Source organism: Rhamphochromis sp. 'chilingali' (genome assembly GCF_963969265.1).
Source record: "Rhamphochromis sp. 'chilingali' genome assembly, chromosome: 4".
Classification (NCBI taxonomy): Eukaryota; Metazoa; Chordata; class Actinopteri; order Cichliformes; family Cichlidae; genus Rhamphochromis; species Rhamphochromis sp. 'chilingali'.
The window spans coordinates 27,720,822-27,946,205 of NC_137948.1; the positions used below are offsets into that span (position 1 = coordinate 27,720,822).

The following is a 225,384-nucleotide window of genomic DNA, read 5'->3' on the forward strand; positions in this document are numbered from 1 at the left end:
TCAGCAGGTGATCCAGGTGATTGATATATGCTTTTTTTTCTGCCCGTTCTGTTGGTTTTTGTTTTTTGCCCTTCTCCCCCGTCCCTCTTCTCAGCTGTTTCTCTTTCCCTCTTTCTTTCTCCCCTTCTTTCCCCCAGTCAAGTCTGTCCCGTATTCAGCAAGTGAAAATAAAATAAACAATAAAAGGTGAATCAAATGGACCATTATGGCAAGGCTGGGATGGTCAATTTGGTAAAGTAAATCCGTTGGGCATCTTTCTTTGTCTTTAGACAATAATTCTGATGGCAAAAGAGCCAAACGGGACAGGCCAAAAAAAAGAAAAAGACCAAAAAAACCCCAAAGTGGCCCGCATGCGCAAAAGAAGACGTCACACACAAACGCGCTCTGTTTAAACCCAGAGCAAACAGTATTGTTTGACTGATGGCCCTTAATATAAAGACTTCGGACTTTATGTTTCCCAATTTTTGCTTTAACCTATAAAGTTATTTTGTTATTTACATGTGGCCTAATAATTATCCTTATTGCTGTCAGAATCTGCAGATTATGCAGTATAAATAAAATGTTAACGTTTCTCCAACGTTGTCTTCCCAACAGTTTCACTAACATCTACACTGGATGTCCAGGAAGCGTTCACGATGTCTTCACGGGCGCTTCTTCGGCGCTGATAATTGGCGTTTGTCTTGTGTCGGTGACGTAAAAGATGGATTTAATGCGACATGACCGTTCAAACAGCAGTCGCTTTCTAAAACATCAGATACGTATCGGATTCAGTACCACATATGAAAGTGACCGACAGATCGGATTTGAAAATATCAGATTTATGCTGTTCACACTGTCATACCATGATCGGATATGGGTCGCATAGGGTCAAAAAAGTCAGATTTGATGCGTTTTCGCCTGCAGTGTGAACGTAGCCTAGGATTGGCATCTGTCATTTGTTTACTATTAACTTTATTTTGTGATGTGATGACATAACTCTGTTTTTCTTGTTTTCTTCATTCTTTGTCTTTGTTTATTCCTTCTTGTGCATCTGTCTTTATGTCGCTCTCTTTCTTTTCCACCTATTCAGCCTTTTCTACAGAAGTCAGGGGAGGTGGAGCGTAATGAGGGGTCTGTGGAGTTGCTCTTCCTCTAATCTGTGGAGGGAGGGTCTGCAGAGGAGTCTGCTCCACTGATGAGCGTTATTGACATGTACTGTGAAACTCAAAACCCTCTGCTGACAGGGGTTTTGTCTTCCTGCTAGATATAAAACAAAGAGCATTTTTGTTATAAAAATTGTTAATGTCAAGAACATCCTAAAAATATTCTTTGTTGTTATTGCAGATGTTATAGTGACAAACTGAAATGTTGAGATTTCAATTAAACAAAGATATTGCAAGACTGTGCAAACGTCTTGAGGCACTCCTATTTTTTTTTTTCTAAGGAGTCTAAGGAGACTATTTTATTTTTTTAAATGGTCTTGAGTTCTCCAGACTTTCTTAAGGTCTTTGAGCATTTTTCTTTCGACACTGGCTGCTTTTTCACTCATTTTCAGTCTAGTCCTTGTAGGTGACTATTTTCAGAGGAATTCTTCCCCTTTTTCTTTGAGCCACTTAACACTGATGCAAGCATTTTTTTTTTTAAATGCACCTAACAATGAACGAAAGTGGTGTGTGCGGACTGCAAATTACGAAAACACCAGCAATAAGAAAAACGGTGCAAAAACACACAAAACACAATGGAAATAGGAAAACCGGAAACATGAAAAAAGAAAACAGAAATAGAACAAACAAAAATGGAAATAGGAAAAAACAGATTTCCAAAAGCACAAGGGAAGTGTGTTTCTGAGTAGACAATAACCGGATGGACCAGTTGCAGGAATGAAAATATGATAAGAATTATACTGGGAGACACTTAAAAGAAGTGGAGGATCTATTGATTTTGTGGGGAAAGAGAAGATGAGAGGTAAGTGTGTTAGCCTGACTATTAGCCTAAAAATCCATCACCAGTATTAAATGAATCATGAGATTAAAACACACTTACCTAGCATGTTTTGGTTCCTGCAACTGGTCCGTCGGGTTATAGTCTCCCCAGAAACACTTCCCTTGTGCTTTTGGAAATCAGTTTTTTTCCTATTTCCTTTCTCTTTTCATAGAGTCGGCTTCTTTTTTATTATTCATTTTTTAGCATGGCAATGCAACTGCTAACACACAGCAGAGCACCTACAGTCTGGGGGTGGACTCCTCAGAGTCTGAACTTCTACATTACTGAAAGGATCATCTTTGCAGAGAAGAGAACAAAAAGCAGCCAACATCCAGAGAAGAGCTTTGAATGTCTTTCAAGAAGCCTGGAGAACTATTCCTGAATGCTAACAAAAGAAATGACAAGCTGCCTAAGAGAGCTTAGTATTGAATATTAAAGCTGGTCATACCAAATATTGACTTTCAAGCTTGTTAGAACTGCACAAACTCTGTTTTTCCCTTATAAACTATGTTTAAATGTCTATGTTTGTTTCAATAAAATGCTGCATCTATTTCCTATTTTCTTAGAATAGAATATAAAGGGATGAGACTACCTCTGTTTAATTAAAAGAAATAGGAAGAGTGTTAAAAAACAAAAACAATAATGTGCCATGTTTCTGGGGGCTAGTGTCCTTATCCTCGCTTTTCTGTTTTTGCTCCTCTAACTCTCTCGCTCTCTACCTCTAGTGCTCTGCTTTTCTCACCACCTACTCTTTCACAGTGGCTGGTTGGAGGTCTTGAGAGGCGTGCCTCCCAGCAGTTGCAGCGGGGGTGTTTGCCCACCTGTTTCCCAGCCTCTCATCACCACCACAGTATTCAGAGCAGGCTTTCCTTCTCCAATGTAGCTGGATTTTTTTTCAGTATGGCACCATGGTGGTAAGCACTGTTGCCTCACAGCGATAAGATCCTGGGTTCAAATCCACTGTCTGTGTCTTTCTGTGTGGATTCTGCACATTGTCCCCTAGTTAGGTTCTCTCCAGGTACTCCAGCTTCCTTCCACAGGTTAATTGGTCAACCTGTCCAGGGTGTATACAGCTTCTCACCTTTTGGTACCTGGAGCAGTCTCCAGTACCCCTTATTGAATTTGATAAGTAAATGTTTTGGAAAGCAAAACCTAATACCAATTCAATTCAGTTTTATTTATATAGCTCACAACAACAGTCGCCTCAAGGCACTTTATATTGTAAAGTAGACTCTTCAATAATACATACAGAGAAAAAACCCAACAATCATATGACCCCCTATGAGCAAGCACTTTGGCGACAGTGGGAAAGAAAAACTCCCTTCTAACAGGAAGAAACCTCTGGCAGAACAATTATCTGCTTAGTGATTCGTGGAAATAATAAGTTCAATAGACTGATCCAAATAGTCAGAGATCAGGGAAGTACTTTTTAAAAAGTAATTTAAAAAACATCTTGTGATGCAGCGGGGAGAATATTTTTCCACCCAAAGAGTTTGGGGCATTTTTTCCATTTCTTCCTTTTCTAAACATATTTGTAAGTTTTTCTTTTTCTTCTTAGTTACATTTTTATCAGATAGTTCATCCTGCATATTGACCACTGATGACGCTCACTTCAAAGTCTTTACTGAGGACAGAAGGTTCAGAAAGAAGCAGAGGGATCGGGCTCAGGCAAAGCCTAAAAACGAAGCAATCAAAACACTAAGAAACTGAGACAGAATTATCAACAATGTGGTTGAGAACTAACACTAAACACACGGCTTAATTACACAGGGGAGTCAAGTAGACGCACACTTTGGGTGGAGCAGGTAATCACACAGGAGGGAGACACAAGATGGTGGTTTTAAAACAGAGGAGAAGAGTAAGTAAAAAAATGTCTGACGGACCAGAGATTGCTAGGATGGGCTTGGTGGAAGACTCGGATGACGGCTGGCTTCAGAATGTCTCTGTCCTCCCAGTATACAACCCTTCAACGTCAAACAGCCGGGAAACTCTTCGGGCCGCCATCAATAACCCAACCAGGCAGTAGGGGTTTGGAACCACTGGACTTTGAGTGGTTTTACCTCTCCACCTTTCCACATGGAAAGTAGGATGGAGGTGCGTGGAACTGAAGAGCTCAAGCACCACAGGAACAGGATGGATGACTTTGGAGATGGGAACGAGACCCACAAATCGAATCCACCTGAAAAGGCAGATCCTTTGTGTGAGCCAGATCCCGTGGCCACTTTTGTAGGCAGGTGCTTGAATGTACTGAAGGTTCCTTGTGTAGAGTTTCATAAGAAAGATCCCACCAGCATGCAGCCAAGTGCAGTGGCAATGACAAACCAATGCCTGCGTTGAAGGGACACTGACTTTTTCCTCTAGATCTAGGGAGACGGGAGCTTATCTGCTTCCCTGGAAACGTCAGGGGTCTCAATAATACCCTTTTTTTACTCTTCCTAGTTATTGTGAAGTAGAGATAACTTTGTAATACAGCGTGTTTTTCAAAGCTTTCCCTTTCCTGGAAATACAGGTGTTTGGCTTAGTGGCAGGGATGCAATCATAACAATAAGCAGCACAATTGTGGGCCAAGATTTAATCATCATCTGCTACAACAAATGCTTCCTTCTGAAAAACAATACACAGGTGTGTGTGCGGCGTGCAGACACTTGTGCTTTCTTAAACACACAATGAAATTAATGATGCCGGCCCTCTTACCGGGGCCTCATGTGTTTAAATTGACCATCAATGTGGAAGCGGGTTTCCCTCAACAGATGGCTCATGCAGAGGTTCAGACAGATTCATTTGTTCCCCTAAACAAAGTTGTCGTCATCAACCGCCAGACTGCTGACACCAGACCCCTATTAGTGTAGTTTAGTGGTCTGGGCGGGAGACTGAACGTGAACTGACGCAGCAAAACGAGGCGAAAGTACATCCATCTGTTCTGCCCCCCTTGCGCTACAGTGAGCGGCTCCATCTATCCTTTCATCCATCCACCATGCTTTCAATTACTTATGAGACATTAGCTCTGTATGTAATTAATTGGTGCTGTTAATAGTGGATGCATCAAGTTAATGATTGTTAATTAAGGAGATGTTTTGGTGTTGTTGATTAGGCCTACGGGGCACATATCTGTTGTGGTTTATGTAAACCGTCAAGGCCCCTTTTGTCTGCGTTTAATGAGCTAAGTCATGGTTCGGGCTGCCATACTGCAGGTAATACAGCACGAGGGGCTGTTTAATCTGGCAGCAACAGCTCCGATTGGTGTGTATGCTGGAAGTGTTCGATGACGACCAGGACAAAGGAGATAATTCCCTGTCATGCGGCTTCAAAACAAGTGGAACAGACGATTAATTTCATAAACATCTGACAAACCCTGTGATGTCTGCTCGCTGCGGTGAACGTCTCCATTCTTTTTTCTTTTTTTTTTTTCACCCCAGTCAGCGTGATAGCGCTGAACTTTAGTAATGGACGGCCAAACAAAATATTCCACAAACACACAATGATCACTGTATTTCTCTTTCTTGTGTCTCCGGGGACAAATTGTCATTCTCTTGCCACAGATCAAAGACTCCTGTCAAGTACAGTCACTTCCACAGAGGATTTCTTTAACCTTTCTAATCTCGTAGCACAGGGAAGCATAAATCAAGGACCGACTCGTATCCGAGAAGAGGCGAGGCATCAATTAAGCTGGTTTACATGAGATTAATGATTTCACATCCTCAGGTCTGTTTAGCTTAGAGTGTTCTGTTTTCCTTGGGCTCATCGGAGAAGCTGGATCATAGAGTAAGCTGTGGGCTTTTCATCTGTGTCTCTGTGCTGTAGCTCGGTGCTCGCCTGCCTTTTTTTTCTTATTTTTTTTCCATCCCAGTGCAGCAGCAGCAGTAGAAGTAGCAGCCTGTATGAGGACAGTTGGTGCATATCAATCAGGACGCAGGGCGCTTTCTGATGAAGACTCCATCCTTCTGTGTCTTGCTATTGTTACATGCAGATGCACCACGGGGCTAAATGAGAGAATTTAGAGGCTGGTGTTGCTTTTACAAATAGACCGTAGGGAAGGAAGTGTACTGTAATTTTAGATGATAATAGCACTGTCAGCATGTGTGGGAGTAAAGTATTAGGGTTAGCTGGTGCAAAAGGCACCATCTTGTTGGTAAATGATGGTTTTGGATGGCGGCGTGGTTGTGGCCGGGAACAGTCAGCAGTTTCCAAAATGTTCTGTGGTGTTGGTCTGTGGATGCCTCAACTTCCACCACACCCTCGCGTGTGTGTGTCTGTGTCTGCTGGTCTGTGTGCCTTTTTAGCATCTGAGGAGCATCAATGTTTAACTCAAAGAGTGATGTTTTAAAAGCAAAAGCACATTTCTGTGAGCTCCGCTTTCATGCTTGAATATCTGCTTCTTGAATTATGCACCTGAGCCTCTAAAATGGGAGCTTATTTTGATCTACTTGCTGCGAGGGGACTCGAGGTGCCGTCTGTGCCAGCATGGCGGCGACTGTTTGTGCCCTAAGTGGTGGCCGTGGTGGGAAACCTTTCCACTGCTTTTGTGTCTGCGTGCGTCATTCAGAGCTCTGCATCATTCATGCTGCACCTCAAATGAGAGCCTTCTCTGGCTAAATAAAGGCTACTGAGTCTTATGCAACCAAAGTCCAAGTGTGCAATAACAGTACACTGAGTAGAAAGAAGAGACACAACTTGCTGCCGTCGCTCTGAAAATATCACAAGGGCGTCTCGCTGACAAGTTTCACGTAGTTACAGGGTGATTTAACTCTTGCTTGTTCACAGGCACAGCTGTTTCTAAGTATATATTCATAATGTTCAGAAACTAAAATTAAAATTTCCACACAAGGCCTTTGCTAAACAAGTCCTGAAGCTCTGCTCGTCTTTATCTACAGACGAAAGAGCAGTTTTGTTAGTTGGAATCATCGTCACCAAGCTGGTGCCAGTGTTACTGCTGAGAAGCTAATGCTAAATTAGCGGCTAATGGGTCGTTGAACAACAAATGTAGCTGCAGGATCCTGGTTTAATGTGTTAATTTAGTGAAAGAGATAAATGAGGGGTAGCGGGCAGCAAAACCTGACCAGATCACACAGACAACAATTATAGCGCTTAACAAGATAAAAAGGCCAAGAAACAGAAATTGAGTATAAACAGGCTGCCTGGTAAATCCATGACATTTTGTGTACACGCTGGGAAAATGGGCTTGAGGAAAGAAATGTTATGAGAGAATACTGCCTTGCATATTTTCCTTTTCACGTCAAACTCCATTTAGTTTTGATTCTTAACATTATTTTTGTGGTAAATGTATGATGTTCTTTATGTGTGTTACATGACAGCTCTACTTAGCAAGGTTTTTATGTTAAATATTAAGCTCTCCAATTATTATTTTTTATTTCACAATAAACACCTCTTTTTTTTTCTTTTTTGCTAATAACCATAGAGCAGATGGATAAACTTAGCTACAAGCCGGAGAACACTGCGCAGGAGTTTCCATCAGAGCTAAAAAGAGGTTTAACAGGAGTTACATTTATCAATTGCCCAGACAAGTCCACATCTAAGCTCTTTGTCTGCTGAATTTAATGATTTATACTTCTGCAGTGAATCTGCATAGAGCATGTAACGTGGTCAGCATTTGTATTTATGTGGGAAAAGTTTTTAAAGAACCTTTAGTTACATTTCTGGAGAGGGGATTACCGTATACGTTACAATGTAGATTACAGTTTAGGTTGTGGTGTAGATTAGGGTGTTGGTTGCGAAGTAGGTGACAGCGTAGATTACAGTGTATGTTACAAAAATCACTGATGCAAAACCCCAGTTTAACGTGGCTGCGTTTGAATAGTGGATCGCCGTTAACGCGGGTCTCCCCATGCGAGGGGCTGCACGACGTGAACCGCGTTAACTCGCTAATGGAGATTTGCCAAGCTAATGCGGTTATGGCGTTAACGTCATTTTAACGAGTTTAACGCTGACAGCTCTAAATTAATCATATTCCTGTAGCCATGTTTATCCCTGCTGTAAACGGAGACTAAGACTGACTTGCTTTTAGAACCAGTCTCAAGTGGCTAATCAGGAACCTGCAGGTTTGAGCACAATTCATTTTTTAGCCCCTGGAGTTTTTGCGTGAACGTGAACAAATGTATATGTAAATGTTATATTTACAGCTTGCTCAGCTGCCCCGAACAGGTTAAACTAGTAAAATAAATGCCCCTTGAATATAGTTTAGAGTCAAGATTTTGAACAATAAAGTCAGCACAGATCTCACAGAATCGGCTTAGCTACATCACCAGTTAAGTTTTGTGTACTACTTCCAAGCTTTTTCAGTGTTTTTTTACAGTCCAACTACTTTTTGAGCTCCCTCCCTACAAGAAAGATCCCTTCAAAATACCAATTTACTGTGACTTTAAACTGTCACTTTAATCCACTATCTCATTGTTGACAGACTTTTTCTCCAGGCTTTGTTTTCCTCCTGCTTTGCTTTTCCCTTTCCCTCATCCACTTACAGTATTTTTCGACATAACCTCACATGCACTTGAATCAGAGCAATTGCCCGCCTCCTCTGCTGTAATAACAATGGTTAAGACAGAAAACAAGCCCTTTCCCTCTTGCTGTCTTTCAGTTACGGGATCAAAGATAGCTTGAGAAGATGTGGATGGGAGCATATCTGACAACGCCATGCACATAAAGGCTGAACTAACAGCTCTGCATGGTTACCGCTCGCTGTTATCTCATGAGGGGAGAGCAGCTCTAAGAACTTTAGTAGGTCCAGGAAAACTCTGTGCACCAAAAAACAGCCTGATGACCTCTCAACTCTTGGAATGGGTTGCTGTCACCTGGGTGGTAATTACCTGCCAATCAGGGCAGTAGATGGACCTGCAAAGAAGATCGGGTCCAGTCACCGGGATAGAAAGAGGAAGAAAAAAATAGGAGAAAGACAGAGAGGCTCATAATGAGGCCTGTGAAACAGACACAGCTGTCAGAAACAGAGACAGTCGGGCTAGAAACACATACCGTTGTTCCTCATCCATGGATGCCAATTTGGGGGCTTTTATCTGGGGACACCATTGTGTTCCATTTTAGGGCTCTGATACTGTACGTTTGCTATTGTATAAGGCAAACTGCAAAAGGGATACAGCAGTCCTGCCTGCCATCGAGCAGATGATTAGAAAGAAAAGGGGAATACAGGAACAAAGACCGAAAAACTAGGCTATTTCTTGAAATAATGTTTTGCCACCAGAAGACTATTTTGGAAATATTGGAGGATATAATGAACAGCTATAGATAATTCATTGATTTCACAGTTTTATTTTTGCTGTATTTTCAGAAACATTTGCCGCTGCACATTTTGTTCTTCTTTTGAATTCATTATTTAGACCTGACCATCAATATTGCATCGGCCACAGTTCCTGGAGCGCTGATCTCGACTGCACATCAACTTTGACTTTCAGGCACTGTCGCTGAGGTTGTGTGGGCTCATGTAGAGCTTGGAAGCTCTCTCTAGTATATTTTAAAACCAAGTTTGGTGGTACAAATGGTGCATGTAAGTCAGAAAACAAAGGGTCTCAAACCACTTATCAGTGTTGCAAAGTAGTATAATTCATGCTATGTGTTACTTGTAACAAACAATAATTGGAGACTGATTTTTATGCCAGTAGTTATTGTTAACTTGTGCAGGGAACATGGGATCTTGTTGGCTTTGGAACAGAGGGGGGATCTGGACTGTTGGCGTCTTCAAAGCTACATCCAGGGGATAAAAAAACGCAATAAGGTGGAGTCAGTCTGCAGGGTCAAGTTGTTAATTACATAGAATCTACTTGTGATAATACAACAATGAACTATGAAAATCTGTTTCTCATACATAGAAATTCCCGTTAAGCATAAATTCTTACATTCAGACTCCAGCCAGAACTCCATAGATCTGAAAAAGAACTTCACAAATATTGATGTAGCCACTGCAGGAAGGTGATTTCACTGCAAAATGATGTAGGTCTTCAGCAACTTTGGTTTTACATAGGAATATAACCACAATAAAACCAGTTGTATTGACTCAACCAGCTGAGTCCAGTGGAGTTAACAATCCAGGATGCTCAGGATTTGAGAAACAGATCCATGACTGAACAGGATTAAGCAGGACTTTGAAAATGTCCCATTGACGGTTTCCTTAATCTTCTGTGTGTAATATTTTAAGGTAAACTGTGGAAAAAGCCATGCCGCACAACATCCATCAGCAAAAAGGTGCAATGCTGGGGCTGATCTGCCAGACGTTGGCTCTTGAACAAGTTCGATTGGTGATTTTTGTTGATAATGGATTGCACAGAGGCAAAAGTTAAGCCAGGTTTAGCTGCTTTTTGCCAGAGTTTGCTGTATTTAGGCACATCACTCACTTTTGTTCTTCTTTTTTCTTTCCGCTTCTTCTTTTCTAATGGGCTTGTTTTCTTCTCCTTTATTTTTCTGATTTTTGCAAATGTCACCGTGAACTCAGATTCGGTCTACAAGGACTCAAAGCTGTGCCTCTGTGAATTCCCCTCGTGCTCCAGGGCCTGCTGGTTGACTTTTTGGGCCCTTTCACGACACATTCTGTAAGTCAGCGATTCTGCGGGCTTTCCTGTGGGAAGTACTCACAATTAACAGCGCTCTAAAACAGTGACATTTCACTCGGGCACTGATCATGAATGTCACATCAGATTCAGTCAGCGCTTAGGGCTTTGACTGGACACTGGAACGCCTTCACTGAGAATGGAATAAGGGGCGCCATTTTTTCCCCCCCATGACCTCTTATTGTGGTGGAAAGAACTGCCTCATCTCTGCAGCCTTGAAGGAGGGCTTGCAGGTAGCAGGTGGAAGCGTGAGGATCAGTGGCCTGTGACGGACTGTGGCAGAAGTTGCAAGCAAAAGAGACCGAAAGGTTTTGGAGGCACCACACACATCAGACCGAATCCAAAAGAGGAGTAATGACACAAGGGGAACAGGAAGGCTGGAAGCATAAGCACTGATTAAATTTATTTCTGTGCTGCAAATGAATAATTTCTCACCAGTGTTACAATAGCTGAAGGCAATAACACTGGAGAAAATCAGCAACAGCGAGGCTCGTTTCACCTCCCAGTTAATCACTCATCATTGTAAAATCCCCGAGACCGGTGGCCACTAGTTTAAGCAAATATCACATAACAACACGTCAGCAATGTTTTTGATCCTCATCAAATATCCACCAGGGTGGTAAGAGGCCATGTTTAATTCATAGTTTTTGTGAAGTGAAGTGTTAGAACAGTGCTCCAAATTGCTCCGAACATGGGCAGGCAACATGAGACGATGAAAACCTCACTAATTGTCATTTCCTTTGTTTAAAGTTTATGATTTTCTTGCAGAAGGAAGCCCGGCCTTGTGAGGGATGACAGCACTTCATTTCAGGCTGTTGGGGCTGTTTTGATCTTCTCACTCTGTCACTGCCATTTCTGTCCTCCGCTTTGTTATCGTCTATCTCATTATGACCGCTGTTCCTCTTTCCTTGTTCTGCTTGGCTTGCTGGCTGACAAGCTCAGCGTAATGGAGATGGGTAGGAAAGGCTCCAAACGTCGCCCCCGAGCACAGAGATATGAAAGAAAAAACTGAATGGCTGTTAGAGTTATGGTAATAGATTCATTTGGACTTATGATAGTTTGAGCTGGCTGCTTCCCTCTACTCTCTTTTTCTTGTAGTTTTTTTTTTTCTTATTTCTCATCCTCTCTGGCAGGATGCCAACAGGATATTGGGGATGGAGATGAGCAATGACTCACCGTGATTTGGAAGATGTACAAGAAAACACTGTGAATCCATGTTGCCTCACTTTGGGATCTGTGTCGCTGCTTTTATAAGAAAGAAAAGGTCCAGCGAGCTGATGTGCACTGAAGCAGGAAATAATACTGTAACTATACGACTAAGCTGTGTTCACAGCAATGAGCCATTGAGTTTTTGAAGAACTCGTACACACAGGAGAGGATCCCGTGCATACAGCAGAATGACTGGTGTGTCTCGTTAGGGCTTTAACATGTGAGTCTGCACCACCCTTGTCCGAGAAAGGTTGTTCTCAGTCAAAAAAAAAAAGCCCACAGTAATCTCCTGCACTTCTTCCCCTTCTTTTCTTGCTTCCCTTCGCTTAACACACAGGGGTGAGGATTTTTTGATGAGCTTTCGCTTGCTGCACTCCGTCTCATACACACATGTGCAGCTGCTGCAAAGTGTTTACATTATAGATCGGCAGAGGGGGGAAAACAGCAGCGGTAGATACCTGGAGGTGATCATTGGGAAATTAATTTGAGGCAACACAGGCGAGTGGCAATTGATTGTTTACCTCCTGTGTTGCTGTGATGCCCGAAGGAAGGCAGCTCGCCTTCATCTGGAGCACCTCTACAATAAAAAGAAACACAGACACACATATACATACATATATGTATGCACACACACACACCTCAAAGCTACAGCACCAGCATGAGACATGTGAGGAATACCAACAGAGCCTTGCTGGAGCTCGAGGGGAAAATAAAAGAATCCAGGCTGACATACTACTTTCATTACACTGAGGATTGTAGAACTCATGTTTCTGTGCAGGAAGACTAAGTTGACAGCAAAAGAAAAAAGAAAAAAAGAAGTGAACTCTGCCGTTTGTAGTGATTGGTAATTTAACAGGTATCTGGCCTCGGATCTTTCACCATTTTTCTAGGAGGACTGCATAAAATAGACTGCTCATTACATGTGTCCGCGGCTTTGAAAATAAGTGCTGAATTAACATTACGAGCCGTGTTTATGGATCTTTGATTAATGATGCTCCTCCCCGGCCGTCTGCTCCCTAATGCAATATGTATGCATTGTTTTTCCTGCGGTTTCCTCTGTGACTCTGAATGGACTCCAACTAATTACATGTGCAGCAAAATGAAAAACACAAACTGCTTTTGCGCTTTCAATTTGCATCAATTCAGGCTTTAATGTCACTTCATTTGAAGCCTGATAAAAATTAAAAAACCTCCTCATGAAGATCTGTTTCCACGGGGGGAGGTGTGCACGCGTGTGAAGATTCAAATGCCTGCGTCTTCGCTTTGTTCCGGGAGACATGCTCGATGTGGAACCGGAGTCAAGCCGGAGTGCTGCAGCGGAGCTCGGCTGAACCTCATTATAACTTTTCAATTAGAGGTTGATTGAAGTCTGGGGCAACTACAGACTCAGAAACTCTCCAACCAATGGGAGCCTTTTTAATCATTCCCTTTGGTTCAAGGGGAAGCTATAAATGAGAGACAGTAATGAATGGTACTGCATTGCAACAGAAAAGGGGAGTGCTAAATTTGTGTTTTTGTTGAGGAAGTTAATGTTTTTGATCAATAGAAGCTGCCTCGGTTTGAAGCAACCGAAAATGTGAACAATGTCATTCATACGCACGTTAAAAAAAAGAACCTCTTACTGTACAAATGCGAAGATGTGATGAAACATCCTGCTTTTTATTCATTTGGGAGACACGAGCTGCAGCGGCAGCATCATCGTCTATCTATTCCCCTGATGCCATCTGCTCTGCGCCTGCCTCATAACTGTCAGAATAATTCGATAGAGCCTTTCAGAGACGAGGCAAAAAAAAAAAAGGGTGGCCGTGGGTATCACAGGCTCCTGTCCTAATCTGATTGGCCACCCCCTGGTGCTCCACCACCCATCCTCCTCCACCCAGTCAGCATTCCTTCCATCTGTCAAAATACCTTTGAAGAGCTGGAGTTCAGTCTGACTGAACTCTCTGCAGAGTGCCCAATTTAAACGAAATGGGGAGACTGTGGTCTATAGTCTGCAGGGTTGGCTGGTTGGTTTGTTAATATGTGCTCCTTCAGCCAATAGGATGGGGCACTCTCACTGATGGGACAATTGCCAGTTTGCTTTTGTACGAAATTTGGACTTAGTGGAGATTTCAGCTGTAGGGCTGTGCGATACTGCACACATTGACACCAAGTATCGACACAGGGCCAGTAATGCCAATACTGATATTTTTAACCGATAAAAGCAGCTCGTGTATGGGAGAGCAGTGTGTCATGAGATGAGTCATTTGCAAATTCAGATTTTAAGTTATTTTTAATATAACTTGTTTTTTTTGGAAACCTGGAGTGTAAATGTGCCAGCTTCTGTTGTTTAAATGTGCTACAGGCTATAAATAAAAAAAGATGTGACAGTCAACACAAAAAGATTCAGATATTTTTCACAGTGCATGTTTGGGGTATGTTTTTTAATTAAACAAAGTATTTCATACAGTTCTGTGAGCTACATACTGAACTTAGAAGACAGAAACAAAGTATTGCTCCTATGGCACCAATATCATAATAAGTTATCAATATTTAAATTGATAACTTATTAACTGTCTACCATGGTTTCTCGATTAAAGAAGTTGCCTTTTATCTAATAAAAAAGCAGCAGCTGCAGTTATTTCTTCTTCTCTCATCGAAATGCAAAAATTATATCACTTTTTGTTTATCATTGCTCAGTTCCTGTGCTGAGTCACCATTTGATATGTTTCTGTCTTCCCATGAATATTGGCAAGTGCCCAGCCTGTGGAGCAGTTATGTTATTCCTTTATTTTTGTCTTTATTTGTTTTCACAAAAAAAAAAAAAAATCATAAGAAGCCAATTCTGGGTCGTGTGCTAGACAGGAGCGAAGATTGTGTTTGTGCGACCAAAAGTGTTGGATGTTCTCCCTCAGATGCTTTGGGACATTAGAGAGGAGCTATGCAGTGAAAGTCTCAAGTTTTTTTTTTAAAAAAAAGGCGGAGCACGCTCCTGGTCTCGCTTCCCACCTGAGGCGCTGCCTGCAGGCTCGGAGTCGGTGTACTCTTCACCTGGAAGCTACTCTGCTGTTGCTCAAAGCTAAAACTCAGCTCTCACTTTCAACAGTGATCCTTGACACCAAATTTGGGTCAACCTCGAACAGAAGTTCATGTTCGCTCCCTGCATAGGTTCAAGGTCCGTGACGAAATAACTGAATTCACCCAGTGCAAGTGGTCATAATGGGAGCAATCTAAATGTTAGGGGCTGCACTGGAATCTGTCATGGACATACCAGAGATGATGCTGAATGGTTTTCATAGGCTGATTCATCTTTAAAATGCCGAGGGCTCACATTAACCAAAGTAATGAGAGTATGAGCAACAAAAACTCAGGTTTCATGCTGGTTTAAGTCTTGGTTTGACTAGTAGGAGTAGTAGGAGTAACCCTTGAAGCTCTTTTCTGAACCTAGTGGTTTCTGTCATATTTTAGGCCTTTTTGAGTCTTCATTGAGTACAGAGGAGGTCATCAGATGTCATCTTAATGAGGGAAAGAGTTAAACACTTAACTTTTTTTTCTACGTTTGGCTCTGCGTGATGTCAGTGAGAGGGGATATGCTTAATATGGTCATCTCAGGCACACAGAACCCCACCCACCTGCCGTTGTGTTTGTAGGGGGCAGCCAATCAGAAGTAAGCAAGCCTAAAAGGAGACGTGGAGATGAGCTACAACAGTGGACTGAAAATCTGAGAAAATTAATTAAATAAGAATATTATAAACAATGACTCATGCGAGGCCACTGCAGTGGAGCGTCAGATGAGCATAATAGTTCCCTTTTAACATTTCAGTGTCAAATAACTAGGTTAAAAGATTTCATACGCTAGAAAGCATTTTACTTATAATTAATGTAAGGTATGTGACAGACTCAGGTGACCATGGCTGGTTTAGGTCATCTAGAGATAACACTGACAGGTTTTTCCCTGCTATCATTGGGTACAGTTTCAATCAACTAGAATTTTCTTTTACTCACTACAGCCCTAGTGTCAAAGTTTGCAGTGAAGCGAGGGAACTCTTTTTTCGTTGTTGGAGGTAAAGAGACACAAAATTACCAAAAACCAGATTAACAAAACAACAAATTGTTAGCCACCAGATGTGAAATTGTTCCAGAGTGATGCACAACACTACAGTCCTGCACCGAAAAGCTTGTCTGCTTTTTGACAAAAAAACTAAACAAAATTCAAGTAAAACTTATGCGAAACAGCAAAACAGCCGAAATCAGGACACCGTTCTGCTGCTCCTCTGATTCTGACAAGATACAGTATGTTTGGTGATGTCAACTCATCTCGTGTGCTGGCAGATCGTCTCATCCCACTCACCGCCTGACTGACATCCCTCTGTACTGCTTCCTGTCTCTTAGGTAAGTGGCAGGCGACGCTGAGAAATCTAACACGTTTTAAGGACGAATGTTTTGCCATTAGTGTGGGTGTTTTTGTCTTTCCTGTTCCTTTCACACTAATGGGCCTCCTCTGCCTTCCTCCCCGCCCTCCCCTCGTGTGAACGAGTCGTCCTCCGGTGCAGTTGGTGTAAGAGCCGGGCTCAGACAGCACAAGCCTGCCAACAGTCTGCTGCAGATTCCACCAATCCCTCTTCACAGTCGTCTTATCCCGGGCGTCATTATCCCAAGGTTCTGGCAGTCACCAGCTGCACAGAAAACATCCACAGAATCTGCTCTGAACAGGCCCGCAGCATCTATATTGTGTGTTGAGCAAACCAGTCACATACATCTCAGTCCACTGGGGGGAGTCCCTTATGGACTCCTTCGTTCAGTGGGATTTGGAGGAGTCCTCCCTGAGAAAGAAGAGAGCCTATTTCTGTAAAACACCAGCATCGCACTCATGCGCTCATTTGCTGTTTCTATGGTGAAGCCACTTTCTTTATTTCTCTCACCCTCATTTCAAACATTAATCTTCACATTTCATATTTAGGAGCTTTGATCAGTTTTGTGTGCTGCACATCATCATGCAAGTTGTTTCACACAGCCGGGGGCTACCATCATTATTATCAATCAAAGTACAGTGCATTGCATTACAAAGCGCCAGCAACCAGCCGCACTTTTCTTAATTATACATCACATGCAGAGTCCTGCAGGCTTCAAAAGGTGAGAACGAGAGTTTGGACAGTGTACCGTGCGCTCTTTGTAAGTGGACTCGAGCACCAAGGTGTTTCCTTGAAAGTGTTTGAGGGCATCCGGCTTCCGATGAAGTCTTTATATTCTGCTCCCTCAGACGCCCTCGCCCTGCTCTCTGTTCTCACGCTTTACACCCGCCTGTGTGTTTGCCGTCTCTCTCTTTTCTCATTCGCCCCTTTGAAGTCGGGCTTTCTCGACAGTCTGAGCTTTCCAGCACTTGTCATTAGGAGCAATGCTCCCCCTTCCTCCCCTTCGTGCACGTCTCATTTCACCCAGCGGTGGATGGGTGGGGGGGGGGGGGGGGGGGGTTATAGTCTCACCTAGCGACAAGCTGGGGGTGGGGTGGTGGGGAAAAAAGTGAAAACAGCACAGTCGTCTTCTTCATTAGTGCCTAATTACATTTCCTGCTTATAGACAGAGACTGCTCCTTTGATGTAAAACTAATTAATTGAGATTTCTAAAAAAAAAAGAAAAGAAAGAAAATACAGTAGAGGGATTAGCAGAAGCACCGTAGTTATTAAGGTTCAGAGGTGTGGACTCGAGTCACATGACTTGGACTCGAGTCAGACTCGAGTCATTAATTTTATGACTTTAGACTTGACTTGAAAAAATGTTCTAAGACTTGTGACTTGACTTGGACTTTTACACCAATGACCTGGGACTTGAATTGGACTTGAACCGGTTTACTTGAAAAGACTTGATATTTCACCCCAAATATAAAACTTAACATGCATATTATATAGAGATTGAAAATGTGATGTCATTCAGGGGTAAAACCGCAAAGGATTCTGGGAACTCGTGGCAAGAGGTACTAGCGCACGCAGGCTTTCAATTGAAATCAGTCACACAGCGATAAAAAGAAACACAAAAATGTCAAGAAGCTGTTGTATTATTAACTGCAATAGCCGGTCGCATGACAGCCACGGGAAGCCGACGGGTAAAGAGATCGGTTGTTATCGGATTACGACGTTGAAGAGAAATTGTTCGAGCCATGTTTCCGAAGTAACAAAGAGGCGACGGATGGCCTGGATTGCAGCCATTCAAAGATCAAATATAACGTCCCAGAACCCTCCAGCTCACAGGTTAGTCTGCTCCAAGCATTTACACGAAGGTCAGTGTTTTTTAGTAGTTAATACGTCATTTTCATAACATAATTGGTGATATAGGTTACAAGCAAGTCTGGCGCTGAACAGAAATTGTCGCGCTATGCTCCTTTGTTTATTGTGCATAAATAGTGAATTGTCCTGACACAATATTGTGTTTCGCTTCTGTTATTATGGTACATTGACAAAAACATATACTTTTATTCACAGGGTAAAACAGGTTTTTGTATCACTAATTGCCCAGTACGATTACAGCATACAGTATTATTGTCACTGCTACATTTCTGTGATGGGTACCAGAAATTATTTCCACTACTGATTAATTACTGTTGAGCTCAAAGTCTATATTAATAAACGGTTAACGAATGTGTATTTATGACGACGATTTGTGAGACTGGTAAACTTACCATAGGTACGATGGTCTTTCGTTCTACACGGTGCGTTTCAAGGTCCTGCACCCATCCGTCGGTAAACTGTACCTGGGCTTGTTGCAGTGACCTGAAGTTACTAAACTTCATGAGTGTATGCACTCACTCCAAGAAGCGTATAATTATAAATATGCATATAAATATGCTACGATGAGATAGCTGACTTCATCTAACTAGCAAATGTTGTCCAGGCTACGTTGGTGATACAGTTTTTTTTAATGTGTATGATATTTTTGTCATGCGATTTTAAAGCTGGTCCTACAACCGCATCCAAGAATAACATGCAGCTTATCTCAGAACTGTCGGTGAAAATTATTCTTGGAGCTAGGTTTAATTGAGCTGCATTTTAAAGAGGTGCAATTTCACAATTTGTGTATATTTTCTAAGTTCACTATTTTGTCATGTGTTGAGAAAAACACAGATTTTAAAATTACATGGTCTAATATTTACATTTAGCATATAACTGCAACATTTTTTTTTCATTTTTTTTTTTTTTAAAGACTCGAAAGGACTTGAAATTCAAAGTTTCAGACTTGTGACTTGACTCGGACTTTTACACCAGTGACTTGAGACTCGACTCTGACTTGCCTGACATTACTTGAGACTTGACTTGAGACTTGAGGATAAAGACTTGAGACTTACTTGAGACTTGCAAAACAATGACTTGGTCCCACCTCTGTTAAGGTTGTGATTATCTGGTCTCTAAAATAGTATTTTAACAATTTAGGTGATTAGACAAAACCAGAACAATGAGAATCAATGGTGATTACAGAGCGTTTCGGGCGATGTCAGCCTCTGAACCTATATAACACTGCTTGAGAGATCCATCACATGCAACAGACTGACAGAAAACCATTTGGTAGCAGAACTAATGTAGCAGATCCCACAAGTACAATGACTGCAGGTCACAGCGAGGTCAGAGAGGGATGAGATAATTTACTGCCCTACCGGTGATCATAAAGTCATCATAACAAACTGTTAAGCTGAGCATTAAGGTTTGACCTTGACCAAATAATTTTTATTCCACATACTACTGAAGTGTATTCTGGCTCTTTTCACCACATCTCGCCCACTTCAACAGCAGTTTCGAGTTTGACCTGAAGTTGGATTTATACAAGGGGGTTCTATAAGGGTTAACAGCAGAGCTTCAAAGCTTGACATCCAAATCACACCCTGTGGTGGCGCCAGTCCATCTTCTTCAGTATTACAGCGTTTCCTCCAATCACACTTTTTACTTTAAAAAATGCACTTTCAGGCTCCCTTTTTCAACTTCAATAAACTGCTGTAGCTGACACCCCGCAGCAGTAATCATACATGTATATTCAGCCTGAAAGAGGGTTGTGCAAGGTTTATGCATTTGGCATGGTGGTGGAAAATAATTTAAATATTTGAACATCCTGACGTATCGTTGTGATCTAATGGTTTTCTTGTTAATCTAAATGCTTTTCTCCTGCAAACGAGCATCTGCTGCACATAATTTTTTTTTTTATGTAGTGAAATCATTGGGAGCAAAACAGCTGCACTTGGGAGTCCAGCATCACTGAAAATGTTGCTAAAATAATATTTTTCTCTGTAGCTTAGATTCTTGGAAATAATCAGAAAGCAGGAATTTCAAAAATTCTGGCTATCTGATGATTTGCAGGAAAGACCACTATTATTTCCTGGCGTCCAGCGTACCGATTAGATGGGGTGTTTCATCCACTGGCCATTGTTTGTGGATACATTGTTTTAAAACAAATGGAAAGAGAGAGCCAATGCTTTCAAGACTGCATTTCATCAATTCCTCTTTTGCTCTTCTCAGGGACTGTTTTGCTACATGTTATCTGCCTGCTCAGGACTGACTGGTCAATACTACACTGCAGCATTCACTTCTGTTCAGTTTTATTTATGTAGCACCAGTTCACAACAACAGTCACAAGGTGTCACAAGGTACAGACCTTAAAAACTTTACCTTATTAGAGAGAAAACATCAACACAAACTTGGCTACAGTGGGGAAAGAAGAACTCCTTTTTAACAGGAAGAAACCTTCAGCAGAAACATGATCAAGGAGGTGCAGCCATCTGTTTGAACTAGTTGGGGGTAGAGAGCAAAAAGAAAGACAGAGAAAGAGAAAATAGAGCGACAAAGACAAAAAAAAAAAGTACGGAAGAGAGAAGACAAAAAGTTAATGATAGGCAATAGTGGCAGTGAAAAGATGTGGGTGGAGAAGAAACACTTGGAAGTTCCTCAGCTGCCTGAACCTAGGAGCACAAGTAAGGCTACATCCACACTAGCCTGGATAGATTTGAAAACTGCGTTTTCGTCAAAAAAAGCTCCGCGTCCACACTAGCGTTTTCAGTCGTTTTCACAGAGTTGAGCGTCCACATTGAAACGGCCGAAAACGCTTACGTTCCAGTACTGCACATGCATGAAACGCAAAAATATTCGACCGACCTCATTTAGTCTGCCGCTTATTTACTTTCTGGCTCTTTGAAACATCGCGGCAAAATGAAAAGCACCGAGTTTTTTAAATGGACTAACAATGAGGTGGAGTTGTTGCTGCGAGTAACACAAAAGTACAAAGTTTCAAAAGAGAGTGAGAATTAAAAAATTTGAAGAAAAGTTATCTGGAACATGTACAGACTGATATTAATCTTTAATAGGGCCATCAAAATTCAGAGCAAACAAAACAAATGCTGTATAATGCCCTCGCTATTGTAGTTTAATTGGTCAAATGACTGCATCACATGACTAACATGCGCCATCGTTTTAGAAAGTCTGCATTTTTGCTGTCCACACTGCGACACTAAAGCACCGTTTCCAAATGTATGCATTTTCAAGAGCATTTTCAAAACGCTGCGTTTTCCATCAGCGAAAACACCGTCTAAGGCTACGTCCACACGTGCACGGGTATTTTTGAAAAAAGAGATTTTCCGTTTTTGCTTTTTTTAAAATCCCGTCCACACTTAAACGGAAAAACGAAGGAAAACGCTGCTAAGAACATGCCAAAGCAAAAGTTGGCGATATATTCCTAACTGTGTAGAAATGTTGGCCAATCAGAAGTCTAGAAGCCTGGGCGGGAAAGAGTAAACAAAGATGGCGCATAGAAGCAGAACTGAGTCCTATGTGTGGCGGGACAGAAACTGTTGTATATGTAAGCAAGTGAACTGCAGAGAGTAAAATTAACAGTAACAGTATTTTGTCTAGGTCCGCCATTGTAGAAATCCATTTCACCGAAACAATAACGTGGCGCACAGTGTGACATCAAAAATGGCGCACACCTTTGACGCTGCGTTTTCTCCGTTTTCCTGGTCCTTGTCGAAAATCTCCACCCTGGCAGGAGTTTTTAAAAATCTCAGTTTTCAGTGACCGAAAACGCCGAAAGGTGCAAACACATAGAGAAATCTGTGTTTTCAAAAATACCCGTGTACGTGTGGACGTAGCCTCAGTGTGGACGGGAGGCCAAAAGGGAGAGAAAACGATGCGTTTTCAAACAAAAACGCATTAGTGTGGACATAGCCGATGGTTCCAGGTAATGTGATCCAGCACTACCTATCCGGTTGTTAAGTCTGACGTCACTAGCCGTGTCTGGGCCTAAACTCCGCTGCAGGTCCATATATCAAACGATCACTATGGCATTACTGAGAGTTGAAAAACTGTCTAAAGTCTTTCATCTTTAATAAAATGATCAGCGTTCTGCTCTACTAGGTGTAACAATTGAGTTTAACATCCAGGCATCCATGAAAATGGAATTTGTGACATTTAACGGAGTTAGAAGTTAGCAGGAAGTTAGCTCGCTAGCTTCTATCTAAATACAATATAGCATGTCCTGACTGCGGGGTTTTGGAAACAAATTAAAACGTACAGCTCTGTTATCACTTCCAGCATAAATGAAGACAGAAAACTAAACAGCAGTGATGTTTGTAGGGTTACTGAAGTTTGGCTAGCTGGTATATAATGATGTGCTACGTGACCGCTAGCAACACAGCTATGTTAGCATAATATAAACAAGCTCAATTTTTTTCCACTCGATAAAAGTTAATGTGAGTGGTCAGGAACAAATGTAATCGCATGCCAGGATGCTGTTAAAAGACCAAACTTCAGCCAGGAGAACAACTGAGATAATCCATCCACAATACGAGGTTAGTCATTCATATACTGCTGCATGGGCTGGGCTGTAGTTACATCCTAAGGTTTTAAAAACTGAGCTTAAATAAATGATTAGCGGTAATAAAAGCCGAGGGAGGTCAACAGTGATCACTGACTGTTTTAGGAGCTTTTTGAGATCAAATAGAAGAAAATACATAACATTAAACATGTTAACAACACAAAAGCCATATTAAACGCAGACTACTTAAGGCCCGGAAGTAGGATTCGTCACGTCATCACTTAACGACTGGATAAGCTTTATTAAAAGGAGCACTTGAAGCCCTATCTTAAAGGAAAAGAGAGTTTCTTCCTCCTGAATTCAAACAAAGACCTTCTACCATGGTAGAGGGACCTGGAAACTGAAAGCTCTGCCTCACTTTCTTCTTTTAGAAAGTCTAGGAACCACAAGTGCAGTCTAAGAGCAAAGAGCTCTGTTGGGATAATATGGTACAATGAGTGCTTTAGGATGTGACAGGGCCTGATTGTTTAAGACTTTGTATGTGAGGAGAAGGATTTTCAATTCAATTCTGGTATTTAACAGGGAGCCAGTGAAGAGAAACTAATACAGGGGAAATATGATCTGTACTTCTATTCACTGGAGGCTTTTTAGGGAACATTCAGAACAACCTGATAATAATGAATTACTTTAGGTATCCTAGAAGACAGGATGTTTCTAATTTTAACAATATTGTGCAGTTGAGAGAAGGGATGTTAAGGACATATCAGTGGCAACCCGCCAGGACAAGCAAGGCAAGCAGTGCTTACTTCTCATAGTCCTTGCTGTCTCTGAAGGCATGTCTATCCACCGTCTCCCCTCAACACTGACTGAAGCTGAGGGGCCAGTAGCTTGTTTTATGTGTCTTCTGGATAAGCCAGTGGTCTGAGACTGTAAACTCATGGGAGAACAATGTGTGAGATAAGCTGCCGCTGGTCTGCTTTCACTGTCTGACAAGCAAGTGAACAAGCTTCAGTGCTTTAGCATCATAAGAGATGAGTTTTGTGTTGTAGCCACCATGGGTCAACATGTGTGACGTGTAGGAGATGGAGTGAAAAAATAGTGGATAACTTACATTAGCAAGGAAACTGTAACCATGATGGCGAGGGGATAGCAGCTCTGATTATGTCCATAAAACAAGACAACAAATTAATATTGTAATTTTCTCCATAGATATTGACAGTAAATGTCACATGCTGATCAATCTTTTAAACTCAGCAAATTTTTTGGTATTAATATTTTAATACACTGCAAAAATTCAAGCTGTAGCCCTGCATTTCTGACCTTAAGAAGAACTGATTTTTTTATTTTTCAAATATCCTAACAGGACAGCTGCTGCAAACATATACTTTACAGAATATGATGCTGGACATTAAGCAGTATATAAAGTTTTTAAAATGAGCTCAGTCTTAAGCATATGCAGCTATCTATTGCATCTATTTAACACTGATAGAGGGGTTTTTTCAGCAGATGAATTATTTTTACTTTTGATACTTAATGCACAATTTTCCATTAATATATTTTTTGGAAACAATGATGATGTTTTCATGGTATTTTATTGGTTCTTACCCTAAAGGTATAGTTTAAAAGTTCCTCCACCGCTAGTCATTTTCAATTAATTGTAAATAATTTTTGGTAATATTTTAATTTTTGAAAGATATTTATTTAACTATAGTAGTAGCAGTAAAATTTTACATAAGAAGATCACTGGTAACCTTCACTGGTGCTCTTTCTGTGCTATGATGAACTCTAAATCCCGATTGGTTTTCTGAATCCTGATTTATAACAACTTGTCCTTTCCATTTGCTACCAGTAGAAGTGACTCAAAGATGCTGCTTCTAGTCCATGAATCTCTTAATTGCCTGGAGCCAGATTACATGTCTGACATGCTTTCAATTTATCAACCCAACAGCTTTCTCAGGTCACTAGACAGATGTCTCCTTCAAATTCCCAGACCTCATTCTAAATCTGGCGATAGAGATCAGTGTTTATGCACCCAAAGCACAGAACAGCCTGCGCGCTTGTTTGAACCTTGCAAAAACACTATCTTTACCTAATTACCGTTTTACATATCTTTTTACTGGGAGTTGTCCATGTCTGTCTATTTATTTGGACACTTTTCATTGTTTTTCTGACACCTCTGAAAGCCCTTTGCACTACTTCTGTATATGATTGCATTTGTCAAATTAACACCAACGTGTGCACAGACTTACTCAAAGCTGCTGTGACCTCTAACGGGATAATTCTCATGTTATTACACTGCAACACCTAACAGCAGCCAAATGCAGGGTTGTATTGGTCCCAAGTTGGATGAAAGCATTTTCTCCTGAGGAAAAGTGTGATCACGATGAAAGCCTAACAACATGGCAGTCTCGGGAATCACTGCTGTGCGATATTTTGCAGATGGTGAGTATAATTAGTGTCCTGGTATTAAAGGCACTTCCAGTAATGGTTCCTTCCTGCTCTCACTTGCTCAGGGTAGCATTTAACCCAGATAAAAGTTTAATTTCTTTCAATTATTTCACTCATAGTTGCAAGATTTGTACATCTTGCTTGGGTACCGGGTGGCACTGTCCACTGAATAATCATGCTGATTTATTGAGACTGGATTTAAATAACTAATGGGCATGCCAGCTGTATCTAAAGTGTGCAGATGTGTGCACTTGTGACAAAAACTTGATCGATCCCCTAGACACACAACAAGCAGCAGGGAAATAAAAATGCCTTGCCGAAGCTGCTTGTGGTTTGCTACTCAGAAGTCATCCAGCAGTAAAGAGCTGAGAAAGGTTCAGCTTAATGGCAGTTTCCTCTAACAATCTGGTGACACCCATTTGCACCTGTGCTTTAACTTTTCTGGAAAAGAGGCACAGATGTTTTCTGCTGCAGCTCAGCTTAGTTAGTTAAAAAGAAAACTAAAAAAAGACTTTAGGGAACGAAGTACGATCCAGTCTTCAGTCAGTGGTTTCATAATTCACCGATATGACTGTAGCATTAAGCACATGGACATTTGGAGACACTGATGTGGGCTGAAAGTTTGTCCTTTTGCAGTCTGCATGCCAGTGTGTATCTACCAAAAGTAACTTTTCATTAGTGTTTGTGTTTTTAGGTCCTTTTTTTAGGCCTCCATGTACCAGCTTCTCCTGGACCTATTATCCACTGGGAACAGAGGTGCTTCTGCCTTGGTGACTCTTCAGATCCAGATCAAACTTCAACATGTTTGAAAGCCAAACAGTAGTTTGAATAACAGTCGGGGTTATTTCCTTGGGAAAATGAGCACATGGCCCTATCATCTGTAAATGTGTTGTGGTAATCAGCTTTGGTCCAGATGTTTATCACACTGGTGAAAGAGAAATACTACAAATATTACAAAGCTGACAGGAGGTTGAGGATCACATGTGGTGCCAGAGCCCGACTGGTCAGTAGCAGGATCCTTCAATCACGAGTCACATGATTTCACATGTCAGGCTTGTTTGGAAACTAATAATTATGACCCAAAGTGTCTGTCAACATGTCACAGTTTGCATGCTTCAAACAGTACTTCCTGTTCCTGACCTGAATTCTCACTGCAGATGTTCATGCATGTGTTCTGTACAATGAGCGAATTTTACCATAATTTCATGAGCTCATTTATTCCACCTACAAATATTTAGATACCCCGACATAGTAACAGCTGTGATGGACTGCAGTCCCACTTGATTAGCCTGAATGACTTCATACTCAGCACCGGCTCATGGACTGTTAAAAGGAACAGACTTATCTCTGTGGTCCAACTATCCTGCCACTCTGTTATACCTGGCAGCAACCTGTGTTCACTCCCAACTCTGCTGTTGCTCATTCACAAACTGCTCGCCTCACATTGTGATGCACTCCGTACCCTTTAGGTATTCTCCAACATGCCAGTCCGACAGAGGTCAACATGACATATACACAATGTGATTACAGTTAAAAGTGCTCCAGTGGTGGCCACTCTTGTGGAATGTGTAACTGAAGTAACCAAGGACACATTGGTCCAGTTTGACCAAGTCCACATTTGCTTAGGTTCCCTCAGAGACTGGGAACTGTTGGTCTTTGAAGGATCATGGGGGAAATCTCCAAACAGTGTAATAGTAAAATAGCATGGGAGTGATTGTACATGGTATATAAGTAACAGAGGTCATACAGATGCCAGAGCATGCCTTGACATCTCTTTGTGGGCTGTGTATGTTCTTCCTGGGCCTGCGTGGGTCCTCCAGCTTCCTCTCACAATCCAAAGATGTGCTTTTTAGTTGATTGGTGAACCTAAATCGGCCATTTATGTGAGGTAGATAACTTATTTGAAGTATATAGTTAAAGTGCAACTTGTAGTTGAAAGTGCTTTGGGCACCTGAGATGCAATTTCAGTGAGCGTGGGAAAAAGCATGCTTTGAATGCACAGACTAATATGCAATAAGTATTTGTAAGTGTTAAATACTGTTGAATTAATGTTGATAATTATAGTGGTAGAGTTTTTTATGATATGGTGATATCATGATTTGATATGATTGGTCTGGGTCACCATACCGTAAAATATGAACAGTGTCTAAGGGTTAATACATGATGAGAATGGGTGGGAGGGCAGGTGGGACAGTGGCCTCAGTTTTCTGATAAACGAGTGTGAATCCACCCACCCATTATTAACAATTTCTTCAATTACTGGAAATAAAGACTCAGTTCGTGGTAAACTGCACAGGTCCTTAAAACGGTTAAAAATGTTTTCAGCCCGGGACACACGCATTTTCAGAATTGTGCAGGAGGTCAGGGCATCGGGGATTCGAGCTCTGTTGAGTCATAAGCGTGCTCCAGAAGGGTTTGTCATGCCTGAGCTCTGCCTGCGGCACTCTCCTGCTCCGGAGCTGTCAGCAGCAGCGTCTCCCTGCCAAGCCACAGCGGGCAGAGGCAGGCGCATGAAAGCACCCGCTCCAACCTCCACGCACACAAACAGACGCACATAAGTGCTTAAACCGGGAGGGGGAAAAAAAGAGTGTAAATAAAACTCTATTCGTCTGACATCAAAATCCGCTAAATCCTTGAAACTTCTGTTCCATATTCATGCAAACATAATAAATCTATCTCACCGATGCTCACGTGCTCTGTCCTCTGTTGCAGAAAATTGACCATATAATTAGCACTTGGGGTGAATTTGCTTACTCATCTCCTCTGCAGATAAATGAGAGCACACACCGTTGCACACCTTGTGCTCATCAGTTACCCGAGTGAGACAGGTGGTGCTGGATAGTCAGCGTGTGTGCCCTCTCCATAGCAGTATGTGCTGGCATCCTCCCCTGCCACACTTTCGCCGCCTACGCACACGAGCGTTGCAGATGGGCCCTGGTGTAGCGTGAATGCTCCTTCGCAGTCCTCCGTGCAAGGAAAACACACAGTCACTTGCTCACCTTTAAATCTTACGAAGTCAAGGTCAGTAGCACAGAGGTCATTTGCAGAATCTACTGGTCAGTTAACCCATTAGTGAAATGACGCAAATGTGATTCATGTTTGCTGACCGTTAAGTAATTAAAGTCATTCATCAAATCAACATTTACAGCTTCCTAGATGAGAGGAGTGGCAGGTTTTCCTTTGTATTATTTTGGTATTTTGGGTCCTAACCATTTTAAATATTTTATGAAAGATGCAAAAAATAAAATTTAATTGATTTTGACAGTAATCAGTGACAGCTCTTCATTGTTTAAAAGCATCATTTTAACATGTGTAATTGAGCGATGGCTTGTACTCAAACTAGAGCTACCTGTTATTATAAGAGTGTAACACAAGCGTGTTAAATGTTGGTGACATGCCTCTCAAATTTCCCCTTTTAATAGTTTGGATAGGTTTAACTGCTTTTTTGCCGCAGTACATTTTTTTCAGCGTATTACCACAAATTGTGTTAAATGTTAATTTTTTAAACAAATGTGATTCTCATTTACCTGTAAAGTACAAATGCAGATAGTGTGGATAAACCTTGTCAGGAATGGCCAAGGTATCTTCACGACTAGTGTCGCAAAACGAGCCGTACGGCCATGACAGCTAGGGTCGTGGATGTTGAGGCACATAGTGGGTCTGGAGTCCTGATCTCAACCTGACAAAACACCTTTGGGATAAATTAGAGTGCAATCTGTGAGCCACGCCTTCTCGTCCAAAATCAGTGTCTGACCTCACAATTGCTGGTCATAAATTCTCAGAGCAGCACGGTGGTTAGCACTGTTGCCGCACAGCAAGAAGGTCCTGAGTTCAATTTCACCATCAGGCCTCTCTGTGTGGAGTTTGCATGTTCTCTCCGTGTTTGCGTGGGTTCCCTCCGGGTACTCCGGCTTCCTCCCACCGTCCAAAGACATGCACTTTGTGGTGATTAGTCTAAATTGGTGTGAATGTGAGTGGGAATGATTGTCTGTCTCTGCGTGTTAGCGACACACTGGCGACCTGTCCAGGGTGCACCTGGCCTCTCGCCCTATGACAGCTGGGATAGGCTCCAGCACCCCTCGTGACCCTGAAAACGATAAACGGAAGCCAGTGGATGGAATATAGTGTAAGATCTGATGGACCAGAATTGGCCGGGCGAAAACTACAGTCCAGTCCACTGGACAGCTCTGAAAAATGTGAACTGTGAGTATCTTTGTCATTCTCTGAATGATAAAGTCCTCCTCCATGGCCTCTCATACTACACCAAAGTAACTAACTATTAGATAAGCAATTAAATAACAGGAAGATCCCAGTTTTTTCATTCTTGATTACAGAAAACCTTATTTTATAATTGCAGAATATTCTGGCCAGAACTGTTTCTGTAATTTCAGAGTGGTGCTGAGAGATTTCTTCCATCTGCAACAGCATAATTTCTTTATGTAGAAAAGCTGAGATGTACTGTTGAAATTGCACCTTCCTTCTCTTATATGAAGAATAATGAATAGTGAGAATAATGAAAACAGAGGTAAACTAATGAGGACAAGGCAGACAAACAAAGGGAAAGATCAGAGGCCTGCACTACAAAACAGGCAACTTCACTAGACTTCTTCCAGTTTTTGATTGGTCAGAGGCCGCTAACGTTACCGCTGCACGGTAGCTTGATTGATGCACCCCAGGTTAACTTATTGACTTGATAACAACCTTTGCGTGACGGCTTATCCTGCCGTTGTGAGGGCAAATGAAGTCAGATAACTGAAATGTATCCTGGTGCTGAACCTGCTTCGAGCAAGACACACGAGAAAGTAACCTTCAAAGTAAAACTAATAACTAACACTGAGGAAGGAAAACTAAGACAAAACAAGATGACAGAGACAGCAGGACAAAGTAGAAAAGAGAAACTTGGAACAAACCTTAAAAAAAAAAAAATCTAACAGGCAAAACAGAACAAATACATTACAAAATGCCAGGCCAGTTACACACCAAGGTGCCCCGAGGGGATGGCCCTGAACTGCTCTGTGTAGGGGGCTAGAAAAGAAACACTGAATCACTGATAGTGTAATGACATCCTGACATCTCCTTCCTCGGGCAGTTTGCTACCAATTGACACAGTAACTCATGCGGCCTTGAACACTGATGACTGCCATGCCCCCTCATGGTTAACACATGACTAACACATGACCTCAGTGACCCTCAGGCAGTGATGGAAGGGGTGGTCGGATCCTTAAGTTAAGCATCAAAAGGAAAAAACAAGAAAACAAAAGTTTAAAGCAGAATTAGGACTACAAATCAGACCACCGTCTATCCACCTGAGAAGGTCATTTTTATCTTCTATCAGAAGCCACAGATATTAGAAAACACCACTGTATAGAGCTTTTGACCTGTAATAATGGATTATAAAGTGGAAGTTGATCATTTGAGTGTGTAAAGACCTTTAACAATATACTGTTAACTGGCCAAGAACAAAGTTATGTAACAAGAAGTGTAATGCATTACTTTCTGCAGGGAATAAATAACGCCATGTTTTTTAAGCTAACAGTTATATGTTTGAGAGTAACAAGCCCAAAACTGGTGTGAAATAAGTGTTGCATGTGGTTTTGACTTTGTCATCGGATAAAACAGAAGTTTTTCCATAATTTGAAATAACAATGTGTCGATACGAATGACGCCTGTAGTTTTGCCTCAGACTGACAGGGTCTTGATACTGAATTAGCGGCAGCCAGGCATGAAAACCATCAGGGCAATCAAAGAGCCGCAGCAGATCTGATCTGCCTCGTATTCACCTGGGTCTTATTAACCGTGCCGGATTTTAAAGAGAGAGGAGAAAGCCAAAAAAAAGGTGAGTGAATATTTCTGCTTCCGTCTCTCTCAAACAGGATTTTTGTGCTCAAGAATGCCTCTGACACATCTCATTAAGAAACACAAGATGTGATTTGGTGCACTGCTGAGCTGTGATTAAACACAGGAATCCATTCAAATTGCCAATTTTGCCAATGACAAACCTGGCATTTCAATAGGGCTTTCAAGAACTTACCGCTTCCCCTTCAAAACCGCTAAGTTTTGAAGAAGGTCAGAGGTGTCGAGCTCATACAAAAACCCGCGCTTGGAGCCAGAGTAACAGGGAACGGGTGTACCTGCTGACCTCCCTGCCTTAAACGTACGTGCTTATCCAGAGGGCAAGCATCAAGATTGATGGCAGACATCAGCATCAGCTCCCTTAAGGAGACAAGGGTGTTGCAGATCTACCTATAGGTTTATGGATCATTGGTGAGCTCAAGTACTGTAACTCCATTCAGCATCATCCGCTGACAACAGGTTATGGTGATTAAGTACTCCTTTATCAGTTCTCAGCCTACAACAAAGTTCAAAATAGGATTAAGCACAGAAGTGGAACGCTACCACTGCTCATGCTACGGCCCTTTGAGAATCTGCTGGCAATGAGGAGAGCCACGACGCTGCAGGGCAGGATTACCGAACAAAGAGATGGAGGGATATGGAATGAGGTGCGAGAGCCCCTCTCCACCTCTTCTATCGCAACATCCCGACCCTTAAACGCTCAGCAGGGGAGAATCCTTCGCTCGTTTCCATCTCTCATGTCGGCGGCGTGTTGTTTGTCGTTGGATGAGTTAGTGCTGAGGGCAACGGCAGACGTGCTTCTTTTGAGTGGTGAGAGCACAGAGAGGGGTGTTCATTCATCAAGAGGAAGTGCAGTGCAATCGAGGCAGTAAGTGTAAAGCAGATAAATGGCTAATAACCTCAAGGAACGAGATGATTCATCACTTCCTAAAATTAAGTTCATTAAAGGACTGCCTGTGGAGATACATCAGCGTCTGCTCTTAAAGACAATCTTGTTTGTTACAGTATGTGAACCGTGAAACATTTTCTCCAAGAAAAATACGTTTTTGAAAAGACAGAAAAATCTGCATTGCAACACAGCTGCGACTAATGTTTTCTTATTAAAATGTTAATTACTTTGGCAGTGATGTTCTTGACATTTTAGAAATAGATATATTAAATTATTGCCTTTAAAATGCAGCATGGAAATAAGAATCTTAAATAAAAGATGTCGCTGTGCTTTCTGCCAAAATACAAGCTGGATCAGGCTGAGATCAGGTGACTTGAGTCGACCATCGCAGAACATTTCCCCAAAGCTCCCGAGTTCTTTCACAGTGCGTCTCTGGTTCACCTGCCAGAGTCTGAGCAGAAAGTAAGGATCTGTGCACTTCAGAGTTAACCTGACTTTCTCATCAGGATGCCCCAGTAACCTGCTGGCAATCAGACATGCCCATTACATCACACTGCCTCCTCTGGCTGTTTCAACTGATGATCTGTGCTTTGGATCACGAACCATTACAAGCGTCCTTCATACAGTCTCTTTTAGTCTTCTCGCCTTTCCATTAATGAGATCATCATTTTCCATCTTGTGGTGAAACCTCTCTTTAGGCTAAAATGATGAGTAAGTGTCCTTCCTGGAGATTGTTCTTCACATAGCTGTTTGCTGGGAAGGGTTTTTCAGTAGCACTTTATAATAATGTCACACTACTAAGGTATTAGTAGTCAGTCATTTACAAATACAGTTGTGCTCATCTGTTGCGTTTATACCATGTGCAACTGTCATCTCTACTGTATCACTGATAGTAATAATCATAATCATAATATATCCGTTTTTTAAATGGCATAATAAGGTGGAGTAATGGTATAAATGATGAATTAAGGACTTACTAATACTTTAATAATGCTTAATAGTGTAACATAAAGTGCAGCTTTTCCTTACCATGGAAAGGATCCTGTGATCATGCACCAGTTTTTGTTTGATGTTTATGTTGCTGAGCTCATAAGCTACACTTGAAACCAGCTCTGGACTTTTACCTTCCTAAACTTTGAAGAAATAATTAAAGGGGAAAAAATCATCTCTGTTCAATTTCCTTTTGAAAAGTATGGTGCCAAATCTTCCTCAAGATTTCCTCAGATTTGATTTGGTCTTGTTCTTTCCAACAAATTCAATATGTTTTGGTAAGTGACCAAAATAAAAATTTGAAATAGGATCATCTGTCTATAGAAACAGGATGATGTCTCTATTCAAGCAAACCCAGCAAGCCGTTCTTTGAGCCCCCCTCCTATTTCCTTTGCTATGTATTTCTTGATTGTCTCCCAGAAGGCAAACACAAGTATGATAGGCATACAGAAAGGGGCAGGTGCATCTCAGAGCCTCATATCTTCATACCGAGAGTTTTTAATATCATCTTGAAATTTGTGGATGTCAGGAAATAAAATGAATCTTACTGTTCCAGCCTTCATAAAAGAATCATTTTAAGGAGTCTGATAATCTCGTTTCCTCATTTATCTGGAGCAGAACTGTAGCTCGGAGAGACGGAGACAGAAAGAGACACAGCGAGGGAGACGGAAGGTTTTGCTTTAGATTATTTATGTACTTCTATTGGGCTGCTAATATTCAGAAAATAACTTACTGGGTGTTACATTTAGGGGGTGGGAGGAGCTCTAATGCCAGGACTCCAGTCCTTTTACCTGACCAATTTCAGAGGAACATCTTAATGTTTGTTAAACCACTTAACACAGACTGATGAAGTATTCTAGCATTGAAAAAAAGGCTCCTCAAGAGATTATCTAACGTATCATCAGAAATTGTCTCAGTGGAAGGGTTGTTGTCAAGAAGTAAACAGGAACTGGATTGAAAATCTGTGTCAATTTTGTGAATTTGTGAATTATGAACACAGAAAAGTATTCTCAGATTTTGATCCACCTTCTGAAGAGTGTCTGATTGGCAACGACTTCATTTTCAGCAATGATCCCAAATACACTGCCAACAGTCTAGTATATTGTTGGAAAATTATAAGAAAATCCATTAAAATAAAATGTGGATAATGTGAAGTTTTTAACAATTTGTTTGCATTTGGTGCAACCTTGACGAGGTTTTCACCAAAACTAAATGAGCTCGAGCTTTTATTGGCATCTACTGTTACATAAAATTTCAAAAATGATATCCTGAAAACTCTGGACATTAGACTGCTAACAGACACACACAGAACAGGTTCCTCCCTTTGGAGGGGGAGAATATTTTTTCTAGCAAAACTAAATAAATGAGGGGTGGCTCAAGACTTCTTCACAGTGCAATACCGTTTGAGATATAACAAAATGTAACTAAAGTCTAAAGTTCTCTTTGCTCTACCTAAAATGCCTGGATATAGACTCAATAGAAATTTCTACAGTTGGTTTGACTTGTTAAGGGAAGGAATTAAAGGGGGGGGTGCATGATTGGCATTCTGCCATTCATCAATACACTCCTACTTTTTGCATCTCACACCTTTGTAGGCGTGGACTCACTCCAGACTCCATCACTGGCCCAGAACCATTCCTGACAGTGTATCGTTTCCTAACTCAATACCAGCTGTAGCCTGTAGTGCAATAACAATCCTTAAATGGAAATCAACAGCATCCTCATCTCACACACAATGGATCACGGATGTCAGTTCTACCTCAAGCTGAGAAACTTACGCTCGAGTGAACATTGATCTGCCTTTGCTTTACACTGAAAATTTCTAAGCTGCATCAACAAATTCTCCATTATTTTGAGAACTAATTTTCTTCAGATTAAATTTAGAAAGCAATCAAAGAGAACTTTAAGGTCATGATTAGCGTATCGACTCTTACAAATGTAATACAATATCTAGTTGGGGCATCTTGTCCTGTTTATTTGATTGTAAGTACACTCTGAACTCCTTAATAAAAGGCTCAACTCAAAGTTGTAGCAGGACCGTTTTGTTTGTAATCCTTTCTTCAACCTTCAGATTCACAACATGCAATATTAAAGTCAGTTGGCTCTGCTGCGATGACCCTGATATTTCAAACACTTTTTGGTCAAAATGACCTGACTTTCATATCCAGGGTGATCACTGGTAGAGAGATCTGGATCTAAGCCCGGGTCCCAGGAACCAAACAGGAGGTTTCAGTGGAAGTTCAGGGTTTCAAAGCCTGAAAGCGGTGTATCTGGTCAGCTGGTTGAAGCAGAGTTCTCCCATGATTGCCATTTTCCACAAACACGGCACTGCATTGGTGTTTTCGGTCATCGCAACACAATAGTTACTCGCCACATCCCACCTCTGAAACTTTCTCTTCCACAAAATCAAATTAGAATTGAAATGTTGCAAATTTAGCAAAGTGGAAGAGATCCAGCATGCCTTGCAAATGCACAAGCACACGGGACTCTAATGGGACAGACGAGAACTGCACAACCAGACGTCCCTAAAGGCGATCAAATTAAATGTACCCCACCCCGATCCCACTTCTCATATTTGGTGCCCTTCTGCAGGCTTGAAACCCAGCAGGAAGCTACTGGATTTCCTAACCATGTGCCGATTCTGTTGTTTGAAAATGCGTTTTCAGCAGCCGTTTAAAACATAGGTTACCTTCTCCTTTCAATCGTTATTCAGGCTGTGGTTCACCTTGCTGACTATATATTCGACTGTGTGTTTGTATGTACACTTATCTACTGGATGTTTAACCCACACTGTGCATCACTTTGCAGCTGTGTGTTTCAGTTTCAGTTAAAACAAACCTGACAGACTGTTCTCAGTGTAAAGTGCACTCGCTCACTGATACATGAATAACAATAGGCAACAATGTGTCACTCAGGTTGTTTACTGTTCTCCAGAGCAGAGGGGCTGCTTGCACGCCACACAAGTGGATCCTGGAAACAAACTGCGCATAACGTGACCTTTTCAGTCGAAGTGGAAACGCCCCTCATGTCCATTCATGTGAGGATGAACAGCCCTCACTGCTTCCTCACAATGCTGTTTATACTCCGAGTGGACACCGAGCTCTGAGGCCGGGCCAGACACGAACTATTGCTAGGCAACAGGCGGGAGGGAATCTGGAGCACAGCTAGACTGCAACTGCTGCCACACGAGCTGTACGGACTCATGACAGATAACGTTTTTTTTTGGGGGGGTGGGCATCAAGTGGGTCACGTTTAAATCGCTCCCCAGCCGCCATTCACGGTCTCTTATATAGAGGAGAGAGCAGAGCAGAATGAACGCAACATGCGAAGCTAAACTGCATGAATTATCTTCACAGGCTGAAAAATAATTAAAGACTAAACAGAAAACAAATAGCTCATTAGTATTTTTGAGCTGCAACACAACACTTTGATAAAATTACACTTAGTGGAAGTGTGAATAAGTGTTTTGTCTAACACTTCAGGTTATCTGGATTCAGTTCCTTTTGAATATGTTACATAAAAAGGCTCCTAAAAAAAGGCGACATAACAAAAAGAAATCTGAGTAATCCTGCTGTTTAGAAATGCTCAACGTAAAACTGGATTTACAAGAAATTTAAGGCAGATAATCATGGGACACTTGGGCCACATTTCTACATTTGGGCCCATTGGGTGTTCGGTTGCAGGCTGACTGCAAGCAAACTGCTGCCGATTCATTTTCTGTCAGCTGCTCACCACTGGGAACTGTAACCAGTGCATATAATACTGATGTACCAAAAGAACAGAACTGGCATTAGTCTTTATAACGCCTGTCAACAAATCCCCAGAGAAAAAAAATGATTGTACTACCACTGAGGCCAAAGCCATACAGCTTCCTCTGAGGAGGAGATCCTTCACTGTCCAAAAACTATTTAAAAACACAACAAGAGTTGTCATGTTGTTAAGCTGGCAGGCACGTTGCTTCATCACAGTGAACTGGTTTTTTTTTCACCCTCCATATAGTCAAACCCTCTGAGATTTCGCTTCTGCTTGAGTGCTTCTGTCTGAGGAGAATTTCTGTTTTTAAAAATCAAACCATTTTCATTTTCTGTAGGAAAGAGTAGTGATGAGGTCAAGTAGCTCATGGTGCAGAGCTAAAAGGGTGAATGGTAGCACCAAGGGAGGGGGCAGCAGCCACCTCTCAAAATTTGCTGCACCAGGCAACTTGGCATAGTTTTTTCTGTGTTGTGCCACCCCAGTATTTTTAGTGGCCCCCGTTTGAAAAAAAATTCTGCAGGCACTCCTGGGTGAATGGCAAATAAAACATGACAGACAAAAAGTGGAAACGTGTTGGAAATGCAGAATTAAAAGTTTGACTAGTGAATTAAATTAAGGGGCTGTTAGTGCGTTCAGTCATTTCGTGGGATTTCTTGATAATGTGACTTCAACAGTAAACAGGACAAATGGGAACTGCTGCTGAGCTGGAGATGCAATCGGATGAGCACCATGCACAATCAGGAAGTTTAGTGACTAAGGTCTAACTTTATATTACTTATTGATACTGCTAAAAATCCTTGAAGGTCATTTCGTTGTCCAGTTCTTCTGGATGGCATGAAGATATCCTGATCGCCCTCTAGAAGTCCTTTTATGAACCTTGAGTGTTTATGATTTTAATACATACCTGAAAATCTTGCTTCACACTGAGAATTATTACTGTTTGGTATAATAGCCAAACACAAAGTTGGGTGCCGAGGAGCATGCTTGTTACACTGACATAACCTTATGGCTTAAACATGACTGTGCACTGGTCCTCTGGAGTGCCTGTGGATGATTTTGAGGACTGTCATCTACATGTCTGTAGCTTCTTGCGATCAAACAACCAGTCAGTGGCCGCCTCCTTCCTCCGTTATTGAAAGAAAAGTACTGGCAGTGTCCTCAGCCTCCTATAGGAGCTGCACCCGTGGTAAAAATGTAAAAACCCTAAGTGATTTTTCATTAAAGCTGAACACTGACCTTGACTTTGAATTCAAAGTCAGAGATTTAAACTCATCTGAGGTTTAGTAGATTCCCCTATTGTTATCAATTTGAAAATAATGTTACGCTAACTTTTCGTGTTCACAAACATGGATCCACACCCCGCGCTCACCTGCCGGAGCGACAAATTATAATGGCGGAATGAAAAATGCCCTTAGCTGCTCTTTTCCATCAGCAACTGGACATAAAGTCACTACTGAAAATCTCGCATTAGTCCACAGATTTGTCTCTCTGATACTTTGATTTTATTTTCTGGGAAATGGGACAAATTGAAAAGTTATTGTTTGAAAACTGCGCAGGACGTCACATGAAAGCGTGCGCATTTTAAGTGGTCAGAATGGGACTTCCAGGGAGTACACAGGAAGTAGCAGGAGTGCTGGAAATGGTGCAGAGCGACATAAGAAGCCCATCTTGAAGGGGAGACTAAACTGAAGTCAGATATCTGTTTTTGTGAAGGTGCTCTGATCACACCGTCGACAAAACTAGAAGACTAAGACTGCGCTGTGATTAATGTTTAAAATTATTCCCTTGTGGATGTAATTACCAAATAATTTGCTTTATTGAACACATAAGATGCCTTCATACAGGTAACAAAAACAGACAACTGTCAGCTTGAAATGAAAAAAGAAAAACCCACATTTTATTGCACTTAAGTTATAAGAAAATAAAATTCTAAGTGAATCAAACAAATACACAATCCCTTTAAGGTTTTTTCTGTCCGTTTTCTTTTTTGCCAGGCAGTTTACATGAACTGGAAAAAAACAAAGAAAAAAAGAAATGAAAACACCTGCAACAAATCTGATTTCTCAAACCAGATCATAAATTAAAATCAGAGGGAGAAAACAACAAGAGGAGATAGAGCAAGATTGTTTTCTTTTTTTTTTTAATATACAGTGTTATACCACTTTCACAGTTCAGCTTGAGTTGTGACTCTTGGAGATTGGGACGGTTTTTGTTTGGCTACAATGTTTCTGTTCATGTTTTGTTGCCTTTGTGGGATTTTTTTGTTTTGTTAAAATTTCTCCCCCCATGATGACCCGCGAGGCCGTCTGGGTGATTTCGACTGTGACACATGTAACACTAAGACTCCCGGCAGCTCCGCCTGTCAGTTGATGCTTGTGATGGTCTCCTCTGTTGCTTCAGACATCTTTGAACGGAACAACAATCACACGCACGGATATGGACAGTTCTTTCATTCACCTGTTAAAAATCGATACATCTGCTAGGATTTTTTTTTTTTTTTTTATATTTTCGCTTTTTTTGTCTTTGCCAGTCTGAACAGCATTTGTACATTTCCCCAAAGAACAGGCCGAAAGAGCTTTGTCCCAAGGAATGTGTTTACAAGTTGCCCATTAACACGCTAAACACACGCACTCATGCACACGCACGCACGCACGCCAACAGTGTACATCCCCTTGTTTCCTCTCTGCGGGCGCTCCCCGCCGGTATCTGTCGGACAAGCTCCCTCCTCTCGGCCTCGTAGAGGCACGTTTGGCTCAAGTTTCAGTGGCAAAAACAAAACAGAAAATAAAAAGCTGGATGTTACCTTTTTTTCTCATATTTTGTTTCTGTAAGTCCAAACATAGAGTTCAATTTGGAATTTTGCCTGGGACTAAAACGTCACAGCAAGTAAAAGTTCCATCTCTCTCTTTCTTTTTCCCCATTCATCTAGCAGCATAAATACAGTTTGGCCACTGGGGGGGAAAACGGTAGAGGGGAAGGGAGGGGGACGAGTGGGGTTCAGGGAGGCATTAATCCACAGCGCCTAGAGCAAAGGACCTTTTCTTCTTCTCGTCACAGCACTGGCATTGAGGAAACCACCCCAGCTAGACTCTGGAAAAATCTGGACAGCATTGATGTTCATGTGGAGACGGCGCTCCGAACCCAGGTATGTAGAAAACAGAAAGGAAGAACCAGGAAGAAAGGAAGAAAACAAATCAAAACAAAATAAACCCTTGTGACAAAGATGGCAAACCTAAACAGGGCAGGTTTCTAATACTGGGATTTGTTGCTGTTGGCAACAGTGAGAAAAGGCGGAAAAAACAAAACCTTTCATATGATAAACCAAAGAGGTGTTGAAATTCACAGTTGTGTTTGTGTGCGGTATTTTAAAGAAATCAGACTACAGAAGGGGAGAAACAAACAGGAACAGAAATGGAGTGACGAGAAACTAGCCTGAACAGGCTACACCGAGCAGCTCTTTAGGTGTGGAAAATCCACCTTTCTCAGCCTTAACCTACGGTCAACGTTTCCCACTTTCCGGTCAGCCTTTTGAGTGTATGTGTGTGTTTGTCTTTTTTTTTTTTTTTTTTTTTTTTGGGGGGGGGGGGCGCACACTGATGGGAGGGGGTTACAGAGGGTGGGAGGGGCTTTTAAAAAATAATATATCTCTGTACATGTCAAAATCTGTCAGGCTTGAGCGAAACTAAGTCTCTGAGTGAAGCTGCCCCCAAACTGAAAGGATTGAGAGTCACTTCAAAAGAGTTCAGTCATTTTCGGCCGTTCCTCTTTTTTTCCCCTCTTCCTCTTCTTTCTCACAGCCAATCAAGGGACAGACCAGTCGTGCTCCGCCCTCCTCGCCTCGTTTCCAACCCGATCCCCCTTTAGGCTCCACCTTGTGCTGGTGGAAGGGGCTCAAAAGCAGGGGCTGAACAGGTGAGGGTGTGTCTCTTTGTCAGTAACATTTGCCCAAAAGGGCAGGGGGGGGGACGTGGGAAGATGATGGTAGAGGACAGGACAGCCCACTGTTGGTGGTTGTGGTTCTAGCATTTGGATGTTGGCTCTCCAGTTTCCAGGTCTCCCATTCCCTCTCTACTCCTTCCTGTGCGGTTCGCTCTCTTCGACCTTCCCCACCGTGCTCCCTCTCACTTCATATCTACGTCAAAGTCCAGGACCAGCAGCTTGGTCTCCTCTGTGCCGTTGCGGCTACCAACCGCGCACACCAGCTTGGTGTTGGAGGCCCGGATGCGCCACACCACACCGCCGCTTCCGCCACTTTCCAGAGTCACCAGGTTACGGATGAACTCACCGGTCTTCAGGTCCCACAGTTTGACCGTGCCATCGTCCGAGCTGGTGATGACAAAGTTCTTGTTGAACTGGAGGCACGTCACGGCGCTCTGGTGCTTGTGAGGACCTGAAGACACAAAGATACTTATATTTAGTGGGACGAGGTAAAGAAAAGTCTTTTTTTTCATGGCTTAAAACATTTACATTCAGGTTAAAGTTTCCAGTAAATGTGTGTGGATCAGTCAGGTCCTAAAACCTGTAACATAGGGGAATCCCTTTCTACCAAAGCTCGTGGAAAATGTTGGTCAAACGTGCTAGTCTACTGGCACATAAAGAATGGGTGAATTTAAAAATAATGAAGAACCCAGATACAGGGAAAGATCTGAAAGCAAGATCTCTGTCAGCCTGTGAGGTGAAAGAAGAGCTCCTACTCCTGACGGTGCTGTGACAATGAGATCTTCGTACAGCTGGCAGGCTTTAGGACGAGCTGCCAGGGCTCATTCCTGTCTGTCACAGACGCTAAGCAGCTTCAGCTACACCTTTGTCTGGTCTGTTTGGTGCCAGTACATACCGGTTAAAGCGTGTAGTGGCTGAAGTGAGTTTATTTGTGACTGTATGCGTGACTCCTTCAGGCTTGAAAATCATACCTTAATTAAATCAATTAAAGCGAAAACAAAAACGAGTGCAGAGTCGAGTGCAGGCAAATGAACTGATTTTGACTGAATTGTGAGCTCAGATGCATTTAACTTGTTTCAGGATACACAACCTTTCACCGACGAAACCTGCTGAAATCTCTGAACAAGCGTTCACATCTTTTCTGTTTCCGTCTCTGATGAGTTCAAAGGCTGAGTTATTTACCCGGCTACACAATACTGCTCTGCACCAACCCCCAGCTTGTCTCTCTCCTCCCTCTGCTCTTCCCATTACCACAACAAAGCACTCTGCTCCGTGATTACCTATGCGCTCTGGAGCTGACAGTGACAGCCTTGTTGTTGGCCTATTGTCTTATCAAAACACACTAATGAATGGCAGAAATTGTCTGCTGACCTAATTATATGACCTACAAAGTTCCCGGGCCCTCAGTCTTTTACTGTAGTCACCTCTCTTCACCAGACAGACCCACAGTCTCCCTCCCTGCACGCCGTCCCTCCTGCTCTCTTAAGGCTCTTATACGACCATCCTTTGTTGGGCTGCTGTGTGCGCTGTGGACGCAGCACCCGCATGCGGGTTTGGAGTTTGCTAATGAGGGCGGTTAGGAGTGGGGCACTGCTGGTTGCCACTGCTATTCAGCCAAAGGATTTCCAACATCCTGTGAGGCACCAGTGCTGCTAATGGAGTTAGAACTATTCAGACACAAAGGAAATGAGACCGTAATCAGGACCAGCAGGCTTGCAAGGTGTTGGCTCAGTTCTGCTCCACTTACACACACAAACAGGTAATTTAGATGGATTTTTAATTGGACTGTCAGTATCAAACAGAGTCCCATCTAACGTGTTTTTTGTTGTTGTTATCCTCCAAGGCTAGCATTGCCACTTTTCTACACTTTAAGTCATTTATTCATGGATCTATAAGTCTACATTTCAGTCAAGTTGTTTTGCAGCCACCTTAGGTGTAGCTGCTTTGAGTACAACATAACCAAGTCTATTGGTATGAAAACAGTAGCACATCAAGACAGGACAGAAAGTTAAGAGAGAAAGAAAATATAAGAGTTACATCCCCAAAATCTCTGATGTAGCCTGGCTGTCCTGTCACATGAGACCTTTGTACTGATTTTTTACTGTAAGGTCTGCGCATAAGACCACATCTGAAATTATTTTATCAGAATAAAACAGCTAAGAGTCTGATCTCATGACTCCCAGCAAATAAACACAGAAATTTGGAAGTGATAAGCAAACATCCTCCAACAACACCCAAAAACGTTGGAGCCACTAAGGTCAAGCTCTTCTGAGTGGGAGACAATGCACCAGCTGCTGTGTGAGTACTCAGCTGAATGCAGTACAAAGAACACTTTTATTCTTTTAGGGTTTATCCAAACAGCAGTAAATGTGCAGCAGTTTCGTATGTATCCTACAACGTGTTTTGCCCGTGTGTGGTCCTGGAGACTTCCATTGCAGCAACAACTACCCGCAGCTTTGCCAACATGATGGACTCAGAAAAGTGTGAGATGTAGTCATGAAAAGTTAAACCTGTCATTAAAATGTAATTAGATTTCAATAACAGCTGAGACAGCCTCTGGTTTTCCAGAAGTTTTACAGTAACTCTCACACTGTTCATACTTCACTTTCCTCACCTTGCAGTGTTTGGAGGCACTGGCCAGTCTTGATATCCCAGATCTTGACGGTGGAGTCTGCATTGCCTGAGACCAGGATGTTGTCTTTGAGCTCCATGCCACTGGTGAGGGACTGGTGGCCCGTTAGCGTGTGGATGCAGTTGCCCGTCTCCACGTCCCAGACCCTTATAGACGTATCCAATGAGCCGCTCACGACGTGGATCCCATCGAACTACAGAAACAATGAATACGTTTAAATTGTCTGAAAATCGCCGCCTCTAGATAACCAAAACTGTCACTTGAAGTTGGAGTTGACGGCAAAAGCACCTCACATTTCAACACTGCGTACTTTGTTTCTATTAACCTTAGACTAAACCCATTTAAAATGGATGCACAGTATTGATCTGTTAAAGCTTTTCTGCTGCTTCCCAAATCTAGTTGGAGAGAACCAACACTTTAAAAGTCTATCAAAGCAGCATGGCACAAAAACCAATCTATCAGTGCAGTAATCAGCCTCCTCTGTGAGGGTTATGGCACCAGCTAAAGTGCTCTGTCATCACACAGAGTGGATGAGAAGAGAGGACATATTAGAGGACAAACGGGTATAAACTTTTTCCCCCCTTCCTCCAAACGAACAAACAGCACACATATATGCTGGGACATAATAAATTAAGAATATAGAATTGCACATGAATATAAGATAAAGGACTAAAAAATTCATGCAAAAAGAGAGATCTGTTGTTTTTGTGCACCACAGGTTTAAAGCAATTGCCTGAGCCTAACAAGCAATATTTCACTCCACAGAAGTCCTTGGAGGACACGCGGCAGTGAACTTCCTACAGTTTAGGACAGTTAAGAGGAAAAGTGTACAGTAAAAAGGCCCGTTTAGAAGCTCTTCATTTAAAATTAACCTGTGTACTCTTAATAGCACAAACCACTCTGGTGACACAAACATATGACAACTGCCATGAGCGTGAAAGCATCTTTATGACTGTTTTCCCTTAAGTGTTACTTGAGTCACCTGTTGTTGCGTCACCAAAGTTTGGGGATCAAAAAAGGAAAAGTTCGAGGTAATCAGTTTGCTGCTAATTGCACTGTTATTTCAACATTTAAAGAACAGAAGGTCAAACCTAGATTTGCATTTGACATAACTAGTTTCAGGATTTTCTCCACTTGTTTTTAACACAAAAAGGTGTTAAAACATCCACTGTCAAGGCACACGGTTCTTAATTTGCTGGTGTAAATCAAAGACAGCCTGCAACTATCAACTTAAGGAAATTATGCATGCCCACTGTGCCAAAATGTCTTTCAGCCCTTCAGTCTTTTGGCTTGTAGTTCTTTTCAAGAAGTTAAGCAGAGCTTTGATAAACTTTTCCTTTAAAACAGCGGTCTCCAACCTTTTTTGCGCCACGGACCAGTTTATGCCCGACAATATTTTCACGGACCGGCCTTTAAGGTGTCGCGGATAAATACAATAAAATAAAACTAGTACCGGTACCGAAAAAAAGAAAATTTATTCATAACACACGTGAAAAGACCCAGGAAAGACGAGTAAACGATAAAAACGATAACAAAATAACGCTGAAAACTGATAAACCCCTGAAAACTATACATTTCACACCTGAGCCACCCACAGAACTTCCACCAATAGTGTAGGAGAGGTGTCACATTTGCAGAAAAGATTGGATATTGTAATTTTGAAATGTTTATTTAAATTTTCTCCCATTCCTCCAGTACATCATTGTTTCTACCACAGAAAACTTCCACCGTCTCTGGCCTATGCTGCCGTGCTGAGAGAGAAATGCATGCATAAAACTAACGACTGTATTATGTTTGACAAATTGTAAGCAACAAGCTGTGTTTTTAGTAGATCACTCAAACCCACATGTGTTTGCTTGCCACCTTAATCTGTCCTACTCTCGTTAAGGCTGAGATGAACTGGTTGCTCATAAATTCTGGTAGAAAGTCACGCACACAACCGGCTTGCTTTATGCTTATTGAAGCCTTGTGCTATTTCTTTTAGATTAGCAAATCCGGCCCTTTGACAATAGTCAAACATGGTTAAAGCCTCTTTTATGCTCACATCAGTCTTACAGACAGCCCTTACAATAATGTAGTTAGACGAGTTCTTACATATATGGACCTAAAAACTACCAACTGCATCTGATTCATAAACGAGAATGTTTTTATAAGAGTTCTCAAAGACTCTAAAACAAAGTAACTCGTACATTTTATTTGGCTCCAAGGTTGATTGGTATACACCAGTCTTTTCTTTAATGCTGTGGGAGGCCTCACCTGTAATGAGTACACTCTGTTTGTGTGGCCTTGCAGCGTGTGGAGGCAGGTCTCCATCTCGGGGTCCCAAACTTTCACCATGAAGTCGTAGGCACCGCTGACCACCCGTCGCCCGTCATACTGGACGCAGCGCACTGCCGCCACGTGGCCCATGAGGACGTGTAAACACTGACCTGAATCAATGTCCCAGACGCGCAGCGTGGCATCACGAGATCCACTGACCACCCTGCATGACACAAACGCAGACAGTGACAAAGGTAACCGTAGCACAACACAGATATTCAGGAGAGATTCAGGAATGAATGAGAGAGATGATGAGTACGGGTGCAGTAATCAGTTCAAACCACCGTGAATTCAATAGCTGCCTTTATGCTGAGCTGCTTTCCCACAGATGTAACGTGCATTTAAAGTCATCCATTCTCCAAGATTAAATTCAATACTCCACACAACTGCTCATTCATAATATGGTAAATGCACTGACAGAATAATGAGGCACATATGCACGGATCCTCACTACTCTGACAATGAGTAACCCACAGCATCACATTCATGTTCATACATGAATGTAGAAATAAACCCCCACACCTGTCTTTAACAGCCGCCCTGATCTGTGAATTCACCCTGAATGGAAATATATATTACCGGTTACAGGAAGAGAAACTCCTTTTAGAGTGACAGTTACTCAAGTTGAACATTTTTCAGATTATCACACTTAAGGTCAATACTTTCATCAACTTCCATCAGCTTCAAGACACTTCAGTAAGGACTAAGACGGGCATCTCTCCGCATTTGACCTTAAATTTTCTACGGGCTATTTCAATTTAGTCAAAAATAAATAAATACATAAAAAAAAAATAAAACAAAACAAAACATGCTGTAGATACACACAGCCCATACTCTATTTATTAAATGCCTCACGGTGCTACACAGATAGAAATCACCAACATGTTATTCACCATCTACCAGCAGCTCACAGCATTTCCACTGAGTGAGTAATCAAATGCTACACAAAAACCTTGGTGGGCCCTAAGGCGAAAAGAGCACTTCGAGTCTCCAGAGTGTGATACTGAGTGAATAAGTGAGCAGCAGTTCACTTAAGTCGCCTCACAGGGTCCATTTAATCACTATGAAACCACATGCTCTCTTTCAAAAATGACCCCAAATAAAATCAATGCCTTTTGCTATAAACTCTGTTGTTATTCTTCAAAATCTTTAAAACGAAGAGTTATATTTTCATATTTGAGGTATTCCTCATAAAACATGTTTGTGACATGAGGCCCTTTGCATTTTTATTTATTTTTTCATTAATTTTAAGATATTGGAGTTTTTGTATCACTCTTGTATGCTTGCTCGGCATATACTGCAGAAGCTGGGCCTTCCCTCTGAAAGGCACAAGTTGTTCATCCACTGTAACTCAATCACTGAGGATGAATTTCTGCCTGCAGTTGACCAGGAACAGGCCCCATATGTAGCGGAAAGCTACCATGTGGTTTGTTTTCAGTCGGTAGGCTCTGGTCCTCTTGGCATCAAAGTGCAAGAAACGGCGAATATCTTTAAATCTTTGAATTGACATAGTGGCCTTGTACAATGGGTTATGCAGAGGACTCCCAAAAAGCACACCACCTGGTACATCCCAGTTCTTCTCACTTCCTGCAAGAATGGTCAATCAAATGAAGGCTAGGAGCTTAAGTTTGATTACATTTTTTCAAACCTTTCCCCTGTCTGTGGCTACTCTTCACGGCTCCATGTTTGTGCATGTCAGCACCTCTTCTATTATATTATCAGACATGAGCATCTTCCATGCATCTATTGGGGAGACAGTACTAAACCCAGGTGCAAGCCCTGGCCGTCTAATTCATCCTGTTAGACTCAATATCCATTTCCTCCAATGGGCCTGGATCATTTGTAGGGCCACAGGGATTCTAGCTGGCCTCATGGCAGCCATGTTACTTTAGATATTTAACAAACAAAAAAAATACATCATAAATGGTCCGCAGGTGCGCATTCGCTGTCAAAATAAAAGACACGCACCAGATAACAAGTTGCAACGCGCGTTTGCGTACATAAGATAATCTGGAGGAGGACAGACATTTGTTCAGAACTCTTAAAGATGTCGAAGAAGCAAGCTCCGTAAGCAATTACTTTGGTGTTCCTCCACCGCAAAAGAAGCGCATATTCTCGGAATTTCTTGGAATACTTTTATTTTGACACCGAATGCACACCTGCGGACCACTTATGTGCAGCCCTGACTATAAATCATGTCTGTTACTGTGTAAAAATGAATTCTTGATCCATCAGAAGTGTAAGTGGGACAGTCAGAGTTGCTAAGAATTAAAGTTTCATAGAAGATTCCAGAGGAACTGCTTGGGGTCATTTTTGACCCCACTTATGGAAGAGCGGGGTAGTGATACAAAAACTGCATTTTTTTTTAATTAATGAAAAAATAAATAAAAATAGAAATGGCCTCATGTTACAAACATTTTATGAGGAATACCTGGAATATGAATATATTACAACTTTTAAAGATTTTGAAGAAAAACAACATCTAAGGGTTAAATAAAACATGACAATTTCTTAAACAGGAAGGCGCACAGTTTCACACAGCAGTACACAATTGGCAAAGCTCACTACAATACTAAAATTGACCCATTTAAGGATGACACTAACAAAACTATTATTTTCAGAGATTGCTATATCAATAGCACAAAACGCTTTTCTGTTTATCTAAAACGCAAAGAAAATCAGTTTAATATCACACACGAGCGATGAAAGCAACAATTAGTGGAACCTGGTAGTATTTGATAAGTTTAGCCTGAAAAAAAGGCTAAACATTTTCTACTCATTTCAGCTCAAGACTGATCGGGCAAATCTTCATCTCATCGAAAGCATCATAGAGCCTTCAAGCTTGGGCTTAAAGCACAGCAGTGAGCTGCTCCGTACCTTTTCTCATGTAGGTGCATGCAGCGCACTGTTGAGGTATGCCCATAGAGGGTGTGGATACATTCTCCCGTCTCTGCGTTCCAGACCTTGAGTGTGCGATCAGTCGAGCCGCTGATGATAATGTTGTCTCGCATCTGGGATGACCACACGCCCCCTGTGTGGCCCACCAATGTCCGCAGACACTAAAGAGGAGAAGGAGGAGAGTCTTGATCAGGATTCCTGATGGACAGTACAGACTTCTGATGTTAGAAAAGTTCATTTGAAAGGCATTTGGGGTGATGGCATTCATACATATCAAAGCTCAGCTTAAGAATTCATAAAATCTCATTTGGGATTTTCTCTTCCTGCATGCCCTCTCGCTGCCTTCAGGGGGGAAAAAATTAAATTTGACATTTTACAGTAAGGAAAAACTGAGTCCACACTTGCTGCTGTCGTGCTGGGACAAAACCTCCCAGAGCTCTGCACAAGATTTAACGTAAGTTTCAGAAAGTGGCCAAATCATTTGCAGGAAGGGTTGATGACAGTCTTCACTAAAATGTCTCCATTCATCCTCATTAGGGACAGGAGATTAGTTATTGATTACAGCACTTATGGAAATCTTTTTTATCAACTCAATCTGTGTCCAAGCAGTTTGTCCCATTCGAGCCTCCCAAACTCATTCAATTTAAATTCTTTTAGGGAGGAAAAAACTGTAGAAGTTGCAGTTGCTGTGCTCATGTCAGGTTTAGAGTGGAGTCTGCCACTGAAATGTAACCCCCCAGAAAACTGCGTTGTATCCTGAGGATTACTTTCAGTGTTTGTGCACACATTTTAATTTCCATTAGTGATGAATGAGCGATACTGCTGCGTAACACTCAACTACAGGCCTGCAGTTTATTGCATCACGCTGGGGATACAATAATGCAGGATTTTTCCCATAAATCAAAGCCTCCAAGAACGAGAGTGTGATTAAAGCCTACTCAAACACTACGTGGGAAGAGAGAATATCTGAAATGAAGGGCTTAGGCATCTTTATCTGTCTGTGAAACAAACATAAAATAAGCCGGTTCCAAAGAATGAAAGAAGATTAGCGCTCGTTTAATGAATGTGTGAAGGCCTGCCTTTTTCCCCCCGTTTTAAACACATGAGGGTTTTCATACAATGCTTTACATTTGCTTCAGATCTCGTCTTGGTTTAAAAACTGTGGCGGGGGAGTATCCGCTTTAGCAACCTGAGAGCTGGCCTCATTGAAAGACAAATGCAGGAGATTTCCCTTTGTATTGTACAGCCCACCTTTCAAGACCTCAAATATGAGAAAATGTGGGCCACATGTAGGGCTCAATGTGGGTTCAACTAATGCTTAGCAAAGGTTAAAATAAACTGGCTCAGGTGAAGCCATCAGATAATTATAGCCTGATACCAGATGATTAAGAGATTACTGCGGCTATAGTTTCATTTCCATACTTGACTGTTTGACAGTAGAGGAACGAGAGGTTACAAATGTCTCAAGATAGACTATGAAACGCATAACCAAAGCGGCAGGCGAACAGAGTCTTACTAATGTGTTCTTCCCCTCTCTTACTTGCCTTTTCCTTGTGTTGATGATTTGATGACATGGTTTTGATCTACTGTTTGTCTCCAAGTACTAAGTGGATAATACAGACGTGTCACATAAGTATGGGTAATCACACGGTGCTGAATGATTTCAGATGCTCGCTAATCAGTCTGTTAACAGTTCCCAAAGCCACCTCTAATCTGTGGATCTCCCCTTGTTTTCAGTTAAAAACAGGGGACGCGTGTCAATGCGGCTAAAGCGTCTCGCAGAGGACACCTCTCCCTGAATACGACGGTAGTCCGCAGCTCTGCCATCTTAAATCTGCCTGACAGCTGAGGCTGCCTCTGACAGGCACCACCAAGGACACACTCTGCTCTGTTAAGCACAAGGTAGCCACCTTTGAAGCAGCAAGATGTGTTTGTTTGTGTGCTTGGATGGAAGATTGACGTCCCCGGCTGAAGCTGGAGACAAGCAAAGACAAAGGTCCATCCAGCCAAAGACGAAGCCTTCAAGAACCGTCTACGCAACAGTTTCTTCAGCAGGAAAAAGAAGCTTTGAAGATCTGCCAGACCACACGTCTCCAAGATCCAGCAGATAATGTTATATTGTTTAAAATTTAAGCACTGCTTGCTTCTTGCAGTACTTCCACCATAAATAAAACCCACTGTCTAACCTGATTACTAGCTAGCAACCCAGTTTTGTTCCAGGTGTGGAAGTCTTTATATAAAATATTCTCATATAATAATTCCCTGATTACCTCACAGAACGGGTTCAAGTCGCCGTGTTTTACATAACAAGATGAATCGAGGGGCAGGACAAAACTAGCTGCAAAGATGAAAAGGCAAATGCTGGTTGTGGTGTTTGTTAAAGCTCTATTTTTGCTGGAGTAACTGCATCTGATGAATATTTGTTGAGCAATTAAAAATTTAGGCCATGCTCATGCAAATGAGGCTTATTAATCTAATGCACACTTTCTATGCTAAAAAATACCTAATGAGTTTGAAAAATACACAATTCACAAACAAATCTGGGAGAGAAGAGGGTATTGTCAACAGATTCATTAAACAGCCGATGGAAACATCTGATCGGATGCAGTATTTGGTGTAAAGACAACACTGAGAACATTTTGAATGCAGCAGCCTTTGAGTCACCCCACAGTATCCCATCACAGGGGAACTGTACCGATGCCTCTAAAGTGGAGGCAATGTTTCTGAGGCAGAGGAGCACAAACGGGAGGGAAGCGTTAATAGTGGTCTCTCTTTGGCACAAATTGTCTACGCAGTGACCAATTTCTTTTCCCATCCCGACTTTTTAAATCACCCACCTGCAAAGCATGCTGCTGCAGGTGGATCTCTGCACTCTCCTGGAGAAAAGGTAACCACACTGATCTCTGAGCCAATTTACCTTTGTAATCTATAATCAGTCACCAAAGTCATTACTGATTTGAGGGACTACTTCTGACCCCGAATCAAACATACCGTCCTTTCAGAGCATGATTTATATATATAAAAAAAAAAAAGTATAACACAATCACAGTTTCTCATCTCAGCTGATCACCATGCTGCAGTCTCTTATTGATCCAGGTCTCAGTAAGAGTTAAGTGGCAGGGCTGTAGAAGTAGAGACTGGGTGACTGTGCTTTGCTGAAGTTGAAAGATTTGTTTACAAAAAGGTGCAGGAAATTAAAATAAATTACTACAAAAAAAATTACAGAGAAAAGATAATGGCTACAATCTTGGGAGACGTGCAATATGACAACCCCCCCACCCCACCAAAAAAAAAAAAAAAAAAAAAAAAAAAAAAAGTACAAGAGAAATGATATTGATATGAACACTGGTAGTTACAGCAGCCATTGTAAGCTGTGTAACACTTCAAGATCACTGACAGCCACTTTACAGACCTGCATCTCAGAGACGGACTAAGAAAAAGTAGCAATCAAGTCTTCAAATAAGCTGGCAAAGACTATAAAGAATTCTGACAGCAGGGAGAAAAAACAAATCCAGGGGCCGGATTGTATTTTTACTTTACAGTTTTACTGGCATCGACAGCCACTTCACCGAAATGGTCGATTCGGCTTAACTGGCCATTCCTCTCCAGTGAGGGATTCACTCTCTGTGGTGCTGAGAGCTAAGGAGGCAAAGAGATGAAATCCACAGAGGGAATGTGTGCTCTGAATACAGCAACCAAACACGGATTTAGGCTCATCTCGCCTTCATGACTAATGTAAAAAAACAATCCTGAGGCAGATTAGCATTGTAGAAAGCGCATACAATAACCTCTGTCTGTGATGTCATTCTGAATGCAGGGTGGGTTTGGGGGGGGGGGGGCTTTAGAGCCTGCTGGTGATGTGACTCATCACAGGCTTCCACCACCAATATGGAGCTACTGCAGCTATAATTCAGCAACCTGTCATCCAGATATTAGTCTTTGGGTGTAGGAGAGCCAAACTGTGCTCCATGCCTATCGGATGACCTTGGCGAGATCTGTTCAGATCAGCAAATGTGACTGTGACTGATATGCATGTAATCACCAGTTGGGAGAGCGCCAACTTTACTTTATGTGTTCAGCCGAATCTCCGCAGCAATGAAAAGCAAACTCAACTCTTTTACATGTGAAAGTGAGGCCGAAACGCCCCACTGTGATCATGCAGAACATCTTTTTTTTTCCCCCTTTGAGAGGTTTTTCTTTGAAAGTTTTCATTTTTAAAGACCAAGTTCAAGCCCAGCCTTATGTCATTTATCTGAGTAAAAAAAGCAAAAGGGATAGACTGGGAAGAGAAATAATGAAGGACTTTTTGTGAAAACTTCTTTTGAGAAAGGAGTCCAGCATTGAGGCATGAAAGTGTTGTGATTTACCACGATCTGTAAAGCGCTCTCCAATATCACAGAGCAACCACTGCCTTTCTTTTTAATACACAGCGTAAAGCTGCAGCACAACGCCTGTGTGTCTGCACCAGCTTCAGCTATGAATACTAACACCGCGTGTGGACATGGGCTGTGTTACAAGTCTGCAAAATAGATAAATATAAGAGAGGAGAGACTGGGACAGAAAGCAGTCTTCCCAGGAAGATTTTTATGTGGTAGTGTAACGCAAAATTATATCAGTGGGAGCACTAAAGATACAGTATTTAAATCAATTCAACACAGTTGTTACCTTCACTTCTAATCAATGAGTGTAAAAAGTAGTATGATTAAGCAAACAGCCCATTATTCATATTAGTGCCTGCCTCCCTTCTCTTCTGCGTACATCCAAAATGTAACAGTATTCAACTCTTACCTTTCCTGTGATAGCTGACCAGACTTTCAGCGTGTTGTCGTCAGAGCCGCTGACGATGCGATTGCCACAGAACTGGAGGCAGGTGATCACATGGTCATCGTGGCCTTTGAGCACCTTTAAATGGGACACATGAAAAGAGATGAAGCGGGAAGGGCACGGAGGAAGATTTGATGTGGAATGACAACGCAAATAATGATGCTGACAGTAACACTTCTTATGCATCAAAGTGAAAATGTCATCAAGTGCTGCAGGTGTACACAGCGCTTTAAGCAGTGCTGCATACATTCAGTCTCAGCTAGTGGGTCACAGGACTGCGAGCTCAGCAACTGACAGGGCACACTGCATATGCAAAGGACTATAACGAGCGTGGGGAACTAATTTATGCCAGTCGCGGCCTAAAATGACCTGCAGCCGTTTCACAAACAGCTACAGTGTACAAGGTCCATTAAGGATGAGCTTCAGCATGCTGGTCATGCTCTATGAGAAGCTTCTGAACAGGTAAAAGAGACGGCGAGTCTTTAATGTGAAGGAGAATAAGATTTTCCTGTGCTCCAGCTCAATTAATATTCCAAACAAATACCTGGGAGCACAAACCTGACTGTTCACTAACTTTCCATCAGTTTAACACTTCAGACTCTTATTGAACCATCTTTCTGTGCCTCAAGGCAATTTGATCAGATCTGTAAAACTCCTCTAACCTGTGGGGAATTTAAGTTCGAAAGAAAAGCTACCTTAGGTGATTTGAGGTCCCCTCTCCTCCAGTTAGTGTCTATTCTGTGCTGCCTGATGTAGGCACTCTTCCAGGGGCTGTGAGTGAAGCCAGGCTTGACAATTTTTCTCTTCTTCAGGGTAAGGGGCTCATCGATACCTGTGAGAAGGTAGAAAAGAAGCCAGTTGGACTAAAATGTCCTTGTTTTTCAATAAAAGTGCATTTTTCCAAACAGGAATAACCACAATTCTAAGCACAGCAGTCGCTTCAGACTGCTCCCGCTGGGCGACCGCATAGTGTCTGTCTGCCTGCATCTGTTGCAAACAGTTGGGCTCACCCTCTTCCCTGCATTTCTCCCTCCACAGCAGGTTGTCTTCTGCAAGGATGCGCCAGTAGCGACACGTCTGTGCTGCTTGGAGGAGGTCCTTCGGTTCCAGGAATGACAGCACGTATAAAGCCAGCTGTTGAAAGACAAGGACGAGCAATGTGAAAGGTGTAAAGCAGTAATGGGGGGAGGAAAAAGAAGCTATAACTTTCTACAGTTGATGTAAACAACAGTTTAAGGTGACATACATAACATATTTTCAATAACCTAATGGTCAATATATGATGTACATTAAATGTACATCATATATTGACCAAGAAGAATAGACTAAGAGTTTACAGCTTGACCAGGAGAGACAGGATTAGAAATGAGTACATTAGAGAGACAGCTCAGGTTCAGCTGTTTGGAGACAAAGAGAGAGGCAAAGCTGAGACGGTTTGGACATGTGCAGAGGAGGGATAGTGAACATACTGGACAAAGGAAGACTGCCAGGTAGGAAGATAAGAGAAAGATCGCAAAAAAGGTTCATGGATGTAGTGAAGAACATGCAGGAGGTGGTGTGAGAGAAGAGGATGCTAGGGATAGGGTGAGATTGAAGCTAATGGGATTAGCCAAAAGCAGAAGATGACAGGTTTACTTTTTTAGTCTTGTGAGATGAAAACCTGGATGATTGTTTCCAGAAGTCCCGTTTCTGTCCATCCAAACTCACATTAATGACTTTTCAAACTAAAACTATCCCCCAAAAGTCCATTTCAGGGTTTAAAGTTGTGACATGGTGTGGGTTCTAGGCATAAACGCAGCACACATGATAAAATTAAAGTGTTCTAGTGTGGATGTGCTGAACAAATATAGGAGAATAAAAAGGAATAAGGGGGAGAAAAAAATCTAAGAAAACAAATGCAGGATAATTAGTGTAGCTTGTACAACAGTCGTTGAGATGAGTCGACATGTCTGTAAAATTTTTTACATTGAGCTTCTCAGCGCAGGTACAATGCTACAGCTCATTGAACCAAATGAGCATAAACCAGAAAGATAGTCACCTGCTTTCTTGTTCCACTAACAATCAAATTCAAATACATATATATTTGCACAAAAGCAATGAGCTGGATCACCTGTTAGGTCAAGAGATTGTTGTGCATCTGCATAAAAAAGGATTACGGGTTCATTTGACAGTATGAGGCGTAAGCTGCTGTGTAAATATTGTTCTTTCATTATCCGACAACAATATGAGATGACAGCGACCCCACGACAGAGTAACAAATTCAGGTGTGTTGCCACGAACATCAGCATGGAGTCAAATTACTTAGGATGGTCTCCAGCTGTCAATTATTATTGATCTGAAAAGTTTAGGGAAAAATGTAAAGTCGTCATCATATATAATTTCTGACAGCTCAAAGTGATGTGCTCGTATTGCTTTTCCATCACAGCCAATTAATCAGTTGTCTTCTCCATTTTAATTAATGATGGATCCATAATAGTGACTGAGAATCTGTCTATACTCTATTCAGCTATAGTGAATTAATATGCTAGATTCATCCACACAAAATTAATCAGTCAAAAAAGTAAGTCTTAATTTGTTCAATCATCTCTTCTCCTTGGTTTAAAATGTGTTACACTACACAGTTAGGTCTACTTCAAGTCACCGTTATACCTGAATCACCCCAAAGCCCATCTAAGCCGGCCATCATTACAGGCCAGAGGATATTTTAATAGTTTTACAAATCAATCTCAAATTGCTTTTAAAGTCTGACACTCAGCCTTCTGCAGAATCTGTTCATAGTTTCAATTTCGACTGTATCTCAAGTGTAACCCACAGGGACCGTCCTGCTAAAATTACTTGACAGCCACACCTAATATTTTTCCTGGAGCTGGATCTAAGAGGAGAGGTGGGATTATCAAAAGAAGTCAAAGCCGCTTGTTGTTGTTGTTGTTTGGTTTCTTTGCTCATTTTTCTTTTAAGGAGAAACAGAATGAAAGGAGAGGTCTCATGTACCGGTGCAAACACACATAAAGCTGTTTGTATATTTGGCTTTAGAGCAAGTGACACCAACACCTTGAAATGTTGCATCCTATTGCCTCACTCTCCACGCTACCCCCACCCACCCTCAATCCTGACACCTGCCAGACAAGGTGTGAAGTCTCTGATCTGCTACACAAGCTTCAGCAAATTGAGGCCGATTTGTTAAGAATCCCCTATGTCACATTATCAGCGTGCCACTTTACATTGTTTGTTTTGTCAGTTATGATGTAGAGCAAAAAGCAAGACACCCACTATGGATGCCCTAAAATGATGCGAGGGAAGACCGACGGACGATCAAGGCTGAGACGACTGCCTTGTGTCTTTTTGAGGTGTGTTCATTCGAGAACAAATATAAAAGCTTCTTGTGGGAGTTCAGGTCAGAATACACAGGAAGCCGAGGCAGAGGGGGCGAGGCGCTTGAGGGGAACTCACTTCTTTGGGCAGCAGGGAGATGAAGTCTCGCTGAAACTGCGGCTCGATCACCTGCATCATATGCTTCACTTGTGTGGGCTCACAGCTGTCAATCAACTCATCCAGCGCCAGCAGCTTCTCTGGGCCAGTCCAGCTCTGGAAGACAGACAGAGACACACACACACACACACAAACACAAAGAGAGAGAAAATTGAAATTATTCAAATGACTTTACTTTGAAGACGGGAACCATTAAATGTGGCTGTTTCAAAGTCGAAGCCTGGGTCAATGGGGAAAAAAAGGCCAATTTAGTAGAAAACACCAGAGGTGCAATGGTGTCAGTCATGTACAGAACATCACAGCAAAATGTAATGTTATTTTAGATCAAAACTTTCTCCCTCGCCGCTACATTATGTATTATGCTTGGGAAAAAAATGTATGACAAGAAGTTAATTTTAAATCTAGGGTTTACAGAGCTTCTAGCAGGATTTGATGACTTTGCAGCAACATAAAAGAGGAGCTTTATGGAGTTTTCTTGTAATTTACCTTGAAGCCTAATGAATGTGTTGAATGCATTTGGTTTCCCATAAAACAGATGCAAAGCTTTTTCTTCCTTCAATTTAAATACAGGATTGTGTGCATGAGGAAAGAAAACAGTGACCCACTTGTAAAAACATTTCTTTGCAGCCAAAGCTATGAGGCAAGTTAAGAGATTACCCAGAGGAACCGAAGGTTTATGTTAAAATAATATGACTTTAAAGTGATTTTATGAACTTTGCTTTTATTTATCCAACCACAATAACTGTCCCTGCTACTTTTACAAAGATTACAGGTACCTTCCCTGCTTTTATTTCGGTCTGTTCCTCTGAATTGTGTGCCTTTTTCTTTGTCTGGTTGCTCTAAACCACCTGGCAGTGGACTAATTTAACACCATCAGCAGCATATTTCGTATACATCCACAAGTAGCACAAATTGAAAACAGCATTGGGGCATTGTGGGAACAGAATGACGCCTACGTGTTCTTGTGTACGTTTTTCTTCCAAGTCTGAACTTGGATTGGAGCGCCTTGGAAGCATCCTTCCTTGTGCAGGATGCCTGACACCTTAATGTTCCCTACGTGCCCTCCACTGCAGCACCGGATTGCTCGAGGCACCTGCATATTTCCAGCAGTGGAAAATGTGAATACGAGGAACTAGACTCCATCAAGACCATTATTAGTAGTCAGCATGCTTATTTCTTCTGCTTGAACATTCAGTTACTGCTGAGCAGCTCTCTAACCGTATGTTGGACCCCACAGTCATAGTTGTTTTCCCCTCTGTGGAGCACTGAAATCCAGACAATGATTACAGGCTACGAGGCAGGGTGGAAAATCTGGCATACGCAAACCACCTGTAATTTGGCAGCTAAAAGCTTTAGCCAGAGGTGTTGGTTCTAAAGCTAATCAGGCAGTTAAGAGACCCCCTCCCTGACAGAGGGAGGGAGGGGGCTGTGCAACAGCTACTTATGTGTTTTCACAACTGATAATTTGCACTCCCACAGAAACCTGAACACCAGAGCTCCACAGTTCCCAACCAGTGCTGAGAACCTTTTTGTCCAGTAAACTTTCAAACTACAGCCTGCAGTGTTTTTCAAAGATGCTTTTTTCTAATTTAAGCTTGACAAAGTGTCCGTAGACCAGACCTGGGCAACACAAACCCCCGGACGACTCAAAAAACAGTCCAAGCTTCTCATACAGCCCCTCAAACTAAACTTTCTTTAAAAAAACAACAACTGTGAACAAAACAGATTACAACAAGGAGGATGTCTACAAGCTATAAAGACTAAAGAGGCAATCATGTGATCTTTTACACCAGTTCTAATGACAATGACAATTAAGACTGAGGCCCATTGTTTTTACACTTCTGCTCGAGTACAAATTAAACAACGGAGATATGCTAATGAATAAGCTTTAGACATTAGGTGGATTTTGTTACCTTTAACACAGTCATCTTAAGAGTTTCCCTTTGTTGCCACTCTTTCTGCAAAGCTAATGTAAGTAGCCACTTGTTGTATCTTTACATTTCATCTAAAGACACGAGTGGCAGCAGATTCCTCATTTAACTCGACAAAAAAAAAATCTCCAACTAATCCTGGGATGTGATATGCGAGGTGTCGGTGATGGTGCACGTATGTAAGAGGTGTTTCTCACTAACGGGAGCTACATGCAGGCTTGGACTGGACTGGGGAATGTACAGAATGTGAACTTGAGGTTTATCCCCCTGTAGCTTCAGCTGTACGATTAAAGAGAGCAGACTGATGTTCTGGCCTGAGGACTAATATATGTAAAACAAACACCAAGGTGTCACGGGTTCACCCTGCTGTTCAAAGATAATAGGTTTAAACTCTCTTAGGTAATGAAATCCATGGCAACCCATTATATAGAAAATCAGAGAGGCCCAATCCAGGCTAATATGTTTAAATGACATCCTATTTCCTTGAAGTCATTAGCGCTTCAGTTTAACATGAAAGAAATGACTCTATTAGGTTGTATCCATCAGAGAATGATAACATAGGAAATTTACCATAAATAGGGGGTAAACTATAATATTACATCATGTCTTTGCTAGTCTCTAGAGTAAATGACAGTTAATTACTTAAGTGGCTAAAAAGAGGACAAAAGTTTTTATGCCAACTTTGCTCATGGAAGACATTCACACTGAAGTAACGTCTCCATTTCAGAGGATCGCAGAGGGAAAAAAAAGAAGAAGAAAAGCACAGGCCATGACTTCCTTTAAAAGGATTTTAATCCCAGCGGGAGTTCCTGGTTAAATAAAGGTTAAATAAAAAGTGTAGAGTAGACTAATGTGATCTTATAACTCTGCTTTTCAGTCTGAACAGGTACGGCTAATCCCAATTCCACGCTACAGTGCCTATGGTAATGTGCTGGGCCACAACAACAAGGCAGCAATTATCTCGGAGACTAAGTGAACATTGATTGGACGCAACATCTGCTTTGTGATGAGCTTTTCCTCGAGGGTTCAGAATCGCCCAAGAGTGGGGAAAAAGAAAGAAAAAGAAAAAGACTCCAGAGCGCTCACCTGAAATGTTCGGAGCCATTCCTGGAGACCCGTGGGTGGCTGGATTGAGGTGATACGTCGTCTCTGTTGCCCCTGACCATTGGCTGTTCTGATGTGGCCAAATGTGGTGGGTGTGGCCGGACATGGGACAATTCCCGTCGGGCTGTAATTTTAAAAGGGAGGAAACAAAGCATCTTGAAGACCAATGCTGATATGAGACCTTTAAAGACAAATAGCGTAACTAAATTGCAGTCTAAGTAGGGGTGTGGAGGCTGTAAAAGCACTGCTGTCACTGCAATTAAGAAAAACACATGTAAATATTACACATCCCAGCATATTCTTAATGAGAATAACAGGAAGCCCATTATGAAGGGGCTTTTTAAATAAGCTTTGCTGCAAACTCTGCTAAATCAAATCAGGCATGGACAAAAAAAACAAACAAAACGAAACCTTTTTACATTCAACTTTCATCTTTTGTGTTATCTCTGACAATGACAGCAATCAAGCCCAAGCTTTTATTTTGCAGGCAAATTTTAATTTTTTATTTTTTTTTACTTTAGTGCAATTTTCTTAATTAAATCCGTTCTTAGTTATTATTGGGAAGTCATAGGTTAAATCAATTAAACTGACATTTACTTTAAAAATGATTATTATTTTCAAGCTAATCAACAACTCTACAAGTACATCTTTATCACATCGTAATTACTTCCAGAAAAAAATAATTATTTGCAGTAAGAAAAAGTTACTCTTCACAAAAGCATTGCAATTTAAAAAATAAAATAAAATAAATATCCACCTTGTCTGACTGAATTAGTGCCGACTGAATTAGTGCCTCTCTGTATAATGCAATGCAATTCATCACCATTCAGCAGCACAAGCTACAACCTCCAGAATGTGCATTACAATGAATCAACACCTCTTTAAAACCATTTCAACAAAAACTGATCAATACAACCTTCACGGAGACGGGATTTATTGCAGAGGAGCATTTGTTCTCGCTATGTATACTTAATAAAATGGCAAGTGTTATTTCTAACTCAGACTTCAAAGTGTGCACAGTCCCACATATTTCTATTCAGGCCCAGAGTCTCCTGCTGTATCTGGATGCGGAAGGCAGCACAGGACTTCAAAGTGTACCCATGTAGCCTTGTAATGTAAGGGCAGCAGCAGAAGCCATCCACTGGGCACCCTCGATGCCTCACATTCTGCTTGCTGACAGCAAAATGGGAAGCTGGGGGTCGATTTCATTATTGATTCATTTTTAATGGGAGAGGAAGCTGAGACGGAGCGAGTTACATAGCAACATTTACAGTTAAGTGGCTGTGTTCAGTTTGAATTTTAATGGAGCTACATGTGAACACGGGCATTAAATATTCAGGGTAAGAGAAACATCTGGGACCACTGGCTGGCTGGATGGTGCAGACAGAATGGAAGAGGGAGCATCCCTCTGTTTACACATATACAATGCAAACCTTTGTTTATGCCTCCTGGCATTTTTTACTGCTTGCCTTGGTAGTCCCAATTATAACATGTTCAGCATGAAAACAATGGAGGAAGAATTTTTACTTTATTATTTTCTACCATAATCTTTTTGATCCTAAGATGATAAACAAAAATACAAGGGAAAATGAGTCTGTGGATAGCTGGGGTGCCTTATGAGAGAAAAAGCTCTCTTACCTCGGATACTCTGGACCTTTGCAGGGCTTTTTTCCTGAAGGGAAAGATCGGACCTCGGGACCATGGTCCAACTTTCTCTTCATCTGAGGAAGAACAAGGGGAGAAACAAAAACCTTAGTAACAGTGAAAGCACAAAAGTGGGAAATTTTGTATTTAAAAGCTAGAGGCAACCTTTTGGACATAAATTCAACTCCATTCTGGTAACTTTCTTTTAGAAACAAAATCTAAACCAATTTAGTTCTAAGACATTAGCGCTTGAAAAGAAAATCAAGAAGGGACACGGGTCAGGGAGCTTTTTTTTTTTTTTTTTTTAAACTGTGCTGGATGCAGAAAATTATTCCTGCAAGTTACAGACTTTGTTAGCATAACGTCTGAATTTTTGCATATTAAAATACAGACAGCACAGTCTTGCAAAAGTTTAATGCAAATGGAAAAATTAAACTTTTATGCATGGGCTGGAGATTCAATAATTAACATGTGCCATAACAAAGCACAGAGACATGACCAATCTGTCCGTGACACAGCTCAGCATACACTCTGAGATGGCACATCACAGAAAAGGTGTTTTTCTGTGCTGTGTTTAATTTTGATTGAGAGAACTGAGCAACCAGAAATCCAATAATATGCAATAATAGGTAACCGCACTCACACCCAAACTCAAAGGATAAAGCATGCCTGTACGCACAAAATAACCACAAAGTATAACAAGTTCCTCAAGCAGGTATTAGGGTTTATTCTTTGAAATGCGCCAATAATTCAGAAGGAAAAGGAAAAAAAACAAGCAAGTCAGTTCTTTATTATTCTCCATCTCCTCCACGTACGCAACACCACCCAGTCCCTGTTACCACCTACCCTACCGTGCAAACAAAGGAGCCTGTGTAGAGGCCCGGGCAAGCCAATTTTCCTCATCCCATGCCTGCCACTTTCTTTGGCAAGGCTTCTCAACACACATGCAAGTGATCACCATCTCATCTCCAGTCCCTCATGAATAAACAATCTAGCTGAATAAATGAACACTGATTTTTAGTGTCTGGCCAAAACAATATACAATCTAACAGCCTGGCCTTGTTCTTTTTAATATTTAAATATATTTCATATTTCAGTGAAGGCTTTTGGAGATTTAAAAGTAAACCCATGGATTCAAAACCAAATCCTTTTCCGATCCTTATCCTTGTAGCCCAGCTCCTTTGTAATATCAGCAAAAGTATGACGTAAAAAATATATATATATATATCAAAATGCACTTTAATTATGCATCAAATCTGCAAGAAACAAGTATTTTCATTATCAGTTTATAAGCTTATTATTTTCTCGCCCCGTTGTCATCAGTATGGCTTTCAAATATATTATTGGTGCAAAAGTTATGTTATAAATTTTACCTGACCAGTTGCATTACTGACTAAGACTTGATGCAGTCATACTAGCTCCCATGCAGAAGAGGGTTCTCTGTATCTTCCTGAGAGCCTGCACGCAAAGAGTGGGTGCAGCTCCGTCTCACCCATCCATACACAGACCCTGATCTTTGTGTGGAAGGTGGGGAGAATCAAACACTCAAAAGTGTGGCCGCACTTCGCTGATGGTGCTTGTTGCCACAAATGCAGCAGAACTTTTTCTTGTAAAGGCAGAAACACAAACAGCCTGTCGAAACATTTAGTGAAAATCCATCACATTCAGGCGAGGGGATTCAGTTGGAGGTTAGTGATGTGATCTCTGCCTATACAGCCTACTAGAGCTACCCTTGGAAAACATGTAACACATTGTAATGGTCGTCAAACTACATCTATATTGATATTAACTGGGGCGTCAACTCATCGTCGTTATGGGGGGAAATAGTTATATTATATACTAATGCACAATATCTTGTTCTTAATTTGAGTCATCTCCAATAAAGTATTGACAATTGAAGCACCAGAAAGATAAGCGGAGCAGCTAAGAGTTATAGTACTGTTAAAATCTCAAGGTACAGCTCAGGGTTAGGGGGTCATGTTAGGTCAACACTGGCGAATGGTAATGCTTAAAAAAGGAAGAAAAAAAAACTAAACAAAAAACTGCAAGGCCAAGCACAAGAGACTTCATTTAAAAGGTCATAAATTCTAACTTCTGAAAAGGTATTTGTTCAGCATGTGGCTGAAACACATCCAAAACCCATCCCTGAATATTTGTCAGGGATCTGATGGGTGTAAAGATGTCGGAGCCAAATGCTAATGTGTGTTTTGTTCACTCAGCCATCCAAAAGTATTAAAAAACAAAACAAAACAAACCCTGAAATTGAAACAAATGACAGGTGTGGGGTGATTGTTTTCTTATGAAGTAAAAACGGCAATCCATCTCCTAACCCTACTATTGAACTCATCACTGCAGTTCTAACATCAATGATTTTCTCACAAGATAATAGTACTCGTGGCGCAGCAGTTTAGGGTCAAAGGTATTTGGCAACAGTTTGTTTACAGTTACAGTCCAGCCTGTTGTGCTCCAAACACACAACCTGAAAGTTTGCTCCTTGAACGCTTCTGCGACTGTATAATCGGATGATTATGCGTAGAAGCCAGAAACCAAATGTAAATTTAACTTTTCCCCCCTTTGACACAAACAATGCATTTTTTTTGGTGTATTATTGTAGTTCATATGCGACACAGGAAAACACCACTGGACATTTGACTCCATACTGTCTGGCGCTACAGTGGAATGATTACATGCTGCTCTTCAAAGATGTGTGTTTTTTTGTTTATCACTATAATTTAGTGTGTGTGTGTGTGTGTGTGTGTGTGTGTGTGTGTGTGTGTGTGTGTGTGTGTGTGTGTGTGTGTGTGTGTGTGTGTGTGTGTGTGTGTGTGTGTGTGTGTGTTTTTAAATGTGAGGGTTGCTCATGTGAATGTTGAGAACAGTGACACACACAAAAAAAAAAAAAGAAAAAAGAAGAAAAAAAAAAAAGAATGTGGAAGCAACATTTGCCCACGACTAGAGAAATGCTGAATAACGAGCAGCACATCTGCACTGGCAGCCATGGACTTCTGATCGATACGGATTCCTACCTTAGTTTTGAATCTTTACAGACTCTGTGCCTTGAAACTTCCGACAGGCAACCAAAGTCTGAGCTTATACAACACATGCGCATGATTAGCACATCAATGTGCACTGCAGGTAAGGTGCCTGCTGGAGACCACACTGTGATCTGACCAATGATTTGTGATTCTTTCCTCACAACTCAGCTCATGCGTGAAGCCGCTGAAAGCTCATAGGGAGGAACCATAAAAACCTGAAGTAATTCATGAGGGGGAGGTACAGAAAAGAAACTCGAAAATTTGGCAACAAGAATGCAAATGTAGTCCAAGCTAGGCAGGTACATAGCTTGTGTTTCCTTTGTCTACATTTTTTGCTTGTGTGATTGCTGAATAATATAAAAAGGGGTTTATAAGATATTCAGGATTGTTAAGACTGGGCTCTTAAACCTGGCTGCCTTGTTCCTAAAGTGGTGATCTCACTGCAATGGCAGTTCAGTAGCCAAGGAGAGCCTGGGTGTGTGAATGCATGCAGAGGGTGTGTATGTGTGTGCGCGCGCGTATGTTTTTTGTGTGTGTGATTCAGAGTGTGAGAGAAGAGAGGGGAGTGCTGGCTGGCTTTGAGTGTGTGCACACACATGTAAGAAAACCTCAAACTAAATGCGGGCATGAAAAAATAATGTGTAACCAGCCTGTTCTGCAGCTTCAGCCTGGGAAAAGGTAACCAGAGAACACAGTGTTTGTAAATCACCACCAATCAGCCGTCCCCCTCCTTCCTCTGGCTTCCCCCCCACCCCCACGTCCCTATCTGGCCAAAAGCACGACAGATGGATATGCAGAGAGTTAATGATATTTTAAAGACAGCGATCATTCTTACATAATGTGTTGATTCATTTTAACGGCGACTACATCCTGCAGCATCAGTCACGAGAAAAGGCTTTTCTCATTTTTCAAATTGTGTTTTCAAGCACTCGTCAAAGAGTTTCTCCTCATTTCAATCAGCATTATTTGAGGCACAGAAACGCTTGGGATCTGAGAGCTAGTTGAAGGAGTTTTTCCAGGACCAAAACTGCAATCAAATCAGAAACACGGGTTTGAATTCATCCTCAAAAATGAGAGTCTGCTACTACGAGCCCCGCAAGCAGCACTAATATATTTGCGCTCTGCAGGATGACTTGAAAATCCTGATACATCTGAGAATGAGTACATCCTTAAAATGGATGGAGAATACAAATGAGCATGAACATTCAAATCAATGAAGCGCTATTCATCTATTAACAAGACTCTCGTGCAATTATTAGGATTAACTGGATAAAAATCCCCCACCCCAAGGGATATTTTGAACCGCGTTTTAAAATTATACACGATTAACGAATTTGTTTACATTGTCTGAATTATAAATTCTCTTTCATGCTTTTTTTTGTTGTTTTCCCGCGTTTGTTTGTACTCTGCATTTTCCAGCTAAGAGAGGACAGTTTTTATGGCTGCAATCCAGCATAATACACCCAACATCCTTGAGGATATTCTACCTCATGCTGTCTGACACAGTGACCCATTATCTGTAGTTGGAGCCTGAGGCAAGTGCAGTGTCAGGGAATTGGCTACTCCAACAGGCAAATGCAGGCAGACTGATGCATGCATGCATCTCAAGCAGTTACTTTGGTCAGTGGGAGATAGCCACTGCTGCATAATGTACAATCATAACAACCCTGCAAACTGGGCAGGACTGCAGGGGAACCTGGGCGTCTGAGCTTGAAGCCCTTATTTCTGAATGTACCTAAGCATACATGGTGCTCCATCAGCGCTGTATTACGTAAAATGTGTAATTGCTTAAGCACCTACTAGGGTCTGTGAAAGGGAGGACCCACAGTTGATGTACAGGTGCAGAGCATCTTACCAACACTGATGGGAGGTAAGGGGGGAAATACATTTAAAAAAATAAAATAAAATGGGGGCTTCGTTCCATTCAGGAGTGTATAACGCCTAATTATAAGCACATTTTTATCGGGGATTGCAGAATTAAGCACCCCCAAAGCAACAACAAATTCACCAACGCGATGAATGTCACCCGGAACCGCGGCGGTGGCGGCGTTTATTTACACAGCCGAAGTTACTATGACGGAAAGGACGTCAAACGGCTTAGTAGCGTATTAAAAGATTTTAACGCAACGCTAACACAACATTACGGCCTGGGCAATTAAAGAGGCATCTCTGGGGGTCTGCTACAATGCTGTCCATCCTCCGCAGTGGCCGTACGATCTGCCGCGAGAGGCGCGTCAAAGATAATGTGGGCGACAGAGCGAGCCAAACACACGGAGAGAAGATGAGGATGTGCCGGAGGTGACACGGCGGATAATACGAGAAGAAATCCTACTCACTTTGTAGAAAATCATCTTTAAAGTGCCGTAGAACCCCATCCTTGTAATCCGGTGTGTTTCCCCCCCTTTTTCCTTTGCTTCTCAGTGACAATCGGTGAAGTCCAAATCTGCGTGCGCGGCGGCGAGATCGCTCTGACAGTGTGAGGGCAGTGTACTCTCAGGTAAATCCGACGCTGGCTCTGATGTGAACATGCTCGGGCACGTCACCGGACTGGCGTGCATGCAGTAGATTCCACCGGTAAAGACATTAGCAGGGGAAAAGAAAAAAAAGAAGTAGTAGAAGAAAGAAAGAGGGGGGAAAGCTCCGTCGTATCACGTCGACTTGAAGGGGCTAGGTCGATGGGTGAACAATGCACTGCGACGATTCCGGAGGCTTGTGCGCCGCCGAGCAGGGAGTGAACAGATGAGGGGGAGAAAGAGGGTGATACTCGGCAGAAAGGGGGAGGAGTGCAGGAAGAGAAGCGTCAGAGCACAGAGCAGTGCCCTCTTCCTCTTCGCAGGCTGCACGACGGCTCCTACGAACGGGATCGGATTACAGCCTCCCCGCTGGAGACGACAGGAATGGTGCAGTCCAGCATTCAACACTGTGCGCAGCGCATCCGTCCGCGAGCGGAGCACCCGGGGACATATGCGTAGCAGGCGACATGCAGCACACACACAGAGACCAGGTGGGATACGGACTTGTCTTCACTCGTCGCATCAAAGGCGGAACCCCCCGCCAAACGCACACACACTTGTTGCAAGCTCCAAAAACACACAGGAGCCATCCTCTGCGTCAAATTATACTGAAGATTACATTTATTACGCACTGATGGAAAGTCAAAGTCCTCTCACTACACCGCTCACTTCTCATCACTAAAAATGGGGATTTTTATTTTATTTTTCATTTTAAATTAAACGTAACAAAATATCTGTTTATTAAATATTAGCGCTGTGAATGATCTGGCTATTTTTAGGTTATTCTAATATTTTAAAATATCAGAAAGTGCAAAAGCTGGCCCGTGACAATTTGCCTTGCTTCCTTTAATCTATCGTTTTATTCCACTCCCAGCACAAATCCAACATGTATTTCACTGTCATGTGAGAAAACCTAAACGTTGAGAGCTTAATTGGCTATTTCTGCCTAGAAAAAGTGACCCAAGTGATTGATATATTAGTAATACCCAAAGGTATACATTATAAAAGACAAACAAATTAGCTAAATATTGGCCAGCAACAGTTCAATTCTCACTAGGCACTCAGACCGCACACCTCTGCCAAAGCCGATGTCCAGTATTGCCATTGAGTAATTTGGATTTTTACAGGAATTTAACATATTCTTTCCACATGCTTTGGCTCTATATAGGCTTCTGCACCGGACTGCTGCATTAAAATGACTGTCAACAGATCACATGACAGAAAACAGTCAGCCATTAAAACCAATCAGGCAATATGTGAATGGATCTATATCTGCTGCACCTGCTTCCTGCAGGACAGTATTTGCATTTCAGGATGGCAGATAATAGCCAACTGCACCTGTCCAGTTACAAACACTATGTACTGCTGATAGCTTTACAACTATGATTAGAGATGGGAAAATCCACAACCTTAAAATGGGAGCTTTAGTTTGAGCAGGTAAAGATAATCTGTCAAAACACATTCAATGTTCCAGTGAGATTTCTGCTCACTGGAACACCGAACCAAGTAAACAAACCAATGATGCTCCTCTGCTTAGCCGTTCACAATAAACACATTCAAATGCATTTGTTTGAGTAATTTGGACAACATGACTGGTCATACACGACAATCCTTTCTGATTTCTCAACATTTTCTCCTACAAAAAGGTTTTTGACACTCGGTGCAGAGTTTGTACTACACCATTCGTTTCAAGTGGTATCCAACATTTGCAACACTTGACCTCATACGACATCAGCTTCAGATCATCGAAACTGCGGAGACAATGAAGGGTCATGAGATGGGCTCTATTCACAGGTGACTGTGCACTGAGATCTGGCAGCCTTTCAGACTCTCCTGGCTTACACCTGTAATTACAGAGTGACCTAGCACAGGTGGGAATTTTAAAGCTGGCAAAGAAGAGATGCCTGGTAAAAATCTAGCACAATCCGAGTTACATCTTGAGGCTTATTTTGCATTGTAATGTGCCTAAAGGGTACTGTATGACACATGATTTATTGTTTTATACAAGGTATACTGGGACTTGGCTAATCTAAGCATTACAGACACTAGGACACCACAGCAATACCAACACAAAAGATTTCAAATCAGTGGACGTCAGGGTGCATGAGACAAAGCGGTTAGGAGGTGTGTGTGTGTGTGTGTGTGTGTGTGTGTGTGTGTGTGTGTGTGTGTGTGTGTGTGTGTGTGTGTTTAAGGTGGCTCTCATGAGAAAGGCTCTCTCGATGCTATCGGCCGGCCCAACCTTTACACTGCACATTGGAGTGCTTGGTATGCGAGCAGGGTTGCACGGTGGCCTTTGAATGGTCCGTGGCCTCCTTTGTCACTCTCCTTCTGCCAGTTGGTAAAGCATTAACAGGCCCCCTCCCTGCTGATACCAGTCTCCTGCTTATCAAAACCAAAATCCTGCACAAAGCAGGTGTCGTCTTCTCAAAGCAAACTGCATTTTAAAAATCTTGTTCATTATAATCAACAAATGACAAACAGGTTACAGGCCTCCCATCAGCCAGTTGCTGATGGGAGGTCTGGAATATTTAAACAGAGGAAGATGTACAAAAATAGTAATTTCATTTTAGCACAGCATGCTTGTGGATAAATGCAAATGCTGTGTTATTCGACTGTGCATAAACAGACAACTTCGGTGCCAAGCTTTTAGCACATTGCCTCAGATATTGTACAAGTCTGCAGGTAAGATAAGCATCCTCGGATTGGCTACCTAGTCTGATCTTCCCATCAATCTAGTTTTTGATAATCTTTGGATTAGTATATACTTAATATATGCATTAAAATATACAGATTTTAGAAGCAAGGCCATAATACTGACATTTAAAATGATGTCAGACATTGCCTTAAGTCTGAAACAATTACTAGATTAATCATAAATTACAGAATTAAGGAACAGCCATGAAAGCCCTCTAGCTGTGGCCTCTCAAATACAAATACAAAGTTTAGTACATATGTAAATATCTCTGGCTGTTAGGCTGCTGGTGACTCAAACTAAACTTTTCAAACTATCTGCACAACTTGGGCTTAAAAAGGAAATTGAAAATGTACACCAGAAACCAAACAATTAAGCAGAAAATTTGAGAAAAATAATCCTTAATTAGGAAGCTGTCACAATAATTTAATTGCTGCACTTTGTGATAAGTGAAACACTGACTAATTAGAGGAGTAATAAGTAAAGCCTCACAGCTGTTTTGCAGGATTGGTGACTGGAACGATTTCCAATCAACAGATGTTGGTGGGAAAAAAGCTGAACTACAGGAGAAAGGGGCTTTCTTGAGAAAATGTTTAATGTGAGGTGGTGAACTTGAAGGAGGAAAATACTTCTTGGGCAGCGATGCATCACTAAATGGGGTCATGTCATTGTGCGATTGTCTTCTCTGGACCAAAAAAAAAAAAAAAAAAAAAAAGAAGCAGGGGGTCTGCATTCAGTAGATTTTCCTCAAATGGGTTAAGTGTGATCCCCATGCCAGACTGGACAGATGCAATCTGTGTGGGGGAGGTTTAATGAATAAGGAAATCATGGATCATGGCATTCTGTGGTGGATAATAATGGCATCATCTGCATGGAGTTGAATTAACATATCCTACAGCCACCCACGCGACTGAGACATTCAAGTTTGAAGGGTTCAGGTCAAAAAGAAAAAAACAAAGAAATTAAAGCAAGAGGCTAAGGCATCTCCCCTGTGACATCAATAGGCTTAAATAAAAATAAATGGAGAACAGAGGTCAGTATTTGCAGTTATCGGCAATTATTTAAGAAGTGGAAGTGGATGCAGCATTTTATAATGTATAGAAGTAGAGGAGCCCTGAGAAAATAACAGGCAAAGGTCATCACAATGAACATGAAGACAAATATATATTACAGCTCCAACACTAAAGTGAGAATGATTACAGTCAAAGAGACAGTATCCAGTGTTTGTCCCTCAGAGGCACATGTGTATGCACTATAAAGGCTGAAGACATAAGAGCAAATACTGGCCATAAATAACACTGCATTTTATTTGGGATTCACAAATGAACAGAACCAAAAGAGGAATTTCTCCCTTGTTGATGAAGTTAGCATAACCTGGTCAGCAGAAGACATGTAAAAGTTTCATATTTTTGTACAAAAAGGAAAATAGTTTTCTATGGTGTTTGCAGTAAAAAGTAGATAGAGATAAAGCATGCACCACAAAGGAAGGCTTCCTGAATACAGCGGCCATTCTTTTATTCAATAGAAGTTCAGACTTCCTGTGCACTTCTGCTCTCATTAGGTAACTACAAAGATAAACCTGTAATGGTGCTACATCTCATGCAGAACTGGGATGTCCAGATCTCTGTTCAGCCTCCCTGTTTTGTCATAAAACAATATTACTGGAAACAACAGCCATAATGTCTCCTCCCTTTGTGTACAACTGACACTGACCACAGAAACAATTGCAGGGAAATAGCAGACGCAGCTAATTTCCCCATAGAAAACATTGTGGTCTAGTGTGGGTGCTTAGGTAAAATGACAATGTGGCCTCAATACATACCCAGAATAGATGGAAATCTGCAGACTGAAAGCCAAAATGGGTAACAATTGTTCACACTTTATAAATGAGTTGACCAGTAGCCTTTCTTAATTCACAGCTCCGCAAATCTCTGAAAGAATGGCAACATAACCCAAAATCTGGGGCATAATGACATCTGATAAGAAATAATAAATCTACACATACTGCTTTTCTATTTTCCTCTAAATCCCCCATTCAAACTTCTAAAATTGAGACTTGGCACATTTTAACTATGTGTAAACTGTGGTAATTTTAGTGCCAGAAAAAGCATTATCAGCTAATCTCTTTCATGTATAAAATAAAGCAAAAGTACAGTTCTGAAGTTTGAAAATGACAGACGCAGAAAAATGCACGCCCTGGCAAACTACAGCTTCTATAACTTTAGATGGACTCAGTTTCATTGGTTCTCCCAAAGGGTTCATTTTATAGGAGCACAGGCAATGAAGACAAAGTAATCAATGACTGAAATTGTGTCGCTTTGCCACTTAATGATGCTCTCAGTCATTATGTTGTCCAATCAAAGGCATCATAGCTAAACCCTGAGGCCATCATCAGAGTGCCCAAAGCACGTCAGTACCAATCAGTGAATATCCCAAGCTTCAGCCAGCGGGTGGAGGAATTGGTGATTGCTGACATGGTTTGAGTAGGACGCGAGTCTTTCAGCTTAATTAGAGGCATTTATTTTTAATGATCCTGATTTTTATTACCTCTTTTTGTTGTCTGAAAAATATTATACTCATACTCCATGTTACAGACTATGGCAGAGACTATGGAAAATCCCTGCAAGAGAATAGGGTGACAGTCTTTCTTACACGGCACAGTCTCCTCCAACAACCACCAAAACACTGCACATGTGCCGACAGCTCATTCACAGGTGATACTGCCCGTTTCTCTGCCACTCCCTGTACAGAGTGCTGCAGAGAGAAAATGTCTGAGGCAGGAGAGCAAAATCTTGTGGAGTTGTTGCTAGGCAGGTTTTGTTAAATAAAGTTATTAAAGGGATATGAACAGTCAGTACATCTAGCTACAAAGTTAACAAGGCAACAGTGAGATGAACTGAAGTATATTGAGCAAGATGTCCAGCACCAAAGGTGAGATTGTATACATTTAGAGTTTAAAAAACACAAAAACAAAAACCAGAATCCCAAAATTAAAAACTAAATGTTAAACCAAAACACCTGAAAATATGGGTATATCTCTAGATGATAATGGTAGCTGGTAAGTGTCAACATTTATTTAGGGACGCTTTAAAAGCTTTAAAGTAGCTTTTGGCTCCATTCATTTGAAGTAATTAAACTTATCCGTCCAATAACTTAATAAATGTGCCCTTAAGTGTGTGTGTGTGCATACCTGTGAAGGCAAACTGTACAGGAAAAAGGTCAGTGTTACTGTTGCCCTCTCTTTGTAATCCTCTTCCCATGATAGGCCTATGTGGGTTTTGCATGTGGATACAGCCTGGACTGTCCTATCTCATTGAGAAATGAAAGAATGTTATGGAAATGTGAGAGATGAGCCAGGTGAAACTTGGCCAGGGCTGGCATCAACATTTACACAGAGTGAATAAACCTCTTTAATCGTCCAGAATGATCACTCTCCTATCCTAGATGAATCAGAGAGTGCCAATTTGTGCCGCCTGTCATCTGAGGATCCCCAAATATGCTTGAGAAGGTGGCGGCAAACTGTGTGGGGGACATTCTCACAGTGGCTCGGTTGCTTGCCTTGACCTGAACTTGCTACACAAACTCGCTCGTCAAGCTGGCTTTGGTACTTCCCCTCTTCTGATACTGATCTCATCTGGAACACAGTCTACACATACTACTCTTTATCTCTTCAACAAAGCAGTAATTTGCTTCTTTGCTGTTCCAAATAAAAGGTTTCAAAAGGAAATGTGCATGAGAAACATCTGAAGTGAGATTTAACCTTTATCTAAGCGGATCAGAGATCAGAGATTAGAGGATGCTATTGAACCGTCTGGTATAACCAGTGAATTAAGCACAAATAATGAACATTTACCCTTCTTTTAAGCTTTAGCATCAAGATTTAGTAGGCAAGGTAGCAGCGTGGCTCTCTGGATGGCAATGCTGATTTTAACAAAATATGGATGGTTACGAGAAGATGAACTTTTCTTCTAGCACATCTAGAATGTAACATGTTACTTAAAAGGTCAAAAGTATCAAATGGATTGAAATTACATTTAGTACATCACATGCACACCAACTCACTGTGGCTCCATAAACATGCCTTTTATTCAGCCACACTGTGTATATTACAGGTGGGCAATATGGCCTTGGAGTTATATGATTTATGATGACATTAAAAGAAAACGACTGAACAATGTTTCATCAGTGGTTACAGTAATAAATACTGCTGCCTGCCAGATGCAAACAAAATGAAGGGCACTTTCCATCCTCCTTTTACAAGGAGCTACTGTCATTGATGACAAGCTACCTATTCGAGTGTGAATGTACTGCTACCAGGTACCAGCAGCATTACAATGCAATAGCAGTGACACAGCATAAGTAAAATATAAGCAAAACAGTAGCCTAGGCTGCACTCTCTTGGGAAATTCTAAGGAAAAAAATAATACAACTGTTTAACACTTTAGCAAAAACTACTGTAACTTCAGTAACTGCAGGAGCTGCACATTAGTGAGACAAACAAATACATTTTCTACCTGGCATGTCAAGTCGTTTAACCAGCTTTTAAATCACTCCTTTACCACCATGTTAATGACATCAACTGCTGTAGAACTCGCAAATCATCATCAAAAGCACCTGTTCTCGCCCTTTATTTTGTATTTTTTTATATATAATATATTTATATTATTTGCATTCATATTTAAAAATATAAAAATAAAAGCTTTTTTACAATCCATTTAAAAAAAAAAAAAAAAAGATTGGCCAGCAAAATGCTAAGCCACTGACCTGAAGGTTGTTAGGTTGGACACAGAGTTATCACTATTAATTAACGTCTGCACCATCATAACGTCTTGTTTTCAGCAGCACAAAGACTTTGCATCAAAGCACAGGGCAGTCTTCAGAATGCTGATATGCTCACTTCTCTTCACTGCCGCCACCACATTCTCCAATGCCTTCGAGGAAGACCGTAAACCTACTTTTTTTTTTTTTTTTTGGCTTTAGTTTAGACTGCATATGTTATTTGACTTTGACCTTTACTTCAGTGTATTTAGATAGTTTTGCACTTAAGGAAATACTTTGTGTAAAAAATACATACATTAAAAGTACACTTTTATCATGGCAGGTAAATACAATACGTTTGGTTGACAGATGAACACACTGCAGTTTCTAAAATGGAAACCTATGAACAGTTTATTTTGAAAGACGTGTTTTCACTTTTGAATATTAATTATTGCTGATTCATGAGACAGTTATTTCTTATCCAATTAATTGATGGAATAATTGATAGATTGCACGATTACTAAAATAATTAAAAGCTGCAGCTCTATTACAGACTGTAACATCTTCATTGTAACAATCAGATAAAAGAACAAAGATTGCATGGCAGCTTTCTCGCACTGCCGAGACACTGTGTGAGTGTCTAAACTTGCTGAATAATGAAGCGCAACAAAGAGTAAACAAATCATCAGCGCAAGCAATTTCGTCTTGAGGACAAGGTGTAGCTCCAGCCTCTGCCTTTTCTGAGAGTCAAACTAAGGCGAGTCCTTCTGGGAGGTGAGCCTGACTGACCAGCTAATCTGGAAAAAATGCGGGCCGAACATCTTTCAAGTTTGCTCAGCTGAAAGTTTCAAACACAGCCTTTGTTTGGTCAGTCTTATTCAACTAGCCGAGGTTAGTGGAGAGGTGAACAAAATAAACACTTGATAGCAGTGAAATACGTGACTCGCATTTTGATGCGCAATACAGTTCGTGATAAGTACATTTGATCTTCTTTAGACATGTCCACCGGCCATGTTGCGAAAGCCAAGGCTCTTGTCTAAAGTGTTCGGGATTACCGTTATCTGTGGTGGCCCACTAGCAGAGTGGGTGATAGCAACCTTTTTAGTGCTAGACTTGACTGCTATCAACTCTCATGTCTGATGCCACAAAGTGAGATTCAAACGACTTTATTTGGAAAGAGAGAGATCAAACAGGCAGCACATGAACATTTAGACATTCATGGGCCTCTGTTGGTTAATAAGAATGACGCAACATGAAAGCAATGCAGCTGCATGCAGAGTGTGGAGTGGACATGGCCTCAAATATCAATGACTAAAGCATGTTTTTGTGATTGCTATATTGCTGTAAAAGCAGGTTTTTACAGCACTAGCATGCTAAATGACAAGCATATTACTTTAATTCATGCACAATTTTTAATAAATCTGTTTAAATGTACCCTACCTACCTACCTTATCTAGAGTAGTTCCACAGAAATGTATTCCCTCTCCTATTCTATGTCCTACAAATTATAAACAGGAAAATCGATGAATGATCGAGATCAATTCCTTTAAGGGAATTATTTTCCTCTGTATTAACCTGCTATTGTTTCTGTCAAATTCTACCAAGGGTGTACCGCAACTCAGAAATGATAGTGAAATGTTTCTTGTAATGCTTCACATTAACAAAAACCCACACAAGAATAGTGATCGCAAAGGACATGGGACTATTACTTAACAAAACAGTCTGAGGCAAACTAAAAAAGTGCTTGAGGATAAAGAATGCACGAGTAGACAATCACAAGGAAAGCAATGGTTCAGGAAGCATACGAGCTATGGGATCATATTCACCATTTAATTTGCCGTACTGGTAGGACTGAGGACTGAGTGACCTTTTTGGCTCAGGCAATGCAAGTTAAGAAAAGAAATGTTGGCTAGATATTTTATACACTAGGGAAACACTGGACCTTACTGTTTTCAAAAAGATCTGGTCATGCTATAATGCATTAAAAAAGGAAACTGATGAATTTTTTTGAGCAAGATGGATAGATGGATGGATGATAGCAAAACAGAGATGTCTCCCAAGATTTGAAAGGCTATACAGAATGACAAGGATCAAGGATCATAAAGGTTTCATTTCAGGAAAGGAAGAGGAGCTGTGAACCATGAAGGGCTTTGCAAGCCTATTTGTATCCCCTTCCCCTATCATGCAAAAGCAGACATATATCAAACTATTGTAGTACCTTTAAACAAGAGATGCAATGATTACTGACATATGCATTCAGTCAATCCAACAAATAAAGATCACAGGTAGAAAATTATGGTATCTAAACTACTGCAACAAAAAAGACAGAAAACAAACAATTAACACAAACTTGAAGCTTACTGTAAGAGACAAATGTGACAGTTAAAACCTTCTGGGTGAACAGGCACGCAAATTTTTTAGTTTGTTATTAGAAATACTGAATACAATTTTAAGGCCAGTGCTAGAGGTTTTGCCATATACCCAGTAAATGCTGGGATGGAAAAGACTTTTTATACAAGACTGGGGCTCTGAGGAGTTGGAGCTCGTGCTGAACAACACAGAGACAGAGGTGATGAAGAACCGAGCAGCGGATCTTGAGTTGATGGATACGTGTTTCAATTTTTCTATTGGTTAGGGATTTGTGCTAAAAGATTACATTTTGCCACGTCAGTCGGCAAAACATTAGCCAAACTAATTACTGATATTAATGTAAAGCACCTGCTGTAAACACATTACACAACACCAGCTGTACAATAATAACATGTACAGCAGCACCCCTGTCTCTGCGTAACAGGATGTTGTGAACAAGAAAAGTGGCACAACAAAAGAGGGAGAGAGCGGACAGCCCTGTGAGCCAGCGTGATTCTGCAGTATTTTGATCTAGAGAATGAACAGCACCGTCAGAGTAATCTAGCATATAACCAGCTGATCAATATGAAACCACATTTCCCAAAGGCATGCAGACATTAAACGGCAAGAGAACAAGGGTGACGCTAGCCACACTTGGCAGAGTAATCTGAGATTATGTCTGAGAATTCCTTTAATCGTCATTGACATTTGAAACCGCTGAAGAATCTGAGAAACTATTTGCTATATTGCAATATTTGTATGGACACTCACTAGAATGTGCATAATCTTGAGTGTTTTTTCACTTCTAGAAATTCAGTTGTTCCCTTTAATTTAGTCTCTTTCAGGTAGCTAGGAAATTGAATGTATGGAACATCCTTAGTATATTTATGGTATTTGAAAATGCTGAAGCTTGGTATACTTAGTGCTTATCAAATGTGTTTACGTTAAATCCACTATTAAAATGTCCATTTTAATGATGATGTCCTGAGTTACTGGATCTGTAGCCACATGAGCTGCTATCCAGAAAACACATTTAGCACATTTTCATATGCATATTAGGGATGCGTTAATCGCGTTAAAGTGACGTTAACGCAGCATTTCTCTGTTAACGAGTTAACGCGGATCACCCTTTGCGTGGGGCTGGACGCCGTCAACACGATAGCACGGTTAGCTCGATTAACGTGTTGACGCCGTCCAGCCCCACGCAAAGGGTGATCCGCGTTAACTCGTTAACGGAGAAATGCTGCGTTAATGTCACTTTAACGCGATTAACGCTGACAGCCCTATATATATTATATATACAGTGGGGCAAAAAAGTATTTAGTCAGCCACCGATTGTGCAAGTTCCCCCACTTAAAATGATGACAGAGGTCAGTAATTTGCACCAGAGGTACACTTCAACTGTGAGAGACAGAATGTGAAAAAAAAAATCCATGAATTCACATGGTAGGATTTGTAAAGAATTTATTCGTAAATTAGGGTGGAAAATAAGTATTTGGTCACCTCAAACATGGAAAATCTCTGGCTCTCACAGACCTGTAACGTCTTCTGTAAGACGCTTTTCTGTCCCCCACTCGTTACCTGTATGAATGGCACCTGTTTGAACTCATCATCTGTATAAAAGACACCTGTCCACAGCCTCAAACAGTCAGACTCCAAACTCCGCCATGGCCAAGACCAAAGAGCTTTTGAAGGACACCAGGAAAAGTATTGTAGACCTGCACTGGGAAGAGTGAATCTACAATAGGCAAGCAGCTTGGTGTGAAAAAATCAACTGTGGGAGCAATCAGCAGAAAATGGAAGACATACAAGACCACTGATAATCTCCCTCGATCTGGGGCTCCACGCAAGATCTCATCCCGTGGGGTCAAAATGATCATGAGAACGGTGAGCAAAGATCCCAGAACCACACGGGGGGACCTGGTGAATGACCTGCAGAGAGCTGGGACCAAAGTAACAAAGGTCACCATCAGTAACACACTACAACGGCAGGGAATCAAATCCCAGTGCCAGACGTGTTCCGCTGCTGAAGCCAGTGCATGTCCAGGCCCGTCTGAAGTTTGCCAGAGAGCACATGGATGATACAGCAGAGGATTGGGAGAATGTCATGTGGTCAGATGAAACCAAAGTAGAACTTTTTGGTATAAACTCAACTCGTCGTGTTTGGAGGACGAAGAATACTGAGTTGCATCCCAAGAACACCATACCTACTGTGAAGCATGGGGGTGGAAACATCATGCTATGGAGCTGTTTTTCTGCCAAGGGGACAGGACGACTGATCCATGTTAAGGACAGAATGAATGGGGCCATGTATCGTGAGATTTTGAGCCAAAACCTCCTTCCATCAGTGAGAACTTTGAAGATGAAACGAGGCTGGGTCTTCCAACATGATAATGATCCAAAACACACCGCCCGGGCAACAAAGGAGTGGCTCCGTAAGAAGCATTTGAAAGTCCTGGAGTGGCCTAGCCAGTCTCCAGACCTCAACCCCATAGAAAATCTGTGGCGGGAGTTGAAAGTCTGTTGCTCGGCGACAGCCCCAAAACATCACTGCTCTCGAGAAGATCTGCATGGAGGAATGGGCCAAAATACCAGCTACTGTGTGTGCAAACCTGGTAAAGACCTATAGTAAACGTTTGACCTCTGTTATTGCCAACAAAGGTTATGTTACAAAGTATTGAGTTGTATTTTTGTTATTGACCAAATACTTATTTTCCACCCTGATTTACAAATAAATTCTTTACAAATCCTACCATGTGGATTCATGGATTTTTTTTTTTCACATTCTGTCTCTCACAGTTGAAGTGTACCTCTGGTGCAAATTACTGACCTCCGTCATCATTTTAGGTGGGGGAACTTGCACAATCGGTGGCTGACTAAATACTTTTTTGCCCCACTGTATATTTTTTTTTTTCACATTTCATCTGCACAAATTTCAACAATATAGCTCCAAAGTAAGAGTCCAGATGTTTAACTGTCCTTCCTTTGGCACTTTATGACACAAAATAAAACTAAGGTGACCCCTAGACTGAAATCCATTACCAAGTAAATATTTTGCTTTCAAAATTACAAAAAGGTTGGACACTGGACGTGGTTAAAGCTCACTGATTCGGTTCAGCCTTTGTTGCAGTCTTTTCCCACTGCCGCCTCCAACTCAAACAGCTTCTGACATTTCTTCTAATACTTGTAGATCCCGCCTACACACCAAAACTACACAAGCAACACCACTTTTCTACTTCCTAGTTTGCACAGAATAAATAGGAAAAATGCTGTACAGGTCATCTGGAAAGGCACCTCAAGCAGCTGTAGTACGTGTGGGGTTTTTTTTTGCTGATTTATGTGCTCATGTGTGATGTTCATGCCATACATAATCTTTGAATATCATCAAAGTCCCCAAGAACACCTACAACAGGAAAATATAATGCATACACGCATACGTCAGGCAGCGCAGTGCAAGTTCCAGGTTTGGGTTGATTTAGAAGAGAAAAAAAAAAAAAAAGATGCACAGTGACTAAACTACAACACATTTATTATTTATATAGCATTCATTCAGGATTAAACATGTTTCACTTTTTGACTTCACCAGCCATGTACTTTGTAGGCACTTCTTAATATTAACACAGTACATGTTATTAGCATTTTGATAGTATTATATTTGCTGTTCTGAAATATTTGGGCCTAGATTATATGCCTAAACCTTTTGTTGATGAATTCTGTGTAGAGATGCAGATGGCCTGGATTATCAATAGACAACCATCCTGTTAGTAACTGCACTGTAAACACAAGTTGTTAGATTAACTTGAATACTTGAGGTCAAACTACAAACATGCAAAATTTAACCTGCCATGATGGATGTGTATCGTTCATTCAACCTGTCCCACACACTCAAATGTATATGAGATGATATTAAATCATCATCTCACCTGAGAGAAGCAAGTGAAAGCAAAGCAGAATCTGCAGAGCTACTGCAGACACAGAGGCAACAGATGGCATGACAAAAGTAAATATGGCTTCCTGTTTTAATAGTGCAAGCACTCCCGAAGCCAAGAAGCAAGCACAAACAGTTTACATTTTAAAATATTGTTTTTAATTTTGCTATTCATGTCAGGATTGTTAAAACACAGCTAAAAAGCTTGTTTATATCGAAATGGCATAGCAGCAGGCGACCATAATGTGCTTTAGAGACACAATCAGGGGACTTTGGTCTCTGTTGAAGGGGCTTACTCATTACAGATTTCCAGCTGCCATCATTACCACACAATCTTCTACCTCTTATGTTGGGTAGACAGTTGTCACTTCTTTATTTTAGAGGTTAACTTGACATGTCACGCTGTCACTTCTTTTCCTCTACTTTTCCCCACAAAGAGCCGACACTGCCAACGGCCCAGTCAATGAAATGAGCACGAAAGTGGAAACTGGAAGTGAGGTTGGAACAATTTCCCAAAAATAGACTTCTCTGCGCGCACAGCATCATACTCGCACACCGCAAATAGCATGGGTGGCTTTCTTTTTTTCTTTTTTCTCCTCTGCTAAGAAACCACGCCATCTTCTTTAAGGGATGTTGCCCTGCATTTCAAAAATAGAGGCACACAACTGGGGGTTGGGGGGGTCAGTACCACACAGAGAAAAAGTAGAGTAAACTGAACTAGCACAACTAACAGAGTTGGTTATCCAAGCCTCTCAGTCTACATGGTGCCTGAATGTTTCCCAGGACTTAAAAATGAATACAAGATTGCGATCTGAAGTTCATGAACCCTCAGCTAAACTGAGCATCCTAAGCAAAGGATGTTCCAGTCAAAGGGCATTACTATTCCAGTCAATTTCTATTCTGTCTTCCATGTTTCATGACCTTTAAGTAAAATTCAACCTGAAACTCATGACTTCAAATGTCAAGGTAAGGGAGCAGCTGCTTAGAAAATGGTTCCTAAGAAGTGACGGTTGAGCATTTGTTGTGATCCGTGTTACGGCAGTATTTTGTTTGAAACCAAGCAGTCGGGATATATGAGGCTGAAATGAATGTCTTATTCAGAATGTAGACGACAATTTATTTTACATTTTCACTGATGACAACACATTATGCAAAGAGTGCCTTCAAGGTAAACTGACATTTTAGTTCTGAAATAATGTATACTGAAAAGTGCTTTGACCACATTCTTTTTGCATCTCCTTTATCAGTCATTTAATATTACGTTGCCTGCACATTTGTTCTTACCAAACTTCCACTTCAAGGCTTCCCATCAACTATAAAACAAACCTTAGAGGGTTTTAATGATTTTTCCCTTAATGTCAAAACCTCAACTCTCTGTACTTTCCGTCACGTCCAACCTTTCTAATCCTACAGTCAGGCTGGGAAAACAGTGGTTGGAGACCAACATTACTGCGACTGTGTGCAATGAACGTGCAACGCACTTTGGCTCCGTCAAAGATGGGGGGACTAGCTCTGCAACCACTCTCATCTTCAACTTTGATGCATCAAGATGTTAATAAAAGAGCAATAAGATGGAGTCTGTCTGCTACGACACAAGTTGGCAGTGACATGCAATTCATTTGTGATGATACTGATAAATTGGCGAAAATCACGAATCTGTTGCCATCTGCATATACACAAATTCACATCAACTACTTTCAGATAGCAGAAAGAACCTGAGACATTAAACAGAAAGCCAGAAATTCCTCCACAAATAGTGATAAAGCACCATCCTACGGAAACTGTAACTGCAAAGTGATATAAGCACTTGGAAACCTTGCTTTCATATAACCACAATACAACAAAAATTGGTCCCCTACTGCAAAAAGACAACGCGGGTGAGTTGTACTCGTTGGCGTAGATCACAACCTGTTGACTGCAGTTATTTGCGAGCCTTTGACATACACGTTGCCTCCCAAAAGATGGCCTGTACAATCGCCTTGCAAATGAAAGTGTTTGCTGCAACTATTATAATTGAAAAAATAAATTCAATGCAACCACCGCACAGCCATCTATTTTTCTGAGTCGCGTGAAGGTTGTTGTCCTACGGTTTACTTAAGTGTGACTGTGCCACAAATACTCCTGTTCATACTTTTCTTTTTAAGGCTGAAATCCTTACAGATCACAAAAATACAGCTTCATTAAATAACACCTCACTAATGTTTTTAAAATACACACCCAGGTAGAATATAGAACTCAGGATAAATCCACAGCTGTTTTAGTAAACTTCAGCGCGAGTTTTTCAAAGAAACATTCAAGCCACTGCAGATGTCTACAGACGAATTAGAAAAATGTCACACACGGTAAGGATAACAAGTATATATTTATTTTTAAATTATTAATTTTTTAAATGTATTTTTATCACGTTAGTTATTATAGTATTAAGTAGTTGTACAATGTAGCTGATGGAGAAAACTAAACTCACTCCTCCTGTGTGTCACCGGCACTCTTGCATCCCATCAGCAAGCAGCACTGATCAATGTTCCTGACAAGCCAAAAAGCGATCATTAGCAAAACCTTCATCAATACAGTTCATTTATAACAGCCATTCAGCCTTGACCCTATAGATGACCTTTAACTTTCACAATAGGCAGCTCACAATAGCTGCCATGTGCCGATTGGTTTAATCTCCCCAGCCCATCTGCTACTGCTGCTGGCTGTGACTTGAATCGGGGGAGAGGAGAGGGAGTGCCCAACTTCCCTCTGAAGCTCCTGGGTGTCTCTCACTACATCCTGTGGGACAGCTGTATGTTAATGTGCACAAGAGGCCGGGGACAGCAGCAGTCACTGGGATTGCCAGGCAGACACAGAACAAGGAACCCCTTCTCAGTGGGCAGCCAAAGGCATGAACTTGGCAGATTAGACATTCAGGAAACAAATAAGGCTCCATCACAGAAGGACACCTCAAACAGCCACCACCAAACACACAAGACTACAGACAGCCACCCACTCCTCCCCCCTCCCAAAAAAAAAAAAAAAAAAATCTAAAGTGAGTGATGAGACTGAATACGTCTTCCTGCTGCTTTGTTGTGTTTTCCTTTTGAAAACTAAATACATGCAGTAATTGGCACACAACAGAAATCCCAGTCCCCTTATCCCTTCACGGTATAAGAATACTAAAGTAAGTGAAAATAAGAATCTGTTTTTTTTAAGCCAATAAAACTATGGTAAAGTATTTTCCTCTCTAGTGGACTGTGTTTCTGAAAAAGAAGCAGACAGTGACAGGAGACAGGAGTGTTCAGGTTGGACCAGCACAGTAAAACGTTGATGCCTGGGTGGAATCGAATCAATAATTCAAGGCCAGGCAAGTTGCAGACCCAATCCTGACGTGACGATGACGCAGGGGTTTGAGCAGCCATGGAGGACCCCGGTAATAGCTCCCCCCCTTTGCCTGTAAACTGTTGCCTGGCAACAGGATTCGCTCTGGCTGGCCTTCAGGCTGCAGTGTGCTGCCTCTGGCCTTGCCCAGGAATAAGGCTCTTGTTTGCTATTACAGTCAACCAATTCTGGCAAAGGGCGCAGGGCTCGCTACTCATTTTTGCATTCAGCAGAGGTTCATAATGAGGTTGACAATAAAAGCTTCAATTTCTAAAGAATAAGGTCAGCTTTACAACTTTTATGACAGAAATTTATGAAAGAGCTCAGTAAGCAAGTTTCTTGCATAGATGTGATGACTGTCAGCTAACAATGCCATGACGCACAAGACGTCGCAAACAATCTTTAAAAAGGAAATGGCCCAACTTCCAGAGTTTCATTTCTTTTATCGGCCATGCCATACGTCTCTGATGTAATTACCGACAGCATTGCTTCCAGCAAAATGGATTGATACTAAGCAGCCAGTCTCTCAAACAGCCATCAGTCATTGTTTTCCCCCCTGTACTATGCTTTAAGGCTTAAAATGTGCATCATGATTAAGATAATGTCACAAAATGGTAAAATGCTTTCAAAAAATTGATGCAAAGATAAAAGTTACTGGAAGATGAGGCAGAAAGAAGGTGGTGTTTAGCAGTATCAGGGAAGACGGCGTGCTCACTGGGGCAGAAAAAGGGAAAAAGAGTTTGAACTTTGGGCCTCGCAGCCTCACGTAAGATGCACCTGAAATAAACCATGTGCGCTTCACCTGCTGGCAAAATACTTTCCGTAAGTAAAAGTAAGTGAACAAGTAAAAGTCATACAGTTTTCCCAAAGCAAAAGCATTCTTGAAGGGTCTGTGAAAATTAGGTGGGCCTGTAAATCTCACATAAATCCCTGTCAGTTAATGGATTCATGCACCAAATTGCACTCTAGAGCCCCATATACAGTCTTTAATATAGTGCAAGTCAACTTATGAGCTTGATTCACCTCATCTTTGAGAGCGAAATCCTTTTTTTTTTTTTTTTTTTTTGGGGGGGGGGGGGGGGGGGGGGGGAATCTGTACAATTATAAAAAATTTGAAGATATCTACTTAAAATCTGTCACAATTACTGGTTTTCCTCCTGTCTCCATAAACAAGGACTGGATTCATTTTACAGTTCACATGGGTACTTGACTAATGCAAAATTACTAAAGACAGATTCTGAACCTTTGACCCTGTAGTGATGGGACCCAGGCCCTTCTGTTGTCATGGTTTTAGTCATCTTGTCCCCATTGAGGTAATGGTCACTGCGAGTGAACACCTTTATCCTAATGAAACATTCTCATTCGGAGTGTGGTGAGCTCTTCCAAGAAACAGATGCCCCCATACATAACACAAGGATTCACTCAGTGGTTCTATGACTATAAAAAGGATGTGAATTATGGACTTCAGCTTCAGAGACTTTGGACCAAAGTGTTTAGGCTCCCTCATTACCAAATATAAGAATATGTTTTAGAATAAGAGTGATCGATTACTTTGTAGAATCAATACCAAAGTGCACTGAAGCAGTTCTGGCAGCATGACACATCGTGCTTACCCACTTTATTGCATCCTAAATGACTTTAATTCTTGTTTTCACATCATCTACATAAGAAAACACAACATTTTGGGGCTTTTAGTAATTTTTAAAATGCTAAAACAACTCCAGGGACAAGAAGAAAGACAATTTCCTCGTAATTATAAAGAGTAAAACAAACAGATGCACGCATACTAAAATCTGAAAGATATTACGGCAGTATGTGTGTGCATATGCCTCTTGTGTTTAAAACTTTATCTGAGTATTTATGTTTTTTGGAAGAATTGAATTTTGTATGTGTTCAATAACCTCTTTGATTTTCAGTTATTAGAATATCACTGACTTTTTTGTGATCTTGCCCTCAACTTTCTGCAATCTCTGCAAACTTTTGTAACTCTTTAAAATTTAGGATGAAACTTAAAGGTAAGACCATCTGGACTCTTCTGCCTTCAGTCTGCCATCTTCACGTAATCTTCAGTGATACAAGACAATTCTTCACATTACTGGATGTTAGCTTTAATGTTTGCTTATGAAAGAAAAATGAGAATTTAAGAAGTACTGAAGACAAACATTGTACTATCTGCCACTGCACAAAAACAAATACTGTGAAATTAAATGTCTTTTGTGATTACCTTGAACAAACCCCAAGGTTTTACAACATAGTTTCCTGTTTCACGGTTTGTTAAAGGTCCATAAATGACAAAATGCTATAAAAGCCTGGCAGCTCTAAAGGTTGTAAAAGCTTGAACTGTAAAACTTAAATTTGTACACTGGCACAAGTTGGGAGCTCAGCTTAAAAGATGAAAAGACAAAGTAATATAGCCTAATAGTAAATAAAGGTCAGCTGATATGCATTCCCTTCACATTAAAGGCTGATTTTACCGGCAGCGCCCAATGAAAACGTCAAATTCATGTCTCTATCACACATAAAAAGGCAAATTCTATTCAAACTGTGCTTCTCTTAGTGGTGGTGAGAACTTTGTAGCTGGCGCTGACTTGGCAGATGCACCTACAGCTGGCTAGGGGGATGGAGTCGCAGCACAACCTGGCCACAAGGAGCTCTGGGCTCCCGGTGGGGTCCTACTCTCCCACACTCATCACAAATTAAAGAGGCCAGTCTGACCAAATCAGCACTTTCTGAGATCCACTGTAGCATGCTGATCTGAGGAGGTGTGGAGAGAGGCCCTGGGAAGATCAGGGGAGATGAAGCGTGAAGCACACAATGTGGGTAGCGAGAGCCTTAAGCGACTCCACTATATCAAACTTCATCTCCACTGACTTTTATATGCATGAAAACTTTGTGGATTTAATATTGTGCATTTTCTGGCTGAAGAATTCAACCTGACATTTTGCATCCTGAATGTTCAGAAAAATGCTCCAGTAGGATTATAATGTAGATGGCCTAATTTCTCAGCTCTGAATACACTTTTCCCCACATTTTGATTGACTACATGTGCCAATGGCAACAGAAATGATCAGCATGTCATGCAAATGATGGTTCCTATATCCATCAGCCTGAGGCGCAGTTCTCGTTCTTGTCTTACGGTTTTAAGAGAGTAATCGGGTTTAATTGTTTTTTTAATTGTGTTCAGGCTGATCAGTTCATGAGAGGGATAATTCCAACCAAGGAATATTTCAGTTTGGGCCTATTTATTCTGATTAAGGTGTAGGTGAATTTAATATTACTCAATCAAGCTTATTAGGTATAAATTTAAAAGGACCCTGGGGGGATTAAAAGTAGCCCAATCAACAATAAGAAATTTTAGCTATTAAAAACATGATTCAGGTTTTTATTATGGCCTTTGCAAATGTCTTATGAGGGACAGAAAAGAATTCAGTGCGTTTGCAGGATCAAAAGAATCACATTTAAAAATACAGCGTTGTACTCATTTTTATGTCTTGATGCAGTCTCAATCATCCAGGAAAGTAAATCTCCAAAAGTTGATTCTGTTCATCTGGACGTAGCGTTTTGTGGGAGAAACCAAAGCAGCTAAAACAGCACAATGGAATACAATTTTGCGTCTTTCTTGTATGATTCTGTAATAGAATGAAACAATAATGCCAGGAATAAATAAAGACAATAAATTGAATGAATTACGAAACACTCATTTTATTTCTATTAGATCTGAAAATGTTGTGTAATACTACAACCTGAAAAGACAAATAGATTGCGTTGGCCTGTACAGGAGATAAAGAAATAAATTAACAACAGCTGTTAAATGGAATAGCCCAAATCACCAAAGTAAACTGGACCTGGGCTTGTTGCAGGGATCTGAAGTTACTAAACATTTTGTGAGCGTATGCACTAAAACTTAGGACCATAATAATAAATATGTGCGTGATGAAAGTTGGGCAGCACGCTAACGTCCTTACTCCACTCTGTATGCTCGTATGGGTCTGACCCTTTCACTCCTTTGATTTTTTTCCTCGTACTTTTTTTCCCCCTTCTCGTCACGTCTGTCTTTGTACGGACCTGCCGTCTTCTCCGTCGTTTTGGACATAACTGTTTTTGAGGCAAATAAAATGCAAGTAGGGATTAAAACCGCAGAATTAATGATTACCGCTGCTGGAAATGCTAGCGCTTGATGCAGTGTTTTGATTTTGTTGCCACGGGTACCCACAAAGCAATGCGCGAAAGTCACGTGGTCTGTCAATCTCTATTCCTGCGCCCCTGAACCAAGTGTAGATGTGCAGAAAGCACTTTGGTGTACAATGAGGCATGTTATACAAAATACTTTCAGTGCTCAAGTAGACTACAAAAGCGCTACATAAGAACCAGTCCATCTACCATTTACCATAATATAATGCTATAAATTCCCAATTCTTTTTTGTTTAACTTCAGAGTAACAAATTTGGATAACCTGGGAGACGGCCGTGTTTTTCCATTTTGTTAATGGTAAACAAAGTGGGAGGGGTAAGAAACAGTAATGACGCAGCACTAATTACATCAGATCTGTTTAAATGAAAGGCCCCGGATGTTGCTGCCCAGTTAGGAAACACAGTTGGAAAATCTAATGTAACCATAGAATCCCCTTCACTGCCATCCATCACAATAATATAGCAGACCGCTAACACAGTTCCAGAGGGTCAGCGCTGTGTGCATTTCTGCATGCGTGGAACCCATCATTGATTTTCCATTTTGTATTAGTAAATTAATCTCTATAACGTGCTCCCTCTATTCTCATCAGAGGAGAGAATATTGATTGGTTTGTTATACTGCCTTAAGGAGGTCTTTAATTGCTAATCAAAATTCACATTCAGCAGGGAACTGCATCAGGATAAATATTCAATTCCTGGCCATGCAAACAAAGAAACAAACTAACAAACTGAGCTAAACTGTTGGGGGACCGAGAAACACAGTACAGTCACAAGTTGTGACCTTGTGTAATTAGTTTTCATTCATTTGAAAAGCCTGTCATGGCAAAGTGTTCTTTTGCAGTTGTAATGTAAACTTTCAAACAAAAGAAAACGTGAACAAACATGATCACTTAAGATCAAAATAGGCTGTATGTGGACCACGATGTAAAATGCATTTGACATCTCTGTCCTAGGGGAACAACCACTGATTACTAGCATGAATTTATAATTTTCAGGATAACACTCCTTTAATTGCTGTTTGTCTAATAAACACTCCAAACCTTTAATCTACTCACTCACTGGCCCACTTGTTTGGCCTTTACAGGTCATATTGACCTAAATACATTTAGTTGCTGCCATGTGATTGGCTCAGACACTTGAGAAGCATTTGAACAGGTAAATGTAGCAAAGCAGCTGTTGCGTTTATATTTTGTTGTCCATTATACAAGACCAAATCAAGAAAACAGCAACTCCTCGTAACAGACGAAGAAAGGGGAAATATTAAATCAGTTTAAAAGTTTAACTAACCTGCAAAAACTAAGTAAATTTAATACCGTCACAAGTTCAAAGGTTTGGTAATACTGCAGTTCATATCAAGAAAGAGGTTTTGCAGTGTTGGTTCAAACAACATGTGCAATAGTTTAGGTTTTCAGTGGCTGAGAATTCTCAATTAAAACTAAACTTTAAAAAAAAAAAAAAAACACTTCGCAGAACTGTTACGGTCACTGGAAATCTAAACTGTGCTGTAAAATGGGCGAGAAATTCTAATTATAAAAAGAAACTGAACACCATCTTGGTGGAAGAATACATAAAATAATTAATTGTGACATGCTTTTTGGGTCTATGGTCTAATGTCTGAGCAATATGAGAGGGTGATAACATCCGAGAGAATAGTGGAGGGTTTCAAGTAGTGCTTTTACACACCATCATTGTGCCACAGCAGCAAAATAATTTTCTTTCATGCCAAGATAAAGTGTGTATACTCTGGCATATGCCCTCAGGCAGCAGAATATAAGACTCGATATGAGAAGCTGAAATGAGATTCTTACTCTTTTCTACATGGACAATGCTTTTATTAAACGTGTGGTGAAAGCAGTCCTGAGCAGTAAGAATATGTATGGGGGGGGATTGGATTAAGTTTGTGTTTCTCACCTTGTTTAATCAGAAATCACGCGCGCACGCACACACAATCAAACAGGGCATTCATGATTTGAGTATTTTTGGTGGTTATGAATATAGAGCTGCATCAAGTGTCAGATGAGGCTATACGGTGCTGTGCAAAAGTCTTGAGCCCTCATATATTGCTAGTAAAATTCGAAAGTAAAATTTCAACAACAACCCCAGTTGTTGTAGTTGTTGGTTACAGTATGCAAGGGAAAACGTTTGTACAACTAAGTCACCTTTCTTTTTCAACACAGCCTGAACTTTGTCAGGCAAATTTTCTTCTAATTTCTTTAAGTCGTCTTCAGGAATAATTCTCCAGGTTTCTTCAAGGACACTCAAAGCTTTTCTTTGGATGTTGGCTGCCTTTCTTCTGTTCTCGGTCAAGGTGATCCCACACAGCTTCAATAATGTTGAAGTCTGGCCTCTGGGGAGTCAAATCCATGACCAATGGTGTTCTGTTGTGTGTTTTTCTATCCAGGTATGCTTTTACTGTAGTGGCAATGTGTCTGAGGTCATTCCTATACTTTGGTACTTCATGGTGGCTCAACATGTGACCTTTTTGCATTTATTTATTGAGTCTGGTCTGGGAGAGAGTCCTGTAACTCTGTCTTCAAAATACAGTATATAATGACCAATGCTGGGCAATTAATTATATAGTTACTTCTTCAAAAAAGTAACTGAGTTTTGCAAACATTAACGTTTTTTGCAGCTGTTTCCCTAAAAATGCAGCCAAGGCGTTTTTTTAAATAAACATTTCATTTTATTTATAGAACAATCAGCTGTTCTGCATCAAATTTGATGCCGCACAAATTGTTTGTGCCACTCCAAAAAATTATTTCTGTCCATTATGAGATAAAGGAGAACAACAGCCTGATAACCTGCAGGCCTGACAACAGCAGATGTATCACTCCTGTAACACCTGTAACATTCAGCGGTCGCCTCATTGTTCTGACACACACAACAAAACTAGTGACTACACAACACCCTAACTACACAAGATTTGCGCCAAACATGGCAAATCTCTCACATCTCAAAACACCGCCGTCACTCCTAAAACTTCCCCCCTTCCGAAACAAATGCCATGTTGTCATATCAGTTTTTGATTGGTCGACATGGTGGTGGAGGGGGGGTGTTATTGCTCACAGGCTGAGAGTGCTTTCAAGCATTTTCCTTATAAAACGCCGTTTTTACCGTTTCTTCGCGCAGTAAATACAAACAACAATAGCATTCAGGAAGAAAACCAAACAATGCAGATATTTTTATCATAACTCTGGTTTTTGTGGCCTATCAACACAATTTAAAAACTGGTATAAAGTCCACACTTTTTCCCTCAATTGTTCCGTCTGTGGTTGTACACGTTGTCATTAACGTGGCTTCACTCCACATCAGCCACGCCGCTTTGCTAGCTAAAACACCGGTGTCGGCACATAAGGACGCTGTCATAGCCCGTCGACGTTGATTAGCTGCGTATATACGAATGTGAATCACATCAGTGGCTGGACTATGGGATAAGGTGGCATCGTTCTAATCCCATACTGGAGCAGCCAGTCACTTACTGACTAACACTGCAAAACAGAATTGTTAAAGTATTAATTTTAATTTCAATTAGAGCTGGGCGATATGAGATTTTTTCATATCACGATATGTTTTTTTCATTTCAGGCGATAACGATATCTATCACGATATGAGCCAAATAACTATATTTGTAAGATTTAAATGTGCCGTTGCTCACAAGTAAAATGTGAAATAATCAGCAGCTTGTTTTGATTTAAATATTTATTTCCCATAATAAGTTCAACAGGGTAGATGTACTTAAGGAACATGAGACTTTTTCAGATAAATAAAGGCAAATATTGCAAACTACACAAAAGGCAGCCGCTAAAGCGTTTAAGTTTCAAAATAGAACAAACGAAACAGACTAAATTGTCAATTCCACTTAGAAACAAAATATTAATTCTAAAAATAAATCTTAGTTTGTTTTACAGAAGAACAGACAAAACTAACTTTTGTCAGTATCAAATAAACTGAGAACTAAAAGGAAATTCTCAATCTCTCCTTGTTGTATAGCTTAGCTTTTCAAACAGTTTTAACAGTTACTTTAGTCTGACAAAAGCCGAATGACGAATTAGCGCTTCCAGTCAGAGACTGAGGCTACGTCCACACGTACACGGGTATTTTTGAAAACGGAGATTTTCCGTTTTCGTTTTAAAAAATAATCCCGTCCACACATAAAGGGAGAAATGAAGGAAAACGCTGCTATGAACATGCCAAAGCAGCAGGTGGCGCTAGATTCCTAACCGTGCCGAAATGTTGGCCAATCAGAAGTCTAGAAGCCTCGGTGGGAAAAAGTAAACAAAGCTGGGGCATAGAAGCAGACCCGAGTCGTATGTGTGGACGGACAGTAACTGTGTGTATATGTAAGCATTTAAACACTGCAGAGAGTAGAATTAACAGTAACAGTATTGTAGAAATTCATTTCACCGAAACAATAACGTGGCGCACAGTGTGACGCATGCACCAGTTTATTGTATTTCCAGACTTGCTTTCGTGCCGAGTAGCGTGCAATTTACAGTGCACGCTACTCTGTTTTTTGTCAGACTTGAAATAGCCGAAATATCTTCACACTACGGAACTTCTATGGCTCTTCCGTTCGACAATCTCTCCGGCATTGGAACCATCATCTGTTTTCTCTTCGGTCACGCTCGGTTGATTTTTCTAGTCGGCACACTCATTTCCTCCATTACGCGCTGGCTCCATTACCCACTGCCTGCTTCCCAAACAAACACACGTGCGGCTTGGCACTTGTGCTGTACGTAACAAGTCACGCGACGTGACGCTGCGGCTGTGATTGGTTCGGCTCTGCGCTACTTAGTTTGGATTGGCTGACCTTCTTTTAAAAAAAAAATTTATTTTAAGAGGACAAGAGCGGCGAAGTCTATCGCGATAGCTTAATTTCTCTATCGAGTAAAAGTTATATCGCGATACATATCGTTATCGTTCTATCGCCCAGCTCTAATTTCAATTCAGGTAGATTTTTTTTGTGTGTGCAACGCAGATTTTCTGTGAGCAGAGACCGTGCCAGCAGCGCGCAATTACGCACGCACGCGCGCAGCTTAGAGCAAACATTGGTCAGCAGTGCCCATGAGCTTAAATGAACCAGTCATTGCCAACAAGATCTAAAATTTAGACAAGCTGTAGTCATGAAAGTGTAGGAATCCTGCATTTTTCCCAGATTAGTCTGAACTATTAACAGAACTATTTGAATAGATTGTTGGCATTTTACTTTTTATTTTGCTGTCAAATGTAAGTCATTTCTCAAACCAAAACTCTAATGAACACAAATCAACCTTTTAGTACCGACCTTGCTGGGAAACATTTCCCAAGAAATGTTCTGAGGTTTTTTTTTGGCCGAATAACCACTGAATTACAGCTACAGCGATGTGCAACACTCAGAACAAGAGCTTCTTTAATGCAGTATTGAGTGTTGCACTCATAGTCATCATAAAAACCTGAACCTTTATTGAAGCCCTTAGCCGGTAATGTCTGCCTGTGGAAAATGAGTGAAGAAGAGAGAGAGAATTGGTGCTTGAAAGACAGCGGACGCTACCTTGTGAGGCACATGCACTGCTTCTGCATATTAATTCTCATAAAAGATATGGGTGTAGAAACCAGTCATACAATATTAATGCACAACAGAGGTGACTGACAGTGCCCATGATTTCACAACTAAACCATAACCACAGAGAGCCACTAAGATACAAAACCAACTACAGAAACAACACAGAGGACTCAGAGTTTGCTGCACTCTTTCCACAAAGCACAACCAATACACTCACCAAAGCAAGACAAGGTTAATCCAACAGATGCTAATTAAGCTGCAGCTTTAATGCACAAATTGTCTTAGCGATGTCTGGACATGGGACAGAACTCCTAAAGCTGCCACAGCAACCATTTAACATTTAGTTGATGCTGCCCCCTAGAGGCAGCAGAGCAGCATTCTGAGTTGCTTCAGAACAAAAGCACATTGGGATACTATTACTTAATTTCAGTTGCATGAGATGGAAATAGCAGCACTAATAACCAGACAGAATAAAGAATTTTATTTTATTTTTTAAAAAAGGACTTTTGTCTTACCTGCAAGTTAACAGCAAATAGTGAGGAGGAAGGCAGACATGGAAGAAAAGAAAAAACACAAAACTGTATTAGTGAAAGTGCTTTTTTTTTTTTTTTTTTTTTTTTTTAACACAAACAGGCACACAAAATACACATTTTTAGTTTTTAGAGTGTAAAGCCACTGCAGATAAACCAAAATGGGGGGAGAGACACCATACTTCTCAAACTCCTTCTCCAACTCCTGCTCCTACTCCTCTTCTATCTAATAAATGAAAATCAATCCGGCAGCTGTTTGGGCAGGATGTTTGATGTTAACCCAAAAGAGTCCGCTGAGGGGCAGGCAACCTGTCCTGTAACCAACAGGACAGATGAAAATCCACAGCAGTGACCAAATTACGTTTCTAGGGACTCATTAGTGAAATAAATTGCTATGAGGAGTTTTTGGTTAAACTACTTTGTACCGATGCTTTAAAACAAGATAAAATTTGCATCAAAACTTGTGTATCTGCAGCACAGAATCTTAGTTCAACCAGTTCTTAGCACAAGCAGGGCCTTTAAGAAAGTATCTTGGTATTGGTCCAGAAATAAGTCTATTCTGATTTGAGCTGATGAATGCACCAGCAGCCACAATTAAAGTGAAAAAAGCACATAAAATGTTAGGCTTGTGAACAACATTAATAAAATATATAGAAACACAGATTAATGAAGTCCAGGCCTTATTTAGCCCATAGACAATAAAGAAAATGCCAAAATCTTTACTTTTACACCAACCACTGGTTGGAAATAACATCACATCGGAGTTCTTGTTAGCGTTGTGGATACTGAAGAAGGCAGTTACCCTCAGGTCAGATTTATACTAGTTTGCCGATGCAAATCTTTTTGGAGTCATTCTGAAGGATGCAGGGTTAGTTCGAGCATTGCATTTTAGTGTCACAACATATGCTCAGAGCCTCGTGCTCATCCTTTGATGACAACATTAAACCACATCGACCTTGCCACACTCCTGGATGCAGAAAGTACCAACACCCACGTCAGACAGTCCCCAGAGCTGTTCAATCTGAAAGCCCCATCAACTCAGAGCCAAGAGCAAGTGAGGCCACAAACAATTGCATTTCTAGATAAGACCGCATGTAATTCAGAATAATTTTTTGTGGGTGGACTGAGACTTATATAGAGTAGGGTTGTTACTAAGATAATTACTACATTACGACATAATTACACAAGTTTTGAGTACAAAAGCTTCTGATCACAGCCATCTAACTCTGTTTATGGTTTGATCTCAACCACACTAAGGTTTTTGGATTGTATGATGTCCACAAATACCCACACAAACGCCTCCCAATGCAATCAAAGACTCCTTTATTATAATAATATGTTACAGACCTAAGGAAATGTTTGTGTGGGTATAAAAAATAAAATAAAAAAGGCCTGCCTGGTCTTTGTGAGGCTGTATTGCAAATACTACAAAATAGTGGGTTTCACACCTCGATTATAAAGGTGTGTGTAGTGGGTGCTGATGCAACATTGTGAAGGTGATGAAGCAATCCTCTTTTGGCTCATCGCAATCGATTTTGGTTTCTTAGTTTCTTCACCAATTGTTCAGAACAGCATCGACAGAAATGGACTCGGCACTGAGCCTTTACTGCACCGACCGCTGAAAGGTAAAAGCAATTTCTGTGTTTGGCTTAAAAGCAACAAACCAGAGCTGAAACAATCAAGAACAGTGCTACTGTGGAGTAGTCTGAAAGCAAGCCGTGCAAACTACAACTCCCACGCAGAAGTCATAGAGGTCTGCATGCTGTGAGAAGACCAAGGCATCTAGTCACAGAAATGAAATTGCAATTATTTTTCACTTTCTCCCCCCACACCCAGTTTACGTTTAAATCATTATTTATCTTTTACTTTTGTCACCCCACTGATTCTGTTTAAAGCTCAACTTCTATACTTCGGAAACATTCAAGCTGAAAGATAATATCATAATTACCAAAATACTTTCAATCCAAACACTTTCTCAAAAGCAAATCAAGACTTTTTAATTAACAGAATTCAGACCAAATACTTCACCAACAACTCAGTTTCACTATGACTCAGCCACTCCCTGCTTTGTTAGCGAGTTGCTAATGCTTAATATTTTGTTCAGTGGCTTTACAGTTTTAGCAACTGAGGTCTTATCTGTATTGTAGGCGCATGCTGCATGGCATGTCAGCATTGAAACAACTCCATTTTTAATGCAGTGTAGGTATCCCTCCATCAGAAGCAGAATGAAGTTTTGCTCATGTGTTCTATTAAACAAACACATTTTTTTTAATAATAAGCAGATGCTGAACAATCAACCTTTTTGAAACCAAGATTTGCAATAACAATTTTATTCAAAATGACGCAAAACAACTACAAGCTCATCAGTAAGCTCATGTTTACAGGGACGAGAAGCCAACCACAACTATCACCATCTGGTGGCCTTCAGACAAAATGCAGCTTCGCTTTTCCGACCTGGAAGCAACATCCATATTTAAAACCATCTATGGAATGAGAAATCAAGGATACTGCACAGTCATAGGGTAGCAGCTTGTCAGACACAAAGCATACCCTGTTTTCATGTCTTGTAGTCTAATGGGTGTGTAATTTACAAAACAGCCATTAAGGTTAAAATTAAAAAATTAAAGGAGGGGGAATAACAAATGTAACAACAACAAAACAAAAAAAAAAAAAAAATTTAAAAAGTGATTTTTTGGGGGGGTTCACATCACTGTGTGTTTACTACATGCGGGACTATAGAACAACTCCAACAGATTTAGTCCCTAATGTAATGGCAAGCTGAGAATTTCAATCTTAACTGATAAAAATAAACAAAAGTAGTGATTCTGGCCGGTTGCACAGCTGTGTTTCTAATCTACTATTTATCTATAATAGGTAGGTCACCAAACTTTAATATCAGTTATCAATAGCCAAACGTATAGAAGTTAAAATTAAATATCCCCCCCCCCCCCCCCAAAAAAAAAAAAAAAGGTATGAAGCTACATAGAATAGAATTCAACTTTATTGTCATTGCACATGCACAGGTACAGGGCAACGGAATGCAGTTTGCATCCATCCAGAAGTGCTTTAGTGATATAGATCTATTACAATATATATTAGCAATAATATAGATATGTGAGTATATTACAGAAATGGGTCTATTATGGTATGTTATAATGTACACGGTATGAAGTATGTTGTGAATATTCTATAACTATAAGTATGTACAGGCTGTAGTGAGTACAAGCTATGTACAGGCTATGAACAGGATATAAATATGAAAAACTATACAGAATATGAAATAAATAACTTTACAGAATCTGAGATATACAGCTATACAGAATGGGAACTATGCAAGTTGTAAACAGTTGTAGGATTAAAGATTATCGAATGTACAGAATGATTATTTACACAGAGCTATACAGTAGTGCAGTTAAGATAAGTGAGGGTGTAGATAGTTTCTACAGAGGCTATATAAAGTGCTAGTGGTTGTGAGTGGTGGTTCAGTCCATGTTATTATTGTGTTTGAGGGTACAGTTGTCCATTGTGGGTGTGTGTATGTTCAGTCCATGAGTTTAACGTGGGTCAGATGTCAGGAGGCAGAGTTCAGGAGTCTGACAGCTGTGGGGAAGAAGCTGTTCCGGTACCTGGTGGTCTTAGTCCGGAAGCTCCTGTAGCGCCTCCCAGAGGGCAGGAGGGTGAAGAGTCCATGCGATGGGTGACTGGGGTCTTTGATGATTTTCCCAGCCCTTTTCAGACACCGCTTCCTGTAGATGTCTTTTATGGCAGGAAGTGGTGCTCCGGCGATGCGCTGGGCAGTTTTCACGACCCTCTGCAACCCCTTCCGGTCCGAGGCAGAGCAGTTCCCGTACCAGACTGTTATACAGTTGGTCAGGATGCTCTCGATGGTGCAGCGATAGAAGTTCACCAGGATGTCTGAGGACAGGTGGTTCTTCCTCAGAGTCCTCAAGAAGAAGAGGCGCTGGTGAGCCTTCTTGACCAGCTTGGAGCAGTTGGTCGTCCAGGTGAGATCCTCGGAGATGTGGACTCCCAGGAACTTGAAGCTGCTCACACGCTCCACAGCCGTCCCCTTAATGTGGATGGGTGGATGTGGGTCAGCATTCCTCCTGTAGTCCACGATGAGCTCCTTGGTCTTCTCGGTGTTAAGCAGCAGGTTGTTTCTGTCGCACCACTCAGCCAGACGATCCACCTCCTCCCTGTAGGCGGCCTCATCGTTGTCACTGATGAGGCCAATCACCGTGGTGTCATCTGCAAACTTAATGATGGTGTTGGAACCATCAGCAGGTCTGCAGTCGTGGGTGAAGAGGGAGTAGAGGAAAGGGCTCATCACACAGCCTTGTGGTACACCGGTGTTCATTGTGATGGTAGATGAGCAGTGGTTATCCAGCCGGACATGTTGGGGGCGGTTGGTCAGGAAGTCCAGTAACCATTTGCAGATGAGGGAACTGATGCCCAGATCTGTCAGTTTCCTGATGAGTTGTGAGGGGTGGATTGTATTGAATGCTGAACTGAAGTCTATAAACAGCATTCTGGCGTAGGTGTTGTTGTTGTCCAGGTGTGAGAGGACAGAGTGCATTGCGATGGAGACTGCATCCTCTGTGCTCCTGTTCTGGCGGTATGCGAATTGGTGGGGGTCCAGGGTGGGGGGGAGACAGGATTTGAAGTGTGCTAGGACCAGTCGCTCTAAGCACTTAGTGATGATGGGGGTGAGTGCTACTGGGCGGTAATCATTGAGGCAAGATGGGTTGGAGTTTTTGGGTATCGGGACGATGGAGGTGGATTTGAAGCAGGCCTCCCAGGAATCTGTCTCCTTCCCCATCTTAAACAGAGGATCTTTGGCGTGTTAAGCAAATGTGTCAACCACTACCTCAAAATGTTCAATATTTATACGCCCGTCTGTGCAAGGCTTACACTTGTTGCAATGACACTCTTTGGAGAAATTCTCACTTATAAGAAACTACTTGTAGTGAAATGCCATGACTTCATTTATTTAGAACAATAAGAAGCCCATCCAGTGTAAAGAGTGACGGTCTAGGCTCTGCTGCTCAGAGATAAGGCCAGGCTTCACCTTTCCTGATGGAAGAATAACTGAATGAATGAGAGGAGGGGGAAGACTGCAGCAAGAGAATTATGAAAGTGATATAAGGTAGGCAGAGCGTGAGTAGATGTTTTATGAAGAGCGAAATCAGTACTCTGCCAGGCATGCACTCATCCTCCTTCTGTTCTGTGCCCACAGAGGGCAAACTGAAAAAGGTGCAGTAATTTCCACTTTGCTATAGTGTTAATGACATAAAGGAGAGCATATTATCCTCAGTCATGAACATGAAAGTCAAATTAAAGTATGAATGCCACAGTAAGAAGGCCATAAAAATCAAACAAGCCTGATTATGACTGACAGCAACATGTCATAAACAAACTAAGGTCCTCTGCTACAACAGGCTATATTTGTCAGGCCAATACAGACAAGTGCGCTCCTGTGAACTTACTTTGTAACGTCAACTGTGTTAATTCTATTGTTTACCTCGTGAACATTGTGACTGAAGATCAAACGACGACCATCGTGATCACACCGGAGATAGACAATCCTTCCCTGGTGCGGCATTTAGGGATGTGATAAGCCTTCAAACTCACTGATGTTCTCCTGAAACTAAACCTCTTAGATCATATTTCATTTTCTCACTGGTACCTGTAGCAATGTGGCCCCTTGTGGTTTTTACAGAATGCTATTTTTGGCCTGAACTTGGCCTTACATGTCAGACCTGAAGGTACAATACATCACAGCGAAGGTCATTTATAAACTGAGCAAATTATAAACATGGATGTCATGGCCGAAACCTGGCAGTCATCCATCATCCCTCACGCTGTACATACTGCTAATCAATGTCAGATGAGGAATCAAGTCACATGGGCTTAATATGGACACTGCCACAAGCAGCTATTGTATGTCTCAGAGGGTATTGTGTTCATTTCAATTCTGGTGTTATACCTGAACATCACAAAGCATTGTACAGAGATTAGTGCTGCACGGTGGATTAGAGAAAGATTAGGCGTTCTTTTAGGCTCGGAGAAAATTCTACTTCTTTAAGAGGGCTACAAAAAAGAACATCTTCACTATAGTATAAAATGCAAGATCTTTTATGGATTTATAGTTTGGGTAAAATAAAAGGTTGTTTCTTTATTGTTGTTTTTAACAAGATGTTCACCAGTGTTAGTTTCTGAATTATCTGAAAAAGTCAAAAAAACCAGGGTGTTGTGAAAAATGACTTCAGCCGAACTGCTCCACTACAGTACCACAAGTTTTATTCATCCGTCTTTCTATCCTATCTTATAAAGGCCGACTGCTCGCCTTGCCCTGCTAGAGACCTTGCGTTCCTCAGAGAGTGTAATCCTCTTGTTGCTGAGCAAATATTCAAATCTCTTCTCAATCTCTGAACAACAGACCCCTCTGGCACCTGTAAGGTATGGACATGCATACCTCACCTTACCTACAATACCATGCCTGCAATTATAAAAGTTGGATCTGATTTATCAACTGTAGGTTCATTTATTTAAAAAAAAAGAGAGAAAAAAAAAAGACCCAAGTTCAGTGTTATTTGCCCTTACAAATACTCCATATGAAACTCTTCAGGGTGTAAAACAGACCCGACTTTCACTGTCCTTTCTTTGAGTTTTAAAAACCTCTCAAAGAAACCTCACAAAGTAAATGTCAGATTACAGATAACGCTTTACACAGCGTAGCAAAAATAAGGAAAAGCCCACAAAGCTGACATTAGACACTGACATTTTTGCAGCGGTTTAACAGTACAGGGAGTCACGGTCTGTAATGTCCAGACTGCACTGCAGCACAACACAAGCGCACATTAAAGCAGGGAGACCACACACACTGACTCAGACAGCAGGGTTCATACACCGATTAGATAAACTATGCAGACGGTCGCATCAGTTACTGCCAGTCAGTTATCCGTTCACAGTCTGTCTTCACTGATGTCCAGATTACAGCGAGCAGGTCGCTGTGAAAGGCACAGCAGCGGCTCGCTGAAGGTCAGTGATGAGAAATGCTGATACTCAGACAGGGGTAAGACACCAGACAGCTAAGGCCCTGTCATTTCAAAACACTGTTTTAAAATTAAAATTGGGGTTAACACCACTGACGCCAAAAACAAAACAGTCAGCATGGTTACAACCATCATCTGAATTCTATACCTTATACTTTGCCCACTGAAGTCTGACGCTGACTGTAGGTAGTAAGACGGGAAGTCTGTACAGAAAAGGTAACACCAGTTCAATGGCACAAAATAATGTGCACTTATTTATACATCATCAATGATGCAACACTGCAGCAAACATGCCACTGCACACTTGACATGAAATTCAACATGAGCATTAAAAAATACTTTCAATATTTTTTTTGCCACTGTACAATTTTTTAATTAAATGTAGGGTTCACTGATCTGCAAACCACTGTACAGTGCAATGTCAAAGTCTTGAGTCACCCCTCGTTTCTCTGTGTTTCAATTTCAAGGAGAAAAAACACAAATTTTTAAGTGGTCTTGAGCAACAGTCCTCCAAGCTTCCTGAAGGTTATGCCAAGCTTTTCAGTGGACATTGGCTGCTTTTTCACTCAGTTTCAGTCCTCATACTTTACAACGACATTCTTGTTTAATGATACTTTAATACAGTAAAGCATACCTGGATCGAAAAATACACTGGAACAGTATCAGTCATGGATTGGCCTCCCCAGAGACCAGACTTCAACATTATTGTAGTGTGGAATCATCTTGACAGAACATAAAAAACAGCCAACATCCAAAAAAAGACCTTTGAATGTCCTTCACAAACCCTGGACAACTTTCCTGAAGACTGCTTAAAGAAAACAAAAAGAAAGGTGCCTGAGAAAATTCTGATGAAGAAGAGGTGGTCATAACAAAAACTGACTTTGTTTTTACCTTATATACATTGTATTTAAAATGAGGTTTTTCTGTTCAATAACTTTGACTCATCTTCCTAGCCAAATATAGTGGAATTAGTAGTGACTAAAGACTTTTGCACAACACTGTATATTTCGTAACATTTTCCAGAGTTACATTTGTAGTGAAAATGTTTGAAAATCAATTAATATATTTCTGTATTTGTATTGAACCTTTATTTTGAACATGTTAAAGTAGTACCATTTATTATATTCACCCAACCTACCAAAGCAGGTTCAATTAGCAATTGTGACAATCCAGGGATTTATAACTTGCTGTTATTCTGATAGTCTTATCGAAGACTACTGCAGAAAGATATTAAAACATGGTGCTCTGAAAAATGATTTAATTCATTTACGTTTCATTTTTTCTCCAATTTAATCCAAACTACACTTCAAAAGGATCAGTGTGAGACGAGTAAACCACTCCGTAGACCACAAAAAATGTTTGATAAGCTCAACACTGGGTAATTGACAGGATAAATGGTTGGGGTGATAAAGAACTTGGTGCAGGGGTTAAAAACAAACTAGAGGCGGGTGGGGTGCCCTCCGCCTGTGGGCCTGGGGCTCGGTCACTCTGGCTGTCGGTGGAGCTCATGGGCACGTCACTGCAACCCCCCCTGGCGTCTGCTCCGCGGCTGCTGAGTGACCACTCATCTGTGACTCTCCTCAGCTCTTTCCCGGAGAGTGGCACGGTTGCCCCTCTGTTGGTCTGCCTTGGCCTCTTGTGCTCTGAGGGTCTCTGATGTCTGGAGCCTGGATCTCCTCCATACCTGCTTCATGCCCTGGAGGACGGGGCTATGGCTCCCTACACCCTCTAGCAGATCATTACATGAAGGAACCTTTTAAATACATGCGCACTCATGCTCACAGGTGTACACACAGGTGCTCCATTTGGTAAAGTAAATCCGTTGGGCATCTTTCTTGGCCTTTAGACAATAATTTTGATGGCAAAAGAACCAAACGGGACAGGCGGGGGAAAACAAACAAACAAACTAGAGTTGGCTCGGATTTAAGGCTATGGCGCATCCAATTGTGCTGAATTATGAAAGAAGAATGTGTTCCATACACCACAACTCAGATGAATTATTTAACCAGTAAAGAGACGTGGGTGGGTGTGCATTTGTGTGAAAGAAAGTGTTTGAGGTTTTATTTTGCTTCATGTTTTCAGTTTTAAAAGGCGATGTTTAGGAGCTGGGACACTAAAAGGCAGTTTATCTTTTCTCGGCTCCTGTCTAACAGCGTGGGAAATGTCAGAGCCTTCAGGCAGCCCTGTGGCAGGTGGAGGCACATTGCTATGCAGCATGCTCTGTATGTAAAGCACCACAACACTACAACACTGTACACCAGCAGCTTGAACTCGAGAGGTATTTAGTTCAGGCTCAAGTTAACCGATCAGCTAGGTCAACTTGACATTGGAAATTACATGCAAAATAAAATTGAGAAGAACAACATTTTCCTTTTCATTTCATGTTTCCCCCACAAAGTCATAATATTTAAAAAAGCCCAAGCAGACTTAATTTAGTCACAAGCAAACCACATAGGCCGTTTTCTGCCGCAGTGTTGAGTCTGCTTCACACGGGTAAACAAAAGTGTTTGGCTGATGTGAGTAGCTATCCGACTGGATCTGTATACTCCCTGGAATGGGACTCCTTCTCAGAATAGCCAATGGCAGATGCCTTCCCTCTGTTATTTGCAGCGAAGGGCAATAGAATCCACTCTCTTGCAATGCACTGTGGTTTGGACCTTAGTTCAGCAGAGAGCGCTTGAAATTTGGAGCAGAAAAATCAGTCAACTTTCAATTATAACTTCATGTGAGAACTCAGTTTTTAAAAAAGTTTTAAAGAAGTCCGACAACTGTGCAGCAAGCAGACTTTAGACATTAACACAGAACAGCAACATGTGCAAATGCATGCTACTGCACAACAGACCATTTAAATTTAGATTGTTAATAGTCTAAATTAACAAATTAATTAACTAAAATTAATTTTGCTTTATTTATTTTTTTAAACAGCTAAACAGCACTTAACTGAAAACCTAAGACCAGACTGTTTGCATCTTTGGTTGCAGAATGACTAAGTCAACATAATAAACAAGATCTCTTGAACATAGCCTTGGTTTTAGAAAAAATGCACAGTTCAGTTTTTTTTCCTGCTTTTCGGGGTTACTGCTGTAAGATGCAAACAAAAAACTCAAATACCTAACATGCCATGAAGTACATATCCATGTAAGTTTGTAAGTGCTCGAGCACTTTCATCAACCAGTTCAATAGCAACACCAAACAAAGAGGGGGCTCTCTCTGGAGCTTCATGCCAACCTCCCTCCAGTATGTTACAACGCATTGCATCAGTAATAGAAAGGAAAGAAGAAGGAACAAAAATAAAGGATGCAAACTTCAAAAGATTAATTAGCTTCTTATCCTGTCAAACACAATATTCTGTATTTGGCTAAACAGGACAAAAATGGTTAAGATGCCCGACTGATGCCGTTTGTAGAACTGAATGATGCTGTCAGGAGGGCTTTAGTTTATTTAAAATGCTTAACCCGTTTCTTGCAGGCAGGCAGTGATAAGGTGAAACACGAGTGCTGCTGAATAAAGAAGAAGTCTGGTAGAACTTTTAAGGTGAAAAAAGATAGTTTAAAATTAAATTATTCCAAATATGCTGGGCACTCAGAATAATTTACCTTACTTAAAGTGGACAGTGCATAATAAAGATCAATTAAATGGTCTTGCTGATCTTGTTAACAAAGTCCATATTTTTAAATCAGGCAATTTCAGTGTTGCTGTAGTCGTGTTTTTGCTGTGGCCATTTCTCATTATAAAGCAGCAGAGAACTGCATTTTGCTCCTGTTACACAGTCTTGTAAATAGTGCATCTAGTGTGTACCGTCAAACATTTAATTGGGAAGCCAAGTTCTGTCCTCCTCTGCTAAAAATAAGCAAGCACAGTCAAAACACTGCAATAAACTGAGGTGAAATCAAGGTTTTCAGAACGGAAAACAGTTGACCAACGACAAATAACACTTGAGCCTCCATCAAATCATCTGACCTCCAAGGAGCAGGATCCGGTGTGTATATCATGTCACCCTAGTTGTCACGTGCCGGTCAGGGACACACGACTCGAATCGAAAGTGAGCGCGGCTTCAGTGTCTCCAGGCACATGTTCTCAAAAATAGACAGGAAACCAGATTTACCGACCTGCGCATGTATGCCATCACCAACTAGTCAAGCGAGAGTATACTTCTATGCATGTCCGCAGTCATAATACACACAGTGAAGAATCTTGTTTATTATGACCAATTCTTTGACTACATATAAAATATGACTACAATCGCACCCGATGTTCCTAAACTATATGCATCATCATAAAACTGATGACACATATAATCTTAAAGTGCCCAAGGGAACTAGGAGAGAAGGCTGTAGAGATACAACCTGAAAAACAAGCATCAGATCTTTGCTGCCATAACCACCATAAAGGTTTTCATAACAGTAGCAGGTTTGTAGTTTTTCTAGAAGAGAGCAGTTAAAATGGCAACAACTGTATCTGACTGGAAAAGTCTCAGCCCAATTAACCACTGGTATAATTAAAATTCACAATCCTAATGAACAGTCTAAAGCAGGCCAATATATAGATCTGTATCACTATTGAACTTACTCATGGACAAACCTACAGGAGACTGAGGTGTGAGAAACTTGCTAAAGAAAGTTGTAGCATGCCCGGAGCACCTGCTCAAACCACAGATGCTTCTTGCTGATAGCCGTTGATGCAGGCATAGCTGCTATGGGCAAGAATAGATTGCCTTACTCAACAGCCCTGCAGTGCAGGGTGTGGTGGCTGAGAAAATTAATACCCCAACTAAAATGTCCTGCTGTTAATGTTCTATATCGTGACTGTGTTTCCGGCAGCCAGAATAGGTATCAAGCTGTTGGAGGAGATGGCAGTGCGGATTCCCCTGGTCACCTTAATACTGGAGTAATTCAAGACTATTTTAATCAGCACAGCAGTAGCTCCAAACTTTAGTGGTTTATATGTTTGCCTCACAAGTGAAAGATCTCAGGTTTGATCCCACGAGGAGACAAAACCCTTTGGGGTGTGTCAGAAAGGGCATCTGGTGTTTTTAAAAAAAACAAAACCAACATGTGGAGCTACCCGCTGTGGAGACCTCTTCTTAATAAGGGAGCAACTAAAAGTAGTTTCATTTTTAATCAGCAGAGTATGAGAAGGTTTAGAGCCTGGGTGCAACCCTCTGAGATACTCAGCAGACATATAGATGCAAGAAATAACCTCTTAGTAAAACCTCTTTAACAATTGAAAAAAAAAAAAATAATAATTGTAAGAAAACATTTTGTGAGCAACAAAGCAGAAAGTCCAAGCTTAAAATGCGTTCATACTGCCAGGTTATACTAAACCACAGAGACCATAAGAAACCCCTGCTATGCCATTCACTGACAGCTGTCACATATGCAGCATAGTCCACGTGGCATGTGCTCTACATGCAGCAGTGTAAGCAAGAACCGGCCTTGTGGGACCTTTCCATTTAGTTCTTACTCCAAAGTAAACGACATGGAAGCTCAAGATTCTTTTCAGACATACGTGTGTATGTTAAACCAACGAAATAGTAAAACAAAAGTATTCTTAAACAAAGCACATATGCTTTGGTATTTCCATTGCCGAGTCTGCTGCATAAACAGTGATGAAGATAGAAGTAGGGCTGTTCGATATAACGATATATATCGGATGACGATATAAAAAGCCCAAGATAGAAGAGTTTCATCCTTTGACTTTACCTCTTCGATCATTTTTGCAGTTTTCTTGCTTAATGCTTGAAAGCCAAGTGTACCATATTTGAAACACGAGTTCTAGACTTCTACATCTTTGTTATTTTGTTTCTCCTGAAAAACCTAAATAAAACTGCACAATACAATTTTAAACAATAAACTGCAAATAAATGATGATGTGGCAGATATAATTCAGATTTGGAAAAATGGCTAATCAACTTTTCTTTACCTTTATTTTTTATTTATTTTTTTTTTAGCAGTTTTATTGTATTTTATTTTGTTCCATTTAATTTGCTGAGCTATTTGGATTTTTTACACGCTGCTACTATACTACATTCACCATAGAATGGGTTTTATTGTATTGTATTGACATTTTTAGTCAGCATGAAAACTGCAGGCTATATTCATACATAGAAATTAGAGATAATAAAACACTTTGCTGTAAAACAAAGTGCAATGAAGGTTTGAACTCTGCTTTGTTTACCCATCCTGTTCCTGTTTAAACTGAAGAAACTGCCTGTTGTGACATACCACAGTTTATCCTTTTAACCTATGATACAGGCCATTACATAAAAGGCACAAATCTTAACAGACATTTCGTTTTTAAAAAATCGAATCAACAAAGCAGCTTGCTTTGTTCTGGAAGAAAACCCAAGAAGAAGAAAAGGACAAGCCGACCCTCCCCAGTGACTGTCACATCTATTCTCATTTCTATTTCAGTCCATATTTCACAACCTCTCTCCTCACCATCAGAGTCCTCTTCAGACTTTTGTGGCAGATCCAGTGGTGACATTTTTGACTAATCTATCTATAACTCCAATCACAGCACCCAGATAATTGGCGAAAGGTCACCAGGACAATTATGGCTCAATAAAAACATCTGCTGTCACTGCTCTAATATTTAAGTTCCCCACCAAATCAGATTCTTTAAATGGAGCGTGAGTACAATGTTGCTGAGTACAATAAGAAAGCTTTCCAGCTAATGAAGTTGATTTTAAGTAACATTTTAAGGGAAAAAAACAAAACCAACAAAAGAAACCTAACAAACCACACATTCCTTCTTATCGACAATTTAAAAAAAAAAAAAAAGTTTGACAAAATACAACTACTACATTACTGCCTGTATTAGTCGCTTCATTGCAAAATTGTGAAAACGAAACCAACCCTCAACTGTGTTATAGACTTTGAATTGTACTTTTGTGCATTTAATCTGACAATAAGGTGGTCTTAAAGTTTTTTTGTTTTCAGTTGGGAAGCTGATTTCTGGCAATCTGATTTCATTAATTTCCAATCACATTAAATTATCACACCGATTCCAGTGAGCACATGAGTCAAAGTAAAGTTTCAACGCGAGCAGTGTTACCATTACAGGCAACTTAACTAATGCCGTAATTAAGTAGTAATGTAATTTTATGGCTTCAACCAACAATACTGATTTCTACATTAAAATAAAAAAACAAAAACAAAAAAATGCAAACGTATTTGCCAATTAACAAAAAAGAAAAAACAAATGTCATAGAAGGCATGATCAGTTGCTCTATAGCCTATCATAAGTCAACAGCTGAAGACACTTTTGTTTTAAGGTTTTCCATTTAATCAATACTTTATCCAAAAACTTCCCCTAAAAATAGGCTCGTAGTTTACGGCCTTTTTAAGGCTATAAGCTGGTGTCCGTCCCCTGCCATGGGTGGAGCTGGGGCACGCGAAGCTTGTATCAGTGCATAGTGAGATGACAAAAGGACAAATTTGTATTTACATTTGCCATTTTTAAACTAGTCATATCACTACCAATCAACGTACTGTGGAAAAAGAAAGAAGAAATGTTAAAAAAGGGGAAAAAGGAGTGGGGGGGTTAGGTCAAGATTTTTAATTTATCTGTAGCATGTAACAAAAACAAGTCTATTACGTTTACAATTTGTCAGAAAAACATTCGCTTAACTCAGTTATAACCCTGTCAATGCAAACTATTACTAGAGTAGTAACGAACGAAAGCAACACAGCAGCTTAATTTTTTTGATTTGCCGTTTTCTATAAACAGGCAGCTATAAAAGCAACACCAACCAAGGTGAAAAGGGGTAAGCGTGTTCGATGACCTCTGGCATTTCCGGATCGGCCAAACCCAAACTCTGCGACTGGCTGAATATGTACAACACTCACCCGTCTACGATAGAAAGGCAAACCCTGAGCAATGATGTTGATGCTGAATATCTTGAGTACTTTCTGAGGAGGTAGTGATTCCGTGGCGATGTCTTTAGAATCAGCCGGGTTGAGTGCCTGGCTCTCTGGCGGGACGTGTAGAGTCTTCTCTTTGTTACAGGAAACATTCGGCATCTTTCTCTGAGCGCCGGATGACGAGAAACGGGGAATAGGGCAATGCCGCAGCATTGCAAGAAACAAGAAACAGAAAAGGAAAGAAAGAGATGTCTAACGTATCATTTCCCACTAAGGGGCTCTGAAAACCGACCAACTTGCAAGTAGATACTTTTTCTTACACCACTGCTGGATCTCCCTCGGATCTCTCGAACATTGTGCAGCAGATGTGTTAAAACTGCACTTGTCGAGCTCCTACCTACTCAGAGCTCATGCTGACTGGCACCCTTTAAAATATCTCCGGGGTGTGAGGTCACTGTTGCGCCCAAGCCAGGCAGAGCAGCTGCTGTCGGGGCCTGAAAAGAGGATGGACCCAGCAGCCTCTCCCCCCTCAGACAGGCACCGTGGAATCTGCTCTCATGACCCCTCTGTGGTGGAATGTGTACCAAGAGTCGTCTGTTGCAGCACGTGTATCCAGGGAACTTCCTCATTGTAGTCATTCTCTGAGCCCCTCCTGGTCCTCCTACCTCTGTGGCCTACATCATCATTTAGCCCATTTAACTTGAACACACAAAATTGTCAGCATACGACAAAAAACCAGATATCTTTATTGGAATCAGATGTCAACATGCCTGTGGAAGGAAGGATTTGTTTTACACCAACCTTCTCTGGTTCATCCCTGAACCGTGATGTTAGGGAATGTCAGTAACTTTGTCAGCAAAGAGGCTGAAGATATTTCAGGAGGCGACACAGCTGTCCAACGTCAGTATGTGTGACACATGCATTTAAACAAGAATTCACTTAATCAGTGAGGGATGCACTTTGAAGTCTAGTGCATGTGTTTTCACATGAAGCTATGAAAGCGCAGCAGCAGGATGCGATGGTTTTTAATTAAACCGTGCACCACACGAACACAGTGTCAGAGATGTAAAGGAATAGTGATGTGAAGGTCCAAATGGCAGAACGAGAGAAGGGGCAGAGAAAATGGATATGTACATTCTCTACGTACGCTTTTATGCCAACTTACAAAAAAGAAAATTAATATGCAGCAGAAAAAACCTTTCATAATTGGCAGCGAATACAAATGAATCTCCAGTTCGAGTGAGTGGCAAAACACAACTATCCCTCTGTGCATTTAAATGCCCGAGCACATGGTAACAAAAGACCTACAGGGCTTAACCTCCCTTCTATTCTCACATCCACTATTGTTTGAGGAGGATTACAGGGCCTGAGCATCCGACAGTACGCCGAGGACCCCGACACACCACTCTGACAGTCAGCCGCTGGACGCCATTGAGTGTTGTAGGCAGACCAACACCCATGGCTTTTAACAGTATGTTTAGCACAGTTGGAACAAGCAACTGAACCTGCTGGACTAACAATGGCGACCACATTCAATAGATTCAAGGTTTCGTTAATAAATAAAATAAATTTTAAAAAAACGCTATTTTTTTTTTCTATAGGTCAACTGATCACAACTAGGAACCCCAGGAATAAGACCGATCACCAGCCTCCAGTTGGTGCATCATCCTCCAGCCTGTCACTCACTCCTTAAACACTTGAGGCAAGAAATGGTGCCTGTTGTCAACCAAAAACCATGGTCATCCAACACAAACTTGCATTTCTAGGTGGCGTCAGCTCTGGAGCTACAGCCAAATAGATGTTGGAGAAGGTCTGGACATCAAGAAAAACAAAGCAAGCACTCTATAAAGCTGTGGTGCTTCCTATACACATCTGACAGTGAGATCTGGGCAAGCCTAGAGGACTGAGGTCTTCCACTAACAATCACTCAGGCTGATCATGATCATCAGATGATTGCAACAAGTTTCCAATCAAGAGATCCTGTCCAGAGGATGTATCATCACAGTGGAAACAGGAAATTGTCTAAGCTCTTCGGAACAACTGGTTTTCAGCGAAAAGTATAATGGCTAACAAGGCAGATGAATGACAACCTCCAACACGTCAACAACTGAAAGTACCAGTAGACAAATCCCAATAAAATCTGTCTCTTCAGTTATGCAGGTTGCAGCCCGTGCAGAGAAACAAAGACTTGTTTTTTTTATGTTGTTCTCAAAAGTCAAAGAGAGACTAGGTGAATACTCAAATTGAGGAAATGTGATGTAAAATAAACAACAAAATAAAAATGTAAAAAAACAAAAACAAAAAAAAAAAAAAATCTGCTATACTCCAAAACAACTAATGTTGCCTGTTAAAAGCTCAGTCAATTGTTTGTTGGCACAAGGCATCCAAGTTCAGCTTGGTGTGCCAAGACACGGGCGCACCAATCCTCTGAGACAAGAGATGCAGAGTGTCGCCTTACACATATGCACAAAATAAAATTGTCTGATGACTATTGACTACTCTGAAAAGATGGATGCCCCATTCCTCCACTTATCCGAAACGATGAACGGGACCATTTAGTTTTCCCATAGAGAAAATAACCACTACTATTAGTCCACATCCAATGTGTCCTAACCAGTGAGGCACCAGTGAGCGGCCGCTTTTTTCTGATATGGTTCAGGCCTTGTAGGTTACTTGAGCTTTCAGACTAATCTTAGGTCAACAAGCTATGTGAAAGACACGCTATTCCAGTCTGCTACAACATGATCACCCCAAAGTAAGTTGTTAAACTGCAAGTCATGCAGGTGTTGTTTTTTGCTTGTTCTTCTTTCATTATAGAACAATTTCACATAATCCAAAAACCCTGAACGTTATCAATAAATATTAATTTGCTTTGTCCACGACCAAGAAACCTAAAGATTATCCTTCCAGTGAAAAATGTATTTTAAGTTCCCAGTTTGCTATGGGGTGGAAAGTGGCCTGGGGTTATGCACCATCATAAAAGGGCAAAAAATATCCCTGGCACAAAGTAGACAGGAACATGCATCCCACAAGCTTAAAAATAATCAAGAGTTAGCCAAACAGGAACAATTAAAAGAAACCTCATACCATTCTAATAGATACCGACAATATGTCATGGCCTATTACAAATTTATTGTATTATTACATTTATCTCTCCTTTTTTCTTTTTTTTTTTAAATTACTTTGCCTCACTGTTACTAATGGGTCAGAGGGGTTGCAATCCCTGAAAAGACTACTGGAGGCCAGAGGCCAAGAATGTTTGGCTTGGAGTAACTCAACATCATTACACGGGTCACTCCCAGCTTTTCAAAGTGACTGATGTGACGGGATAAAAACTTGGGTTGTGTGTGAGGGGCAAAGAGTGGGAGTGCCAGGTCATTATTTTCTTTATTTTCAACTGCTCCTGGAAAAGGAGCCAAGCAATGACATGGTCCGAGGAACCCCTTCAGATTCATGAGTAGTACTCATTGGTCCGGCTATTAAACTGGTTCGGGCAGAGCATAAATTCTGCTTAAATGCTGCCAAACTACCTTCATAGCCCATCACAGCAGTTTTGGAGAACTTGAGGTGATTGTGAAAAGTAAATCTCTACAGACTCAGATGAAATATAGATGAAATATATTTATACTGTGTGACAATGACAGAAAACCCATCAGCCTTAAATTAGTTAAACGATAATAATATCAAGGTATTCCAAAACTATAATATATAATGAAGTGGAAAAAGGCAGCACTCTGCTATTATCTTTAAACACCTCCATGGTACATATAAATGATTAAAGTGAAAGTTTCTGGAGGGGGGACTACATCACTCTTTCTGCTCCTCTGCATCGGCAATCTGAGCTGAGCCGCCGAAAGCCAACCACCACCTGGATTGTGTATGAACATGACCCCTCACACCACTGCCTCCCTCTGGTGTGAAGGTCTGGGACAAATATGCTGCACTGAAAAAGCTACATCTAAAATCTTTTGTGATACAACGCACTGCTTACATGATCTTCAACTAAGAACTGGATTTTGTAGGTGCTTGTTTCAACCCTGCAGTACACTAGTAAACTATACTATACATGATCTGATATTTGCTATGCTGTTTGTACTGCACTGAGTAAGCCACTTCATATTCTGTTTTTCCTTTCTTGATTTTTGATTATTTTATTTTGTCGTTTATTAAAAATTTCCATTACTAGTGATTTTAATATCAGATATTCATTGTTTATTTTATTGAGCTACACAGCAATATATATATTTTGGTTAAGCCGGTTACTTAATATTTGTTTTGTTACTTGAACTTTCAGGAATACCCTTGACTTTGGGATAAACCGTATAAACACCCCTCAATAAGAGAGGGGTGAATAAAAATGAAAGTTAAATTCTCTTAATGAGCTGCAAGAATGAAAGTGTTAGTTAATGGGAAGCAACTGAGAGTTTTATATTGCTGAAACAGTGACTTGCTGTGGTAGGTTTGGGTATGTTCAAATAGGGGCTCAAGAAAGCCCAGGTTAAAAAACAAAAACAAAACAGAAGTCCAGCTCGCAAAAAGACCTGCATGAAGAAAATGAGAATACATAACCTGGAAGTTATATGCAGAGTAACCCCAAAACAAGAATCAGCTGAAGGTGGCTGTAATGAATGCCAGGAATGCTTCAGAAAGGCGCAACGTGAGAATTGGTTAATTATCAGAGCAGGAGTTAACTACCTTAATTAGCCAAACTAAACTATTTTTGAAATAGAGTTATCTGTGTTATTTGTGTAGACACACACACACGCACACACAAAAAGAACAATTCAGCAGGCCAGTGGAGGTGTATTAGTTTATAATGAGGGCCTCTGTGAAAGTAAATCGTCATCAATATATATCGGTAATGACTCAAACTAGTTGCTTTCATGTGGGAGGCTGAGAACACTGGTCCTTTGTGGCTCATTCCTGCCTGTGTGATAAGGCCAGTGTGTGGGAGATGCCACCTACATCTGCCTTCTCTTTGGAAATATATTTAATTGGTGGCAGCGAATAGAGGTGTGTGTGTGTGTGTGTGTGTGTGTGTGTGTGTGTGTGTGTGTGTGTGTGTGTGTGTTATAAATTGTGTCCAAGTTTGCTAAGAAGTTATTAGTCATTCCATCTAAGACAATATAAAAACTTTGCTTGTGTACAGAGCCGACTGCAGTTTAATGCACATTATGAATTTAAGCATTCGTTATCGTGTTATTCATAAATACAGATTTAAATACGTTCTTATGGAAACGGGGATACCGTGAGAAATATTTCGACCTGACTGGAGTCAATGCCACCAAAGTCATGAGCAGACGCAGCTCCTAATATGTCCTTTTGTAATTACTCACAAAGATAAAGAAAATCCAATTATGGGGTTTCTGAAAGAGTTTGCTCGACTTTCATTAATCTCTGTATCATCCATTGTAGCTGAGATATTATTCCTTTTTTTCTTCTGATAGCTTCTCAGATTTTCAAACAAGTTCCCCACCCACATTTATCCTCAGATGTAAATTTATGCAGATTTCATCCAACTTATTACCCAGACAGCTGGACTGTGGTCAGGATAACGTACAGTAGTTTCTTTTTTCTCCCCCCTCCCCTTTTTTATTTTTTTAAGTTAAGGCAAAATTATTTAACGGACCTGCACATAGCGGCACTGACAGTTTATTTCCATCTTCTTTGAATCCAAATAATTCAATACTTTATTCTATCACAGTGGAGGTCGGTACCCTCTCCCCTTATCGCACCTTCCTGTTTTGCCTTATTGTGGCTCTGCAGATCCACTTGCCACCAAAGGTCTCTGATGAGTCATGATGAGACATCTAATCCTGTAAGATCACATAATGCCTTATTCATGAGTGATATATTAAAATTAATTCTAAGACGGACAGGCAGCAGTGTACTGTAGTGAGAACAAAATGGGTATATTATGTTCCTGCTTATTTAAAAACTGTTTAAAAGTGTAATTAAGATGCAATTTAACTGGATTTTGCAATGTGCTTTCCCATTTGAATTGTACTCTTAAAATACCGTAAAACATTTAATGTTTGTTTTTGTGATGCTGATTTGCATCAAAGGGTTTCAAATTCAAGAGTTACAGTAGTAGATATAATAGATCATTCTGCAGAGAAAGGAAACAGTAAAACAAACCATTTTTATTTGCACCTTGACCTTTTACCTGTTAAAAACTATTGTAATAAACCTGTAGTGCCAAATTAAAATATCCTTAAACATTTATTTTTATAAACCGCCTTCCCATCGACTAATTTATATGAGACATTGTACTGAGATACACCTGCTACAGCCAAGCGGGATCATGTTACCCCAACACCATATATTCATTTAAGTTATTTAATACATGAACATATGTTCTGCATGCCCTTTTAGTTCACATACCTTTGAACAGGAAGGAGTGTGTTTAAAATGTAAATCTGAGTTACGTTTTCAGTTGAATCCAGACCATCTTTGCTCTTTAGACCTTCAGCAATCTTAATGCGCAGCCAGTATCTAGATTCATAAGGCTCTTGATGTATTTAGAAGGTCAACTGATGAGCATGACCCGAAGTCTCACCTCGTTCGCACAAGATCACAAGATGGGAGTGTTGAGTAAGAGGAGAGGGTGAAGATTCTCATTTGGGCGACTTGAGCCTACGGCACCTGGGAACACAATCTGTGCACACAGGACATTCCGGGACATGCAGAGTGCGGAATATTTTTCAAGTTTAGAATTTTACAGAGCTGCTTGAACTTTCATACATCTATATATATTATATATTTTTAAGTTTGCAAACTTTAGCAACATGACCCAACCACACACGTGCTGATCTTCCACTGTTGACACACATGTATCATCAGAACTGCACATTTTCTATCCGAACTACAGGAACAAACCATGCTGTCATGTAATATCAGGTTGTCAAGCTCTAATCAAGCACATTAACTCTGGTTCTCCAACGTGGTAAAATAATTCTAAGCTTTAAATGAACGAACATCACAGATTGCAAATATATATTCTCCTATAGTTCGTAAATAGTCCAAATTAACAGATTTATATTTCAAGTGAAATATTTGTCTCCATGGAGTCTTTAAAACCAACCTGAATTATTTTAAGAATGAATGACTCAGTAAATAGACACGGACGGGCTGCTGGTCACTTTAAATAAGAGAATAAATTCAAATATAGCTCAAGCAGCAATGAGGGGGCCGAGTAGTGCATCAGCACAAAGTCGCCATGGTAACTTGATGTGATCAACTTCAAAAAGCGTGGGTGTGAAGACTGAGACGGAAGGAAACATTTTTGCTCGTAGGTGCACCTGCAGCTCTCGAATTTTTGGAGACTAACTCAGAAAGGGGTGAAGTAGTGAGGCAGTTTATGAGAGATAGTATCACTTTGTGTTTGCTGGCTCTACAGCAGAGAGATGGAGAAATGAACACCTAAAAAGCATCTGGTAGATTTGGTCTTTATATCCTAACTTTGGTGACTATTAGGGTAACGTGTAAATTAGCTGCAGTACCCATAGAGATCAAAAGTTCAAGTCAAGATCCAATGCCTTTGTCTACTGACTACTCAACTGCTATCCATCCTCTTTCTCAGCTCCTCATCATATTTAAAGGTTTACAGCTTACCCACATGGCTCAAAATTGTGCTCATGTTTACAACTAATGCCAATCACCAGTTAACTTAGTATGCATGTAAGTGGACTGCAGGACCCCCCCCCCCAAGCCTTTCCGTACGCAATCTCTACACAAAAAGACCAGGGTTTGGTCTTCCTGTATGGAAACAGTGGACCACACCAGACGCATAAATTCTGTCTGTGGTTTCTACTCACCTAATCTTAATGCAGTTGTACATAGCAGCTGTGCAATTTCTTAGGCATTTATTTTTCTTCTTTGCTAAACTATGCTCCATTTTACAGCTGCATATAAACGTAACCTAATATAAATACAGTGCCATCGTAGCTCAAACCGCGCTGCAGTACTGACTACATAAATGATAAGTACCATTTTTTCAGCTTTCTGAAATTATTACTCTGACTCCTCAGATGTGGTCCTAACTCTGCACCTCTGACATCCTGAATTATGCTCTAGAACAGCTGTGACACAGCTTCAGCTCCTGGATCAAACCGTGAAACCACCTGCTGCTAACTTCTCATGCTGCTAACTCTCCAGAATCTCAGTCTTCCTATTGTAATTTAGTTCATCATCGCTTTATGTTTGAGTGTCATCACAATTGATGGGAGCAGGAGACAGATGGGCTGGGGCTGCAGCTGTAGTGACACTGCATCAGTCTACTGCCGTAAACAAAGCCAAGTATAAAAGTGAAGCTCTAGATTTACTGGTCGATATACGTCCCTATCCTCACCTATGGTCCCGACTTCTTTTGTCAGTGTCTAAAAGAACGAGGTCGATACAAGTGGAGGAGGAAATGAGCTTTCTCTAAAAGCAGGGGTGGGGAAGTCCAGGCCTCAAGGACCAGTGTCCTGCATGTTTTAGATATCACCCTGGGTCAACACACCTGAATTAAATGATTAGTTCATAGGAGCTAGGAGCTTCAAGGAGCTTATTTAGCCATTTAAATCAGCTGTGTTGGATCAAAGACGCATCTAAAACCTGCAGGACACCGGCCCTTGAGGCCTGTAAGTCCCCCAGCCCTGCTCTAAAGGGTTGCTGCCTTCTCCCTCAAGAGACAGGGTGAGGAGCTCAGCCATCCGGGCATAGAGTAGTACTGCTGCTACTGCACAATGAAAGAAAGCAAGAATGGCTCCTGGGTAAGGTGTTTAGGGCATATCCCACCGCAGACCCAGGATATGCTGGAGAGATTACATCTCTGGGAATGCCTCTGTGTTCCCCTGGATAAGCTGGAGGAGGTAGGAGGTCTGGGCATCCTTGCTTAGCCTGTTGCCTGCCCCTGTGACCCATGCCCTGGAAAGCAAAATAAATTTTCTGCAGAATCGCAACCCGGGCAATGAGCATTTACATTAGACAACAAGTTCACATATTTTCACAATGTGCTCAGTGCGAAACAAAGGTGAATGGACTGGTAGGAATAGTCTTAAAGCACCGGAACCAGTTCTATCCCTGTATCACAGTGGCTCTGCTTTCAAACCTAAGCTAATGTGGTTATTTTTACAACCCAGCTCCTTTCTTTGTGTTCTGCATTTACATCTTTGTTCCTCCTACCCACCTTGTTATTTTACCACATATATCATGACGTGTTTCTATTTTACTCCTCTGATCACATCAGTTTTTTAATATTGTATCCACAGAGTTCTGAAATTAAGTTTTCATGGTTTTATTGAGGATGGGGGGTTCCTCCTCGGGTATCAAATAAAACTAAATTCAGCTCAGTAACAATACACGTGTGACTGTGATGAATGACTTACACAAGCTTCTTCTTCTGAGCTTCACCTTCTCACTTGAACTAATGATAAATGTCAAAGCAGTCCTCCTGCACCACCTCCTAATTCCAAGCATACAGCATCCACAGCTGAAATAAATGTGTTCATCAACATCAAAGCCAGCTGGCCCACTACACTGACTGAGACCCTGAAAAACATATCTGACAGCTGTGTCAGATGGTGAGAGGCACAGGGGGAGCAAATTCAGGCTAATGGCTATATTTAAGATAATATAAGCAAGGACAAAATCAGCATCAAAGCCTCTCACACTAAACCTCACACAACACCGACTCTCTGGTATGACACACAGTAAACAATACCACATGCTCTTCAACATCTATACTAAAACTTCTTGAAAGTATTGCTCAAAGAGATTTTAGAGAGCAAAACAGCAAAGACTGCAGAGCTATTGAAAAATCCATAACTTCAGTCACTGCTGAGATGAGAACTTTCCTCTTAAGTCCTCCACATTGCTCCAAGAGTATATTAAAAAAGGAAGGAATAATCTGACAAAATAGTAAAAAACGTTGGACAGCCAATGGAAATTATAAGTCAAAGTTAAAACAAACATAAGGGAGATTTGTGGTAGAAGTTTAATTTCCGGGGTGGGGGGATATGTATTTTCATGACCCCGTGATATTAAAGTTAAATTAGATAATGCCTAAAATAAGTGGCCAATGAAGTCTCAGGATGTCTGCCAAAACGGGACTAAGAACTTGACAAATATTGGATTAAGATGCTCAAAATTTAAATATACACAACAAATATGTGCAAAGTGAAAATATGTTGTTAGTATCTGCCATGTACAGAGACTGTTAAACAATGACATTTGGATGGAGACCTAAACACTTACTAAGCCTTTGGTACTAAAAGTTGTCAGCCACAGATTTACTACTTTGCTCGTTCCATCCAAATTGCTAAACAAAAATATGATTGTCACGCTGAGCCTCTCGAAAACTTCCCAACCAGCTCGATTTCTGGCTTTTAAATATAGGTGCTGTGAAGGCCACACTGAAAGACTCATCACTGAAACAAGACACCAGCGTTACTGTTGAAGCACTGGTGCATCAGAGCCTTTTGAATTAGTTTTAGAACATCAAGCGCTGCCTCGCTTCCAGCTACAATCATTACACATCATGTCAGACATCAATCAGTGAGGCATGAAGGTGCTTTTACCAGCTCCTAAAACAGCGCCTGGATATTGCACATATGAATGAAATACTGTCTCCGGGAGCAGGCTGTGGGCGTGTGTAGTACGCGGTTATTATTTTACTGCAAAAGCCAGTACAAAATGTTCCTGGAGTAGAGCTAAAGCAGAGAAAGGAAATTGTGCTTTCTTTTAATATTTATGCTCAGGATTAACCTGTCATGACAAAATTAGTATGCATGTGTGACACAGGGGAGAAAAAAAATACCATGAAAAGTCTCAGTAAAGTATCAAACTGTATCAAGCAAAGACTAGTACACTAGTAAATACGCATCTCCAGTATGAGCATTTTATCTAAGTCACAACAGAAAGAATCAGCGACTTTGCTCTTTTTAAACAGTTCTTCTCCACATATTTCAGGAGAGTCTTCACATCAGTTTCCTCAAGTCGCAACAAGCTTCACAAGCATTAGCAGCCACCTTTACATTGATTGTAATCATGCAGTTCAAGGCAGGACTTGTCACTCAAACTTGCAAGCGCGGAGTAGCCGTTATGAGCTGTTGTGACGAGCATGTCGCCACATGATCTCGCTCTAGTGTTCAGTTGATTTGAACACTGAAGATTCACATTATTTCCAAATATATGGTGAGCTCTGCCACCCCCAAAGAAACAACTTCCAACAGGGTGACAATGTTTGAGAGGCACAAAGCCGTATTCTTTGCAGTAACCTTTAATTTGCACCTGCAGGCGCTGACGTGTCAGGATTTTCATAAAAGTTCAGCAATTGATATGAGTGAGCAGTCACTATAAGGAAAACTCTCAGCACTCTATCATTACTCTGCCAGCACTGAGTGGCAAGGAGGGTCCACTCTACTGTCGAGGATGGCAAAGTTTATGTCATGAGCCACATACAGCTCCCTGTGACCTTATGTGGGCTGGGCCGGTGAAACTTCCTTATGTTTGTGGTCTATGCTATAGCAAAAGGTGGGGCTATCTGGTGTACTTATGAGTACGGGGAAAACGTGCCTTCAAGTCTTCCAGACACATCAGACCATGAACAGATTTAAACCCAAATCCCAGCTGTTTTCTCTTCTGAATCAACTCAGTCTTGAGCCACAACTGCCATTAACAAATGCAATTTCAGCACTTACTTAAAACAATGCTTTTATACTTTTCATCTCAGCCATTCAGGTTCATCTTTATAATTTTTCAACAATGTTTACTTGTCCTTCCAAATATATAATGCAGTTCCAGTATCCAATTATTTCCAAGCAGATGGTTCAGCTCCTGCAATAACAAGCGTTTTCCACAAGAGGGTGCTACCATCTTAAATATGGACCACGTAGGCGCAAGTGCAACACATTCAACAGTTTCACACAGAGATGTATAAATGACATAAACAATAAGTTTTTCTGGAGTTGCAGCGACATCCTTAATGGTGATGCTCACAGCACCGAAAAATATCCTGCACACATTTAAACAGTTTACACTGGAACTACTTTCGTCACTGGAAAGTAGTTCCAGTGTAAACTGTTCAATACAAATAGCTTTGCTTACCTTTTTGTTGGAAGAGCTTTGGCGTGTACATCCCGAGTCCTCATTATTATTGGGGGCAAACACACTGTTCCTGAGAGAGAGAGAGCCTTCCTCCTCTTCCTCCTCCCTCCCGCTCTCCGCTGAATGTTCAAAGTCATCACTGTCTTGGTCCATCTCTTCCTCATCCTCCTCTTCCTCCTCCTCACCCTCTTCCCGCTCCTCCTCTTCCCTCCCTTGCTCCTCCCCTCCCTCTGTCCTCTCCTCTGCCTCCTCCTCCTCCTCTTGGTGGGTGCTGCTATTGTTGTTCTCCTCCTCTTCCTCTTCCTCCTCTTCAGCAGCAAGCGGCTGCCCTCGCAGTCGTCGCTGCTCTGCCCCCCACATCCATCGGGCTCCTTTGTCACCTCCGTTCACGCCGTTTGGCAGGCCCTCTTCGTCTTCCTCCCCTTCCCCGTCCTCCCGAGGGCCGTCGCTGGCTCCGGACTCGCTCGGCGCCCATGGTTGTTCTCGCTCGCCATCAACCTGCGACGCCTCGGGCTGTGAAGAGCCAGAAAACCAAAATACAATATCAGTGAGGAATGATCTCGTGAGAAACTCAATCTGTTGCATGTGATCTTGCACAGAGACACCAAACTGTGAATCTAACGCAAACTTCGATGTTTAGGTTACATAACTTAAGTCTTCTTACGCAAGTTCATATTTCCACAGACATTTTCTCTGTAATCAACTTTGAAATCACAAATTTCTTAAATGTCAGTTTGCCTCACCCTCTGCGGCAGCTGCTCTTCCTCCTCAACCACCCGGTTCATGTGTTCATCCTCATCGCCCTCCTCTGCCGCCTGCTGGGGTGCCCGAGCCGTGGAGGAGGCGTTACCTCGCACTGCCGGGCCCCCAGGCCCCCGACTCCGCCCGCCGCTGCTGCTGCTGCCCCCCGACAGCAGTTCCTGGTTCATTTCCAAAAGCCAGCTTGCTACCTCCTGGACCTTCGCTAGGCTGTCTGAGGAGGAGAAGGGTTTGACATTCTGCAAAGACAGACACAAAAATATATGTGAGCATTAACCCAGATGAGAAACTGATAAACATTTAGTGATTGTTTTCTACTGTCTTCAGACAGTCGGGCAAAATGCTCATCAGGAGGGAACATGTCTGTGTTATACACGTTCCTTTGTTTTCTCTGAATTAAAATAACTGTTATTAGACATTCGCTCGTTGAGATGCACTGATGCTGCTCAGCAGCAGACAAGGAAAAATGTGGGAGTGATTGTACTTGGCTTCAGATCACACAGCAGTGGATGCTCAAATGCAGATGGATGGGCAGAACAGCCTTGAGTGCTACTAGTGTTCTTACTTCCAACAAAGCCAACGTGAACAAGAAAAGAAAATCCAATCCACTGAGCACAAAAGCCACACCGCATTAATGTTCCTGAAGTCTTTAAAAAACACTCTTCGGTCTACAGAAAAGACAGTTGTGTGTTCCTACAAAGAATTTACTGGGATGTGTCAACATAAACAAGTTGCATTGCTTTCCTTTGAAATATCTGAAAATATATATGGAACTGAAGGACAGTCAGAGTTTTGTCACCACCTCACTCTTCGAGTGACAGAGGCAGCAATACACAAAGCTGAGTGCAGATCAATACTATGTGCAAAATATACATCACCCTACAATAGTTGTATTCATTTAAGTGCAGTGTGTTTATTCTTATTTGTAAATAAAATTAAAGTCAGGCTGTTTGAAATTTGAAAATATAGGACACCATCAATGCAAGGAAAAGCTTGTCCAAGAACTGCACAGTTTTCTCAGACTGAGCTGGGTTCAAAGCAACATGAGTAAGAAATCACTGAACAAATAAAGCAGTATGTGTAAATTCATAAAGCTCAGCAGCTGTTACAGGTACAGGAAAAGACATATTACCAGTGACAAACTCCTCAATTCACTGTTTACAAAATCTCGCTTTGAAAAGCATTACTGAGTCACTGAACTATTATCTATGAATACTGGTGTGTCGGTGATGACGAGGAACGCTGGATGAGGTCAGCTTTTACGGACTGTGTTCAAAAAGAACAACATACAAAACAGAAAAAAGAAAAAAATGCAACTTTAAGCTTGACAGGAACAGATCAAGACGTCTGAAGACCATCAGCACCACTTTCTTTGAGCAAATGAAATAAAAATGCATTTGTTTGGATCGTACAGGGTAAACCTGGCCAGAAATACTATTGCGCTTGATGCCTAGAAGTGGGACAAACCATCAGCATTACAATATGTCATAATGCTTTCTGCTATGATGGGACTATTGACAGGCTGGCTCCATGTATTGATGATTTTATTAAAACATGCAAGGACTTAATGCATTTCCCTGCTAGTCTGACCTACCAGACTCACTACCTCATGATACTTCTTGATTGATCCCATCAAATGAAAGATGATAAAGTGACTAAAGTTATTAAAGATGACGTAAGGAAGAAATGCACAGTGGGGAAACAGACTAATAAATTGAACGTTCATGTTAAAACTGAACAATTATAGGACACTGACAAACTGACAGCACCATGAAATTATCACATTCATCATATCTGTATTTTTATACCTTTTTACAGCCATCATCATCTTATCACAGTGTTTCAACTTTTTCCTGTCGTGTCTACACTTTTACTGATCATCCTTCTATGTACTTTCTTCTATTGAGGGCTTGCGGTTCATCTTTGTTTATCTTAGACAACCATTCACCCTCACATTCAAACCCATGTCCAATTTTAAAAAAACCAAAAACAAACAAACAATCTAACCCCACTAACTGCATGTCTTTAGACTGTGGGAGTACCTGATCTGAAACCACCCACGTGCACACAGAGAGAAGGAATATATGCCGTACAGAAAGGTCCCAGGCAGATAGATAGTGGATTCACACCCACTGCACTGCCCTTTTTACTTGATTAACCATTTTAAAAAATAAAAATGGAAAAAAGTCAGTTCAACAACATCACCAAACCTGGTTGTTCATTTTTTTTTTTTTTTTTTTTTATAGAAAATATTATTTAAGTTAGTTTCACTTTGTATTTGGTTATCCTTACCAAATACAAAAGTGGCTACTTGCCCTGCCAGTGGGTACTGTTGTACAGTTTATCTAATACTGCTGAATCATTGCATGAAGAACCATCGCAGGCATCGCATCCATTTGTTTACATCTGGTAATGACTGTGAGAAATAGAGTATAAGTGCAATGTGGATGTTGTGGTAAAAGTGGTGTATGCTACCAGCCAAGGCTTCCCCTTTAAAATGACGTCCTTCTGGGACCTTGTTCTCTCCCCCTGTTGCAAGAGTCTGAGAACCATGAAGCTGCTGTGAAGCACATGCTAGTGACCCTGATCGAATTCCAGGAAGATGTGTAGACAGATCCAAGATGACAGGACAGTTTAAATTTAAGACAAGATCTGCTTTTTGGCGATATTATACTGACAAAGTCATTAAATAAAAGTTCTGCTATGCGAGTCATTTAAAGGATGACTGATTAAAACAGTTAAAGCAATCGCACATGGCCCTGTGGTAGCCAGTCCCGAAGCTATCCCACCTCTTACCCAGTGACAGCGGTGACAGTCTCCAAATCCTGAACTGGATAAGAGGTTAGGAGGATGTGTAGATAGATAATATACAATTAGGACAACAATTACTGGAAACAATGACTGTGTATTGTGAATGAATAACTTGGTAAACTTGGTAAATGAACAATGAAGAACAGAAAAGCAAGTGCAAAAAAAGGCTCTTGAGATAAACCATTAGTCACTCCGAGCTTTCAAAATTAAACAAAAACAAGATGCAGTAATGGGTGAAATGAGCTTTTAGCGCTTAAACCGAGGTGACAAACCTTCTGCATGGGCCACCAAATGAACACCCACAGCAGAGCCAAATTAAAATTAGATTGTGGATCATGATTACACTCCAAAAGATTAACAACCTTTTGACCAGATTCACCCTACATCATTTCAAAACTTTCAAAACAATGACTGCCTTTTTATTTTGATAAGAACTCCGAGCACTTACATTCAAGTATTCAAGGTAAACTAACCCAACAAACACATTTTACTGTGACCAAGTGTGTGGTAAGAAAGGATTATACAAGTAAAGGTAAGTGGGACGTGCGACTTGTGGATTTGCCTCATGCAAGTGGTAGTAGGTTGAGTATGTAGCATGAAAATCAGCCTCCATCTTTAGACCTTAGTATCAGTGACACATGTGCAGCTCTGAGACAAACTGCAAGTTTATTCTTGCAAACATACAAACTGTGCATGCATTAAAAGGTGGGCGTGAACAAGAAAGCAAAAACAAAGGCAAGTACAAGGTACTCGCAAGTGTATCATGAAGCAGTTAAAATATCATAGCTAAACCAAGCTACTTTCCTGCTACCAATACAGTAGAGCTACAGATACGATGCACAACCACAGAGGGAAAACAGGTCAGTTACAAGCTGTGCAGCAGTTTGCTGTCTGACATATGAGGTCCTCTGTTCCCTACTGACACTACACAGTCTAAAGGGAAGTTTTTATTTTGTTAAATGGCACATAAGCTTTGTCAATGTAGCTTAAACCGTCCTTCTATATGCCCACGAGGCCTCTAGCTAATCTTAAGTGTGACAAATTAAGAATCAGTGATGCATACTGCACTTCCAAATCTTCTCGATGCGCAAAACGAGTGATGAGAAGTATTTTGGGGACGCTCACATGCTTTATCTGCTTCAGTTCATACCAACTGCTTTGACCTTGAGGAAAAAGTCACTGGTCCCTTTGTAAGGCTCGTCTTCCTCTTTGCTGCATAGTCCCAACGCTGTGGTGGGAAGCATTAGACCTATCTCAGATTGCACAGCCCACCCCACACACACACACCCCATGGGACTGCCAGTTCATTTCTGTGAGCTCAGAAGAGGAAGGCTATGAATAGCTGAAGTTGTTCCTGCCTTTTACCGGAATGGCCAAGATTCAGCAATTAGTGTCCAACTTGAAATTGGTTATGGAGGTGACAAAGGCTGACAGGAAGACGAGGGAGGGAAATAAAGACAAGATGTGGTAAATATGTGTTTTGTTTTTAACCCTGAAGTTTCAGTTCTTGTTCAAAAGCTTAAATATAGGTAGAAGACATGATCAGACCTGCAGCTTGTACAGTTAAAGTCGGTGAAGTGGTGTTTCAATGCAGGTAACAAAGCAGAGAAAGCAGTAACACTTGTAGTGAGCAAAGACTTGCCAAATGGCCTTTCGTATTCACACACAAGTTTCATTCATCAGTTGCTATTCTTAGTCCAGCAAAAGCTGTGAAGTGGACAAAAATAGCTCTGGAAAACTAGTGAGGGCAGGTGTGAATTTGTGGCTCCTGATAGAAAGCCTCTGAGAGCAAATGCACAGAATTGTATCAAGTAGGGCTGGGCCATATCATACCATTCACGGTAATACCGGTATAATGAAACGGGTGAACCAGAATTGGTTTGTAAAAATGCTGCAACTTCAGTGGTGTGGAACTGGTTTAGCTTTCGTCCGTCAGATACACAACAAAGCACTATTTTTGGTAGAGCATGCTAGTGGGCCGTCGTTATTACCGTGTTTTTTTTGGAAAATACGGCACACTTAAAATCAATCCTTTGATTTTTCTGAAAATCGACAGTGTGCCTTATAATCCCGTGTGCCTTATGTATGAATTCTGGTTGTGTTTACTGACCTCGAAACGATTTTATGTGGTACATGGCGCTCGAAAATCTGTCAAATGTTTGAGTACGACTTTGCTAAGCTACGAACCCGCACCACTTGATGGATTGTCGGAGCATTACGGCTATCGTAGGCAGGAGCCTCGCAGAGTGATAAGTACTGTTGTTCAACATAATATTACCGTATTGTTTTTAAGTTTTGTGGATATTATACATGGTTATGCTGAGGATATGTTGTCCAATTTCCACTAGAAATGCCTTTTGGTTAAACTGTCAGCAAGGAATTTGCATTTTCACTGTAAATTTTTTATATAACTTTAATGCACATAATAAACAGCTGCTTGTTTAAATGAAAATACATTGATGGGGGGTTTTTTTTTGCACTAATAAAGTTGTGGAGTTGTAAAGTATTTTGTCTAGTGTCAATTATATCGTCAGTTATATCGTTATCGCAAATTTTCAAATGTATATCATGATAAATATTTTTGGTCATATCGCCCTGCTCTAGTATCAAGATTGTTATGAGATTATGATCACAAAAAACACACACTTGGTTTAGAGACAGATGAACAGCTTTGTTCATGATTTAAAAGCCACCTAACACGCCCCAAACTTTCCTAGAATGAAACATCATTTGGTGCATCAGTCCTGTGACGTCTCAGACCAAAGAGAAAATTAAAGATAATCTTAGGAGTCCCTCTTTCACACAACTCCTTTGAGCTTTAGCCGCAATGATGCAGTTCTATGAGATGCTATGGACCATTTTAGCATCATTTAGTTCACAGTTTGTCCTCCAGCTTTCAAACTTCACTAATCTGACACAGCAGCTAGTTTGTGGAACAACAAAAAAAAAAGAGAGAGGGAGGGAGAGCAAAGATAAGCACACCACTGGCAGATGAACATTTTCCATCCCTCTCTTAATCTGTTAAGACCCAAAAGACAGGTAAGAAGTCAGTATTGTCTGCTGTGTTATTTTGCTACGACTGGAAGTGAACTGTCTGATTACACATAATATGTAGGAAAACAACAACGTTATCTGATGCCCTCAAGTGGAAGAATATCCTGTCTGTATTTACTGCTATTGCCATCTATAGTGTGGTGTGCCACTTAAGACCGCATCTATTTAATTGGGCCCTAAAGCACGTTACTTTAGGGACTGATATTCTTGCATCATTTCCTATTTCAGCCTTACAGATATAAATTACTGTAAATCGTGATGCATTTAAGAAACTTACAGAAGAAAGTTTTAAGGGCCATTTCCTGAGCTAAGATAAATGCTCCGACTGAGACTTTGTAGTCCGACAGACCTTTTGGCCTCATTTTATTTATCTTGTTCCATATTCATGTGAGACTGAGAAACAGTATCGCATTAAAAGTTAAACAAGCAAAGAAACAAATAGGTTTCAGTGTGGTTAGTAAAGGTCCACAAGTATATAGTGAGATATTAAAAAGGAAGTCAAAAAACAAAATAAAACAATTCCATGTAGACTTATGAAAATAGGCACTTTACTATTGCCAACCGTGTGTTTCTATTTGTTGTATGACATTATAGGCAATCTCAAGAGTGATGAAATGTACTTGGACATAAACAAGATGTATAAAACATCTAAAACTTATTAGTCCAATTTGTTTGAAAAGATGATTATTCCATTTCATGTACACGTTTCATAATTTCTCTGACTGCAGTGCAAATAAAGTAAATTACTAAATTTAATTTCAATCCTACTTTTATGGAAAATGATTCATCCATTTGTTATAAGGCTTACAATGTGTGCTCAGCAGTTTGCAGTTCCTTTAAAGGAAAATGTTTATTTGACCACCTGCTGAATTTATAACTTTGGTCACTTTCAAAGAAATTGAGGGTCTAATTTTTATGGTAGTTTCATTTTAATGGAGATAGAATAGAAACAGAAATTTTTAATAAAAATCCAGAAATGAAAAAAAGTTAAAATTTGATTTGCATTTCATTGAGTAAATTAAATATTTGATCTCCAAGCAAATCATGACTCAGTACTTGGAGAAACCCTTGTTGGCAATTCACAGCTGTAAGACGTTTCTTGTAGTTGGTCACCAGGTTTGCACACCTCGCAGGATGTATTCTGGTCCACTCCTCTTTCCAGAAACTCAATCTTTCAGGTTTCTTGGCTGCCACTTAACTCAAAGCTTCACCTCCATCCACAAATTTTCTACAAGACTGAGGTCAGGAGACTGGCACGACCACTCCATGGCCTTAATGTGCTTCTTTAGACACACCTTTGTTGACTTTCTGGTATGTTTTGGGTCATTGTCATGCTGGAGATCTGTCCACCGACTAATCTCCAGTGAGTCGGTGCAGTAAAATCACCCTGTACCCTTAGCAGACAAACAGCCCTGAAGCAAAATGGTTCTACCTCTGTGCTTAACTGTGGGGATGGTGTGTTTTCCTTCCTCCAAACACAGGAGGTCAAGTTACAAGTAGGACTAGGCAACATGACCAGGCAATATGACCCAAACTTCATATCTCGATATTCTTTAGCTGGATGGCGATATACATCTCGATATTTCTTTAAAGCCATAAAGTAAGAACAAAAAGAGTTCTTAGTCAAAGCTGTGTCCCAAATCTCACATAGGCACTTTTATTAAGATACAGTGTAGATATACAAGAAAAAAAACTTACTCAGAAATAAATGATCAGCATTTATTAAATAATAATGATCCATAAATAAAATAAAAATGTTATTTTTGTGCATAACAAAAAGCTCACAATTGTGCAGTCAAAATGTAAACTAAAAGACGCAGAGCATAATAACAAAGACTCTGTTCCCAAGTTCTACTGCGTGACTGGCAGCCTTGAGTTTGAAATCGTCTTTGTAACCATGTCTCTTAACAGGTGCCATTTGTGGTCCTCATACACACACAATACGGTAATATTACGCTGAAGCAGAGTACGTCTTACTCCGCGAGGCTCCTCGGTAGCCGTAATGCTCCAACAATCCTTTAAGCAGTGCAGCTCCGTAGCTTACCAAAGTCGTACCAAAACATTTTTTGAAAGCGCTGTGTACCACATAAAATCTGTTCGTGGTCAGTAAGCACAACCAGAATTCATACATAAGGCACACTGTCGATTTTTAAGAAAATGAAAGGATTTTAGGCGTCAACGCGTTAGCGCGGTTAGCTTGTTAACGCGCTGACGCCGTCCAGCCCTACGCACGGGGTGATCCGTGGTAACTCGTTAACAGATTTGCCCCGTTAATGCAGTTATGGCGTTAACGTCACAGTGACAACACTAAAATAGTAATCTCCAATTGTTTTCTTTTTACCGACCAGCTCCTCTTTGATAGCTGCCGTGTCCATCTTGTCGTTGCCTACAGGTGAAGTGATGGGGGAGGGGGAGTTGTGTTCAGTGAAGGAGAGAGGCGAGGCAGAGTAACGCAGCGTAGAGACAAAAGTGGACGAAAGAGAGGCAAACTTGCAGCTCCACCAGTATAGTTATAACGTAACGTAGACTATATTAATATAAACGGTATTGTCACATCTCATATCTCGTATAAAAATATATCAATATATTTAAAAACTCGATATATCGCCCAGTCCTAGTTACAAGACTTCACTCCATTACATAGGCATAATCCCAATGGTGTTCTTGGTGACTGCGGGCCCAACTGCCTTCAGATCATTAACAATCCTGTGCAGCTTTGGGCCAATCCACCACCACTCTCATAATCATCCTCATCCCCTGAGGTAAGATCTTGCTTGGAACTTCAGACCAAAGGTGATTGATTATCATTTTATATTTTTCCTAGTACCAAATAATCGAACCAGCAGTTGTCACCTTCTCACCAAGCTGCCTGCTGATGGTCTTGTAACACATTAAAGCCTTGTGCAGGTCTACAATCTTGCCCCTGACATCCTTTGACAGCCCTTTTTGTCTCACCCATGGTGGTGGAGAGGTTGGAATAGAAGAAACTGATTGTGGACAGGTGTGTTTCATACACAAATTGATTGTAATTTGTGTGCCACATGAGCATGGACATCCCTGGTCTCAATCTGTGGGAGCCCAAATTGTGTTTAGGCTGTAGTGAATGTCGCTCAATAACATGCAAATCATTCAAATTAAAACTATTTAATTTTTTTTGTTTGTTTTAATGGGATTTGATCTGTATAGACATCCAGGCAGTCACTGAGTACAGCTACTGGTTGGGGAAGGGTTAGGGATTTTTATTCTGTATGCTGTTCCAAGTTGACACCACATAGATGAAGCTTCAGCTGTGGTACACACAGACATTACTTGAGTCTCAGTGCACAAACTCAACATTTAGACTCAACAGCAAAGGCATGCCATCTTCTCTTGGATGGATTTGGACCATTCTCTAGCTCCTGTGACGGGGTGGACAGGTATGCATTAACTCTGTCAGTGTAGCCAGCCAACACTCCTGCCCCACCACACAGCCTGCATCTAAACTCGTTTCCTCCGGCTATAGAAATAAACCAAGAACACACTGAAACCTTGTGTTTGAGCTACACTATAACAGCCGAGTGTTGTGTGTTAAAACAGCTACAGCATTCAAATGACTGCCGAATCAAACTAAAAACCCCAAAGCAGACTGAGCTGCAGTCCAGTCCCAGTTCTAATATGTGGATGCCAGAAGTAGGAAATTTGAAATTGGCAGGAAATTTGAAATTGGCTGTAAATGTATTTTCTCAATAATTTCTAGGGTAGTCCCGGGCCAATATGCAATGCAAGTTCAATAAATGCATGTTAATTGTTCATCACGACTCATTAGGCCTGAATGCCCTTTGGGCAGTCTTTATTAAATTAAAAAAAAAAAAAAAAAAAAAAAAAAAGGTGTAGGTCTTAAATCATCTTGTCCAGTGTTAAAGAAACATACATTAAATTTCAAAAATACAGTTCATGGTCTTTAAAACTAAATCCTTAGCAGGTATTTAAACTACAAATAGCAGGGTAAGCCTCAAAATGCTACTTAAGCTGTAGAAAAGTATTTTGTTCCGCAGTCATTACAAATGTAATGCGTTGAATTTTCAATAACAATGACATAATTCATGTTAACTTGCACAGAGTATATCTGTGTTTGATAAAGGTTTTGAAAACTAAAAAAAAACAGTGAATTATTTCCAGTTTTGATAAAGTGAAAAATCTGTCCTAAGCTGGAGGGGGGGGGGGGGGGGGGGGGGAATCATTTCAACGCCAGTGGATTTATCTACGAGACAAACCATGTTGGGAATAAGGAAACAAAATTAGAAGACTGAGCTCAACTTCAAATTGGAGCAATAAATCACACTGAACTGACTTGAACAGTTCCAGTGTCAGGGAAATATTGGTTGTTCAGACAACATCGCAGATGCAGCTGAAGATCTAGCAAAATGTGGCACTGCATAGTGACTTTGCCCAAATTAAACTGCATTAACAGAAGGAGATTAGCAAAGATGGACCAGACCAATATTATAAAAGCTGAAGGACACATTCTGCCTCTAGACTGCAACATGTAACACAAAACCTTGTGAGCCTTAAAAGAGTGACGTTTCCAATTATTAATCCTTTGAGATAAGAAACGCAATATTTGGGATGGTTTCTTGTAATCCTATAAATACACAGCGTTTGTTGAAACATCTTACCCCTTCAGTTCGATGCAGAAGCAATTAATCAATGTCTCTATTTTGAGCTGGTGCCCTGTGATGTCTGAGGAAAAAGTGAAACTCAAGTCCTTGAGCTGCTAGATTGGAGGGATATCATCTCCCCACATTCATTTCCACAGCAAAATGTTTCATTTTATGTCAGTGCTTTCCTCTGGAAAACAATGACTTCTGTTCAACATAAGGGATATTAAGGCTTTGTCTATAAGCACTGCACGTACTCTAAAATCGTCACTCATTACCTCTCTTTCATTTGAATTGTTGCCATGCAACAGCTCAATAATACCATAATACCACAACATTTTCCTTTGTGGATTTTTTTTCTTAAATCATTACTCATGAGAGCATAAATCTTCTTGGAAACCAAGAGAATCAATCTCCTCTGCTTGTGAGAATGGCCAACTGCCAGGAAGACTCTGGAAGGGGCTAAAATTCCCATTCAGTGCCAGCTTACTACTAAAACAATCGTGTGCACAACAAGCAGGGAAGCAGAGGGAACCCTAGAAGCTACAGCCATGCGACAGAAACCTGCATTAAAGTAAAGTCAAACACTCGTCACACAGCCGAATGTGAAAGGGCACTCAGACGTGTGCACAGTCTTGTTTGGCTTTTATTTGTTCCATTAGAAAAAGCTTTTTCTCCAACAGGGAGGGGGGTAGCAGCAATCACTGTAAACCACATGCAGACTGAAGGCATCCATTTAAGTGACTGTGCACCCTGCTAGCAAGTCTACTGTTGTCAAGGCAGCGAGACATCCATTAAATCACCTGGTTCCATTAGAGAATCAATTACTGTGCCGCTTTCCTTGGTTGCACAGTTCTTATACCTGAAAAATCATTTCAGACAACCAAAGCAGATACACAAGGAGACTACGCTTCACCACCCTCATATGCTGCCAGGACCTATATGGTTCTTGAATTGCTCACAAAGAGCACAATTCCAGTGTCTCCGGACACATGACGTGGCTGTGTCAATGGAAGCTGGCACACTATTACCTTTGGTCGAGGTGGGCAGGCAGTGGCCAGTCGCTGCAGCTGTTCTGAAGTGTGGCTGCAGGAGAGGAGATCTGAGCAGCAAGCTGTGCGGCCCAGTCTCTTCATCAGAGAGGAGATGATGCTGCAGCCACAGCCACACATCGACTTGCTCATTAGTAGCCTGGCTGTTCTGGGGTGTGGAGAAAAGAGACTAGCTGTGAGCCGCAGCCACTTCCTGGTCCTTTCTGAATCCCCTCAGTTGTCCTCAAAGCTGATGCCTTTGCTGTACTGTGTTCCACATGGCACTAATCCACAGGTACTCCCACCAGAGATAAGGCTGGTTTTAGTAAAAATACAGATGCTGCGGCTCACCTTAATCCACAGTGAAGGTACTTGAGTTGGGAAGTACAGTTTGTCGGTCCATTTCCCTTGTGATTGCTTCCCACTTACTCCACTCCCTCTGCTGTACTTCTATCTCTGAACAACACGCCTCCTGCTCTAGTCTCCCTCCCCCTTTTTTTTTTTTTTTTTTTTTTGGCCAAACTCACTTCCATCCACAGAACACCTTATTTTGGCTGCAAATAATACACCGGACACAGTGTCTGACACTACTCCCCTCTGTCTCTCACAATTTCCATCCGTTTCTTTCCATTCCCTTCACTGCCTTCGACTGCTGTGCAATGAGGATGCTATCCCCGACAAGGCTGTTGCCACCACTGTGCACCCCACCACCACCTCCTCCTCCAGCGGTAAGCCACTCAGACTGAGCTCCTCCAACTTGCCGATTAAAATGTTTTTCCTCATATGACATTCGAGCTCCGAGTTGCTCCATTAATTGAGGAAGCAGTGGACTGAATATTATAAGAAATCCAAGCCACTCAGCAAGCACCAGGAGGACTGATAAGCAGGATACAGTCAGGATGCGGTGGGGGAGGGGTCCAGCGTTTAGGAGACAATAACGGTGGAGGCAGGATTATTATGGTGGGTGATAAACTGTAACTGTGGTCAGCTTGCTGCTGATGATCACTGTAACAATGAAGGAAATAAAGAGCTGAAAATCTTCAGTGTGACAGTTACTTTAACTGATGAAGAAAAACTAAAGAGGAACTCTGCAATCTGTTGTTATTTTGCTCCACTGCAGTAATTTAGTTATTAAGCTTGTAATGGAGCAACTAATAGAGCACAGTTTTACATGGCACATGCCACCTGCACACACCTAGTTTAAACACCTGCAGCATATTCAATATACATCCTTTTTAATTCCCTTGTGTCTCATGTCCCAGCTTTGTTGAACCCACACATTCCCCGCTCACCTCATCACAGATGCTCAACCTGTGGAATCTGTGCTCAGGGACAACCTGCACATTATTCAGCACTCAAGCTAATAGTTATCAGAGCTCATAAAGCCTGAGCTCCTTGAAAGTGGGAAAAACAACGAATGGGAGGGACGGGATGAACAGCAAGACAAAGACAGATGCACAATAAAATGAGACTGGGCCCCTTTTGAAGGACCAACAATAGCTTTCTATTAATGGCACACAGTGTTATACAACTAGAAATCACCAACATCAAAGACAGTGAAAGAGGGAGAAATTTGTCAAGCCAAGAATATGCTAATAATGACCACCAAGAGTAGTTATGCTTAATTAAGTGCCAACATATGTCAACACAGGCTACTGCAGCCCATAGCTGTCCAAGCTTCACATCAGCTAATTAGAGGAACTGAACTGGACCTCTCAAACGTTTATATATTGGTGGGGATTTTTGAATCTGAATATTTTATGAATCCCAGGAGTAAACAGCTTTGCTACATAAGATAGGAAGTTTCAAAATTTAAAAAAAGAGAAAAAGAAAGAAAGACAGAAAAACATTTTTTTAAGTTGTCAAACATGTTAGGGATGGACCAGGCCATGCCCTTGGCATGTGACTCAGCACATGAAGTACTTCCTGATATTCAAAGCTTTCCAACACCACCACCAGAGAATCAAGTTCTACACCTACAATGTTACAGGTGATCCTGGTGAGTTCGTAAAGCAGGTTTCTCTTTGCTATTCTCAGTCTACTGCCCCATAACACTACACCATAGAGCAGAGGTGTCGAACTCCAGGCCTCGAGGGCCGGTGTCCTGCAGGTTTTAGATTTCACCCTGGGTCAACACACCTGAGTCAAGTGATCAGGTCATTACCAGGCTTCTGGAGAACTTAAAGATATGTTGAAGAGGTAATTTAGTCAGTTAAATCAGCTGTGTTGGATCAAGGACGCATCTAAACCCTGCAGGACACCGGCCCTAGAGGCCTGGAGTTCAACACCTGTGCCATAGAGGATGGCACTGATGCCCAGCACAGACTCAGAACAGATATTAAAGGGCCTCAGCCATGTCCGAAAACAGAGAGAGCTGGGACCCTTGTTGTCGGAGGGCTTCTGTGTTTTTAGCTTAGTAAAAGCAAAAAGAGACAGCTATTGTTCATATTTACCAGCAGATCTCAGCTCTGTCTCATAACCAACACCTAACATTTGGTACAATCACTAGCAGGAAACTGTAATGAAAGAAAGTGAAAAAAATATGTAGCCATAAAAATTACATTTCATATTCAGTAACGACAAATAATATGCAAAGGCTGCACTCTTGGAAGAAATGAGAATGGGTTTTATGAGTTTCATATTAAAACCCAGCAGGAAGAAAATACAAATTCATGACACTCGATCTCCCCAGCCAACCTCAGTTATAACCAATGACTACTAATGCTTTTGTTGAGTTTTGGTGTCATTTCAATTTTAATCCGATGTAAATGTGCTTGTGTGGTCAATATCCTCAAGTGGAGGTTTTCTTCTCTCAAATCATCATCATCATCATCGTTAACACAACAACCAGCAAAGCTGTAACCAAAAGATTGCGCCATTTTTGGTGCCTTGGTCAAAGCAGTCACACATGTATTAGATCACCATAAGCATGCTGTGGACCATTCCTGTATTCATTCCCCTACCTGCCTTCTTGTGGTTGATTAGTGAAATCGAAACAAGTATGGCAGCATCAGCAGACTCTCCTTTGTTATATAAAACGCACACAGCTACGCACTGAACAGACTTTACTTCAATATTTAGCAGGAGGTGACGCTTCGCCTTCGTGTCCAATGTCAACTCTCAGTTTGTGCACTGAGCAGTTTTATTTTCCGTGTAAGCAGAACAATTCTGTCCTTCATTTTGTATTGCATTTCAACACACCTTGAAGTAGTACAAACTAGACTTCACCACAGAGCCCTTAATTTAGCGATGTACAGATCCACTCTACAAATGACTTAGTCTCATTTTGTGGGAATACTGCAAAAATGTAAAAACTGTTCCATCTGTTTATTCAATGAGGTGCATCACATTTGATGTACAGCTGTGACCAAGTACGAGCTGTGCCTAACATGAAAAGTTGCTGCAAAGAGAAATGATGAAGCACTTAAAGCTGTTATCAGTGCTCACTGGCACATCTCTGGGCTGTTGATGGGAATGATACTACATAAGACAGCTCACTGTGATTCAATGGCGTAGCTTTCCTCAATCACCGGGTTGCCATCTATCCAAAAACAAACGGCCCATCAGGAGAGAAATGAAACACTCCAAACACAAAAGGCTTTATCTGCAATCATCAGAGACAATCTGTACCAAAAGGTATAACACCATCAGCCCGGAACAAGGAAGCAGGCAAGCGTGCCAACACGTAATGCAGTCACCAACACTGAGCCAGTGTCTGGCAAAATGTAAGCTAAATACATGTGTTTATACTTTTGTTCTCTTCTTGCCCAGGAGTGACAGACAGGGCAGGGTGAAAGGGTGCTCTGTTCATTATTTATGAATATTGCTTTTCACTGTGTCAGCTCACTGCCTCAGTATTGATCTATAAAAGGAGGGTGGCTGCACCACAGCCCAGAATCTCAGACGAAGAAATAACGACAAAGCTTACACACTGCAGCTTTATAGAGCATCTAACTGGCACGTCGGCAGCTCACGGAGCTTTGCATATAACATAGGAAAAATATAACCATGACATGCATGCTAAGAATAAGTGAATATAGTAATTACCAAACAAAGTCTATACTGTACAGAGTTCCATCACGTCCTGCATTGGTGAATCTCCATTCATTTATCTCAATCCAAACCAATCTACACTCTTAAAAAGTCCCATACAATGAAGTGGTATGAGTTTTTTATACTTTGAGGTAGGGCTGTGCGATATGACCAAAAGCTAATATCCCGATATAAGACATGTATCGTCGTTATCGTCCCGATAATGATATAAATCACGAAAATTTAACATTTTCTGTAAATTCTGTGAATCTCGGGAAGCTCGACTTGCATGAAGTGTTTCCAGCTGGGCGTCGAGTACCTGGAGTCGAATGTTTTAACCGATGCATGAAACATGATTACACGGCGTGCTGCGGGTGAAGCTTGTTCTAACGTTTGAATCTAAGATTTATTTTTTAGCACCTGACGGCTCTTTTTTTTTTTGCTTATCATCCGTAAACTCTCTACATACTCTTTCAAGTGATTCAGTTTATTTTGAAGTCTCAACGGGATCTTGAGCTTTATTGTGAAAGGTTTATGTGGAAAATAAACAAGCAGACACGCAGTGGCATAAAAACAGGCACTTGTCTGTCCATAGTGTGGTTATATTAACTATAAGAGAAAGAGAGAACGTTAACTAATATAGCCACTACAGTGACCATCAAAATGATGAAAAAAAATATTGCCGTAAACAGTTTATTTTGCGACACCACAAAACAAATTATAGCGTAAAATGAAACGATAGACGTTTTTATATTGTCATCCGATATATATCGTTATTTGAGCAGCCCCACTTTGAGGTGTGAAGCATGAGCTACGAAAATCTGAAGTAGCTTACAGCCAGCAGTCTTCCAACCCATGGCAACAAGGTCACTTCCCCACTTGACAAACCCATTACAGCTCCTCTCTCTTTTCCACAAAGAAACTGGGCAACCAGCAGGAGTTGCACCTGAACTATGCTTCAGTGGGAAATCTACATTGTAACCTGATGTGCCCCTTCCATCGAAATGCAACTACAAGCCAGTCAACACAACAACTGGCCTGTTCGAATCCACTTAACGGCTACCCTGAGGTACCCCTGAGCAAGGTACCGTCCCTACACACTGCTCCCCGGGCGCCTGCTTAGTGGGCTGCCCACTGCTTCACTGAGTGAATGGGTCAAATGCAGAGAAAAACAAGTAATTTCCCCATGGGGATCAATAAAGTATCCATCATTATTATTATTATTATTATTATTATTATTATTATTATTATTATTATTATTATTATTATTATTATTCAGCACCACCACAGCACTTCCTCTGCATTCCCGGCTACTTTTTTGGACACATCTTTTAAATTTATCAGACACATCTTATTACATTTATTGTTTAAAGAAGTGGAAAAATTAGAGGGACAAACGCTTGCAGTCACCAGTGCTACCTCTCAGCTTCCCAGTAGATAAACGTATGATATCAATTTGAAAATCTTAAATGCCAGGTCAGCCAGGAATGCTGTAGGTCTTTAAACAAAAAAAAAGTGATAAATCTACCTTTCTAGGGAGACGCATGTTAGGTTATGGTGTAGACTAAGGTGTAGGGTTTCAGGGGGGTAGCTAAAGTAACTACACATTGCATCAACACAGTTCACAATTACTGTGGTCTGATCATCTCATAATTCACATTTGTCAAATACAACAACTGTGCTGAGAATTTGGCATTTGAAAGTAAAGTGAGAGCTCAGAGAGAAGGATAGCTGCTCCCACTCTTGCTGTAGCTCACCGACCTCTACCTGAAAGTAACGGGTCTGAATTAAAACTCCAAACTCTGAAAGAGTCAATTAGAAGTGTTGCATAAAACCAAGGGTATGCAGACAGGTCCAAAAAAAAAAAAAAAAAAAAAAAAAAAAACGAGTGATGTGATGTTTTTGTTGAAACTCAGCTGTTCATGGAGCGTACGTAAGAGACATTATGTATGTAAACTAAAGTCTTTTAAAAGCCAATTAATGTATTCTTTTTTCTCCAATTCAGCTTCAACATTTTTACAAAATGCTGCCTTCTGTGAGGTCAAGCACACTAGCGCAGTCTGACCGTTAAATGTAAACACTCTAATGTGGTGTAGACGTTAATGAAGAAACCTAAAGGGCAAAACAAAGACTCCAAAATAACAAAAAACTGAACATTACTCAAGCATTCATGCAACATTATTCATAATACTCAGTGACCAGTCTGAATGATTTAAATCTCTAGGAGTGTACACACACACACGCCCTTTAAAAAGATCAAATTTGTTGACTAATTATTTCATTGGTTAATCAAGTGGCAAATATGTGATAATTAACATGCTGCCATTAATCTCTTCAAAGCAATTAGTGAAACATTTAAGTGGGCTTGCAAATGATGTCCTTAATTATCCTGCAGTATCCAAATGTTGGCACGCTGAGAAAAAAATTACACTGAAGTCAATCTGTACAATGAAGAACCGACACTCATGCTGAGTTTAGACAGCCACACATCTGTGTGTGTCTCTATAGGTAATGTGATAATACCATACAACAAGCATATCTGACTAAGGATGCAGGCAATCCTTTTTCCTCTGAGTAGGCTGCACTCTAGTGGGCAAAGCCGAAAATATCCAACAGCTGCTGATAAAAAGGCTAATTTAGGATCATTTCTCACTACTTAAGGCTGTGCAAACGCAAACACACAAACCCACACCCCATTAATAACATTCATTCACTCTAGGACAATGAAAACAGACACAGAAAAGTTACAACTTCCTGTCTCCAACACAGGGACATAGGACTTCCTGTTTTGAACAAGGAGTCAAAAGCATGAATAACTGATCAAGAGTTAACCACGCCCTTCAACAGTTAACAGACCCTTACATCAACACCTACTGGTGTTACACGTTTCTACGCAGCTTTACAAGACAAAACAGCACACCAGCAGCTGATTTGTTCATGAACAAACAGGTTTGAGGTATAAGCTTAATCGGTTACTTAAGTTTTATAAATACTTTTATTACAGTTTTCCCATGTCTTGATGGAAATGAATAAATCATTTAAAACTAATAACCCCCATACAGAACTCATTTAAACAACTGGCAAGATAATCACCTCTAACTAAAATCATCTCCAAATTACAAGAAAAGATGAGGCGTTAGTCATGTTACAAGAGGTTAGCTAAATGGATCAATATACGTCTAATTCAACAGACTGCATGGACAAATGTATCAGGACAACTTTAGGGCGTCCATTTTTTTTTTTAAACTGGTTTCATGAAAAACAAACATCATCATCATCATCATCACGTAAGAAAAGTAGCATATAGCTCTTATTTTAATCTCAAGATTTTGTTGCAGATGAGAGATTAAACTTTGGTGTTTTAGGCAATGTTAGTTTTAGTCAAATATTGGGTGTGAAAATAAACAGTGAGTCTGGCCTCATAAAATAGTGACCTATATTACTGTAACACCAAGTTTATCATATTTGATTCACGACGTTTTGAGACCAATGATCATTTTGGGACAATGATAAATTGCCCCCAAATGCTGGATTTAGCAACACTGATTCAAATTCAAACTAATCTGTCAGAAGGTTCAATAAACACTTCAGCTTCAAAAACTCTCATGGTTCAGCCTTTACAGGGTTTAACATATTAGAGAGTCCCGTTAAATAACTTCCCTTCTTTAATGTGAAAAATGAGAGCATTTATTTAAAGATCCAATTGAATCCTTTCTGCTACACTTTCACTCGTGTTTTATTGGACCTGTGTGACTATCCACAGATACGCACAAAGCCAATTACCAGCAGTGGGTCCCGATTTAAAATGTCACAGCCATTTAAACTTTCTGCATTTCTGAAATGTGCATTAGCAGCAATTTTTACCATCCCTGGTCATCCCTCATCATCATTGTGAGAATGCTCTTCTCTGAAGTAGGCAAAAGGCTGTTCTGAATTATTTACAGAGAACGAGTGGGTGAGAGGTGTGGGACTGATTAGGGAGAGACACACAGGATAGTGAAATCTCAGTCCTTCAGTCTGCTTAGGAAGCAGTTTTGCATTTAAATTTAAAGAACCTTTTCAGAAAATGACAGCAGTGTACCTCCTACAGATATTCAGCCGCATAAGGTCAGCTTTTGACGGGAGGCTATTCTTTAATATGCTCAACATAAAAGGCAAAAACTCCTCCTAGCAGGCAAACGCACAGCTCAGTGACTGTTCTACCATCAGAAATAACGATACATCTTTCTTCTGTAGAAATATTTGTCATTTCAGAGTCAAGTTCCTCCTTGATAACAATTCCATCATTCATGAAAAGAGGAAGAGTGTCACATTATTGCACCCATGCACTGATATTTATACAATAAGCCATCTCGTTACCATCACTCAGGCAATCACCACATATTAAATATGCATATGCTTGTTTTATTGTTTTTGTAAAGGTCACCATAGCAAGCATTCACGTCTGGAACAAAAAGCACCAAGTGGCAATACAAACGACAAAGTTAAACTTGAAAGAAAATCCAATCCCAGACCATCAACCTGAATTATTCAAACTCCCTATCAAATGTCCTTTATCCGGTCCATGAGAGCAGAGCAACAGTTTTAGGAGGAAAGACAACGTTAACATTTGGACATTTGAGTGCCAATCCACACTTTAAAAATGCAGCAGTGAGCCAAGCAAGCCTCAGCTATGTGCTATCACTTTACCTTTAATTCACCAGCGCGTGCATGGGATGAATAATTCATGCCTTGCACCACACTCTTGGCTTTATGGAAGAGTCACCCGTACAGCTCAACGCAGAAAACACATTCACATTAACTGGGAGCAATGTGCTAAACACTTTTTTTTTTTTTATTAAGTAAAAAAGGTCACACTTGAATGGAGATCAAGGTAAAAAATGATCAATATTTGCATATCTAAAGTATTGTTTACTATGACTCAAAAAAGGAGGTCTCACAAAAAATACATTTTTCTGATCATCTGACAAGTTTGCCAATGCTGTTTCTTTTGATTGGGAAAGTTTCCGATAGCCAGAAAGGTTTGACGTGCCGAGCAAACATCAAGTTACTCTGAATTGAAAGATTTTTTTATATGAAAGTTAGAGCAGGGCGATATGGCCAAAAACATTTATCACGATATATATTTGAAAATTTGCGATAACGATATAACTGACGATATAATTGATGCGAGACAAAATACAACTCCACAACATTACTAGCGCAAAAAGACAACCTTCCATTTATTTTCACTTAAACAAGAAGCTGGTTTTTATGTACATTAAAGCTTTATAAAAATGTAACAGTGCAAATGCAAATTCCTTGCTGAAAGTTTAACCAAAAGGCATTTCCAGTAGAAATGGGCTGACATATCCTGAGCATAACCATGTATAATATCCACTGAAGTTAAAAAGAGGTGCTTTGCAACATTAAACTGCAGTGTGCAGTACGTATTTTTCGGACCATAAGGTGCACGGGATTATAAGGCACATTAAGCGAAACAAAGCAGTCAGATAAATCAAACTTTATTAAACTCATTCTTCTTGCTTCCTCCACTTCTGTACCATTGATTCATTAATGTTGAATTCTCTGGCAGCGGCTCTATTCCCATGTTGTTGCAGTATACTAATGACTAACCTCGTATTGTGGACGGATTATCCCAGTTGTTCTCCTGACTGAAGATTGGTCCTTTTACAGCATCCTGCCATGCGATTGCATTTGTCTCTAACCATGAGGAACCTTAACGTTAACTTTTATAAGTGGAAAAGTGTTAGTGTTCGTCCTCCAGCTTCACTGTTTATGTTATGCTAACATAGCTGTGTCGCTAGCGATCACGTAGCACATCATTATATACCAGCTAGCCCAACTTCAGTAACCCTACAAACGTCACTGCTGTTTAGTTTCCTGTCTTCATTTATGTTGGAAGTGATAGCAGAGCTGTACATTTGATTTTTTTCAGAAATCTCTCAGTCAGAACATGCTATATCATGCTTAGGTAACTAGCGAAACTAGCGAGCTAACTTCCGCTAGCTTCCTGCTAGCTTCTAACTCCGTTAAATGTAATACATTTTGTTTTCATGGATGCCTGGAAGTTAAACTTCATAGTTACACCTGGTAAAGCAGCAATGCTGATCGTTTTATTAAAGATGAAAGAATTTAGACAGTTTTTAACTCTTAGTGATGCTGCAGTGTTCGTTTGACCTGAAGTATACGGAGTTTAGGACCCAGATTACTCCCAGATTTAAGGGCATCTTAGTCCGACAAATACGACTATAACGACGGCCGCTTGCATGTTCTGCAAAAAAATGTGCTTTGTCGTGTATCTGACGGACAAACACCAAACCAGTTCCACATCACGGAAGTTGCACCATTTTTACAAACCAATTCTGGTTCCAGGGCGGTCCCCCGGTAACCCCATCCCAGGCAGGGGGAACTGTTCCCTTGATCGTGCACTCACGGGAGTCTTCTGAATGGCTTTTTGTCTGGTCCCTCACCCAGGACCAATTTGTCATGGGAGACCCTACCAGGGGGCAAAAGCCCACGGACAACATAGCCCCTAGGATCCCTGAGACACACAAACCCCTCCACCATGATAAGGTAACAATTCGCGGAGGGCCCTTGTGTCCAGGGGTCTTGTTCTAGAGTGATGGGAGAATGTAGCAGGAGATCAACAGAGGGATTAGTGCAGCGGCTGCAGTGATGCGGACGCTGTACCGGTCCATCGTGGTGAAGAGAGCAGAGTGTAAAAGCGAAGCTCTCAATTTCACGAGCTGTGGGTAGTGACCAAAAGAACGAGATTGCGGATAGAAGCGGCGAAAATGAACTTCCTCCAAAGGGTAGCTGGCCTCTCCCTTAGAGAGAGGGTGAGAAGTTCAGCTACCCGGGAAGGGCTCAGTGTAGAGCTGCTGCTCCTCCACATTGAAAGGAGCCAGTTGAGGGGATTCAGGCATTTGATAAGGATGCCACCTGGGCACCTCCTAGGTGAGGTGTTCCGGGCATATCCCCACTGGGAAGCGGCCCTGAGGCAGACCCAGGACACGCTGGAGAAATTAAATCTCTTGGCTGGCCTGGAAACACCTTGGTGTTCCCCCGGACAAGCTGGAGGAGATGGAGGTCTGGGCTTCTCTGCTTAGGCTGCTGCCCCCACGACCCGGCCTCAGATAAGCGGAAGAAAAGGGATGGATGGATAGCAAATGCAATATAACGGCAGATTTATTTTCCCCTTTCAAACACAAGAAACAATTTGATTTCTCTAAGATTAGTTATGCATGGAAAAAGGTTTTGTTTTATTGTCAACAAAAGTCAATGCACAATAAGTGGTGGATTAGCCATTTAAGCTCCGTGCAACTGTTCACATAGCTGGTTCTTGTGTTTGTGGCCTTTCAAACATGCACTGTCAATAGGGAAGTTGCAAAGTGCCCTTTGATTAACACCACCACCATCTATGCTATAGGGGGAGAATATGCAAATATCAGAATTTGCATAGTTCCCTTTGCCTATCAATTATCATTCCCTCGGTGATCACCTCCAGCCCCCTTCGAACACAAAGTCCTCAGTAATGCTAATCGCTGCTGCACCTGCGCTAATCACAATCTTCCATATGTAGTTTTTCCTGTGCTTGTGGGTTTCTTTCTTCAATATGTAAGAATAGAACAGAACAAATGTTACCCGCCTATATTGCTGCCTCAGCACATACACTGCCTAAGGTACCAAAGAAAAATACTGGTGGAAGCCAGTGATACTGCTCAGTTTCCTAGCCTAGTAGCTACCCCTATGGTATCAATTTCAAAGTCCTTCATCGCCTTGTTCTCAAGTTTTTGCATTTACAAGATTTAGAAAAAACCTGACCTCTGTCCCAGCTTCAAACTCATCCGAGATTTTAGTAGATATAACAATGGTATCAAATTGAAACTACTCCTATGCTTAGGAGTTATTCCATTCACAGACTTGTTTGACGTCCCTTCCCATCAGCCTTTTACAGCTGAAGGGTAAAAACTGATTACGGTGTATTTTGGTAACAAATGGTAGCGTTAATATTGGTTCAGAACTTATAAGCAGACAGACTGAGCAATTTGACTTGTTAACTTGAGCTCTGACCAACTGTAACTTGGACATTTTCACTACCTCAAATATATGTTTAAATATAACACATACATTTTATAATTGAATTTAAATTTTGAGCACTTAAGGTAGAGATGTGACAGTATTCACATCATATCCATAAAGTCTCTTATAGATTCAAAAAGAGAGCCATCTCTAAATCTCAACATTATCCAAGCTTGTAGTCAATAATTTATCCTTCATATTTTCAAATCATTAAATTGTGTTTCCTATAGGCTGAGAACTTATTTATGGTATTTGATAACACCGTGAAGTAGGAATGAACTCACTTGATAACAGACACTTTCATGGGAAATCTGTTGCTAGGAAACAACTGGGCTCAAGCTTACATCCCATCAGCTGCCGACAACAACAAACAGCATAAACTTGAGCCCATTTATAATGTTTGTGGATGTGATTTGCAGCATTTCTGAAAATAAGAAACTGCAAAATGGTCTATACATAAGCAGAGAGGCGACCATAGGCACAGCAGATTTCATAATGTGCTTGTTTATGTTGTTCAGTTTGTCAATGCTGTAACACGCGGCACACGCCATAATTCAGCATTACATATATTTCTGTAACAGTAATTTGTTTTGTTTATCCTTTGTTACACATCTGCAGTAATGTGTGTTTCTATATGTTGATACAAAAAAATAATTGCATATCAAGATTCAGATTTACTAGAACACACACACACACACACACACACACACTTCTTGTCCCCCCCCCAAAAAAAAAAACAAACAAACAAAAAAAATAAAAACCACACACACACTATGCAGTACACATTTAACCAAGCAGCATTTACTTACAGTTCTCTCTGTGTCTCTTAGTTTAGGCCACAACTGGTCTTCTACCCCTCCAAATCTGACTCCAAGAGCTGATTCTTTCTGTGGACAAAGAGTGAGCAGTCAGTACAGCAATCTGAGGGATTACAGAGTTCACAAGCTACGGGGCTGTCTGGAATATGAGAGGAGAAAACAAGAGTAGTGAGGTAAGAATGATGGGATTTCAATTTCTCCTGCAAACCCCAGACAAAGCATGACAACTCTTCAACAAGGTTTGCCAAAGAACAATTCAACCACCTGGCACAACATACAACACCTGCATCAGCATGTACCGGTGAGTCACCATCATAGATGCGTCAGTTCTTCCCGTCTCGTCCGATGGGAAGTGAACAGAGCTTCTGGCAGCTCCCACAAAAACATGTTACTTTAAAGCTGAACTGAAATTAAAAATGTCTTCAGGAAATCATAGATGTATTGATGCTACAATTACATGGCATGTTTTTTCCCCCCTCATTTCAAAAAGAAGCTAAAAATATTTTGGGGGGGAAACTGCATCTTGGTTTGAAGCCTGTGGTTGGGTGTTTCCTTTGGCCAACATCTGAGAACCAGCATTACCGACACAATCTCTACATGGCACATGTTAGCAAAGTAGCAGCAACAGCTGTTGCTTCAGCCTTCCATCTGTGTGCACACAAGATGAGCTCAGCCACAATACTGACTGTAGGTCACCTGCAGCTTTGCAGTAATCAGAGTACTACAGTCACTGTAGTTGTACATTAAGAAAAGAAGAATAGATTTAGTTTTAGGTTAAAGAGTGAGTAAAATGTTAGTCATTACCTGACTAAATTAATCTGATGAAATAAAACAAAGAGGTAACTGATCCTTCAGACAACTTTTAAAGGAGGCAGCTTAAACGCCTACTGCCCAGACAAGTTGGTCAGCCTCTTTGATGAATGGTAACTGACTTTTTCCTTCCGCTTAGGACCTGCTATGGCAATATCACGGGTCCTAAAAAGACAGACTTTAACTTTAATATTTCATACTGCCCCAGAAATAACACTGCACCATAATAAGTGTTCATAAAGTATATAGGGTAGGGGAGCTTAGCTCTAGGCACAGGTTTGAGGATAGCAAGTAATCACATGGTCAAAACTTAAGTCAGCAAGTATTCTTGCAACCCAAGTACTCAAGACATTACACCATGAGTCAAAGTATGACATGGGGAGAGGGTTGGGCAACAGGATGAATGTGTCAGCTATCAAAATTTAATTTAATTTGTTTAACAAGCCAAAACGAAACAAGAGAGGCGTTTCAATCTGAGAAATTGTTCCTGCTACACTCCCCAGCACACTCCCAGGCTGAGAGCGAAAATGATAGTTCATGTAAATAAAACGAGATATTGACACTGAGTTGTGGGAAATGAACAGCTGCCAAGAGAGGGTTTCCAGCTGTTTGACACTTGATAACTGTGAGACAAAGGTTGCAGAGAGACCAGCTTCACGATTCAGGAATCTCACAGCCTTTATCTGTAATGACGTGCAGCATCGAAGTTGCACAGAAGGAAATCATTCACCGTGTAATCATGTCACAGACAGCTACTGTTGGACCTGTTCAGATATGAGAGGTTTTGAGCAACAAAATTCCTATAAATATCAATTTTACACAAAAAGTGATTTCTCCTTCAGGAAAGTGGATTTTGTGAGGAATGCTAAAGGAGAGAGGAGATAATGACATGTGCTCTCTCCCTCTCATGTTTGTTGCACATTACAAAGCAAAGTATGAATATCTGACTGTACGACTATTCTTTGTTTAAAGTGCTAATTTATGAATGATGAAAGTTTATTGCAGACAATGCACTTCTGTTTTTAAGCAGAGCAGCATTTGCAACCATTTATCCACTTTGTGACAGTCAGGAACTTCTGGTAAAGAGGGTCTTACTCTAGAAATCCCTTTGCGATGGTCTCAGTCGCCCATAGGTTGCATGGGAGACCCCAACTTGTGAATAAACATATGTCAACTGCTCATTGAGCTGTAGTAAAACATGGAAGTGCAACTCAAACTGGAAACACAGAACATTCACCTTCAAGGTTTAAAAGGTGCAACTTATTTTCGTGTTTGCAGACAGGTCAGTCGCTTCCATGCAAACTGTGGGCAACAGAAATTTCCCAGCAACCAGCTGGGAAATGGACTTCCCTAGACAGTCTCTAGGTCTGTGTTCAAAGGCATCACCCATACATGCACACAAACAAATAATCAAATATTGTTTAGGGTACAGTTGAGAAAACCACACTTGTAATTTTATTTGTGAGCCAACAAAGTTTGAATGCTCCGTCAAAGGCGCAGTCATGATCTGAACTTCAAAACAAATACCCATTAAATAATGTAAGGTGATCAGACAACAGTTAGTCTACTATTGACAAGAGTGAGGGTGAGTAACAATTTGCACAAAGGTCTGCTACTTCTGTGTAGCCCACGATACAGGTTGCATGTTAGCAAACTCTTGTATTCAGAAACAAATTAAGTTAACCTTTGACTCCATTTAAAAGGGAGTCAGTCCAGAGCTTTCTAGGAAACATTCTGAAAGTTTCTCAGAGTCAATTGAACACAGAGGTCATGGGTGCCTGCAACTTCAAGGCTGTCATACGCATCTAGATGCCAAAGAATATGAGCTCACATGTAAGAATGCAACTGCTGTGTTTCCTGGCCTTCATTCACTCTGACTAACTCTGGTCAAAGTTTGAGACAGACGCACGAGTTATGCAACAGTCTTAAATTGACCAAAACCTCTGAAATACTTCAAAAAATAAATAAATAAAAAGGAAAATGTCCTCACTGAAAATATAAGAAATCATGTTCCAAGTACTTCAATTTGTATGATATAAATTTAAAGGAAACGTCACATCGTCAGTCTCTCTTACATGTTTATGAACTCCACAACTCCTTCATATTACAATGTTATGTTACAAATTAGGAAACGTTACAACCACAGCAGCTCCGCGTTCTTACACAAATTTAGATAACTGCATTAGAGGACTCTTCAGAACAGCCTTCCTTACTTTTGGATAATCTTCGTAAATTTATGCCACATCAGATTTTGGGAACAAAAACAAAAAACCCAAAAAAAAAGTAGATTAAAAACAGCCAAAGTGGGAAAAAAGGAGGCTTAGTTTGTCAGGATGGGCACTTATGACAGTCTGAACTCTTGACTTCATTATGAAACACTGTTGAGACCAAGCAAGGAAATTTAATGAACAATCACTGCTCCACCTTTAAAATCTTAATATAACTTACAGAAATCAACCACCATTACCTGCATGTAACTACTGGCAAATCCAACTTCATACTGCAAACTTAATGCAACTCCTTCCACTCCAATCGATTTCATTTACTGATACTGTACAAAGTCTTCAGTGCACTGACAGGTGTTGAAGGAAAGTCTTTAATTCCTGTTGTGAACTTTGAGCCTAGTGTGATTAACATGTTCTCACACAGCAGCGTGCTACAGACGCACAGAGATTATTAATAAAACGGGTCTAATCTAGTCATACTGGTCCAGGCTTAAGACGTGAATCATTGTGTAGTTGTTCTGCATTTAGTTTCAGTTCCAAGCTTTGTGGTCTACACCAGAGCTTCATTTGGGATATTTATTTAGTGAATGAAAGCCACAGATGATGTCTTAGTGAAAAGCAAAAAGGAAGGAGGTTAAAATAAAAAGGAAAAAAGTCAAACCTACGGGAGGATCTTTAACTTTGCCACATTTACTTCCTCAAACCACACCGGCTTTGGTTATGTGGCAACATATGACTGGCTTTGAACATGTAAGCTGAGATGGATACAGCTCTACTGAAGTCAGTGACAGCATCTGGAGCAGCTGCAAAGTAGCCACTAGTACAAAGAGAATAAAGACAGTTCATAAATCATGGCTGGAATGCAGCCTCATTTCCTATCTGACCCCACCTCCAACAGCAATAGTTTTTTTCCTTCAACTCTAGGAGCTCTCTACACCAAGTAGCTGAGACCTGAACATCCCAATCAAGACTTGGCTTATAAGTCTAATTGTCTGTAGTTTGCCCCACACAAAGAAACCCCATTCAGAGCAGATGCTGGAAAAAGCAGAACTAATGAGTGGGTAAGATCACGTATGTCTGACCTGACAGTTGATGCAGAGCTGATTAATGCTATAACAAAGATAGATGAGTCTGTATGAACCTCGATTTTGGAATTACAGTTTAGTATCTTGCCAGTGCTGCAGCGAAATTGGCCGGAAAGTGGCCATAGATCTTTCTGTAACAGTTAAAGCACTAAAAGCACTCCATGCTGTCAAGAAGAAATGTTTACTCAAGTATAAAATTAAATAAAAACATGCATTAGGATGAGTGCAATAGCTTCATTTGTAATTTGAACAATTAAAGTCAGTGTACAAATGCCACTTTTAAGATGGCACAGAGCACACTGGACAAAACCAACCAGGAGCTGTGCGTCTAAATCTGGCAGGCAGCAGAGAAGTTGCTGATTCACTCAGGAATGCTGGTTCCAGTCACACAGACCTAGAGACTGGTCAGCAATCATATGGCAACCAGTGGGGATCATGTTCTGTAACTGGTTGGTGAGCAGTTGCTGGTTGTTTCTTTCAGTCAATGGATGAAATCACAAAAAGGGTGCTGCACCACAAACCACCTTGCATTTGCTTTGGTTGACAGTTTACATGGAAGATGCCGATTTGTCTGCAAACACCAACTACTTTGAAGGTGAAGAGTGTCAGTTTCCCGTTTGACTTCACTTTTCTCCAAGTTTCACTAATAGCTCAGAAACACACAGTGCCCAGAGCATGTGGTACAACTGGTCTGTGGGCTACTCTTACTTAGTTCTTCACCGCAAATACTCATGGACACAACCATAAACCAAGAGAGAGAGAACATATGCAATGCTACAACCTTTCCATTGAGTATCAAGAGCATATTCAAACATGAATAAGACACAATTCCCTAATTAAATTTGCTAGATTACCATTATAGGAGGAAACACCATTTTCATCCTCCAGTTCAACATTAAAAAATATTGGCTGTCGCCAGTGCTACCACTCAGCCTCCTAGTAGACACACGTATGGTATAAATTTGAGAATCCTAGGGGACTTTCTTCTTCAGTCATCGCATTTGGTCATTTTGCAAAAACTTGACTTCTGACCTCAAGATACAGATTGCTGAAATTTGAACACATCTAAGATTTTTAATAGATATACTCTTGTTATCAATTTAAAAATACTACGTCACCTCTTTACTGAGTTATCGTATTCAGAAACTTGTCCACGCTGCCTGCCAGCCTGCTAGGAGGGGTGGTGCCAATACCCCATCAGCTGTGGGGAGAAAAATAAAAAAATAAAAATCACAAAAGTGAATGGAATACAGCTTGTGTCATTCCAAGGTGCATTACATCAGTATTCACCCTGTACTGAGGAAAATATGTTGCGGTAAGTTTACTCTGAATTTCTTTTTAGCTGTGGTTAGGTGGATGTCAGTCTATGTTACAGCAGCTATGTCAAGCTCAATTCCTTGAGGGTCAACTTTTTGATATGTCCATAGTCCAACATGAATTAAATGGCTAAACTGCCACCTCAGCATGCAGTCAAGTACTACAGAGTCTTGCTAATGACCTAATGATTTTATTCTGGTGTGTTGCGGTGAAGACGCGGTTAATAGTTTCAGGACACTGGGCGTCGAGGATTGGAGCGGTTTTCCTCCTGCCCCCAGTTTGATTAAACTAGAATCACATCATATTTTCGGCACTACATTGTAGTGAGACAAGTTTGTGGGTGTTGTGTCCGCAGCTTTGGCTGTCCTTTTAACCTCTTGCTGGTTAGCTAGCGTGAGCTATAAGCTAACAGCTAGCCTGGTTAATGAAGCTAGAGTTCCATGCACATGTAAAGACAGCTCATCTCTACTGCTTTAACTGTTAAATCGGAAGGCAATACTGCGGTTGACAGGGTTTATTATGTGAAACAGCAGCTTGTTTAGTTTAAACATCCTGCGTTAGGAGGCTAGCTTCATCCGTCTCCCCTCCCTTGTGGTTGGAAGGGACAGGGTTTCATCTTTTGGCAGCCATGCAGACTGAGCTGTTTGCGTTCTCAGGACAGCCATGCAGAGATTAGTGGCTACATTGCAGCCCCAGTCACAGCTTTCATCACCGTCTTTCTCGTCTTTCCCCGGAGTAACAGCCAAACAGTGCGAGGAGGACCTATTGGCTAGCACTGCAATAGAACGTATGTGCAATAGAAATAAGAATATACGTTCTTATTTTAAACTTAATCTGGAATTCATTGCAAACTGTTTGCGTGGGATATGAATGATAAGATTGTTTTTCCAATAAGAGTTAGTAAAAACATCTCCAGTGTGATCAAATTTTCATGCCAAACATCTGCAGCTTGGGAGTCTATACAGCACTATGATGCCCAGACTTCATTCTTTTGAAAACCATACATCTTTCCACAGGTCTGAACTTCATCAGACGCCAACTAGGCACAGAGCTGGATGAGGCCAGCTATCTGATCAAGATGACTTCTTTAGATCCATGGGGTCAGGAAAGCCAGAAGCATTGGAGCTGGAGAGCTACCATTCATGTCCAATTGCTGGAGGTGTGGATCTATTGCATAGCTTTCCTCACATCAAGAAGCTGTCAATTAAAATCAATACAGTTCTTGCTGCATCTAGAGCTTGTGAAGGACTCTTTAGTCAGGCAGGACTCCTCGTTCACTGCTAAACAGTTACAGCTTCACAGCAAGAACCTTTAGAGCAAACTGCTGCTGAAGCGTAACCATCATTTTACTGAGTGAAGAAATGGCACGTTTTTGCTAAATATAGAGAAAAAGATGCACAACCACACAATTTATGGTAAAAGTGAGCTGCCTTGTATATACACATATGTTGAAGTTGTGTCGTTCTAATGTTTTCTGAGGCTGCTGTACCATTTAGAGTAAAAGTGAATATAAGTATACAGTATATCTTGTCACTGGAAATGGTTTGCACTGTTCATATATTTATATTATTTACTGTATGTATTGGTTAAAAAAGCTTTGTTGTGAAAAACTTAATCTGGAAATTAGAATTGTTGTGCCTTAATTTTTTTACATATGTTCTTTTTGGTCTATAAAGCTCTGAATGGTTTAGGACCAAAATACATCAGTGACCTCCTGACCCAGTATGAACCTTCCAGATCCCTCAGGTCACCTGGATCCGGTTTTTTATCAGTTCCCAGAGTCAGAACCAGACATGGAGAAGATGCATTCAGCTTTTATGCTCCATATATCTGGAACAAACTCTCAGAACTATTGATTTTATCTACTGTTCCTTTCTTCTTCTTTTTTTTTTTCATTTTAAATCATGCTTTTTATTTGTTTTTATTTTTTAGTGTCTCTGTACAGCACTTTGAACCACATTGTTGTTGAATTGTGCTATATAAATAAACTTGCCTTTTTGAAAATACTACAGTGCATATTTATTCATTTGTTTGTCTAATAGCATTTATTTAAAAAATAAATCAGACATTACAAATAGTTACTCGCTACTTGAGTAGTCTTTTCACCAACTACTTTTTTACTCCTACTTAAGTAACTTTTTGGACGACTACTTTTCACTTTTACTTGAGTAAAAATATTTTAAAGTAATGCTACTCTTGAGTAATTTTTGGATACTGGACCCACCTGTTACCCTGTAGATAAAAGTCATCCACCAACAAACTAGACAGAAAAGAAATGATCCTAGGTAAAACTTGGAAAAGACCACTTTTTTTTTTCTTAAGTGAATTTTGGTCAATTTCGATCCACAGCACAGTGTTACATTGACCTAAAATGATAGTTCAGCTTCAGCTGTATTGTAAATACTTAAGTGTAAATGAGCTTCCAATAGCTAAAAATAATGAGCAATCATTTAAACTTACAAACAGCAAGCATGTAAATGTCAGTGAGAGAACTGGCAGGTTATCAAGTTATTCCTGTGGTTATCATCGTATAATTTAAAGGATGAATTTAGAGGATGATCAATTTTCATGGAACCAAAAAGCATATGCCAGAGTAAAATGTCACAACAGCAGCAGAAGCTGCTGCTATTTCCCTGCACCACCTGCCCCTTTTGCTGTGAATGCAGATACAACCTTTAATTTACAGTAGATCTCATTAGAGGTTAGACTAGAATTTAAATGTATTCCTCTCTCCATCCTTCTCCCCACCAGTGCCATAATGTTACATGCTTTTCATATACTTGGTAGGATTTCATCTGGCTCCTGATTACATAAATGCATGCTTGTATAACAGTCTTGTATCTGCAAAGGCCATGTGTATCAGAGCAATCAACAAGCTGACAGAGATGTTCTTGGAGTGAGAGGTGTTTCATCCCAGAGGAAATCATGAGAAACCTGAACAGCACTGTGCCGCTACCATGGAAACATTGATAGGCCAACAGATGCCATGACTAAGTATTAGCATACACTAACACTGAGTGGTCAACCATATTCTTATATGTGCGGCGCTTTATATATTAGGGGTGCAACGATACACAAAATTCACGGTTCGGTTCAATACTTTGGTGTCACGGTTCGATATTTTTTTTCGATACAAAAAAAAAATGTTCATGCCTTTTTAATTTGTCATTTATTAAAATTATAAATATATATTTTAACTCAAAAGTACAGTGTTTAAATTTAATGTTGCTGAAACAACAAAGTAATAAAAAAAATAAATCTGATGGAGAAATCACTCATCTTTGGAAAAGAGTTTATCACAGAGAAATGGCTCTTTCCAAAATAAAAGCTATACTATACGCTTCTTCTGGGCTATATTCTCAGCAGCATATTAAACATCAGGTCCCCATAAGGAGAATCATGTGCTAACGGCTGTCTAAATGACTCGGGTAAAGTTTGTAGCATGCGTGCTTGTTGTTTTTGTCTGCTTCCACTTGTCTTTGCACTAGGATGATGTGCAGTCATATTCGTTGTGTGTCAGCGTAAATCTCGTTGAAATGACGTTAACGCCACAACACGGCAAATCTCCGTTAACGAGCTACCGCGGATCGCCCCGTGCATGGGGCTGGACGGCCAACACGTTAACGGCTAACTGCGCTAACACACTAGTTCCCACCCATGTAACTGAGCATTGCGTGGCACATCCAACATACTGTTTTACTTTAGTCCATGACGCGCTTACCTTCAGGGTCATACGTCACATGAAAACCAAAATAGTTCCAAACGCCAGATCTGAATGAGGGTGGGGGAGGTTCAATTTGCCATGTTGCAAGGAGAGCTTAACTTCTGTGTCGCTAGCTTGCCCTGCGCTCAGTGAATCTGCGTTCGACTACTCCGCCTAGGCTGCACTGTCGAGCGCAGATCCACTGAGCGTTCAACACAGAAAGCATCGTCGGAAGAAAAGTTGATAAAATAAATTTAAAATTTTGTATTGTTCGATACATATGCGTACCGAACCGAAAGCACTGTATCGAACGGTTCAATATCGATACGAGTATCGTTGCACCCCTAATAAATATGTAGAACGGGATGCCGCAGTAGTTAAATGAAGTGAAGTGTCTAAAACACCATCCCTCACTCCTCACCTATTTTAACTGTGAGCTTGACTAGCAATCACTTTAAGGAAAGATGAGATGGGAGTTTAATTTAAACAGCTACAATCTAATTAATTGACGTTAAGCGGTACACCCGCAAGTACTGAAAGCAACTAGCTGGCTTTTGTACTCTACCTGTAACAGGTGATTAGCTGGAAGCCCGTGTGCATCTGTCAGTGATGCTGCTGGTGGAGCCCAAAGTATTTATATAAATAGAACACAAAGAATATTTACATAAATATAAACTCCTCCTACTATATAAATAAATTCAACACCACAGATGCTCAGGATGATTATGCAAACCACTATTTTCAGGTAGACGAACTTCCAGTCCCCACTAAAGTATACCTTTACTTTAACCCCTGTAGCTAATTTTAAAACTATTATATAGCATTTACACAGCTCAGCCCAAAAGAGACAAAAATGTAAAAATAAAAAATAAAAATAAAAATCAGGGGGGAAAAAAAATATATATATATGTATCAGAGAAAAGGGAAAGACAAAAACAAATGTCAACCACTGAATCATACGTTGAACTGTTGCAACAAGTAGTTAATTGACAGGTCAATTAATGAGAAATACAGCTGTGATAATTTTGTGAGGCCGTTTCATTATTAACGAATAGCTTTCAAACAAAGAAAACATGTAAAGACTGGGCTTTTGGAAACGCTAGTCCACATATTTACTTTTTTCCTATATTTGCAATAAATGGATAAGAAAATGACCTGGAGATGAACAGATACTGAAAACTACTCAAAGCCATAAAGGAATGCTAAAATAGTTTCGTAGGGTGGCTTATAATACAGTGATCATGTTTCAGTATAAAAAGATTTGGTTGGATTTGTCAGTTTCTTTCTCAGGGAAAAAAAAAACTTGACTGTGGGCCAAGGGTGAACAAAATACATTATTTAAATACAGGTGTCAACAGCAAAACAATCTCTCTCTCAAAGTATTCAAAACCATGTTACACTTACGAACCCCATTACATAAGTGCACATATGACCAGATATTCACCTGCCATTTACCTATCGGCTAATACGGCCAGGATTACAGTCCCTTGGAAACAGACAACTGCTACCACCATGGATACCTAGTTTTTCTTATTGTACTCCCTAATCTAGTAGAACAACACATGCCAACATGTCTCATGCACATTCACTGGCGACCCTAGTGGGTCCAACTCAGGGGTGCTGAGATAATGAAAGCCATTATGTCCCTGTTAACTCCAGTTTAATTTTTGTTTATTCGGTGACACTGATGAACTGAGGAAAAAAAAGGAGAAAAAAAGAAAAGGAAAAAAAAAAAACTCCTTTCCCCTCCCCAGAACAAAAATGAGGGGGGGGAAAAAAAAAAAAATTATTTATTTATTTTTTTATATATATATATATATATATATATATATATATATATATATATATATATATATATATATATATATATATATATATATATATATATATATATATATATATATATATATATATATATATATATATATATATATATATATATATATATATATATATATATATATATATATATATATATATATATATAAAAAAATTGGCCAAATACCGTCAATAGTCTAGCGCATTTACAGGAATATATTGGACTACAACTCCTCTATATTAACAACATATCTTCTCCTTTTAAAGTTTCATCACTGCATGAATATGTTTCAAGCCAACAATGCATTTCAAATAGAAGTGGGCATTTAAACCTTATGCTCTGCACAACAGTTAAAAATTTAAATCATTCATACTGGAGAGGAGGACAAAAAACATAAAAGTCAGTAAAGAAGCAAAAAACAACAGTTTTCTAAAGAAAAGAAAATCTGTCAGTCAATGGATTGCGTAGTAGCTCTGGAAAAGCTTGCCTGTGCTTGAGGGGCAGGGGGTACAATGTGTTATCTGCAGCGCCACAGACCTTCCTCCTTTGAAGTGTTGCTGAACCACCGACTGCGCCAGGGACAGTGAAGGTGGAAGGCAGGAGGCTGGAAGGGGGGGTATAGAAACCAACAAAGTGAGGTACAGAAAACATCAGATGCACAAACAGTTTAACTTGTGATGTACTACATGCACCTCAGAGACTATTTACACTGTTATTTCTGAAGCAGAGCAAAGGAAATTCACATGATTATTTTTCCTCTCCTTTTTCAAGGTCCTGTTTGGGGCAGCCGTGTTTCCTTTGGCGAGTAATGAAGAAAGCATATGGTGGCCATGTGTTGAACGATTGGCTGCGAGGTTGGAGAGGGGAAGTACATGGGACGAGCTGGATGGCAAGGAAAGTGAATCGACTGACTGTTCTGCCTATTCCCTCTGTTCACCGAAACTCTCCCTCAAGGATTATCCTCTCTAATAGACTTAAAGGCACTTTAACTGAGCTGCCAGCTGCCTGCGTCCCTGGTGGAAAGCAACCCAGGTCAAGTCTGAGGGAGGATATCCTACCATGACAATGCAACACATTCCTAGAGTGCCTCAAACTTGCATCAAAGTAAAATAAATGTAACCACTCGTACCAAATACTGAAAGTAAATTAAATATTTAGTAGAACAGAAAAACAGCCTTACTTCACATTCAACGCAAACACATACAAGAGCTTGAACACTAACAGCTGCAACGACAATGCCACTCACGACCATCATGAGATGTGAACCTTGGGCAATGTTACAATATGTATTCTTAAAATATGTGTATAGAAGAAGAAAAAATTCACACTGTTAAAGTATTACAGAGCTACAGTAAGTGTGACCAGAGCTTAAGCAGCTACACACTCCACACCTACTTTTTTGATAAACAGTAAATAATTCATCCATGAGGAGGAAAATGTGGGCCAGAGAGCTGTAATCTGCATAACTCTGAATTTCACTGCAGAGTTTTAAGGCAATTTCTGTGTCACACACTGCCATGGAAAAAGAAACGACTTTGATTAAATGTATTGAAATCACACACACAAAATAACTTAAAACCGCAGATTGTTATGTTGTGTTGGTGTCATGTAGAACCCACATCATATAGAAACGCCAACAATAAACACCACATTTATGGCGAAACTAAGATTTACTGTTCTCAGCCAATGTGGGAAACTGCAAGATGTGAGGTCTGTGCCAAGTGAAGACAGCAGCAAAAGACAAGCGCAGGATTCTGCAATAAACTCAGCTCTTTTGTTAGGAAAAAGAAAATGAATAATTAGGTCAAGGCTTCTCTGTTGTGGTCCACAGGGAATAGAGACCTGTTGATTTTCTTTCATGACATCTAATCATGGACTAATTTAGACACAACCTGCATTCCTTTGTTGAGTTTATTCATTCTGACCTCTTTTTGGGCTGATGAAATGCCAGCTTATTATGAAACAGTAGCTATTCAACAGTTGTAGGCCTACGGCAATATGAGGATGCTCAATGTCTGAAACATTTCATTTTTGTCTAGAACGTCAAAACAATTGTAATAAAAAGGTCAGTATATCTACCTTTTAACTAATAGGTCATTAACCTACAGGGAAGCCTGCCAAACTGTATGACTGTTCCACAAACAAATCACTCAGTATGACCAATTAATCTTTAAAATACTGTATTATGTATTTAAAAACAAAAACCCAGCTGTGATGCTCAGGATATTATCCTATTTCAGTAATGTGTAAAATGCTCATTTTGCTGAGGGATAGATGCTCAATTAATTAACCAATAGCTCTAACCAATGAACTTCAGTCTCTGAGCAGGAAGATAAAATATTCTTTTCACGCTACATTTTATAAATATTAGCAGAGAGCCACTAATCACAGAAGTTTAGCCAGATTTCTGAACCCGTTCCAAAGTGAAGTGCTGTGAAACTAGTTCAAACAAATCCAGGACTTTGCACAAACTACTCCCTCCCAAATTTTATTGTAAAGTTCTCTAAATTTTAGTTTTCAGTTACTACAGCAGGACATGATTGAGAGCACTCTAGTTCATGTAAGTCAAGTCGAGACTTGCAGTAACACAATGTGAACAAGGAACAGACACAAACTACGTGAGCAGAAGTGCCTGACTTCATGACTTCAACACAGGCTTGGTGATGTGGCACAGAGGTCTGGCCAGGTCCTCTTGGACCATGAGACATCGGGAGACCTCTGACCAGGCATGTAAGGGAAGCCTCCATTCACAAAGGCAGACGTTTCCATGCCAACAGCAAAGAGGCCTTTCAAACAGGTTTTGTGCTGCACCTCTGCTGCAGTCTCAGAGAAGGACCGGTGGGCATTTGAGAGGAAATGGGTTGTGGGAGGCAGTGAAGAGATGCAATTGTGTTAAGGTGAGATGGAAAAGGACTGAACAAAATGACCCACAGCCTGAAGGCATTTTGTGATGGGAAATTACAAAAGAAAAGGCTAGACGGCTCAAATCACTTTTGTCCCTTTTAAACGTATGAAGACATAGGAACATCGGTGGCTTTATCAAAGTGACGGCATTCTGTCAGTCCGACAGCAGACCCACAATATTGCCAGAACAAGCCGCAGTACCCAAATCAATGTGTGGTATGAGTGAAATTTGACAATACAAGTGCTGTATAATCCATTACTGGGTTTAGGCTGTATATTCCAGCCCCAGCAGCCTGCCTAACTTTAGTTGACTCCCATAACAGGCTCAAGCATAGTGGGAGGTTTAGACACAATAGAAACAAAAAGGTTCAACAGCCAAGTAAGCTAATGTTTATTATTAGCATGCTGCCATGAATATTTTCCCCATATTTTTCAAATGAAAAACAAATATTTAAAAAAAATAATAACTATACACAACACTAAAACCATTTTATCTGGTCAAATGACAGCCATCCACGTATGTCTACTAATTACCATCTTTCCCCATTTCCCCAGTGTTGACAGGGTTAATATATCCTAAAGTTCTTATAATATCATATTACCCTAACAGAGCACTTCACTCTCATACTTCAGGCTTACTTGTGGTTTCTAAAAGTAGAATGGGTGGCAGAGCCTTCAGGCCCTTCACCTCAGGAAACAGCTCCCAGTTTGGATTCCTCTTTGATAAAGACTATAGTTGATGCTCATTTAGGTGACCCTGAACTATCCCTTAATTATGCTGCTACAGACACAGCCTGCAGGATTTCATGTGACGCACTAAGCACTACTATTCCACTCACCTCTTTTCATTCATCATACATTTATATCCTCCTGAGAACTGAGGAAAAGAGATTCTTCCGATTGAACGTTTTGATTTCCTTCCTCTTTGGAGCTAAAAGAGGCCACCCAAACGCATGAGATATCAATGGAAAGGATGTTCTCTATTTAGCACAACAAGACTTATTAAGGTAGCTCAAATAAGTCAAAATATATAGACCAAAAAACATCCAAAAATGTCCATTGCACAGGCCACAAATGAAAAGGCTGGTTCTCAGGAGGATATACCATTGCAGCATGTCATTATATTTGTGTCTTGTCTCTCCCTTAGTCTAGTCTCCTGTTCACCTGCCCCTCCAAGAGCCTGGTTCTTCTGGAGATTTCTTCCTTTTAAAAAGGGAGCTTTTCCTTCCAACTACCATAAAGTCCTTGCTCACAGGGGATTGATTGTTTGATTGTAGGGTCTTTACCTTTTAGTATAAAAATTTGGTCCTATATAAATGAGCTGAACTGAAAAAGTTTCCTGGCAGAAACTGCATTGTAGCAGACTTTTCATACCATGGAGGCTCTATGTTTCGCTAGTAACTCTGATTATGAAAACTACTTCTATGTGTAGTGAGGCATTATAGATCCACATTTAGTAAAAGTTACTTATTGAAAGTTCAGGTCTTCAATAGGGACTTATAAACTGTGACTATGTGGTGCCTTGTGTGCCTGAAGTGACATACACACGCCACGTCAATGGAATAAAATAAATAATATATATATATATATATATATATATATATATATATATATATATATATATATATATATATAAAAATAATTGATGTGGAGATAATTTTTAAGATTATAACAAATCTGTAAAGTTACAACTGTTACAATTATGTAAATCTGAGCGACTCACTTTCAAAAAGCTCGTGAAGAGATACTGCTGTAAATTCTCACCTGTGCACAAGCATACACGTGCACTTTGTTCCAGGGTGCTGGCAAAGTCTGATCTGGCTGCCTCTAACACTTTCTTTTCACATGCACTTTCATCAAAACGTTTAAGGGGGTATAGTGCATGTGTGAAAAGTGCTCATTTGTGTTTATGTAAAACTTGCTCCTCTAGTTTCAGCTCCAGCACGTAACCAGTACATAGATATTTAGTACGTAGCCATCAATTGGGTGTGAAAGCAGCTCACTGTTCGAGTTGTGCCTGATCAACACTTCAAAGAAGAAATAAAGTATTCCTTCTCAGAGGACAAAGAGATGCTATTTGTACTTTCATATCTTTGGCTGTTGATAATATGCTCTGCTGCAGTATAATTGTGGACCCTAATATATCCACTCTTGACTTTTGTCCCAGACTGCCACTTTCTTCTGTCCCTGCACTGTGTCACCTAGTGTTCAAAACACAGCCCACATCAAAGCAAAATGCCTGGGAGATTTCTCCCCATGTTCATTACCCAGCTCAGAGCTACATGGCACAGCACTGAATTATTAACATACTCCTTGCGCTTCACAGATACTGAGCAAACGGGCCGTTTACAAGCACAGAATAAACCCATACTTTGCTCTTAAGGCTCCAGTAAATCCTCAGAGTAACTCAAACTGATAAAGCAAGCATTTAGAAGAGAGCATTTTTAAAAGGCACAAAACAGAGGATGGTATCACACTGCTAACGACAAAGTTACAGATGATGGAGGTATGCAATAAGCCGAGAAAGAGAATTCAAATATTATAAATATTACATTCTTCATGAGTATAGGAGGAAGAGAAAATGTGCGTCTGATAGCGTAAGATAAGATAGCTAGGGAAGGCCTGAAGCTGTGAATTAGATAGGTTTCATAGATATCATGCGGGGATGTCGTGGCATTGACATCATGGTCATATTACTATAATGATCGTATCATATATACACATACATAGGGCTGGGCGATATGACCCAAAATTCATATCTCGATATATTTTTTTTTTAAAGCCATAAAGTAAGAACAAAAAGAGAGTTCTTAGTCCAAGCTGTGTCCCAGATGTCACACAGGCATTTCTATTAACATAGAGCATAGATGTACATAAGATTTACTCAAAAATAAATTATGAGCATTTATTAAATAATAATGCTCCATAAATAAAAGAAAACAATGTTGTTTTTGTGCATAACAAAAAGCTCACAATTGTGCAGTCAAAATGTAAACTAAAAGACGCTGAGCATAATAACAAAGACAGATTTCACAGCTGCTCTGTTCCCAACTTCTACTGTGTGACTGACAGCATTGAGTTTGAAATCCTCCTCGTAACCACGTCTCTTAACAGGTGCCATTTATAGTCCTTATACACAGTAAGGTAATATTACGTTGAAGCACAGTACGTATCACTCCACGAAGGCTCCTCGGTAGCCGTAATGCTCTGACAATCCATCAAGCGGTGCAGCACCGTAGCTTACCAACAATGGCGTGTCCAGCGGGGTGGCCTGGGGGGGCACAGGCCACCCCCGGTGCCACCCCGAAGGCAAAACAATACAATTCAATCAAATATCAAATGTCCGATTATGTTTTCACGGTGACGCTCAGATATCAGAGTGTAAGTGAATGCAGCATCGGCTTCTGCGCTATGCGCATCACGTTAGCAAAGGTAGGAGAGCCAAGCACGAAAGACGGCACCGCTGGAAACAATTTTTCGGTGAAAGAAAATGAGGACAGAATAAATGTCCCGGTAAGTAATATTAAGTTTGTTGAGTTTAGTAAACTTCGGTGAAATTAGAATCCCAAGGAAAAAATAACACTTAAAGAATTATTGCAGCCCTCGAATATTTCAGACAGTATGCTACTGAGGGGAGCTAACATAAGAGTTATGAGTTATAAGATATCATCTAAGTCGTAACATTGCTGTATGGAGCTGCAGATTTGGTTGCATAGCTGGACTGGCCATCGGGCATACCGGGCATATGCCCGGTGACTTATTTTTTATTTTTTATTTTGTAAGGGCATGAACAATGAGAGGTGGTGGATTGGCCAGATGCAGGTCGATGTGTAAAAATAACTCAGTTGTTTGGTGGTGGCTATGGCGGGGCTTCCACAGAGGCCAGCAGGTGGATGAGGGAAGGGGAGGCAGGAGGAGGAGAGACCCGAGGCAGCCGCCAGTCCGAGTGTCAGGTGAACTGAACTTCAGGTAAGAAGTTATGACCTGCAGTCTATCTGGGTCAGATATAAACTAAGTTTAGGTGGAGTTTATTTTTGTTGTGCTGACTTTTTACTGTCAGTTGCAATAACTCATACTGCCCGAGCTAGCATGACGGAGTTTCTGTACAGCTGTTCAGTTGCTATGATGTTACTGATAGTGAACTTTATTTTATTCATAAGGTTAGTTAGTAGAGTTGCCAACGGCTCCTTAAAAATGGAATGGTCCCTCATTCAGAGAAAATATTACACGTTTCGTATTGAGCTGAGAAGAGACGCAGTTTGTCCCGGACTTTAGCTAGAATGGAAAAAGACAAAGCTGGATTTATTCTGTCGTTACGCTGCACAGCTGCCTCTTCTCCTCTCATTCTCTCCCCTCCCTCTCCTGTTTCTACTTCAATCATGAAACTGATCAATGATCAGCTGATCGGCTTTTCTCTCTTGTTTATTTATCGCCCACTTTGTGCCAGAAAGAGGAAACCAGCAGATGTCGCGCTAAACAACAGCAGCACGTTTAAGCTTGATCAGCTGTTGTTAGAATTTATTTAATATTAATTTCTAGTATCAGCTGATGTTTGCTGGAGCCACAGCTGTAAAGCTGCTGGTCATGATGTCGGTTTGGATATGTGGTGAGAGGGAAACATGAAGATGAAACCAGGAGATGTCCTTACTGAATCATCAGAGCTGTGATGGAGAAACAGGTTTACCTTTTAGGTGACATGAATGAGCTGAAGGGAAGTTATGAACTGTTTCTGAGAGACAAATAACACCAGGATCCTTTTTTACGTAGCTGACAGCTGGTAACTGTGCAGGGGCGGGTCTAGCAAAGTTATGCCAGGGGGCCAGGTAGGGCATTAACAGGGAGAGGTGGAGCACAAAGAAATTACTTTTCTTTCTTATTCTCATTTAAAATATCTCGCTTTTATTAAATAATTATCTAAATCTTACAACCAAAGTTTTTATCTGATGTAAAATGTATAGAAATCATACATATACCAACAAGACTGTACATCACTGTCACAACAGCATTTGTTTTCATTCAAAGGCTTTATGGTTTTAATACCTGGTGGGCCGGTCTGTAGTCAAAATGCCCGATTTTCTGTCCCGGTCCAGCCCTGCAGGTTAATACTGGCAGTGTCACCATGCCAGCTGACTGTATTTCATCATCAGCCAGTGTTGTTCTTGATCAATATTACCAAAGTTTACCATAAGGCAGCATATAAAGTATTTACTTGCTTTCAGGTTTTATTCAAATGTTAGTCTTTTCAGTTGTTTCTCCACTTTTTTCCTGTTTAAAATCAAACACCAGTTTGTGAGAAGATTATCTTCTTTTTTTTAACAGGCAGATAAAGTTTTACATTGGAACTGACTAATTTGTCAATTGTTTGTTACAAATGTTCGTATTTTAATATTCAAAAATGTTTTTGCCCAAAACATATGTGCACTATATGTCAGTAAAAACACTATGCAAATATTGATGTCCTTGAATGCTGAGTAAACACTGACAAAGCACTGATTGTATCTCTTGTACTTTATCAACGCAGTATCTAAACACTTTGCACCGTAGTGGTTAAAATCTCATTCTAATAAGAGTTAAAAGCGCATTCGGTTATTAGGTTTATAGGGTTATTGAATTATGGTTAATGGTTGGTAGAATTTTTTTTTTAAACATTATCTGCCAATTACATCTGCCACCCTTCTCCAAATCTGTGCCCCTACCTGGCCCCCCCAACAAAAATTTTCTAGACACGCCACTGCTTACCAACGTCGTACTAAAACATTTTTTTGACAGATTGCTGAGCGCCGTGTTCCACATAAAAATCGGTTCGCGGCCATCAAGCACAAACAGAATTCATACATAAGGCGCGCTGTCAACTTTTGAGAAAATGCAAGGATTTTAGGCTGTGCAGCGCCTCTGGGCTGCATGGCGTTAGCGTGGTTAGCTCGTTAGCGTGGTTAGCTAGCTAACACGTTGACGGCGTCCAGTCCCACGCACGGGGCGAAGTGCAGTAACTCGGACACGGCAAATCTCCGTTAACATCTTGTCGCTTCCTGCAGGTGAAGCGATGGGGGAGGAGGGGGAGCTGTGTTCAGTGAAGGAGGGGCGAGGCCGAGTAACGTTGCGTAAAGACAAAAGTGGACGAAAGAGAGGCAAACTTGCGGCTCCACAAGTATAATTATAACGTAGACTATATCGATATAAAGGATATTGTCACACCTTATATCTCGTATAAAAATATATCGATATTTTTTAAAAACTCGATATATCGCCCAGCCCTACACATACATATAAATCAAACCAGGTAACTTTAAGCAAATTAACTTTAAGCAAATTCTTAATAAAACCCTTTGTCGTCATTGTCCCCACCCCACCCCTATACTCCACCTGTGGGAGTCACCCACTGTTTAAGAACCACTCCTCTAATGTGTCGATGTGACTAACTGCAGCTGCATCAGGAAAGGCCTTGCCCAGGCAGCAGACACGTATACAGAATTCTTCGTATCAGGCCACAGAATTAAAATCACCAGAAATAACTAAACAGCTATTTTACTTTTCTGGTTTCATGTCTACTCACAACTCCCAGTAACGCCCCCAACAACAATGCTAATTTTAAAACAAGGTAAGCCATCATTACAAAGAATTGCAGGTTCTCAAGCTGAGGAGAGGCAGCAGTGGAGATAAAGGCTCTAGTGTGTGTTGTAATGTCTGACCCTAATAACAATAATTGTGCCCTTTTTTCTTTATGTTGCTGTACTTTGTTGCCACAAAGGACCACTTGATGACTTTAAGTTACTCTTCAAGAGATTTCCTTGAGACTGGAGATCCTCTTGGAACTCCCCACGGAAAAGCCCCTTTAATGTCCTTCCCATGCTTATGAAGACAGTTTCATTTCCCTCCTCATTTCCCAGTTTACATACACAGCTGAATAAGTCTTTAAGTATGCAAACTACACAGCACCTCTCTACACATTTGCTGCTGTCACCCCTTTCCCGTTTCCCTCTGTGGATTGCACCATTTAAACCTAATGTCTTTCAACCATCTGTCCCCTCTGCTCCAAAGCTGTCCATCTGTAGAAATCCCATTACCCTCTCAATTTGGTATATTAGACACAACTCAAAGATTCAAGCAACACTTCCCACTTTTAAGCTTTCCTCCAAACATAAACAGTGGCTTGAACATCCGTTTACCACTTGAAAACACAACCCCCACAGAGTAACTGACTTGTACTATCTCTCTCCATATGTAAGGAGTCTTAAAACTAGACAAGCAACCCTGAGTAGTAGCTTTGTTAGGAATAGCCAGCATCTGGAAAGCAGACTGATTCACTCACTGGTTACAAAATATGCATATATGTTTTCCTCAGTTGAAGATTTCAGACTGAGTGTGGATTTACTAAGGCCAGTCTCCCCATATGCAACGTAAACAATGTCCACCATCTTCATGCTTTGCCAACACAAGTTTCAAAGACAGGAAATCTCACCGTCCATGAAAACAGTATTAGGAAAGCCCTGATGTCAGTAACACAGCAACAGTAAGGAGTGTGGGAATGTGAAGCTTTACGCAAACAACGTCCAGGATACCCTGTCATAATCTTTAAGGGCTTGCAGCAATCCATAAACTAAACTTCCAAGTAATTTTTTTAACCTAATTTTGTGTACCAGTTTCATTTCACTGCAATATGAGAGGCTTTACCTTGTTTCTGTCATTTACCCTGTACTCATAACAGGTTACAGATTTCCAGCTTTAAAGAAGCTAAGCTTTTGTCTTCTCCCCCCCACTCTCTCTCCCTCTCTTCAACAACCTTGAATCTTGTTTAAAGCTAGAAGCTCTGCTGCTGCTGGTGGCAGAAAAGTTGCTAGTCCTGACCAGGGCAGTAGCAGCTCTCCGACACACACCAACAACCAAATCTGAGGGGAGAAAAACAAAGAAAAAGAAAAAGAAAATAAAAAGAGAGATGCACAGAGGGGGGGAAACATACAGTTGGCAGTGAAGGCAGGTGGGAAGATTGCTTGTATCTCTCCCTCTCCCCAAACACAAGAAAAACAGGAATCACAACAAAGATAAAGTATTTGACCTTTGGAAACAATCGATAATGGAATAACTAAAATCCTATCAATACTGATCCATATTTTTGTGTAAAAATAAATTGAAAATATGCAGTTCGTCTTAAACACTTTCAGCCTATCCTTGAATGTGAATTCTCTGATCTTCATTAGCATACACTGCCCTGCTGGAGGAGAGAGGAGAAGATAGAGTACATCCCCCCCCCCCCCCAAAAAAACCCAAAACAAAAAACCCAGCATACATTTAACTGAAGGGTTTAATAATGTTAATAATGTTCTTGTTGCAACCATTTTCAAAGGGGGTACATAATGGGCTGGCTATGAAAAACAAACCCCAGAGAGCAGCTTAGTTTGTACATATTAAAACAGCCTCTTCCAACACAGTTTCAGAAGTGCTGCCAAACAACAACCTGTTCAACGCAGTAAAAGACCAAATTAAAACAGTCCTCTCAAAACAACTACATCTGCCATTCCTATTCATCTGCTCCGCCGCCTGGCTTTTTACAGACGGCAGAGAGACGCGCTGCAGAAAAAGCCATAAAAATCTGAAATAATCTTGGAAAAATCTGAACATTCATCACATGAGAATGCAGAGCATCACACACTGGTATGATCAGGCACACAGCATCAAGTAAAGTGGTTGTACATGTCATAGGTGTTGAAAATAATTTTAAACTGCAATGACTGCTCACCTGACAGAAATGATCATGTTAGCGTTTTATTGCAATTAACTTTTTGCAGTGCACAATAACAAACTGCAATTTATCACCTTTTTCAAACTGCTAATTATGTTAAACTTAGGCAATATCTGTTTTATCAAAACATAGTTATCCCACTTCTTTTTTTTTTTTGCTGCAAAAATCAACCCTGTCACTAAAACCTGCTATAAATGTTGCCATAAGACGGAGTCAGTCTGAGACAGAATAGGGGCTGTTGAAAAACCACATATCTGTTGCTGTCTACATAGACAGAAATCCAACTATCACATCTGCATTCTGCAACTGTTCTACAGGAATAAAGCCAGAATACAACCAGCTGGCAGCCAGTCAAATCAAGTCTCTTCAAGTTGTGCTCATTGACAAAGACTCAGATTTAAGGCAACGTGCTTGCAATCTGTCTGCATTTATAAGTCAGATAGTAATTATTTGCAAACCTTCAACATCTCTCAGAGTACAGTCAGTCCAAGTCAGACTGCAACTGTTTGCCGACCTGTGCAATCCCCTTACGATCAAAAGTGGCTTTGAATGTGCAAACCCTGAAGGCGTGGGCAACCATTTAGTTACCACAAATTGCCATCACTTGCGGAATGTGAAAAATTCAATACAGTCGCCAGACACCCACCACTTCTTCTGGTAAATGTAAGGAGGTTGCCGTCCTGTCCTATTCCTACTAGTGTGACTGAGCTTGCTCGGAATTAGGAAATAACTTTGTCAAGCTAAATGCATCCAGTGTTGGATGGTTTATTAAATTTTAATTTGTTCTGATAACCTTATTTCAGGATGCTGATGCAGGAGATTCCCAGATTATTTTAATTTATTTAATAAAATATCGATATTTGGTGTTCTTGTATTGATACTATATCGGCACAAAAAAAATATCGCAATACTATGCTGCATTGAGCCCCCCCCCCCCTACTATTTAGGGAGATCTATTAACTGTCAGTGATTTTACAAACTCAAGTGTTAAACATTGGTTGGCTTCATCTTCTAAATATGAGGATTTGCTGGGTTTTGGGTTGGATTTTTTCCCCCTCTTCAGGATTATGCAACAGTAAATGACCTTATCTTTGTGTTTTGGACAGTTGATCGGACAACAGGACACAGCAAGAGCAATTCTCAGAAACAGATTGGCTAATCAAGAAAATAACATCCAGATTTGTTCATAATGACAATACAGGCTATTTGCAGTCTGATCATAATTAGTAATACTATGGGTTCAGAAAGCCTTCATCTTCTATACAATAAATGTTTGCAGGCACTTAAAGGAAACTGAACAGGTACAAAAAATGTAATAAAATATTGTCCTTAACAGATCTCTGATCGTCAATCTTGGGCATGCATACATAGGTCACTTCAATATGACACAAAGTTAAGCCAGTACTAACAAATGAGACCCATTTTATCCTTCCATTTCTAATGATTAATAAACACCAGTGCTGAGAAAAAGAACATCATCAATTTTTGATCAAACAGAGGCAGATTTCCAGCTCCTGGCTGATCGGACCGTTTCATCTGTTATGTGCAACCCAAAGCACATTTTTAACCAGCAATCAGTACAACAGCACTGAAATAAATGCTCCCTTTATGAAGCTTCTGGTGCTCAGCTTTTGTTGACACTCTTCCAGAGAAATGTTGTATCTCCTTTTTTTTTTTTTTTTTTTTAAAGAAAGCTGTAAATTATGTAATTTGGCAACTGAATGATATCCTATCAGCAGTGTGTCCACACTTCTGCAGTCAAACTCAGTATGGCAAAAGATATGCAACAGTGCTGCTGCACTTTTGTAATCAATGTGGTGCTTTATACTGCACAGATTACACAAGTATGTGTGTGCAAAGCATCACTCTTAGAATAGCAGCGTAACAAATATAGAAGGGAAGTGACAGAAGATTCATTCAAATGGACTGGCTGACATCTGTGCATCTTAACCAAAGTTGGTCATCTGACCTGACCTCACGACTCCCTCCCAAACTGAAATTAACATGAGCTGCACAATTTGATCCAAACTGACAAAACAGCACAAGAGAAAGATGCAGCATGGTTAAATAAGAGAGAATTGAATCTGAAACCGTTTAATGGTGCGCTTCAGTACTGCACTTCTGTTGTTTAAGAGAAATATGTAATGAATGCACACCCATTTGGGTTTGGCTATCGCTGCATATGAGGGGTTGTGGTCAAGTTTGAGTTTAAACTTGATGCACTCCAGTTTTACACAGCGGAGTAGAAATCTGGGTAGTTCCAAGTTCATGTTTGACTCGAGTTACATTGCATTTAATCAACAATACAAAACAAAAAAAACTATGGTAAAAACAATGTAATTAAGGCTTACACGATGAAACACAAGCTAAGGTCTCACAAGCATAATGAAGAACTGAAAATAATACGTATTGTTGGGCTGGTTTGTACTCTGCTGTTGCGACTCTGTTAGAACTGAAACAATTGGATGTCAGGGACACAAAGACAAGCCTGTCCACCACAGGAGAGTAAACATTAAGGCACCAGTAAAAAGAAATGGCCATACAGTTTTAGATCAACAACTTTCTAAAAATGTCTGGACAAAAGAGGAACATAATATTCATAACGGCTTGCAAGACTGTTGCATTAGGCTGCATTTACAGCATGTTAGGCGACTAACTGAATAAGGGATGTGGACTGTGCATCAAGCTGTCAGCTCAGTGTTGGTTTAACTAAAGCTGCCTCCTGTGACAAAACAATTTCAAGTCCTGTGATTTGCAAGAAATCAGAGCACAGCCACAATAACCTTAAAAGTCTTAAATCTCTCAGCTGTCAACATCCCATGAATTTAGTCCTCTGTTCCCCAAGATAAAGTCTGGATTTGGATAACTTTATAAAATTAACAGAAGTGACCTTTGCAGTGGCGCTATAAACATTTTTTAAACAGAAACCCTTGAACAGATGAAGAAATAGGAGCTGCCATACTAAACAGCATTTTTCTACTACACTTCGTGCTTTTGTGCTCCTTTCCTTTCTCCTTTATATGTGAATAGTGAAGCAAAGTTGCCTCTGGTGTGTTTAAGCTGCCTGGCAGCTGCCCAGGAGGAGTGGAGTCTGTGCAGCTATGTGTTTCATGGCATGTCTCAAACTGTTCATACAGGTTTGCAATCTATAATTTGACCATCCTGACGTCCATACTTTAGATTCATCGTTTGCTCTGCACACAGACATCAACTTGCTCTTCCTGTGGCTTCTTCCCAGTACATTGTTTTCTTTAGGACGTTTCCTTTTTCTGATCGAGGGTTTAAGAACAGAAAGTTGTATGCTGTACATTACCTCAAAACCTCGAGGCAAATCAGTGACTTTTTAAAGATGTAGACTGACTGAGTTAAAGTCAAGTTAAAGACCCACGGTTATCGGGTTAATGCGTGCACGGGCATTAAAGTCCTCGCACTCTGCAGCTGTTGACTCGGTTTGTTTAAAAAGCCCAGCGCTGGCCGGAGAGGCAGCCGAAGTAGGCAACAAACTTCATCCCGTGCAGCACATTCAGCTAAATCTGCTAACTTAAACTTCAACTCTGAGCGCTACCAAGCTCCACATCAACACAAGCTGGCTAACGTTAGCACTGCTAATAGCTAGCGACTGCGTTAGCAGGCTAATGCTAGGCCCTTTTCCCCACCGGTCCACCGCTGCAATATCCCCGAGCTGCGGTGCTGTACTTTGTAATTCGCATTGTTTTTATTTACCTGGGAAATGTGGCGATGGACACAAGTAGCAGGACTTTCCAGCGCTTCCTTCCGGTCGGGTATCCACAGCGAGGTATCCTTTGAGGCTTGAAGAAGCTAACGCTTGGAGGTAAACGCTCCTTCTTGGGTCTCCCAGCAGCAGCAGTCACTGCACCTGACCAACCGAGGCTAGCACGCTAGCACGACCTGCTAACTAGCCTCCACAAGCCAAGTTCGTATACTGTTAACTGGCTAGTCAAACACTGCTAACGCTAGCTGCTCTGCCAAACTGACCAGTGCACTGCTCGACCCGTTGACTCTGTGCTCTTACACGGTGATTTACGATCATTACAAGAGGCAGAAGAAACCCACGGAGCCCATATAGCGCGTCAGTAGTAAAAGACTTGCCGTCCGCAAGCTCCTCAACAGGGACCAGGTCTGCTCCTCTCCTGGCTCTCCACCGACTGGAGAGAAGGGCTGTCGCAACTTGATGATGGCACATTTTTGTTTGCTCCTGTGCGCGCTTACGTGAGATATACGTCCATGTGAAAAATAAATAAAGTAGGTTAATTTTTATAAATGCAACCAATGGCGGATCAAGTCTTACGAATTGATTCGTGTTAAATGTTAAAATTCCACTTTTTAAAAAAAAATCACAAAAATAACTGACAAATTTATGGAAACATTTATAGAGACATTTATTTATGGAGACAAATGAGTTTTTTTTTTTTGTTTTTTAAAGTAGAAATTAAAGATAGTAGTTGATTGGGATTTTATTTCGAAATATTCCAAACATATTCCCCTGGAGTTTATTTCTCCCTCTCTGCAGTACTTTTATTATTACGTTATTATTTTTATTTTGACAAGGCTTCAAAGAGGGGTTTGTGAAAGCATTTATATCATGGCCTTAAACCCGACTTTAGCAACTTTAGAGCCAATGCAACATGCATAGGTCCGGAGAAAACATAGATACACATGTGACGTGCGTGATGTGCCTACCTTCCTGGGGTGGGGGGTGTCCTGTAAGGCTCAAGCAGTAGTTCTTCCTTTTATGACCTTTTCCTGTGCCTAACGGAGCTGGGTCCCTGGTGAATGTGAGACACTCTAGATAAGCCATCAGATTAACTTCACCTCGTTTTTCTTTTCTTTGTCTTGTCATCTTCTCCTTATTATTTATATGACAATTAATATTAGAATTATCATTTTTGTTGTTAATGGTCGTGATGACCATTCCCAGGTCTAAGCCTATGGCTACAATATAGAAATGTATTTGCCCCATTCCTGATTACTTGTTTTTTTTTATATTTGTCACGTTTCAGATCATCAAAAAATTTTTAATATTAGACAGAGATAACCAGAGTAAATACAAAATGCAGTTTTTAAACGATGATTTCATTTATTAAAGGAAAAGGCTATCCAAAGCAACCTGGAGCTGTGTGAAAAAGTAATTGTCCTCTTCTTGTTAAATCATGAATGAACTGTGATTCACCATTTATTTATTTGAAAAGTTGATTTCAGTTTCAGTAGCCACACTCAGGTGTGATTACTGCCAGACCTGTTAAATTAAGAAGTCACTTAAATAGCACTTCGCTCTCGCACTGCTGGCTTACTTGTTGTTCCTAGAGTATTTAAAAGTAGAATGGGAGGGAGAGGCTTCAGTTTTCAGACCCCTCTTCGGTGGAACCAGCTTCCGTTTTGGATTCGGGAGACAGACACTATCTCTACTTTTAAGATTAGGCTTAAAACTTTCCTTTTTGCTAGGTGACCCTGAATCCTCCCTTAGTTATGCTGCAATAGACGTAGGCTGCCGGGGGATTTCCATGATGCATTGAGTTTTTCCTTTCCAGTCACCTTTCTCACTCACTATGTGTTAATAGACCTCTCTGCATTGAATCATATCTGTTATTAATCTCTGTCTCTCTTCCACAGCATGTTTTTTATCCTGTTTTCCTTCTCCCACCCCAACCGGTCGTAGCAGATGGCCCCGCCCCTCCCTGAGCCTGGTTCTCCCGGAGGTTTCTTCCTGTTAAAAGGGAGTTTTTCCTTCCCACTGTCGCCAAAGTGCTTGCTCATAGGGGGTCATATGATTGTTGGGTTTTCTCTGAATATATTATTGTACGATCTACTGTACAATATAAAGCGCCTTGAGGGGATTGTTGTTGTGATTTGGCACTATATAAATAAAATTGAATTGAATTGAAATCAAGCCTGTTAGACAAAATGAAGCAGGCTAAAAAAACCTCAAAAAGCAACACATCATACCACAATCTAAAGAAACTCAAGAACAGCTAAGAAACAAAATCATTGATATCTGTCCATCTGGAAATGGGAACAAAGTTGTTTATAAGGCTTTGGGATTCCAGTGAAGCACAGTGAGCCATCACCACAAACGTAGAAAACTTGAAACAGTGGTGAACCTTCCTAGGAGTGACCAGCCTACCAAAATAACTCCAAAACATGTTGATGACTCATCCAGGAGGTCACAGAAGAACCCAGAACAACATTTAAAGGACTGCATGCCTCACTTGTCTCTGTTAAGGTTAGAGGTCATGAAAAATAGCATCCATGGGTCAAGGAGAAAACCAGTGCTGACTAAATGCATCTTGATGATCCCCAAGACTTCTGGGAAAATATTCTGTGGACTAATGAGACAAAAGTTTATTTTTGGAAGGTGAGTCCCATTACATCTGCATAAAGCTCAGCACAGTATTTCATAAAAAAAAAACCCCACCATAGCAACAGTAAAACATGGTGGTGGTAGTGCAATGGTCTAGGGATGCTTTGCTGCTTTAGGACCTGAAAGGCTTGCTATTATTGATTGAATCATTCTGCTCTCTACCAGAAACTCCTGAAGGAAAGTGTCTGGCCATCAGTTCATGCCCCCTCAAGAGGACAATGATCAGAAACACAACAATCCGGTCGTTAAGTCTGACGTCACTAGCCATGTCTGGGCCTAAACTCCGCTGCAGGTCCATATATCAAACGATCACTATGGCATTACTGAGAGTTGAAAAACTGTCTAAAGTCTTTCATCTTTAATACCAGGTGTAACAATTGAGTTTAACATCCAGGCATCCATGAAAACGGAATTTATGACATTTAACGGAGTTAGAAGTTAGCAGGGAGTTAGCTCGCTAGCTTCTATCTAAATACAATATAGCATGTCCTGACTGCGGGGTTTTGGAAACAAATTAAAACGTACAGCTCTGTTATCACTTCCAACATAAATGAAGACAGAAAACTAAACAGCAGTGATGTTTGTAGGGTTACTGAAGTTGGGCTAGCTGGTATATAATTATGTGCTACGTGACCGCTAGCGACACAGCTATGTTAGCATAATATAAACAAGCTCAATTTTTTTCCACTCGATAAAAGTTAATGTGAGTGGTCAGGAACAAATGTAATCGCATGCCAGGATGCTGTTAAAAGACCAAACTTCAGCCAGGAGAACAACTGAGATAATCCATCCACAATACGAGGTTAGTCATTCATATACTGCTGCATGGGCTGGGCTGTAGTTACATCCTAAGGTTTTAAAAACTGAGCTTAAATAAATGATTAGCGGTAATAAAAGCCGAGGGAGGTCAACAGGGATCACTGACTGTTTTAGGAGTTTTTTTTAGGAGCTTTTTGAGATTAAATAGAAGAAAATACATAACATTAACAATGTTAACAACACAAAAGCCATATTAAACGCAGACTACTTTAGGCCCGGAAGTAGGATTCGTCATGTCATCACTTAACGACCGGATAAACCTACCTCTGAATGGCTAAAAAAAACAATGGGGTTTGCGAGTGACCTAGTTAAAGTTGATACCTTAAAAAGTCTATGTTGGAAAACCCCTCAATGTGGTGAAAATACTTGATGTGAATGACTCATTGGCAGTTAGCACAAACATTTGATTGCAGCTCTTATTTTTTTCACACAGGTCAAGGAAGGTTTAGGTAATTCTTTCACTTAATAAATTAATTCATCATTCTTTTTTATATGAATAAATGAATGATTTAATTAGGTATCCCTCTGCTCTGTTTCCTCCTCATTCACTGTAGCTGGAGTGCTGTGATCTGGTTCAATCTGGGTGACCTTTGGGAGGGGGCTGCAGGAGTGGGGGCTCCAGATCACTGCTCCCATCCTTTGAACCTCTGAGTTACACAAGACATCAAAGTTACTTAACTGCTTATAAACAGGCTCCCTCTTCTGGGTCTGGGGGCTGTTTTGAAGGAGCTCACACTCCCAGTTGGCTGCCTCTAATCAAATCCAGGGGCGACTCAGAGCTGTATACTGATCTAAACATGAGAATGATCCAAATCATAGTAACCAGTAAAACAGAGGAAAAGTTCTGCTTACTAACCACAGAAGAACATCACTGCTGATCAGTAAAACCTCTAGGTTTGGTTTTGTATAAGTTTTTTCAGTTTTATGATGTATAAAAGTCATGAACAAAGCATCTTACCCTCATACAACACTTACTTGCGATCAAAGCATTTGTTTATCATTATATGAAGAATTTTTACAGTACAAAAGTCTTGATCGACCCCTTGTTTCTTCCAAAGAGCCAGACTTTCTTGTAGTTGTTTTTTTGTTTTTTGTTTAATTTTTTTGTTAAGCTCTAACAATGACCTAAGACTCACTCAAGGATAAAAAGGGCACCTAAACCAAGAGATGAGCGAGTGTTGTGTCTACACATAATAGACAACTTAGCAAAGATCTAATTTTAAAGTGTATCTTTAGGCAATTTACATGTATTACATTGTACATTGTATCTTTACAATTAACATGCAGTCACAAATAAATAAAAGTTGAGGAAACAGGACAAGAGGAGGACAAAAGGACCAGTGGAAAGCCTAAAAAACAATCCACCGCAGATGAACAGTATTTGGAAGTCATCTCCTTATGAAATAGGAAAAAAATCTAGCAAAGACCTGACGCGGCTGATCTACTGTTCACTGAAGCTTCATCACAAATGGTCTCAGTGGAAGCGTGGCTTTCAATAAGTGATTCTTAAGAAAAGGAAACAGGGAGAAAAGGCTGTGATATGCCAAATTACACAAGAACTGGACTGAAACTCAGTGGCAACAGGTCTGATCATTGTCAGTGAATGGGTGTCTACAACCATCTGTAAAACACGATGGAGACTCTGTCATGGTTTGGGGCTGCATTTCGCAGAAAAGTGCAGTCCGGTTTTGATCCGCTATGTAGTACGCTCGAGTGGGATGGCCTTTGTTGTCCTCCAGGAGGTTTGCTCACTGGTGCATCTTTATTTATAAGGCCCTGCTTGGACAAATGCCCACCTACATTTGCGATCTGCTCACACGGAGAAGTACTGTTTCTTACAGCCTGCGTTCAAGCGATCTTTTATTGCTCAATGTTCCATTTGCCAGAACTGAACTGGGAAAGAGGGCTTTTACTTATGCTGCCCCTTTCACATGGAACATGATGCAAAAAGACTGGAAGATAGCAGATCTTATTTCATTAAATGCTTTTAAGTCCAGATTGAGAGAGCCAGAGAAAAATGTTTTTAAAATGTAATTGTTATTTATAATATGTATGTAACTTTGTAATTTCAACGTGTTGTCGCCTCTTGGCCAGGACTCCCTTGCAAAAGAGGTTTTTAATCTCAATGGGACTTTTCCTGGTTAAATAAAGGTTAATAATAAAAAATACCATCTAGTAAGAATGTAAAATATGTAAAATCAGATCTGGATAGAAAAACAAACAACTGAACACCATCAGTCATGGATCAGCCTCCTCAGAGCCCGGAGCTCAACATTATTGAAGCAGTCTGTGATCATCTTGACAGACAACAGAATAAAAGGCAGCAAACGTCCAAAGAAGAGCTTTAAAAACCTAGATAGATAGATAGATAGATAGATAGATAGATAGATAGATAGATAGATAGATAGATAGATAGATAGATAGATAGATAGATAGATAGATAGATAGATAGATAGATAGACACCTTTTATGAAAAGAGGCAAAACCAATGCTTAGGTGAAGATCAGCAACAATAATACATGTAATAATATTTTTATATATACTAATAAAACATTTTTTGTATTCATGACTGGAAACTGAAAATATATATTTTCTAATCATTAAAGTTTGAGTAATAACACAGGAAGTGAGAGGCTATAAATGGAAATTTACACAGCACGTCAGAAATCATGTAGGCTGCCCTAATTCTTCCCAGAATATTGAGCCGCATTTATTCAAAGGCAAAAAAAAAAAGAAGAGAGTTATTGTGGATTAGTGTGAGGCTGCTCCTGCTCAAGTTAGCCATGTGGTGCCAGCTGTGGTTAGCTTTGGCTCATGGTCATTTTCATGGCCTGTATCTGGATCCTGCAGGGAGAGTCTGAAACCCTGAGATATCACTAAGCACCAAACATGTGATCATGAGAAGTGTGGAATTGAGGCTGGCATCCGGTCAATGAAAGCACACCCTGGAAACAAAGAATGACTGTAAATATCCACACTTTCTAGCTAAATTTTCTCTCAAATAGGGTTTGAAAGCTGCTGTAGCTGGGCTTTATGGAAAGAGGTCCTGTAAGTGAGTTCTCAAAGAAATCTGAACCACAGCTTGAAATTTTTGTGTCAGGGGGATTTCTCTGCCTGCTGTTGTGGTCATCACCACACCTAAACATGGAACTTTCCCTAGAGCTTCCTAATGATTGTTTAAAACAGTGATTTCCAGGCCTTTTTGCCTTGTTTTTGACTCCTCGTCACAGGTTAAGGCCTTTAGAGGTAACATATATTATTAGAAGGAAGGAAGCATTTTTCCTCTTGAATTGTCTTAATAAAAACATTTTTAGAGGTCTAAAGAAGTAGATATACACAAAAAATAAAGCATAGCAAATAGTTTATGCACTGCAAACACTCACAAACTAGAAAGCTAGAGAGGCATTTACAGCCCTGGCAGATGTCTCTGAAGCAACCTTTAATGGGACGCAGAGGAAATAATGTGCATTAAATTGTGCATCACGACTCCAACGTATCGAAATCAGACCTGAAAGTCTTCTTTTAATGACGCTCGCAGACTTCCTCGTCCCTGTTTTCCACTCAAACGTTGCCCAAGAATGGCTGAACGCGGCGACTGCGACAGACAGATGACGCTCTGTGACATCGCACACAGTTTGTCAACTCTCGAAGGCAAACAAACACGGATGCTGGTGCGTCTGTGAAAATCGAGCTGATAGAGTGTGACAGGCAGCAACAGTGCCTGCTGGGTAGACACTGATTCAGTCAACAAAGCCTGTAAATTTGGAGAAGACGGGGGCTTTGGAAATATGATGTTATGAGTGAATCCTGGAGGGGATTACATCATATGTCTGCTCACCGTGACAGACATGCCTTTAAGCAAAGTTATAAATGCACCTGTCCACCCACATATCTGCGAATATACACACCTTTGTGAGAGATTCCTTTGCCACAAGTAGAAGATGAAAGCGCTCGGGTCATGTTTGATTTGAATCACTTTGCTGTTTTATTCAAACCAGTTTAACCATAATCTGATCCTCTGATCCCACCAGTAAATTAAATTCCACACCTGCTGCTGGAGCACATCGACCTGAAAGCCAGAGTCTGAAGTGCATCTTCACTTTGTCATCAAGCTTTCACTGGATCACAGTGTAATTATAGCATAATGATCAACTTCATTTGTGCTGCAGCTTTCAGCAATGATGATTAAAAGTGCAAATAACTATTTGTACTTTCTACTCATTTCAAAAGAGGATCATCACTTCATATAATGGAAGTTTTTTATTTCAAATATCAAACTGATTTGGGCCTAAATCACGAGCCTATAGAATTTGGACAGAATTTTTGGTGCCGATATCAACAAGATTCGGTGGGCAGAATCAAGCTAGTGCCAGCATAAAGGTAGGGATGATTTTTAAGTGTCTGATCATTTCAAATGCAATATTTCTCACTGTATTTTTAGTTGTGGAAGCAAAGTGAAAGAAAAAACAAAAATGTTTGTATTTCTATGCTCTAATATCCTTTTATTAGCACATGAATATAGCATGAGGTTCTTAGCTTTGCACAAAAAGCTAACTGGCAAAAACGCCCTTCAAAGACGATTTACTTTCTTACTTTGAGTACATGCTTTTCACTTTTACTTGAATTGTTGAAACAGTATTTAAATTCTAACTAAAGTATTTTTTTGGAACACGCATTTGTACTTTTACTTACCTAAATAATTTGTGTACTTTTAACCCCTCTGAAGACAAGGACGAACAAGAAATCCTTACTTCTGAGAAGGTTAGGTCTGGGAATATTTTCCTAAATGATACATTTTCCAATTAAAAAACAAAAACACTACTTCAATTTTTCAATTGAAGAAAGAGAGCCAGAGATTAATAATAACTAATGATTAAATGCAGACTGGTGTATAAACACATGAAAAAAGGTGAGTGAAGAAGAACAGCAGCCTAGGCCTATCGCAGCATAACTAAGGGATGACTCAGGGTCACCTGATCCAGTTCTAATAAAAAGCTTTATCAAAAAGGAAAGTTTTAAGCCTAATGTTAAAAACAGAGAAGGCGTCTGTGTCCTGAATCCAAACTGTTCCACACAAGAGGGGCTGGAAGTTCAAGGCTCTGTCTTTCATTCTATTTTTAAATATACTAGCAAGTCAACTAAGAAGGACCAATTGGAGAGAAAGCGTAAACAAACATAAGTAGTAGTGAAACTAGCTTAATCTAATGATATGTCTGTAAGAAAGTCATGAATTACCCTTAAGTGATTTAAACCCTGCAGCAAACAAACAATATGAGGGTCAGAAAGAATGAAGGTTTCATAAGACTAAAGTGTCAGAAATATAGCAAAGAGGCAAGCCATGGAGAGCATATTCTAGCTCTGCAGCAAAGTCAGAGCAACCAAAGGTCAAAAATAGCAGAATTATTAACGTTTAGTACCCAATAGTGAAGTTCCAAAAGCAGCCCAAGTGCCTTATAACAAACACTCAGTTGAAATGTGTCGTTTGGCTTCTCAAGCTCTCGAAACACTTGTGAGTGATATCATTTTGACATTTATCAAACCTCGTCCTGAGAATTTTTTTGCAAACTGAAAGACCTCTTTAATGACTGTCTAGGAGTCAGTGTACAGAAGCTTATTTGGATTTCTTTAGAAGATTTCTGTAGCACATTGTTTAGGATAAGTGAAGAAGCTGTAATAAAGGTGTGAGGCAACAAAACTCAAAATCCTGCTGCTGAGCTTTTAACACCTAGCTAAAGGAGTGACCCCCATTTGTTCTTACAGCCCTTCAGAGGCCACCTGTTAGTTTTAGAATACATTTTAAGGTTTTATTGCTGTTTTTTAAAACTCCTGCCTACGTGTACCAGCTGCTGCGTCTGTATGTGCTCGCCCTATGCCTGAGACCTTGTGGCAGGGCCTCGTCAGTGGTCCCAGCCACATGTTTGATCATTAAAGGTGATTGAGCCTTTGCAGTTCAGCCTCCATGACTGAGGATCTCAAAATTGTTGTGTTAATTATTGTTTAGCACTTCCCTCTACAGGGTAGCGCTTACACATTCACCTAATGAGCAAAATCTCGCCATTCTGATCACAGGAGGACACACAAACCTCTTTGGGATGGTGCCATTAATCTGGCATCCAGCATTAAAAAAAATCTAACAAATATGTAGAGCTACTTGCTGTGACGAACCCTTGTGAATGAGGGAGCAGTGGAAAGCTTCTGTTCTGTTTTGAAGAGTGCTATTTAACTACATATAAAGTAAACTAAAAGCTTCTTTTTCTGCAGGTCTTAAAAACGTAACCTCGGTGCGATGCCCCAAACTGAAACCCTATCAAATTACAGCCAGAGAACGGCTACTTGATAATGTTGATACCAAGTAAGTTTGATACATGCATGTAAAGAGTAATTTTCTACTCTGTTAGCTGTTGATTGTCAAAATCTCGGTGTTAAGTCAGCGCTGACACTATGCGTGCGGTGACAGACAGAACTGCTGTCTGGAAATTTAATGGGAAAGAGGGAGAACAGGAGGGGGAAAAGTGCTGTGAGAGACTTCTTTCTCATTTGTATTCATTGCTTTGCATGGATCGTCTGGCCTCGCTCCCTCAGACCTTCCTGTGGTATAAATCCCATCAGCTTTTCACAAGTGTCCATCAGACAAACAGAGCTTGTAGATGGAAACAGGAGAGGCTCATCAGTGGATTCAAGGCAGTATGAGCTAAAGCGGAGTGTAGGCCCACAGTGACAGAAACACGTGTCTTATTGTGCTTTAATCTGCTGTTATATACAGTTAGATCCATAGGTATTTGGACCATGGCATTTTTTTTCTAACTTTGCCTCTGTAAACCACCAGAGAAGATTTTAAATCAAACAAATAGCATGTGATTAAAGCACAGACTTTCAGCATTTAATTCAAGCTGTTTAACCAAAGAGGATCAAAAGTAATTGGAAAACCAGCCATCAGTTTCACACCCAGGTGATTCCAAGTGTTGAATGCCTATTTGGTAGTTTTCCACTGTCCAAAGAAATATTATTGCATGTGAAGTGAAGGAGGCCATCCATGGCTGAAAAACCAAAATAAACCTATGAAAGAGACAAAAGGCTGAATCAGAGAAGCTGTGTCAAATACTTATGGGCCTGAATGAACACAAATGTCACCACTTTAAAGTGGTGCAATGAATGAAAATGTAACTTCAACCACTCTGAGTTTCACTAACATGAAGCTGAAAATAGGAAATCATGTAATGTGGTCTTGAATGTGCAATTTTTAGGTAAGTGGTGCTACTTTGGTGTTCTTTAACCTGACTTTCTTCAATATAAACAGCGTGTGGATATGGGCGTAACAGGTGTTGGTGTTTACGAGCAGCAAACAATGATAAAGCAGCAACCATGCTCCTGGTGGTACCACACAATCTCAGCTTGTTACAAACCTTACTGCACTGACTAATGCCAGTGGTCAGGGGAGGGGATGCTGTAAGTGTTGTGCAAAGAAGCAGAACTGTGAAAAGAGGTACTCGCTTAAAAAAACACAACCCCCGAGCAAGCCAGCTCTCCAGTGGTTGCTTTAAAAGAGCTTTAGCCATTGTTGCATCGAGCTACAGTTTCATTTATGACTTCACGGGCTGCATATTTTTCAGCACAATGGCTAAAACATTAGAATCACACACAGTATAAAAAGAAAAGCAGCTTTCTGTGCAGCGCTACATGTTTAGTGTGTTAGAAAAAGAGGCGCTAATTAGCCAAAACCACAGGCTTCAGCTGGGTTTGTTTTTACAGGTACTTAGTCATAAAAATGAAATGATTGCATCTGGATTATTGCTGGTGGAGGAGGTTCAAACATCAGTGCTGGCTTGCGTTGTGTTGACAGTGTCTCCTTTAACCTGCAGACAGGGAATCATGGGAAAGAGAAAGAGGTAGACATGTCAGACTTAAAGGTCAACCTTCTAAAATGTAACTCCAGTGTCCTGTGTTTGCAGCTGATGTGGTAAAACTGACACATTCGGGTAGTTTTTCAGCTGATATTTGGGATCAAAAGGGTTTAAATTACAGCATAATTCAGCCCAACTCCATCTCTAGTGTGCCACATTCACTGACTCACAGTGCCGTACAGTCCATCACAGCCTCGCTGCACACATGGTAAGCACTGGTTCACGCAGCGTCAAAGAAGGATCACTAATCACAAACCTCAGACTCTGGCAGCAACAAAACAATAAAACCTTCACTTCACAGCTCCTCTGCTACCCGTGAGCTGAGCTGGAAAGGTGATGATCCCACACACGACTAAAAAAAACATAAGTGTGAAAAGTCAGAGCGGAGGTGCTTAACTTGAAAGCAACGTTTGCAGTGGCCGATATTCATCCTGTTTTCCTGAGCATATTTGGCAATGAATCTATTCTTGTGTAGAATAAAGGTTTCACACGCTTTAGAACCAAGCATCTGCATTTTGGTGTTTTTCAGCTCATTGTTTTGCTTCACAAACATCAGAAACTTCCTGTTTAGCTCTGCTCTCAATGCCTTTCACAGCCTCCGTTCTTGCTACACACTAACCAGAGCTTCATATTTGAGTGGTAAATAAGCTGATGAAGAGGTCTGGTATGAAGCTGTAGTTGACTGAAGCACCTAAAAGCATCTACATTCATGGGCAACATAAATGAAGCCTGCAGGATCCTCGAATTAATCACTAGGTTAAAACTGGTCATGAGACTGGTTTTCGTCTGAATGTCACAAAGGTTAAACTTATTCTAGGTTATTTTAACAAACTTGCTTTCAGCAACACTGCATATGCTTTCTTTTCTTACTCCCAGCCACCATTGTGCCCGAGTCACCGTGGAAATTCACAGGTCTGACAAACAGGGCACAGCTGCCACGCTAGATGGCATCGCATTGAGCAACCGCAGCAACACCAACATCACATTTACTTCTGTTTTGAGATCTCTTGTGTAACCTCGTGTGTACAAAGTGCCTCCTAGTTGAATGCAAGTAACCTCTAGCCCTTGTACAGCTTTGGAAATAAAACCCTGGGAAAAAGCAATGTGTAAATGACGTTGGTCAACATTTCGCGGAGCGGACCTTGACCTCGCCTTCCCGGCTCTTCCAGTAAAGGAGACTATTCCAGGGTTGAGTTGCACCACACTTCCACGCATGCCTGTTGTAATCACTAACAGATGTTAGTGGTGTTTGCGCTTTCAAACATGTGCAGTGACGAAAGGGTCACAGTTCATCAGTCACAGCTCTGCTGAAAACCAGCTCGTGCATCACAACAAACAGAGGCTGGCAGCAGAGAGGAAACGGCTTGGAAACACTTTTTATTGCCCGAGTCAGCTGTTGATCTGTGTTGTGTTAGCATTGTTGTGCAACATGCTATAAGTAATTTGTTTGCGCAACGCTCTGTGTTTGTACTATGAGAAAATCAATATTAAGTGAAGTTTTGTTAGTAGGCAGCAGGAAAATGTCACTCAAAACTCTACACTTCTTCATGCTTGATCATCATTTGGTTTAAAAACACATTTTGGAGATCTAATGATCTAATATATAAACAAATCCTAAGTGAGGTTGCAATTGAGAGAAATTATTCTCAAAATAGTCTGTAAATGTTAATAACTTGATAATATGCACAGGTATGCTCACCTTAAATTCAGTTACAGACATTTAGAGTCCTCTGCAGTTTCACCTATGCAAAGAATTCAAAGAAAAGTCATGAGATCAGTCAGTGTGGAATAAAGCAACTTCAGCGTAAGAAGCTCTGCTGGAGATTACTTGATGTAAACAACAGCGACATCTGCTGGATAAACTGTGGCACCTCCTTCACGCCTCTCTCAAACCAGCTGGGTCTTTCCCTGTGCGGGTGGCTCTCCACGTTGGTGGAGTGGTTGCAAAAGTCTGAGCACCTGTCACTGCACTACACTATGATGCTCAGCTTGCGTTTTATCTTTCGGTTGAACCAGTTTTTGTCTGAGAGCATTACTGGCACTTTAGCTCCAGTGACAGTGGCAAGACTTTTTTTCCACACCCTAACTCATGTCATGACTCACATACGATTAATGGCATGTCAGTGACCTTCAGGACAACCTCCAAGGGCACAGCCTCCCTCGCTGGGGCTTAAATACCTGTGACGCTTGGCCAGTTGTTTCAGAACTGACAGAGTCTCTTGGTTAAGAGACAAAAAGAAGACCTGGTGCCTTCTTTTTAGTCACTCGACACCACCAAAACCTGGATGTCAGTGAACTTCGACGTATTTCTTTTGTGATCTGTATTTCTATCAGATTCCTAGCCACAGTATTTTTGTTTCCAAATTCTCTTCTTCATCCAGTGAAACCTACCATCCTTTTTCATCCACTCGTCCAACTCTTCCATTTCGAGCTCGAGTACAGAGGGCACGTCCTCTTCAAACATCGGCCTGAAAGACGCAAAGAAGGACTGAGAGTCATATTTTTTTTCTTTCTTTTGTATCATCACATCAAATATAATTTCAAAGGACTTCAGAGCCACATTTTTTAATCTTTAATAAGTCGGACTTAAATAAAAAAGAAAGACGTGTTTGTAGTATTATAGTAAAAGATTGCACAGAAGCCAGGGGGTAGTATATGTTTTCTTTACAGCTCTCAGTATCATTCAGCTGCAGCCACAAGCAGGAAGTTATTCTCACAAAGCGCTGAACATCGAGATGATATCAGTTCTTTAACAGGTTCAATAAGCAGTTGTAGCAAAATGACATGGGTGACACTTACATCGGCACCTTCTCTGTACTGGATCCATCCAAATATGGATCTTCCTTACTCAGGTCTACAAGCAGAGAATATGCAGCAGTCAAGGCCGCAGTCATAAAAAAACAAAAAAACAAATCAGATAATCTGTACATTGAATAATAATAATAATACATTTTATTTATGAGCGCCTTTCAAGTCACCCAAGGACACTTTACAATAGGATAAAACACTTAGTAAAACAATGGCAGAATAAGAACAATAAAATACAAGCACAAGATAAAATGAACAAACAGTGGATTCACAGTGAATATGCAGATTTGAACAGATGAGTTTTGAGTTGGGATTTAAACTGGGGGAGAGAACCAATATTTCTTTTTCTTTTTTTTTTTTTTCCCAATATTTCTTATTTCAGGGGGCAGAGAGTTCCACAGCCTGGGAGCAGAGCAGCTGAAAGCTCTGCTTCCCATGGTGGTGAGGCGGAAGGAAGGTACAGTAAGCTGGACAGAAGAAGAAGAACGAAGTGAACGGGCAGAACAAGTGGTGGTTAACAGGTCAGAAAGGTAAGAAGGAGCGAGGTTATGAATGGCCTTGAAGGTGAGCAGAAGAAGTTTGAAAATTATCCGCAATTTCACAGGGAGCCAGTGAAGTTCCTGAAGAACAGGGGTGATGTGCTGGTAGGAGGGGGTTCTGGTGATAATTCGAGCAGCAGAGTTCTGAACCAGTTGAAGCTTATGGAGGGATTTTTGGGGGAGACCGTGCAGAAGAGAATTGCAGTAGTCATTAAAAACCACCAAACACTAAATTATTTCAGATACTTCAGTCTATCACCCCCAGTCCTTCACTTTTTGTTTGTTTTTGGACTTTTTGTTTTTCTCTGTGTACAGGCCTTCTAGATTCCCTGCACGTCTTCCCTGCCGTCTGGATTTCTGTGGATGTGTGTGAGTGAGCATGAGCATTTTGGAGTGGACTTTCTGAGTGAGTTGTGGATTAAGTTGAAGCTCCACCCCCTGTGTTATCTGTCTCACTGTATATATGTATATATCCTCACTTGGTGTCACATTGTAAATAAACCCTCACCTTCTCTCTAAACTTCAGAGTCCTGCGAGTGAGTCCTCTGCCTAATAATCTGTGACACCAGGATTAAGTGAGAGAAGTGAAACTTTAAAATATTCCCTCCTCTGATTGACATACCTGGATTTCTCTTTTGTTTGTTCCACCTGCGGTTGATGAAAATGCCACAAACTATCATGCAGATGATTAAGACCACCAGCACTGCAGGGATAATGATAATGATGGGGTCCAGGCCTGATGATTCAGTTTCATCCATGGAGTTTTCATCTATTGATGTGGCAACTGTGGAAGGAAGACAGCAGTTTAATCATTCGTTTCACCCAGGCCTCATAACGGTCTTAAAATTTGTTCACTGGCATAAAAATATGCAAAGAGGGGATTTTCACAGGAATTAAAACCATGGGGCATTACTGACATTACATTCAATTCAGCCCAGTGACTACTACAGTTGCACAGGTGATAATTAATGCAATCATTACTCATGTGGTAAAAGAAGCAGTCAGTTATACATACCACTACCGGAGGCACTGCCTTCTGCATGAACCCCGAGTAGAAACAACCAGAAATTGTGAGATGGTTTCATCCAAAATGAAAAGGGAGCAAAAACAGAACAAATGATGATAAAAAACAAAGCAAAGCATCATTCACATGTAATGATGGGGGGAAAATGATTTCATGTAAAATAAAAGCTGCTGTGGACCCACCGTACAGAGTCCCATTTGAACTGGTCTGATTGATGACTATACTGGTGTCAGTAACAACTGGGAACAACAGAAAGAGCAGATGTGTTCATACTCCTGGACAAAAGTATGTAGATATCCAAAAAGTGTGGTTGCTAAGCATCTAAATTGAAAACCAAATACAAAAAAGATGCTGTAGTAACATCATAACAGTTTTTTTTTTATTGTAATATGAAAGAAACAGAGCAACAAAGAAAAACCTAATATCGTAAAGCTAAAAATATCCAATATCCAGATTACTGCTTAAGTAAAAGCAACACAATTACCCCAATACGAGGCCCGCTTTCATTTTTAGCAACAAAACGTAAGTAAAATTTCTCTCTTTGCAGAAACCCGAGGATGTGTTAAAAAAAAATAGTGTTATTGTTGTCGTCGCTAGAGTTGAACTAGGGTTCAGGCATCGTTCAAAGGGTCACAAGATAAATGCGAGGCGACTGCGGGGAGAGGAAAGAAGAAGAACGAGGTTCCATACCATTTCCTGAAGCTGTTTTTTATGATGTGACACATTCACTTGGAGGTTTGTGATGATTTTAAGTTTATATTGGGCAGGAAATTAAAAAAAAAAAATTGTTCCATAAGCTCCCTTACAAAATTAACATTGATGAAGTCCAAAGATGCTTAAATTCTTAGTAATTTTAGTTAATGTGTAGGCAACGCCTGCACAAGTAACTGAAAAGCACTCTCAAAGTAAAAACAAATATATTTAAATTAGGCAGACTCCCAGAGAAAATACATTTATCAGAGCTAAAACCATAAACAGCAGAAATAAATTTTAAAAAAGAAACGAAATGAAAAGAAAAAGAATACAATTCTGTGTTAATTTGAAAAGCATAAGCCCCTCTCCTTCCTCCTTTACAGTCACTGAATGATTCATGTCATGCTTTCGATTAGTGTTGTACATTCTGAAATGATTCAGAGTATTTGAGGGCAGGGACGCTAATACTCTGAAATTTTGTAAGAATCGCTGGCTGCATGGGTCATGAGACATTAAAGCGTGTTGTGTTGTCTCTTTCGTGGGAAACGCTGATCTAAAAATTAGTCACTACAGCTTTAAAATAAGTACAGGAAAGTAAAAGCTACTTTAATACACCTTAGTGGCAGAAAAAAGCAATAAAATGGCTGTATTGATAAGTAGAGGCACGCATGAGTCTCTGAGTGAACATCGCAGAAAAAACAAAACACTTGTAACACATTAGAGGAAAAAGTCATAAATACTTGCGATTTTAAAAAAAAATTCATATTTTGCAGACGTTCGCCACAGTGTTGGAGACTCTGGGATTTTCCCCCATTCAGCGAGGTGGGCACCTGACGTTTGGTGGTGAAGTCATGCTCACTGTTGGATGTTTATCCAAGAGAACGTGTTGAAGTGGGTGACAGCGTCTGCAGAACTGCAGCTGAGTGGGCTGATTAATACTGAAACACCGTCACATGGTGGGATTTCTTTCCCCTCTTTGCAAGTTCAGACTTGTAAATGCTTAATTTACAGCCCAGCCCACAGGCTCAGTGCAGACCTGAGGAGAAGTGATTCTTTAAGGATCTGGAGGAGAGGGGAGGGCTCTCCTCATTTTTGTCCAAAATTTCAGTGTAAGTGCACTCAGGAACTCCAGTACGACAGAAAAAAAGATTAAAATCCACACCAATGTATATAAATACATTGGTGTTAAGTTCTGCTGTAAACTGATGCATCAAATAAATGCTTAAAAGACACATAAATTGAAGTAAATTTTAATTATATTATTATAAGATATTGTTTCAATAAAGGGAATTCAAGGCAAAGGTTATACATATATGCGCGCAGGTTACTCTCTATGGTGATCTTATGAGCAAGTATCTCTTTTTTAACTTCAGGCCTTCAGTTAGAGATATCAAGATATCAAGATTGAGACAAACTAAGACATCTGTTTCTCAGAGCACTGACAGAAAAAACATGTCCACATACTTTTGCAGCATATTATTTACACCTCACCTGTGGTTACTGTGTCATTCCCTGACCCGCTTTGTTCCATTTCTTCTTGGCCAAACCCTGTATTTGGACACAGCTCGTTACTTTGTGTTGGGGAGCTGTTATGTCATTGAAATTGGACGGCGAACACTTGAAAGTAAAGCATCTGCAGCATTTCATAGCAAAAGTGAAACACACCTGGGGCTGAAGACTGTTACTTCTGCTTGAGTTCATTGGCAACATTGTGAAAAACAGCGAACCCGAGTCAGATCGCACAGGAACTCAGCACTTCCGTCTAGTTTAGTCCAAATGATTGCAAAAAAAATCAAAACTGTTGCAAAACCGAGGACTAGGAGGTGATGATGTTGAGCAACTGGTTTAAAGCAAGTTTGCCACTCAGTAAAAAACAATAATGTTGTGTTGAAACTGTCCTTTTCAGAGTGTACTAACTGTAGACTGTGACGCCTGTAAGAGGCAGCTTTGGCTGACCTTGTTATAGACTTATAAAACTATAAAGACAGGTAACTGATTTCTACACATGGCGCTCATCTCACAGTCAAACCTGTGACTCTTCTAGCCCTATACTGTCAATTTCTGCTTGTTACATTTTAACTATAGGAGAAGTTTTTTTGATTTTGAAAGCGTGAGCAATAGGAGCCTTTGATTTTCAGTCAAAAAGACGTTCTCAGAGTGCCCCAAAAGAAAAACTGAAGCGCACAAAAGGCAAAAGCGGGGAGGAGGCAGGAAAGCGGAGAGCACTGCTTTGTTTGAAAGTAAAGAAACTAATGTCCCCGGTCCTACCTGTCCCAGGCAGCACAGTGGTCAGCAGCAGCAGCAGGAGCAGGGGGACCTTCACCCTCGGGGTGCTCATGTTACCAATCCAAGAGACAGACATAGTGCCATTGTGCGCCCGCTTCCTTCTGTACTGTCACAGCATCGCACTTCCTGATATGACTTAACGTTAAATAGAAGAAGAAGAAAAACGATTCTCTGTCTCACTCGCACACCCTCAGACGCTCTGAGATGTGATGCAATCAGCTGTGTGCTTGTAGCCACACGCCTCATGGCATTCTTGGTGGTTAGGTATGCAGCTCAACAGAGTGAAGGGGGAAGCTGAACAAACTTTAAGGAAGGAAAAAAGGAAGAAAAGAAAAAAACAGGTGGCGTGAGCTCTGCCAAGAGAAGAAAGCTGTCACCGAGCTACCGCATTAAATGATCCAAGTGTGAAACTGCTGCGTGTCTGCTGTGTCCACTATAGCTGGAGCTTGAGCCACTGTTTGTGGTGAAACACTGATCATGAACCTCAGGGTCATGCTGCCTTGGTTATCAGTCAGCTGCTGTGGGTTCTTGGCCTACTTTAAAAAGACCACAGTTTCTCTTCTCATCGTTAGAAATGCGACGGTGATGTGTTTCAACATGACGGCCGGGCTTTGCGATTTCCATCAGCTTTATCTGTTCAGATCACCTCAAGAGTCACGTGGGGATAAAATGTATACCACAGAATTACTGTTCGATTCCCATGAAAAGAAGAAGAATGAGACTCTGTTAGCACAAACAAGAATAAATGAAATGATAGAAAATGAATATCTAATTGAATATAAATGGACATAGAGAAGTTGGGCTGCATGTTTTGAGCGTTCTGATATAAATGTTCAGTAAAATTTTCATAATTATGGTTTGACATGATATGAAGTTAGCACAGGTTTTCTATTTGAGCCTGACTGAAGAAAAGTAAATGTCTTATCAGATTTTACAGCCACGAGTCAAGAATCAAACCCCTGCAAACCTCATGGTGCTGCTGAGAAGGCTTCATCCTTATGGGGACAAGAAAGTCTGCATTGCACCCACTTGCTTCCCAATATACACAACAGTGCATACACCCACCACATCACCACCTAGTAGAGTTTTCAGCATTGAATTGGGGGAATGGGTTGTGTTTTGGGGTTAAAATAGATGTGCTCAACCGTGTGAGCCTCGTGTTTGAGACTGTTTGGCCCAAAAACCTTGAAGACCAACAGGTGTAGCTGTGGCTAAAAACCATCGGTGTCTTCAATAAATAAGTCTTTTTAAAATTCCTTACAAAACAAAAAGCATCTGTCAATTTCGTCAGTAGTCGCTAAAAAATATTTTTCATGTATCATTTTAGCCAGCCAGAAGGCTCAATCGGGCCCCTGCATAGAACTTTTGCAGAAGTCTTCTTCTTCGTCTTACTTATTTCTTAATAAAATACAAAACCAGAACTGTTTGGGTAATATGGTGGTGCAGTTGTTAGTGCTGTTGCCTCACAGCAACAAAGAGTTCAACTGGGACCATTCTGGGCAAATTTCCCTGTTTTATTTTTTTTTTGTGGTTTCCCTCTGGGTACTCTGGCATCCTCCCAAGTCCAAGGACAGGCAGTTAGTGGCGTTGGGTTAACTGGTGATTCTAAATTGTCAGTGTGAATTGTTGTCTGTCTCTCTGTGTTAGCCCTGCGTCAGATCAGTGATCTGTCCATGGTGTACCCGCTTTGGACCCTATGGTAGAGAGGCAGAGAATGAATGGAAATGTGCAGGAAAATTATTTTTATATCTCAGGAGGTTGTTTGAAAAACCTACCTTCAGCTGGTTTCTTGCCTCCGCAGCAGGTAGCTTTGCATGTTTGATGTGGCAGAGTTTGACCCTTCCTGACACAACACAAAAGATACAGGTGGTTTGAATCAACAAGAAGCAAAATGCTGATGTTTCACACCCCTGATTTAAGACTTTACCAGAAGCAGTGCTTAAAAGGCGTGCATTAATGTGTTTAACAGTGAGCGTCTTTTCTTGTTTTGTTTTGCTCTTCAGGCCAAACCGATTTCTCATTAAATGCTTATTATTATTATTATTATTATTATTATTATTATTATTATTATTATTATTATTATTATTATTATTATTATTATTATTATTATTATTGTCTATAAATCAGTACTAAAAATTTTGGAAGCTTTTCATTCTTGCAGATATAGACAGCTCTATTATCTGCAGTTCTGGGTTATCCAGTCTTGCGCTGTGATTTGCTTTTACAGCATTGGCAGTGAGTTTGGGATCATTGTCATACTCAAAAACAACACTTTGGCCACCTAGATGCTTTTCAGATGGCATTGTATGATAGATAAAAAAAATCTGACTGCTCTTGGCTGTAGATACTCACTGTTGTACCTCTCTCCTGACCTCCTCCATACATACTGACGAACCAAAAATCCCACGTTAATTCACAACTGATTTCAATCCAGTTCTTGTGTAATCTGGAATACCTCAGCCTTAAGATACCTTAAGAATCTTGTTTTGACTGCTATACACTTCACTGAGATCATTTCTGATGAGTTACCATTGAACAACAGGTCAACTGTTTCAGGTCAGATAGATCTTTTTAGATGAAGATGACTTTCAGACACTGCTTATCTGCTGTGGGGATTTTAGGCATGCTACTTGAAAATAGTCAGGTACAACTGGACTGAAAATGAGTGAAAAGGCAGCTAGTGTCAAAATAAAGACCTTCAGAAAGCCTGGAGAACTAATGCTCAAGAACACTTTAAAAATGACAAGGAAGTTTGGCTACTTGGAAATAAAATATATACAGATATTAGGGTTGGCACAAGATCTTTGCACAGTACCTCAAATGGTACAAAAACAGGAAAACTTATGATCTCTATTTGTTTCACACAATCAATACAAGGACTTTACTGAGAATAGCCCGCAAGCTTCTGGCACTGAGCAAACTGAAGCTAAATAATGTTTCTGCTGAAGAATCGTTGTTTTGTGATCCTTTTCTGTGAGAAAGGAGCCATCGTGTTCACATGTGTCTAATCATCCGTGACTAGCGTCTCTTCCACAGAAGCGTTTACGTATACCATGAGTCATACCATCAGTGCCACTCTGTTTTTCACTTCAGTATTTCTGTTTCTGTTAATAATTCTATTTCACTATTTTATAGAAATAAGATTGCATGTGTTGTTACTTTTTCTAAAAGAAAAATCTCTGGTGGAGACTGAATGTGTTTTGTAACGTCTATAAGCAATCTGTGGTTCCACCCAAGAGTCCATTTGACTTCAAAATATTTCACAATAGGCCACATAAGCAGAAAAACAAAACTCCACCTCAGGGATCTACAACAGAGACAGCTGCGTCCATAATTTGTTGGACAAACGTTTTTGTAGTTTCGCCTCTGGGGCGAGTTGAGACCAGTTAGGTTTGCCTGAAAAGATCAGATATGATGATGGGGAACAAGACTCTGTGTGCCTGCAATGCATTCATTTTCAAAATATATTTCAGTCCATAGGTTTTTGGATAAACATAGTTTTGGTTGTTTTGTCTCAGCTCAACAACACCACGATGAAAAAAAACAACTTCAACATATCTAACCAAATTAAAAAAACACTGTCAAAGAGGAGGGCATATCACTGTCAAAGTATAACCAGGCTTTCTGATACAAACATTTGGATTAGCAGAAAACAGTGAAATCATGCACAAATGCTTTTTCTACCATAATAGCCCCATGAGTGGGAGGCTCAGAAAAACTGCCCTGGGGACCCTCAAGAGGGAAATCCAGCCATGATGATGACTGTGGATGAGTGAACAGTGAACTAAGTAATTCACAACATGTAAAAGTCTGAACAAAAAGTGCAGTAGTACTATCAGAAAAAGTACACTTTAAAATCTGATTGTGTGATATAACAAATTAAGAACTAGTGATTATATGTACATGCAGACATTTAATGATAGCTGCAATAGTTGATAGTTTTGTGTATTCATTGGTTTGAATGTTTTTACATTTTTCAGTTTGGTTTCAATTAGTTTACAAATACAACACATTTAAAGGTTGTTGAATTTTTAATAAAATCAATATAATATTTACATTTGATACTGATTTTAACTGGTAAGTCACACAATAGTTGTCCTGGGTTTAGTTGTGTATTATGTAAGGTGTCAGTCTCTGTCTAACAGAATCAAAACCTCCTATGTATGTGTGCCACAGGATCCCAGACAGAATCAGTGTCTTTCTTCTGGCCGAGTTCAAATAAAAAACGCCACATAAGCCCTGTGTCACGAAAATGGACACCAGGTATGAAATACAACAGCAAACACCCAACCCTCCACCTCCTCCTCCTGTTCCTGCTGGACCATCCGCCTCCCCTCAGCTAGCAGCAATGAATCATACTGGAGAATCTTTCCTGGGATCAGCTCCATCTCTGTTTCAGGAGCAAGCTCCATTGATGGTCACTCCCATTATCCCGGTGGAAGCTCACCTCCTCACTCAGCCAGGAACTGATGGCCAGGTGAGACAGCCAGAGGTGGTGGCAGGTGTTTACTGATAAAGGTGCTTAAAACTGTCAGATACTTCAGGTCAGATGAAAGAAAAATTGTTTTTCTGCTGCCACCTTCCTTGTATTTTACCTTTGTATAACTGTGGTGTGAAGCTTTGCTGATCAGTAAACTTAATCACTGCCTGTAATTATAATTCCAAAAATAAGTGAGGAGCGCAAAGTGAAGCTATGTATAAATGTAGTTTTATGCACATGTTCTCCTCCCACTGATCACTTTGTGTTGTTCATGCAATCTTCTTTGAATCTGGTGAAGATTAAATTACCAAAGTTTGAATTTGTCCACACGTACATGTTTCTGTGGCGCTTATCATTATTAGCCTCTGAAGTGCTGGACTAAGTGTCAGTATCGTGGGGTTTTAACCTTCTCCCTCCCTCCACAGAAGCTACTGTATCAGTGGCCTGTAAATGTGATCCCCAAAGCACCACCAGACACTGTTCTTGCTCCTCCACCCACCAGGTCCACTCCAAGGTAAGTTTGCTGTGCTGCTTTTTCTCACCGTCCTGCAGGTTTCTCACAGTGTTGACATGTGCTCTTACTCTGTGTTTTATCCCTGTAGAAAACAACCGCGTCAATCCCATCAGGATGACGGACGCCCTTCTATTAAGAAGCCACCAAATGCCTTCATGGTCTATCTGAAAGAGCAGAGGCCAAAGGTGGTGGCTGAATTGAACATGAGTGGGAGTGCAGCTGTGAATGCAGTTGCGGGAGCGAGAGTAAGTGTGTAACTAACTCTACATACATTTATGGATCTGTTCGTGTTTTGTGCTCGTGTTTATGCATGTGTACCAGCTGTCCTGTAGTAATGTGTAGTAACAGTGTAGCTGTGCATTTGTATATGCTGACAGTGTGTTCCTGTGCTCTTCTGTCCACAGTGGAAGTTGCTCTCAAAAGATGAGCAGGCGAAATATTTCGATCGGGCGGAGACAGAAAGATGGCGTCACACAAACGAGCATCCACAGCGGTCCACCAAAGACAACTACGTATGTCCAAAGTGCCAGCATTCATACATGTGCCTGTGACTGCACTGAATGATGAAACATTCACATCGGAGAGTTTGTATCAGCTCGTGAAGATTCTAATGTGTTTGTTTTTAGGGCAAAAAGAGGAAGAGAGTCAGAAATCGGAGCTGTACCACCGGTGAGAGACTATTTCTGGGAATCATGGCGTTTCCTTCGATACATCCGACCTATCCTTCAAATTCGGGGAAATGAAGGAGCGTTTGTCGGCCGCATTTGGAGCAGCCTTCGAATTGGGACAGCCTTCAGCACCTGGCTGTGACATAATCGGCCTTCAATTGCAGCCTTCGAAGGTAGTAGCCCCTGAATTGGGGCATAGTTAAAGATAGCCTTCCTGAAAAAATTCATTAGTGTGTTTAACAAAGGCTTGAACTTGTGACACAGCATCACATAAACTCATCACCTTTTGTCAAAGTAACAGTTGCTGACTGGCTAAGGAAGCAGGCAGGGAGAAGAATCTGTATCCCTCCATGAGAGAGAGGAAGGGATCACAGCTGGTGAGTTTCTATTGTCGCACAAAAGGACATTTTATTGACACCTGTTCTTTGCGGTTAACCAACATCCAGCAGTCATAGTAGGGATAACGGCAGGCAAAATTAATCAAGCATCCCTACATAGACTTCTGCTCAGCGCTAAATTCACCTCTCAGATAGTTTCCCATTCACTTTGAGCACTCATAGATTCCAAAGACAAACACATTTTGGGGCTCAAACCAAAGCCATCAAGCTCAATATTCCTTTGGGGGAGCTGCCAGAAACACTTCACTTATCCACATTAGTATCTACATTCCAGATATCACCCATCCTACAGAAGTGGTAGCTCTCATTATCAGCCAACCACTCCAAACATATTGAGATGCATCTCTTTGAAGCCCCTGGTATTAGGACACCCTTCATTAAGCAACCACAATCCTCACGTGGAACAAAAGCTCTTCTTCTGGTTCAAGCAACGATTGCTGTGACTATTTAAGTCACAGCAATCGTTGTCAGTCCTGCGTGCTGCACAACAACATTCAATATTTAGTATTTACTGTTAGCTAGATTAATGCGATGGTGCTGTGTTTATTATGTCGCCCTCGTTTTTGCTTTTTCTCTCAACAGGTGATCTGGGAGATTTGTTTCCTTTTTAAGTGTCCTTTCTCACTGTCCCCCTTCATCTTTCTTTCTCTCTTTCCTATCCCCCAGCCATGTCTGTAACAACTGAAAATAAAATGAAATAAATAATAACAACAAAGGTTGATCAAATGGACCAAAAAAGCAAGGCCGTGATGATCCACTTGGCAAAGTAAATCCGTTGGGCATCTTTGTTGGCTTTCAGACATCAGTTCTAACAGCTACAACAACAACAGACAGGTCCCTTTGCTGTTGCATTGATATTTCGAGGTTTGAACAACATTACTGTTAAAAATAAATACCCATTACATCTGTTTTTCTCTGTTTGTTTTTTTGTTTTTGTTTTTTGTTTTTTTTTTAAAGTGGATTTATGCAATACTTGTAATCTTGTTCATATCAGTCAAGGAGATGGATAGAAAACAACATTCAAAACCCAACTTGCTCATTTTGAATACTTAGTAATGCCATTCTGACGCACCAACAACTCTGATATTGGTAAATGACATCATCTGAGACTTTCTGAACTAGTTTGTGTTTACCTTTCTTGAAAAGATCTGGATCTTTTCCAGGAACCTCTCTGAGAGTCAGTCTGTCATTCGTCAGGTTTTCCATCACTTACTGGAGAACAAATTGTATGTGAAAAGTGAGAAGTTTAAATTTTAATCCTTACTCTATCTTGTCCCTTGGCTGTGTCGTCAAATGATCAAATTAGCACAGACCCCAGCCAGAGTCCAGGGAGTTATGGACTTGCCCTGAACCAGCTACCAGAAAACATTTTCAGTGTTTCCTTGGCCTTGCCAATTTCTACCGTAAGCTCATCCGTAAACACAATAAGATTGTACTGCCACTAATGTCAGGGCTCAGTTGCCAGCAATGAGAAAACGGACTTGGCAGAGAAACTGTGGCTCAAGAGTTGGCTGACTGGGGCACTGAAACAGAGCGAAAAGAGAGTCAAGGTGGTTCTGAGAAGTGCGAGCAAAGTCCAGGTGAAATGTCTAAAGTCTTACCTATTTGCAGGTAGAGTGAGCTGGAGGGGAAGGTCTTGGTTGGAGTGGTTGTGGTCTTGGTGGGTCCAGTGAGGATTGATCCTGAGGTTCCAAGCAGTGAAAGGGGGGCAGGCAGGTGTGGATGGATATCATTCAGTGAGATATTACTGGCTTTGATGGAGCAGAAGTGACCAGCATCCAGGTTGGAGAAATTATGGTAAGATGGAGAGAGTATGTCCATAAACTGACAGAGAAGACAAGAGAAGGTACTATGGCACTATGATTAACACAGGATACAAGTAGCTGCAAACTAACATAGGTTAGCAGACATTCTGGCAAGGGTTAGTTGTAAGCGCTGGTCTTAAGTACTGCCGGTCTAATCAGCTCCAGCTGGAAGCCCTGGGAGGAGTGATGATGACCCAGAGGAGCAGCGCCAGGCACTACGGAAAAACACTAACTCACCCAGACCAAGCAGGAAACCACTCTCACCTCTCCAAAGTTTCCAATCAGCTGGCATGAATCTGCTCAGAAGGCTTTCAAGAGACTTAAGGAACTGTTTTATCACATCTGTGTGTGTGTAATAAATCTGCAAGCGTAGGAGATATTAATGGTTGAAAAGTCTTGACGTCTTGCTCAAATCACTGAATTTACACACAAGTCATCAGTTTCACATCACTCAGCTTTTAAATTGGCTGTTTCTTTACACCCGACTTTTGCAATACTTCTCCCACAGCAGATCTGTGCAGCAGTTTGTACTTGTGTGGAGAGAGTAGTCTATAATTGAGAGCTCATTAACCCAAGTCAGACTCAATGCTCAGCAAGTACCACCAGGTGTCTTACTCTTAATGGAGTATTATCCTAGTATATTATTATTTTATATAAGTAAATGAATTCTCCCGTCACTACTGACAGAGAAAAAAGACTGTGGCAGAAAGGCATCCCACCTTATTAACTGTGACTAGGCTTGGGAGACAGAGCTATTCATACATGGTTAGTCTGCTTACTCACATTTCATAAATGCTTTAGTGTGATAAAACTTACATCGACCATATTTTTCTATTCTATAAAAATCCACGAATGCAGATGCAAAATTACAAAAACAAACACACACAAAAAGTATAACTGTCCAAAAACTTATGGGCCTGCCTGTAGCTCCAAAATGAGTGCATTTCAGGCAGACGGAGGCTCGCTCCTCTCCTCATATCCAATCTTTTCAATGAAGCCTGCAGTGCAGGGGGAGTCCGACTGGTCTCAACTGGTCCCACTAATGCCGCTGCATTCATTCAGCACCCGTGTGGACATGAATGTTGATATTATAATTTCCTCTTCTCTACAGATACTTATTCCTGAGTCAAGGAGTAGCACCTAAATCTTGCCAAACACAGATATAGATCAAATCAAGTACACTTGTTTTCTCAACAATAAACGCAATATCAGTATTGGAGTGAAGCAGATCCAAATGTCTGGGTTTTACTTAAAAAATGGATAAGAAGGAGAATAAAGCACCATTCTTTATCATTTTAATTTTATTCATGGAGTGATTACTTTGCGTAATTTAGCTACAGAATTTGTAATGTATCCATATTTATTGTGCAGTCTGTTTCAGTGTTTACATTTCTTTAATTATAAAAACATGAAGAGGAAAAATTCATTAATTTTCATTAATTTCTTATTATATATACGTGTGTGTGTGTGTGTGTGTGTGTGTGTGTGTGTGTGTGTGTGTGTGTGTGTGTGTGTGTGTGTGTGTGTATAAATTTCTCAATTTATTTTTGATCGCATCTTAAAATTGTATTATTATTAGTAGCAGTAGTAGTAGAGGTATCTCATTAAGTTGGAGGAACCTCTCTAGTTTCCCCGCACGACGTCCGGATTTAATTTGAAGACGGACCACTTCCGGTCCAGCTGTCAACAGACCCCGCAGCACACGTGTTTCCACAGTTAAAATGGTGAGTATGTTGAACTGTGGGGTTTTCTGTTTGTGTAGCGTTAATAAAAGGCCTCTAAATGATCGGAGCTCGTCGTGTTTTTTAGCCGAAGATTCAGAGGGGAAAACCTGCGGAGAAAGTGGTTCATCCGTACAGCCGGAAGGCAGCTTATATGGCCCGAGAGGAGTGCAGACTTAGGAGGAAAGAGAGGTTTGTAGATGGCCGCAGAGATCAGCTCACCTTAACGAATCAATAGCATGTTGTTAGCCTCACATTTGAGCATTGTGTTAAACTCTTGCCATGTCTCCGCCTCCGCGCTGCGAGTCTGCAGATGCAAATACGAGCGTGGCTCCAGGGACATGTTATTAAATGTAACTTGGGCTGATTGAGACACTTCATCCTGCCTTGACAGTTTTCTTTAACCTCTTGTGTGAAGTAAACAGCGTCTGTGTGATGATTTAAAGGAGGTTTAACTGGTTTCTTTCTGATGCTGCAGGCAAAAGACTGAGAAAGCTACTCGTCTAAGCAACATTGGTGAGAGCAAGCTTTTCGTTCATGTTATTGCAAGAGCAAAAAAGAAAAAGGTGTTTATTGATGTTTTCTTTCCTTTTTTTCTTGTATCTCCAATCACAGGTGAGAAGCTCTTGTGGTTTCAGAGTGAGCTGGATCCAGCTAAGGCGACTTACACAAAAAAAGACGCCTGCGACATCATTGAGAGGTTTGGCTCTGGGCTTATGTTCATTTTGAATTTGGAGTACATTATTTTTCATTTGGAAGTGCACAAACAAAAAGAGAGAGAGAGCCCGTACATGCATTAAACTGTGAGCCCATCAGTCAGTCTGTGAGCTGCCCCAGTCTCTGGTGAGAGTGGTTCATGTTTTCAGGGCTGAGACTTCATCATCCATCAGCTGGCCATTGTTTACAAAACGCTACATGTCATCAGACAGCAGGTGATGATTTCATTTGGGCAAATAGAGCCTAGGGCTGCCACAAACGATTATTTTGATAGTCGACTAGTCACCGATTATTTTTGTGATTAGTCGACTAATCAGATCATCATCCATTGGACGTAAAACTACAGCTTATTGCACCAGCAGCATCTGCTCTTATATAACTATCATTAGCTTACAGCTTTAAGTGTTTAAGGTATGTGCTAACTAAAAATAAAGACAAGATGATAGTTTATTAAATTTTAATGAAATTTGCAGATTGTCTCGGTGAAGTTTAATAAACTCCTTTCTATCTAAAATATAACAGGACACTGGAGTAAATTCTGGAGCATCTCACACTTCTGATGATCAGTTGTCTGCTTGACGTTTATTCAGCTGTGTAAAAACTATAACTTTAATCTCAGCCAAACCGATTTACTCAGGAACAAATAAAATACTAAAAAAAGCCAAACAATAACATTTTTAAGTTATCTCAGTGACTTATATATGTTTAACCTGAGTAGCGAAAGACGGCGGTGGGTTTGAAAACGATTTCGGTGTTCTCACAGGCTCTAGTTAGCCTTGCCCCCGGCTAGCTATCCAGCTATTCGCTAACAGACGTCTCCGAAAACGTCGGCGCGCTTTTGAAAATATGTGGTGTCTTGATAAACTGAGCAGATATTTGAGGTTTACACAGCTACATTCTTGCCTGAAAATATGTTAAACGTTTATTTTGTGACCCAGAAAGAGTAATATTAAAACTAATTAGCTGCCGCCATTGTTGGAAACTGAGCTGGGCTGCGCTATGAATTCTGGGACAGAGCTACTTCTTCTTCGGGGTGTAACGGCAGCTGGCATCCTTGTACATGCAGCGGTGCCATCTTCTGTTTCAGTCCGTTATTACACTCTTAAATCTTACTAATTATTCCTGTTTCTTTTGTGATCTTACAAAGCTTCAAACGACGCATCGACTATTAAATCAGTCGTCGACAATTTTGATAGTCGACGTAATCGTGGCAGCCCTAATACAGCCCTCGTTTTATTCTCCAGCCTGCATGAACCCAACCCCCTCTACCATGATTGGTCGGTTCCACTCCGACTATAAACAGAAACCATCACCTTCAACAATCACAACCAAAAGTTTGAGCCGTGGCGTTAATTTTGTGCAGTTTTTATTCGAATGTATTCCTTTTTATGTGAAACGAAGATACAGATCAATCATATGTGTGTTTTATGAGTTTCAGAGTCTTTTGTGGTCACATAAATAACAGTTTAAGCAAGGAATTTACAGCACTGACTTTTCTTCATAACTTCTGCAGTTCTCTATGGTGTGCTGGATATCCATGTCAGGGGAAAATCCTGATTGTGTTCCCAAGTCGATCAGTTTGTCGCCAATAAAAACATCTTAAAAGACCAGCTTCTTTTATCGCTCCCAGAACAGTTTGGTGACAATCTTTGCATTTTCCAGCACAAAGGAGCACCGTGTCCCGAGGAAAAAATGGTAATTAAGCGGCCTGAAGATCATCAAATTAACTACCTAGATCCTAATGCCACCATAATCTAGTTACAGTCCTTGAACGTGAACAAGCAGAACCCCAGAACCTGTGATGAACCTGGAGCACTGATGAGCCAGGAATGAATCGCAATCAGTCAGGATTTTGCCCGGACACTGATATCCAGCACACCACAAAGAACTGCAGATCTCATGAAGAAGAAGGTTAAATACTGTAAACATTGACTTTATGCATAAATTATATTTTTCCCCCAATGAAAGTGTTTTAAACTCATGAAATACTTGTATATGTATCCTAAAATAAAATGAAGCAACAAAGTGTATGAACAGTAGTATGTTTTCTGTCTTCAGATACCTCCACAGATTTGACTCTGAACTTGAGCAGATTGAACTCATGAATGGGATCAAAGGTCGGCAGGGTCGTCTCCATGGCGCCAGAGAGGCCGTAATCAAACAGACCATCGAGCGAGAGCGGGCACAGTTTGAGGGTGTCGGTTTCGGTGAGTCCTTGTTTTTAAAAAAAAAAGAAATAAAAAAGAAACGAGTAATTTATAGACACCTCTGGCTGTAAAACTGTCTGATCCTCTGCTGCGGTGTTTCAGAAATCCCCGACATCATCAACGGAAAACATCTGAAGACCTTTAGGTGAGTGGACGAGCTTTAATGAGCTAAACTCAACCTCTTGTTTCTCTTTGTTTGAGAAGATGTTATAATTATTCAGCTTCCATCATTTCACGGATTGGCTGATCAGCTGATAAAAGTGCATACATGGACTCTTAAGTCTGAACTTGAAATGATTCGATTTTGAAGACTGGTCATTAGTATTGTTGCATTTTTAAATTTTGCAGAGAGTGGACTGGGGACCTGAAGAAACTTCCGAATATTAAACTGCGCAAGGTCTCGAACAAAAGTTTAGAGTCAAAGAAGGAAGGAGAGGAGGAACACGAGGGCGAGGAGAATCAGGAGAATGATGATAATGAGGAAGATGGAAGCGATTTGGACAGTGAGCAAATGGATGAGATTTCAGACTCCCACTGAGACTCTTCATGTTGGACCTGCTGGAGTATTAAGACTTTCAGCACACTTAATGTGATGTGTGAGAAAATGCTGCTGCTATTCCTGGACCGTCCACGAGATGGTGCTACAGCCTCAAATAGCAAAGTCAGATTTTTTTTTTTCCCAGTCTGAACTCCTGCTAAAAGTTTCTCAGTGACTTCACACCAGCCTTTCAGAGGTTTCTACATTCATCATTTATTGCACAAACAAATATGCGTTTCATGTAACCAGAATGCTCTGTTTTATTTAGAAAATAGCGGTTGCGGTGGGTTTAAGACACAGAGGAAACTGTATTTTCTGTGAGGTGAGAAACCAAATCGAGACTATAAAAGTGGTCATGTGTGAGTAACAGTCGCTTTGAGTAGGCCGACTTTGTGTTGGTTCGAATCAAGAGAAATGCTCATAATCTAATGTAAAAACATGAATGGGGGGAAACCATGAAAGCTCTAGTTACATCGACATATAAATAAAGGTTGTCCAGCTCAGGACCTCCGAAGCTGCAAACGACTGGGCTACTGTAGACTTTCTATTTTAACAAATAATCTGACGATAACTTTCAGACTATTACGTTTTTAGATCTCCGACTGAGCTAAAGGTTCAGTTTACGGTCTGTTTCTCTACTTATAACATCTGACTCTTTGGTGTCTGAAGACCTGATTGTCCAAAAGGAGAGTAAAGGTCTCAGTATGCTTCAGAGCTTGTCACACAGGCCCGATCAGGCAGGTTTAAAACAAACTCAAGCTATTGTATTTTTTTATCCTGCCTCACTCTCACTTTTGACAACTTTTCCAAATTCATTAAAAACTTTTGAGTAGTGTGTCTGCGGGTCATAGATCTGCACTTCATGTAAAGTGATTGGTCCATATGTTTTTTTTCAAAAATACGACAGCAGCTCAACTTCTAAATGGAGAAGTCTCAGTGAACACCAGGGGCACAGATGTGTTACAGATCTCAGAGTCAGCACCGTGGCTGCAGTGACTGAATCTGGAGCGTTTCAGAGTAGCCCTTATCTGCTACAATGTTGCATCTCTGATTCTACAATTCATGCGAGGCTTCAGCTGGGCCAATCAGGACTGTGTAGGCTCTCTTCTGGGACTTCCCAGCTCTCAGCAAGAGCAGCAGCAAGTCCCCCTCACAGAACAGTGGCAGCATCAGTGAAAGCAGGTCAGAGAAGCTGGGTGGTAAAAGCTGAAGCAGCTTATTAATTGTCCCGCCTTGTGGATGTGTGACAGTGTCAGCTGATGTGGGGACTGATTACGAGTCATATGCGTGATTCATTTGAAACATACTGAGACCTTTGATGAGCATCTGCAGAGTGTTCACATCTTTAACTCATATCAGTGCAGGTTGAGAAAGTGCATACTGGGATAAAATAGTGTCGGTAAACCACAAAACACGGTCTTTACGAGCATTCTGTGCCGATGGCTTTGTTTCTGTCCTCTCTCCACACTCTGCCCCTCTTCTTTTCTTCGTGAAGCCCTTCTGACCCCAACTTTTCTGGATCACCGAAGGACTGGATCAGTTCGTTTGTCCAACAGCACCCACTGGAGTTGAGAACAACATTACAACACTGCACAAGTCCAAATCTCACTGTGCTCATTGACATTACCATGAGCAGAGTGGGATTAGGGACTGTTCTCGGAGCAGGAGGAGATAAGTCAAACAGGGTTTTGCGCCGGCGCCACGGCAGCCTCCACTGACGTGTCAGAGTCCATCGGAGCTGCCGGAGCTGGGGCCTGGCTGACCGGCACCTCCACGGTTTCATGCCTGCCATTGGCGATGGTGCTTTGCCGGGCCTGGGGGTTGTGCAGGTCCTTCTCAGGACAGTTCTGCACAGTGATGATGCGATTGAAGGCCTTGAGGCGGCGCCACAGCTGCAGGTAGACTTTACACTGGATGTACATAAAGATGAGGCCACCCGTGAAGCCAATGGCCACCACAATCAGCTTAGTCCAGAAGGGCCACTCCAGCACACCTGAAAGGACACCGACACACACACACAGCAGCTGTTAGTGCCCCTCGCAGACGTGTGAGGGGTCAAGATGGTGGCATGTGCAGAGCTGTGCTTACCCTGCGGCGTATAGTACTTCAGAAGAGAAACTCTCCATAATTCGGCTGCAATCAAGAGCAATTTCTCTTTTTAATCTCTGGAGAAAATATTCTATTGTGCAAACACTGTAGAAATACTCTAAATATTAATGCTTATGATTTTATAGGTCATATGTATTTTTCTGCATCTACTCTTACGTCCTACATCGTAAACACAACACGACACACACCACCACTGAACACAACCATGAATGTAGAAGAGCACTGAGGGGTGTTAACTGTGACTTGAAGGATAACTCGTGGATCAGAGGATACTGATCAACAATCGCATCATCTTCACATTCCTGAGAGTGTTCATCTCACAGATTTCAGGTATAAGTAGTGTACCATGCAAATTACTTTTGCATTAGTTTCCAAGTGGTTTTCTCCATCCGGCTGTTTTAAAAAAATTATTATTATTATGTTGTTGAGATTATACTCCGAGGCTGCAGTGGGAACCTTCCTGTCTTTGAAGTATAACATCTGAAACCTTATTGTTGCAGACAGTTGGTCTTTGGGTTTCACTTTCCAATAAATTTGGTAGGTGTTTCTCTTAGAATTACCAAAAAATGTGTCACCTTTGTCAAAATAACTTCCTGTAAACACATCGCAGACTTGACAAAGATTTTCCTGCAAACAGTCCCAGAAAGACTATTTGGCCAGTGTCAAAAGAAAATGCACCAGCGGCGACAGTTTACTTGAAAAATGCAAAGATTTCTGTTCAGTAAGGTAACACTGACTTTTACTGCATGTTAATGCAATAAAAATCTGATTATAATAAAATTGAAACATTTTCAGTAAATGTTAATTTCCCCAGAAACACAAAAATGACACATTAAACTAAAAGCTCTTTTATATTCGTTAACAGTGACTTTCAACTTCATTAGGTACCGCTGCCTTGATTCTTCGTTGCACAGATTCAACAAGGTGCCGGAAACACATTTTGGTCCATATTGACACAACAACATCACACAGTAGCTGCAGATTTGTCAGCTGCACAGTCGTGATGTGAATCTCTCGTTCCACCACATCACAAAGCTGCTCTTTTGGACCGAGGTCTGGTGACTGTGGAGGCCATTTGTGTACAGTTAATACATTGATTTGAACATTGTGTGACATGGTGCGTTATCAGGAGATGTGCATACTGTTCTCATAAGGGGACAAAATCAGTCTGGCCCATCTCCTCTGATCTGTGGCATTAGCAAGGAATTTCGTTCCATAGAACCGCTGCACACTGGTTGTGTGGGAAAATCTTAGTCCATCAACAGTTTCTGAACTACCCAGATGAGCCCATTTGGCACCAACAACCATGACGGCGTCCCGTCACTTAAATGGCCCTACTTCTTCATTCTGATGCTCAGTTTGAACATCAGCAGATGATCTTGACCATATCTAACCAGACAATGTGATTGGCTGATTAGATATTTCTTTTAATTGGCAGTTGAACACATGTACCTAATAAAGTGGCCTGTGAATATGGCAAGCGCGATGTAGTTACTTGGCCACATACCACAAGTATTGCTAAACATGCTCAGTTCAGCAGCTTCACACATTTATTTTGAGACTTTCAAATGTTATAAACTGTCTGAGAAACTGAAAGTTAACTCTTCAGAGGATGTCTAAAAGCAAAGTCCGTCTTCCACACTAGAGCAGGACGCCTAATGTGTCTAATGTTTAGGGACGACTATCACAGTAAAACACCTAATGTATAATGTACCTAATATACCCAAACAGGCGAAACTTTTTAAAATCACTTAACCAGAGTCAGGCATACCTGCAGGTTAAAGGTACCCTGTGGGGTGCTGTGGGGGCATGTTGGGAGTGGATTATGCACACTGTATTCTTTGACATATTGTACCAGTAGAGTTGAAGCTAATACACTTTGCATGGTTACAATCCTGTATAAATCCATTCCACCCACATCAATACCGGCCATAAGTAACTGACTACACCAGAAAAGAAACATTAAAGAAGTTAAACCTACTCTGTGTGAGTGAGTGGAAACTCCTTTCCACTCACTCATGCCATCTGTATGAATGAATCAATGAAAAGGAAAACAACACCCACACATTAATGCACCCATTTTAGGAGTTCTTACTAATTCTGTGTATTTGTCGGTTATTCTATAAGAGAAGAGGTGAATATGAAATCTGAGGGATTTTATGGCTCATAGGGTGCATTAACAAACGCTACGCACATCCAGAAAAAGAAAGTGAAGTAAGTGGGTGAAAGGTGACATTCAATTATAATTCTCATTTAAAAAAGACAAACTATCAGCAGACAATTTAATTATAATTATAAATATAGATCCACACATTGATCATAGTAGATGATAATAAAAAAAGAAGGCTTTTTGTTTATGTTACATGTGGTGAGAAATAGTATCCAACATGTAACTATGGACACACGTGTTGACATGCAAACAGTGAAGGAGACACCACAGGGACCGTACTGCATGCTGCCTGACTCTGGCGTGTGAGCGGCGGGGAGGCGAAGGGAAAGCACTGACCGTTCTTTCCGAGTCGGATCTCTTCAGCAGTTCTCCTCACCAGAATGTAGACCGACCACAATATACACACTATCGCTATCAGGTGAAACAGCACTGAACAGAAGATCTTCCTCCTCTCGCTCTTCGACATGTGTAGCTTCTCCCACTGGAAGAAAGAGGCGCGAACACAGGAGGGAGACAGAGAAACACGCTCAGAACTGCCCTGCATATCTCAGCGCTTAACGCTTTTCAGGAAGACCTAAGTGTGTGCGGCGTACCTTGCTTAAAGGTTTGAGCTTCGTCTCCATGATGAAGTCAAATTTGCAGAGTTCACAGCAGCGAGTGTCGGAGGATTTGATCCACTGGTTGAGACAGGCCTGATGAACAAAACTGAGGCTTCCCGTGCAGCGACAGGGCATTATCAACGGACACTCGTCGTCCCCCTCACAGTGGCAGATCCTGCACACAGACAGAAGGAGGAGAAATGACCTGCAGTCTCTGCACTGTTTTATTTTAGTGCCTCTCTTTGTCTTTGTTTGTTTGGCCTCATCTGGGCAATGAAGATAAACTTGGGGTCAGTACATGATCAGTTTTCACACTTATGTAACTAACCTGCAGACCTCCAGCTCAGAGTCGTCAGAGCAGGGATGCGGTGTGTTCCCATTCGCACCACAGTGTTTCTGGAGTGTGGGCACTGACATATCCCCGCCCCCTGAACCCTTCTCCTGGTATCTCTTGGTGATGAGCTCCTCGCCGTCGTCGGCCAATGAGGAGCTGCCTCTTGGGCTCTGTGACTTGTAGCTCTTCGTATCCTTATCTCTGCCCTGCGATCGATCCCTCTGCGATGCATGGCCGTCTCTCTTCACTGAGCTCCCGTGGTTGTGGCGCTTCTTAAGGCCGCTGCTGTCCTCCATCAGAGGTTGACTCTCTTTCCCTTCATCTGAGCCCACAGATTGCAGCTCCATGATCTCGGCTTTGTCTTCTCCTCCTTTGTGTGGGTTTATCACCTCCCTGTCCCGGCTGCTCCCGCTGCGGCGGCGCGCTCTTCTGGCTTTCTCTTTGCTCCAGCTGCGGCTCTCGCGGCACGCCTCATCCTCAGAGGAGTCTGAATGCGGCGCACCTGTGCACCGGAAGCGAGGCGGGAGATCCCTCCGGTTCCTGAAGGAGTGCTCCCTCTTCTCGCCCAGCTCACTACGGTCAGAGCTGAGGCTCCGGTCGCTGTGGTCGTGCTTGCCATTGGTTTCCACGCAGTCGATGGCCGTGCAGCTGCTTCTCTTGCGGCGGTGACGTCGCTTCACCTGCTTTTTCTGTGCCTGAGCCGATGAGCCCAGAGTGGTGCCAGTGACCGTCATTGCAGAGGAGTTGTGCGTGTGCTTTTTGTGTTTGCGTGACTCAGACACATCCTCCTCTAAGCGGGTCAGCTGTCCAGAACTAAACACACACACACACATTCACACACAGATGGAGATGAAATAAAGTGAAACAAGATGGAAAAACATAAATCTGTCATAACTAAAGCAATGGGCTGAAACATAGCTGCATGATTTTAAAGATTAAGTTTAGTCAATTTACTAGTAACAATTTATGCTACCATTTTTGATTTTGATTACTTAACAAGTAACTGGACTTTACACCATTGCAACACTGATTCTTTTCTTTTTCAGGCTTTCTGGTGTATTTACGGTAAAATGACACTTCTCTTTATATATTCTCTGCTGTCATTCAGATTAATTTCTAAGTGACAGAATTAGGGCTGCCTATGATTTCTCTCTTATACTTGGAAACACGTTATGATCACAGAATATCTCATTCTTCTTTAATTAATGTAGATAACAAAGAGTTATTTGCTATTAGAGGTTGCTAACACAGCTTCTGTTTCATTTGAAGCTGAGAGTAGTTGGACAGAAGCTGCCGCTGCAAAACAGGCAATGGATAATAGGAAACAGAATGGAAACTACAGCTTATGATCAGACTAAATAATCAAACAAGCAGGCAGTGGACATGGACTGAACTTAGGACAGCAAATTAAGGTGCTAACACACACACACACACACACACACACACACACACACACACACACACACACACACACACACACACACACACACACACACACACACACACACAGGCTTGTTTCGACCATGAAGCCAAAGGACTGAGCCTGTCAGTGTGGCCAACACGGCACCAGTGGGTATAACAAGCTGAAGGTTTCCATTTCTGCAATCAGTCATCTCCCCCCCATTGATTGCACTATGGGAGCGCCACAGCACACATTTTAAGTTTGTTATGCCCTTGGGGTGCAGCCGACCATGCTAATTCAGTCTCCCACTCAGAAGAGAAGTGTGCATGTTAATATCACAGAGAGAAGGCTGGCTGCTCCTGGCTTTAAAAGAGATGTCTGAACAGATATTTGCAGATAGTCAAGGAATGGAGTCTCTCTTCCCAGGTAACTGTAACTGCAAGAGAAGCCAATCTTACCTGCATATGTCCTGAGCGGATGGTGTTATGGATGTCCTTGAGGCTGTAGTGAGCCCTGCAGTCGAGTTGCTAGCCTGCAACCACCAACATCCTCTATTTAGTGCATTCTACAATTACTTATGAGTTACTAAACAACCAATCACACATTGTTTTATGAATCAGGTGCCAGTAAATGTTTACTGGTGCTCAAATGTGGTTGCATTTTAATTTTTTTATTCATTTATTTTTTGTAGAAGGTACTCCTGAAATACCCAAAACCCTAAGATTTGAGTATCAAACATACTCCTTAATGTACTATCATTTGTCATGTGGGTGACCCTTTACTGTAACTCTTACTGTAGGTACTGACAATTTAACTTACCTAATGCATAAAATATAGACAGTAGATATATATAAAATACTACAATAAGATTGAAGGTGAATCATTAATTTCTGAGGGAAAACAGCTTTTAGATTCTCTCCTACACACTGCAAAAAGTTTTCTTCCACTGTGCTTGCATTCAATAATCAGTGACACTGAGTAGGTTGCACCTCATTTATGCACCCATACTATACTGTAAATCGCTGCTGCTTTTTGAAGCTCTTTTAGCTAATATGTGAACAAAAAACTGCTTATTTCCGCCTCTGGCAAAAGTAGAGTAACTAGAGCTATTTGAGCTGCATTTCTGGTCATGTAAAAAACTTAACTTCCGTGTTATGATTTCTACTTTCAAATCGGGTTTAGTCTCAGATGATTCATCGGAATACACTGAAGACAGTCTTCAGCCGGTGATGTTGTTTTTGTTAAAAACAGCTGCCTAGTGCTGCTAAAAACCAGCGTGAGGGTAGCGAGCCTTATTTATTTGAAGGCCGTGCGGAAAAAAAAATAGAAAAGACTTATAGATGTGATAAAAAAAAAAAGTGATCTGTAGCTTTTCAAATGATGATTGATGTTTATATGAGAAATCTGAACTAATGGACCTTAAATGAAAATTGAGTACTCTGTGTGAGTCATGCATCAGTGTGCACTTGGTGTTTTGTGAACATCCATCTCTACTCTAAGTGTGACACACACCCTAACCACATTCTCGTACATCAAACTGTGCTTTCCCATGCAATGCTACCGTACACTATGAACTGTGACCTTAATTTTAATGCTTTAAGCACCGATATTTAACAGTTACCTTGGAGATGTTGCTGGATCGACTCCCTGAGCGCCCAGGTGCCTTCCTCCCCTGCAGGGGAGATGGAGAGACAGAAAATCATTAGAGCCCAATAAACACGCTGAAGGATGTGATGCTTTAATAGTGCGCAGCAGCTGTGGAGCCTGAGGCTTTTAAACCAATGATTTCTTTGGCACACAACACCAGACAGAACCATAAAATCATATTGGAACAATATTTTACAGCCCTTGTGTCGACTTCAGCTAATGGCTAATTCACCCGAATATGTGTTAGTGCAATCTGCTGCAGAGCTGCTGCTGCTTTTTTTTTTTTTCTGTGTATGATAATGATAGATAAAGTCTTTTAAACTACTCAAATATGCCCATGTCAAGTTCAGGAAGGTGAATATTAATGCACAGAAAAGCAGCAAAAGGGTTTTTTTTTTTTCATTTATATTTGTTTGTTTGTTTTCTTTTCTTTTTGAGAAATGAATGCCGCATAATAGCTTTAGCAATAACTTCTAAATCACCTGGCGGCTTCACCTTCAAACTGCAATCATTATAATTTAAATCAAATGATTACACACATCAGGCATGCTGTTAACGTTCAAACTAAAGTTTAAATCTTCCCCGTGCCCCCACCCACCCAACACCAAGACCTCCAAAAATAGGCGAGGTGAGAAATGTGTCTGTTTTTGTAGAAAAGACACTAAAGTTTAAATCTGCAATAAAAACAAAACTCCAATAATCAAACTAAGCTGCTTTTAACACCAGCAGGTATTCAGCGCTGATCAGTCCTACTGTGTTTACCGATGAAAATCCAGCATCAAGAGTCGTGCACAGCCTCATGTCCTTGCTGCTTCATTGTGACCTGAGCTAAAGCCAGCCAATCCTATTACCTGGTTGTCCTGCTAAGAGCACAAGATGCTGCTCTGCAATGTGTCTCTATTTAAAGGCAACTTAAGGCACTTTTTCTAGAATCTGTCCTGAGCGCTGATTGTCTGAACTCACCTATTAGACCTTGGGCTTCACCAGCAGACATCTGTGGCCTGCAGCAGCTTTACTTACCAATGAGATGGTGGCGAGTGGGAGCTACCAAGTGACGACCAGCTGGTAAACCACCAAGAAGGAAAATATCTTCTCCATAATAATTTGGTGCCAAATTATTTTCCAGACACTTTCGATCTGTCCTGATCCCAAAATTCTTACCATCATATCACTGAAACCTAGCTTCTATTTTACGTATGAACCACATCAACAACATGGCTCAATTCAAATGAAATCAGCTGGTTGTGAGTCGGGAAAGCTACAGATTGCTGAATAAGTAATGCAGATGAACCGAAGCAGTCACAGCGAGCAATTATTTTTCTGGTTCGCTTTCATCCTCAGCCACATGGACCTTTGCACCTGCATTATGGGATTAAATCTGGCTTTGTTGCAGATATTTGTTGGATACTGTTTTAAGTATCATACATGCAATGAGCTCAAGCTAATAACCTACCAACTGTCTGCTACTGCTGTGGGTGGGCAGTGGAGAATGAACTGGCAGGAGTTAAAAGGACAATGGACATCATGGATAAAGCTGGCTGTATTTTCCTTTCTGTCAATAAATCCTAAAACCAAAGATGTAACTGCAACTTTTCCCAAAACCAGTACCCATCTGATCCTAATGTCATATATTATAGAGTATCTATAACACCTGTCAGTATGAAAGTGGACACTTTAAAGGGCTGAGATTTGTTAAGTTTTATGTATCTTACAGGATGTTTGTGGAGTTCAAAGTTGGAATGTTAAATGTGCGTGGTTTTTCCATAGATCTATTTTTTTAAATACTTGACATAAAATAGGAAAACCTGAGCTTGCATCAGCCCATACACAGCCACAGTTGTAGGTACACTCTGTGAAAATCACTGAAATAAATAAGAGACACTGACAAGCAGAGAACTGCATCATCTAAGCTGATCAAGGGATTTTCTGATGGCCACTTTTAAATCAGTGCAGCCCTGCTTGGAGTCAAAGCAAACACTCCTCTGCCTTTTAGAGGAGATGGACACGTGTTCACATGTATGTGACCAGTTATAATTACTCACATCATCTTTCCAAAGTTTCATAATAAAAAGGGTATTTCTAAGAAGATACAACTACTGATGCCTGGGAGTCGTGTAATTCCTTCCAGTCAGGTTGGTTTCCGTGTTGTGGTAAACCTCTAATGCGTCAAAAAAACAAACAAAAAAACCCCCCAGAAGTGGGTGATCAAAGACTACAGCTATGAAAGGAAATAATGAGATCTTGATTTTGTTTGGAGTTTTTTCCATTAACATTAATGCTTACCCCCAAAACACAACCAACATCAGCTACACAACCAGTGGGCTAAAGCAGACATTCTCCAACAAAACTGATTTATTTTACCAAACTAGAATATCTTTTGGAAAAGACGTGCATGGACATGTATGTGCTGTTTTATTATTTTAAAAAAGTAATAGATGGGGCGATTAATACCATTTTCCTTCTTGCATTCTGTTGCTCTAAATAGTGTTTAACATTGCTTAAAACAACAAAAAAGAAATCAACAGGAAACAGACTTGAGCCTGCCAGGCCAACTGTTTCCTCCTGCTTCTAGTCTTTGTGCTATGCTAGGCTAAACACATCTGGGACCAACCTTAACTCATAGATAAAGTTCCAAAACACGTCATGTGTGAGTTGCTACAACTTATCGATACCCTGCAACTGAGTCTTTCACCCTTCTAAGGCCAACAAAGCCCAAACAATTCAAGCACACTTCCTTTGATGGAGCATACGTACAAATAAAGAAGAAGCACCTCTCAGGTAAGAAAAGAGGCCAAAAACAAGGGAGGCAGCACAAGTTTGTCCTACACCTAAAAATAAATACTGCACAGACCCAGTCAGATAGTTAACCTGTCTTTTATAAAGCACGTGTGCACAATATGCTTTACATGATAAAGGGGTGAGGTGTGTCTAACTGCACAACAGCAGTCTAGCAGACAAAATCACACTTTGTGTATTTATAGACGTTTTCTAGCTTGCTCATTGTGTGAATATGTAAAACAGTTTCTTGCCTTTCTAAATGAAAGGACATTACATCAATTCGAAATACATCTATGTGACAACAAAGGTTAATCAAGAGAAAAGCAAAAAGAAGCTTTACCCTTAGCAGACGAGCATAAAGCACCATAATACCATAATAATGACTGCGTTCATAGCACTGGTACAGTACTGACACTTCAATTCTTTGGCTGGCACATAACAGAGATTAAAAAATACTATTCAAAGATATAAGAGCAAATGCTATTCTACAATTCCTAATATCAGGGCTAAACACTCACAAAAATACTTTGGTCATGAATTCTTAGAGAAAATACACGACATCAAATTTTTTAAGTGCATCAACTTTTAAATGCCACAGCAAAAGAGGGCAATAAGAAACTGACCATCATAAGACTCCAGCAAAACACATAATTCCTCTAGATTTAGCTTCTATAAGCTATAACTGATAGCTCTCCAGTAATGAAGTGAAGTTTCAGAGGTAGCGTACTGCTGTCGCTCACCTGAACCTCGAATCCTCTGTTGGCACTCTGGCTCTGATGCACAGCAGAAACTCTGGCGAGTCTGTGTGTGGACATGTGCATGTTTCTTCAGAGGGGATTAAGTGATGTAGCATGGACTGAGGGATGTATTTTGGTTCTGTAGTTTGGCATACGATCAAACACACCTACAGCCACATTTAGACAACCAACCGTGACACTGCAGCTGCACACTTTATATTTGAAAGCGGTGCATTTGACAAAATTCCAGCTTTAAACAACCTCAGAGCATTTGTGTCTTTATAACACAAAGTGTTCACTGAGCCACAGTGAAAGTTCAGGTGAAAACAACAGATACAATTCCATAAGAAACCCAGAGTCACAGACCAAACTGACCAACAACTGTCAGCAAATCCTGACTTTATTATCAAGTTCTGATTGTTCCAACAATATATTTTTTTGTTTGTTTTTTGTTGAAACTTCAGCCGAATATCAACCATAAACAGATCGTCTTAAGATGCAGATCAAAACGGTAGAAAGGAACAGTGTTTCAGTGCTTTACGAGCACAAGCCGTAGCATTTAAAAACATGGAAATCCAAATGTAACAACTATGCATCTCACCATCTGGAAAGTGTCTGATTAGCAGCAGCATCGTTTTTCAGCATGACCAAGATCACCAAAAACACTGCCAATGCAGTGAAAACATACCTGGATAGAAAAACAGACGATAAAACACCATCAGTCATGGATCAGAGCCATGACCTCAACGTTACTGAAGCAGTGTGATATCTTCTCAACAGAGAACAGAACAAAAGGCAGCCAACATACAAAGAAGAGCTCTGAATGTTCTTCAAGAAGCCTGGAGAACTATTCCTGAAGACGACTTGAAAACTTACAAGAAATAGAGAGTTCAGGCTGTGCTGATGATCAAAAGTGGTTATACTAAATTCTGACGTACAAGCTTGCCAAAATTGTACAAACTCTGTTTTTACTTCATATACTGTATTTCCATTTATTCCATGTAGTACTGCAAATCCATCAGTTCTGACAAGATCTCCAACACCACCGGCTGAAATGCAGCCCAAAACCATACAGAGCCTCCACCTCCACATTACAAAAGGCCCTAGACTCTCCTGACCTCCTCCTTATGTAATGGTAATTTGAACCAAAAATGTAACATTTGGATTCATCACTCCATGAGACCTGTTGCCCCTGATTTTCAGCGCAGTTGTTTTGCAATTTGACATACCTCAACCTTTTCTTCCCGTTTCCCTTCCTAAAGAATGACTTCTTGACAGCCACCCTTCCAACAGTAGATGGATCTGCTGAAGGTCCGGATGCATCTCTCAGGTTTTGTGTCAGGTATTTGCTGGATTTTTTTTCCCATTTCTTCAGTACATGACTCTCAGATAGTGTTCATCTGCTGCAGATAGTTTTTAGGCCTGCCACTTCTTCATCTGCTATTTTCTTATCCATTTTCCTCAAACTTTTAAGGACACTCTGCACACCATGCCAAGAAGTTTTTGGCTAAGAGCTCACTAACAAGGAATCACACTGATGGTGCAAAAATAATATTCTATCCCTGTGGTAAAAGTAGAATACATTTTTAAACAAGATCAGAACAGCTTACTGTACAAACACCAATGTTTAGATATTACAGTTATTGCAGGTGTTTCTGCAATAGAAGCAGGATAAGGTTCCTCTGGTGGAAGTGCCCCACAAATCCAGCCTTAAACCACTGGTGTAACCAAACAGTAATGGTACACATGATGTATCATGGTTGATTTATTCAGATTAACTTTGAGTCCATTAACTGTATTTTCTTCACTGGATTGTTCTCAGCTGCAACTGAAAAAAAGAGGAAAATTGCAACAAAAAACCCCAAAACAAAACAAAAAAACCACAATGTAATGAAATGATGAACATTTCCAAAAGTCTGTATACTTTTGGGACTGCTCTACAAGATTAAGAAGAAAACACAACACTGCACCAACCTGAGGAAGCTGGCACAGCTATTTCAGCAATTTCTCGCTTCATAAGCAGATTTGTAATGATTAGGGGGATATCAAAAACAAAGAAACTAGCCTGGGAAGACTTATTCAACAAATTATGTATGAGTATTATTTGTTAGATAATGTATGGGCATTATACTCATCCTGTTCTTTATCAGTACTGTCAGAGAAATACAGCACTATGCTATGCATCTGACTTTATCACCTGTGACAAGATGTGTAGCAGTTTTTGTACCACAGCATACCATGAAGTGAAGTGAGGTCAAGTTTAGGCCCATTCCTGACATTATGAAACCATTGCTCTGATGGTGGAAAACTTTAATCAGCAACTGAAGAACTGCAGATATCAAGGAGTATTTTAAGATGGAATGTTATTTTGGATAAGTTGATGCTATATTAAAATTGTATACAGCTTAAATATCAAGATGATAAATTTGACCATTCAATTTGTTTAGCGAGCTCTCCTGCATGAAAAATGCTTACGTATATGAGCTATGCTCCATCAGCTCCTACAGCTGTGTGTGTGCCATGATGTGTCACTGTGGGATATTTTACTTGCTGTGAACTGATGTGATGTAATTTCATCCTTCAGTCTGTGATATGATAGCTATGATGTCAGGCTCTACCTCAAAGCACCAAACCCCAAGTGAAGGATCTGTGATACATCTATACTGTACATGTGTGTTGTTTAGTGAGTGAGCTGAAAAGCCTGGGAACTGAAACTGAAGGCTGATAAAAACACGCACAGAAGCGCGCGCGCACACACACACACACACACACACACACACACACACACACACACACACACACACACACACACAATGTCCACAAGATTAATACTGAATCGATTTACCTCAGCCTTCTGACAGCAGAAACAACTTTTTTGCAATCTTAAATCACCAACTTTATGCTACTTTTAAGCCTTAACCAAAAAAACAACAACAACACAACTTTCACACAAAGCCTTTACTCACCCTTAGTGAAATTTCGAGGTCAGAGACTCACCTCGGTCTTGTCTTTGGAGCGAAGAGCACTCTTGCCATTGTTGGCTATGTCCCTGGACGGAACCACAGTTATCTGTTGTACTGGCATGCTGCTGTTTCCAGGCAACGCTCCGGAGTTACTCCCACAGCATTCCCAGTCCTGTCCTCCAATCTGCGTCCCTGCGTGGGATCTGTTCTCGCGTCCGCAAGCTCGTTCCTGAAATAAGAAGAGGCACTCCCGGATCGCACTTATTTATCGAGCCAATCCGGATCATCAAGAAGAGCGGAGATGAAACGGGATCAGGTCACCGTGGTAACAAGAAGATAGCAGGATGGTGGGGTGTGAGGTCGTCATGACGACTGGGAAACTACTCCACAGTGCCCACCACCTCCTCCTCTTCCTCCCCTTTTTTCGCTTTCCTCCTGAGAGCGAGACAAGAGAGGAAGAGTTGAGATGGAGCTGAGCAGTAAACAAGGAGGCAGGGAAACTGTGTTGTTGTGACGCACCTGTGTGTGAGTGTGTGAGAGTATGTGTGTGTTCTTGTGTGTCTTTGCAAAAGGGGTGGAGCCAGGATTTTGTCGCTGTATAACAAGCATAAGGTCCACGAGGATTAGGGCTTAGACTAACCTCAATCTCCTCCTCAGACCAGTGGCGCTGCTAATAAGCTTACACAACTTGTGCACATGGACAGCACTCACTCATACACACGCCTCATTCCTTCAGTCATGTTAGGCAATTAAACGAACATTAATATCTGACTCGCTATGAAAGGACAAATCTCCAGCCATATCAGTCTTCACTTCAAAGAGTGCGTTTGTGTGTGGGAGGGTTGTGTGTGTGTGGGTGGCAAGGATGTAATCCTATTTCACATGGTCTCGGGTCACGAGGATTATGATTGATATAACCGGAAAATGTGTGACTGAAAGTGATTACTGAAAAGCAGGGGCATCTTCACAGACATGCTCAGGTAGTATTAGAGAAACTAGAGCCAGGAGTTAAACTAGGAGCAACTAAAGATGCTTTTAAAAAGTAGCTCAAACTACTTTGTGAGACAAAGAGTTACAAAATACATGTGACACATTTAAAAAATAAACAAAGCACCCCAATATTCACAGGTTACACATAAACTAGGGCTGTGCGATATGACCAAAATCTCATATCCCGATATAAGAATTCTATCGTCCGATAACGATATAAATCACAAAAATGTAACATTTTCTGTAAATTCTGTGAATCTCGGGCAGCTCGTCTTGCTGGAAGTGTTTCCAGCTGCGCGTCATGTAGCTGGAGTCGAGTGTTTTAACCGATGCATGAAACTATACATTTTTAGACATAAGTTGTAACAGCCGCCGTTTTCTTTGTATTTATTACACGGCGTGCTGCGGGGAAAAGCCTGTTCTAACGTTTGAGTCTAAGGTTTATTTTTTAGCACCTGGCGGCTCTTTTTTACTTGTCATCCGTAAACAATCTGCTATTTCACGTGATTCAGTTTATTTTGAAAAGTCTCAACAGGATCTTGAGCTTTATTGTGAAAGGTTTATGTGGAAAATAAACAAGCGGACACGCGATGGTGTTACCATCGTTGTTGCTAACCACAACGCATAAAAACAGGTGCTTGTCTGTCCATAGTGTGGTTATATAAAATATAAGAGAAAGAGAGAACTTTACGAAATTAATATAGGCACTACAGTGACCATCAAAATGGTGAAAAAATATTGCCGTAAATAGTTTATTTTGCGACATCATGAAACAAACGACAGCGTAAAATGAAACTATCCGGTTGTTCAGTGATGACGCGACGAATCCTACTTCCGGGTCTAAAGTAGTCTGCGTTTAATATGGCTTTTATGTTGTTAACATGTTTAATGCTATGTATTTTCTTCTATTTGATCTCAAAAAGCTCCTAAAACAGTCAGTGATCCCTGTTGACCTCCCTCGGCTTTTATTACCGCTAATCATTTATTTAAGCTCAGTTTTTAAAACCTTAGGATGTAACTACAGCCCAGCCCATGCAGCAGTATATGAATGACTAACTTTGTATTGTAGATGAATTATCTCAGTTGTTCTCCTGGCTGAAGTTTGGTCCTTTTACAGCATCCTGCCATGCGATTACATTTGTTTCTGACCACCGAGAAAACTCACGTTAACCTTTATCGAGTGGAAAAAAAGTTAGCTTGTTTATATTATGCTAACATAGCTATGTCGCTAGCGGTCACGTAGCACATCATTATATACCAGCTAGCCAAACTTCAGTAACCCTACAAACGTCACTGCTGTTTAGTTTTCTGTCTTCATTTATGCTGGAAGTGATAAGAAAGCTGTATGTTTTAATTTGTTTCCAAAACCCCGCAGTCAGGACATGCTATATTGTATTTAGATAGAAGCTAGCGAGCTAACTCCCTGCTAACTTCTAACTCCGTTAAATGTCATAAATTCCGTTTTCATGGATGCCTGGATGTTAAACTCAATTGTTACACCTGGTAGAGCAGAACGCTGATCATTTTATTAAAGATGAAAGACTTTAGACAGTTTTTCAACTCTCAGTAATGCCACAGTGATCGTTTGATATATGGACCTGCAGCGGAGTTTAGACCCAGACACGGCTAGTGACGTCAGACTGAACAACCGGATAGACGTTTTTATATCCTCATCCGATATATATCGTTATATCGAACAGCCCTAACATAAACCCTCAAAAGTAGGCCTAAACAAACAAAAAAATTCATCTGGGCTTTTGATGAGGACACATCACAACTCCTCACATTAAATTCCTGTTGTTAACAAATACGCTTTCATAGGATCTTCTTGGTTAAAGACTGAACCAGTTTTCTTAGATTATATTGTAAGGTGAAGACCCTGCAATATTATTAAGAATGAATGAGTGAATTAGAAAAATGTTCATCTGTTGTCAGCATGTGCTCGTTTAAGGTGGACTGAGCCAAAGTGGAAAGCTGTAATCTGGTCTGATAAATCAAAGTCAGGAAATCATGGAACAGCCATTTCTGGGCTAGAAAGAGACACCATATAGCTTGTTTTTGGTGCACAGCTCACAAGCAATCATATGTGACTGTATGGAGTACCATTAGTGTGCAGGGCACCACTGTGTTGCATCATCTCTTCTCCTCTGAGTGTTTGGGAGCTAAGGAGTCCAAATGGTTTTGCACTGTTGCAGCAGGATTTCAGCTGCTCAGGAGGTAAGAGCCTGCTTTGTTGTATTATTCATTTTGTAATGCTCCAAATGTTTTTCCAGTGGGTGACAGCTCAGGAATGCAGGCAGGCCAGTTTCAGAGATATTATGAAATACACGGCATGAAAAGAATCCCGAAGTGTAATAGGAGAAGAGATGAGGGTTAAGAGAAGCCTTTTGAGAGACTTATTTTGGGGCAAATAAAACTACATTTCATGAATTTTCTTGCAAGCTTTAAGTTTACTCCATGACTTTATGCAGAAAAACTAATGAAAGATAACTTGTTTACGTGATTATCTGTGTGAACACCTATATCAAAGCAGAGGTTTTTACAGTTTGCGGGTTTGGCCTATTCAGGTGCGTGTAAACACAATGCCACAATCTCCCCAGGAGTGGATGTCCAAGCAAATCCCAGCATTGCACAGTCAAACCATGCAATACTCAAAGAAATCTAAGAGCTACATCTCAGACTCTACAGACTCTAAGTATGGCTTGTTTGGAAAGGTTCACTCTCAGTAAAAAGAACATGGCAGCATGGCTTAGCTTAGCTTATCCTAGCAAAGCTGCATCTGAAGAAAACTGCAAGACTTCTGGAACAATGTACTTTATTCAGATGAAACCAAACCAAACTGGCCTAAAAACCAAACTCAGCATTTCAGCACCAACAGCTCACACCAGCTGTCGAGTAAGGTGGTGGAGAGATGATCATTTGGGTTTGTTTTCCACCCACAAAAGCTGGGTACCGGGCAGTCATTGAGTTGACCATGAACTCTTCTGAACACCAAAGTATTGTAGAGTCAGATACGAGGTCATCTCTGTGACAGGAATAAAGAGTACAATGATGCCAAACACAGCAGCAAATCTACAACAAAATGTCTATAAACGGAAACTAGCGGTGTTGCAGTGGCCCACTGAAAGTCCTGACCGCAAACTGACAGCACATAAACAAATGTCCACAAACCTCAATGCACTGAATTTTAGAGAAGAGTAGGTCAAAATTTCTCCACAAATTCAAGTTATATCAGCTCAAGCTGGCTTTACAAGCTACTGAATCATGGCTAGGACTGAATTCATTTACCATTTGTCACTTGCATATATTGTTATTTTGTGTTCTGTTATGTTTTAGTCAATCATAATGCTTTAATGTAAACACAGCACATGTAACCTTGGCTCTGCATACTATCTCTGTTTGTGGTAGCATTGGTTACATTCAGTACATCTGTGTTCCTAAAGCTAAATGTCACTTAATCATTAGTCGATTTGAATCTTTCATTTGTTTATATAGTTTGGTTATATTTACCACTGTGTGTTCCTTTGTGCAGGTCCTATATGTGAAACAGGTATGTGCTGTTTTCCTATCACTTTCCATGCTGCTTATGTTATGCTACCTTCAAAGGATTGCACAGAGCTGTATAAAAACGTATTTTTACACATGGATGCATGTGCGTGAAGGTATTTTGAAATAGCTGTAAAATTACGAGACACTCGCTTTTATAAGGATTTTAGTTTAACACAATATAGCTGCAATCAAGTATAATGTTACGTGCGTGTGTTGGTGGGTTATTTGTTTCCTAATGTGTGTATGCAAATTCACCTGTGCAGGGGCTCGGCTGTGATTGGTGGACCTAAGGAACGACCTGATGTAACTGGTTCCTGCTGTGGACATGAACTATAAAAGGGCGACTGAAGAGCTGCGGTGCGGGGGGTGTGGCAGACTTCCCGTGCACTTGCCTCAGGTCCAGACGGAGCGGCCGTAGCTATTTGGTTAAAAGGTCGGGCATGTGTGTGAAGTGCGGAGCAAGTAGGGGTGAGCTGCCGATTATTTTGGGAAGCCTTCTTTTCTCCTGTGTTTTTAGACCAGGGAGGTCAGACTGTGTTATTTCTTTCTTTTCTTTTCCTTGAACAGGTCAGAGGGGAACCGAAGCCTAGGTTGAGTTTTGTTTGTTGTGTTGGCCTTAGCTCACCCCGAAATTATACACTGCCACTACCATTGTTGTGAATAAACTATTGTTAAAAGTCCGATGCTGTGACTGTGTCTGTTTGGGCGTGGGAAGTCATGGGACACCCCGCTCCTGTTACGGTCATTTCGAGCCGGGTCGTAACATATAAGATATAAAATAAGATTTATTTTTAAATACATTGTTTTTGCATTGTTTCTAACCAAATACAGGGTTTTTAAGACTTGCAGAATCACTACATGCCACCATTTTTTCAACAGAGTTAGTGTGGAGTTCACAAACTGCCTACATGCACAATAAAATTCAGAAGATTACAAATAGCAGCATTCAAGCTGCACATCTCAGGGGACATAGAAATAGTTCTATGTTTGGCTTTTTACGGATGATCAGCAAGCATTTATTCTCAAAAGAAGGTGTTTTTTGTGTTTTGTTTTTTTTATTAAAGCATTCAAAACTATATCCTAAATCCAAACTCCCTTGGGATGTACAGTACTTTATTTATTATTATTATAGGTTATAAGTTAAGTGGTTTGAATCTTTTAAAATCCTTCTTTTTTTAATGAACATGCTCTTGTGCTTTGGTTGAATTGAACTTAAACTTTCTGTCTCCAGTTTGTTAGTTTCTCACTTCTCCAGACTGCAAGATTTCCTGTGTGGAATGATTTTCATGAGCAGTGACCCATAGTTTGACAAGCAGCAAGTGTCAGCATTCAGAAGCTTCCCAAAACCACTCCAGACACTTATTTGTGGATTTATTTTAAAGCACCATCTAAATTAACTTTAATTTTAAGAGATTAAAACTGAATGCACAAAGTCAACAGTTACATTTGCTTTGATTTTGATGACTATGACCCTGGAATACAATCTTAAAACCTCTATTTTCATTCTCCTGTTCTGCTTCTACCACCATCTTTGCTGTTCCAAAAGTACCCTAAAAGCTTTAAATTCAAGATTATTGCTCCTATAATATCTCCGCTCAAACTATCTGTTCTTATGCTTTTATTTCCTGATTCTTTTGCAGAACGCACATGAGCTGTACCA

General features: G+C 40.8%; 5 protein-coding genes and 1 long non-coding RNA gene across 15 annotated transcripts; 3 read left to right on the forward strand and 3 right to left on the reverse strand.

Moving 5' to 3' along the window:
• Window positions 1-38,232: 38,232 nt before the first annotated feature.
• On the reverse strand, window positions 38,233-173,120 carry fbxw7 (F-box and WD repeat domain containing 7). 7 transcript variants are annotated; one of them, XM_080880640.1, is made up of 16 exons: window positions 172,673-173,120; window positions 157,796-157,912; window positions 151,588-151,670; window positions 146,341-146,418; window positions 121,866-122,120; window positions 121,123-121,635; window positions 61,210-61,292; window positions 59,554-59,695; window positions 56,498-56,632; window positions 54,058-54,181; window positions 53,743-53,879; window positions 53,012-53,125; window positions 48,203-48,384; window positions 45,263-45,488; window positions 42,989-43,199; window positions 38,233-40,825 (listed from the first exon to the last, which is right to left on the reverse strand). In XM_080880640.1, the coding sequence occupies exons 5-16, from the start codon at window positions 122,049-122,051 to the stop codon at window positions 40,557-40,559; spliced, it is 2,322 nt and encodes a 773-aa protein (XP_080736766.1). In that variant the 5' UTR covers window positions 122,052-122,120; window positions 146,341-146,418; window positions 151,588-151,670; window positions 157,796-157,912; window positions 172,673-173,120; the 3' UTR covers window positions 38,233-40,556. The 7 variants fall into 7 exon arrangements, with proteins under 7 accessions (XP_080736766.1, XP_080736767.1, XP_080736765.1 ...); XM_080880641.1 differs by lacking the exon at window positions 157,796-157,912; XM_080880639.1 differs by lacking the exon at window positions 151,588-151,670.
• Window positions 173,121-183,005: 9,885 nt separating this feature from the next.
• tmem154 (transmembrane protein 154) lies at window positions 183,006-191,637 on the reverse strand. 4 transcript variants are annotated; one of them, XM_080880701.1, is made up of 9 exons: window positions 191,381-191,621; window positions 190,604-190,660; window positions 188,602-188,658; window positions 188,411-188,428; window positions 188,018-188,179; window positions 186,848-186,902; window positions 186,440-186,516; window positions 185,748-185,790; window positions 183,006-184,000 (listed from the first exon to the last, which is right to left on the reverse strand). In XM_080880701.1, exons 1-8 carry the CDS (start codon window positions 191,472-191,474, stop codon window positions 185,759-185,761), a joined length of 552 nt encoding a protein of 183 aa, XP_080736827.1. In that variant the 5' UTR covers window positions 191,475-191,621; the 3' UTR covers window positions 183,006-184,000; window positions 185,748-185,758. The 4 variants fall into 4 exon arrangements, with proteins under 4 accessions (XP_080736827.1, XP_080736826.1, XP_080736829.1 ...); XM_080880700.1 differs by having other exon boundaries at window positions 188,411-188,431; window positions 191,381-191,617; XM_080880703.1 differs by lacking the exon at window positions 190,604-190,660 and having other exon boundaries at window positions 191,381-191,637.
• Window positions 191,638-195,650: 4,013 nt separating this feature from the next.
• Window positions 195,651-200,745, forward strand: LOC308395009 (lymphoid enhancer-binding factor 1-like; the record flags this gene model as incomplete). Its single annotated transcript, XM_080879663.1, has 6 exons — window positions 195,651-195,875; window positions 196,241-196,392; window positions 196,481-196,637; window positions 196,797-196,904; window positions 197,019-197,233; window positions 197,356-200,745. The coding sequence occupies 5 exons, from the start codon at window positions 195,651-195,653 to the stop codon at window positions 197,133-197,135; spliced, it is 759 nt and encodes a 252-aa protein (XP_080735789.1). The 3' UTR covers window positions 197,136-197,233; window positions 197,356-200,745.
• A 104-nt stretch (window positions 200,746-200,849) lies between these two features.
• Window positions 200,850-204,863, forward strand: tma16 (translation machinery associated 16 homolog). Its single transcript, XM_080879750.1, has 7 exons — window positions 200,850-200,987; window positions 201,073-201,176; window positions 201,463-201,500; window positions 201,600-201,684; window positions 203,760-203,908; window positions 204,011-204,053; window positions 204,257-204,863. Exons 1-7 carry the CDS (start codon window positions 200,985-200,987, stop codon window positions 204,444-204,446), a joined length of 612 nt encoding a protein of 203 aa, XP_080735876.1. The 5' UTR covers window positions 200,850-200,984; the 3' UTR covers window positions 204,447-204,863.
• A 263-nt stretch (window positions 204,864-205,126) lies between these two features.
• Window positions 205,127-220,120, reverse strand: marchf1 (membrane-associated ring finger (C3HC4) 1). The gene is made up of 7 exons (XM_080879749.1): window positions 219,220-220,120; window positions 212,682-212,732; window positions 211,519-211,592; window positions 209,653-210,471; window positions 209,319-209,499; window positions 209,062-209,206; window positions 205,127-206,439 (listed from the first exon to the last, which is right to left on the reverse strand). Exons 1-7 carry the CDS (start codon window positions 219,304-219,306, stop codon window positions 206,123-206,125), a joined length of 1,674 nt encoding a protein of 557 aa, XP_080735875.1. The 5' UTR covers window positions 219,307-220,120; the 3' UTR covers window positions 205,127-206,122.
• A 548-nt stretch (window positions 220,121-220,668) lies between these two features.
• LOC308395782 lies at window positions 220,669-224,354 on the forward strand. Its single transcript, XR_013971459.1, has 3 exons — window positions 220,669-222,392; window positions 223,708-223,725; window positions 223,988-224,354. It is a non-coding gene; the product is annotated as an uncharacterized lncRNA (long non-coding RNA).
• The last annotated feature ends 1,030 nt before the right edge of the window (window positions 224,355-225,384 follow it).

Coding starts and splice junctions, on each gene's coding strand:
- fbxw7 (XM_080880642.1), bottom strand. CDS start 122,051: ATGAACCAGGAACTGCTGTCGGGGGGCAGCAGCAGCAGCGGCGGGCGG. Junction 59,696..61,209: donor AAAGGTCCAGAGTATCCGAG/GTAAGAGAGCTT, acceptor TTAAAATTACAG/CCCGACGGGAATTGTCCCAT. Junction 48,385..53,011: donor GGTCAGCTATCACAGGAAAG/GTAAGAGTTGAA, acceptor TCTCCTCTTTAG/TGTCTGCGGACATTGGTGGG.
- tma16 (XM_080879750.1), top strand. Junction 201,177..201,462: donor AGACTTAGGAGGAAAGAGAG/GTTTGTAGATGG, acceptor CTGATGCTGCAG/GCAAAAGACTGAGAAAGCTA. Junction 204,054..204,256: donor AAACATCTGAAGACCTTTAG/GTGAGTGGACGA, acceptor TAAATTTTGCAG/AGAGTGGACTGGGGACCTGA.
- tmem154 (XM_080880700.1), bottom strand. CDS start 191,474: ATGTCTGTCTCTTGGATTGGTAACATGAGCACCCCGAGGGTGAAGGTC. Junction 188,659..190,603: donor GAATGACACAGTAACCACAG/GTGAGGTGTAAA, acceptor TGTTGTTCCCAG/TTGTTACTGACACCAGTATA. Junction 185,791..186,439: donor CGAGTGGATGAAAAAGGATG/GTAGGTTTCACT, acceptor TTCTTTGCATAG/GTGAAACTGCAGAGGACTCT.
- marchf1 (XM_080879749.1), bottom strand. CDS start 219,306: ATGCCAGTACAACAGATAACTGTGGTTCCGTCCAGGGACATAGCCAAC. Junction 211,593..212,681: donor GATCCAGCAACATCTCCAAG/GTAACTGTTAAA, acceptor TGGTGGTTGCAG/GCTAGCAACTCGACTGCAGG. Junction 210,472..211,518: donor TCCGCTCAGGACATATGCAG/GTAAGATTGGCT, acceptor GTGTGTGTTTAG/TTCTGGACAGCTGACCCGCT.